Source organism: Stenella coeruleoalba, assembly GCF_951394435.1.
Source record: "Stenella coeruleoalba genome assembly, chromosome: 19".
Taxonomy (NCBI): domain Eukaryota; kingdom Metazoa; phylum Chordata; class Mammalia; order Artiodactyla; family Delphinidae; genus Stenella; species Stenella coeruleoalba.
Window position 1 is genome coordinate 54165117 of NC_137165.1, and position 278033 is coordinate 54443149.

The 278033-nt window shown below is 50.5% G+C and overlaps 15 protein-coding genes and 2 pseudogenes across 45 annotated transcripts in view; 8 read left to right on the forward strand and 9 right to left on the reverse strand.

Annotated features, from left to right (window-relative positions):
* The first annotated feature begins 4257 nt into the window (after nt 1-4257).
* On the forward strand, nt 4258-4784 carry LOC307177304 (ATP synthase subunit g, mitochondrial-like; annotated as a pseudogene). The gene has a single exon. The product of its transcript is annotated as an ATP synthase subunit g, mitochondrial-like (transcript).
* A 14083-nt stretch (nt 4785-18867) lies between these two features.
* MIF4GD (MIF4G domain containing) lies at nt 18868-41194 on the forward strand (the record flags this gene model as incomplete). Of its 20 annotated transcripts, none has more annotated exons than XR_013825148.1 (9): nt 18868-18928; nt 23042-23211; nt 23399-23554; nt 25241-25411; nt 29952-30135; nt 31473-31603; nt 38728-38859; nt 39745-39854; nt 40056-40081. XR_013825148.1 is itself a non-coding variant. In XM_079906150.1 (8 exons), exons 2-7 carry the CDS (start codon nt 23080-23082, stop codon nt 38842-38844), a joined length of 891 nt encoding a protein of 296 aa, XP_079762276.1. In that variant the 5' UTR covers nt 18868-18928; nt 23042-23079. The 20 variants fall into 20 exon arrangements, 18 of the variants coding, with proteins under 18 accessions (XP_079762276.1, XP_079762275.1, XP_079762274.1 ...); XR_013825149.1 differs by lacking the exon at nt 40056-40081 and adding an exon at nt 35071-35201; XM_079906150.1 differs by lacking the exons at nt 39745-39854; nt 40056-40081 and adding an exon at nt 40303-40391.
* An 831-nt stretch (nt 41195-42025) lies between these two features.
* MRPS7 (mitochondrial ribosomal protein S7) lies at nt 42026-44876 on the reverse strand. Its single transcript, XM_079906153.1, has 5 exons — nt 44575-44876; nt 43839-44030; nt 43660-43723; nt 43126-43293; nt 42026-42259 (listed from the first exon to the last, which is right to left on the reverse strand). The coding sequence occupies exons 1-5, from the start codon at nt 44655-44657 to the stop codon at nt 42038-42040; spliced, it is 729 nt and encodes a 242-aa protein (XP_079762279.1). The 5' UTR covers nt 44658-44876; the 3' UTR covers nt 42026-42037.
* A 56-nt stretch (nt 44877-44932) lies between these two features.
* Nucleotides 44933-59401, forward strand: GGA3 (golgi associated, gamma adaptin ear containing, ARF binding protein 3). Of its 2 annotated transcripts, XM_079906127.1 has the most exons (17): nt 44933-45014; nt 51083-51167; nt 51297-51372; nt 52752-52850; nt 53561-53684; nt 53904-54007; nt 54142-54222; nt 54707-54844; nt 55427-55508; nt 55606-55722; nt 56031-56270; nt 56655-56725; nt 57011-57306; nt 57519-57742; nt 58042-58211; nt 58346-58456; nt 58698-59401. In XM_079906127.1, exons 1-17 carry the CDS (start codon nt 44975-44977, stop codon nt 58806-58808), a joined length of 2169 nt encoding a protein of 722 aa, XP_079762253.1. In that variant the 5' UTR covers nt 44933-44974; the 3' UTR covers nt 58809-59401. The 2 variants fall into 2 exon arrangements, 1 of the variants encoding a protein (XP_079762253.1); XR_013825147.1 differs by lacking the exon at nt 58698-59401 and having other exon boundaries at nt 58107-58211; nt 58346-58443.
* Nucleotides 59402-59543: 142 nt separating this feature from the next.
* Nucleotides 59544-89772, reverse strand: NUP85 (nucleoporin 85; the record flags this gene model as incomplete). Of its 7 annotated transcripts, none has more annotated exons than XM_079906133.1 (19): nt 89025-89772; nt 86080-86173; nt 83753-83915; nt 79447-79517; nt 78868-78911; nt 77668-77737; nt 76376-76497; nt 72872-73006; nt 72645-72767; nt 72303-72434; nt 71948-72054; nt 64997-65080; nt 64775-64840; nt 64434-64585; nt 63569-63686; nt 63364-63464; nt 61847-61998; nt 61419-61520; nt 59544-61037 (listed from the first exon to the last, which is right to left on the reverse strand). In XM_079906133.1, exons 2-19 carry the CDS (start codon nt 86138-86140, stop codon nt 60936-60938), a joined length of 1905 nt encoding a protein of 634 aa, XP_079762259.1. In that variant the 5' UTR covers nt 86141-86173; nt 89025-89772. The 7 variants fall into 7 exon arrangements, with proteins under 7 accessions (XP_079762259.1, XP_079762255.1, XP_079762258.1 ...); XM_079906129.1 differs by lacking the exon at nt 89025-89772 and adding an exon at nt 88581-88859; XM_079906132.1 differs by lacking the exon at nt 89025-89772 and adding an exon at nt 88532-88635.
* Nucleotides 89773-96893: 7121 nt separating this feature from the next.
* On the forward strand, nt 96894-108001 carry SUMO2 (small ubiquitin like modifier 2). Its single transcript, XM_079906157.1, has 4 exons — nt 96894-97207; nt 98824-98955; nt 104465-104536; nt 107344-108001. The coding sequence occupies exons 1-4, from the start codon at nt 97187-97189 to the stop codon at nt 107404-107406; spliced, it is 288 nt and encodes a 95-aa protein (XP_079762283.1). The 5' UTR covers nt 96894-97186; the 3' UTR covers nt 107407-108001.
* An 8846-nt stretch (nt 108002-116847) lies between these two features.
* On the forward strand, nt 116848-127963 carry JPT1 (Jupiter microtubule associated homolog 1). Its single transcript, XM_079906156.1, has 5 exons — nt 116848-117011; nt 123035-123177; nt 123524-123621; nt 124544-124562; nt 127692-127963. The coding sequence occupies exons 1-5, from the start codon at nt 116956-116958 to the stop codon at nt 127838-127840; spliced, it is 465 nt and encodes a 154-aa protein (XP_079762282.1). The 5' UTR covers nt 116848-116955; the 3' UTR covers nt 127841-127963.
* A 141-nt stretch (nt 127964-128104) lies between these two features.
* NT5C (5', 3'-nucleotidase, cytosolic) lies at nt 128105-132691 on the forward strand. Of its 2 annotated transcripts, none has more exons than XM_079906155.1 (5): nt 128105-131090; nt 131450-131550; nt 131633-131693; nt 131914-132028; nt 132104-132691. In XM_079906155.1, the coding sequence occupies exons 1-5, from the start codon at nt 130893-130895 to the stop codon at nt 132358-132360; spliced, it is 732 nt and encodes a 243-aa protein (XP_079762281.1). In that variant the 5' UTR covers nt 128105-130892; the 3' UTR covers nt 132361-132691. The 2 variants fall into 2 exon arrangements, with proteins under 2 accessions (XP_079762281.1, XP_079762280.1); XM_079906154.1 differs by having other exon boundaries at nt 132147-132691.
* Nucleotides 132692-132748: 57 nt separating this feature from the next.
* On the reverse strand, nt 132749-146383 carry ARMC7 (armadillo repeat containing 7). The gene is made up of 3 exons (XM_079905609.1): nt 145953-146383; nt 145715-145858; nt 132749-134620 (listed from the first exon to the last, which is right to left on the reverse strand). Exons 1-3 carry the CDS (start codon nt 146041-146043, stop codon nt 134259-134261), a joined length of 597 nt encoding a protein of 198 aa, XP_079761735.1. The 5' UTR covers nt 146044-146383; the 3' UTR covers nt 132749-134258.
* Nucleotides 146384-150691: 4308 nt separating this feature from the next.
* SLC16A5 (solute carrier family 16 member 5) lies at nt 150692-161521 on the reverse strand (the record flags this gene model as incomplete). Its single annotated transcript, XM_079905513.1, has 5 exons — nt 161376-161521; nt 158289-158547; nt 155503-155646; nt 152163-152972; nt 150692-150939 (listed from the first exon to the last, which is right to left on the reverse strand). The coding sequence occupies exons 2-5, from the start codon at nt 158485-158487 to the stop codon at nt 150692-150694; spliced, it is 1401 nt and encodes a 466-aa protein (XP_079761639.1). The 5' UTR covers nt 158488-158547; nt 161376-161521.
* Nucleotides 161522-177993: 16472 nt separating this feature from the next.
* On the reverse strand, nt 177994-183988 carry LOC307177818 (E3 ubiquitin/ISG15 ligase TRIM25-like; annotated as a pseudogene). The gene is made up of 8 exons: nt 183954-183988; nt 183760-183807; nt 182808-183572; nt 180663-180758; nt 180261-180494; nt 179828-179995; nt 179540-179684; nt 177994-178543 (listed from the first exon to the last, which is right to left on the reverse strand). The product of its transcript is annotated as an E3 ubiquitin/ISG15 ligase TRIM25-like (transcript).
* A 4520-nt stretch (nt 183989-188508) lies between these two features.
* Nucleotides 188509-203970, reverse strand: KCTD2 (potassium channel tetramerization domain containing 2). The gene is made up of 6 exons (XM_079905989.1): nt 203477-203970; nt 201752-201860; nt 199119-199210; nt 194694-194789; nt 192473-192598; nt 188509-191347 (listed from the first exon to the last, which is right to left on the reverse strand). Exons 1-6 carry the CDS (start codon nt 203813-203815, stop codon nt 191318-191320), a joined length of 792 nt encoding a protein of 263 aa, XP_079762115.1. The 5' UTR covers nt 203816-203970; the 3' UTR covers nt 188509-191317.
* A 109-nt stretch (nt 203971-204079) lies between these two features.
* Nucleotides 204080-208856, forward strand: ATP5PD (ATP synthase peripheral stalk subunit d). The gene is made up of 6 exons (XM_079905990.1): nt 204080-204141; nt 205713-205843; nt 206127-206223; nt 208156-208227; nt 208456-208518; nt 208660-208856. The coding sequence occupies exons 2-6, from the start codon at nt 205722-205724 to the stop codon at nt 208789-208791; spliced, it is 486 nt and encodes a 161-aa protein (XP_079762116.1). The 5' UTR covers nt 204080-204141; nt 205713-205721; the 3' UTR covers nt 208792-208856.
* A 13548-nt stretch (nt 208857-222404) lies between these two features.
* On the reverse strand, nt 222405-229876 carry MRPL58 (mitochondrial ribosomal protein L58). The gene is made up of 6 exons (XM_079904966.1): nt 229476-229876; nt 226458-226494; nt 224009-224068; nt 223293-223375; nt 223017-223186; nt 222405-222744 (listed from the first exon to the last, which is right to left on the reverse strand). Exons 1-6 carry the CDS (start codon nt 229659-229661, stop codon nt 222660-222662), a joined length of 621 nt encoding a protein of 206 aa, XP_079761092.1. The 5' UTR covers nt 229662-229876; the 3' UTR covers nt 222405-222659.
* A 2712-nt stretch (nt 229877-232588) lies between these two features.
* CDR2L (cerebellar degeneration related protein 2 like) lies at nt 232589-244268 on the reverse strand. Its single transcript, XM_079905722.1, has 5 exons — nt 243356-244268; nt 237179-237291; nt 236722-236870; nt 235947-236111; nt 232589-234993 (listed from the first exon to the last, which is right to left on the reverse strand). Exons 1-5 carry the CDS (start codon nt 243432-243434, stop codon nt 234102-234104), a joined length of 1398 nt encoding a protein of 465 aa, XP_079761848.1. The 5' UTR covers nt 243435-244268; the 3' UTR covers nt 232589-234101.
* An 8431-nt stretch (nt 244269-252699) lies between these two features.
* HID1 (HID1 domain containing) lies at nt 252700-272523 on the forward strand. Of its 2 annotated transcripts, none has more exons than XM_079906158.1 (19): nt 252700-252856; nt 258520-258669; nt 259225-259395; nt 260014-260127; nt 260711-260817; nt 261065-261181; nt 263576-263789; nt 263991-264047; nt 264886-265026; nt 265175-265265; nt 265476-265627; nt 265732-265810; nt 267314-267478; nt 268672-268899; nt 269272-269378; nt 269864-269944; nt 270534-270625; nt 270787-270945; nt 271215-272523. In XM_079906158.1, exons 1-19 carry the CDS (start codon nt 252791-252793, stop codon nt 271276-271278), a joined length of 2355 nt encoding a protein of 784 aa, XP_079762284.1. In that variant the 5' UTR covers nt 252700-252790; the 3' UTR covers nt 271279-272523. The 2 variants fall into 2 exon arrangements, with proteins under 2 accessions (XP_079762284.1, XP_079762285.1); XM_079906159.1 differs by having other exon boundaries at nt 260014-260124.
* Nucleotides 272524-272979: 456 nt separating this feature from the next.
* The window catches only part of OTOP3 (otopetrin 3), an 11471-nt gene continuing 6417 nt past the window's right edge, over nt 272980-278033 (reverse strand). Inside the window, exons 4-7 of the mRNA XM_079904782.1 lie at nt 277775-277833; nt 277374-277492; nt 274723-275537; nt 272980-273538 (exon numbers count right to left, since the gene is read on the reverse strand). Coding sequence (XP_079760908.1) covers nt 273368-273538; nt 274723-275537; nt 277374-277492; nt 277775-277833 — 1164 coding nt within the window. The 3' untranslated portion in view covers nt 272980-273367. The remainder of the gene's footprint in view (nt 273539-274722; nt 275538-277373; nt 277493-277774; nt 277834-278033) is intronic.

Consider the following 278033-nt stretch of genomic DNA (forward strand, 5'->3'; position numbering starts at 1 on the left):
TGGGGAGACTGCACCGTGGGATGTAGTGGGCCGGCTCGGCTGCCTGTGACGACTGAAAGCTCTGGTGGGTGAGTGGCCTGCGGCCTGCTCCCTGAGCTCCTCCCAGAGCAGCCCTCCGACCTTCTTCACACCTGGCGACCTGGGAGATGGCAACAGAAGCTCGTCTTCAAGGATGATTGTGGAGGGGCGGTGGTGACAGCTCCTCCCCAGCGCCCTGAGTCAGTGCCGCGCTGGAGCCGCTGAGGTGACACATGGAAGGAGAAAGGGGATGGGCGCAGTGGTCTGCCTTTCCTCAACACTTGTCCCCTTGACCTGCTTACAGTAGGTGACCTTCAAGTCAGAACGTCTGGCCTTTCCAAAGTGCCTGGATAACTAGGAACGGTGAGCGAGGAATTGTATTTACGCGTGCGGGATGTAACTCCTAAGACACTGGATTTACATGTTATGCAAATTCTCCAGGTTGGATCTGAGAGACATAGAAAAATAGATGTGATCTGTTTCTCACAGGAGAGCAAGGAGAGGTTGTGTACTCGCAGAATGTGTGTTCCTTTGGACACTTCTTACACTGGGGCTCAGGGGTTATAGGCACCTCCCTCCAACCAAGTCCCGAGGCAGGGGCCAGATGAAGCAGGGCCATGTAGCCACAGAAGGAGCTGGAAGTGGGCAACGCTGGGAGGGTTGGGATTTTTTGTTTTTGTTTTCAAGGATAGCTTTACTGAGATACAATTTACTATCCTAAAGCCACCCATTATTTATTTGGCCACAGCATGCAGCGTGTGGGATCTTAGTTCCCAGACCAGGAATCGAACCTGTGCCCCCTGAGGTGGAAGCTCGGAGTCCTAACCACAGGACCGCCAGGGAAGTCCCACAAGTCACCCACTTAAAGCAGACCATTCAGCGGTGTTTAATATTCACAGGTTATGCGATCAATTTTAGAACTTTTTCATGGAAAAAGTGGAAACCATGTATCCATTATCAGTTACTTGCCATCTTCCTCCAGCCCCTCCCAGCGCTTGGCCGCCACCAGTCTACTTTCTGTCTCTATGGATTTGCCTATCAGAATAGGCAGTCCAGAATAGGCAGTCCAGAACTGTTTGCATAAACGAGATCATAAATACGTGGCCTTTTGTGGCGGCTTCTTTCACTCAGCATCGTGTTTCCAAGGCTCATCCACGGGGTGACACGTACCAGAACGTCATTCCTTCTTACAGCCGAATAGCACTCCCTGGTATGGAGACACCCTGTCTTTTTTTTCCGTTCGTACAGTGATGAGCATTGGGGTTGTTTCCACGCTTTGGCTGCCGTAAACGATGCTGCTGCAGACATTCACGTGCAAGGTTTTATGAGACACACCCTGGAGGGTTTGAAGCAGAGGAGCAGACACAGTGCTGTTTGGCTAGAAGAGTGGAGAAAGGGGGCCACGGAAGAGACCCCCTGGTGAGCAGTTGTCCTGCCGAGCCAGGTGGGTGGCAGGGGGAGCGAAGAGAAGCTGGTTGATCTGAGTCATATGTAGGAGGACCGGTTGGCAAGACATGGGGGTCAAGGAAAAGGAGGGGTAGAGATGACCCTCGGATCCTTCTTGAGCAGCAGGGGCCCTGAGGTTGCTGTCGACTGAGACAGGGAGCCCTGGAGGAGGGCGAGCTGGCGTGCAGTGGGGAGGGAGGGTGGACCAGTTGCCTTTGGTGTCTGTGGCAAACGTCTGGAGCAGCAGAACGTGGTCACCTGGAGCTCAGGAGACAAGACTGAGCAAGGGATCAGGGTTGTGGGTGTGGAAGTGGTCCTGAAGCCCTCGCCCTGGGTGAGCCCTCACCCGCTCTCCTCAAAAGAGGGAAGAGGGCAGAATTCGGGGCCGGGCCCTGGGGACTGGACGAGGAAGCAGCAAAGGAGACGAGGAAGAGGCCAGAGAGGCAGGGGGCAAACCAGGGCTGCACAGCGCGGGGGCAGCTGGGCGTCCAGGAAACGGCCCCTGTGGCCATACTCCCCCAGGCCCCTCGACCTCCACCCTGCTCTTTTCCTGCAGGTCCCGGTTGTCCCCAGACTGCCTAGCACGCCTTCCCTCTTCTTCTGAGAGACCTTCCTCCGCTGCCAGGTTGTTGAGAGGACAAAGTGCGTACTCCTGGCCCGTAGGTATGCTGCAAGGTCAGAGACAGTGAGCTTGGAGTCACGAGACCCAGGGCTTTATTCCAGGCTGCGTGGCCTTGGGCAGGGCCCTTAACCTCTGCTCCCTTCATTCATCTGTTTTCAAACAAGCCCATGTTGGGACTTCCCTGGTGGTGCAGTGGTTAAGAATGCTCCCGCCAATGCAGGGGACACGGGTTCGAGCCCTGGTCCGGGAAGATCCCACATGCCGCGGAGCAACTAAGCCCGTGTGCCACAACCACTGAGCCTGCGCTCTAGAGCCCATGAGCCACAACTACTGAGCCTGTGAGCCACAACCACTGAAGCCCGCATGCCTAGAGCCCGTGCTCTGCAACAAGAGAAGCCACCGCAATGAGAAGCCTGCACACCGCAACGAAGAGTAGCCCCCACTCTCCGTAACTAGAGAAAAGCCCGCGTGCAGCAATGAAGATCCAACGCAGCCAAAAATTAATTAATTAATTTAAAAAAAAAAACAAGCCCATGTCACCAGGTTGGCCTGAGGATCCAGCGGGATTGCATCTGTAGATGTCTTACAAACTTTCATGTGACGGGACCGGTACTGATTATGATTTTGGCGTTCAAGGCCTTTCACAGTCTGAGCCTGGTCCAGTCCTCCAACTCTTTGGCCTCCAACCCTTCTGAAGGTCCCTGGCTTTCACCAGCATCCACCGTTCTCTCTGATCTGAGGCCAATCTGCTCAATTTCCTGACCTGCTCCCCGTGAACGCTGGTTCCACCACAGTCTCCAAACTCCGAACACAGGACCACTCCTTGACCCGTCCTGTGAGCCCACCCTCCTGCCTCCATCAAGCCCGGTGCCCTGCTTCCATGACCCGCTTGCCGGTGGTGGTCAATCTTATCTGCAGCCGGGAGCAGTGGAGCCACGGTGAGGACTCCAGACTCTGGGGTGGCCTTGGACGGGTCACTTTGAGAGTTAGTAACCAGGTCAGTAACCTTAAACAAGTTACCTTTCTAAGCCTCCGGTCAAGAAACTGAGGTCAATAAACCATCTGAGGATTGCACAGGATAATGTGGGTTAATCAGTGCTAGCTCCCACACCTGGTAATTTATTTGGAGTCCAGCCTACTCCTGGGCAGCCCTGTGCCCACCCACGACTCTTGTTGAGGGCAAGGGAATTCATCCAATATTTTCATTTTTTTTTAATTTAAATCTTTGATCCGTTTGAAGGCTGTCCTGGTGATCAGTGAGAGCTTGGATCCATCTCTCTTTGTTTCCAGATGGCTGCCCAGTTGCTCAGATAGTATTTCTTAAAAGATCCATTGTCAGGGACTTCCCTGGAGGTCCAACGGTTAAGACTCAGCGCCTCCACTGCAGTGGGCGTGGGTTCTATCCCTGTTCGGGAAATCCCGCATGCCACGCATGTGGTACAGCCAAACAAAAACAAATTATCCATTGTCAGCTCTTAGATCTGAGAGGATGCATTTTGTACACTGAGTTTCAGTATGGTGGGGTCCTATTTCTCCACTTTACGTCCATGGGCCCGTGCTAGGCACGCGGGGGTGGTTCCTGAGACTTCACAGCAGCTTAGGACATCTGATGGGGCTGTACCTCCCCCATCGCTCTCCCTTCTCGACTCGTCCTGGCTCTTCTTGCTTGTTTATGTTTTCAACGTAAACTTTAGAATCAGCTTGTCTAGTTCGAGAAAAAAAAAAATGCCTCTGAGTGTTTTTATTTGGATCATGTTAGATTTATAAACTACCTTCGGAAGAATTGGCATTTTTTAAAATTTATTTACTTATAAATTTCGGTTGCATTGGGTCTTTGTTGCTGCACGCAGGCTTTCTCTAGTTGCAGCGAGCGGGGGCTACTCTTCATTGTGGCGCGCGGGCTTCTCACTGCGGTGGCTTCTCTTGTTGTGGAGCACGGGCTCTAGGCACGCGGCCTTCAGTAGTTGTGGCACATGGGCTCAGTTGTTGTGGCTCGCAGGCTCTAGAACGCAGGCTCAGTAGTTGTGGACTTTGTGCATGTCGGTGGGAATATAAATTGGTGCAGCTGCTGTGGGAAACAGTACGTAGGTTCCTCAAGAAATTAAAAATAGCCTTCCTGGCAGTGACATTCAGCCTGCCAGTCAGAACGATGGACTTTCCGTCCTAGAACCATGGCCCAGTTTGTCCGTAACCACGCAGAGAAGGTCCCGGCACTGGTCAATGCTGCTGTGACTTTCTCAAAGCCTTGATTGGCCACATTTTGCCACTATGCCAAGGTTGAGCTGCTTCCTCCAACCTTGCTGGGTTCCCTACAGCTATTCAGAGCTTGAAAAAAATTTGTCAATAGTGCTCAAACTGGTAGCTTCCAACAGCTCACAGTTAAGCAAGCTCTGCTCAATGGTTTGGTGGCCCCTGAGGTGTGTGGTGGTGGTTTTATGTTGTCAAGATCATAGACAAGCGTGGCATCATTGGCTATGATGTTTGAAGACCAATCTTTAACATGTGATTATATCTGTTTTATTATTTGGGTGTTCTTGGACCATGTGTGAGCAGACTGGTATTTGAATAAAATGAGACAGTGTGTCAAAAAAAAACATTAAAAGTAGAACCCTGTGATCCAGCCGTCCCACTCGGGGTATTTATTCAAAATAACTGAAATCAGGATCTCAGAGAGATATTAACATTCCTATGTTGACTGCAGCACTATTCACAATAGCCAAGATGTACAAACAACCCACATGTCCATCAACAGATGAATGGATAAAGAAGACAGGATACACAAACACACACAAGAAGACTGTTCAGCCTTAAAAAGAAGGAAATTCTGCAACATGCAACAACATGGATTAACACTGAAGACATTATGCTTTAGTGAAATAAGCCAGTTCCGGAAGGATGATTCCACTTATATGAGTTATCTAAAGTAGTCAAATGCATAGAATCGAAGAGTGGAATCGTGGTCACCAGGGGCTGGGGGAGGGGGAAATGAGTTATTGATCAACAGGCAGAAGATTTCAGTTCAGCAAGATGAGTAAGTCCTAAAGGTCTGCTTAGTACATTTTATGTGTATAATGTATACATAAAAACTTCAGAGGGTAGCTCTCATGCTGTGTTCTTCTTTTTAATTTATTTTATTATTTTTTAAATTAATTAATTAGTTAATTTTTGGCTGTGTTGGGTCTTCGTTGCTGCGTGCGGGCTTTCTCTAGTTGCAGAGAGCAGGGGCTACTCTTCATTATGGTGTGCGGGCTTCTCATTGCGGTGGCTTCTCTTGTTGCGGGCGCAGGCTCTAGGCTGGTGGGCTTCAGTAGTTGTGGCATGTGTGCTCAGTAGTTGTGGCTCGCAGGCTCAGTAGTTGTGGCACATGGGCTTAGTTGCTCCGCGGCATGTGGAGGATCTTCCCGGACCAGGGCTCGAACCTGTGTCCCCTGCATTGGCAGGCAGATTCCCAACCACTGTGCCACCAGGGAAGTCCCCTCGTGCTGTGTTCTTACCACAATAAAATTTTAAAAATTAAAAAGATATAAAGAAAGCTCATTGGCTATAATAGCTGGTTCTGGAACCTCATGGAAGAGAGAAAGTGGGAAATACCCATGTGAAGGAAAAAAAATATTCTTTGCAAAGCACCACAAGGATTCTAATGCATGAGGAGCCCTGCTCTGGCCCATCCTCCTCCTTTGATGGGATGGATGGGAGAACGGGTGCCTAGAAGCAGTAATGAGGGTCTTGCCCAAGCCCTTAGAGCCTCACCTATCCTGTGAACGGTCACCCTGTTTTCAGCTCTGGTGAGGGCAGACCAGCAAGGACCAGACCAGGGGTGCCTTCTTGCGCTCCATCTGCACCCCTCACCCTAAGACTTAAAAATGAGGAGGAAAATGCATATTTTAAGTTACTAATTGTTTTCCCTCCCAGCCCTTGTTTCCTTTCCTGGCCTGATGAGCTGGTCTGAACAGAAGAAAAAGATGGTTGAACATTCCCCCCGCCCTTCCACCTTCTGCTCTTAGACTCCCAAGGGATCTGGAAGCAGTGGGAAACGCTCTGAAGTCTGTCTCAGTCAGCTCAGGCTGCGGTAACAAAATACCACATCTTGGGGAGTCCAAGATCATGGTGCCAGTGGATTTGGTTCTTGGTGAAGACTCCCTTCCTGGCTTGAGATGGCTGCCCCCTCCTTGTGTACTCACAAGGGGAGAGAGAAAGTGAGACAGAGACAGAGAGTGCTCTGGTAATAGAGGGGCTAATCCACCATGAGGACCCCACCCTCATGACCTCATTTAAACCTGCTTACCGCCCAAAGGCCCCACCTCCTAATACTCTCACCTTGGGGGTTAGGGCTTCAACATATGAATTTGGGGGGACTCCAACATATGAATTTGGGGAGAGTCCAACATATGAACTTGGTGGGATTCCAACATATGAATTTGGGGGGATGCCAACATATGAATTTGGGGGAACACCAACATTCAGTCCAGGACAAAGTTTGTAGTCCTAGCTCCACACCCTGCTAGTTGTGTAACTTGGGGCAAATTACCCAACGCCTCTGAGCTTGTTTCCTTATCCATATGATGTCACACATTGTCTGCCTCCTAGGGTTTTGGGGAGAAATGACTCATCTATAAAATATCAAGCACAATGCGAGAAGTTTGGTTCACGCTCAATACGTGTTTCTCTTCATCTGTTCATACGTGGCGGAGAGGCCGTCTGCCATCTTCCTGTCTTCCTCTTTCTTCTTCTATACGAGTGGAATGCGCAGTGTTTAGTCTGTACCTTCCTATGCAGAGTAAATACCTTTTGTCTCAGCCACTCAAGCATTTAGGTGTGGCCACGTGACTAAGTTCTGACCAATAGCATTCAAGTAAAAGGCTCTAGTGGCAGTTCAGGCAAACTCCCCAGGACCCCTTTCACCTTCCATTCTTCCCTCATCCTCTGGCTGGATTCCACCTGCTGACTTGGGTCAAACAGTGAGGACCACACCCTAGGAGGGTGTCATGGTGAACTGGGAAGAGTCCATGCCCCTGGGAGGTTTGTGGAGGCAGCTGCCAAACCACACCTGGACAGGACTTTGATGAATTTAAGCCACTGGACTTTGATGAATTTAAGGTACATTACTTTGGGGCTCTGTCACTTTCCCGGAAGCTAAATCTTACCCTGATACCCCGTCGTTCATGCCTGTCTACCAAGTGGCCAGTCCCCACATTTCCTGACATCTCTTTTTCTCCAGAATTCAAGGAACCTCAGAAGCAGGTGTATCCCACCCCAAAGGTGAGCAAAGAAAGGCATCCAAAGAAGATGCCCCCACCATCTTCTCTGTTCAACTCTCCCACATGTTTAATTCTCCTCCACATTTCCCTGTCTATAAATACCTTCAGGGGGTGAAGGCAGACGTGGGAGAGGGAGGTCATCGCACTCTGAGCCGGAGTAGGGTCCTGTTTCTTCCATCCCTGCTCTCCACATCGTCTACTGAATATTTTGAACACGGACTTGTGCCAGGTGCTGAAGACAAAGAGATGAATAAGAAAGTTATCAAACACCAATCTCCACTCAAGACCTGCGAAGGATACTGAGCAATGATCTATCCCAGGACAGGAATGGGGACAAGGTGAGGCAAGAGGAACCACAGACTTGGATGGGTCGGGAAAGGCTTCAGAGAGACGCCGGGGAAAAGAAGGGAAAATTGTATATGCCAAAGCACATGGCATCAAAAAAGCAGAAAATAACAAGTATTGACGAGGACATAGAGACATTGGAACCCTATGGCTTGCTGGTGCAAATGTAAAATTGCTGTGGAAACTGGTCTGTTTAGCTCAAAAATCTAAACATAGAATTACCGTATAACCCAACAATTCCGCTCCTAGTCATGTACCCAAAAGAACTGAAAATAGAGATTCAAGCTGATACTTGTATACTAGCGTTCATTGCAACACTATTCACAGTAGCCAAACGGTGGAAACAACCCAAGTGTCCATCAAGAGAGGAATGGATAAACAAAATGTGGTTTATACACACAAATGGAATATTAGTCAGCCATATAAAAGAAGTTCTGATCGATGCTACGATGTGAATGAACCTTGAAAACATTAAGCTGAGTGAAAGAAACTAGACCCAAAAGGATGAATATTGTATGGTTCCACTTATATGAAATATCTAGAATAGGTATATCCATAGCGACAGGAAGTAGATTAGAGGGGCCAGGAGGAGGGGGGAATGGGGAGTTATTCCTCAATGGGTACAGAGTTTCTGTTTTGGAGTGATGGAAAAGTTTTAGAAATAGATAGTGGTGATAGTGGTGATTGGACACCATTGTAAATGGAATTGATGCCACTAAATTGTACACTTAAAATGAATTGGGCGATTGGGATTGACATGTATACACTAATGTGGATAAAATTGATGACTAATAAGAACCTGCTGTAAAAATAAATAAATAAAATAAAATTTAAAAATTAAAAAAAAAAAAAAAGGTTGAATTGGGGACTTCCCTGGCAGTCCAGTAGTTAGGACTCCGCGCTTCCACTGCAGGGGGCACGGGTTTGTTCCCTGGTTGGGGAACTAAGATCCCGCATGTCGCACAACACGGCCAAAAAAAAAAAAAATCGTTGAATTGGCAAATTTTATATTATACACACACACACAGACACACACACGGACACAGCACAGCACACGGGTTCCTGCAGGTTGAATTCTAGAAGGAGCAAACATGACCACAGGACCAAGGGGCAATGGCATTTTAGGGGAATGGCTGCCGCTGAGGCCACAGGGCCTGGGGTGCGGAGTGCAGGAGCACGTGGATTTTCTCTCATTAGGTCAGTGCTGTTCTGGTTTCCATCTTACCACCTTATCTTCTTCCACTCCACGCACTGGGTGACTTGATGCTGCACTCAGAGGATTGGATGAACGGAGCAAGATGTAACACAGCAAAAGACATGGATGTTTCTGAGACATGTTGCGGTATGTTTCAGGAGTTCTTTCCTTATTGTCATTGAATAGTAGTCCATTGTGTAGATAGCCTACATCATATAGTGCTCTGTTGATGGACATCTAAACCATCAATATTTCCAATTTTGGCTGCAAAGAACATTTGTGTGTGTGTGTGTGTGTGGTACGCGGGCCTCTCACTGTTGTGGCCTCTCCCGTTGCGGAGCACAGGCTCTGAACGCGCAGGTTCAGCGGCCATGGCTCACGGGCCCAGCCACTCTGCGGCACGTGGGATCTTCCCGGACCGGGGCACGAACCCACGTCCCCTGCATCGGCAGGCGGACTCTCAACCAGTGCACCACCAGGGAAGCCCTGCAATGAACATTTTTATACAAATTTTTTTGTAAACATGTTTTCATCTCTCTTAAATAAACACCTAGAAGTGAAATTGTTGTGTCATAGGTGTATAGGTGTTTAAGTTAATAAGAAGCTGCCTGGCCTTTTTCCAGGTGTTTGTGCCATTTTACACTTCTACCGGCAATGTCTGAGATTTCCAGTTGCTCCACAGCTCTGCTAAAATTTGGTGTTGTCAGTCTTTTTAATTTTAACCATTCTGGTGGGTGGGTGGTGGTATCTCATCGTGATTTTAATTTGCACTTCCTTTGACTAATGATGTTGAATGCTTTTTCAATTGCTTATTGCCCATTTGTATCTTTCTTTGTAAAATGTCTGTTCAAATCTCTTACCTAATTTGTTTACTGGGTTGTTAATCTTTTTTTTATTTTTAAATTAATTTATTTTGTTTATTTTTATTTTTGGCTGTGTGGGGTCTTCGTTGCTGCACGCAGGCTTTCTCTAGTTACAGCGAGCGGGGGCTACTCTTCGTTGCACTTTGCAGGCTTCTCATTGTGGTGGCTTCTCGTTGCGGAGCACGGGCTTTAGGCACGCGGACTTCAGTAGCTGTGGCACGCGGGCTCAGTAGTTGCGGCACACGGGCTTAGTTGCTCCGCGGCATGTGGGATCTTCCCCAACCAGGGCTCGAACACATGTCCCCTGCGTTGGCAGGAGGATTCTTAACCACTGTGCCACCAGGGAAGCCCCGGGTTGTTCATCTTTTTATTATCAACTTTACATTCAGATTTGAGGTTCCCAGAAGTAGTCACTCCTGAGTCTGGTGGGATGAGAAGTTGTGGAGGAAGAAGACGTGATCTGTGGTTGGCATGGGACCTTCATGTTAGAGCTGCATCCTTATGTGCATTTGGTGGTGAGTGAACACCGGCTTCGTACAGACACAGCAGGAAATACCTTCTCAAGGAAGTTCAGAAATGCGTGATAGGTGAGGGATTGTGAACCACAAAGGTGGATGATCTGGTCAGAGAGAATCAAATGCTGAAAACCAAGAAGCCGGAAGCCTGGAGAATCCTCCAGCAAACTTGGAGACTTTTCTCTTTGGGCTGACATTGACACTCCCTGTAGCTTCTTGACATTTGGCTCTACTGAGAAGAGCAAAAGAAGAAAATTGAAATGCATAAGAAATCAGCTCTTGAAACTTACTGGACAGTGAATCCTCTTTCTTTTTTTTTTTTTCTCTTGGTTAGTTTACTGGTGTTTGAGTCATTTGCTGAGTGAATCTGAAAGGACAAAAAAAGGAACTGGATCAGAATTGTCTCTATCTTTGGCCCCTGCAGCCTGTCAGAACTTCTTCCAGAATCCATCAACAGTCGTTGGTTTTTCATGATTTTCTCAAACTTGTAGTCCTACAGTTTAAAAAATAAATAAGTAAACAGATAATGAAAACTTACGTCCACACAAAAACCTACACACACATATTTATAGCAGCTTTATTCATAATTGCTAAAATATGGGAGCAACCAAGATGTCCTTCAATAGGTGAACGGATAAAGAAGCTGTGTAATACATCCAGACAGTGGACTACTATTCAGCGCTAAGAGGAAAAGAGCTATCAAGATATGGAAGAGGGCTTCCCTAGTGGCGCAGTGGTTGGGAGTCCGCCTGCTGATGCAGAGGACAAGGGTTCGTGCCCCGGTCTGGGAAGATACCACATGCCGCAGAGCGGCTGGGCCCGTGAGCCATGGCCGCTGAGCCTGCGCGTCCAGAGCCTGTGCTCCGCAACGGGAGAGGCCACAACAGTGAGAGGCCCATGATGATCAGCTAAGATGTGTATCCCCAATTCAGTGTCTCCCCAAATGTGGGCCACCAATCAAAATGCTTATTCCCAGGCCATGTACCAGATCTGCTTGATCGGGACAAGTGTAATCTGGAGAGGGTAATCTGCATTTTTAATTAAGCGTCCCAGATGATGCTTATATCAGCTGAAGTTAAGAGCCCTTGAGATGCTTACTAAAAATGCAGATTTTTTTAGATCTGTGGAGGTACAGAGGCAGCAAGGCTTGCACACTCTGTTGTCCAACCCCTTAATCTTTGTAGATGGAGAAACTGCAGCCCAGAGAAAAGAATGCCTTGCCGAAGAGCCACGGCAAGTCACCTTCTGGCTCTCAGGCCTCTTTCGGATGGCATGGCCAGCCAGCCACTCAGGCAGTAAGAGATTCTTTCTCCTCTGATGGGAAAGATCATCTGCTTAGACAGCTGATAAATGCCAACTCGGTCAAGCCCAAGGAGGTGTTTACTTCCTCCGAGGAGGTGGGGGAAGTCCAAAGGAACTTTTCATAGTCTATTTGGGGTAAATGTTGATGAGGTCACAGAAGGATTCACTTCCCCAAGCTGACGGGAACCATTATTTTCCGGTTTCTCTTTCCACATGATTTGATTTCTTTAGTATATTTAACTTCAAATGAAATGACCAGATTTCCAATATGCAAAAACTAGAACTGGGGTGTAAGCCCAAGAACACTGGCACCTGCCACTAATCTCACCTCAGCTTGACCACCAATTTGCCATCTGACCTTGGAAGACCTTCAGCGCATCGCCTAGCCCCTTGGGGCCCTGGACCCTGGCTATGAGTCTTTTTAGTTCTGATGGTCTGTGGTTGCCTGTAACCAAAAGTCCTGCTGGCTTATCTGCTGAATGACCATTGGGAAGCCTATTCTAAAATGTGGGCTTGCTGTAGTCCAGGAGAACAAAGTAGAACCAAAGATCTCAATAGCCAAAGAGCTCATCTGGAGAGAAGTTAGTGATCACTCCACAAAACTGCTGGAAAATGAAGATATAACACAGAGGCTGGGGTTTCATGAGGAAATAAAGCAAACTCTAAGCAAGGAGACAGAGGAAGTGAGTGATGACAAAGATGACCCTGAGGACACAGTGGGGAACATTTTCAAGAACAGGAAGTCAGATTTCTGTACCAGGTTCTGCCTACTGTGGGCCACCTTAATATTTTATCCTCATGTGGACAGTGCTGTAGCACTAATGTTGAGTGGGAAAAAAAGTGAAAATTTTGTGTACCTATGAACAACTGATTTTCAGCAAAGGTGCAAAAGGCAATTCAGTGGGAAAAAAATAGGCTTTTCAACAGAAACAGTGTTGCAGGTGTTGGAACAATTAAATATGCAAATGAAGGAGGAGGAGTTGGGAGGGGAGGAGGTCATTCCGTATCACACACTGTACACCAAAGCTAACCCCAAATGCATCAGAGACCTAGATGTAAAACCTAAAACTATAAAGTTTCTATTGGAGGACTTCCCTGGTGGCGCAGTGGTTAAGAATCCACCTGCCAATGCAGGGCACACGGGTTCTAAGCCCTGGTCCAGGAAGATCCCACATGCCGCAGAGCAGCTAAGCCCATGTGCCACAACTGTGGAACCAGCGAGCCATTTTAATATGAACTACTGAGCCCACATGCCACAAACTCTGAAGCCTACGCACCTAGAGCCCGTGCTCCACAAAAAGAGAAGCCACTGCAATGAGAAACCCGTGCACCGCAACGAAGAGTAGCCCCCGCTTGCCACAACTAGAGAAAAGCCCACAATGCAGCAGCAAAGACCCAACACAGCCAAAAATAAATACATAAATTTATTTTTTAAATGTTCTATTGGAAAATATAGAAGAAAAGTTCAAATCCTTTGGATAGGCAAGGAATTCTTAGGTATGATACCAAAAACATCCATAAAGGGGAGAAGTCAATAAATTGGACTGCATTAAAATTAAGAACTTCTGGGGAATTCTTTCGTGGTCCAGTGGTTAGGACTTGGCACTTTCACTGCCAGGGCCCAGGTTTGATCCCTGGTCGGGGAACTAAGATCCCACAAGCTGCACAGCACAGCCAAAAAAAACCCTTCTGCTCTTCGAAAGACCCCAGATGTAATGATAGGGGACTGATATCCAGAAAATATAAAGAACCCTCAAAACTCAATAATAAGAAACAAAACAATCCAGTTAAAAATGAGCAAGGGACTTCGCTGGTAGTCCAGTGGGTAAGACTCCATGCTCCCAATGCAGGGTGCCTGGGTTCGATCCCTCGTCGGGGAACTAAATCCTGCATGCATGCCACAACTAAGAAGAAGTCCAGTGTCGCAACTGAAAGTCCGCATGCCGCAACTATAGATCCCACATGCCGCCACTAAGACCTGGCACAGCCAAAAAAGTAAATCAATATTAAAACTGGGCAAAATATTTGAACAGATACTTCACTGAGAAGATAAATGGATAGCAAGTAAGCACTTGAAAAGACACTCAACGTTAGTCATCAAGGACATGTAAGTTAAAACCATAATGAAATACCACTATGTATTTATTAAAATGGCTAAATTTATTAAAAATTACCTTACCAAGGATGTGGAGGAACTAGAACGGTCATACTGCCGGTGGGGAAGTACAGTAGTACAACCACTTTGGAAAACAGTTTGGCAGTATCTTAAAAAGTTCAATGTACACTGACTATATGCACCAGATATTCCACTCCTAGGTCTGTACCCAAGAGAAATTAACACAGATGTCCGTACAAAGACATATATGAATATTTGTAGTGAAACTGTACTCCTTTGGATGGAACTCAAACCCAGTCACACCTCAGATTGGGACTTCAATCCACAATCCCTGACTTCGGAGTGGACTTGAACCCACTGTCTTTTTTTTAATATGAATTTATTTATTTATCTATCTATCTATCTATCTATCTATTTATTTATTTATTTATGGCTGCGTTGGGTCTTCATTGCTGCGTGCAGGCTTTCTCTAGTTGCGGTGAGCGGGGTCTACTCTTTGTTGCGGTGTGCGGTCTTCTCATTTTGGTGGCTTCTCTTGTTGTGGAGTACGGACTCTAGGCACGCGGGCTTCAGTAGTTGCAGCGCGTGGGCTCATCTGCTCCGTGGCGTGTGGGATCTTCCCCGACCAGGGCTCGAACCCGTGTCCCCTGCATTGGCAGGCAGATTCTTAACCACTGCATCACCAGGGAAGTCCCAAACCCACTGTCTTTTCATTGAAACTGCACACCTGGTCTCAGGACTTACTGAAGCTCAGGTTCTTTTGTCTCAGTGCAGAAAGAATCCAGCAAGAGGCGAGAGGTGAAGTGGCAGGCAAAGAGTGAGTTTATTAGCATAGGATGCTTGTGAGAGATACAAGCAGGCAGACCAGGGAGCACAGCCCCCAGAACAAACTGGGCTACATTTTTATAATCAAAGAAAAAGTGTGGGGGGGGAGAAGACCAACTTCTTCCTCATTTTGGGTACATCATTAGTTCCTCCTTTAACCCTATATGGTCTAACGAGGACTGTCATGGCTCTATTGAAATCATATGTATATTAGCAAAAGGGTGGTAACATATACTAAAATATGGTCATTCATCTCAGGGTTTGGTATCATGTCCTCTTTCACCTAGTTTCTTTCCCCTTTCTCCTCTATTCTTGTCTTGACTATATGCAGAAATGCTACTCTTCAAGGACCGTTAATTCCCTGACTTCATGTAACAAGATGTAGACCCCATATCTATTGTCTTGTGTTTTAACTATCAGAACTTGTGGCTTGAGTGTGCCTGGGGCTTGAATGCGCCTGGTCTTCCTTCAAGGTAGAGTAGATGGTTGCTAGGTTGCTGAATTCTTTTCTTGAGTAGTTATTCGCTTACAACAGTCTCCCAAACTCCCTTAAAATTCCCTTTCTGTCTTTAATCCCCTAGTGGGATTTCTAAGATAAGTATTTATTTATCCTTCTCTATCCCTATCAATAGCAACTTTATTTATAACAGCCCAAAACTGGAAGCAGCCCGAATGTCCCTCAACAGGTGAATAGATTAAAAACTTATTGTATATCTGTACAATAGAAGATTACTCAGCAATAAAACGGGATCAATTAATAATACCTACAACGTGGATGAATCTCAAGATAATTATGCTGAGGGAAAGGAGCCAGAGAAAAAGAATGTCATGTTTGATTCCATTCATATAAAATTCTATAAAATGCAAACTAACCCATTATGACAGAAAGCAGATCAGAGACTGCTTGGGGAAGAGGGAGGGAGAAGAGAGGGCAAGAGGGAGGGATAGTAAAGGGGCATGAGGAATCCTTTAAGGTCATGGATATATATGTTCACTATCTTGTTCGCACATAAAATTGTTCACTTTGGAAATATGTAGTCAACTGCATGTCAGTTACACCTCAATAAAGCTGTGTGGAAAATTGTGATGAGCCTAGAACACTTTGTCCTACCAGAAAACAAGGAAACTAGTCATTTTGTTTAAAGGATTCGGGTGCCAACCTGTTGGCCAACGATGGAAAAATATGAGTATCAAATCGGGATAATAATTACAGTGGATTGAAAAAGAACAAATATAATGTTCATAATGATACAAATCCATGTGTTCATAATGATAGATATAAAATATGTGTTCATAATGGTAATAATAAAAAACCTCATTGATCAATATCCTGTGGAAGATACTAGGGAATCAATTAATTATTTTGAAAATTGCTAAAGGTAAAGAATCAGGTATGTAACCTGACTTTTTTGTACTAAGTGTACCTCATGTAATCAATTAGCCGATGAGGCGATATTCCTCTTCATCTGTCTTCCAGCTAATAAATGCCGAAATGATATCACCATTTATAACCCCTAAGCAATGCAATGATCAATGGCTGCAAACATCAAAAAATGAGAGACAAGCAGGAATAATAATTCTCCCCATGGAAATACACAATAATAGACAATCAGTCTTGTAAAAAAAAAAATCAAACCTGATCTGATCAAATCTTCTAGATCTAACTAACCAATATGTAGAGAACACAAGAGGCGGAGGAAGATGTTAAAACACCACGGGGATGCCACCAGCAAGATCCGTCCAGACTGGAGAAAACTCTACAGGACAAACCACCTAGTTTCTAAAAAAACAAATAAAGAGAGAAAGAAAGAAAAAGAAACGAAACCAGGGACTTCCTTGGTGGCACAGTGGTTAAGAATCTGCCTGCCAGTGCAGGGGGCACGGGTTCGATCCCTAGTCCGAGAAGATTCCCACATGCCACGGAACAACTACGCCTGTGTGCCACAACTACTGAAGCCCGAGCTCCTAGAGCCCGTGGTCTGCAACAAGAGAAGCCCCCACTTCCTGTAACTAGAGGAAGCCCACACGCAGCAACAAAGACCAAACACCAAAGATAAAATAAATAAATTTAAAAAAAATGAAACAAAAAGGAAATGAAAGAAATTGCAAGCAAAAAAGAGAGGAAGAGGGAAACCATAGCTTTTTTTTTTTTTTAAAGACTTAAGAGATATATTAACCAGTTGCAGTGTATGGTCTGGATCTCAATTCAGACAAACTGTATTTGAAAAATGACATTTATAGGTCAATCAGGTAAATGTAAACACTAATTTGATACTTGATAATATTAGGAAATTATTGTTTTGGAGGTGGGTGATAGTCTGGGGGATATGTTTTAAAAGGGGAATGCTTGTCTTTTAAAAATACACTGTGGGGCTTCCCTGGTGGCGCAGTGTTTGGGAGTCCGCCTGCTGATGCAGGGGACACGGGTTCGTGCCCCGGTCCGGGAAGATCCCACATGCCGCAGAGCGGCTGGGCCCGTGAGCCATGGCTGCTGAGCCTGCGTGTCCGGAGCCTGTGCTCCGCAACGGGAGAGGCCACAACAGTGAGAGGCCTGCATACCGCAAAACAAACAAACAAATAAATAAATATAAAAATACACTGTGAAATGCTTACTGGTGAAATCACATCTGGTATTTATTTCAAAATAATGTTGGGGGGGTGCTGTAATAGGGAAGAACAAATCTGACTCCATATTAGATCTGTTTCTTTCACTTTAACCTTTATATTCTATTGCTTTTGCTACAAGTTAATCACTAAAGAGATGTTGCCTATAAGCTTAAATTATACATAATGGCCCACCTCTGGGAACCCTGCCTCCCAAGTAATAAGCTTTAAGCTAAAATACCTTTGTTTAGCTCACAGGAAACATCCTGCCCAGGCCCACCTGTGAATGACTACAGGAAGGAAGAAATCAACACATCCCCTCTGGAGGCTGACTGGAACCAGGAATGTTTGACTGTAGTATAAAAGAAGCCTGAATTCTAACTGAGGCAAGATTGTTCTTTGGGACACGAGTCCACCATCTCCTCAGTCTGCTGGCTTTCCTAATAAAGTTGCTATTCTTTGCCCCAACAACTGTTCTCTCAATTTATTGGCCTGTCCTGTGGCAAGCAGGACCATGATGAGCTTGGACTCAGTAACAGTGTCACTTAGGTGCGGGTATGGAGAAAAACAAGACTGACCAGGAGTTGGTCAATTGTTGAAGTTGAGTAATGACTATATGGTGGTTCATCAGGCTATTCTCTCTACTTTTGTATAGTATGAAACGTTTTATTTATTTATTTACTTCTTTACTTATTTATGTGCCGCATCACATGGATCTTAGTTCCCCAACCAGGGACCAAACCCACGTCCCTTGAAGTAGACGTACGGAGTCTTAACCACTGGACTGCCAGAGAAGTCCCTGAAACGTTTTTAAAATGTTCAATAAAAATGTTTTTTTTTTTTGCGGTACGCGGGCCTCTCACTGTTGTGGCCTCTCCCGCTGCGGAGCACAGGCTCCGGACGCGCAGGCTCAGCGGCCATGGCTCATGGGCCCAGCCGCTCCGCGGCATGTGGGATCTTCGCGGACCGGGGCACGAATCCGCGTCCCCTGCATCGGCAGGTGGACTCTCAACCACTGCGCCACCAGGGAAGCCTAATAAAATGTTTTTAAATTGTGCGTCAAAATGATTGCAGTAATATGAAAAATGCAGTTTAAAAATCGGGAAGACTGTCCTGCAAAACGCTGATACTACTTGCGTGAGAGCGGTAGGATGAGTCATTTCCCCCTTCATTTCTACATTTTCTGTAATGTGTCTATATATTTTTATATTATCTTATAATGAGAGTTATGCATAATAAACCCTAGGGGGAAATAAAACCTCTGTATTTTTGCCGTCGTCGTTCTGGTCTTAAAAATTCATCTATTCTTTCCCCCACGCCCTCCAGGATTTTGCTAAACTTCCCGCCATCTTTTCCAAGTTTAGGTGATCCGGGTACTGGAACTATGAAAGTTTTGAGGAAAGAGGGTCACGTTCAGCGCGCCCTAAACTTCCGCCCGCCAGCAATCTGATCCAAGGCACACGCCACTCAGCGCGGCTACCTCCAACGGCGCAGCCTGGCTTCGGGACCCTCCTCCTTTCAACGCATGGGTAACATGTGCGCATACGCGCGCCGAGGGACTACATCTCCCAGGAGGCTCTGCGCCTCGTAAGGGGACGGCCTCAGTAGCGGAGGACTACATTACCCAGCAACCCCTTGCAATAGGCGTTGGTCGGGTGACTACTGTACAACCGTTGGTCTAGCGTCTGTCGGAAGCTGCGCGGTGATTGGCCCACAAGCCCGTCAGTTACTGCCAAGCGCAGTGAAGTTTTGCCGTTAGACTGCGTGAGGAGGGAGGGAGAGAAGAGTTCGGGGAATCGGGCCGCGCCTTTGGAGCCGGGTGAGTGACCTCTTTCTCCGCCCTCCTGGCACTCAGCTCGGGGAGCTGCACCCCCGCTGCCCGGGGGCGCCTACACGCGCAGGTACTTACGCGGGGGCGGGGACTGTACCCACACGTGTCGCGTCTGATCTGAGAAGCATCTTCAGGGACGCAGGAAGCAAAACCCTGGACACACCCGGGGCACCTATACATGCGGGTGCCCACCTTGTGGGCGTTTTCTCGGACTCGGGGAGAAAAAACACGCCCTGGAGCACACGTGGACACTTGTGTCCACACGCGGAGACATCTGCAGAGACCCTCAGCTGAGCACGTGGGCTCACGGGCACACAGGCTCACCGCGGGGCACCTGCATACCTGAACACCAGGGACTTACGCAGTAAAAACAGCGGTGGCACGGCAGACTCATACACACACACCCCAGACGCCCTGCCACTCACACCAGCGGCCCCCATCTTCTGGGTACTTTATTATATCATGCATATAATCATATTTCATGTTTATTTTGTCTCTTTAGATGGTTTTTTGGTACAAGAAGGAAATTTTGAACAAGCAGAAAAAGTAAGGCCACTACTGAATTATATTTAACAAGACCTTTCACGTGTATAAAGACTTTTACCTTTTTGACAGAGCTTATCACATATAGTAGTATCTCGTGTGATCCTCCCAGGAATCCAGCTAGGCAGGGCCGCCATCATTCTCATTTTCCAGAAGAAAAAGCTGCCCAAGGTACATGAGAGAGACAAGACAGGATTTTTTTTTTTGGCGGTACGCGGGCCTCTCACTGTTGTGGCCTCTCCCGTTGCGGGCCACAGGATCCGGACGCGCAGGCTCAGCGGCCATGGCTCACGGGCCCAGCCGCTCCGCGGCATGTGGGATCCTCCCGGACTGGGGCTCGAACCCGTGTCCCCTGCATCGGCAGGCGGACTCTTCAACCACTGTGCCACCTGGGAAGCCCGAGAGAGACAGAATTTTGACTCAGGCTTCTTGATCTGAGGTTTAAGGTTATGTCCAGCTATGCAGAGCTGCTTATTTGTAGAAGTGCCTCCTTCCCTCCCTGACAGTAGGGATCTGACACTGCTCAGTGTGACCTGAACAGTCTCTGGGCAACCTCCGGAGAGGCTTTGCCTCTCAGTCACCTGCCTCACGTTTAAACTGCTCCTCACAGGTGCCTGGGGAGTAGCAGCTTGAGTTAATGTCACAGAGAAGTTGATGGGAAAGTCGAGATCTCCTCCTTTGAGGGTCTGCGGAGAAGTTACTGGGGAACTACTGGGGAGAAGTCTGGGGAGAATGGGCAAATTCCTGGCAGGAGTCGGGAGATTTCATACCATTAGACTTTTTTCTCTCTCTCTTTTTTTTATGGCTATGCTGTGTGGTTTGCAGGATCTTAGTTCCCTGACCAGTGATCGAACCAAGGCCCCAGCAGTGAAAGTGCCGAGTCTAACCACTGGACCGCCAGGGAATTCCCCCATTAGACTTTCAATAAATGTTATTTTACAATACTTTGCTGATCGAACCCCATGGAAATGTCTTGTTAATTTTAAGGATGGATTGGAGTGCTATTTTGGTAGTTTCAGAAAAGTGAGGGCTTGGGGCTGAGGGATTGGTGCGGACAGAGTTCCAGGGAAGGTGAGAGGAGAAAACGAAACAATGGGGTGAAGGTGTCACTGTGTGGGCCCTGATTTCCCTGTTACTAAAGGTATTCAAGAACTAGGTTAATTCTGAGGTCTCTTCGAAAATCATTTTATGTTTACTTTTAATTGGGGTTTGGGGGGCCATAATGAATTCAAGCAACGTAGAATTGTGTAAAGAAAAAGGGAGGGAATTTCCTGGTGGTCTGGTGGTTAGGACGCGGTGCTTCCACTGCAGGGGGCCCGGGTTCTATCCCTGGTTGGGGAACTAAGATCCCACATGCCACGAGGCATGGAAAAAAAAATAAAGTAGGGGGGAGGAGATCTGCCTTCCCTCTTCCCTTGCCAACCCTACCCCCAAAGGTAACCTTACCAACCTGTTGATGTGTGTGTCCTTATAGACTTTCCTGCTATGCTTTATATGACTGTTGAGGGCGTATGTAGGTCTTGCTGTTTTTCTTTTGCAAAAGTGGGGTTACACTAGACATACAGTCTGAAACCTGCTTTTTTCACGTTTTAGTCAATTGTGGACGTCTTTTCCAGTGTGTGTTTAGCTCTGGCTCATTCTTTTTTTTTTTAATCTTTTTTTATTTTTAACTGTGTTGGGTCTTCGTTGCTGCACGCGGACTTTCTCTATTGTGGCAAGCGGGGGCTACTCTTCGTTACGGTGCGCAGGCTTCTCATTGCTGTGTCTTTTCTTGTTGTGGAGCACAGGCTCTAGGTGCGCAGGCTTCAGTAGTCGCAGCATGTGGGCTCAGTAGTTATGACACGTGGGCTCTAGGGCACACAGGCTTCAGTAGTTGTGGCTTGAGGACTCTAGAGCTCAGGCTCAGTAGTTGTGACGCATGGGCTCCGCATCATGTGAGATCTTCCCCGCCCAGGGGTCAAACCTGTGTCCCCTGCATTGGCAGGTGGATTCTTAACCACTGCGCCACCAGGGAAGTCGCTCTTTCTTTTAATGGCTGCATGGTGTCCTATTGCATGGAGGTGACTTCGTGTCTGTCCCTCTTATTTATAATCATTTGCATTATATCCAGTTTTATAAGTAGTGACGCAATGCATGACATCTTACACACACATTCTAGTATTTCTCTAGAACAGTGGTTCTCAATCAGGGGCAGTTTTGAACCCCAGGAGGCATTTGTCAATGTCTGGAGACATTTTTGATTGTCACAAGGGGAGCGTGGGGATACTGGCATCTGGCGGGTAGAGACCAGGGGTACTGCTAAACATCCTACAGTGCTCAGGACAGCCCCCAGCTACAAAGAATTCTTCATTCTAAAATGTCATTAGTGTTGAGGTCGGCTCTAGATAAAAATGGAAGTAGATTTTTGGGTTTTTTTGGCCATACTGCATGGCATGCGGGATCTTAGTTCCCCAACCAGGGATCGAACGTGCCCCCTGCAGTGGAAGCGTGGAGACTTAACCACTGCACCGCCAGGGAAGTCCCAGTTACTTGGTTTTTAATCATTTATTCAGTCATTGTTTTTAGAGACTTTGGGGCATGCCAGGCACCGTGCTGGTCTCTGGAGATACCACTGTAACAAGGCTGTCTCTACCTATATGGAGCCTACCACCTGTGGGCGGGGAGGACAGCACCTTAACAAGTGCTGTGAATGCTAGAAAGGACATGAGTACATCTTCTGGAGGGCATGCTCTTTAGCTGAGCCCTGGAAGGTGAGAGGAACCAGTCTAGGGAAGAGTGAGGCTGCATTTCAGACATGGGAACAGTAGGTCCAGGGATGGGCCGGTAGATAGGAACATAAACAGCATTTTCTAGGAACTGCTCAGAAGCACTGAGCCCACCCTGGCTGAAGAGACTGAACCGTGGTCCAGGGTGAGGTTGAAGAGTTGGACCTGTATCATTTTGCAGCGTAACTCCGCTCCACTGCTGTGGGCGGGCCTGCGGTGTGTGCAAAGAATGGCGAAGGGAGATGCTGAAGGGCTCAGGGCCCTTTGGATCATGGCGGCTTGTTAGAGAATCCCAGGCCCCGTTCCTGGAGTCCGTGTGTCTGAGGTTCCCCCTCTGCGCTCAGCTTGAGGCTCTGCCCTCACGCTAACGCAGCCTGGGATTTCGCCTCAGTCAGGAGCTGGCCATAAAACCAGGTGTCTTGGAAAGCCAGCTGATCTCTGGAAGTGAACTGTTTCCTACCAAGCCTGTTCATTCACTCCATCAGCAAATATTAATGAGCAGTTACTGTGGTGGGCTCTCTTCCGGGCACTGGAGTTACAGGGATGGATGAATGAGACCAACGCCCTGTTTTCATGGGCTCGAATTCTAATGGGGGAGAGAGACAAGAAACAAAAGTATGGAATCAATGTCTGGTATATAAATGCTCTAAAGAAGAATAAAAAAGGATAAGGAGAGAAAAGGGATGTGGGCGCTGCTCTGGGGGGCTAGTCCGGGAGGATGCTCTGAGGAGTGATGTGTGAGCCGGGGCCCTAAGACCTTGCTCTGGTATTTACTCCTGTCTCTTGCATTTAGCCTGAAGCTGATGGACATTGTATGGGCCACAGGCAGGGATGGTGGGCTATGACCCCAGAGCAGACGGCAGGAATGTCTCCAATCTCGAGGTGGCCGTGGCTGGGTCTGTGTCTGGACTTGTCACTCGGGTGCTGATCAGCCCCTTGGATGTCATCAAGATCCGTTTCCAGGTACCCTTTTCCCCTTTTTCTGTGTAACGGGCCAGAGGACAAGTTCACCCTTTTTTGCCAAAGCAGTTCCTAGAGCTTGCAGTTTTGTCAAGGAGAAGCACCTTGTTGCCTTTGTTACCTTCTCTGAAATTCCTCCTCGCCCCCCACCCCCCGCCATCATCCTGACCATTCTCATCTTGATTCCTAGCTTCAGATTGAGCGCCTTTCTCGCAGTGACCCCAACGCGAAATACCACGGGATCCTGCAGGCTGGGAGACAGATTTTGCAAGAGGAGGGCCCAACAGCATTCTGGAAAGGACACATCCCAGCCCAGCTTCTCTCCATAGGCTATGGAGCTGTCCAAGTAGGTGGCAGGGGAAGCGGCCAGGCCCCTGGGGTCACATTGCCCAATGGGGGAGCCCAGGGTGGTGAGGCGTGTACCTGGGCTGCCCGGGGTAGGGCAGCAGGAGGCGGTCACGCACTGCTCACTCATCTTGGCTGAGAAACTACCTGACAAATTGAAGACATAGTCAGACTGAGCTGTACTACAGGCATCCCCTTCCCCACGTCCCCCAACCCTGGAGACTTAGCACCCACTGAATATGAGGTGCTGCACCTAGGACACTGTCTTGACACCCAGCCCAGAGGGGCTTAGCAAATGGCAATACAAATGCTTTTCATTTTTCAAAATAGCATTATTCACGTCTGTGCATCCTTTGAACTTCCTAACAGCGCTGTGAGGAGGTGGAGCAGGTGTTGTGTGGGTCGCAGAGAGGTTGAGTGAGCTGCCTGAGGCCACAGAGCTTGTAGGTGGTGAGGCTAGGATTAGGATCCAGGCTTCCTGACTCTTGCTCATGAGTTTGTTCAGCTGAGCGCCAGTTTACCCCATGGCATCTAGTCTGTAGCCGTACAGTAGTGGTGATGGAAATAGCCAACCCCGCACAGTGCTCATAGGGGGCCAGGCCCCGGGTGAAGCACTTCACATCTGACACCTTACAACAGTCCTCTGGTAGGTTCTGTTGTCATCCTTATTTTACAGATGAGAAGACTGAGGCAGAGAGAGCTTAAGTAATGAGTCCAACCAACGTCACTAGCTAGAAAGTGGCAGAGCAGTCCCTGCCTGCTTTACGTATGACATCACAGTGATTGCTCAGGTCACACGCACCTGCCGCGCCATCCCTGCGCCCAGCACACACGTGCTGCATCCTGATGGGTAAATGCAGCAACATGTGCTCTCAGGACCCCGAGCCATCTTGAGTTGGCTGGAGAAGGATCTGAGCCCAAGGAGGGCTTATACCACAGAATATGGAATATGTGGAATTCTCCCAACAGAATTTCAGCTCCAGGGCAGAATGTTTCTCAAACAGGGCCGCTGCCAGCTGCATTAAAGGGGTCCCCAGCCTAGAGTCAGATAATGGCCATCTTTTCCCAGTTCTCAGAAAACTAAGTGATGAGTAGAATTTTCTTTTTTATTCTTTTTTTTTTTTTTTTTTGGCCTCGCCATGCAGCTTGTGGGATCGTGGTTCCCCCACCAGGGATTGAACCCGGGGCCACGACAGTGAGAACACCAAGTCCTAACCACTGGACTACCAGGGAATTCCCTTTTTTTACCAGGGAATTCCCGCTGCGCCACCAGGGAAGCCTTTTTTTTTTTTTAAATATTTATTTATTTATTTGGTGCGTCGGGGTCTTAGTTGCAGCATGCAGGATCTTTTTTTTTTAGTTGCAGCATGTGGGATCTAGTTCCCTGACTAGGGGTTGAACCTGGGCTCCCTGCACTGGGAGTGCGGAATCTTAGCCACTGGATCACCAGGGAGGTCCCCCAAGTAGAATTTTCTGATATAAAAATTTTCTCATATATTTTCTTAACCCTTGGGTATTTGGCTCTGCTCAGAGTATGAAAGGGCATCTGAGCTTTGCACAGTTACACGTTTATTGTATTCTGACCCTACTCAAGAAGAGTATCTCCTGGTCCCTAGGATAAGGCCCCGCCTGGGTCACGGGTGCATTCGGGGGGTGTTTTCCATGACACTGTCACACACTCTTGCAGTTTTTGTCGTTTGAAGTGCTCACCGAGCTGGTGCACAGGGCCAGCGTGCGCGACGCCCGAGACTTCTCCGTGCATTTTGTGTGCGGCGGCCTGTCTGCCTGTGTGGCCACCCTCGCCGTACATCCTGTGGACGTGCTACGCACCCGCTTTGCAGCGCAGGGTGAGCCCAGGGTGAGTGGCCAGGCCAGAGAAGGGGCGCCCAAGATACGAAGGGCGTCCCAGGGTGGGGGCTGTTTTCCTTAGAGGGAACAAAGCCGGGGGGACCTGGGGTTTTCAGGCCATCCTTCAGCCTGTTCCTGAAACCCGTGATGGTGCTTGGCACCAGGCAAGGTGCTCACAACCTCACGGGGGACACAGAACCTGCAGGGGAAACAGAGCAAATACCAAATCGGGACGGGGAAGGCATCTGGGAAAGTGAGACTTGAGATTCGATCGCTGTATTATTGGGAGGGAGGTTTTGGTTTCCAGAAAGAATGGATTGGAGGAAATGGGATCATTGAGTCAGACTCAAGGAAGAACTGACTGAGCGAAAGCAAGGGATTAAACCCTCAAATAGATGCCCCATCCCCCCTCCGCCCACCGTAATCTCTGTTTCTTGGACATACATAAGAATAGCCTAGGATACTGTTGATGGGGAGTGACGTTTTGCTTAAGAATTTGATCTGGGACCAGCTAAGAATAACTGTGGTTTCAGCTGTGCCAGTTTTTTGTGTTGCCTGGGGTGGAGATCCTGGGTTGGGGGACCTCTTTTGTTTAGGAGACATTCTGATAAATTTTTTGGTTCAGAAATGCAAAGTGCCCCAGGAACATTCTAGAAGAAAACGACTGGGGCATGAGAGCTGGGTCACTCTGTGTGACACTGCAGTGGAAAATAGAGGTTTGGGGTGACTGCCCTGGTGGAGAAATGAGATGAGGGGTCCCAGGAACGGAGTAGAGAAATGGAGGGGAAGGATGTTTATAGAGGGGACAGACCTCAGCAACATGGTGGCTGCTGGGATGAAGAGAATGGCTGGTGACAGTCCTTCAGGTTCCCTGTTCTGCGTGTGCTATGATCCTCTTCTGTTACCTTCCAACCTTTAGTACAAGTCTATGAGAAGCAAAAAGGGAAAACATCATTAAGAAAAGAATAGCATACTTCTTCTTAGGCTTAGCCAATTGAGATGTTGGATTCTAGATTCTGGAATGGCTGGAAAATTGTGTGTGAAAGTGAGGGGAAAAGATTTATTTAAAAATTGCAAAACTCTCCACCTTCTTTAGACTAGTAGCATCCATAGTGTAAATCCTCACATTTCTTAAAAAATCAATAATCTGGACTTCCCTGGTGGCGCAGCGGTTAAGAATCCACCTGCCAATGCAGGGGACACGGGTTCGAGCGCTGGTCCGGGAAGATCCCACATGCCATGGAGCAACTGAGCTCGTGCGCCGCAACTACTGAGCCTGCTCTCTAGAGCCCGCGAGCCACAACTACTGAGCCCGTGCACCACAACTACTGAAGCCCGCTCGCCTACAGCCCGTGCTCCGCAACAAGAGGAGCCCGCAATGAGAAGCCCGCGCACCGCAGTGAAGAGTAGCCCCCACTCGCCGCAACTAGAGAAAGCCCGCGCACAGCAACGAAGACCAAACACAGCCATAAATAAATAAATAAATAAATAAATAAATAACCTATAAAGTGTATAAAGGTTAAAAAGACAGATAGTTCTTCAGGAACTATAATGAAAAAACACTAGCCGCCCCCCTGATTCTATTCCCCAGAGGCAACCACTTTTAATATTTGTGTGCTTCCGTAATTTACTTCCTAATTCAAAGTAACATGCTCTTTCTCTTTCTTCCTTTCCTTCTCAGTTTTAAATTATAGACATTAACTACTGACTACTACTATGGAAGATGAGGATTTAACTCTTTTACCATCACCCTTGGGTGTGCTTGTGCTTCCTCACCTGAGTGCAGTACAACTGATTAATAGATTTTTGGCTAAATCAGTACTCAGTGTTTATGCTGTTATGATTATGTAAATGTTTCTGCTGAGCCTCAAAATATATTATGATTATGTTTTCTTTTGTATTTTTGTCTTTCCTGAAGTTGGCAATTGCTTTGTATTTTATTTGTTTCGCTTTCTACATGCTTATCACAAATTCACTTTCAAACAATCTCCCGATAGGGTGAGCCTGTGGTCATCAGTCCCATGTTTTTATGGAGCCCCTCCTAGAGCCCCCCACCCTTGAACCCTTCACCCTATGGCTTCGATCTAGACTGTTTGCTCCAGGACTATGGCCAGCTATTCTCTTAGGAATTCTCACGTAGGAGCCCATGTCTCCTCTTTCTTGATTAGTCCCTCATTTTGTGGAGCACATCCTGAGGTATAGCTTCCTTACAGAAGCCTGATAGAAAATGCCTTTATTTTCCCCTTGCACTTAACTGATGATCTGGGTGTAGAATTCTAGGTAGCTCTCAGTATTGCTGAAGAGGCATCCGGAACCATCCTGATGACTAACCCTTTAGATGAAGGCATCCACTTCGCCCTCTTGGGAACTTTCAGGATTTTTTTTTTTTTTTTAAAGTTTTCTGTGGCCCCACCATGCGGCACGTGGGATCTTGGTTCTCCAACCAGGGCTCGAACCCACACCCCCTGCAGTGGAAGCGTGGAGTCTTAACCACTGGACCACCAGGGAAGTCCCTCAGGATCTTTTCTTGATCCCTGGCATTCTAGAAATTTACCAGTGGAGTGCCCCAGGGCGGGTCTCTTTCATTCATTGTGATGGGCACTTCCTGGGCCCTTTAGTCTGGACACATGTTCTTCATGCCTGGAAAATGGTCATGAATTATTTATTCACAATTGCCTGCCCTCTTTTTTTCTTTTTCTTTCTGGAATTCATGTCAGTTGGACACTAGACATCCTGGATTGATCCTCTGATTGACTTATCTTTTATTTACCATTCTGGGAGGTTTCCTTACTTTTATCATTTGGGCCCTCTATTGAGTTTAAATAATGTCTGCCAACATATGTTGGTTCCTAAGAACTGTCTTTGGTTGGTTTGTTTTAGTCAGGTTTATTAAAGCATAACTTGCCCAGTAAAATCCACTCTTTTTAGCAGTTCTGTGACTTTTGACAAATGCGTACAGTCACGTAACCACAATCAAGATAGAAAACAGAAGTTCCGTCACCCCCTGATTTCCTCCTGTCCTTTGTAGTTTGTCCCTCCCCACCTCCAGCCTTCAGTAACCACTGGTCTGTTTTCTGTCTGAAGTTCTGCCTTTTCCAGAATGTTACATAAATGGAATTATGCCCTGTGTAGTCGTTTGAGTTGGCTCCCTTCACTTGGTAGATGCATTGGAGATGTGTCTGTGGGGTGCCTGTGAGTAGCTGGCTCCTTTTTTTTTTTTTTTTGCGGTATACGGGCCTCTCACTGTTGCGGCCTCTCCCGCTGCGGAGCACAGGCTCCGGACACGCAGGCTCAGCGGCCATGGCTCACGGGCCCAGCCGCTCCGCGGCATGTGGGATCTTCCCGGACCAGGGCACGAACCCGTGTCCCCTGCATCGGCAGGCAGACTCTCAACTGCTGCGCCACCAGGGAAGCCCTGACCCTCTGCTTTTATCATGAAGGTGATGCCTTCTCTGGGGTCTCAGGATACTAGTTAAAATTTTGTGGGTGGTTTCTTTTTGCTGTAGTTTTCTTCTGCTGTATCTATACGGTCTCTTCCTTTCAAGTGACTTCTCCTGCCCCTCATCAATCATTTTGGCCTCTGTTTCGGGGGAGGCTTTCCTCAAATGTCTGGTGACGCTTGGTGTTAAGAGAGCACACAGAAAGCAGAGTGGCACTCTGGCACGTGGGCAGCTTGTTGCCCGATGGCCTTCCTCTGAGGCCTGGCCCTTTCATGCAAGTCCCCAGGGCGAAAGCCTTCGATGTGGCTGCCAGCATCTGGGAGCCAAGTGTGTACTGTCCCTGCTCAGTACAGACTTCCCCTCGGTCACCCTCTTGTCAGTGCAGTGCTTCCCGCACCCACAGCCAGGCAGATTCAGCCCCTCTGGTCCACTGCAAAGAATATATGCCAAATAGAAGTGTACTAAAAAATCAGTGGCTCTTCGTGCATAAAGATCACCTGTTGATGGTTTCAGAAAGGTTAAGTATATGCATATGACAAAAAAATCCAGATAGCATAAAATGGTCATAGTGAATCTCCCTCTTTCCCCATCCCTCCCCTGTCCCCCTGTTTCCCGCTGTGGCGGCAATAATGTTACTGTTCCTCCTTTCTTGTGTATCCTTGTGGGGCATAGTCTCTGCATACAGTTTGTTTCCTCCACAGACACTATGCCTGCTCTTCATGTCCTGCTGGGTTCACTTAACTGTATATTTGGGGGAGTCTTCCCTATCGATCATCTAGATTGCATCTTCCTGTTGTAATTGCTACACTATGTTCTTTTGAACAGGTGTGCCATAATTTATATAACCGATCCCCCAAGGGTGGACTTCACACCTTTTGCTGTTCCGCATACTTTTGTGCACTCCTTGGCATATCTCAGTCGTGTAAATAGCTAGAAGGGGAGCTGCCAGACAGTCCCACCCTTGGAATTTTTGTCCAGCATTTTCTTTGTTCTCCTGGCAGGAGAAGTAATGCTCCTAGTAGCTGGTTTCTGGACAAGGGGAAATACAGCTGGTGGGCTGGGTTCTCAGGCTGAAACGATGTCACTCATCATTGCATGTGTGGTGTCCAGGTCTATAAAACCCTGCGAAACGCCGTGGTGACCATGTACAGGACCGAAGGCCCCTTGGTCTTCTACAAAGGCTTGAACCCCACCTTGATCGCCATCTTCCCCTACGCTGGGTTCCAGTTCTCCTTCTACAGCTCCTTGAAGCACGCGTATGAGTGGGCCATGCCAGCCGAAGGAAAGAAAAACGGTGAGACCGGCCTCATGGGAAAGGGAATCTGGGTCCCACTCCGCCCCACTCCCAAGCCATAGCATCTCTTTCTGAATCAGGTAGGAAATAAAGTTTTCCTGCAGAAGCTAAGACACCACAGATCTCTGAACCCACAGCTCTGTAATACAGCCAACAAAACAAATCCGTTCACTCACAGATGACTTTATTTCTTTCGTCTCTTGCCACTGTTATTTCCAACTACTGGTCATGGTTTTCATTTTTGTCAAAGGTCCAACTTGCAAACAGCCTGGTTTTGCTTATGTGTTTGGTTTGGTTTTCGTTTGGGGACTCTGGGGAGGGGGATGGGCATCCTGTTCCCTCCCAAGCCTTGAACTGAGTCGCAGGGCAGAGCCTGCAGGCCATTACTGCCTCCAGCTGGGGTGATTACTGTTAAAGGCGCACACCCCTTCTGCCACCAGCCTGTCCAATCAGCAGTCCATTGTCGTTCCTTTTTTAAAAATTTTTATTTATTTAGTTTTGGCTGTGTTGGGTCTTCGTTGCTGCGTGCAGGCTTTCTCTAGTTGCAGAGAGCGAGGGCTACTCTTTGTTGCGGTGCGCGGGCGTCTCACTGCGGTGGCTTCTCTTGTTGCAGAGCACGGGCTCTAGGTGTGCGGGCTTCAGTAGTTGTGGTTCGCGGGCTCTAGAGCGCAGGCTCAGTAGTTGTGGCGCACGGGCTTAGGTGCTCCGTGGCATGTGGGATCTTCCCAGACACGGGCTTGAAACTGTGTCCCCTGCATTGGCAGGCAGATTCTTTTTTTTTAACTTTTTGGCTGCGTTGGTTCTTTTTTAAAAATATTTATTTATTTATTTATGGCTGTGTTGTGTCTTCGTTGTTGCGTGCGGGCTTTCTCTAGTTGAGGCGAGCGGGGGCTACCCTTCCTTGCGGTGCGCAGGCTTCTCATTGCAGTGGCTTCTCTTTGTTGTAGAGCACGGGCTCTAGGCACATGGGCTTCAGTAGTTGTGGCACGTGGGCTCAGTAGTTGTAGCTCGTGGGCTCTAGAGCACAGGCTCAGTAGTTGTGGCTCATGGGCTTAGTTGCTCTGCGGCACGTGGGATCCTCCCGGACCAGGGCCCGAACCCATGTCCCCTGAATTGGCAGGCAGATTCTTAACCACTGCGCCACCAGGGAAGCCCTGTCTGTTGTCATTCTTCCTGAGGTTGTGTCTGGTTCTCTCGCTCCTGGATTAAATTCTTCCAAGATCGAGGATGCTTGTAGGTTTGGGTTTTCTGGTCGAGGATTAGACTGTATAACCTTGAAGTTTACCCTAGATTGCATTTCTCTCATGTTTCCCCTCCATCCCACTTCTCTGGTTCAGGAAACTTCAAAAACCTGCTTTGTGGCAGTGGAGCTGGAGTCATCAGCAAGACCCTCACGTATCCCCTGGACCTCTTCAAGAAGCGGCTTCAGGTTGGAGGGTTTGAGCAGGCCCGAGCCTCCTTTGGCCAGGTGAGATGTCCCTCTGCAGAGAGCTCTGATTCCAGCCCCTCACTGGGCACGTGAAGGAACTGGGTCAGCTCCTGTCCATTGGGCAGCTTTCGCCCCCATAGCCCTCTCAGCCCCTGCATGTCCCCGGTGTTGATGAAAAATTAATCAGTTGATCTAAGAAAGAATTGGAAAATTTTATTCCAGCCAAATTTGAGGATTATAACCCGGGAAGAGCATCTCAGAAAGCTCTGAGAACTATTCCACCTGCTAGAAGTTAAGACACAGTTTATATAAGTTTTTTGAGACAAAGGGCTGTGCATCAAATGACGTTTTTGGGGGGTTTTTTTGGCTGTGTTGGGTCTTCCTCTAGTTGCAGTGAGTGGGGGCTACCCTTTGTCGTGGTGCGCAGGCTTCTCATTGCAGTGGCTTCTCTTGTTGTGGAGCACAGGCTCTAGGCATGCTTCACACATGTGGAGCATGCGCTCTAGGCTTCAGTAGTTGTGGCAGGCAGGATCATTAGTTGTGGCTCACGGGCTCTAGAGCTCAGGCTCAGTAGTTGTGGCACATGGACTTAGCTGCTCTGCGGCATGTGGGATCTTTCCAGACCAGGGCTTGAACCCATGTCCCCTGCATTAGCAGGTGGATTCTTAACACTGTGCCACCAGGGAAGCCCCAAATGACATATTATTACTTTTTTTAAGATAAATTTATTTATTTATTTATTTATTTATTTTTTGCTGCATTGGGTCTTCGTTGCTGCACACGGGCTTTCTCTAGTTGGGGCAGGCGGGGGCTACTTTTCGTTGCGGTGCGCGGGCTTCTCATTGTGGTGGCTTCTCTTGTTGCGGAGCATGGGCTCTAGGTGCACAGGCTTCAGTAGTTGTGGCACGTGGGCTCGGTAGTTGCGGCTTGCGGGCTCTAGAGCCTAGGCTCAGTAATTGTGGTGCACGGGCTTAGTTGCTCCGCGGCATGTGGGATCTTCCCGGACCAGGGCTCGAACCCGTGTCCCCTGCATTGGCAGGCGGACTCTTAACCACTGCCACCAAGGAAGCCCCAAATGACGTATTATTGACAGTTCACAGAATCCAATTCTAAGCAACATCGTGGTGGGTCATGTGACCCCTTACAAGATCAAGGAGGAATGTTATCTTTTTAAGGCGTTGTCTTGTTGATGCTGGGAGAATGTTGCTCTCTATGGTTGAGCAGGTATTCCTGGGAGAGGGTTTGGTCAATGCACAATGCACAGTGTGGAGAGAGAGGAGGCCAAAGGGCAGAGAAGAATTTTTATGTTTAAATTTTTCTTGTCTTGCCATAAAATATGAATTTTATTTCACACTGGGGACCCCTGAGCACAAGCGAAGCCACAAGCAAAGCCCTGTGTGTACTGGACACTGTTTAAAGACCCAGGAGAAGGCACACTCATAGTGCCTGCTCTTAAAAAGCATTCAGAGGAATTACCTGGTGGTCCAGTGGTTAGGGCACGGTGCTTTCACTGCCAGGGCCCAGGTTTGATCTGTACCGCAACAAAGAGTCGTCCCCGCTCGCCACAACGAGAGAAAACCCGAGCACAGCAACAAAGACCCAATGCAACCAAAAATAAATAAATAAATTTATTAAAGTAAGTAAATAAATAAATCCATCACCACCCACACAGAGATAATCACACAGAACCTTTAGCTGTAGTCTTTCTTTTTTTAAAGATTCTTTTTTTTAAACGTTTTTATTTTTATTTCATTTTTGGCCACGCGGCATGTGGGATCTTAATTCCCCGACCAGGGATCGAACCCGCGCCCCCTGCAGTAGAAGCGCAGTCTTAACCACTGGACCACCAGGGAAGTCCCTGTAGTCTTTCTTTCTTCCTTCCTTCCTTCCTTTCTTTCTTTTATTGAAGTATACTTGATTTATAATATTATGTTAGTTTCAGGTGTACAACATAGTGATTCAATATTTTTATAGATTTTATTCCATTTAAAGTTATTATAAAATAATGGCTATATTTCCCTGTGCTGTACAATATATGCTTGTTGCTTATTTATTTTTTGCATACTAGTTCGTACCTCTTAATTCCCTACCCTTATCTTGCCCCTGCCCCCTTCCCTATCCCCACTGGTAACCATTAGTTTGTTGTCTATGTCTGTGAGTCTGTTTCTGTTTTGTTATATTCATTCATTTGTTTTTTTGTTTTGTTTTGTTATTTATTTATTTATTTATATTTGTCTGCATTGGGTCTTTGTTGCTGCACGCCAGTTTTCTCCAGTTGCAGTGAGCAGGGGCTACTCTTCATTGTGGTGTGTGGGCTTCTCACTGCGGTGGCTTCTCTTGTGGAGCACGGGCTCTAGGCACACAGGCTTCAGTAGTTGTGGCACATGGGCTCAGTAGTTGTGGCTCGCGGGCTCTAGAGCGCAGGCTCAGTAGTGGTGGCGCACGGGTTTAGTTGCTCCGCGGCATGTGGGATCTTCCCGGACCAGGGCTCGAACCCATGTCCCCTGCATTGGCAGGCGGATTCTTAACCACTGCACCACCAGGGAAGCCCCATTCATTTGTTTTATTTTTAAGATTCCGCATAAAAGTGATAACATACACTGTTTGTCTTTCTCTGACTTATTTCATTAAGCATAACGCCACCTAGGTCCATCCACGTTGTAGTTTTATTCCTTTACATAAATAAACATATGTTTAACAAAAATGGGGTTACACACAAGGTTTTATAACCTCCTTCTTCCTTTTACCAACTTGTATTGAAAAGATGGTTTGAATTTGGATAGGGAGAGTTGGTGAGAGCTCAAGACAGAGAAGGGAGGCCCTGCTCCTCACAGAGCTTTAGCGTGAGCAGGTATGGCTGGAGGTGTGCGGGCACTGAGGCTGGACCAGTGGGGAAAGGCAGATCAGGGAGGGAAGTTGAGGCCAAATGGTGAAACGCCCCGAACACCACGCCGTGGGGCTTGGACTTGATTCTTTGTAATATCATTGTCATCATCATCATCGGGAGTTACTGGAGCTCTGGGAGGGGAGCGAGGCTTGAGTAGAGCCGTGCCCTGGGGACACGGGTCTAGCAGCAGTTTGTGGTCAACTGGAGGTGGCCAGGCTGGCGCCGCTGGTCAGGCTCAGAGCTAACGAGGGGCCGGTTCAGATCTACTGCCCAAGGGGGACCAGGAGGGATGGGCGCACAGTCAGAGGCACCCCTGGGAAGAGGGTCCAGAGCTCTCTCTGGGTCCTTAAGAGCCACTGTCAGTGGAGCCTCCAGGGCAGGAAGGAGCTCTGTCCAGTGCTGATTTCCGGGCACTTCATCTGTTAAGTCTGAATTAGCCCAGTTGGAAGAGAAAGAATGAGGTTAACTTATTCTGTCTTTTTTGCATTCATTCCTTTGTCCAGCAAGTATTTATTGGGTGCTGGAACGTGCCAGGCTCTGTGTTGACAAAAGAACAGAGCTCACACCCATGTTGCCATCACCTCCTCTCTCCTCAACTGGAGAACCTTCCTCTCCCCAGGTGCGAAGCTACAAGGGCCTCCTGGATTGCGCCAGGCAGGTGCTGCGAGAGGAGGGTGCACAGGGCTGCTTCAAAGGCTTGGCCCCCAGCCTGCTGAAGGCTGCCCTCTCCACCGGCTTTGTGTTCTTCTGGTACGAGCTCTTCTGTAACCTCTTCCACCACGTGAAGAAGGCAGACAGCTAGCCTCGAGGGCAGGAAGGGTGGCCTGAGTCCTTCCCTGGAGGGGCCCTCGTGAAGAACGCTTGGTCTACCATCCCGTGTTGCACTGAGAGGTGTTGCCCGGCCCCTCCCTCCAGGCCAGCTGTCCTGGGCATGAAGAGCCGTCGGCAGCAGCCTGGATTCCACCAGAAGGGCAAAGGGTGTTCTCCACGGGAGAGCACGGGGCGAACGCAGGACTTGGTCTGCGGGGACCTAGCCCCGCCAGTCAGAAGGGGCTGGACGTTTCTCCTCTGTGTGGCGCACACTCAGGACAACAGCTGCCCTCCGGCACGCCTTCGCTCCGGCTGCCCAAAGAACTCTCCTGCGTCTGGGTGGGCCGCAGCTTGAGTGTGAGGCTGGGGTCAGTCCTTTACAGGGGTCTGGTCCCCACACCTGGGTTCTTACTCCCACCAATTATTTAATAGACATTAAAACTAAAAACACATTCCTTATCTGACTCCTCCATCTTCCCTTCCAAATCACATCCCTTCTCCCCAAGTATGAGGGAAGGGATCCCTGCCTTCCCTAAACTCTACTTTTCTCAGCAGTTGCATTCCTCAGGCAGCTTTGCTTCTAGCTCTGGGGGAAGAATCCCAGCTGAATCAGTCACTTTATAAACTCCACCCTGCTCAGATCTTCATGTCTATAAAGGCACCACTCGGGCTGTTCTCTCCCTGGACAGGCTGGTCGCAGCCCGTGGGCCTCTAGGGAAAGCAGACCCCAGCAGCCCCACAGGCAGTGGGGGGATGTGCTGACGGGGAGGGGGCGCCGGTAAAGGCAGCAGCCCTTTTCCCGTCTACTGGGGTCACTCCTCTTTCCCTGTGGGCTGGGCTAGCCCTCCTGGGTGGGTGGGAGCTTACAGCTGGGCCAGTGAGCACCTGCTGCCCGCTCAGGGCGCTCCTGCTGGGTCTGGCGTGGTGCCGTGTGCGTCCTCTGTGGTCCCGGGAAGAGGGGGTTGTGCAGGCAGCCTGCTGCATGCACAGTTGGTGCTCCGGGAGTTGTCAGGGCACAGGACCCCACGACAGACACCCATCGAGGCCCGGTTAGGGGTATGAGAGGAGGAAAATCCACAGAACACACCCACCACTTTCCACCCCAGGGGAGCCTGGCCTGAGAGGTTGGCTGTGCAGGGGGAGCCCCGTGCAGGACTTAGAGCCTGACCTCGCCTCAGCCCCGGCTCCAGCCTTTGAGCAGGTCTTGGGTGGGTGTCATGGCTCTCGGTCCCCATGGATCCTGGGCCCTTTCTCACCATTACTGTTTCGTCCCTGGTCTGGGGCTTTGTGATGTGTCTGGTCCCCATAATCCTGAAGCCTCCCTGCTCTTGGGCGCTGATTAAGAAGGTTCACCTGTGGCTGGAGGGCTCCCACACCCACAGGCTTTTTGGCAGGCAAGGCTTGCAGCTGCCTGGATGTATTTTTTGTGAAATTCCACCGAAGTAAACTTTGTTCTCTTCAGCTCTCCCACTCACTGGTTTCTTTTGCTGCAGCTGGGATTGTCTTCCTCGTTCATTTTCTGGTGACCGCTTTGGCAGCTCTTAGAACAGGAGGAGCGAGCTTTGGATACAGGAGACCGCCGTCAGCACTTCCTTCTCGTCTAAGTGATGGGACGAGACGGTTCTTTTCCAACCTCTTCTGTATGCTCTCCTGCAACCCAGGGCTGACCTCAGAGGTGGCCCTGTCTGGGCTGCTGGGCCCGCGCCTCACCCCCTTGTCCCTCCAGGGACAAGACACTTCCCTGGAGTGTCTTGTCCCGACCAAGACGGACTGGGCCAGGGGCTTGCTCAACCTCAGGGTCGCTCCCAACACCTTGGGCGCCGCAAGTTGGCAACTGGGATCCTTTCTCTTGGGCTGGCCCATTGATTTTCAACTTATTTTACCAATATCGTTTGTACTTGGAGTAGGAGAGCGGCTTAGTGGGACTTGATCCTCAAAGCCCTTACGACCTCCCTGCCTTCTCGGCTTTGGGGGGAGGGGGTGGGAGTGGGGAGCACACGGCCACCACCTGTTAGGTCCTGCCCCTCCAGCCCTCTTCTCTGCCCTCCCACCTTTCTCCCTCCCGCTGCCCGGCTGCGGACCACGCCCTCCGCAGGCCCCTCCCACGCCGCGCGGCCGGGCCAGTCCCCTGACCCCGTTTTAACCTGAGCTCTAGCGTGGGGCGGGGAGAGGGATAGTGTTAGCGCTCAAGACCCAGGGCTTAATGCGGGCTGAGGAGCAGGTCCACCCCAGTACCGAGGAGCCGGTGTGGTCCCGGATAGCCCGTGGGAGAGCCGGGTGAGGAGCGGACAGGGGCGGTGGAAGCAGTGTCGCGGGCGTTCTGCGCGGCCCCGTGCCAGGAACCTTCGGGCAGGCCTGGCCGGGCCGCGAGGGCAGCGACGTCGGGGCTCCGGCAGGAGGCGCTGGCGAGGCGGCCCCAGGCCCCGCCCCGTCGCCCCGCCGCCCCGGGTCCCGCCGCGCCACCGCGCTAGGAAATGACCTAAGCGGCGGCGAGGCGCCAGCAGCGCCGCGGAGGCGCGGCGCGCACGGCATGCCCCTCGAGCGGCCTTCGGGCACGCGGGCGTGGCGCCGGCGCGGCAGGTGGGTCCCGGCGCTCCCGCCAACTCTCCAGCCCACGGGAAGGGCGTTCGGGAAGCTGCCCAGGTCTGGAGACCCCTAAGGTCCTCTCCTTTGGCCATGGGGGAGGCACCGAGTGCGGAGAGGGGACTCCAAAGGGGACCACCTCTGGGGGACACGTCACCTCGCTCCCCTCCTTAAGGAAGGATCCAGAATGGAGCTCAGGACTCTCAGGGAGTCCTGAGCGGGCAGGGCCGAGTTTCTGCCACTCGAGAGGCCAGTTTAATTAGTCTGTCCCGGGGAGAAGCTGGCCAGGACGAGGGGAGTCAGGGCAGCAGAGACGCTTCTGCACCCAGCCCTCTGGCCGGCCCCACCCCGAGGGCAGGAGGAGTGGGATTTCTGGGCCGAGGACTCTGACTAAAGGGAGGGAGAGGGTTGCAGAGAGGGGCTTGGACCCCTGCTGGGACAGAGCTGTCCGAAGCGTGGAGACCCTAGCCCTCTCATTCGCCAGGAGCCATGCTGGACCAGCAGCTTCCAGGTCGGCTTATATATAGGCAGGGGAAGTGTTTAATATCCACATATCCACCCTCACCCCACCCCTTGGTGTCAGCTGAGAAAAACCCTGCCTGCTGCTGGGACTGGAGGGTAGACGCATTCACCCTTCATCTCTTTACTCTTGTGTAATCCCAGAAGCTACAGGGGTTCTTTAATTGAGCAGCAGGTGCCTGGCTGGTGCCCAGTCTCCACCAGAAGCCAAGCTTGGCGGGCACCCAGCCAACCACTGAATGCCATGGACTGCCCAGGAGCACCTGTCTCAAGCACTGGCCAGTCCTGCCACGGGCCGGGAGAGCTAGGAGCCCTGGCCCCGTGCGCCACACCTGAGGCCTCTCCTGCTGCCTCTCCTCTCCAGGTGCTGTCATTAGTCCCAACCTCGGAAAGAGCTGCTGCAGCTGGATGGTCATGGGGGAGCCCAGGAGAGAGGAGTATAAAATGCAGTCTTTTGATGCAGCGACACAGCAGCTGCTGAAGACAGCCCTCAAAGGTGAGCATGCGGAGCCCCCTGAGCCTGGGCCCAGAGCCACAGAGGAGGGGCCAAGGGGCCAGGCCTGGAGTACCGAGCCTTCGCCCGGCGTTGCCCAGCCCTCTCCCTTCACTTTCTCAGAATAGGAGTCAGCAACGTAATTCTGGAACTGGAAGACAAGCTACATTTAGGCCAGTATTTGGCAGTATGAATCAGAGTCACCCCCTCGGATTGTAAAGCCTTTTTTTAAAGTTTAGGTGCCCATGAGAGGAGAGTGAGGCCCAGAGAACACAATTCCTGCCCCTTAAGTCCTTACGCTGGACCTGGTTTGTGCGTTGCTGCAGCCAGCTCTCTTGAATGTGCAGAGCTGCCTGACGTGGGACAGAGGATGGAGTGTTCTGCTCGGCAGGGGAGCTACAGTAATTGTCCTGGACCAGTGCCTTCTTGCAGCACTTTCAGGACAGAAGTTTGACTCAGCTAACGATTAGCAGTGCCCATCACGTGCCAAGCTGAGTCTGTGGGGAGGCCCTGCCTGGCCGGCTCTTGTCAGGGGTTCATGTGTGTGTATTATAAGAACACTTTTCTTCCGTGAAATGGCTGTCAAAGGCATTGGCATTCCGTGTTCCAGCCTCAGCCTAGGGCTAGGAAAAGACGTGTCCTAAAAAAACGAGCATTCTTTGATTCTCTAACAGCCACACAACCCTCCCTGTTTCTTCTGATTGGGCCATCAGGAGGCTCACGGCTGCAGCTGCTCCTGTGTGTAGTTTCCTCTCTGTTTCCTGGTCTCTTTAAATGGAAGCGTATAATGGGACTGCTCTTCTGTGAATATCTTGACTCCTTTGGAAGCAGGTGGAGGCAAACGTGATAATTAAGCAGCTCTAGACTCCCCACCTGTCTTTACCCTAGATCCAGGTGCCGTGGACTTGGAGAAAGTGGCCAATGTGATTGTGGACCATTCTCTGCAGGACTGTGTATTCAGCAAGGAAGCAGGACGCATGTGCTACGCCATCATTCAGGTTGGGTGGGGCTGGTAGAGAAGGGGACGCTTTGAGGAAGGTGCTTCAGGAGTGGGCAGAGGCCTGGCCAGCAGGGCAGAGATGCAAAGGGCTGGCCTCAGAGGCGAGAGAGGAGGACAGCAGGGTCCTCGGCCTTGGAAGCTTGGGTGGAGTTGCGACGGCCCAGTGACTGCCCTTCACCACCCTTTCCCTGGCTCACAGGCAGAGAGCAAGCAAGCAGGCCAGAGTGTCTTCCGCCGCGGACTCCTCAACCGGCTGCAGCAGGAGTACCAGGCTCGGGAGCAGCTTCGAGCCCGCTCCCTGCAGGGCTGGGTCTGCTACGTCACCTTTATCTGCAACATCTTTGACTACCTGAGGGTGAGGCCCTGCCAGCCACATCCTGTGCGGCACAGACGGCCTGTCTCCTGTGCCACTAAGCCGGGCTCTGGCCCACGCTCTCCCCCCGTAGGTGAACAACATGCCCATGATGGCCCTGGTGAACCCCGTCTACGACTGCCTCTTCCGGCTGGCCCAGCCCGACAGTCTGAGCAAGGAGGAGGAGGTGGGTGGCCCTAGCACAGAAGGCTGTGGAGGTGGGCTGCCTCTGGCTTAACGCAGAATGCCTGCCCACTGTTCGTGGAGACTTCCGAGGGCATCACTTGCTGGGGAGGAGCCTGGTGGGGGCATTTAAGGCCTGTCACAGTTACAGGGCAAGCTGCTAGGCCTGGAGTCTATCCAGAACAGAGTGCAGCCCAAACCTCCCGGCTCAGAGGTTTTGAGTAGGAAAGCCAACCTATGGTAGGACTGGTGAGAGCGTCAGCCAGCTGTGGATACAGATGACCCCAAAACCACTCCAGGGTTGGGGGTAGGGGGTAGGAAAGGGGGGTTCAGAAGCAGTTTGGAAACAGGGCCTGAGTCCAGCTTGGCCCAGGTGAGAGACCTTAAGCAAGTCTCTGAACTTGCTTCTTTTCATGTAAGACGTGGACAGCGCCCACTGGGTGGGGTGAGGATGAAGAGGGCAAACACGTGTACAGGGCCAAGCCCGGTGCCTGGTGCACCGCGAGCGCTCAGTAAATAGCTGCTCTGTGTGATGGAGGGCCCTGCCCGGGGTCACCTCCTGCTGCCCCCTGCAGGTGGACTGCCTGGTGCTGCAGCTGCACCGGGTCGGAGAGCAGCTGGAGAAGATGAATGGGCAGCGCATGGATGAGCTCTTTGTCCTGATCCGGGATGGCTTCCTGCTCCCAACCGGCCTCAGCTCCCTGGCCCAGCTGCTGCTGCTGGAGATCATCGAGTTCCGGGCAGCTGGCTGGAAGACGACCCCGGCCGCGCACAAGTATTACTATAGCGAGGTCTCTGACTAGGCCTCCAAATCAGGCCTCCTCCTCAGCAGCACCGGCCTTTCTTCTACCCACCGCCCAACCTGGCAGTGGAGTCTTCGCCTCTCCCAGACTTTTTCCCTTCCAGACTTTCAAAAGCGTCCGAGATGTTTCCCACTTAGGCGGTGGTCCCGCCCTGAGCACCTTCACTCCGATTCCAGGATTGGGGAAGACACCAAGCACACCTGCCCCACGGTCCCATCAGCGTTTCTCTCCCCTCACCTTCAACCTGGGCCAGGCAAAGAAGGGCAACTCCTGACAAGCACTGCACTATGTAACCTTTGGTACAATAGCTATCGTGGTGCCTCAGTTTCCCCATCTATAAAATGAGTACCCAGAGCCATTGGTGGGGGGAGAAGTAGAGTCACACCAGAAACTGCTTTTTACACATTTTGTACAAGGAGCGCTTTGGCACCGAGCACGTTTCCTCCGCTTGGTTTTAATGGCAATACCGCATCACATGCTACGCCAGCTCAGGATGAGAATTTTCTAATAAACTTTTTCTGATACTAAAACTGCTTCCTTTCGTATCACCCAAAGGTCCACCCCAAGCTCAAGGAAGAGAGGGGCTGGATGAGCCCTAAGTTTCTTGGGGAAAATCTAAGTTGATATGTCCCCTCTTTGCAAGGAAATGGGGCAGGGAGAGTGAGTTCTAGGCCCCAGAGAAAGGACTAACAAGCAATAAACATGCTGCTGCATCCTTAAGAGGCCCGCCTGCCCCTGACAGGCAAGTATACGCTTGACCCACAGGTATTTTGCAACATGGCGGTGGCGCATGCCGCTTCTACAGCAGCGTGCTGGGCTCCTCCCGGCTCCTCCGCCCGCCCGTCACCACCAGCGGTAGTGGGCCAGCGCGCGGTTGGCCTCGGCCATCTTGTGCATGTCGTGCTTTCTCTTGATCACAGGGCCCCGGTTGTGAAAAGCCTCCAGCAGCTCCTGGGACAGCTTCTCCGGCATCAGCATCCGCCGGTGCTTCTTCTCCCGACACTCAGTAATCATCCACTTCATGGCCAGGAAGCGGCGACGCTGGTCGGCTAGCGGCACAGGGACCTGGGCAAGATTGGACACGGGCAAGTTAGTCTAAGAACTTGCCAGGACTGCAGCCTCCCTCCTCCTAGAGCTCTTAAGAAGCAGCCACAGGTCTGCTCTGGGCCAGCCCTGGCAAGCCTGCTGAGGAGGGGGCCTGTCTTTTCCCCTCGGAGCCTCTCTCACCCCTGGCTGACCTCGGTGCAGCAGACATCAGGCATTCATCGAGCAAACAGTCCTTGAGTACTGGCCTCTTTCACCTCTAAAGGGAGCTCAGCCAAGTTGATAACAGGCACCACTGGGAAAAGCCCTGTCAGCTGGGCATGACTTAGCCAACACAGATCATGCGTGCCTAGAAAGAAGACCCTCTTGTCCAAGAATCATTTGCCAGGCCCCCACTATGTGCCAGGTACCATGCCGACCCTAGGGACACAGACGTTAATGAAAATGTCTCTACCCTTATGAAGTTTACATTGAAAAAGGAAAGACACGAACACCGGATTATGACGATGAAATATTAAATGGCATGATAGAGACACCCAGTTCAGTTCAGCAAACGGTGATGAAGCGTCACTCAAGCACTACACCAGACACTGGTGTATAAACATGAGATACAAACACAGTCCCTCACCATGAGAAGCTTATAGTTTAGAACACAGAATGCTGAACAGAATGGGGGGTAGGGTGGGCCTTCAAAAGAGGTCACTTGGATACGTTTTTTTTTGCTTTCTTCCATCTTCTGCCTGTAATCTTTACACTGTGGGACTCAGATGAGCTGATCCTGACTCTCCCCAGTCCTTAGAAAGCTATCAACCTTGGCCCAACTCTACCCACTCCCATCATCTTGTTTCACACGTGACCAGCCGTGCTTTCCCACCCTGACCACTCACCTGATAGAAATGGCCACCCTTGAGGATGGACACCAGCCCAATCACAGGCTCACAGTTTTTCAGTGCTTGGTGGAAGATGGTGTAAGGGTTGCGTTCAATGGTTGCCTGTTCCTCAGCAGAAGCAGTGTGGTACTTCTCAAACTGTTTCCTTTTCACAGCTTCCAGAGTCTGCAAAGGGATACAGTGGAAGAGGCTGCCCCAGGCTCCCTAAAAGTTTAACCCAGCTGAGCTAGGACCTTGCCCCTTACTCCCATCATTCTCTTCTTCTTCTGTAGCTGTACAGCTACTCCCTCAGCACTTCTGAAACAAAGATCCTGGACTAGGACAGAAAAAGCAGGCTAAGATTTGTCACATAGGGGTAGGGAATGGCAGTGGTTGACTCCTGCAGGACTTCCTTAAAGCCCCCATTCCATACAGAAGTACATGAAAGTTAATTTTAATGAAGGTATAGAATGAATTATTTTTGATGTTAACATTAAAGAGCCAAGTACAAAGCTATGGGGAAAACAAAGATGAGAAAGAGGTACTGGTTACCTGTGTCATGAGGGATCTGGCCAGTATTTTGTTTCCTCCTTTCATCATCATGTTGGTGAATTTACTTCAATGAGAAAAGCAACATGTTTAGCGCGCCAGGGCTGTATCAGGGAACCCCTACTGCAGACCCTCCCTGGTGCGGTCCCACTCCGCAGAACAAAAATTTGTTTCCTTCTAACCTGATCACTGGGTCTTCAAACACAGAGCTTGTTCTCGTCGCAGGGGCAGCTTTGATAACCTGAGTCTTCCTGAGCTCCCTCTCATACTTTTCCTCCTCAGTCAGCGCGGCCAGGGGCTTGCGGAAATATCCCTTGTCAATCTGGGGATCCTGGTATTCAGGACCATAGCGGCTCCACCTCACCTGGGTTAGCCTGGGAGGCGGGGGGGAGAGGAAGAGAAGGGCAAAAGCTGACTCCACAAGTGAAAAGGCTTGACTTAACGACAGGCATGTGTGCCAATCCGCCGACGAGTGAGAGCAGCGTGGAGACCGCCAGCCAAAGCTGAACCGCAAAACTTCTGGTTCTTGTCCCAAGAGGTAGGAGGACCTCCCCCAAACAGGCCAAGAAAGTCTGCTCTTCAAGTGCCAACGGTAAGGACAGGCTCCTGAACCTGAGGATAGACAACCCGCCTATGCATCTCTCCCCCCAACTCCCAGCAAAGAAAATCCCACCTCTGAGTTCTTTACCAAGATCGCACTTGCCGTTCCAAGTGAGAACCCCTCGGGCTGGGAGCAGTCACTAAGCCTTCAGGTTGACTCAAAGTCACGCGGCTGGTTCAAGAGGCTTAGACTCAGATATCCCGGCCCCCAGGCTCTCTCCTGGAACCCGCGAGGCCTGCCTGTGGCTCCCCCTTCCTTCCCAGCAGGCCCCTCCGTGAAGACACAAGCGGCCTCCCAGCTGCCCGCCGCCCTCTCACCCTGGAAGCCTCAGGACAACACTCCGCACGCCCAGCAGCAAGCCCGACCACCCTCGCACAGCCGTCACCGCGGAGGCAGCCATCTTGGCTGGCCACGAGGACCCTAGGGAGGCTGCCCTCGGCGTGCCTGAGCGAGTGACGGAAGACAGGGAAAAGGCTCTAAAGGGTCCTAACGCTGTGCATCACCCTATTAATCTGAGCCTTAAGAGCCTCGCACTCCGAGGTCTAAAGCGAAGAGTCAAAAGGAAACATTCGCTCTCCCATTATCCGTCGCAGCCTGGCGCCACCCTCGGTGGCGGCGCTCGGTAATCTCAGGCCCCTGTGCAGGCCCCGCCCCGGCTTTTCTCTTTCAGATTCTCGCGAGGTTTGAGGCCGCTGGGCCGGCCCTGGCGGCTGCAATATGGCGGAGGCGGAAGGGGAGAGTCTGGAGTCCTGGCTCAGTGAGTAGTCGCGGCGGATTCTGTTTGCTCTCGAGCCGCGGAGCCGCACCGCCCCACCCGCACCTCTCCGCCGCGTCCCCGGGCCCCGCGGTGGCGCCGCCAGGCAGCCCGCGCCTGGCCTCGCCCGCGCCGCGAGCGTCCCGCGATCACGCCCCTTCCCCAGCAGGACGTCCCGGCCCTTGCTCCCCGTGCTACTGCGCCTTCTCCCGCTCCCGCGAGCAGCGGCGTGAGCTCGGGTCCTGTCCCGTCCCCGCGGGCTCCGGGAAAGCGACAGCCAAGTGCTTCGGGCTGGCATGCATCGGCGCTTGGGGGAGACTGTAGTGGGGCCGCGCGCGGCTGATTCCGGGCCCCCTGCGCCTCCCTGACGAAGGGAAAAGCTCCGGATTTGGGCTGAAACTCCGGGAGCGGTGGGTGTCGCAGAGCATACACACGTAGCTTCAGAATTGTGACCATGTATTCGGGAAGTGACCGCTTCGGGCCGGCTGAATGTTTGAAGTGAGAGTAATCCAAAGTGAGACAGAGAGAACAGAGCTCTACCTTCTTCCTGCAGTGACCAAAGCGTGCTGAAAGCTATGTTGAGGGGGTGGGGGCGGCTGCTCCCCTCCCCCACCACCGCACGTCTTCGCGAGTCATTCGCTGGTAACCTACTCAGAGCAAAGCTGAGGGGCACAGCATTGATGGTGTAGTTATAGCGGCCTATTGCTATGACTGCTAATTCATACTGCTCTTAAGGAGATACGGGTTAACCTTAGCAGGTAGTATTTGGTTGAAGCGTTAATACGTTGATTTAACTATGGACTAGAGGAGACCCCTAGAGGCCTCTTTAAGTGAAGACAAATTGGACGGGGTGATAAGACGGGCAAGATGCCTAGATACACTGCCTTGTGCAGTATCTGTTATTTACTAGAGCCTGCAGGCTCTTGGAGGTGATGCGTGTTTCCTCCAATTGCCTGACTTTTCTTAATAAGAAACCCTGTTCAGGTGGTTGAACTTAAGTTATGTTTGCAAAACCTGCAGTTGCAGGCAGGTCACAAAGCCTTCTGTATATATGGAACTGTCCTCCAAGGAGCTCAGTGCTCCAAAGACGTTCATTTAATTCATTTATCAAGTATCCCAGCAAAGTAGGTACTTCTGTCACAATTTCACAAAAAGAGGGCACCGTCTCATCAATTCACTTGCCCAGAGCCACCCAACTGGATATAATCACACTGGAATTGGTTCCATTCATAGATATTAATGGGGACATTGGAGTAATTTAAATGATCTAAGCTGAGTTTAATAGGCTAGGTTTAGCGTTAGTTTGAAAGAGCAGACTGACCTGTTTCTGAGAGAGAGTGGAGATGGTGATGGGGGACAGGGATGGTATCTGTAGAGACTAGAGCTGAGACTGGCCTTTGACCCCTTCCTGTAACTTAGAGTGACACTTGGGGCAGTGGTAAGATTTCTTCCATTCTTACCCTCTGTCCACTTTCCTGGTTCTTATGACTTAATGGTGTGAACTGTACCAATTGAACAAACCAGTGCTTGGAGTTCAGCACCATCTTAGTCTATGTCCTTGTCACTCCGTGGTTTGCTGGAATTTTTTTTTTTAAGATTTATTAATTATTTTATTTTTGGCTGTGTTGGGTCTTAGTTGTGGCACGCGGGCTCTAGTTGAGACGCGTGAGCTCAGTAGTTGTGGCGTGTGGGGTTGGTTGCCCCGCGGCATATGGGATCTTAGTTCCTTGACCAGCAATCTAAACTGCGTCCCCTGCATTGTAAGGCAGATTCTTTACCACTGGACCACCGGGAAAGTCCCAGTTTGCTGGAATTATTACAGAAGCCTCTGCTGGGCCCACTGTCTCAGGCCTCTCCCCTCCCCATATCAGTCCATTCTGCATTCTGCTCCCAGAGAGCACTTCTGTTTAGTTAAGTCATTCTGCTGCTTCCTCTTTGTGGCTTCCTGATATTCTTCCTTACTTTGGTCAGTTGGATGTTCTTGTCCCACCAACACACATTCCTCTCCTTATCTGAAAGCCCTGTTCCCCTTTGCTCCACTACATGCTGTAAAATGCACCCCAGAATCTCCTTCCCCGTAAACCACCTCTTGATCTCAGCCTTCTCCAAAGTCCTGCGTTACAGCAGCTGATCAGCGTCTAGTGACTACCTGCTATGTGTGTGAGGTGTGATGAAAATTAAGAAGTTCAAACAATCTTTGCCTTCAGTTTGAAGAAAGTGATGCTGGAGTGGATACAGCATTTTTAAGTAAAAAGATAAAAGCAAGAGCCATAAATGCTAAAATTCAGACAGTTTCTCTGGGAAATTGGGAATAAGTGGAATGGAAGATGGTTCTCCCAGTGGGGAGATTGCAGTCGAGCTAGGCCCTAAGGAATGGGAAAATTGGCAAAGAAAACACCAGACAGTGATGTGGAGGGAGCAGACCACGTCTGGGGTATGCAGTAACAGCTGTTTGGCTGGTTCAAGCAGGGGCTTCCTGTGGGAGTGTGGTGGGAGAGAAAGCTGGGAAGTTAGAAGTTAGAACTAGATTCTGGACCAGCTTGAATTCCAGCCCAAGAAGTTTACGTGTCTACAGTTAGGAGGTCCCCATTCCAACTGTACCTGGTAAAATTAGTGTTTTGTGAAGGTTCATGTTGGTGTTTTTACAAAGGATGGGTTGGAGCAGAAGTTCTGGAAGCAGGTGAGAAGTAAGGAGGTTGGGGAAGGAATAAGAAAAGAAGAAGTGAGAGTTTTAAAAAGACATTGAGGGGACTTCCCTGGCGGTCCAGTGGTTAGGACTTGGTACTCTCACTGCTGAGGGCCCGGGTTCGATCCCTGGTGAGAGAACTATTGTAAGATCCCACAAGCTGTGTGACATGCGCCCCCCACCCCCAGAAAAAAATCGAGAAGGAAGGGATTGTGACTGACTGATGAAAATGGGTGAGGAGAGGGAAGGAGTGTTCAAACCTGGGTGCCTGGGGGTGGGGCAAAAGGAGCTTTTGAATGGTGGCAGCATTTATAGAAACAGGGAAGTCAGGAAGTAGAAGTGATGGGTTTGTTTTTAGACTCGTTTCTGCACCAAATTAGCACCTAAAATTACACCCTGTCTTGTTTTTTGCTCTGGTGATTTCTCATGTGTTGCACCAGAAGAGCGTGACGTCCTCAAGGGTAGGATCCGAATCTTGTACTTTTACTGTAGTCCCTCCAGGGCCTACCACGCTGTGTACTTAGTTTTCTATGGCTGCTTAACAAAGACCTGGTGATTGACTAAGTCTCCCTCGATTCCAGACCACAGCACTGCAGGCTGACTCTTGACTCCCTTTCCATCTGTGTCCTTGCCTCTGCTTATTTCTACGTCATTTGCTACATAGAACTTGTCATCACTGGACTATCTGAGCCGTGTTGGGAAGGCGTAGCCAGTGCTGCTGTTTCCATCCCTACTTGACCAACGGTCCACGACAGTCAAGGCTAGAGATGGAACTAAGCTGAAAATGAGAGCAGGAAGCATAGAGGCAAAGACACAGACTAGAATAAGGCTTTCAGCGGAGCCTCAAAAATAGAAACCTTGAATCAGAGTAGAGCCCAGAGGGGCAGTTCTAGAAGGCAGGACCTGAGAGGAGGCTCTGGTGTCACCTCCGTGCCAGGTGAAGGAGAGTGTTGAGGGGGTGACAGTTGTGAGTCTGCTGGCGAGGCAGTGGGCAGATGGCGCGATTGAGTCGCCCAGAATCATCCCCAGAGGTTCTTCCGGTTCCCGTGGGTGACTGAGGTCTGCTGTCTGAGCTGGCTGGAGAGTCAGAGGATATACTCAGAAGTGGGACCAACCATGGCTGAAACCAGGGCTTTTTGTGCTCATGTGTAGGCAGAGAGCTCCCTGCGGGTTTGCAGTAAAAAGATCTGTCAAGGGGAAAGGGAGTGGGATTCTAGAGATGTTGAACATAAGTGAAAAGTAAGTGGGAGCGTTCTTGGGAGGAGAAATGCTACAGGAGCTACGGGCAGCCCCGGGCAGAGTACATTGTTTGGTGAATGCCCGTGTGTGGGGAGGGGCTGTCCACATTGTACGCTGTATCTGTAAGATGCTTTTCTAGTTGCAAACAGTGGAAGCGAGTGGGCTTCTTTTTCTTATATCACGAGGCATGCGACTGTCCCCAAAATGATGAGAGTGACAGGTGTAGGTATGGCTCCTCAGACCACCTTTTAGTATCCTACAGCCTCTTAACGTCATGAGAACGTTAAGCATCTCAAATGATAGGGATTAGTAACAAAGCCATGCCGATACACCTGGTGGGAGAGACTCGGGGCTTTTCTGGAGGGTAACAGCTAGTAGGTCACTGTGGCAATAAATAGCCCCTCTTGATAGAATTAACCTCCCTTCCCTTCAAGCGTGACATTTTGAAGGGCCTGCCAATTCTCTTCTCAGGATTGAGGACTGACATCTCGTTTTTCCTCCAAATATGATCCTAAACCATCAGAATTTTCTTGCAACCAGAGCAGAAACGCTGCCACGCACGCGCAGCGCTGGGCGCTGCAGGTGTTCCCTCTGCTGCCAGCTGGCGTCTGCTGATTCTTGTGACTCCTATTGGAGGGGTAGGGGGTGGCTAGGAGTCCCTGTTAGGATTTGGTCGTGGAGCTAGTGACTTTTAATGTTAGGGGAAAAGGAAGTTAAGAAAACAGTCACGAAGAATCAGAATTTAGGAACATCTAACAACACCCCTTGTTGGGAAGGGCTTTTTACAGGCTCTCACTCTGCTTTTGGCCCTTGTGGAAATCTGCAGGAGGAGCCTGGTACTTAAAAAAGGATCCACGCCTTCAGTCTTCCTTTTGTCTTCCGAACCTGAAGCCCTAAATTTAGCAAACAGCTTGAGAGTGCTTTCTAGAAGAGGCCAACTCCAAGATCTGAATCAGAGATGGGAACACATTTAACCACCCTCAGCTGGGGCCATCCTCTATAAGCACAGGTTCTGGGGATAACAGGGAAGAGAGGACCCACACCAAGTATTAGGAGACTTGGCATTTAGCTCCTGGAATTTAAACCCTCAGTGACCCTCTGAGAACTCTTCAACGCTTGTCTTTGTCCTTGATCATGGAAGACCCTTTAAACTTAAGGGTGGGGACTTCCCTGGTGGCGCAGTGGTTAAGAATCCGCCTGCCAATGCAGGGGACAAGGGTTCGAGCCCTGGTCCGGGAAGATCCCACATGCTGCGGAGCAGCTAAGCCCGTGCGCCACAACTACTGAGCCTGTGCTCTAGAGCTCTCGTGCCACAACTACTGAAGCCCGCACACCGAGAGCCCGTGCTCCGCAACAAGAGAAGCCACCGCAGTGAGGAGCCTGTGCACCGCAACGAAGAGTAGCCCCCGCTCGCCACAACTAGAGAAAGCCCACGTGAAGCAACGAAGACCCAACGCAGCCAAAAATAAATAAACAAATAATAATAAACTTAAGGGTGCTGGGACTTCCGTGGTGGTCCAGTGGTCGGGGGAATTAAGATCCCACATGCTGCATAGTGCAGCCAAAAACAAAAACCAAACAACAAAACAAAACTTAAGGGTGCAGATTACTCAAGCTCAGATTCTGTTTCTGCAACCCCAGGGACAGATAGCACAGTGATTGGTGCCCAGAGGGGTTCAGTAAATGTTGCTAGCTTGCCTTAAACTGAGAGGCTTAGGGGCTTCCCTGGTGGCGCAGTGGTTGAGAGTCCGCCTGCCGATGCAGGGGACACGGGTTCTTGCCCCGGTCCGGGAGGATCCCACATGCCACGGAGCGGCTGGGCCCGTGAGCTATGGCCGCTGAGCCTGCGCGTCCAGAGCCTGTGCTCCGCAGCGGGAGAGGCCGCAACAGTGAGAGGCCCTCGTACCGCAAAAAAAAAAAAAAAAAATGAGAGGCTTAGGATTTGTTTTCTCTTTCGTTTGTGACTTTCAAAATATTGGACAGAAAGTGGTATTTGTATTTGACTTGCTTTCTGACTGAACTATTGAGTCTTTTCTCCTAGAGAAGAAATTTCTTCACATCAGTGCCTAAAAAGCGTGAGGAAAACCTTCCATACTGTCCTCCTTACTCTTTATAACAACCGTACTCTTCTTTGTTCTGTCCCAAGATAAAGCCACGAATCCTTCCAACCGCCAGGAGGACTGGGAATACATAATTGGCTTTTGTGATCAGATCAACAAAGAGCTTGAAGGGTGAGTCTCAAAGCTGTTAGGGGGCAGGTAAGAGGTAGTTGACTGGAAAAGTAAAAAACTGTGGCCAAGGAGGGCTAGCCAGATGGCCTCGGGTCAGTGTCCTGAAAGTGTGGTCTGCTTGTCTCCCAGGCCACAGATCGCCGTCCGACTGCTGGCCCATAAGATCCAGTCTCCGCAGGAATGGGAGGCAGTCCAGGCCCTGACGGTAGGTTCTTCGTGCTGACGGAGGATCTTCATGAGCCCAGGCCTTTCCCCGTGAGCCCGCTGGGATCTCTCGGGGGGTCAGGGCTCACACCCTCAGCCAGCTGAACACCCTCGATACAAACTAGACATACCTGGACCTTGCTCAGTCAGCTGTGCCACAAGTGTGTGTGCCCCTGTGCCAGGCACTGAGCTTCACGGATGGCTGAAGCGTGGCCACAAGGTCTAGTGGGAAAAGCAGAGTGGCTGAGGGAGGGAATGAGGGGCAGGGGCCCTGGGCTGTGGGTGAGGCTCAGAGAGGGCTTCTTGAAGAGAGGCTGACAGAGCTGTCTTGCCAGGTAAGAGTTGGCCAAGTGTGATTCATCCTGTAGCTAAAAATAACGCCGGTTCCTAGTGAAGGCGTCACACCAACAGGCAGATCCTGGCGTTTATTCAGACTAAGGGGGTCAGGACGTGGAGCCGTGTGCAGCACGCGGGCGCCTCCCGGGCTCTCCCCTAAGCCAGGGGGCCCAGGTTCTCTCCGCACTTGGTTCAGCTCCTGGAAAACCGGGAGAGGGGGACACGGCCGTGGAAAAGGCACTTAGCCCACGCACATGGCTCTGCTGTGTCCTCCGGAGAGCAATGGCCTTAGAACAGTGGTTCTTGACTGGGGGCAGTTTTGTCCCCCAGGGTACATTGGGCAATGTCTGGAGACACTTTTGGTTGTCACAGGTCAGGAGGTGCTACTGGCATCTAGTGGGTAGAGGCCAGGGGTGCTGCTGAGGACAGGCTTCTACAACAAGTGACCGGCCCAAAATGTCAGCAGTGGTGCAGTTGAAAAACCCCGCTTTACAAGGACAGAAGCCAGGGAAGGGGGCAGCGCTGGGGTGGTCTGCTCCTTGGAGGAAAACTCAAGGCAGGTCCTATGGGCCCCAGAAGGAAAATAGATGGGGGCCGGGGGAGGGGAAGTAGTGTACCATCTACAATGAAGAAAACAGAATTTAACAGAATTCTCTCCCACCTCCCCAAAACGTTGATCAGCTTATGGAAAGAACCTTGGACCCTGAGAGAGGCGTGTGCTCTCTGGGTCTCCGTCTCCTCACCTGTAAAACACAAGGGCAGAATCTGCAGGCAGGCACCTTCCAGGACTGACACTCGATCTGTCTTGGTATCTGGGTCTCAGGGTTTTTTACTTTAGTTCCTGTTGAGCTTCCCCAGGAGAGGTTTACAGTTTGAGGGGCTCTTTCGCCAGTAATCCTGGTGCGCTGATGTCCCCTGGGGCAGTGCACGCCTCTTTTCCTGGTTAGCTCCTTCCTTGGGTGAGTATTTATTCAGCGCTCCCTCTGTGGGGTCTGGCCGAGTGCCAGGTCCCAGGCCTGAGCGCCGTGCCTTTGTGTGGTCCAGGTGCTGGAGGCCTGCATGAAGAACTGTGGGAGGAGATTTCATAACGAAGTGGGAAAGTTCCGGTTTTTGAATGAGTTGATCAAAGTCGTCTCTCCAAAGGTAAGTCAGTGGCAGTTTCCTCGTTTCTAGGAACTTCTTTCGTACCCCGCCCCATCTTACTGCCTTTCACTGCACAGACCAGCATCTCCATGGATCTGAGATTCCCTGGGTCCTGTCCTCAGAGAGCTAGGCTCTGACAGTAGCAGGATGTCCAGACAGGGCTCCCAGTCTAAACGTGACAGGTGGTGTGGCAGCAGCTGTGCGCATGTCAGGGGAGGGCCTGTGTAGCGTTGGACCCTGGGCTTCTAGTGACAGCAGTCACTCTTCCTCGCCTGCCTCACGTGGACACGAGCAGCTGGCCTCCCTCATCACCGGGCTTCCATCGCACACTAGTGTTGCCTAAGCTCTGGGCACCCACTTACGGCAGAGGGAACAGTTCTTCATAGCAAAGAGGTTCTCATTAACTCCTCTGAGGGAAAGTGCAGTTCTGTTTCTGGCAGACTGTGTGTGGAAACGCCGTGAGGAGCTCCCAGCCCCCGGCCTGACTACCGTCTGTACGCCGGATGGATACGGCCGTGTGCGGGCCGTGTGCAGGCCGTCTCCTGCCCTCCCCTCCCAGTACTGTCGCACTCACGCCTCACACCTGCGGGTTTGGAGGAAGCTTGAGGACTGTATCCAACTAGCGACCATTACACTGCCGTGAAGAGAGCGCTCCCTCTGTCTCTGCCTCCAGACTGCGCTAAGTTTTCCCATTTCCTTTTGCCTCTTAGTACCTGGGGGACAGGGTGTCTGAGAAAGTGAAGACCAAGGTTATTGAGCTGCTTTATAGCTGGACGTTGGCGCTGCCGGAAGAATCCAAGATCAAGGATGCCTACCACATGTTGAAGAGACAGGGTATGCGCCTGCCTTCCCTCAGCCTCAAAGCAGCCCTGAAGGCTGGCCAAGGCCAGGAAGAATGAGGGGTGTCCGCCTAAGACAGCGGGAGGGGCTGGGCTGTGAGGGAATGAGGGGGCTGCGGCCCGCAGGCCTGGTCCCAGGGAGCGCCCCCTTGCTGCATGAGGAGGGGAAAGAGCGCGGCCCAGCCTGCGCGAACGCTGCCCCGTCCCATTTCAGGCATTGTGCAGTCGGACCCGCTGATCCCTATGGACAGGACACTGATCCCCTCTCCGCCACCTCGTCCCAAAAACCCTGTTTTTGATGATGAGGAGAAGTCCAAGGTAAAGTGCATTCCAGCCTGCAGCATCCTCAGATGAGGTGTGGGCTTGCTCAGTGCTGTGGGGAGCTCCGGTCCTGTGTTCTCCCCAGGTGGGGAGTTGCCTGTTCCTCTACCTCTGATACCCTCCTCTTCCAGCTTTTAGCCAAGTTGTTGAAAAGCAAAAACCCAGATGACCTGCAGGAGGCCAACAAGCTCATCAAGTCCATGGTGAAGGAAGTGAGTGGGTCCCGAGCCTTGGGGTGGAGGATCCCGTGGCCACAGAGCAGAGGTCCCTTCCCCTGGTGCTGCGCCTGTTGTTTGCCCTGTCCCCAGCCCTCACCTGGAAGGAGGAGCATGGGAGCTTCTGGGGGAGAATGGGATAGAGGAGCACGAGTAGCTGGGGCCAAGTTTGGGGGTAGGGAGGACTGTTGCTTTAAAAGAAAAACTGTAGATTGGGTCTGAGGCCGGTGGTTCCCAAGAATCATGCATTGAGGGCAGAAATAGAGACACAGACGTAGAGAACAAACGTATGGACACCAAGGGGGAAAAGTGGCCCGGGCGGGGGGTGAAAAAAAAAAAGAATCATGCACTGAAACGAGCTTCCGTGGGACTGGCCTCTGCTCTCGTGTTCTCTGGGAAGGTGTGAGCCTTGCCTGTCGGGATTCTGGGGGGCAGTGGGACGGGTCCAGTTGAGCTCTTTCTCCTGGATCCTCTGATGCAGGATGAGGCGCGGATCCAGAAGGTGACCAAGCGTCTGCACACTTTAGAGGAGGTTAATAACAACGTCAAGCTGCTCGGCGAGATGCTGCTTCATTACAGCAAAGAGGATTCTTCAGAGGCAGATAAAGAGCTCATGAAGGTAGGCCCCGCTCTGGGAAGGCCAGGCTCCGGGGAAGGGAGCCAGCCTTCGCCGAGTCCCAGCCCTAAGACGCTGCTACACACCTGGTGTTCCCTCACCTCTTAACCGGCACAGCAGCCAGGTAGAGGGGAGTGCGTCCCCATTTTGCACACGAGCCATGGCTGACTTGCGCAGGGTGCGCGCGCTCCGCGGACCCCTACATCTACGCGACTCTGCAGACCTGCTCCGGGGCGTGCCTTTGCTCCACCTCGCTTTCTGCCTCGGGGACATCTGGGCAGAGAGGCCAGCCCTGTGCCCCTGATGCTCACCTCAGCCCTCGGTCACATAGATACTCTGAATTCTGAGACATGTGCCAGCCTGGGAGGCAGGAAGGGACATACTGTCCTGGTGACTTCTCCGCCTGAACAGGCGTCTTGGGTGACACAGAGTGGTGGAGGCAGGTGGCAAGATGTGTGCTCCGAGCCCAGCTCTGCCGGTAACTGACCGTGGTACCAGGGGAGCCCGCGGCTGGGCGTGAACGCTGAGTTAGATGCTCTCCAAGAACCCTGCCAGCTCCAGTTTTTCTGCCTGGGTCTCTTCTAGGAGCTGTTTGATCGGTGTGAGAGCAAGAGGCGGACGTTATTCAAACTAGCCAGCGAGACAGAGGACAACGACAGCAGTTTAGGTGAGTGAAGAGGGATTGACAAAGATGAGCTGGGAGTCGGGATGTGTGAGGTGGGACGCCGTCACGGCCAGGAGTAAGAAGTCTCTCTCCATTCTAGGGGACATCCTGCAGGCCAGTGACAACCTCTCCCGGGTCATCAACTCTTATAAAACAGTCGTTGAAGGGCAGGTCATCAATGGTGAGGTGGTCACCTCAGCCATTCCTGACTCTGAAGGTAAAGTGTTCTGGTTCCCCACTCCCGACGCCTCTGGACCAGCCCCGGTCCCCACCACCAGGCCACGGTGCAGGTTGACCAGTGTGTCATCCCACAGGGCCCGAGGGGCTTCTCAGCCACTCCAAGCGGTCCCCCTTGGAGGTCTGCACAGGGTCTCCCCTGCTTGCCTTCTCCGCTGGCTTTTCAGCCTTCACCTGGCACAGGTGCTCTGGGATTAGGCCAGAGGCTGTGTCAGGGTTCCCCCTCCCTCTGTGCAGCCACTCGTGTGGCCCCTGATTATTCCTGTCCCCTTCCCTTCGTCCATCCAGGAAACCACCGTTCCAGTAACCAAGGCACTCTCATTGACCTTGCCGAGCTGGATGCGCCGAGCAGCTTGTCCCCAGTGCTGGCCCCCGTACCCCGCCCCTCGGGCATCCCTATCCTCCCTCCGCCCCCCCAGGCCTTGGGACCCGGGCGCAGCCACTCGTCCAGCCAGGCTGAGGCCCCGCCGGGACCCAGCAGCACAGGCCACACCCTCAGCCTGCTGGACGAGGAGCTGCTCTGCTTGGGTGCGTCCTGGGGGCTGGAAAGGGCTTCTGGTGGGGCCGGTAGGGAAGCTAGGCACGTGGGAGCGGGAGGTCTGAGGGGCCCGTGTGCTTAGCGAGGGTGGCGGAGGAGGCTTCCGCTGTAGGCAGAGAGCCAAGTGCAGTGTCCCTCAGGGGGAGCAGAGCGGACCCAGTGTCTCGCTCTGCTCTCCTCTCCCCGGGAGGTGCCCCCTCAACGTAAGGACTGAAGTGGATCCGCTCCCCTCTGGAGGCTGCCTGGGGGACACCTCTCCACCCTGTCACCCACGGATGCCCCGCTGGTCACGTGACCGTACCTCGCTTGAGGTGGGGCTGGGACTGCCCAAGCCCAGAGCCTCTTCTCACCGCAGTCGTCTTCTCTGTTCTCAGGTCTCACCGACCCAGCCCCCTGTGCTCCTCCCAGAGAGTCAGCTGGAAACAGCCAGTGGCCCCTGTTCCAGGTAGGGGCACAGGTGACATGACTGCAGGGCTGACAGCCTTCACTTCCTACTGTCCTCCCCCTCCCCACTAGTCCTCAGCTGCAGTTGTCTGCTGTCTTGACCCCTTAGGGCACCACGCCGGATACGGCGCTTTCCCTGCCTTGTCCTTGGAGGACAGGGGCTGCTCGTCCAGAAGGGCTGCAGTAGGGCCCCCAGTAAAGGGGTGGGGGTTGGAGAGCCCAGATCCCCCGCCGCTCGCAGGGCCCTTCGCGCCCTCTGCTCACTCACGCTTTCCGTTCCCCACAGAACGAACAGTCGAACCTGGACTTCTTCAGCCCCAAACCTGGAACTGGTGCCTGTAGCCTCTCAGATGGGCCTCTCCTGCAGCCCTCGGCAGCCCCCGCAGGCAACTCCCAGGCCCCCGTGGTCCCAGCCAGCGCTCCAGCCCCCCCGGCCGGCTCCTTCTCATTTTCCACCGGCCTGGCCCCAGCTTCGGCCCCCAAGGCTGAGCCTGCGGCCCCCGGGCACCATGGTTCAGCTTTGGGCGACAGCACCGTGCGCCAGCTGGACGCCCTTGATCAGCTTCTAGAAGAGGCCAAAGCGTAATGAGTGGGAGAGGGGCTGGTGGGGAGGGCAGGCCCGGCCGTGGCAGAGCTAGAGGCAGCTCCAGAGGGGTCATGAGTGTTCCCTCTCAGTCTGGAATCTGGAAGCTAGGGAGGGGAAGAACCGGCTCTAGCCTGGCGGCCTTAGTGAGGGGCAGCCCAGCAGCTCTGCCTGGTCTCTGACGTGCCCTGTTCTCCTTCCTGCCTCCCAGGACCTCAGGCCTGGTGAAACCCGTCTCCTCTGGCTTCTTCGCTGGCGCTGCCACCTCCCCTCTGCTGCCCACCAGCACCTCAGCTAGACCTCTCCTCCCCTTCTCCACGGCGCCCGGCAGCCCTCTCTTCCAGCCACCTGCCTTCCAGTCCCAGGGCAGCCCCGTGCAGGGGCCTGAGCTCTCCCTGACCAGTGTCCACGTCCCCCTGGAGTCTATCAAGCCTAGTAGGTGTTCACGGAGGCTTGGGGTGAGAGGGGAGGTGGGGCTCACAACTTACAGTGTTGTGGGGGACACGACAGGGGTGGCAGGGTACAGGCTCTCCAGGCCGGGGTCCCTTAGAGCCGCATGTGGCCCACCTGACCGCTGTCTCAGCCTGTGCTTGTTCCCACCGTGCACTCTCGGGAGGTCCTGCAGAAGTGGAGCCTCTGTCACAGGGCCGCCGCGCCCTCCCGCTTGGCTGTGGTGTCTGCTGGCTGTCTTCAGCCTTCCTCTCCTTCCACACTCACGCGCCCCCTCCTTACAGGCAGCGCCCTTCCTGTGACAGCCTATGATAAAAATGGCTTCCGCATCCTCTTCCATTTTGCCAAGGAGTGTCCTCCAGGACGGCCTGACGTGCTGGTGGTGGTGGTGTCCATGCTGAATACGGCTCCCTTGCCTATCAAGAGCATCGTGCTGCAGGCTGCAGTGCCCAAGGTACCCCTGGCTTCCTGGAGCCTCAAGAGGCAGAATTCACCTGTATCTTGCACCCACTGCGTCCAATCCCAGTTCCATCTCAGGGGCACCTGCAGTCTCTTCAAAGGAGCTTCTCTCTCTCTCTCTCTCTTTAGTCAATGAAAGTGAAGTTGCAGCCACCCTCTGGGACAGAACTCTCCCCGTTTAGCCCCATCCAGCCACCTGCAGCCATCACCCAGGTCATGCTGCTGGCCAATCCACTGAAGGTGAGCTAGAACTGGGGACCCCAGCCTAAAGCCCTGGCTGCCCCAGGTTAGGGCTCGGGAATATCACCTCCCAACCTGGAGTGTCGTGATACCACAGCCATTAGCATGCGTCCCTTCTCCACGCTGGTTCAGTGGCTGAGTGAGGACGCGGTGGTAGGAGCAGGGCCTGTCCCCACAGCACAGACAGGGCCCCACGGGTATCACAGAAGAGAGCGTCTCACACGCTGCCCCTCTGCCGCAGGAGAAGGCGAGGCTTCGGTACAGGCTGACCTTCGCCTTGGGGGAGCAGCTGAGCACGGAGGTGGGGGAGGTGGACCAGTTCCCCCCTGTGGAGCAGTGGGGGAGCCTGTGACCCCAGAGGACACTGTCATCTGCACTTTGGAGCCCAGGCAGGCTGCCCTGAGACGGGAGGCTCTCCAGGTCCAGTCCTTCTTCACGTCCTGACTGCAGTGCTTAAGAGCTTTGATGTGGAACAGGGGGCCTGGGTATTGCTTCCAGGAGCCGAGCAGCTGCTGTGATGATCTCTCCTCCTCTGGCCCCCTAAAAGGACCTGTTTTTATCTACCTGTGTGACTTGAAGTGGCCACGTGCATCAGGGGTGGGGAGTGGCCCCAGACTCTGCACCCCTGCCCTGGGAACATGGACCCAGGGCTGGAGTAGGTTTTTCCCCTGTGTTGGCGTCCTTTGATGCCACAGAGGGGGAGGTCTCCAAAGACAGACTCAGGGCCCTCCCTCAAGGACCACGTCCTCACAGCCCCAGAGGTCTCAGCTCCCCGTTGCTGCTCCGTGCTTCCCCTTGGCAGGCTCCTGCTCCCATCTCCAGGGAGGTGGGCAAAGCCCAATGGTCCTGAACGGCCCTGGGCCCAGAGTAAGGAGTTGGTATGCTGCCAGATCTCCAACCCTGCCCTCCATGGGCAGCGTCATCCTGGAGTGGCCACTGGATAATGAGTTGTGTGCTTGTCCCTGGTGGTGGCAGGCTGTGTCCTATGGACATCGCAGCAGGATGAGGAACTCAACTCAAGCTATTAGAAACAGTAGAACTTGGCCTCATGGCAGCCTAAACTGCAGATAGGAAGGAAAGATGGAAGAGAACCAGTGTTTTCCTCCGGAAGCAGGTCCTCAGCACTTTCTGGGAGAAGTGTCCCTCCTGCTACGGGAGCAGGCCATCCTACTCACTCACTACCTCTTGCTCCGCATGAAATAAACTGCTGTCCTGCCCTTCACGCCTCTGAAGGGGAGGACGACTCCCAGCGCCCTGTGTCCTCCTGCTTCAGCCTCCCCTGCCTCCCACCAGATGGCCTGTGGTGTGGCACATGACTGATTGGGAACAGGAGGCCTCAGGGTCAGGCACGTTGCACTAGTTCTATGTCCATACCTGCTGCCCAGAAACCCTGTCCCCAGCCGCCCAGGGGCACTGTCAGCAAGATGTTGGGTCTGGAGGTGGTGAGATTAGGGGCCTTGCTTGAATCGAGCCACCAGACCCTATTGCTTCAACAGTGCTCAGCCCAAGCTTCTCCACCCACTGGATGGAACTGGGCCGGGGACTCTAGGCCTCACGGGGCAACAGCAGAGTGAGAACCACCAGCTGGGGAAAGAGCGCACAGCTCACCTGAGCTCAGCTGGATAGGCTCAGAGCCATCTCTGGGGAAAGGTGGCACAAACCATGTTCCCTGAGCCCTCCCTGCTCCTTGCCAGGCCTCCTCCATCAACATAGAGGTCATCTCCCCTTCCCTCCCACTGTTGGCAAGCAGGTTTCACTGCTTCACTAGGACAGTCAAAAGTGAATCAATTTCACTACTTAAGGAATGAATCCAAGAGCTTTCCAGAGACGGGCTGCTGCAGCCCTGGGAAGGTCTGTGGGACTACAACATGGAAATGTACCTTTATAAGCTTCAGACTTTCAAATTATTTATGAGTGTTACTTGTTACTATTGAGGTCACTGCTTCGTGACAAAAAACTCTACTGGATATATCAACTGCTGCCCTTGTTCTGCTGCATGTCAAATAAACCATTTTCACCCCATTTGGAATCCTCCTAATACAGACACCAATCGCCCCAGTGTGGGGGAAGGTGCCGCTTACGAACTCCACATGTAGACAGGTGGCTATGCTGGCACCACCTGAGGGCTGCTGCCGAAAGGTAAGGTTCCCAGACCGTTTTCTTTTTTAAAGAAGATAACTGGAAAGTTAACAGATGATTGTGAGGTGAAGCCAAATTTCAGAAGCACAAGTAAACCACTGAATGCTCTTGTTCAAGTTTCTGCTTTCAAGCAGGAGGGCACTGCACTCACCGTAACTTCTGGGGGTGGCTTTTTCTCGAAGACAGCTACCTCAGGTTTACGGTGGTGGTAGATAAAAACTCCCTAGATGTAAGAACTGTAAGTTCTATAAGAACTTGCCTTCTATTTGCAAAAGAAAACATTTATTCTTTTAAAAACGTATATACATTGCCTTACAAAGATAACATGTTGGAGCTGGCCTCAGGAACCTTCCAATGAGCCTTCTTTTATGATTGACCGGGCAAGATTCCGTGCAAGAGCAAGTCTCAGCATTTCCACCTTGGTGGTCTCTACGTCATCATCCTAAAAGCAAAGAGCCTGCATGAGGCACAGCAGGAAGTTTACCTTCTTTATAGTTCCCAAGACTCTCTAATCCAAAGGTAGATAAAAGGCATACAACATTCAGTAGTATCTTCCAGCAAGTTCTCAATATTAAAAGATGGAGCTGCATGCAAAGGACCACTGTGACTGACTGACAGGAAAGAAAAAACAGACGAGAACACTAGAATCACCCCATTTTCTCCTAAAATAAGTTGGCGTGTCACAGTTACAGGTTAAGAGGTATCTTAAGAGGCATGTGAGTTTGTAAGGGGCCAACATCTCGGGGTGGGGGTACACCTGAGCTAGAAGGAGCCTTTTCTCATCTCCATTGTGGTACCAACAAACTGGAAAAGCTCAGCTGACCTGGAGTTGCTGGGCATCAGGCTCTCCACGCACTGGTCTTCCTGAGGTCAAGTCCTCCAGACATCTCATCAGCTCGTATGTTTGCTCTGCTGAAAAAATCACCTGGGGAGAGACGCTGCTTAGCTTAGCTGCTCCCCAGCCAAAGCCTGCAGTGGTTTGGGCACGGGCTCAAGCCGAGACAGCCTTTCCTGTATCTCACTTGGAGAAGTGTGCTTTCTGTATGCAACCCTGGGAGGGTAGAGCAGCCCCCCATTCTCACTCCCAGCTCTTGTCAGGGTCCTGGGCTGAGCACTGTCAGTAGACAGATGCCACATTTCAAATTAAGTAGTTTTTCTTGTGTAGATATGGATATCCAGAGTGGGCGCTATAGGGGAATACACGCATGCATGCGCACACGCACAAAAGATCACTGTGGACTCAACCTGTACCTGTTTCTGTTCCAAAAGGGGCAAGGCATCTGTTAGTAGTGTCATCCAGAAAGTACGGGGGGCAATCTGGGACGTCATCAACGACAGGAGAAGAGAAGCAGCATCAACGAAACGCTTCTCCCCATATAACCGGTGGAACTCGCGGTACTTTCCTGTTGAGAGCAGAGCACACTAAGTCACCTCTGACCCTAAACAAAAGAGACCCCAGGCCAGCCTTTCCACAGAGCAAGGAAACTCTTCCAGAGTGGCCTCCAAGCTCATGGGCCAACAAGACCAAAAGGATTCAAAATACACGCTTAAAAGGGGTTCCAGGGCTTCCCTGGTGGTGCAGTGGTTGGGAGTCCACCTGCCGATGCAGGGGACATGGGTTCGTGCCCCGGTCTGGGAAGATCCCACATGCCGCGGAGCAGCTGGGCCCGTGAGCCATGGCCGCTGAGCCTGTGCGTCCGGAGCCTGTGCTCCGCAATGGGAGAGGCCACAACAGCGAGAGGCCCGCGTACTGCAAAAAAAAAAAAGGGGTTCCAGAGAGCCAAACCTGGGAGAATATAAGCATCAATATAAACAAGAGTCATGAATTATATAACGGATTGAATAAAATAACCCATAAGGCCATTACTGATGTAAATGAAAGAATAAACGGGGACGAAGAGGAAGCCTGCCATACAGTGGAATGCCAACTATGAAACACAAGGACTGGCAGGTGAGAAAATCACCGGTAGTTACTAAAACTAGTGGGTCAAAGTTTGATGAGAAACAAGACATTTAAATAATCCCAAAGTATCCCTCCACAAATTGTTAAAGGGAAAATCTTTACACGTGACCAAGGTGAACTCCACCAATAAGGGGACGACACTGAGGAGGACACATCACCTCAGTGGAATTCCTGCCCAAATATACAATCTGAGGCTGCTCATGGATAATCCCCAAGTGAGAACATTCTACAAGAGAGCTGCACTGACTCTTCAAAAATGTCAAGATTAAGGAAGCACCAAGAAAGGCAGAGGCACTAACGAGCCATGAAAACTAAATGCATGAACCGAGACAAAGTGAAGGACGTTACTGGGACAACTGATGGAATCAGATACGGATTAGATGAGAGTATTCTCTCAACGTTGAGCCTCCTGATTTTCATAACTGGTTATATAAGAGAATGTTCTTATTCTTAACAAATACGTGCTCAGGTATTTATGGAGAAAGTCTCCATATAAATCTCCAACTTATTTTCCGACTGTTCCCCAACAACCTGATTGAGAGAATAAAACAAATGAGGCAAAGTATACATAACTGGTGAATCTGGATAAAGTGCGTATGGGAGTTCCTTATTCTTTACACTACTTTCACAACTTCTAAGCTTGAAATTACCAGAAAATAAAACGTTACCAAGAAATATCCTTTGCAGAGACTGGCACACAGGGTTCTATGTGTTTTAGACTGGAGAAGCCTAGAACAGTCCCTCCAATCTCCATAACTGTCCACCTGTGCTGAAGGTCCAGGGGACAGAGCCCAGAGAGACTCACCCAGGAACGTCAGTCGATCACTGAGCATCATGGCTGGCCCCAGGTTGTCAATGAGATCCAAATCAGAAAAGCAGCCTCGCTCACAGTAATCCCTGAGGAACCTACAAGGCCCGGCCCAGAGGTCAGAGCAGCAGTCCCAGGCCCACCTCCTCAGCCTCCCAACTGCCCAGGCAGTACCCAGGAAGCACACACAGACTGAGCCCACCTGTCTGAGACGAGCGTGGCGAAGGCGGCATCTTTGGCTCGAATGCTCCAAGAGAGGGCGGAGCCCAGGCGATTGTTGCGGACAGCTTTCATGGCCAAGATCTTACAAATGCTGCGAACTTTGCAGGGAAAACAGTAAAGATGAAACTTTCACCCTACAAATCACTCCATTCCTGAACCTGCTGGGATAGGAGCAGCTTCCCAGCTCCTCTGAGCTTTACACGGCTTCTCTGTGGGCTGCAAATACAGTCTGGCCTGCAGAACTAGGAACTTCGAGGTTTATAAATTGTCTCCTGGCAGGACTGGCTTTGTGAGTGGGTTTCATTTCAGGGGTGGTAAAAATCTTTGTATTGCTCCCCACAGGTCAGCGCCTCCATTATCTGTCCACATGCTGAAAATGCTACCATCCTTTGGGTCTTGAATGCTATATGCTTTCAGAGACGGTCATAAACATGCAATGCCTCTGGGAAGAACAACAACTTAGGTTTTTATCATTTGACGCTGAGGGGGAGGAGAAGGGGCCACCATCAGCATCGTTCCCTCCCTGTGCTCTCCCTGAGCCACCTCCGGTCCTGCTTCCCCACCCAGCCAGCCTTAGCCAGCAACAGCAACCCACCTGGGACAAGTCACCTCGCACCTGCCCCAGCCTGACCTCTGGCGAATGCATGAAAGAGTGGATCAGGACCTTTATAACCAGGCAATGGGCTCGACTGCTTCTAGGTGCCAACGGATCCCTAGCTCTTTGTCCCTCCACAATGACTTTCCTGTGTTTTGGTTTACCTCCTGGCACCCAGTGCCCAGACGCTCTCCAGGCTGGCTCACACGGCATGAGCATAGAGGGTACGCTGGGAGGACAGCCAACTCACCTTGCTCAGTCATCTGCCGCTGCTCGCAAACCCGCAGCACCTTGAGGGCTTTCTGCTCTGTGCTCAGAGGGATCCGCTCAATATGCAGCTCCAAGGAAACTCGGCCCAGCTCAGGGCAGTAGTCAAAGTAATCCACCCCCAGCTGCCACAGGCTGCACAGGTCCAAGGAGGACAGACGTGAGGGCCTGGGGCTTGGGAGTTAGCACCCAAGGCGGCTCCTCCCCTGGACCTTGTAGCCTTCAGGGAACCAGACGGGAGAGAACACAGTCCAAGCTCCACTGGCAGCAGCCGCCTGCTGAAGAGCACCCCGCTGCCACCCCACCCCCTTGGGGCCGTCCTACCTGTGATGAGCAAAGAGTCCTGAGGCGTATTCCAGCAAGAGGAACTCTCTCATGTTGGATCCAAAGCTGGAATAAAGCATAACATGGGACCAGGACTCTGGGCCTGCTCTATTCAGGGCCCCCTTCGGCAGCCCAGCCTCCCTTCTAGGCACTCGGTTCAACCCACCCTCAAGAGCCTGGATGGCGGCAAGAAGAGGGTTGGCATGGCCATGGCGTACTTACTAGAGGTTGTGCGACTGGAGGAGTTTGCAGTGATCCAGCAGGTCTGTCAGATGGGCCACAAACCACCAGTTGCTCAGGGCGATGCTACAGGTTCAGACACAAGGCCAGATTCAAAGTCAGGATGAGAGGGCATGGCCCACACGAGTGGAGCATAAGCAGGAACCCCACATGTCTTTTGCTTAAAAAGGATGGCAGGGACAGAGGCAAGCTGGAATCTGTCTGGAAGCACAGACTGAGAAGTTTCTGCCCACTAGGTGGGGACTAGTAACAGACACTGAGAAGGACATTCAACCCCCACAGCAGCAGCCGATGATACATTTCAATGGAGAACGTCACACAGAAAATGAAAAAACATCCAGGAACCCAATTAGATATAGGAATTGCGGACACAGAATAACATATAAGAAAAGGACTGAAAGGGACTTCCCTGGCGGTCCAGTGGTTAAGACTCCGCACTTCCAAAGCAGGGGGCACGGGTTCAATCCCTGGTCGGGGAACTATGATCCGCATGCCATGCCACGCGGCCGGTGGTGGGGGAAAGAATAAAAAAATAGAAAAGGACTGAAAGATTGGTGGGTTTTGATTCTTAATGAAACATGGAATTCAAAAGAACATTTTCTTTTGTACTGGAATTTGCTGTTAATTTTTCTGTTTCATAGTTTTGATTAGTGCACTTTATGAACACAACTATATATATTAGGATGTCACTTAAAAAACCATCTTGTGTTATCTATTAACTTTGTTATCTATTACTACTTTGTATAAAGAAATTATTTTTTGTTCGGTTACATGATTTGTAATTTGATTTTATTGGATATATAATCTGACACATAATGGAAAGTCAGAAGTCCTTCCCCAAACCACATTTTAATCAAAACCTAGAATCATCTGTAGCCCTTGTTAGAAATGACATTTCCTAAGGCCCTCTGAAGGTCTGATTGAATTTTTTTTTTATAATTTTTTTTTTTTTTTTTTGCAGTACGCGGGCCTCTCACTGTTGTGGCCTCTCCCGTTGTAGAGCGCAGGCTCAGCGGCCATGGCTCACGGGCCCAGCCGCTCCGCGGCATGTGGGATCTTCCCGGACCGGGGCACGAACCCGCGTCCCCTGCATCGGCAGGCGGACTCTCAACCACTGCGCCACCAGGGAAGCCCTGATTAAATTTTTTACATCACCAACTTTTGTGAACTCTCTAGCATCATTCTGTATAGAGTAGACTATGCACTTGCTGTCAGTGTGCGTACATCATTTGAGTTGTATTTTTCATTTGTTACTTGGTGTAGGCCTTCCTGTATCTGTATATAATGCCTGACTATTTTTTAAATCTTGGGGGAGGGAAAAGAAGCTTTAATGGTTCCTTTCTGTAAGGCAAGATCAACCCCAAGTAAAGTGGAGGGAGCAGACCAAGGCAATACACTGTCCCAGGCGTAATCATTCACTAAGGTAAACAGTTCTGCTTTCAGGATATCAAAAGAATGGGGATTGGTTTACACTGAATTACTGGATAAATGTTTAAAACTTTTGCCTTGATCTCAGGGATACGGATACTACGATACTTCATCTGCTCCAGAATTCCATCATTATGGAATGTCATTTGGCCTCCCTAAATTTCATGTTAGATACATTCCAGCTTTACTAACAGCTATGCATATGTATCTGACATTCAAAAAACTAAGCCAATTCTCAAAAACGCTTGTATTTCTACTACCACCTTCGAACACTAAGCTGTGTAAGTGCACACATGCTATACAAAGCATCACGCTCCAGTGCGTTTTGTTGTTGCTGCTGGCTGTGCCTCTCCGCTCGAGGGATCTCAGTTCCCCGACCAGGGAGTGAACCCAGTGAAAGCCCCAGAACCCTGACCACTAGGCCAACAGGGAACCCCCTTTGCTCAAATTCTTACAGGGTGCTTCCTCGGTCCAGGATTGCCTTTAACGATGACTTTCGTAATTTTGTAATTCTGCTGCGTTCCTTCTTGATTTTGTCCTTTTTAGACAAGAGTCCCAATAAATCCGGTATCTCTTTATGACAGGCCCCTAAACAAACCCTGACTCGCTGGACGTTTGTTCTCTTAACTGTTCTAATTTCATCATAGGTCCTTTACGTATCAAGTTTTTTTTTACTTGGTTGCGCCAGGTCTCAGTTGCGGCATGCATGTAGGATCTAGTTCCCTGACCAGGAATCGAAGCTGGGCCCCCAGCACTGGCAGCGTGGAGTCTTAACCACTGCGCCACCAGGGAAGTCCCGATAATTTAAAAGTTTAAAATACTGTTATTTCATTAACTAGAGAGCGATTTAACGAAGTGTGGCAACTGGACCTCACGGCTGCCCCTCAGTCGGTCACTCGCCTCTCTGTAGCCCTTTCATCTATAAAATGGAGTAATTGTACCTCTTGCCTACCTGGACTGTTTCAAGAAAAAAGTGGCAAAACAGACATAAACTACTTTAAAAAGATTATTTTTGAACAGTATCTATATAAATAAAACAACAGTAAGCCTGAGCTTGAAGCTGACACTAACTTGTCCTCTACTTAAACTGCTTACCAACAGCTACACAGCTGTGTCCACAGGAAAGCACTGCAAACTGGTTCAAATCCAGTCCTGCTACTCAATGACTGACCACTTCACTTCTTTTAACTTCTGCTTCATTGTCAAAGTGAAGGAATTATAATGGTCAGTACAGTGCTTTGAGATTCTGGAGCTATCTTCAGAGTTATGAAAAATTCAAATATAATAGATGAAATCAGAAATGACCAGTCCTAAGAATAAAATATCATATAAGGTGAGAAAGTGTAAACTGAGAAGATGTAAAAACAAGCTGCCTCCTCACATATAAAATCACGCACATCCCCCACCCCTCCTAGAATAAGTTCTATGTAGAAAAATTAGTCATGAGGGTTGTCTGAGCAGAGGGCTGAAGGATGAGAAGGAACCTGCCAGAGGAAGACAAGGGAAAGGAGCATTCCTGAAATAGAGGAAACAGCCAGTGTGAAGGCTCAGCGGTGGAAAGTAAGCTTGTCTCGTTCCCACTTCAGAATGAAGCCCGTGTGACTCAAACTTCAAGGCAGGTGGAGGCCAGCTCACTTAGGGCCTTGTGATGAGAAACCACTGGGACAGTAAACAGGAGAATGACGTGGTTTAAGTTTTTTTTTTTTTTTTTTTGCAGTACGCGGGCCTCTCACTGTTGTGGCCTCTCCCGTTGTGGAGCACAGGCTCCAGACGCGCAGGCTCAGCGGCCATGGCTCACGGGCCCAGCCGCTCCGCGGCATGTGGGATCTTCCCGGACCGGGGAACAAACCCGTGTCCCCTGCATCGGCAGGCGGACTCTCAACCGCTGCGCCACCAGGGAAGCCCATGGTTTAAGTTTTAAAAGATTACTTAGGCTCTTCTGTGATGATGGACAATACAGAGACAGGTGATAGTGGGAAGCCAGCAAGGGGCCACCTGTTAACAGTTCAGGGAAGGGCTTCCCCAGTGGCACAGTGGTTAGGAATCCATCTGCCAATGCAGGCTACACGGGTTCAATCCCTGGCCTGGGAAGATCCCACATGCCGCGTAACAACTAGGCCTGTGTGCCGCAACGAGTGAGCCTGCGCTCTAGAGCCCACGATCCACAACTACTGAGCCCGCGAGCCACAACTACTGAGCCCGCGTGCCACAACTACTGAAGCCTGTGCTCCACAACGAGAAGCCACTGCACCACAACCAAGAGTAGCCCCCGCTCGCCACATCTAGATGAAGCCCGCACACAGCAACGAAGACCCAATGCAGCCAAAAATAAATACATAAATAAATTTATTTAAAAAAAAACAGTTCAGGGTAACAGTGATGGTGCTGGGCCATGCCAGTGGCTGGGGAGGGAGCAAGAAGTAGCTGGTTGTGAGATATATGGCTGTTTTTCTAAAAAATAAATGTATTTACTTATTTATTTATTTTTGGCTGCGTTGGGTGTTCGTTGGGCTTTCTCTAGTTGTGGCGAGCGGGGGCTACTCCTCGTTGTGGTGCCAGCTTCTCATTGCGGTGGCTTCTCTTGTTGCAGAGCACAGACTCTAGGTGCGCGGGCTTCAGTAGTCGTGGCACGTGGGCTTGGTAGTTGTGGCTTGCGGGCTCTAGAGTGCAGGCAGAGGCGCATGGGCTTAGTTGCTCCACGGCATGTGGGATCTTCCCGGACCAGGGCTTGAACCCATGTCCCCTGCATTGGCAGGCGGATTCTTAACCACCGTGCCACCAGGGGAGCCCCAAGATATGTTTTCAAGTTGAGCTAATAGGACTTACCAATAGACTGGTTAGTGCTTAAGAACTCAGTAAACCGTATGGACTTTGGTAAACGACCACTGAGGCCAAGAACTAATGAAAAGGCTTGAGTGACTGAGACTGGAAGAAGTGCTAAATGAAAACGGACACCAGGGTCTTGTGCAAGTCTGAACAACACAGGTTTTGGATGTTCACACACATATAAAATGGAGAATTCTGAATGCAGGCTCTAAATGGAACAAGTGAACAAGCTCACTGGTCAAAGATGTTCAGGGAAGACTTAAATTAGCTGCTCTGGGGTGGCCTCTGCTGGAAAAGGGAGAACTCTGGAGCCGGGAAGACCCGCGAAGGCCTATAGTGAAGGCCCTACCCTGGGTTAACAACTGTAACCCTCCAATGGACTGTTTGCCCTGCACTGGGGCTGCTGTCACCCCCTCATGCCAACCCCATGTCCTGCTTTTCTGGTGGCTCTGCAGCAACCACTGCCTCTGACCAGCCAAGATCTGGTGGCTGTGGACCTTCTTCTATGAATAGAGCGTAAGGGTCTGTACACACCGCTCTACCCTGAAGCCAAGGTAATGGGCTGGGCCAAAGGTCTGACAAGAAGATTCTAGATTAGGCAAACATTAAACTGGATCTCTTCTTAGTTTTTGAAGGAAGACCTATTTCCTTTTAGTTCGATACTTCTGGAGGACTTTAAGAGCACCAGGAAGATGCCATCTTGCCTAGCTCCCTGTGGAGTGTGTACCAGTTCCTGTTTTCCTTTTGCTGGACAGCAAGAACTAGCAGCTGCAAACCAGAGGGGAAGAAACGAACCCTTGGAGGATTCCCAACTTCTCCTTTCAGCTGTGGGGATAACAGGCAAACACGTGGCCCTTCAGCAGGGGCTGATGAACTGTGGCCTCCACGGGCCTCTATGCTCTGCTTCAGGATCCCTCTCTGCCCCTTAGGGCCTGGCATAGTTGACATGGGGGTAATCAGGTGCCCCTACAGAAAGCTCCCTTCTAGCGCCTTGAGAAAGGATTCCCCTCATTCCCCTTTCACAGGGTAGTCAGGAACCCAGCTGACATCACACCCAAAGCAGCAAGGCTTTCCTATACCACCAGCCCACTGGCCCAACCCCAGACAGACACAGCCCTCTTCCCTGGGAATCGAGCTTGGGCCTGACTGGTACAACACGTGAGAAAGCAGGTGTTCACGAGACCCCAGATCCAACCCTTCCCCATCCAAGAGGGCATTATGTCTAAAACTGTGCTACTCTCTCTGAAGGTACTTCAGCCCTTCTTCCAATTCGTGGATGAGGTCCCGGGATTTGCTTTTCAGTGCCTCTTTCAGAATAGGGTAGGAAGTAGCTTCCCGATCAGAAAAACCCAAACTCCTAGATTCACAGCTAACAGAAGTACCTCAGATCCTTTCCTGCTTGCCGGAGCAAGAGACACCCAGACTGAGGGGCTGCAAGCCTTACCCTTCCTCAACTGGCATAAGAGTGATGCCGTTTTCTGTGGCGTTCATAAAAGCCACTCCTCTTCATTGGCATGTCCTTATCTTTTCCTTCTACTGCCACTTAAAAGAACAAGGTATTTTCCCTTTTTATTGTCCCTCCTCCTTGCTCTGTTCAAATCTGTTTTGATCTTAAAAATCCAGATGTGGCTTATGAAGGAAGCCCTGGAAGAAATAACCCACTGCTGTTTAGACAACATATTCAGGAATGCCTATTACTTCAAATTATAGGCAGAGTCCCTGACAAAGCCAAATAACGATGCGCGAGCGCCTCTGCGAGTTACTCTCACTAACCCTCCATGCAGATGCCATGCTGGCCGCCAGCCACCATCAGCTGAGTTCTGTAAGTCATCTTCCAGCTCCACTAAAGTCCCTATTTCACAGGTTTGTGCAAAAAATACTGACACAAAGCCCCTTTTCCTTTCTCCAAATCTAACGTCATTTTCCTGAAGCCCTGGCTTGCTTTCGGCCAAACAGCAAGAGTAAGGTAGGGGGTAAGACCTTCCCACCGCCCAGATCTACTAACAAAGATCCAGTCGAAGTCGGTGAATCCGATACGCGAGCAAGGCCATCTGCTCCAGTTCCCAACCTTCTCCCTTCTCCAAGTCTTTGGTGCAACACCTACTTTTCTGGGCTGGACAAGAAGAGAGGGTACATTCTTTCTGACTTACTACACATGGGAATTTCTGGAAAGCTTTACCTTGGATTCAGTTTCACATTCCCTTTCCTGCCTTGCTGAAGGTTCGGGGAAAGGTCTGGGGAGAGGGCTGATACAGAATCCCTGCTCTGAACAGACCCAGCCGGGAGCCCAACGGTGTGGTGGCTCTTGGCTCACCAGAGTGAGACTGTTGAGAAGTCCCTTAAGGTGGCTGCATGTCCATCAGGTTCCAAGAAATAAGTCTGCTGGCTGTTTCCGGATTTTAAATATCAAAGTAATTTCCTGCAACTTTATTTTAAGTAAACATCCCTGAAATGCAAACTGTTATAGACACGTTAGCCCTCCAGCCTCAGGAAGGCCCCCAAGCTTGTCCAGAGAGAAGCCACTGTCTACCTAATGTGGCAAGAAGGTTAAGACACCAACAAGAAGGAACAGGACATCCTAGAAAAGGACGGCAGTGCTGGCTGCACAACACTGCGAATGCACTTCACTGAACTGCGCACCTAAGAGGGTTAGGATGGTGATGGTGCAGCAGGGCCTACCTGCACTCCTTGATCACTTGGTGGATGTCAAACTCGAAGGCTGCCATCAAAATGTTGTCCAGGGGTTCTGGGCTGCTCTCACCTCCCAGAAACAGGTCAAGGCTGGACTGTGGAAAGGTGGTGACCCATTCAGTCGCCAGATGGAAGCAGAGACCCAGGGGGGCAGGCAGCGCTGCTGCATAGGGAACACTGGAGCAGGGTGATGGGGTCCTTCAAGAAGGGGCCAGAGGAAAGGTCCTGCCTGTTCTCCAGGGAGGTTCAACTCAATGAGGCCACACGGTGAAAACGACCCAGCAGGGAGCAGAGCCCCCAGGAGCCCTACTCCCCACCCCCACCCCACGGAGCTCAGACTCACCTGGGCATAGAAGTGCAGGTCCATGGGTTTTACTGTGGGGTGAGAGTACAGGAGCCGGGTCACTAGGAAATGATACCAGTTACTCAGAAGCTCCTTCTGCTCCAACAGCGCAGCTTCATCTCCCAGCATGATCTGAGAAGAGAGATGCTTTCCCTTAGGTTTGGGGGTGACTTCCCGATAATGCTCCTGACCTCGACTGGAGCATCTGGTTGGAAAGCTCTCTCCTTCCCTCAGAGCCAATGAACAGCCCTGTCTCAGGAGGACATGTCGTTGCTGCACTGGATGCCACAGCCCCCGGGGGAAGCCAACTTGGACCCTGGCCTGGACTTGCTTCCCACAGACCTTGCAGAGAGACTCGAGGTGAGGACTGGAGGCGAACGTGCCGTCCTGGAGGTGCCGCTCACATCCCTCGTGCCAGTGCTGCCACTTCAGCTCCAGCTCCGTTAGTGTCTGAGTGTTACCAGGCTACCGGAAGAGACGCAGAGAGATGCCATCACCGCACAAACCCCTTACACTCATTGAATGAACCCACCTCCACGACCCAGAAGAGCAGGGCTACTCGCACATACGCTGAGAACAGGCATGGTCCGCATCAGGTCCCCAAGGATTCGGCACATGCCTGCAGAGGTGGGGCTGGTGTTGGCTTCCTTGGAGAGCATCTGTCGGGCCTCATCCAGCCGGCCCTGCAGCACCAAGACGGTCACCTGGGAGGGTACCCAAGAACACAAGCATTCACGGAGGCTCGGAAGCCACTCCCCTTAGCCCACACTGGCTTCCTAGCCTTGGAGAAACGTGATGGTCCCCTCCCTCCAGAGGTAATCCAGTTCATCCAAGCTCCCAGTTTTAACCTATACCATGCTTTTCAAACTGCACGTTGTAACCCATTGTAGGTTATGACCAACTTTTAAAAAATAAATAAAATAGAAAATAAAAAATACCAGAGTGCATCAAATAAAGTATTGGCTCATAAACGTTTCAGTTCAAATACATATACGTATATATACAAACGCTCAGTATAAATACAGTCGATCCTTTCTATTCAGATTCCATATTTGTGAATATGGCTACCTGCTAAAACTTATTTGTAACCCCAAAGTCAATATCCGAGGTGCTTTCACCATCATCTGTGGACATGTGCAGAGGGGCAAAAAATTTGAGTCACCTGATGTGCACATTCCCAGCTGAGGCTGAACGAGGCGGCACTCTACATTCTGGTACCAGCTCTTACACTAAATTAGTGTCTTTCTGGCGATTAGTGCCACATTTTTTGCATTTTTGTGCTTTCTGTTGGGCCCCCAAGCGTTGTGCTGAAGTGCTGCCCGATTCCTAACTGCAAAGGAGGCTATGACATGCCATACAGAGAATGTATGTGTCAGATAAGGAAAGAGAACATACGTGTTAGATATACGTGTTCATTCAGGCAAGGATTATAGTGCTGCTGGCCATGAGTTCAATTTTAATAAATCAATAATACATATTAAATAAGGTGTCTTGAAACACAAACATACACAAGATTATAAATTGATCAGCGGACAAAAATGTTGTGACCAGAGGCTCGAAAGAACCCTGTAATTCCCCTACAAAGAGCGATGGCTCAGTAATCGAGAGCTCAGGGTTCCAGGCAACTTTATAGACCATAACTATCATGAATAATGAGAATCAACATTATATACATGCAAGTATATACGTAAAACATACACAGTAAAAGTTCTTCCATTAAGCCACGCTCAGAAAAGCCAAGGATATATAACCTGACAAGTCCCTAATTCCTCTCTCTAGCCTGGACTTCCTTCTCTGAATTCCAGACGCGTATATCCTACTGCCAGTCAATGTCTCCACGTGGCTCTCCTAGGCATCTTGTTTAACATGCCTGACAGTAAACACCCGGGCACCTCCAACTCACCAACCCACATTCTTCTATTTCTTACACATCCAATCCATTAGCAAATCCTACCACTGTATCTTTAAATTGTACCCAGAATCAAGTCACTTCTCACCATCTCCTGCGCTCAGCTCCTACCCTTGTCCAAGTTGCCACCTCTGCCTGGTTTAGGACCTCAGCCTCCAAACTGGTCTCTCTGCTCTGCCTTTGCTCTGCTCTCAGCAGTGTGGCCAGAGGACCCTTTGAAAACGTAAGTTAGATCACAGTGCTCCTTCGCCTGACTCTCCAAGGTCCCCGTCACCCCATCTGACTCAGGAGTAAAATGGGAGCTCTAACCTTGCCCATCAACTAGCTCATACATTTATGCCCTTCAACGAATTTAATCATAGCAGCCATGTGGGGCAGGTGTTGTTATTATCTCCATGGTACAGAGGAGGGAACTAAAGGCTGTTAAGTAGCTCATTCAAGAGCTCACAGCTGGTAAGAGGCAGAGCTGGGATGCTAACCCGGGCAGTTTGGCACCACAGGCCATGTTCTTACCACTCAGCTACGCTGCCTCTCTAAAAGCTAAAGCCCTTACCCCTCCTCGCCTTCTTCAGGTCTCTGCTCACATGTCACCCCACAAGGGAGGCCTTCCTTGACACCCCTACTCTAGCACTCCCGATTCCCCTCCCTTGCTTTATTTCTCTCCACAGCACTTCACTTTTACACATGCTACATGTTCGACTTGTTTCTGTATTTATCTCCTGTCTCCTCACCCAGGATGTAAGCTCCGTAAGGGCAGGAATCATTGCCCTCTTTGCTCATGGTTGTTTCTGCAGTGCCTGCAAACAGTAGCACTCAATAAATACTCAGTGAATGAATCAGAGACTCAAAATCTAGGCCCAATGATTTCTGAGCAAAGTCTCTCCCCATTACCTGCACAGATCTCCTGGCACCAAAAGGCCCAGGAACAGCCTCGAAGGTGACAACTCCTTACTTGAATTTCAGATTTTGTAAGTCTCCATTATTCAAGTCAACCAGCAACCTCCTCCCTGCTCCCTCCCAATTGCATCACAGGTCGGTAGAGGTGACTGGGAAAGTACTGCTCTCACAGAAAGAGAATACATACACACAGGCTGACTTTCAAAGTGATAATCCAAAGTGACTCTGGGATCATCAATGTCTTTGTTTCGTTTTTGCTTTTTAAATATTTATTTATTTATTTAGGCTGTGCCAGGTCTGAGTTGCAGCTCGCAGGATCTTCGTTATGGCAATACAGGCTCTTTAGTTGTGGCATTCAGAATCTTTAGTTGCGGCACACGTGTGGGACCTAGTTCCCTGACCAGGGATCAAACCCAGGCCCCTTGCGTTGGTAGCACCGAGTCTTAGCCACTGCGCCACCAGGGAAGTCCCAAGGTCTTTGTTTTTAATAGCTTTACTGAGTTACAATTTATACATTATAAATATTCACCTGTTTAAGTGTATAATTTGATGAATTTTAGTGAGTTCCCAAAGTTGTGCACCATCACCATAATCCAGTTATTAGAACATTTCTATCACCTCAAAACAACTCTCATGCTCATTTATATCAAACCCCTACCCCAGCAGCTATCCATTGGTTTTGTATTATCTTCATGCTTTCTAACCCTTAGATCCACAAAGAAATCAAAATTCCCTTCTCACTGCAAAGTCTACAAAGCATTATTTTTCTTACATGATAACTTAGTTCAAAACTCTCCCACAGGGCTTCCCTGGTGCTGCAGTGGTTAAGAATCCGCCTGCCAATGCAGGGGACATGGGTTCGAGCCCTGGCCCGGGAAGATCCCACATGCCGCGGAGCAACGAAGCCCACGCATCTAGAGCCCATGCTCCGCAACAAGAGAAGCCACCGCAATGAGAAGCCCACGCACCGCAACGAAGAGTAGCCCCTGCTCACCGCAACTAGAGAAAGCCCGGGCACAGCAACAAAGACCCAACACAGCCAAAAATAAATTAATTAAATAAATAAATTCATTAAAAAGGAAAAAAAACAAAACCTCTCCCACGGAGCAGGGAAGAAAAAAGACCTAAGCACGTCTCCGTAATTGCAGACTCAAAGAACCAAGTGCACACAGGGTCAGCAGGCAAACCCTCAGGCCTGCCTGTGAGCACAGGGAAAACAGAATATAAGGTGGAAGGCAGGGAGGCCCAGCCTGCATGAGGATCTTACCAAGTTCCAGAATCTCTCGTGTTTGCTTGGATTCTCACTGCCCAGAACATCTGCCGACAAACTGTCCACCTCACACACATGCAGTTGGACCCAGTCAAGGAGGTGAAGGAGAAGAGGGCCGGCTGGAAGGAAAAACTCTCGTCACACACAAAAGCAATAAATTCCACTTTCCCAAAGTACAGACAACGTAGGACACACGAGCTGACTATGTAGGAAGTGTTTTATCCCTCTTAAGTGAGCACACATGTGGTCCTGAATAAAGGGCTGAGCTAGCAAATGGACTTTTATGGAATGCTTCCTCTGGCCAGGCAGCTCCACCTTTCACTGACTCGTGGGAAGGGTTGGACATGAGACCCAGACCTCACCACCCCACCACCCCTCAGATTCTTCAGAACTACGCAATACTCACTGGCTATGTAAGTCATGGCCATATAGGGACTGGTGCCAGGTATGCAACAATGATAAAAACATAGCGACAGCCCTCAAAATCTACTGGAGGAGGCGGGCACATAAACAACTAATTTTAATTTCAAGTTGCTCCATGCTTTAGCAGGAGTATGAATAAAAAGCTATGACTGCAAAGAGACTATCAATACACGTTTATAAATAACAGTAAACATAAACCATAAAAGAACGCAAAAAAGCCTGTAGCACCTCCACAGAGAGCCCACTCAAGCCAGGATACCGTACTGACCACAATTTAATTCAAGATCAACAGAATAATTCGGAGTGGACCATTAACTTGTAGGGTTGCCCCTGCCCCAATCACTAGTGAAAGAATTGTCAAAGTGACTTTGCCGCCTACCACCTAATTCCTCTTCATATCCGTAAAACCTTTTTCCTTTTTAAAATTTTAAACAACAGAAATGTATTGTCTCACATTTCAGGAGGCTAAAAGTCTGAGACTAATGTGTTGGAAGGGTTGGTTCCTTCAGAGGCTAAGGAAGAACCTGTGCCACGCCCCTCCCCTAGCTTCTCCTAAAACTTTCTTAAGCTTGACCAGTCCATGATATAAATATCGACCACCCCTTTCGCACGCTAGTTTAATATTGTTTTCTTGGTATTTTTCAGGGGTCACCTGCCTAAGAGTTTAGATTTTCAGAAGACTGTCTGATTCTTTTTGCAGTATCTGACGAAACAGCAGGCTTCTTTGGGTATCATGTAATACTTTCTGATGGTTACGTTGATGAAAAGCAATGAAAAGAGCATTCTAGGCAACAAAACACTCATCACAACATAGAAAAGGGCAGGGGGACACCTTTGATGTTGTGACAAGATGATTCTGTGCTCACCTGGGGCTACTTCAATAAAAAGAATCTCACAAAGGTTCCAAATGAGCTCCATTGCTGACAGACTGGAGACCTAAGGAAGAAATGGAGACAAAGTTTTGACTGAAAACATTCCTGAGGTTTTTTCTTAAAGCAAAGAAACAAAGGATAGCTTGAAACACCTCATGGTCATTTATTAACTCAACATCTACTGACTATTCCTATGGCAGGGCTTCCCACAAGGCAGCCAGTGAGAGAATTTTAGGGGGTGGGACACAGACTAATATTTTCTATTTTAATTGTTGTGGTTTTAGTTTAACGTGAATTAGAAAAATATAACTAGCTCATTACACCCATGATCTTGATGAATATTATGGTTTAGGAAGAGGCTTTGAGTGTAAAGGGAGAGATGATTTTTAGAAAAATATTCACTAAATAATATTACAATATATAGATACAGCAAAAATTGTCAAGTTGGTATTCAAAGGACTGACATTTAGGAAACAGTCTACTAAAAAGCAAACCCGGGACTTCCCTGGAGGTCCAGTGGTTAAGACTGCGCACTTCCAACGCAGGGGGCGCAGGTCTGGGAACCAAGATCCCATGTGCCGTGGCCAAAAAAAAAAACACAAACCCAATATAAGACACCAAAATAAATCAGGTCTGGACCCTGCCCTTAGGAATATGCAGTATTCCCTCCCCCATCATTCTTCTGTGCAAAATCACAGAATACCTTAACCGTAAGGAAAAATAAATGTTTTGATGACAGAGATAATGCACCAGTCCCTATTCACTACTGAGTTTGAACAATATCAAAATTCTAACCAAAGAAAGAGAATTCTTTAAGTCATCTTCCAACTAAAGTTAAACAACCGGCAGCTTAAAAACGTTGGGTTCATTAGCTGAGTTCAGTTTATGAGACTAACCAGGGATTCCAAAAGCTTAGCTCACTATCTCAGGTGACACAATGTGGTTAGGATTTATATTTCCCGTAAGAGTTGAAAACTAATACAAGTATTTACCAAGCACATCCTTGTGTTCCAATGTGCGAGGCCTTGAAGGGGGCACTGGCAAGTTCAAGATGATTCTTACCACCCCAAGGAGTTGCCTATCTACCTGGAAAGAGAGACTTCTGCAAAACCAGTGATTGCAATGCCACTGCAGGTGGGTGCTGAGGATGTAGCTGGACATAAAGGAGGTACCAGTACAACAAAAACCCCTTACCTGGATGCTAAACTGGCGGTCACTGGCTGGATCTTTACCAGCAACTAACAAAACACAAGACATTTTAAGTGAGCACTAAAACTTTAGTCTTACTGTTATAGCTTCACATATAAGTACTGTGGCTTGTGCCTTCTAAGACCATCCATTTTCACTATAGATTTTTTGAAAAAGCCGTCACAGCTCTGTTGTAGGTGAATGATCTTAAACCAAGGCCTTCAAATTACAAATGGCTCTTTCAACTACAATACAGCAAATGTAGACACCACCATGTTATATAAGACTCTACCCAGCATCTAGGAGTCACATGGCTCTCGTGGTTATTATGACTTTAAATCACCAAGGTCAAAGAACTGGGAATGTGATTATCGAAGATCTTGAATTTGGCCCTTCAGCCTCATATGTGTCAACATAGTATGTTCTAATTTGAAAAACGTACTCAAGACAATTGCCAAAAAATTAAGGATTATGTAAGATGGGAAAGTAGGAGTTTTGAACTGGAATGTCAATCAGATTTTAACTTGTCGTATTTATAGCCAGATAAATCCTTCAACTATTATCACATACAAACAAAGTCCTTACTTGCAAGCTGGTGCATTTCCTCCAGGCATGCTCTTATGACTGATCGGTAGTTTTTACTCACTCGAACCAACCTAAAAACAATGAAATGACATAAAAGACGAACCTGGAACAGTTTGTGGTGATAGAAAGTAAGGAACATCTTGTGAAGATAGAAAGTATAAAAAAAAAAAAAAGATAAGAAGTTGCTGAAAGACAGGAGCCAACTTGAAGGAGCTCCTAATGACCAAAGCTGAAACAACTTGAGTGACAAAATAAGTAAAACACCACATAACCCACTGACTAAAATAAATATCCTTGAGTCCACACTGATATTAATAGTTGCAAATGAGACCCACTGACAGACCCTAAAATTAGTGGCTGAAATTTGAGGAGAAATGGGATTTGCATAGTCGCAAGGTTTCTCCCCCAAATACTTATTAGTTACACAGGGAAAGATGGTAACTTTACAGTACAGAAACCACATTAACCACGCAATCAAGGTCAACAACAACATAAGAAGGCCTCAGCGTCATGAATCTCATGATACGATGTACTGAGAAGGACATATCACACCATTTCTGTGGTATTCTTGCTAAAAATGCATAACCTCTGTCCAATCAAGAGAAAGCACCAGACAAACCCAGGACAGTTTTGAGGGACAGTCTCCAAGACAATTGGTCAATATTTTTCAAAAGTGTCAAGGTCATGAAAGAGATGAGGGAGAAAAAAACTAAATGCAATCTCATTTGGCTGCAGAAGAGAAAAAAGGACATTAGTGGAAAACTTAGTGAAATTCAAATAAGGTCTTCACTTAATCATACTGCATCAATTTTTTAAAAAATTAATTTTATTTTTGGCTGTGTTGGGTCTTCATTGCTGTGCGCGGGCTTTCTCTAATTGTGGCGAGCAAGGGCTACTCTTTGTTTCGGTGCAAGGGCTTCTCATTGTCGCGGCTTCTCTTGTTGTGGAGCACGGGCTCTAGGCGCGCAGGCTTCAGTAGTTGTGGCACGTGGGCTCAGTAGTTGTGATGCACAGGCCTAGTTGCTCCACGGCATGTGGGATCCTCCTGGACCAGGGCTCGAACCCATGTCCCTTGCATTGGCAGGCAGATTCTTAACCACTGCGCCACCAGGGAAGCCCCATACTGCATCAATGTTTAAGTTTCCTGGTTTAAATACCAGTAATGTGGTTATGTAAGATATTAACATTAGAGAAGCTTGGCAAGGGACGTACAGAAATCTACTATCTTTGTACCTTTTCTATAAGTTTAAAATTAGTTCAAAATAGAGTTCTTCAAAAAGGAAATAGCAGATTGTAAAGCAACTATACTCCAATAAAAAATAATTTAAAAAAAATTTGGTAGAAAGGGTTCTACAACTAAGCAGGTGGCAACAACATCATCTCTCCATCATCACCATAGGCTGTTTGAGATAGAAGAGACCTCACAGGTCTATCAGTCTGGGTCTTTGTTTTGGAAACGATGCAAAAAAAGCCTAAATCATGGGGTTTCCCTGGTGGCAAAGTGGTTAAGAATCCGCCTGCCAATGCAGGGTACACGGGTTCAAGCCCTGGTCCGGGAAGATCCCACATGCCACGGAGCTCCTAAGCCTGTGCGCCACAACTACTAAGCCTGCACTCTGGAGCCCACACGCCACAACTGCTGAAGCCCACACGCCTAGAGCCCATGGTCCGCAACAAGAGAAGCCACTGCACCACAACGAAGAGTAGCCCCCGCTCGCCGCAACTAGAGAAAGCCCGCGCACAGCAACAAAGACCCAACGCAGCCAAAAATAAATAATAAATTAATTAATTAAAAACTTTTAAAAAAGAAGCCTAAATCATGCTCTAAACACACACGCACACACAAAGGAAATAGAACAAAACAAACAGAATGCAATTGGCTATTAGTTACCAATATGCACATCCTTAGCAAGAAACATTAGTTCTAAATGAAGAAACCTAAAGGCCACCTACTGGCTCCATTTATTTTCATTCTTATTTTTTTTTTTTTTTTCTTTCTGGCTCCATTTAAAGATGAACAGAAGGGCTTCCCTGGTGGCGCAGTGGTTGAGAGTCCGCCTGCCAATGCAGGGGACATGGGTTCGTGCCCCGGTCCGGGAAGATCCCACATGCCGCGGAGCGGCTGGGCCCGTGAGCCATGGCCGCTGAGCCTGCGCGTCTGGAGCCTATGCTCCGCAACGGGAGAGGCCACAACAGTGAGAGGCCCGCGTACCACAAAAAAAAAAAAATCAAAAAATAAAGATGAACAGAAGCTACGATGGGGGCAGCAGGAGGTGAAGCAACTTGCACACACTGTCTCACCTAATCCTCACTACTCCTTACCCCCTTTCACAGTCAAGATTCAGGCCCAAATAAATAACTCACCCAGCCAAGAAACAAGGTAATATGCTGACCCTCATGCACAAAATAGGAGCTACCATCCCACCATCAGTAGGATATTTACTAATTTATTAATTCAGCAAACATTTTAGAGCACCTACTGAATAGACGCACGAGGAGATCTGGGAACAGAGGGACCACATAAATAAGACGGGGTCCCTGCCTTCCAGGAATTACAGGACTTCTGACATATTTTTTCCTTGGAGTCACAATAGATTTCTCTGAGTTATCAATATTCTGTACCAGAGCCTCTTGTCACCAGTGATCTCTCACATACAGACACATACATAGACATACAGACACACACACGCATGCACACACGCGTGCGCGCGCTGACCAGGGTATCCTCCAGGGTGATTTATTTGTAAAATGCTTATCAAGGAAGTGAAATACTGTGACACTGTGGTTAAAAATAAGACATATAAAACTGGTCTTCGGGACTTCCTGCAGGGGGTGAGGGCTCGATCCCTGGTTGGGGAACTAAGATCCCCCATGCTGTGCAATGCAGCCAAAAAGTTAAAAAAAAAAAAAAAAATTAAAACTGGTCTTCGTCCCCAGTCCGTGACCCACAGCTCCTAAAATCTTTGAAAATTCCTAAGTGATAAGAGTGCTAGAAGCATCTTTTGTTCCAAATCTGGGTGGCTCCTGGATGAGGGCTGGTCACAAGAAAGACCAAGTCGTAATTAGAAACTTGAAATTTTCAGCCCTGTCCCTGACTTCTCTAGAGAGGGGAGAGGGCTGGAAATGGAGATAATAATTGATCATGCCTACATGAGGAAGATTCCATAAAATCTCAATAGCATGGGGTTTGGAGAGCTTCCAGGTAGGTTAACACATCCATGTACCAAGATGGTGACACAACCCAGCTCCAGAGAGACAGAGGTTCCTGCACTTGGGACCCTTCCAGACCATGCCCCACATACATCATCCGGCTGTTTTTCTGTGTCCTTTCTCATATCCTTTAACGAACTGGTAAATGTGTTTCCTTGAGTTCTGTGAGCTGCTCCAGCAAATTAATCAAACCTAAGGTGGTCATGGGAACCTCTGATTTATAGCCAAGTTGGCCAGAAGCTGTGGGTAACCTGGGGACCCACTATTTGTGACTGGCATCCGAATGGGGGACAGTTTTGTGGGACTGAGCCCTTAATTTATGGAATCTGATGTTATCTCCAAGTAGACAGTGTTAGAATTGAGTTGAATTGTAGGATACCCAGCTTGTTTCAGAGAATTGCTTGGTGGGGGAAAAATCCCAGACATCTGGTGTCAGAAGTGTTGTGAGGAAAACACAGGAGGGAAAAAACTGTCTTTTTGTTGTTGTTGTTTTCAATACAGATACCAACACTGTCCATTCCCTAACCGTACGAATGGACTCTAAGAAAAACCTAACACAGGGGTTCTCAAAATCCACTGTGCTTAAGACTCACCTAGAGATTTTAGGATCCACCCCTAGAAACTGTGGTGATATGAGGTGGGGCCTAAACAAGTACCTGACCCTGATGCAGTTAACTCATGAACCACACTCCAAACAATTCTAGTCTATAAATAATACAAGTTTTCTGGTCTCTTCACAAAAAAAATGCTTTAAAAATAATTCTTTAAAGACAAAACAAAACTCCCAAGAGTGGAACCTCATTCAATGACTCTCAGGTGCTTGTCTGGCTTAAATTTTATTCTTTGGAGGGTAAGTGAAGTAGGAATATAAACAAAGCAGCAGCCAGCAAGTCAATCAGCAGCCACTCGCACATTCTCTGTAAGACATTTCCATCCATGCCCATTTATACTGTCCACTAAAGAGGACACAAACTAGAACCAGGAGTCCCTGATTTCTCCAGGAGAGCCATCCATCATGCAAAAGGATAAGGACGCATTTCATGCGGTTTCCCACAATTCAGCTCTGGGCTGCAGCACCTATCAGCAGCCTACTTACTGAGTTTTTCTGGATTTTCCAGTCAACTCTTCTTCAATTCTCTGGAGGCCCACAAAGATCCCATGGGATTCATTGAAGAGTTTTCTCAGGATTTGAGAGTAAACATCCTCATTCTTTCGGATTATATGGATAAAGGGGCAACCTGGCATCATGTCTGATTTTTCTGAAACAAAACAGAAAAAAAATTTAACACCTATCACCATCATCCTCATGAAAGAACCCACTCTAAAAACTCTGAGTATCTAATTACAAAAGCTTCAGCTTCTTTGCTACTGATTTCACTTATTAAAAATGATATGAATTATCATTTATCCACACGTGAATTTTTACTTTTCTTTTTTTTTGATCGCACCACGCAGCATATGGGGTCTTAGTTCCCCGACTAGGGCTCGAACCTGCACCCCCTGCAGAGGGAGCATGGGATCCTAACCACTAGAATTCCCCACACATGAATTTTTTTTTTTTTTTTTTTTTTTTTGTGGTACGCGGGCCTCTCACCACTGTGGCCTCTCCCGTTGCAGAGCACAGGCTCCAGACGTGAAGGCTCAGCGGCCATGGCTCACGGGCCTCGCCGCTCCGCGGCATGTGGGATCCTCCCGGGCCGGGGCACGAACCCGTGTCCCCTGCATTGGCAGGCGGACTCTCAACCACTGCGCCACCAGGGAAGCCCCCCCAACACATGAATTTTTAAACACAAATGTTTACTCTCAGACTTTACTCCTCAATTCACTGGCATATTTTGTAATGACCTTTCACCTCCATCAACTGAAATATACTAGAAAAAAAAGAGTAAACTCATTTAATATTAGCCTATGTAATATTCAGTAGACAAGATAAACCTACAGCTGAAGTTTTATATAACATCAAAGTAAATATTATTTTTATATTACTTTTTTACTGCCACTACTCCTAAAACAAAGAATCAAGAATTGACTAAACTATTTTGCAACAGTGATGAAAAGGCTCTATAATAAATTATCAGCCACCAACTTGTGGAAATTTCTTATAAACAACTTCTCAAATAAGTTGTGATAATGTTCAATGGCTTGTCTTGAAAGTGATTTCAATAGATATAAACAAAAACAGAAAGAAAACCTTGAGTTTCCAACAATCGAGGACAAGCCAGAAATGTTGATAAGCTCTCCTATTAAGTAGGAAAAGGGCCATCCAGACCTAGTCACCGAAGTTTCTCTTCTGAGCAACTTCCACAGCTCTGCCAAACTTGAGATCTTCAATACCAACAGATTCCATAAATATTTAACAACATTAGGGATAATTATTTATTTATTTATTTACTTATTTGGCTGTGTCAGGTCTTAGCTGCAGCTTAGTTGTGGCATGGGCTCTAGAGCGTGGGCTCAGTAGTTGTAGTGTGTGGGCTCTCTAGTTGCGGTGCGTGGGCTCTAGAGCGCAAAGGCTTAGTTGCCCCGCAGCATGTGGGATCTTAGTCCCCTGACCAGGGATTGGACCCATGTCCCCTGCATTGGAAGGCGGATTCTTAACCACTGGACCACCAGGGAAGTCCACGTTAGGGATAATTTTTAACTATAAAATCAAGAAAAACTACATCGCTTAAAAATTACATGAACTTCATACCATGTAATCTGCCAAAATTATATGACCTTCATTAGCTCAATCTGCTCCTTGTAAGAGGAGAACCTCCACATTTGGATAAAGAATGTTGCAAATATTACAAGAAAAATCTCTTCAGCATTTTCTGAGATTTCTCTCTTGAAAAGGAGAAAGGAAAATCAAATATCAAGATTTCAGTTTTACCTTGCTACTAGAGGGAATCAGTATTGGAAAGGTAAGATCCATGTCTGATACCTAATGGAGCTTAGAGAACAAAGCCAAGGACAAATCATTTTGCTCTCCAGCTCATTTGTGCTATGTATTAACAGCCTACGAAATTCAATCAAGTTCACAATGCTAACATAAAGGTAAGGAAGGGCTATGACATTTGCAAAAATTCACAATGAGGGCACTATTATAAAGAGAGTTAGTAAAAAAAAAAATTAATTAATTAAATTAAAAAAAGAGAATTAGTTACTCTGGACAAAAAGGAAAAAAAAGCTTCACGTATTCAAATATAAAGAAAATCTTTCTTTAACACTGGAAGACCATTGTTAACCTTTTTTCCTGGACTCAAAATCTGCCAGGTCTCATAAATCAATGAAAATCTTAAATAGCTACATAGTTTCAAAAATGAACAAAATAAGTGCAAAATAAGTGCAACTGTTTCATATTTCAGCTAGTCATACCTGAGAGAAGGAAAAAAACAAATGTGCCAAGATAGATAATCTAAAAGAAAAGAAAAAAAAAACTACCTTTTTTGTTGAAAGACGTTTCACACACCAGCATCTCCCCTGGACCCCAGTCAAAACACATTTGCTTCTTCTGGGAATTCACTCCCGGAATCAACTAGTAAAAAAAATAAGGCACAGAAATTGTTATTCTTCCTAAAGGCTTTGCTTTCAAATTACTTGCAGGTATAATCCTAGAAGCCAGTGGTCGTGAAAGTTATTAAGTGCTAATCTATGAACACAGCTGAGTGTGACTGAGCAGCCCTGTCTGTTAGACCCTAAATGAACAAGTGAATTTTGCTAGGCACATCAACCCAGCCTGTCACTTCTGAAGTGTTGATAAAAAGGAAAGCTACACCCCAATCAATTACTATATGGTAATTCAGTGATCTGTAGTTCAGAAAAAGGGAAGTTAAAAAAATTAAAAAGGAATTGAACTGTTTGTTACTCACTAAAAAGACAGAGACCTCCAATCCCATGGCTTCTGTGTCACATCTTTTATGACTTGATTTTTTTACTCCAACTCAGACCAATCCCTCTAAGTCTCGGCTTCATAAATCCAACTGCCTAATCCACACCTTTATGAGCTGTCTAACCTCTAGAGCTATATCCATAACGTCAAGAACCAAAAAAGGAACTCTTGATGCCCAAACCTCATTCCACTCCCCCAGTGGGACCAAGCCTTTCCCAACCGTTAGGAACAATCCTTGTAATACTCCGCTTTCCCTCATCACCCACTGAGTTTATTTTAGCTAAATACGCATCTGTCCTATACCCCAGCAATTCCATTTCTAGGTATTTATCTGCAAAGTAACAACCAAAGAAAGACAACAAGAACTGTAACTTATATTTTTAAGCGCCCTTGACCTAAAAAGATAAGACCACTGGCCTAGAAAAACTGCTCAAGATTATTCTCTCTCTGAATCTACACTTAAACATCCCTGAATCTGCTAATTACTAACTGGCCTTCATGTGCCTTGATAAGAGGAAGCAGCTGTGTGAAGAGCCGGCACAACAACTGCTACACAGGTGACAATGGTTTTCAGGGTTATTCATCAGCCTCCTGAGGGTGTGTTCAGCGTAAGCCCAAAGAGCAGACTAACTCTCAAACACCCACGTGACTGAGTTCGAACTTGCAGAGTTGAAGTTCAGATTCTAGACCACGCAGTTCTGCCAAGATCATGCCCCCCTGAGAGGCTGTGTCCACAAGGCCAACCAGTTTCCTACCTGGTCTCCCCAACACCAATGTAAAGCTGGGTTATCACAGGTCAACCATCACTACTGGGGGCAAAATTAAGCTTAGATCATTTTCATTCCATTTGTAAATGCATGACTCATTGTCATGGTTCAATAACAAAGTGGCTCTCCTGGGCTGCACAGGGTGCTGGGAAGGTCTCCCCATCCAAAGATTCGGACATAAGTGAAGGAGGGAAAAGCAAGATAACACGTAGTCTGTAAAAGTTCCAGTGATTCCGATAGCCTAATTTTTCACCCCAGAAACACTGACATAGTTCTTGATAGACATTTAATATTTAAGATACTTTATATATGCATTAAAAGTTAACAATCTATAGCATATAGGAGTAAGCTTTATAGAGAGTAACAACCCACGTTAACTGCTATTTGAGATCTCATGTCTCTTTTTGTCCAGTTAGCTTTGAAATGACTTCTATTTTCAGTTTTTGGTTCTGTCAGATACTGCTTTGCGATCTGATGGCTTTAGCTGAAAACTGAAGGCATCTTAACCTTCTAAAAAGCAAAAATACAAGGTCAGGCAACTTGCAGTTTAGTGGGGCTTACAGGTTACCAAGAGCTAAGAGACGCAGAACAAGCCTAAACGGACAGAAATATTTGACCTAGTCAGGAAAGGCTTTCCTGACAAAGAGGCTCCTGGAGCTTGCATGTAAGAAATGAACAGGATATAAACCTAAGAGAGAAGAGATCCCAGGCAGGGGGAACAGTAGGTGTCTCTTATCTAACAACCATGAATCTCTTTATAAGCATCGTAGGTCACCCACACCTGACATATTCTCTTGAGAGTTCAAATACAACTGAAAGGAAACAGAGCAATAAAAGCAAGAATAGTCGCCCGAAAGAATAATTATATTTAGTAAACCTTGGGCCAGCTCAAGCAAAGCCAAGCTCACGGCGTTGCGATGTGAAGCTTAGCTCGGCTGGGAGAAAAAAGCCCCAATTCCTGTGCTTGGTTCAAGCCCGCTCCTTAAAGCATTAGCCCCAAAGGAAAACCCAAAGAAGTAGGAAGGTCGGGAAGACAAGGGACGGAAAGGGATGGAGTGGGGCCTCCAGGGCCAGGTATTCTGAGTATACAAAGGGGCAGAAACCCAGCGACCACTGCGACCCAAACACGGGCACCTAGTTAATGGGACTTCTGGACGACGGCAACTGTACTGAGGGAAGGGGACGAGCACCTCGCAGGCGGCAGAGAGATAGACAAGCCTGCAGGGACGAAGCGCACCCAATCCTCGGACCTAGAAGGCAAACAGTACTGTTCGAGGCACCCTTACAGTGACTGTCGGCTCGCCATCTAGCTCCTCCATAGCGCAGCACCTCACCGCCCGGAACTCGCAGGGTAGCCAACGCTCCCAGCTCCGGCCTCCCGCTCCGAGCCGGCTGCGAGAGAGGACCCCGTCCGAGCACCTCCCGAACTGCCTGCAGGGCCGAACCTCCAACGCCGCAGGGGTCTCTCCTCTTGGCCACGACCACCCCTCTGCGGCACTCCACACGTGTCTCTCCTTCCTGGCCTCGACAATACGACAGGGAAAACAGCGCCAGCGGCAGCCTATCCACACAGTACCGCTCTCGCCAGATCCGGCGCCGCCACGGACAACCCCGAGCCAGGCAGAGAGAAGGTCCCGGAGACGGCGGGAGCGGCGGTGATGCGGCTGCGCGTGCGCGGGCCGGGGCGAGCGTTGGGCTTGGTAGGGGTGTGAGTGAGCGCACTACCTTACCCGATCCTGGCTTTGCACTCCGCTTCTTGGTCTGCAGGTTGGCGTCGTCGCCGCTGCTTCTCTGAACAGTGTCCGTGGCGAGAGAGCCCTGTCGGTTCTTCGGGCTTGTGTACGAAGGTATTCGCCGCCACTCCCACCCCAAAAGGCTCAAAAGTCATGGGGACAAAATTGATGCAACTGAAACAGCTGTGAAATTGAGACCCCTGGGTTCAATTGAAAACAAATACCGGTTGTTATCTCACAAAAGAAAAGTAGGAAAAGACACTCAAATTAGGGAATCCCCGGTCTTATTATTGGAAAACCTCAACAAAAGTGCTCCAATAGGGGCTTCCCTGGTGGCGCAGTGGTTGAGAATCTGCCTGCTAATGCGGGGACAGGGGTTCGAGCCCTGGTCTGGGAGGATCCCACATGCCGCGGAGCAACTAGGCCTAGGCCCGTGAGCCACAGCTACCGAGCGTGCGCGTCTGGAGCCTGTGCTCCGCAACGGGGGGCCGCGACTGTGAGAGGCCCGCGCACCGAGATGAAGGCCCCCGCTCGCCGCCAACTGGAGAAAGCCCTCGCACAGAAACGAAGACCCAACACAGCCAAAAATAAATAAATAAATTTAAATTAAAAAAAAAAAGTGCTCCAATAGCCTAAAGGAGTTATTTATTTTGTAAATGGCGTATTTACAAATATATAAACATACAAGGAATAGAATAGTACTCGTTCTAAATTCCCAGATAAGCGAGTTTTTTCCTTTTTTAACGAACGGAAGGTAATTCGAAATCTTAAAATAAACCTTAGGAAACAGTGCCTGAAAATGTAGCAGCTTTTATTAGTTAGGAAAGAAATTTGATCTGAAAACAAGACAAAATTTCAGTAATTTTCTTGGGGAAGGCTTCTTTCCCTGAGATGATTCTGAATGACCTATTTGAATGGTGAAAATAAGATGACTTGGAGTGGTTAGGAAAATCCTATCCCCCCAATAGTTTGTTCTTTAGAGTTACACACTGTTTAGTAAAGGAAGAAAAATCCTGTGGCTATCACAATTTCATCCAAATTCCTATCTCTGAAGACAGCCATCTATAGGATAAAATTTAGTTTTGCGCAAAATTCCACACTGTTCAACCATCTGTGTCTGGCTGCATATTCCAAATGTTTCACAGAGTTTTACTGATCTGAGTGTTTCTGACACCAGTGGTGTGGCTACGAGAAATTATGCATTCGTGTCCATTTTCTAGTGGGTAAAAAGAGTCCTAATATTTTTCAGAATGTAAAATAAACATTCAGTAGCAGATAAATCAGTTTTTAAAAACTGGTTATTATATCTGCTCTATTAAAAATTCTTCAAGCAGCAGAAGTTAAAGCCAAACTTAGTAAGACATTGATAGAAATCATGCCTAATTTCCTTCAGAAAAAATTATTCTGGGGAACAGGATGAAAGACCAGCAAGGAAAACCATTTTTCTCAAAAGAAGACCTGAGAAAAAAATAAATTTAAGTGCAAAAGAGAGCTCTCCTGTTCACTGCAGGGTGTTGAGCAGAACATGGCCCCTGGCCTCTATCCAGTAGATGCCAATAATATACCCCTCAACAATTGTGACAGCCAAAAAAGTCTCTAGAAGGTGGGGGTGTGAGGATTTGATGAAGGCAGTCAAAAGATACAAATTTCCAGTTTGGGGACTTCCCTGGTGGCCCAGTGGCTGAGACTCTGCACTCCCAATGCAGGGGGCCCAGGTTCGATCCCTGGTCAGGGAACTACAACCCACATGCTGCAACTGACAGTTCATATGCCACAACTAAAGATTCTGCATGCTGCAACCAAAAAAGATCCCACACGCAGCAACGAAGATCCCATGTGCCTCGACGAAGACCCAGCGCAGCCAAATAAATAGTTTTTAAAAGACTAGATTAAAATTAATTAGGTAAATAAATTTAAAAAAAGATGACGGATGTTCAGTAAACCTACTGTGGCCGTTATTTCATGATATAGATAAGTCAAATCATTATTCTGTATACTTTAAATTTATGTAGTGGTGTTGTGTCAATTATATCTCTAAGACTGGAAGAAAAAAAATGTCTCAAGATATTCCCAGTGTACCCTAGGGGACAAAATCATCTCTTTTAAGAGCTACTGGCATAGATATTCAACCACAGAGGAAGAGAGGAACAACCGGGTAAATATATTATCAATGAGATATCCACCTATTTAGAAGAATTACAAAGACTGATAAGAAAATGGAAAAGTTTTTCAAGAAGTTTTAAAGTGTTCACCTTTTGGTCCCCATAATTGTACTTCCCTGTTCAGTGATGTAATACTACTCAGCTATAAAAAGCAGTGAAATAATGCCATTTCCAGCAACACGGATGGACCTAGAGATGATCATATGAAGTCAGTTAGAGAAAGACAAATATCATGTGATATCACTTCCATGTGGAATCTAAAAAAAATGATACAGGGAACTCCCTGGTGGCCCAGTGGTTAGGACTCGGCACTTTCACTGCAGGGGCCCGTGTTCTATCCCTGGTCAGAGAACTAAGATTCCAGAAGCTGCACAGTGCAGCCAAAAAATAAAATAAAAAATGAAAAATAAGAATTAAAAAAATGTTTAAATGATACAAATGAACTTATTTACAAAACAGAAGTAGACTCACAGACATAGAAAATAAACTTATGGTTACCAAAGGGGACAGCAGGAGCGGCCATGGTGGGGGGCGAGGTGCGGGGGGGCGGTGATAAATTGGAGTTTGGGATTAACATACACACTAAAAATATATATATAAAATAGGTAAACACAAGGACCTACTGTATAGCACAGGGAACTATACTTAATACCTTGTAATAACCTATAATAGAAAATCTAAAAAAGAATATATATATATATGTGTAACTGAATCACTTTGCTGTACACTTGAAACTAACACAACATTGTAAATTAACTATACTTCAATAAAAAAAAGTTCAGTGAATGTATTGTGAAATGGAACAGTATTTCCCTATATTTAATACCCCAGCTGATACATTTAAAGTGAAATGTACTAGCTTCTTGGCTTTGACTGCTGGTGCAAGTTTGGGTCCCATTTTCTTTGCCATGACCCAAGGATAGAAAGCTGGAAGGTTTCCAGAACATCACAGATTCTGTGATTGTCTCCAGATTTCCTGCAGTATTCAGGAATAGAGTATTCAGTATTCCTGCAGTATTCACAGAGATAGCTCAAGTACTCAACTAACCTCTGTTAGAACTGAAGGAAATTTGATGGTATAAACTATGCACCGTTTAGTCGTCTGTGTTATAAATTCAGTTATGTGTTTCTCAGGGTTTTTGGCAAGGATTTCAAGCTCTAAACAAACTCTGTGATTCTTATTTTCCTGCCCTTTTTAGGAATGATGTTTTTTATTTGGCACCTGACCCTGAAGAGTACATTCTTGCTGGTTCCCCCATTCTTACCCTCTACTTCTATTGACATTTAATTATTCAAATACTGATATTTAATTAGGTTTCTAGAGGAAGTAGGCCTTTCTTGTCCTAGTTAACCCCTAATGGCGAAAACGGCTCAATGCACAACTCCTTCATTCATTCCCATTATGATCCAGGAACTGAGCTAGGTGCTCCGAACAAAACTGTAAACAAGACAAGCCTTTCCTTTAATTGAACTGCCATTCTGCTCAGAGAGACAGCCAAACAAAAATTAAGTCAAAGCAACTTGACTGGTGTTCCCACCACTATTCTAGGATATTTTTTTTTTTGCATGTTTTCTCTCTGAGGACTTCCATAGGAGCCTGGATGCAGTTCTACAGTAATTAAGCTCTGTCTGGGCTCTGAGTCAGAAAGTCTCAGGTCTACTGGCTCTACCACTTCAAGCTGGGTGACCAAGTTGCCTGACCTTTCTGTGTCTCAATTTCTTCATTTGTAAAATGGGGATAATAATAATAGATGTCTTGTGAGGCTTAAAGGCTTAGTACAGAATCCCCACATAATAATAACTCAGTTAATGTTTGCCACTCTTCTTCTTTTCTGTATATACTACTCCTTGCACATTTTTTCCCAAAGCACCCTTTTCTAGTGCACAGCCACCCCCTTTCCCACTCCTATGAAAATGATAGTGGGAGAAACTTAATGTTGGGAAATTTCTGTTTTTCCACAATTTTTTTCCTGGAAATTGGAGAGACTCTCAGTAGATTCCCTAGGCTCAGCTCACAGAATTACAGTTTGTCCTTGGAACATGTATTATTCACACGTTTGAATACACTTAACTACCTTTTATAGAACTCCTCCTTTGCCCGAAGGTGGTTTTGTAGTTTAGCGTAACTTTAGAGCAGGGGTACTGTAGGACACACCTGTCACCTAGAAGCTAATAACTAAACAACCATTTGATTATTGGAGGCCCGCACATTTTACTGATGGTAAATTTAACATGACATATTCCTCTTTGATGGTTCTGTAGTCCTACAAACCTGGGAAGATGTGTGATGTCAACATAAGACCTGGGTTCAGGAGAGCAAGGAGGGCATCTCTTTTGCTTTCTCTACAGTATCCGGCACAGCACCCAGCACGTTAGTTCCCTGGCCTATAATAGAAGCTCAATCAACACTACTTGGCAGATGTGTGATAATGGGCAAGTTACTTAACTCTTTGAGCCTCAATAGTAAATAAATACTAATCCACTTGGAAGGGTTTGTATAAGGAGAAAAAGAACTAATTAGTAAAGCCCCACTCAGTGCCTGACATATGGCAGTTGGTTCTCTTCCCCTTTCACTTCTTGTATATTTCCTACCCTTCCTACCCTTCCTACCCGCCCCCCCACCCCCAAATTTGAGACACGGACTTTGCCCAATGCCTAGCACGGGATCTTTTTTTTTTGGCTGCGTCGGGTCTTCATAGATTTGTGCGGACTTTCTCTAGTTGTGGCGAGTGGAGCTACTCTTAGTTGCAGTGTGCGGGCTTCTCGTTGTGGCTTCTCTTGTTGTGCGGGCTTCAGTAGTTGTGGCACACCAGCTCCGTAGTTGTGGCTCGCAGGCTCTAGAGCACAGGCTCAGTAGTTGTGGCGCACAGGCTTACTTTGCTCCATGGCGTGTGGGATCTTCCCAGACCAGGGCTTGAACCCATGTCCCCTGCGTTGGCTGGCGGATTCTTAACCACTGTTCCACCAGGGAAGTCCTAGCACAGGATCTTATGCATAGTGATAGCCTCAATTTATTCAGTCATTCAGTGAATCTTTACACATCAAAAGTGCACAAAAGCTTAAAGTTGAGAGAGAGCAGGTACATTCAGGAATCCCAAGTAACTGATTATGACTGAAGCAGAGGCTTCGAGGAGAAAATGAGAAAGAGCTAGAATGGTTAGCCCAGATTAGCTCTCAAAGAGCTTTGTAGGTCTTATATGAATTTTGGACTCTATCCTGTAAGGCAGAGGATTGCCACTAAACCAAGGAGTGGCAGAAAGTTTTTTTTTTTTTTTTTTTGGCCTCACCATGCGGCATGTGGGATCTTAGTTCCCTGACGAGGGATCAAACCCGTGCCCCCTGCAGTGGAAGCACACAGTCCTAACCACTAGACCACCAGGGTATTCCCAGAAACTTCTTTTATTTTGTTTTTATTTTAGAATGGTTTGTGGTTCTCGGGCTTTAGTGTGTTTAAGAATCACCAGCGGGGGCTTCCCTGGTGGTGCAGTGGTTGAGAGTCCATCTGCCGATGCAGGGGACACGGGTTCGTGCCCCGGTCTGGGAAGATCCCACATGCCGCAGAGCGGCTGGGCCCGTGAGCCATGGCCGCTGCGCCTGCGCGTCCGGAGCCTGTGCTCCACAACAGGAGAGGCCACAACAGTGAGAGGCCCGCGTACCGCAAAAAAAAAAAAAAAAAAAAAAAAGAATCACCAGGAAGCTTGTTAAAAAAGAGGGATCCCAAAGCCACACTGTCCGAGAATAGAGAATACGCATTTAAACCAGCACGTTAGGGACCCCCTTCGGGGGCCAGTAGTGAAGACTCCCTGCTTCCACTGCAGGGGGCACAGGTTCGATCTCTGGACAGGGAACTAAGATCCCACGTGCTGTGTGGCGTGGCCAAAAACAAAAACAAACAAAAAACCGGGCACCTTAGATGATTCTGATTCATTTAAATATTCAGACACAATTGCGACATACCTTAAAAACAAAAGATCAATAGCTCTGGGGAAACCTGACTTGAAGTTAGGCTTCCACTGCCTCTCCTGATCAATCTGCCTTTCTTGGCCTGTCCTACAATTAGGCCTTAAGCCTCCTCTTCCCCATGGTGGACCAGCTGGAAGCCCAGCAAATGGAGCAGAGCCCAAAGACTGGACAGTGGCTGCAGAGAAGTAGACAGATTTGACAGGTATTTAAAAGGTGGAATTGAGCAGACTTGGAGATTGACTGTATGGGGAGTGTGTGAAGGGGTCAAGGATGCCCCCTGGCTTTTTGGCTTGGAGCAATTTGTTGTTGTTGTTGTTGTTGTGTTTTTTTGTTTGTTTGTTTTTTGAGCTGTGCAGCACAGCATGCGCGATCTCAGTCCTACAGTGGAAGCGTGGAGTCTTAACCAATGGACCACCAGGGAAGTCCCTGGAGCAATGTTATAATGGTGTGTCATACAGTCAGTGACCGGGCCACTTGAAAGAGAGGGGCAGGTCTGAGAAGTAAATTGAGGAATTTTAGTTGAGATTTGCTGAGTTTGAGGTGCCCCTAGGACATCCAAGTGGAGATGTTCAGAAGTCAGTTGGATTTATAGGCTGGAAATTCAGAGAAAGATCTGGACTGGAAATCTGGACTTGAGAATCATTAGCAAATAGATGGTAATAGAAGTGGGGTGAAGTCATTTCAGGAGAGGGGATAGAATGGGAAGAGAAACTGGTCTAGAACAAAACCCAAGGGACATTTAAGGGAAGGGCTGAGAAAGAAAGAAATTGCAAAGGGATCAAGGACAGGCCAGAGTCATAGCCCCAAGTCACAGGGAGGGAGTTCAAGGGGAGTGACGAACTGGGAAGCATCCTGGACTCAGCAAAGAAGTCTGCGGTGACCTTGTAGAGAGCAGTTTTAGTGGAACCAGGCACCAGATTGCAGTGCGTTGAGGAGTAAGTGGGAGGTGAGGGAGTGGAGACAGCTGGCGTGCACATTTTTTTCAAGCTATTTGGCCAAGAATGGAGAGAGATACGGTGGTAACTTCAGAAGGAAGTAGAATTGAGAGTCTTTTTCTACGGTAACGGCTAATGTGCGAGTGGAAGAAAATAAAGGACATAATCAATAAAACCTACCGAGAGGAGTGGGGGACATCCACGGCACAGATGTTACGATTGTGCTTAAGACAAGAGGGACCTACTTCTATTTCTGAACGGATGTGAGGAGGAAGTGATCGATTGGTTTGGAAGCTTGATATCGGGTGCTTCTCTGATGGATTTTGCTTCCTCTAGGAGGTTGGGAGCCAGGCAATGAGTAAGGAGTTTGTAGGATGAACCTTTTCCTTCAGCTAGTCAAAGTACAGGGTTTCCAGCAGGACGGAAGTAGTCACGGCACTAAGGCAAGAGCCTGGTGGGAAGCGGGTTGAGGCTGAAGCTTTAAAATCCGAGGGAAGAGAGGCTGACTGAGAGGAAGTGTGATGTTCCTCTGACCCTGAGGAAAGCTGTATTTGGGCCACCGAATGAGAGGTTATTTTCCCAGAACCTCGTGCTGGGGCTTTGATTTAGGCTCCCCCTTCCTCGTCTAGTCAGTCTGCCTTCCCCGGCTTGTGTGTCACGTCTAGGCCTCAAGCCTCCCAGTCCCCAACGAGGACCAGCTGGAAGCCATTTTGATTAAGCTCCACCACAGAAGGAGGACAATACAGCCCCGCCCAGAGCCAGGCGCGCCCCCGCGACGGCCCGGGTGCGCGTGTCCGCGCCTCTTCCCGCCGGCCTGGCGGGCGCCGGGCCCACGCTGGGGCGGTGCGGGGCGGGGGCTGGCGGTGGTTATGTAAGCGTTGCGCGCTCCCGCGAGGCGGCAACCAATGAGGAGCCCCGGCGGCTCGGGCTCGCGCACGCAGGATGGGGGGAGGGAGCGCACAACGTGCGCGCGCCCTCTCCCTCCTCCACCGCTGCCGCCTCCTTCTTCTGCCGCTCCTGGTGCTGCTTGTGTGCTCGTTCGGTGCGGACCTGGTACCTCTTTTGTGAAGCGGCAGCTGAGGAGACTCCGGCGCTCGCCATGGCCGACGAAAAGCCCAAGGTGAGCTCGGCGCCGTCCTCCGCGCCTCGCCGCGCGGCCGGGGTCACGGCGCGGGCCGGGGTCCGGCCCGAGCCCGCCGCGGGCTCCCCGCGCCTTCCCGGGCCCCCCACGGGGCGGCCGCGGCTCAGGCCCCGGCGCTCCGCGCCATTTTCTTCCCTCCCCTCTTCCTCCCTCCCGCGCGGGAGGAGGCCCCACCGCCCTCCCCCGCCCCCGGCCGCCTCGGAGTGCGCGCCGGGCGCGAGTTGGGCTGGCGAATCGCGGACACCCGCTGGCCCACCGGCCGCGAGCTGGGCTTCTTGGGCCCTGCTGGCCGGGCGAGCGTGACGAGGGGCGTTAGGGCGCGCGGTGTCCCCACCCTCGGCGGACCCCGCGCCGGGCCGCGGCGGGTGTTGCCGCCTTGGCGGTGGCGAGGAGTTCCCTCCTCCCCGGGCTTCCCCCCTCCGGGGTGGGGGCCGCGGGCATCTGGGGACCCCTGCCCCGGGCCGCACTGGCCGGTTGAGGGTTCGGGGCGAATCAATGGGCTGCTGATGGGTTGGAAGCCGGATGCCCGTCGGCCGTCGTGAGGGACCGGGGTTGGGGGATTCCCGGGGAGTATTTCCCACATTTTTTGTCGGAATGGGCAGTGGCTTTTCCCTGGGTGCCAAATAACCCCTAACCTGCCGAGACCATGTGGTTTCGAGAAGTTGCAGGCAGATGTACGAGCAGAGAGACTTCGTAGGGCTTAACTTTTCAACGCGGGTTTTGAGGCTCCAGGAGGCTTTTCCCTGGAGGACTCGGGTACACACTTCTTCCTGGCACACGGGACTTTCTTTTGGTTTGTTTTGTGACCCCCCCCCTGTCCATTCTGAAGTGATTTAGGGGCTACAGAATTCCTTCTACACTTGATTTTGATGAACTTCAGATTGGGTAAAAATCTACAAGGAAGACTTGTGGAATAAATCTACAAGGAATAAAACTGTGCATTTGACTCATGACAACAAAGGGGAGGGGAGAATAAGCTCATAACTAAAAATAAACAAAAATGAAGCTGCTCATAGAGGCGAACAATAATAGTGGTTCTGAGTTATTACCGCTGCTTGGGAGAGAATCAAAGGATATTCCTCAATTAGGTGGTTTTTTTTTTTTAATGTAGCTTGAGATTTGTTATTAAGCTGAATTTGGTAACTTTTTAATGAGATTTGTAATGAGTTTTGAATTTCAAGCTCTAGATTTTTCTTGCATTCTGTACTCAAAGCATTTTGGAAAGAGAAAGGATGCTTATTTTTAATCTTTTTAGAGGAAAGACATTTTGAGTGTAATACAATATATGTCATTTAAAAAAACTCAGATTCAAGAGGGCATTGCAGTAAATTGAGGGAGATCCATCTTTAAAAACCAGTTGTCGACACTGATAGTATTGGATGTAGGCTGCTTTTCTGTTTCTGTGACATCTATTTAATATTGTTGCTTCAGGGTTTCTTATCTTTCAGATTGATTTCAGCAGCTGCAAACAGCTGTATGCTCTGTTATAAGAATGAGAAACCTGTTGATTTCTGAAGCAACTTGGGCTGCTGCTGCTTTAAAAGGTGTTTGTTCTTCACATTTTCCAAATTCTACTTTTATTTTTCTTTCAACAGGAAGGAGTCAAGACTGAGAACAACGATCATATTAATTTGAAGGTGGCGGGGCAGGATGGTTCTGTGGTGCAGTTTAAGATTAAGAGGCATACACCACTTAGTAAACTAATGAAAGCCTATTGTGAACGACAGGTGAGGAACTGACTTGTATACTTCCACTGAATAAAACGTATTTAAAAAAAACAAACCTTTTTTTCTTGAGAATAGAAACCAGCATAATATATCAATAGATTATCTTTGGTAGAATGAATATGTACTTATATACTTGATATATCACAATTTTATTATACACTTGGTTTGTTGATTCTTCATAAAATCCCTTAGGGTGGTTAATATCACATATGATTCTAGTTCTATGCCAGAAATGCATCAAATTATTTTCACAATAATTTGGTTTGTTCCCAAGGGGATGTAATTTTACTTTTATAAGAAAATAAGAACGAACTTGGTAAAATTTCTTGTCAGGCTCTTTTTTAACAATTAAAAATTTGTCTTGTGTCAAAACAATTTATTTCGGGTGTTTTAACCAATTTGGGAGTAAATGTGGGTTTAAGGACATTGCAGTTTTCCTGAAGCATGTAAAACTGTAATATTTTCTTTTTACACTAATAGTAGAGGTCAAGAGATTTAACCTCCTGAGTCAAGCATACACATTCCTGTATTATAAGGATATTTGAATTTTACTCAGAAAACAGTAAATTTTTTAGCTCAGAAGAGGAAGTAGAAATGAACAGATGCTGGGAGGTAAATGTAAACTTTAAGACAAAGAAGCTTCCTTTTGTGATGTTGAGTCTGTAACAATACAAAGGTAATTTTAAAGATGACTTTTGCAAGTATAACAGAAACTCTGGTAGATCAGTTAATCCAACAGTAACGTGGCAGAAGTATTTTTCTTGTTCAACCCTGGATGTATAATATATAAAAATTTGGAAAATTATTTTATTAGACCAAAACAACTTGTCTACATTGCAAATTCACCTCCTAAAAATAGGTTCAAAACAGAGTAAGGTTAAAACCTCTACAAGTTGGGAAATTGAGTTTGAGTTGATACTTGGGCCTTCTCCATGAGACTGAAGGGCTTCTTAAACTGAAGATTTAAACTTCTTTTTGAGTTTGAAGCTTTATTTTATGCCTAGTTTATTTATAAGATAATAAGAGTACTGTGGTTATAATTTTTTATCTTCAAAAACTTTTTCATAGTTCCTTACAAAGATATGCCCTTCAGTGTACTTTCATTTGAAGAATTCTGGTGAAATCCCCTAACAGTAAATATGTACTTATTAATTGTGCTAAAGAATTTTTGCACTGGTATCTACCATATTTGAATACTAGTACTCCTTCAGGTTCCAGGGGAATTTGAAAAGGTAATCATTTTGTAGAATGTTTATGTAGCAAAACCTTATACAACATAGAAATTCATGCTTAGATTTGGTGACTTTCAACAAAATTCTCTGCATATCCTAACTTTTCTCTAATTACTATTAAATTTTAGCTTTTAAATGGTCATATTCTTCAACATTGACTATGAAAATTTTCAAACTTAGAGAAAAAAGTTTACACTGAATACCCATCAGTCTACTGCCTAGATTAACTGTTACCAATTTACTATATACATCTATTGATACTCTCTGTCCATCCTAAAATGGTCATATTTAAGACTTCCCATATTTCCTGTAGGGCCCCCAAAAGAGCTTTTTATCTTTTTTTTTTTTTTTTTTTAACCAGATGCCTATGTGCTGGGGCATTATACTGTGTGCCAGAAAAAGTAAAGCACATCCTGTGTATTCTAGATTATCCTTATAGGAAATTGTCTTATAAGATCTAGTTAGTGGGTCAATCAAGAATTTTTTAGTTTTCCTGCTATGTTAAAGTAAGTCTACTATATTACCCAGTGTAAATAAAGTTTTCCTTTATTTTTTTCAATTATTAGGCATAAGATTGGGATTATATTTGACTAAACTTGTTGGGTCCACTCTTAACTTGCACTAGAGGAAAAAGAACATTGGTAATCCATAAAAAATATAATTCCACTGCATATCTCTTGGAATGCAAATGTGAAAATATTATCCAGGAAGAATTTGGAAAGATGTTTATTCCCATTTTCCTCTTAAATTGGGGATAACCTCAGAGTTTTGAGTGAAACAAGATCCCTGTTTACTTTTCAAGTGGTTTCTCTGGTTCTGAGGAAAAGGGAGTTGAAGTATCATCTAATTGGGCTGATTCCCTGCTTTCTAAGTGTAGTTACAGGTTATTAAAAACTAAAATATTTATCTGATCTGATTTGCATAGCTAAAGTTTTTTTGGCAGGTGAGACTTCTTGACCAAAGATTTCCTATCAAGATTAATTGAATGCTCATATTTACTTTCTAATGAACTCATTTGGTATTGGATCTCTGGAGGAGTTCCAGTGAATGCCTAATAGGCATCTAAAACTGAACATGCAAAGCAGGACTCTTGATTCTACTAGAAATCTTTCTCTGTTGTCCCCACTCAGTAAATAGCACCATTCTGCATCTAGTTGTCAAAACCTTCGGGTCCTCCTTGATGATGCATCATAACAAATAAAATCCATCAGCGAATTCTGTTCTCTATTTAAACTTGGTCCAGCACAGTAGCCACAAGCCACGTGTGAGTGTTTACCACTTGAAGTGTGGCTAGTCCAAATTGAGATGTGCTGTAAAGTGTAAAATGAATGCCAGATTTTGAAAACTTGGTGTGAGAAAAGTTAAATATCTCAATTTTTAAAATGTTGATTATATGTTGAAATGGTAGTATTTTTAAATATGTTGAATTAAAACTTTTATCAGACTTTTACCTTATTTTTAACTTTTTAATGTGGCAACTAGAAAACTACCATATGTGGCTGACATATTTCCATTGCATAGTGCTGAGCCCGCAACCATTTTTATTCTATTCCTGATTAACTACTACCTCAGGGACTTCTCTGATTAATTCAAAGTGCCCCTGTTGCCATCACTGGGTCCTCTCACTCTTTTTTGTTTGTTTTGATTTGTTGTTTTGCATTGATTATTGTCTGTATTTATCTCTCTGCACTAAAGTGTAAGCTTCATGAGCATAGGGCTGTTTTATTATATGACTATTTTTCTAGAGCCTAGACCAGTGCTCAGCATATAGAATGTGTTCAAATGCTTGTAAAAGAATAGAGAACATTCAAACCTAGTGTTTCTGTAGGTTGGTTTCTAAGTAAGTTTCTCATTCACATGTAGAGTTAGACTTTGCCCACTTTATATCAGCCACATATCCTTCAGGCAACTGATTGAGAGCATACTATTCCATTCTAGTGTAAATCTACCCCAACATTGTTTACTAGATTGTCAGGTGGTTTCAGAGAGCACAGAATAATTGGTTTAGTCCAGTTCGTTTTTGTGAAATGAAGAAATGGGGTCCCAAAGAGAGAACCTCACACATCTCTTCTGGAGCACAACTTTAAAGCTCAGGGATGAGATTTATACAGAAGAGGAAACCAAATACTGGTTTAATGCAAATTCATTGTTTGAATTTACATGGTTTATAGAATCTTAAAGGCAAGTTTCCTGAATTTTGGACTTTTGATCTCTAGCAAAATAGCTTTTATTGATAAGGAAAAGCGTAAAAACAGGTGTCAATAAAGGAATACAATTTGCTTGTGTTCTACTGGCCCTGCCTTCCCTTCGCCCTTATTTTGAATGGCCACGCCATTGGATGTAGTGAAGGAAGAACCCAGCATATAGAAGATGCTAAGAGTTTTGTTGAAGCAGAGTCTCCAATGGAGTGTTTGTAAGTAGATAATACTTAGTATTAATGGCTTGGTATTGAATTCTTGGTTACTTTGTGTAATTGCAAACTAAATTTGAAAGTCATGAGGAATGAATTAGGTTATGGCTGTCACCTACCTGGTGGGGGATTGCTTGTATTCCGTAAGACAAGGGCTAGTCTGGAAGTGGTATGTGTCAAAGACCAGAGTGTTGTGTTGTGTTTTGTTCAACGTTTATTTATTTACCTATGTATCTATCTATCTGCACCGGGTCTTAGTTGCGGCATGTGGGATTTTTGTTGCAGCGTGTGGGATCTTTTTAGTTATGGCATGCGAGATCTTTAGTTGTGGCATGTAGGATCTAGTTCCCAGACCAGGGATCGAACCTGGGCCCCCAGCATTGGGAGCGTTGGAGTCTTAACCGCTGGATTAGGGAAGTCTCAAAGACTAGAATTTTAAAGGAAAGCAGTATGATTTTCACGTGACAGGTAGTTTTAAAGACCAATTCAGTGAATCCTTGTTAAATAAGGGAATACAGTTGTTAAACAAGTGTTCATTGAACACTTTATTTCAATATTTTTAGTTCTAGGAACTCAGTTTAATTTTCTCTTAAATATCAATTAAAACTGGGAGTTTTTGTAACGAGAATTATAGTTTGTAATTTGAGCATGATACAGGAATGGCTTTGTGTAAGATGCTTCCAAGAAAGGTATTTTTCAAGTTAAAATATTCACAGCATACCTCCAAAGAAATCTTGTCCTCATTTGGTTGCGGTTACCAGCAACTTTACTATTTTGCTCTTTTCCCCTTCTCCCCACCCCTATGTCAGGTAGGTGATTCTTAATAGTGGAGTCCCCTTTGCAGAAAGGGGCATATTTAAGCTCATTTATCTCCTTAAATGCACATAAAAATTTCTTGACACTCCCTTTTTGTAATAAAGCTTCTCCTCAACTTAGCTTTAGGTTTATTTTCAAATAAAAACAGAAAATGAAGCATATTTAGATACTGCTTTTCATCCATTTTATTCCATCAGTATCTAGCACCTACCATGTGCAAGATATACAGTATGTAACTAAGTTTAGATTTCTGTCCCTACTGGAGCTTATTTTCTAGTACAAGGTTGACTAACAATTGCAGGCTTAGGAAAGTACTAAGCAGAAAAAAGCAGGTGCTTCTTTAGAGCTGTTCCAGGATTTTCTTGGATGTGGATTGTGGTCTTATAGATGGTTTTAGGGACCAGTTATTGCCTTGTGTTTTGCTGTAAATGTACTCACTGCCCAAGGATAAGAACTTGAATATGCCTGTGGTGTTGCTAGTATTGTGCTGGGCTGGGGCTTAGGTTACTCTTACATAGTGGTAGGAGTTGTTTGGATAGACAAGAAGGGAAGGTAGCTTTTAGGCAAAGTTTTATTTTAATCATTACACCTTTTTTAGGTGACTTCAGTTTTCATATTATTAATGGGTTTTGTTATGTGTTTGTTTTTGGAGCGCTTTTTAATGTGCGTTGAGGAATGTTGACATGTGCATCTGTTGCTTCAAATTTCCTTTTAGTATCTAACTCATTTAAATGCACTGTTTGACTCAAGGTATGATCTGTTCAAGCTTGAAGTAGCTATGGTCTCAAAAGTAGCTATGGCTCTCAAAAACAGCCTTTTTTTTTTTTCCAGTCCTTTTTAAGAAAAATCATTTTTCCAATGAAAATCAAACATAGTATAGTTTAAAGAAAGTGAAAATCACTCCAAATCATTTAACCAATATAGAAATGTTAACATATTGATGATCATTTATTTAGGTCTCTCTTTTAAATATATTCATGGCCAAATATGCATGTAGTTTTAGTTCTTACTGTTTCTTTGCATTCTTATTGCTTTTAAACTCTTTGTCCAGGGTTTGTCAATGAGGCAGATCAGATTCCGATTTGACGGGCAGCCAATCAATGAAACAGACACACCTGCACAGGTAAAAATGTCTTTGTGCTAACTAGAAAAACCAATGTTTTTTATAATTTTCTCAACAGCTTTGTTTATTAATTTGTGAACTTCTAGTCATCGGAATATAGTTCTTTTTTTTCTTCTTTTTTTTCCTGTATGCGGGCCTCTCACTGTTGTGGCCTCTCCCGTTGCGGAGCACAGGCTCCGGACACGCAGGCTCAGCAGCCATGGCTCACGGGCCCAGCCGCTCCGCGGCATGTGGGATCTTCCCGGACCGGGGCACGAACCCGCGTCCCCTGCATTGGCAGGCGGACTCTCAACCACTGCGCCACCAGGGAAGCCCTATAGTTCTTTACCAGAGTTCAAAGCTGTGTAAAATATGGCCAAAAGGGAATAGAAAGAAAAAATAGATTCAGGAAGTGCCAATGGTTTTTAAATATTCAGTTATCACTTAGTAAAACTAGTAGGTCGTTTTACTTTAATCCATATTTTTCTTCTTGCCAGCATTATTTGGAAAAAAATAAATAAAATTCCTGTTTGTTACTTCAGAATGTTGTTTTCCTTTTGTTTTCATTGCTGCAGCTCTAAATCATACCCCGGGTTCCCCATAAGCGATTGGTTGGCTGTTTATCCTAACCATTTTAGCCCCTCATGAATTCTCTTGTACCTATACTTCTGAACTGAAGAGAATCTAGTGGCTCTAACTGCAAGTCTCTTGATAGCTTATGTTTCACAGGGCTGTTGATTATTATTTCACAGGGCTGTTGATTATTATTTGGTGGCTTTCCAAACCCTTACTACAAAAGGTGTTGTCTGATCCCTTAATCTCTTTACTTATTACTTCAGTTGTTCTGTCACTTTGTAGGGGATCGGCTGGGCTATCTTCTTTAGCAGAAACTTTTTGTTTCTTTTTACCTTCTGAAATTCCATTTAAGACATTCTGTTTTGGGGGAAAAAACTTTGATAGCAGAAATTTTAAATTGGAGCCCTTGTCCTTTTGAATTTGTTTTATCACCCCATAAAAACTAGAAAGTGATAAATATGGTATGAGTGAAGCAGAAAATCCAGATTGTGGTTTTGTTGATAATCTTCAAAAACTTGAAATATCTATGAGTTATACTTGAGGGAAGAATATTTTGAAGAAATTTCTGTTGATGAGTCTCTAAGAAGCAATTATAGTATGTAGCCACAAGGAGGAGCTGAATTCTCTTGATGAATGAGAGAGAGAGAAAGCTCTCTTGTATCCTTTGAAGGCATTTAAAGTTTCACTATAAAATTGAAAAACATTCCAGTAGTTTCATTTCAGTGGATAGGCTGATGGATTTAAAAGAATAAAAAGAACCCATTATGCTAAACTCTGATGGTAATGTATTTTCTGTTTTTTGAAGCCCTCACCCACCACCAAAAAAAAGTTCTGGGACTTGTCTATTATGCTAGCTGCAAATAATTAAACCTGAGGAGGATTTGTTCAGTACTGCATTCATAAAATCTTCAAATTGAATTTGGAATTGACCTCATTTTAGTATTTGGAATTGAATTTATTTTAGAGTGAAATTGATTCATTTTAGAATTGTTCTTCCCGTACTTATTAAATAGCAGAATTGTATAAATTAGAACATCTGCTTAGCAGCCAATTTTAATAGCAGTATAATTGTTACATACTCATTCTCTTAAGTACTTCACTTTCTTTGACTCATTTAGTTCTCATAACTGAATATTCCATTTTACAAATAGAGAATTGAGACTTAGTCATTAATATTTTAATGCTTTAGTTCTACTTTACTGTATTTGAACTTCATTAGAAACGTTCCCTTTCTTGTCTTTAGATGCCCAAGGTTGTTGTTTTATCTTCAAAATTACCAGTTTTTAGAAAATTTTTCTTGGGTGATTATCAGCATTATAAACTGTTCCAAAGCTTGTTGACCTTACAGTGTTGCCATATGTACCAAGACCTTCCTGCTATCAACATGGTTTTATGTATAATGTGTGGGTAGTAAACCTTGCAAACTTAATAGCATTTTGAATTTTGATTTTTTTTTTAACAAGTCTGTTTTTGCTCATGCTCCTTTTTTTGTTTTTTAACATCATTATTGGAGTATAATTGCTTTACAATGGTGTGTTAGTTTCTGCTTTATAACAAAGGGAATCAGTTATACATATACATATATTCCCATATCTCTTCCCTCTTGCGTCTCCCTCCCTCCCACCCTCCCTGTCCCACCTCTATGCTCCTCTTCTTACTACATAGTGGTAACCACTGTTTTTTGCATAGGCAAAGATATAGTCATATTATACACATACACACAAACTTAAAAATATATATACAAATATAATACTATAAGCTGTTCGCTGCCTAGTTTTAAAATTTTTTAGCCTAATACCGTATCTAAGGGATATTTCCATTTCTGCATGTGTAAATCTACTTATTCTTTAATAATAGGTACATGGTATTTCATGTATGCATGTACTATATTTTTGGGGGTTTTGATATTTTGGTTATTTTCAGTTTTTTGCTCATCTAAACAACATTGCAGTGAGAGCCTTTATACACATCAGTTTTATTTTCAATAATTAAAGGTGAGATGATTTAACTTACGGACATACTCAGCTTTTTAACTTAAAAATTCAATTTTCTGTAATCTTCATAAAAAAGACCAAGTGAAAAATTATTTAAACCTAAGTCTTACGCTACTTTAAGCTGTGGGACATCTAAAATAATGAACACTGGAACTGGGTGGAACTCGTGCAGATTTTCAGGCTATTTAAGTCTGATAGTTATAAATTTTAAGAGCTAAATAACCAATGGCCGATTGTTTTTTTTCTCATTTATGCTAGTTGGAAATGGAGGATGAAGATACAATTGATGTGTTCCAGCAGCAGACAGGAGGTGTCTACTAAAAAGGGAACCTGCTACTTTACTCCAGAATTCTGTTCCTCCAGACCAAGAAGACATTCTCAATTAGAAAACTGCAATTTGGTTCCACCACATCCTGACTACTACAGTATAGTTTCTCTATTCTTTCATTTTCCCCTTCCCCATTCCTTTATTGTACATAAAGTAACTGGTGTATGTGCACAAGCATATTGCATTTTTTTTTTTTTAACTAAATGGCCAACGGTATGTTTTGATCGACATCAAATGGAGATGGAATGGGGAAAAATACTGGTTCTGTGAAGATACCCCCTTTTCTCCATTAGTGGCATGCTCAAATGCTCTTATCTTTATATTCCAGTAAGTTATTTTGCTCTCACTGTTTAACAAAAAAAGAACAACATAAAAATTCTTGCATACCTTGTTCGATTGGAGAATTTTAATGTTTTTCATTTATCATTGTAAAACCAAGGACAATTTTATAACTTTTTTGTACGTAGCTGTTACATGTAGGGCAATCTGTCTTTAAGTAGGGATAAATTACTCTAAAAGAAATGAATCCTAGATAGTTTTCCCTTCAAGTCAAGCGTCTTGTTGTTTAAATAAACTTCTTGTTTAAAATGAGCTGTTTTCTTTATTCTGAGGAATATTAAATAGAAAGTTGAAGCTTAGAGAAAAACATGACCTGAATAGGCCTACTAGAAGTTACATTTCAAGGAAGAAATAAAGCTACTTTGCATTTCTGACAGACTAATGCAAAACAGGGAATAACAGTTATATAAATGACTAGCAAGGAATGTCCTGAGGCAGAGTGGGTGAGTACCCGCAGCTAAGAAAAAGTTCTCATTTTGCTGACTCTGCTGATAAATCACTTGACCATTCTAGTCCTCATTTTGTCTGGTGGTAAATACTCCCTAACCTAAAACAGTTTTTGTTCCTTATTTGAGGATGTTGAGGGACAGAAAATATTTACCTACGTATACCCATTCTTACAGCCTTAAATATGCAGATCACTACAGTTCTTAAATTCAGTTGTATGGGGAAAGATAACAACTACAGAACCAATAAACAGAATATTGGAGCTGGAAAGATATGTAAAGATTATCTAGTTCTAACCCCTGTTTTAAAAATGACAAGGCTGAGGTCTAGAGGGTTATTCGTCACATAGTTAGATGGCTATGAAACTGGAACTTAGAGGTTAGGTTTTCTGATGCCTGTTAATTGAATTTTCCAATAATGGTTTACAAGAGACTGAATTCCCACCCTTACTGCCTAACAATGTGGCCTTTTTGGATCAAGTCCCCATGAGCTATCATGCCTTGTCATTCACTTAATTCACTCTACCTCTGTTGCAATATAGTCTTTTTTACATTCCCCATTTCTATAGTGAATAAGCTTCCCCAGAGACAGCAGGAATTACGTAGGTTTTTGGCTCTGTGTATATGTGAGTTAATCTTGAATCAACTGAAGTTTTATTTTCCTATATGTGTAGTGCTGCCAACCTATTTTTACAATTTATATTGTGAAATAGTGTGAGAAGCCTGCCCCCAAGAATTCTTAGATATCGGGTAAGTACATTTCTCTTGCTCTAGGTACTATTAAGTACTGGAATTTTGTTGTCCCCAAAATTAAAGTTAGGATTGAAATTCAAGCCAGAGAACTTTATTAAGGAAGGATTCTTCAACTGGGTTCTTGTTTAACCAGAGGGAACTAATGTCATGTCTGAGCTTTCGCCATGTTGGGGGAACTTTTAAATTCTTTCATACTAGAAAAACTTTCGGTAGAATTTTAAAAGCCATAGGGAAATGTGTGGAAAAGGCACTGTTTCATAATATAGTATGTTGTAGCTTATTGATGTTTGGGTCAATGTATAATTAAGATTTACCTTATTCTTAAGTGAACTTTTGATTGTTGCCCTTGCCTATTTCACATAAATTACCACCAAAAAGGCAAATATTTTATGGGAAAGCTTACAGAGAACTTTTTAAAAAACCCTTTGAAAATAAGCGGATTGTTGAAAATGCTGAAAGTAATTGTAGCATTTTAATTTTTTTGGCTTGAGAGGGGAGGTTCAAATGATGGGAGTTACACTGCTCTTTTGGGTAACTGTTAGGACAATTTGACTAAACTCTTTTAAGTTTGTGCTTACATATCCGACATGTTTGTATCTTAAAAGTAGCAAATAGTACCTAAGTGAACCCAATCTGTATAGGGAGATAAATTTTATTCTCAAGCACCTCTCATATTCATCCAAGCTGCTAGAGGCCAAAACAAAAGGTATTAGCAGCTTCCCAGAAATAGGACTGTCAGGTTATTTGGCTCATTGTTTTCCTTGTTTATGTTCTCACAGAAATTAATTGGATGATCAGATTACATTCTGTCTAAAGGGGATGATGTTGAATGGAACATGGGAAGAAGTAAACATAGTTTGAGGAGAAATTGGAGACTTGAGTCAAAGTGTGTAATTATGTAGGAAATTGATACCAGGAGGTCAGTAAGATAATGGAATCCCAGGATTTGAGGGCAGCCTGTTGGAAAGTTTTTTCCAAGGTCTCTGTGGGGGCCATAGGGTATTGGAGAGGGCCAGCTGTGCCACTCAGGGTTATTTTTGAGTTAGGGTGCTGCTGCTTTTGAGTATGACTAATAGTGATTCTGGATCATGGTTTTGCACTAGAATCCCCCTAGTGAGCTTTTAAAAAATAGCAGTGCCTGGGCCCTACCCCCAGAAGTGTATTTTCAGAGCAATATTGAGTTGAGAAGCAGCTCTGCGAGGCATTCTCACAACTCTTAAGAGTTAAGTACGTTATGGTGAAGATTAAATGAGATAATATATGTTCTAACTACCACATACTGAACTCTTTAATTTTAAATAAAACTTATTTTCAGCGTGAAGTAAGGGCTCTGCCGTAGGATGCTGAGGCTTCAACTGAATACCATAATCCCTACCAATTGGCCTGCATTTTCTATTCATTTTAAAAACTGAATACAATCTTTGTCTCATTAGGTTTTTTTTTAAACTTTTTGGTTTGTTTGTTTTTTATTTTTTTTTGGCCACACTGCACAGCATGTGGGATCTTAGTTCCCTGACCAAGGGTCAAACCCATGCCCCTTGCATTAGAAGTGCAGAGTCTTAACCACTGGACCACCAGGGAAGTCCCTCATTCGGTTTTTATTAATTAATTAAATTTATTTTTGGCTGCGTTGGGTCTTTGTTGCGGCACGTGGGCTTTCTCTAGTTGCGCCGAGCGGGGGCTACTTTTCGTGGTGGTGTGCGGGCTTATTGCGGTGGCTTCTCTTGTTGTGGAGCACAGGCTCTAGGCGCACGGGCTTCAGTAGTTGTAGCACGCGGGCTTCAATGGTTGTGGCTTGCAGGCTCTAGAGCGCAGGCTCAGTAGTTGTGGTGCACGGGCTTAGTTGCTCCGTGGCATGTGGGATCTTCCCGGAGCAGGGCTCGAACCTGTGTCCCCTGCATTGGCAGGCAGACTCTCAACCACTGCGCCACCAGGGAAGCCCCTAGGTTTTTAAATAAATGCTTAATACTAAATTGTGCTCTAACGAATTTTTTTAAGGAAAAACAAAAGGGAAAGGTCTTTTTTCCTTTTTAAGGAAAAACAATCCTCAGGGTTTTAATGATTCTCCAATACTTTAAGAAGCAAAGGGCCCATCCACAAGATGCTTCAACATTTTGATTATCTAGGTGATGATTTGAGGGTTAGTCCTGGATGTAGTAAGAAATATATGTGTTTTATAATGAGACTTTGGGGCTTCCCTGGTGGCGCAGCGGTTGGGAGTCCGCCTGCCAATGCAGGGGACGCGGGTTTGTGCCCCAATCCGGGAGGATCCCACGTGCCACGGAGTGGCTGGGCCCCGTGAGCCATGGCCGCTGAGCCTGTGCGTCGCGTCTGGAGCCTGTGCTCCACGGCGGGAAAGGCCACGGCAGTGAGAGGCCCGCATACTGCAAGGAAAAAACCCCCAAAAAACCATATAATGAGACTTTGGTGTGTGTAGTGGTTAACTAATGAAAAGAGTGCCTCACAGTGGAAAACAGGTTAGGAATTTAATCTATTTGGAATGTGGAGTGTTATTTCCCTGTAAGCAGTGACATGTGACTATGTATGAGATCATTTTAGGATTTCCTACACCCTTAGGGCCTTTGTGAAACAGTTTAAAGTCCAAGACTTTTCATGTAATATTTGTTTTCTTTGCAGTTGATACTATAAGACGGATTATGTGGCTAATTTTGCAACAAGTTACAGAATTTGGAATACCAAGAATTTTCCCATTCTTTTCTAGGCATACCCTTTTAAGTTATTTGATGTTTGTAATTTTAAAGATCTTTTTTTTAAAAAAATTTATTTATTTAAGGTCTTAGTTGCAGCACACAGGATCTTCATTGCGGCGTGCAGGCTCTTTTTTTTAGTTGTGGCATGCGGACTCCTTAGTTGCGGCATGCATGTGGGATCTAGTTCCCCGACCAGGGATCGAACCCTGGCCCCCTGCATTGGGAGTGCAGAGTGTTTTTTTTAACTTGTTTATTAGAGAAATAGCTTGGAATTGAAGAAAGAAGACAAATTTAAATCACATAATCTCATTCAGCTCTTAGTCTGAGAGGAGGAGGAAATAATGGGGAAATATGAATCATGCTCTCCCTCTGCAGTTCAGAGTGACTAGAGGGGCATATCAGACCTTAGTACAGTGTATGTGCCATTTTGTTTATCTTAACTTTGGATAAAGAGAAGGCAAGAATATGACAGACCATTTTCCTTATTTGAGACATCTAGGTTGGTTCATTTGACTTATTTAATGGCAAATGAATTTTTAGAGAAAATAAACTCCTTGGGTTGTTTTTCTCTTGGTGGCATTGATCTGCCTTTTTTTTTTTTTTTTTTTTGTGGTGAAGATGCAGCTAAGAAAAGAATGGACAGATGCATACTAAATTTGGCTCTAGGAGTGATGGATGCAGAATGTATGTGTGAGTGATGTACTTACGGGGCACCCTGCAATACTGGGGTTGAGAAGTGAAACTTGTTAGAAATACTTGTTGGGCCGTTCATTAATTAAGTCACTTACCCAAGTTCAGAAGCACATGACCAGTATTTTCTTTTAATAATAAGGAATAGAAAACATTAAGAGTCTGTATTAAACTGTGGTTGAACATAAGTAACTGCTATACATGTAGGTCAAAAATAGTCAAATATCTGCCATGTCACATGGGTCAACCTAATATGCGTGTATTGGATCACAGCGAAAGCCACTGTTCTAAGAGATTGGTTCAAACCTGACTGCAGACTCTAGGTAGAGTAAGTTCCAATAAGGATGCCATGTAGATTGCCCATTTCCTCTGGCCTTTTGGAATAAATAGGGGCAGGTTGAAATTATGGGGGACTCAGAACACTTTGCCTAGCAGTGGAAAGCTGGTAACATTCAAGACAAACACATGCTTGAGAATGAAGAGATGATACATTAGTGCACTTTTTTGTGTTTGGTTAAAATTTATTTATTGTCCTTAGGCACAAATCATGAAGAACAACTAGCAGATTGTTCTATTTTAAGTTATACATTGCATTCTTGAATAAAACTGTCCACACGCTCAGCAACAAATGTAAAAACCAACAGGATTCCTGTCTATATTAAAGCAAAAATTATTAGGGCCTTCATCATTTTCTGACATCTTTTAAATAACGACTTTTTTGCCACCTGCTTCAGAATAGATTGTGTTCTAAGGAAATTCTGAGAATATTGGGTTTGCAAAAACCTGTTGGGGGACTTCCCTGGTGGTATATTGGTTAAGAATCCGCCTGCCAATGCAGGGGACATGGGTTCGATCCCTGCCTGGTCTGGGTAGATCCCACATGCTGAGGAGCTACTGAGCCCACACACCACAACTGCTGAAGCCCGCACGCTCTAGGGCCCATGTGCCGCAGCTACTGAGCCCTCATGCTGCAACTACTGAAGCCTGTGCCCTTAGAGCCCACGCTCTGCAACAAGAGAAGCCACTGCAATGGGAAGCCCACGCACCGCTACAAAGAGTAATCCCCACTGGCCGCAACTAGAGAAAGCCCTGCTCAGCAACAAAGACCCAACGCAGCCAAAAAAACCCAATAAACCTATTGGACTTCTCCGGTGGTCCAGTGGTTAAGACTCTGTGCTTCCTTCCACTGCAGGGGCCACAGGTTCGATCCCTGGTTGGGGGAGTTCCCCCCACCCCACCCCCCAAAAAAAACCTATTGGGAAAGGCGATTACTACTAGGCTTTCTGAATTGAATTACAAATAGAATAGTACTTTGGATATAGTAGGGAGGTGGCAGCGTGGGACTAAGGGAAGTTAAAGAGCACTTAACTGCTTAAAGACAAAGTTAAGGAAGTGGAAGCAACTGCACATTCTCTTCCTGTTAACTATATTTAAAAAGCAGGTGAAAATGGACATGCATATAGGGCAGTGGTTTTAAAATTTCACGGAACCCTGAGGTTGTGCAAAAAGAGGAGGACCAACTGGAGAGTGGCAAAGGACAGGAGGAAGCGGAGAGGGCCAGGATTCAATCATAGCTGCTCTGTTAATCTATTTTATATATTTGGATTCTGCTTTATAAAAGTTTAAAAAACACTGCTGTGGACTTCCCTGGTGATGCAGTGGTTAAGAATCTGCCTGCTAATGCAGGGGACACGGGTTCGAGCCCTGGTCTGGGAAGATCCCACATGCCATGGAGCAACTAAGCCTGTGCACCACAACTACTGAGCCTGCATGCCACAACTGCTGAAGCCTGCGCACCTAGAGCCCATGCTCCACAACAAGAGAAGCCACTGCAAGGAGAAGCCCACGCACTGCATGGAAGAGTAGCCCCGCTCTCCGCAAAACCCGTGAGCAGCAGCGAAGACCCAACACAGCCAAAAATAAATAAGTAAATACATAAAACCACTGCTGTAGGTCATGAAATAGCTGTTAGACCGTTCCTTGTTATAAGATTTCATCTGTCTTTCTGTTTCTTTAGATTTTTAGGTTAACCTGGGAATTTGAAGCAAATTACTTATTGATACAGACCCTAGTGTGTATTTTAAAAATCATAATGATGGGCCTTCATGATTTTATAAGCAGATGTTCACATTGCCCCATCCTTTTGCATCTTTTGATCCTGATCTGTGTTGATCTTTTGGGAAAAATATAATTTTATTAATATCCCATTTTCAACTTAGTTGGTCTTCTGGAGCAAAGGTTACAGCAGAGCTACATAGCATATCTTTTACCCCAAATCTCCATGTTGCAGCAGAAAGTGGAGTACAGTGATTTGGTCAAAACTATTAAGTACACGAACAAGTAAATAGGAGAGCTAGTTATTCTGGAAATTTCTGGCAGTATTTACAAAGAATGTTCCAAACAGGCCTGCCTAAGATGGCCTTAATCAGATGTCTGTTTTATATAAATTTACTGCTCTTCATAAATCAGATTAAATTAAAAAGCGTACTGGAACTGATTCCTTACCTTTGAAGCAAAGGTTCTCAGCCCAAGCTATATGTGAGAATTGGCTGTTTAACTGCTTATAGACATCCATGACTGGACCCTATATGCAGAAATTCCAGTTCAGTAGATCTCTGGAGCCTTGCATTCATATGTACTTCTTAAAAGCTCATAGGTTAAAAAAAAAAAAAAGCTCATTATTCTGGTATGCAGCCAGGTGGGGTACCTCTCATAGAAAGCTTTCAAAAAAAAAAAGCCTTCATTTAAAGAGTAAAACATTCTTGAAATTATCTCGTTCCCAAGCTAGCAGAATAGGTGCTGTTAGCCCCATTTTACAGATGAAGAAACTGGGCTCAAGGATATAAATGACCTACAAGTGTCTTAAATTGGGAGAGAGCAGAACCAGAACCTAGGCTTTTTGGTTTCCAGAGGAAATAAGGCAAGTCAGTACAAACTCAAAAGTTTAGGCCAAAATGGACCCTAAGAGTCAGGTCTAAACCCCTCATTTAACTTAACAAAAAACAATAGCAGATTGTTTAAAAAAAAAAAAAGTATGTGGCTACTTTCCAAGTAAGTCTGATAATAAAAATGTCTGTCACTTTGGTGACTTATGTCAGGACAGGTACTTTACATGCATTACCTCATCCAGTCCTCACAGCTCTATGGAGTCCTTATTTTACGAATGAAACTAGTGCTCAGAAAAAGGTAGGAGTCAAGATTCAAACCTGGATCTCTCCTTTGAGACCCTGAGCTAGCAACCACCATATTCCACTACCTCCTAACTATATGCCTTTTCAGGAGGAGATGCATGCTCACTCGCTAGGTTCGCCTGAAGAGTTTTGTGTTTTTGTTTTAAGGTTCTGGAAATTTAAGCTCAGCCTTTAGGAAAGGGAAGATTTTAATCCAAACAAGTAGTGTGCTTCATGCTTCTGTGGTAAGCACATAAAGACATGATCCAGGCCTTCTAGAAGAGAGGAGCTTGTCTCTGGCTTTTCCTGAAAGCCCAGGAGAGTGGTTGACCAACACAAACTGCCTGGAAGGAGGAGGCCACACAAAGAGGAGTGTAGTTCACTTGTTATGGAAATACTGAAAAAGAGATCTGCCTTGAGGAAACAGCATGACAGGGAAGGCCTTCCCTCTTGTTTGCCCAAGACTTTGCTAGTACGGTCTTCTAAACAGTCATTCCTGAGCCCTCCAAGTGTGTCTGCATTTGTTGCAGGGATAGATTTACCCAGACAGGTGGAAGAGTCATGACTTAATGGTTATAAACAGCTGCAGAGGCCTGGGCTACTCCCATGGTCTTAGTAGCAAGGGATGTGGCCATTCCCCGACGCAGGGCATTAACCAGCCTTGAGAACAGGCCCTCAAATCGGAACGACTGTAATTTTGGTCCAGTGCACGCACCACACGTTACAGCTAAGTAGTAACATTAAAAGGTAAAGGATTTCCAGTCCTTTTAGAAGGGATCACCTTTGTGTGCTTTCTGTTGCTGATTCATAGTGCTCCTGCTTTGGGACCGTCAGGTTTCCAAACAGGACACAGGAGATATTCAATAAACGTCAATTTGTAGCAGTAATTTTCATCCCTTGAGGAGCATGCCCTTGCTACCTTCCATAAGTAAGGCAAATAAATGAATGGTAAAGATAAACGTGCCCTCGGCTTGCGGATTCCAACTCGCCCAGAGCGAGCTTTTCCTTCTATCAAGGTAACTTTTTTAAGTGGCAGCGAGCACAACTTGTACCGAGCGCGGGGCAGGTTTGTCCTTTGTCCAATCATCTCCGAGATTTGAGGGTGGGGGAGGGGAAACTTCCCTAGACCTTCCCTGACCAGGAAGAGGGTGGGTTTAGGCTGAGCAGGGGCCGCCTCAGCCCGTCGTGAAGCCGCAGGATGCTTGGCACTCCAGGAAGCCAATAGGAGTGAAGAGGCCCGTTTGAATTGGCCAATGCCGCCGGGGCGGGGGCGGGGTTTGTGAGCCCTATAAAGGCCGCGGTCCGGTTGGCAAACAGCGGCGGAGGCTCTTGCAGCGGTCGCCGGTTCTGGGCTGTGGGGGTACTCTACGCTCCTCAGACCTGACCCTTTCAGCTCTCCGCTCCCGCGCCAGCCTACCTCGCTCCTCAGCGCCATGACCACCACCACCACCTTCAAGGGCGTCGACCCCAACAGCAGGAATAGCTCCCGGTGAGGCTCGGGGGCGGGAGGGCCGCTGCCCAGGGGGCCAGGCGGGTCTGGCGGCAGGTCGTCGGCGGTAACGTGCCCGGGGCGCTGCTCTCGCGCTCGGCCGGGCGGTGGGGCTCGGCCACCGGCTCCCCCTTTGTGCCGCCGGCTAACCTGACGCGCCGGCCCCGCCCGATTCCTGCTCCTCTTCCATTCATTCCTTCCCTGGAGCTAGGGGCTGGGGAGGGCCGTGGCCGCTCGCGCTCGCAGCGCGGCGGGTTTTCGTTAGTCGGAATGTGCCGAGAGGGTTCGCTTTCTCCCTTTTGTGGCGTGGCTGGCTCGGCCCCAGGGCGGTGGTCTTGGGCCCCGGGTGCCCGGGCAGCCCGCGGGGCACCTTGATCCGGCCCTATTGTCCCACCCCCGCCCACGCGCTCGTGCCTCTGGCCCGGGGCAGGTGGTGGCCCCGCGCCCGGCGTGGCGGTCAGATCCTGCAGCCGCAGCGATCGGTCCGGCGGGCTCCTACCCACTCGGGTCCGCCCGGCAGGTGGCATTTGTGTTCGGGCGGGGCTGGTCCTCGCGACCCTCACCCCCGTTCAGGACCCAGCCGTCAGCCCTCCGCGAATTGCCTCCCCCTCTGCTAACAAAGGAAAGACCCCTGCTCCTTCCCCTCCCGCGCCCACCTCCGAACGGGAGGGGGAGCGAGTCGTTCCGAGTGGGTTTTCTGCGCTCAGACCTTCGGACCTCGGTGTTTGCAACCCACCTCTTTCGCTTCCCCCTTTGACGTATGCAAAATGAGTTCACCTCTGGCCGCGATTCCCCTGCCGGAGGAGGTTTCCTGTTCTTGGGCGGGGCCGGAGACATCCATTGTCTCTTCCGTACTATCTCCACCTGCGTAGCCGGGGCGTTTCTGGCCACTCATGCCACTGCATTTGGGGAAGGGGGCCCTGGGCACGGTGTTTGGACTGGGAGGGTCCCTTTTCCAAGCCCTTGCCTAACTTGGTGGAAGGGTTTGGATGCGGTGGTAGATGTCTACATTGTCTCGGCTAAGTGCATGCACGCTGTTCTTTAAGGTGGGATACAGGCATCTCAGGGATCCTGCTCAAGGCGTGGAGGAAGCTTAGATTCCACTTTTTCTGAGCATCTCTTCTTCATTGATCATGACCTGAAGTCATGTGTGGCCAGCCTTGGGGGTCCTGGGCAAGTGGCACAAAGGGAGCCATTTTGTGGGGCTAAGAAGACAGCCGTGAAATAGCAGTGTCTCACAAGGGTTGGAGTCCTTGGGGACAAAAAGCAGGCCTCAGCAGTGAGTCTTAGGAGGGAGTGTTGGAAATGACATTCCTTTTCAACTCATTCCTTTCCCTTTCAAAATGTAGAAAAGAATGGGAAAGATTTAAAAAAATAAATTAGTGTGTTACTGGGAGGAAGGGGAACTTGAGTAGGATAGACCTACGAAAACACTGGTCACTCCCTCTTCTGTTGTCATCCTTCCAGTGAGATCATTTTTTTTCAGAGGACGCTGGAACAAATTGAACCTCGGTTTTTCATTTTGTGCTGTGAGGCCAACTTTATGCTGGTCATACTGTAGTGATTGGAATGTGAAAATTTACACATTATATTTAAAAATCTGAGGTTTTATCCTTTGGGGTTGAGTGCAGTTTAGTGCTTCACAAAGAATTTAAGTAACCAGGTCAAATGAATCCTCACACTAGCTTTTTGATTTGTGTCTTTGAAATGTGAGACATAAATGACTTCTGGGTCTGCAAAATAAATGTTTTAATTCGCCTGTTGTCATCAATTTCCCTCCAATATTGTAATCTCAAGACTGTAGCATTTTGTCCTTTTATTTACTTCCTACCTTTCCTTCTTGTAGAATCTCACCTAATTCTCTTAAACTTCTTTTCTCCAGTAACATTTTCCTGGCTCCATAAACACATTATAAATTTAGTTCGATAGGGAAGGAATGACCTGCAAAGATCATAGAGCAACTCTGGGACTTAAAGAGAGAAGAAAGAAAGAGTAATTTTTTGAAAATTGCTATCCGCAGTACACGGACACATTTTTGTTGAGCCTCGGATGTGTAATCCTGACCTAGTCATACGCATAGTTCAGAAAAAACAGCAGGATCTTAAAAAATAAAATTGAAATAATTTCTGTCTTATGATCCAAATCCTTTGTTTGGGGATGTCTCGCTGTTACAAATGGGCTCTCCAACACTGACGTCATCGGAGTAGGTAGTACCTGCTATTGCAAGAGGAACACAGACCTTTAAAAAGTTGGTCCGGTCAGAGCTTTGACTTTCTTTTTAAGCTGGTGATTGGGTTCTAGTGTCTTTTTTTTTTTCAAGGCAAAAAAAAATTTCCTGGCCCATTAGGGTTCTGAAGATTTTCATCTTGCTGAAATAATTCATGAGAATTTAATTATGATAGTAAGGAAAATCATTCTAATCTCTAGGGGATGAAGGGGATGACAGTGAAGCAAGTTAATTTTGTTTTTTGTTTTGGGATCTTAGTTCCCCAAACTGTGCCTCATCCTGTGGAAGCGTGGAGCCCTAACCACTGGATCACCAGGTTATTCCCTGAAGCAGGTTAATTTTGATTATAGTATTTCAAGTGTCTGTTGATTTGAGGTACAAATGATAAAAACCTAGTCACTTCCAACTTTAACATAAGAAAATGACTATTAAGAATTTATAACATACCTTTAATTATGATTTAAACAATTTAATTAGCAAACCTAAAATTATCTTTATAAGAGGTATGCCTGAACACATTTATCTTAATTCATATAATGAATTTAATCTAAGTGGATATTTAATATCTGAGACTTAGAAACAGTGGGGTTTTTAATGTTTTACATGTTATAAAAGCGGGTCTTCCCTGCCCGCATGGGGAAAATAATAAAATTTTAATTTAGTATAAATTGAGTACTGAATTTTACTATGGACACAGACACGAATATTAGATTTAGGGGAGGATGCTAGAGGATGTATATAAGAAATAGCTTCAGTCTAAGGCTAGAAAACAAGAAAAGCAATCAAAGCACCAACCACATAGGTACGTAGTTTAAAGAGAAAAATGGCATTAGAGTGGTTCCCCTATTTCAGCACTTTGAGCATGTCTTGTGTGCCTGTCAGGGAGAGAGGATTTGGGATTTGGCCCCATCTCTGTCACTTAACTAATGCTGGGCAATTTATTTAGAACTTCTCAAGGCCTGACTTCGTTCTCTTAAAAAATGAGGCTATTTGCTGAACTAGATAGAGGAGAGCCAAGCCCAGCTGGCACCTGATTTTTACATTGATAAATGGTTGAAAAAGGCAAGAAGAAGAATCTTTCATGACTTGTGAAAAGGACATGAAAATCAAATTTCAGTGTCCAGAAATAAAGTTTTATTGGAACATAGCTGCACTCATTCGTTTTTGTGTCGTCTATGGCTGCCTTTGTGCTACGTGATGGAGCTAAACAGTTGCAAAAGACCAAACGAAGCACAAGCCAAAAATATTTACTATTTGGCCCTTTACAGAAAGAGCTGGTGACCAGAAGGAGGGTGTCTAACATGCTTTCCTCTCAGTGTCCTACTTGTCATTCTTCAAGGTTATGGAGGGCTTCATGGAGGAGGTGGAGGTTTAAGAAATGGGCTGGATTTTGAAATAGTCGCCAAGGAAAGGGTGGAAAGTGCTCTGGGCAGGAGAAAATATGGGAGTAAATACTCCAAGGTGGAGATAAGCCAGAACAGTTCACTGAACAGTGAAGAAAGTGGCCTGACTGGGTTGGAGAAGATGGTAAGAACTAGATATGGTTGAGAGGCCAAGTTTATCTCGATTTCCTTGTGTTCTGCTTAGGTGTAACCAAGCCTACGTCTGCAAGTGTTCTTGTACATATGTCTAATTATCTACTTAGGATAACTTCTGGAAGTAGAAACGCTGGTTCATATAAGATGCAAACTTAAACATTTGATACGTTTTATCAGAATGTTCTTTAGAAAGTTTGTGCAAATTTATATTCTCACACTTTAATTCATGCTGGAAATTGGCATTTTTTTCATCTTTACCAGCCTAATAAGCAAAAAAAATATCCTTTTGTTTTAAATTTCATTTATTTGCTTGTGAATTTAAATTTTCAGTGTTTAGACGTGATCCATATTTTTTAATTGTCTGTTTACCTTTTGTCCATTTTTCTCTTGATTTTTAAAATTATTTTTAAAAGCATTTATATTACCCTTTGTCAAATGTGTATTTTTGCCAAGTTTAATCTATCCATTTTTCATGGTTTCTGGCTTCCATCTTGTGCTTAGAAGGAAAGCCCTTTTCTTCAAGACTAGGACCATATTCGCACATGTTTTCTTCCAATATTTTTGTCTTAGGCTTTAAATTGAAATATTTGACCTAGCTGGAATTTATTTTGGTAAATGAAGTGAGTTAGGAATATATATTTTGTTTCTTTAATCAAAATGACTAGCCAGTTAGCCCAACGCAGTTCTCCCTACCGAACTAAATAAAATACTGCAGTGGTGGTCTTTTTTTTTTTCCCCCTGCACCGTGTGGCTTGCAGGATCTTAGTTCCCCGATCAGGGATCGAACCCATGTCCCCTGCAGTGGAACTGCGGTTCCCCAGTGGTGGTCTTTTTGAGAGAGAACTCTGTCTTGACAGAGTCCTGAGGAGAAACTGACAAAACCCCCATTGTAGTAGAAGTTGATAACAGAAATCTCAGTAATTGATAAACCATATTTAATAATCAGTAGATTTGAACAACTCAGTTACAGGCTTTATCTGGTAGACACATAGAATACTGGCAGATACACATTCTTTTCAAGCACGTATAGAAGATTTACAAAGCTGACCACATATCAAGCCATAAGGCACATCTTATCAAATTTCAGGGGAACATGTCACACAGACTTTGTTGTCCGTGTGGTAATGAAAAGCTGGAAATCAGTGAACTAGAAAGACTTGCAGAGCTGAGTTTACACATGACAATGGTATTTATTTGGAAACTTGAATGAAATGGACACCTTCCTAGAAAAATGTTTCTTACTCAAAATGATTTAATAGAAAAACAGACCACTCTGATCACCAATAAAGGAAGTGAATCTGTAGTTAGAAAATCTTTCCATGAAACCATGTCCATTTTCTGTTTTGAGTGGTGACAGGACAAATTCAATTGAGTTTTTCCACAGAGGGGACAAACTGGTCAGCCTGTGTCAAGAAGACCTGGAAATGTGAATGTGCTGTATTTCCTTGTCAAACAAAACAGTTGTAGATGGTATCTAAAGGCGCCTGGACATACAGCATGCCATGGGGTCCTAAACTGAATTTCTCATTGACTTTCTCCTTGTGGCTGGTCACTCACGATGATTAGTGAGAACAGTGAGGTACAAGTGTATCAACAGGGCTTGTGAGTCATGCTGAGACGGGAGAGACTATCACCAGTTTTCCTTGGGCTTCTAAATTGGTCAACTTTTATATGTATATTCTTCCATTTTAAAAATTTCGTTGAAAATAAAAATGGAACCCTTCTTCTTTTTTTTTTTTTTTTGGCTGCGCTATGGGGCACATGGCATCTTAGTTCCCTGACCAGGGATTGAACCCGAGTCCCCTGCATTGGAAGGTGGGTTCTTACCACTGGACCACCGGGGAAGCCCCCCGAACAGTTTTTTTTTAAATAAATAACAAGATGTGCTTCTCAACTTCTTTGCAAGTGTGTCCAGCTGAGCCTGATAGACAACATCCATTAGGTTTCTGCCTTTTCCTATAATGGGATGCCGACCAGCCTGCTATGGGTGCTTTCAGGCCGTTTCAGCTGCCTCGTGTGAGGCACAACCTCGCCACAGATACTACGGAGCGGGATTTCATACCTTAACATCCAGCACTGAATTTATACCACGATGAAATCAATTCCTAATTTTCCCATTAGCAGCTCTCTTTTGTGTGTGTGTGGGGGGGGGGGATAGGTGGAATGAGTGGTTGAGAAAAATGAAAGGTGTTTGAAAACAAGTGTGCCAAGAAATGTTTTGATCTGATCTGAAATCGTTGTTTTGCCATCATTCCTAGGGTTTTGCGGCCTCCAGGTGGTGGATCCAATTTTTCATTAGGTTTTGATGAACCAACAGAACAACCTGTGAGGCGGAATAAAATGGCCTCTAGCATCTTTGGGACACCTGAGGAAAATCCCCCTTCCTGGGCCAAGTCGGCAGGTACTGCTAGTATCCGTGATCCCTGGTCAAAGGGACGGACCCAGCAGAACCACCACAGCTGGTTTTGTGCTGATGAGTAAAATCTAGCTTAATCATGAGAGACAACAATTAAAGCTTGTCATGGGAGGAGAGACGAGGACTAAGAAATGGGAAATGCTGGGAGTCTGTGTAACGGATCAGAATAAGGACAACCGTCAGACTGGGTTATTTAGACCCTCTGTAGAACTTTTAAGCCGTCACTCCCTAACACTGTTAGCTCATGTTGTAGTATGAGACTAACTAATTAAATAGTGTTTTGCTTTAGGTCTTTCCATTGTATTCCTTAAGAAAGTATATTTTGATTCAGGTGCCAAGTCTTGTGGTGGCCGGGAAGATTCTGAGTCATCTGGACCCCAGAGAAGTAACTCTTCTGAAGCAAACCCTGGAGACTTCTTAGATCTGAAGGTCAGTGTGACAGTATGGGCGGAAAGACAGGCTTTGAGGTTTATACAGTTGAGAAATTAATTCCACCTGCCCTGCACCACCCCCATTGTACTGAGACCTGCCACTGGAGTTTTACATAAAGGTAGTTAGGAAAGGGACTAACCATACTGGTGATGGAAGATTGACAGTCAGTCAGAAAGGTGAGTCAATGGGATCTTGGTCTGTTCATATGTCTCTGCTACCACTAGGATTAGTCTCTGTCCTTCAGTATTGATTTTTGAAACTGGATCACTCGTACTCCGTGTGTATCTCACACACAGTAGCATATCTGAGCTCAAGGACTGTTTCAGTTGTTGGCAGCGGTTGCCCAGTTGTTTTGAGCTGAACTCCAGGAGGCTGTATACCATGGTGTTACCAGTCTTTGTCTGCAGGTGATCACGGCCTGTGAGCCCCAGGTATGTGTTTGGAAAGCCTGGTGGGATGTCCCCCTGAGTAGGGACCTCAGAGCACATGGAGGCATCAGCCATCTGGGTGTGGGGAGACCTGCAGAAAGGCTCTGGAATTGATGGAGGTCCTTCAATAGCTAGATCAGGAGAAAGGAGGGGGGAGTGGAAGGACAGGTTTGCCAATTTCCTGTTCTGATAAAAGATCCTCTGAAATGCGAATTGATATGAGGTCATCAGCGTAAATGTTAAGGTTTTTTTGGTGTTCGGGGCATGTTACTGGCACTGGGACAATTTGTCCGGCAGCATATCTGTGTAGCGTTGTCCCAGGGTGAATAAAGTTTGTTTACTGTAATGGCAGCGTGACCCTGAACTTGACTACATCAAAACAAAACTTCACATTTGGCTTCAAATAGACAGTAGCTTCTCTGAACTCTGTTTTTCTTTGTGTGTGGCAAAATTAAAATCTGAAGTAAATTGTTAATTTTTTTCTTTTCCAGGGAGAAGGTGATGTTCATGGTGAGTACTTCTGAAAAAGTATCACAACTTCTGGTTCTGTAAATGTTAGAATAGACTGGAATTTGTATTCAAGTCATGTCTTGGGGAAGGAGATTGGGGAGTGAACCTGGCTTTACCCCAACGCCAGCGCCCTCTGGGTGGAAAGGAAGGCAAAATGAAACTGGAAAGCTAGCAAGTGTGGCCACGTTTGGTATCGGCCAGCAGTGAGAGCAATGCTAGAAACGAACTAGAAAGGAAAACCACTGGAGAATCCTTTAAGAACAGACGGGCGTTAAGCAGGTTGGTATTTGTTACACTCAATGAGAGCTTTTTAGTAAAAGTCTCTAGCATTTCAAGTCAGCCCTCAGCATTTAATTTAGAAAATGTTTGATTTTATACTGAGCTGCTGTAACCCTGTGATCTCGTGAATGATGACTTAGCGGGCCGGTGAAGTTTTCATTTAGCACCCATATCACCAATTACATGTGGAAATGAGCTGTAATCATTTAATTATTTAAAACCTTTGAAGTACTTATTGGCACTTCTTCAACAAGCACCAGAGAGTTGCCGGTGCGTGTGATGAGAGGTTTACGCATGTCGGCCAGCAGCAGTCAGGTTAAAGTTGACTCAGTGACATGCAGCCGTCACAGGGCGCCCTGATCTAGGAGGATGAAGCCGCTTCCTCAAGGCCTTTTTCTGCCATTACAATTTGCGAGTCAATCTTCCAGGGAAACAGAAATGTTTAACGAGAATCACATTCCCCTTCTGTCCTCTCATCGTTTCTTGCTGGGCATGACGGGAGGAGAATCTTCTGAACCATTGAGCATTACCTGGGTTTTCCCTCCACGGACAGATTAGGTTCTCACTGGACTGAAGGTGTATTAGTTATTGTTCCTGTCCAACTTGTTCCATTTTAAAAAGATTGTTCTAGAGGTAAAGAAAATCTAGGCTTTTTGATTCTGCTGCTTTTCATATTCTGAAGTACTTCCAATGTCAGACCTTGTTTAGCAAGCATCAGCTAATCTTTCACTAATTTTGGCCAATGGATATAATGAGAAATTTGGGGAGCCCAGAGAAGTGAGAGCCCTGAAGTTAGGAAAAGATAAGTCATTTGCTAATGATTAATTCTCCCCCCCCACCCCCAGCTCAGTGTTGCAGATCCTTGAGGTGAATGAATAGCACAGGCAGCTGTATAGTGCAAGTCCTTCCTTTTTTTTTTTAAATGATCATCAATTTTGCCACCTGATTATTCTGTGTTCCTGACTGCTGCTACTTTCAGCTCATTTGGCATAAAATGACAAGGGCACAATCATTCAGGACAGGTCTGGAGAGTAAAGGTCGACCCCAGTTCTGTTGGCAATTTCACTGCAAAGCCAAGCTGTTCTGCTCAGTTGAAATAAAACATATTTTGTTTGGATATATTGGCATCATCTTTTGGGTAAACACAGGAATGGCTATAGGGAGGACTTTGGAAATCTTGAAGAAAGAGGGAAAAAGTCCAGGAAGTTTATTTATTTTTTAAAGTTTATTCATTTATTTATTTATTTTTGGCTGTGTTGGGTCTTCGTTGCTGTGTGCAGGCTTTTCTCTAGTTGCGTCAAGCGGGGGCTGCTCTTCGTTGTGGTGCGCGGGCTTCTCATTGCGGTGGCTTCTCTTGTTGCGGAGCATGGGCTCTAGGCATGCGGGCTTCAGGAGTTGTGGCTCGTGGGCTCAGTAGTTGTGGCTTGCGGGCTCTAGAGCACAGGCTCAGTAGTTGTGGCGCATGAGCTTAGTTGCTCCGTGGCATGTGGGATCTTCCCGGACCAGGGCTCGAACCTGTGTCCCCTGCACTGGCAGATGGATTCTTAACCACTGCGCCACTGGGGGAGTCCCTAGCGTTTTTTCTTTTGCAGTCACTCTTGACTTTGATTCAATGGAAACTACCTGTTTAAGGATATATGCTTGTTGGGAATTTCACAAATCAGTCAGAGAATCAATCAAGCAATATTTAGGATATCGGATAATAATACACTAATTCTTAAAACTTTAATGTGGAAAGTGCCGGGTTAACATGATGGGAGTGACTGGGTTAATATATTACAAATCAGTAGCGGGGAGGTAGATTCTTTAATAAATGTCTGTACAACTGGATATTACATCGTTTAAAAAAAAAAAATCAACCTCACCCATTAATCATGAAAATGTAACATATAACAGGAATTTAAAAATATTTTTCACCCATCAGTTCGTCAGATATTAAGGTGAGATGGTTATCAAGTGGTGGAAATGGAAAGATGTAGGGAGAGCATACTCTGACACGGGCAGTGGGGTAGAACTTGTACAGCCACTGGGGAAGGTGGTGTGTAATCTGTTCAAATTGAAGATGACAGCTCGTGTCCCCGTGGGCACACGTTCCAGAGTGTGTGCATTACAGTTTTGGAATGGTTGGATTAGTTTCAATTTTTTGCTGTCGGTAGAGGCTTAATCATATATACTCTGTACATAATATAAAGCAATTATTTAAGCAAGGTGGATCATGACCATGTGTGTAAGTGGGGGTAAATGTCCAAAAGTTAAAAAAGAAAAAAAATTGATATTATTTATGTTAAATACAACAAAAACACTATTCTATGTAATTTGCTGGAAATAAAATACACAAAATATACATAAAACAAATGGACTAGAGGAATGCACACAACTAGTAGTAGGGCCTCTGTGTATAGGGAGAGGAGACCCACAGAGGTGGAGCGGTGGTCAGTGACCTAGAGCTTTTAGCTGCGGCATGTGTGTGGGATCTAGTTCCCTGACCAGATATTGTGATGGGCCCCCTGCATTGGGGACGTGGAGTCTTAACCACTGGACCATCAGGGAAGACGGACCTAGAGCTTACCTGTAATGTTCTCATTTAAAATATTTATGTCTTCATATATTTCTGTAATTTAGAAAGGAACGTACACAGAAAAAGATCTGGGGACAAATATAGCAAAACATTAACAGTGGTTAATTCTGGATAGTGGCTGCCAGATGGTTGGTAATTGTTGGTTTCTTCTTTAAAGCTCTAGGTATGCTTTGAACCATCCTCAAAAAAAAAAACCCCAAAAGCCAAAACACTTAGGCTTTTCATCTTCACTGGGAATAGTTATTAGCCTTAATTTCATTCTGTTTTCCTAGAAAACGTAGACACAGACTTGCAGGCCAGCCTGGGGCAGAGCGAGGAGAAGCCTGTGCCCGCTGCCCCTGTGCCCAGCCCAGTGGCACCGGCGCCCGTGCCATCCCGGAGAAACCCCCCTGGTGGCAAGTCCAGCCTCGTCCTGGGTTAGCTCCGTCTGCCCTGAACTCTGTCGTTTCGTTTCTTTGTTTTCTCCATGCTTGTGAACTGCACAACTTGAGCCTGACTGTACATGTTTTGGATTTGTTTCATTAAAAAAGAAGCACTTTATGTACTGCTGTCTTTTTTTATTTTGGAAGAACAGGTTCTCTGTCTGTCCTGATTCCTCTGGGTGTATAGGCCTTGGCATGAGTGTTTTCTAGTAGTAGATTGGAGGGAAAGCTTTGTGACACTTAGTACCGTGTTTTTAAGAACAGATAAATTGGTTTCAAATGTGTTAGAGGATCTTTTGTACTGAGGTTTTTAAAACCCTTTTCTTGTCAGCTTTACTAGGGTTTACCAAGCCTGGATCGGACAGGCCAGTAAACGGTCCACAGGCGCTGTCCCTTCAGGCCCCCCAAACAAGGGTGTCTTGATGCTGAACCTACCTGGTGTTGCCCTAACTTGTCAGTGCCCGTTGCAAAAAGCATCTTCCTGTGCCATATGGAGCGACAGAGGCCTGCGCCCCATGCCTTGCTGCCTGCAAAGCAAAAACACAAAACAAACAACTGCCTTTCATTTCTGAACCTTGAGAAATATTTCAGCCAGATACTAACTTGGCTGGCTGAGCAAAGCCTGCTGCTCCCACGCAGAGGGAGGCTTCGCTGTGCGCTCAGACTGACGAACTCCAGGTGGTGAAGCAGGGGTGGGGACCACATGGAAGTGGGACTTCCTGGTGAAGGGACCCCCCCCCCCCGCCCCGGGGGCAGTGCTCTTCTTAGATAACTTGAAGCTGTGTGCATGATGCTGGTGCTTGACCATGAAAGAAAGTCTCATCCTTAAAACGTGTTGTACTTCACAATCCTGGACTGTTGCTTAAAGTAAACAATGTACAAATTTTGAAACACTGTGTCCTGTGTCATCTTTTTGAGATTGTTTCAGGAGTTCTACTTGCTTAGTTGCTTTTTTGTTACTATCAACCTTGTTGCCCAATGATTTGATGAGCCATTAAAGTTAAAACACACTAAGGAAGGCCCAGAGAGAAGTGGGCTTCTCTCTAAAGAAAGCAGCTTTCAAGTCAGAGAGCATGAGTTCAGAATGCCAAAATGAAAATTAATGGCTCTCTGGTAATAAAATACAGGAATAATATGGATAATTGGTATCCAAAATAATTATTAGCCAATACCCTTCACACTCTTCTACCACCTACCCTCCTGTGCTGGGTGCTAACATTCAAAATTTCAAGTCCTCTCATGCCTGTAGGGTGCTTCTCAATGGTGGGTGGTCAGAGAAGAAGGCTCCAAAGGAAGGGTCCACGTAGATAGAAGGGGACAGGGTCATCTGAGTCCTCTCAAGTGATACAGGAGACAGAAGATGGGAGAAAGCTCACTAGGTGCTAGGCAGAAAGTTCCAGACCAACATGCTATATTAAGTGTCCATTGGGCACTGTAAATCGGCTTTTTAGGTCTAGCTGTGCTACCGACCAGCTATGTGCCTTGGGCTTGTCATTTGGGAGCTCAGGTTCCTAACTTAAAAGTAAGACTTTTGAATGAGGTCACCTCTAAAAACCTTCCCATGACTGAAATGACTCAAACCTAGTGTGTAACCACCAGCTATTCTGACTTACTGGGCATGTCTTTGGGAAGAATAAGGGTGACCATAGGTTGTGGAGGTGTTAAGTGTTTCTCCCTTACTGTGTAAAGTATTTGCAAAATGGAAAATCAACAGCTGTGCTACACAGTCTTTCCAGGTTCACCAGAACAGGTTAGCCCTACCAATCACCTGAGTTACGGTTTGTCATGACTTCAGAGAGAGGGAACCTGCACCCTTCTCTCTCAGTAATGGTGGAGCTCCTGGGCAAGAGAGGTCCCTGATTTGTGTCACAACTTGTAACTTGGCTTTAGTTTTTTATTCTGTGAAGGTAAGTGCCTAGCCTAAAGATGTTCTGCCAGTCATTTTGGTACTATTACAGATTGTAGAAAATTCTATGTAAACATGTTTGCTAAGGGTGTTGAATTTTCCAGTTAGAAAGCTTAGGGTTTAGAAGATGAAGTTGAATGATCTTAAAATGATGACGATGGCAGAAGAATCAGCATTTTGTTGACAGTGTGGACTTTTTACACAGTTATGTGTCTCAAGTGGCTTGGTGTTTACTGCTGATGTCTATTCTACGTCTTTAGCATTTTAAAATTAGATCGCCAGGCTCTCCTTCCTTATGCTTCTGTTCCATTGGGTTTAGACATATTGGGGTGCTGAGGTGGGGAACTACAGGAAGATGGGTCACTTACTCAAATCTGAACCTAGTCTGTAGGTAAATATATTTACATGTAGTCAGGAAATTGTGTGAAATCTACAAAAAGGAGAGTCCACAAAACTTAGCAATGCTCAGCAATTTCTAGAGGGGATGGAACTGCCGATCCTAGAGACCTGTCAGGTCCACGAAAAGGACTGTCCCGACTACCTGAGCCTGGTGGAAAAATCGCCTCTTCCAGGTGGAACTGGATGTTTAAAGCAGATGCTCCCATGTTTCACGCCAACTCTGGTTTATGAATTCGTCTCTGAGGAGCTCTGCTCACACGAACCAGTTGTCTTCAGCAGATTCATTCACTTCTAACCGTTCCTGGGAGTCCCCGTGATTCGGGCCGTGGGTTGGTGCTGCCGTGACGGGGCGGAAGCTCTGCTCCGGTCCCCACAGCAGGGTGCGCAGGTATGGCGTCTCAGGTTTAAGGAGGCTTGACTCCTTGTTAGACGACGCTTCCCAGTATTTAGGATAGTCCCTCCTGTCGGGCCCCTGGAAGTTCTGCCCCGAGTAACATTCGGGGTGAGCGAGGACGTCTGCTACAGCGTGGAAGGCTGCTGATGTGCACGTAGGTGCGTTCTCAGACCAGAAAGCAGCCCAAGCCATCGCCACGCCGCCCCCCACCCCCCCGAAACGGGGCTGCCCATGCAAATCAGCCGCAGTCGGGCCCGCCCACCCCACGGCTCCGGAAGCTGCAGTCCCCTCGCCCAGCTCCGCGCGGCGGCTCCCGGGGCCACATTTCCGCCGGGCCGCCTGCCTAGCTGCGATGGCGTTGCAGATGGCTGCGCGGCGCGGGCGGCCAGTGCGGGTGCTGGTGGACATGGACGGCGTTCTGGCGGATTTCGAGGCCGGCCTCCTGCGGGGCTTCCGCCGAAGCTTCCCCCGGGAGCCGTACGTGCCGCTGCAGGAGCGCCGCGGCTTCCTCGCCCGCGAGCAGTACCGAGCCCTGCGCCCGGACCTGGCGGTAGGGAGCGGGGGGAGGGGGGGGGCGGGGGGGCGGCAGCGCGGGGCCGCCCTGGAGCGGGGAGCCCCGACCCCACAGGACACCTGGGAGCGGGGAGACCTCCCCTTGGGTCAGGACTGTCTCTGCTCCATGTCCAGTGACACCTTCCTGTTTAAAATTAACAAAGCTCTCACTTCAGAATCCACAGTTCACCTCAGGACTAGACAGTCTGGGGGAGTACTTACCCCTGAACAAAGTCCTCTACCTGAGACTCTGATTTGGGGACCGAAGCGCCCCAGGAACTTCACTTTGAGAGTCCTCGCTGGGGCTGGAGAGGTCTGCTGGGATCAGAGCCAGGACAGGAACACTGTATCTTTCAGGACAAAGTGGCCAGTGTGTATGAAGCCCCAGGCTTTTTCCTAGACTTGGAGCCCATCCCTGGAGCCTTGGAAGCAATGCGGGAGATGAATGACATGCAGGAGTGAGGAAGGGCGGGGAGGGGGGGGGGTGGGGAGCAGGCGCTGGCATCACCCTGTCTAACCGCCCCCCCCCCCCCCCCGCAGCACCGAGGTCTTCATCTGCACCAGCCCTCTGATGAAGTATGACCACTGTGTGCACGAGAAGGTGCGGCTGCCCCAGCATTTCACCCGCAGACTTAGGCTCCTAAGCCCTGGTCTTTTAAAGAAAGCGGCAGAAACACAGACAGTCGGGGGTGGGGTGGGGGGTAGAGGGGAGCCCTCTCTCTCATGAGCTGCTGTAGACCCTCCCTCACACATACTTGCTCACTGGCCCTGAATTCAAGGGCCCATCAGGCCCTACTGAGCCACCTATGCCCACCTCACAGTACCGCTGGGTGGAGAAGCACCTGGGGCCCCAGTTTGTGGAGCGCATTATCTTGACGAGGGACAAGACGGTGGTCTTGGGGGACCTGCTCATTGATGACAAGGACACCATTCAAGGTAGGAGCCCTTTTCCCTAGCAACCTCCAGGCATCTAGCCTGATGGGATTAGGGAGAGGGAGTAAAAATAACCAGATTACAGAGTGTATCCCTGCCTTCCTCCCGTGTCCTATCCCAGGCCAAGAGGAGACCCCAAGCTGGGAGCACATCTTGTTCACCTGCTGCCACAACCAGCACCTGGCCCTGCCCCCCCCACGGAGACGGCTGCTCTCCTGGAGGGACAACTGGAAGGAGATTCTAGACAGCAAGCGGGGAGCCCTGCAGCGGGACCGAACCGGCCTGGGGCCGCCCCAGGAATAAGGCGAGGGGCCATGGCCGTGGACAGTAGCTGAAGGAAGGGAAGGCAGACCAGCAGGGAGCCCAGGCAGAACTGAGCGACAGGGCAGCATCATGGCAATGACCCCTCAGCACTGTGCCAGCCACCTGAACCCTCCTGGCAGAGCTGGCCTGGAAACATGGTGGGAAAATCAGGAAACTTTTTAATAAAACACTTTGGCTCACTGCTCTCTTATGGCCTTTTATTTGGGGGAAGCGAAGGGACAGGAGCCCCACAGGGGCAGCTGGGACAGAGGCCAATGAGGAGGCCTTCGCCTCCCTCCCTCTCGTCTCCTTAGTCTATTAGTTCCATAGTCTGCCCACCTCCACGTCCACCTGGAAACCATTCCTCTTTTTTTTTTTTTTTTTTTTTTTTTTTTTTTTTTTTATTTTTTTTTTTGGAAACCATTCCTCTTGAATCTGCCTTTCCTTGGCCATGTAAGAGGTCATCCTTGGGCTTTCCTGGTGGCGCAGTGGTTAAGAATCTGCCTGCCAGTGCAGGGGACACGGGTTCGATCCCTGGTCCAGGAAGATCACACATGCCGCGGAGCAACTGCGCCACAACTACTGGGCCTGTGCTCTAGAGCCCGCGAGCCACAACTACTGAGCCCACGTGCCACAACTACTGAAGCCTGCGCGCCCTACAGCCCGTGCTCTGCAACAAGAGAAGCCACTGCAATGAGAAGCCTGTGCACCCCAATGAAGAGTAGCCCCTGCTTGCTGCAACCAGAGAAAGCCCGCACGCAGCAACAAAGACCCAACGCAGCCAAAAATAAATAAAATTTTAAAAAAGAAAAAAAAAGAGGTCATCCTTAAGGGAGGCCAGGACCTTCCACTGCTCCTGAACCCCACCTTTCCAAGGGGGCCCACACCCCTTCCCCCGTGCTGAGCAGCTGACACTAGACTCTGAGCCATTCGCTTGCTGTCAGTATCTGGTCCCATCTCCCTCGAGCACCTCTCTTACTTGCATCCCTGAAGCCAGCCTGAGACAGATTTCCAGGGACAGGGACCCCCACCACCACCACCTCACTAACCCTGATGGCAGAGAAGGCAGGCCAGGGCTTCCAGGCAGGTACCATGGGGTGGCGAAGGGAAAAGACAACAGCTCGTAGAGTTTGTGCCTGTATTCTAATGTGTCACCCTCATGGCCTCCGTCTTAATGCCTGATGGCCATGTTAACAGTCACTGGGCTGCGACACTCAAGATTAGGAACCACGTCTTCGTCTTTGAAGCCCTAACATGGTCCCTGGCTGATAGGCCTGTGTAGATAAACAGTTAATCCTGGGCCACAGAGTTCTCCAGGCCAGCATTCACCATGCCCAACACCCAGCCTGGAGAGCTTGCAGGACAGGTACCTGGCCTCCACAGCAGTGGACACAACACTTCCCCAGCTTCCCAGGGCCCCGAAATACTTTTAACAACAAGGCTTCTCATTTCTATTTCTCAGAATTACTCCCAACACTTCTGTTAAGGTATGATGCCTGTTTCCTCAAGCTCAGGCAATTCTCCTAAGCCCCAGGTCCAGCTGTTCCTCAGGAGAAACACCATCTGCAGAGCCTCTGGGTCTAGGGACCTGCTGCTTCTCACACGAGGGTGACAGCTCGGTGGCGGGGTGGGCCAGGAGGCAGGACCTTCGCCTCTAGCTGGCTGAGAGCGTCAGCCTGTCAAAACGGCACCCTTCAATTTCCTTCTCCACGTGTCTCAAAGTCTGGCTTCCTCACTCATCTCCTGGTGCCTTTCACACAGTGTAAACACCTGTCCCACTGGGAAAACTCGCCTTTAAAGGGGCTGACAAAGCACCATCTGGGGAGAACGTGCACAGTGGGGGCTCTGCTGCTCCCACTTCCTGAGTCCCCACCGGGATTCTGGTCTTGTCTCTGGCAGTGCCGGTGCCGCGGCCTGAGGGCTCCTTGGATCAGGGCTGCTGCGGGGCCTCAGTCCTTGGTAGTGGGATCCCCAGGGCAGAGTGAGCCCGCCGGCTGCGGGCTTCGGCCACCTGGCTGGGGGAGCAGAAGTCTTCCAGGAAGATCTGGGCCAGGTTCCGGAGCCTCGCGTTGGCTGAGAGGGAGAAGCGCACCATGCACTGGACCACGGGCGTGGCGGTCAGCTCGGGGTGGGAGCCGGAGCCCGGCGAGCTCAGGTACATGATCGTGGTCACGGCGGACAGCACGGTCTCCTCGTTGGGACTGGACAGGCAGTCGATGATGAGTGGGACACCCCCAGTCTGCAGGATGTGCTCCTTGTTGGCCCTGTCTGAGCACAGGTTGCAGAGGCCTCCTGGGGAAGAGCAAGGTGAGTCTGGATGCCTTAGCCCTGGGCCTCCTTCCATCTTTCCTCCGCCCACTGAGTCCCAGGGAAGGCCCAGGCCTGAGAAGGTGGCCCAGGGACAAGGGATCCCAAGTCTATTCTGATCTCCAGCCCTCCCTTTCCAGATTCCAGAAAGGCCTGCCTGCCCTCCACTGCCCAACCTTCTGGAAGTGGGCACTGATCCCTTTCCCTCCTGGTTCAGCCAGCTCAATGACTGATAGGCTTTCCTTTTTTTTTTTTTTTAAGTAGAAAACATAAAACCCACAGTGTATCATCACTTTAGAAGAATTAAGAAATATAGGTAAGGTGATGGTTTCACAGGTGTACACATGTCAATACTTATCAAGTTATACTCTTTAAGTATGTAAAGCTTATTATGTGCCAATTATACCTCAATAAAGCTGTCAAAAATATTAGAAGTCAAAATATAAACCACCTTAATCCTACCACCCATGTAACATGTTTTTCATCCCACAATTTTTCAATCTGTGACTACATATAAATATTTAATAACAACGTGATACTCGTTTTGTAAGCCAGCTGTTTTCATTTAACCATGTCCTGTGAACATTTCTCCACGCCAATAAATCTACAATCATGGCATCATTTAATAGCTGTTCAGTCCACCATTTTATGGAAACAGCATAATTGAGAGTTTAAAGCATTTCAGCATCATTCCCACATCACTATTGCTAGGAATCTGGGGGACAAAAGAAAAGGACAGAGTGAGAGACCCGTGGTTCTGGATCTAAGAACCACTGCTCAGGTAAGATGCCCAGACCCCTCATTCTCTCCCGTCACGCCTAAAGCACTAGATGTGGGAAGCTGATTTTCGTGGGTCCTGAGTGAGCTTCCTGCCATCAGGGCACCCTCACCCTTAGGTTCCTACTCCAAGTAGAGAACGAACTTCTAGCTCATTTGCATAACATGGCCGACCAGTACTGAGTGTCCAATCAGGAGTGAGTTACAGCCCACCCACTTCCCCGGCATCTCTAGAAACAAGCAAAGGGGGGACCTCCCCACACGCCCGGCAAAACCCAACTAGGACCTCTTTCCCAGCAAGAGGGGACAGGTGCAGGGAAGTGGCGCAGGCCTGGCAAAGATCTCCGCCTACTCCAGGTAGGTACAGCCACCCCTTCCCTAGCAGTACCTGGGTAGGGAAACATTTTACCCATTCAGCCTCCAAGGACTTCCCACTGCAAAGATCCTTCTGGGATCTTTGCATGGTGCCACCCTCTTGCTAGTAACCAGCACGTCACTGCTCCGTGGCCAGTGTGGTTTCCCTGGAGTACACCATTAGCCGCTGCCTGCCACACCCAGGCACGTCCCTCATCACCTGTCTCACTGTCTTCATATGCTTAGAACTCTGAGAAACCTTCGTGGAATTTTCTTGCTCACTGACTGCTGAGCCCCGCTAGAAGCTACTGTGCCATGAGGTCAACACCTAGGCTGTCTTGGGATTTCCCTGGTGGTCCAGTGGTTAAGACTCCACGTTCCCAATGCAGGGGGCCTGAGTTTGATGCCTGGTCAGGGAACTAGATCCCACATGCTGCAACTAAGAGCCCATACACCGTAACTAAAGATCCCGCACGCGAAAACGAAGAGCCCCCGTGCCGCAAGCCTAATTAATTAATTAATTTTAAAAAAAGACCTAGGCTGTCTTATTCCCAAGACTTCCTGGGTTTCTGGCACAGGGGGCGCTCCGCAAATGTTTGCTGGAAGGATTTTAAAGCAGTGAGCAGGGAAAAGGGCTGCACTGCAGAGGGTCGGGAGGCTGGATGGACTGGCTCCCTGGGACCCTGTGCAGTTGGACATCTGCAGTTCTGAGGGACGGAAGAGGCCGAGTGGTGCTCCTGAACCGAGGAAGATGGGCAGCAGGGGACGGACTCCAGGCACTGATGGAGAGGTCCCTCCCAGTGTCCACCTCAGCACCCATTCACCCCAGTGGAGCCCTTAGCACAGCCTGGGGTCATCCTGCCGACTACCTTCTTTACTTGCTGTCTGTCCCCCCATCACTGGGCACCACAGGGTAGTAATTTACCTCTGTATTTCCGGAGCCTGCAACTGAGGATTCTCGCTGGACACATGCTAGGAACATGACTGAACCCCACGAAGAGTTACCACCACCCCCATTTAAGGGAAAGAACCTGAGGCTGTTGAGTAACTTGACCAAAGTCCCAGAAGATGGGGAGCTCTTTGCTACTCCCGTGGGAAAGGGTGTCCCTTCAGAAACCACAAGGACAACTAATCCTACCACGGGCAGATGCCAGGCTCAGCCAGGAACAGGGGCAAGTAGAAATGCTGTGGCACAACTGCTGAGCCCGCGCGCCTAGAGCCCGTGCTCCGCAACAAGACAAGTCACTGCGATGAGAAGCCCGCGCACTGCAACGAAGAGTAGCCCCCGCTCACCACAACTAGAGAAAGCCCACGCGCAGCAACGAAGACCCAATGCAGCCAAAAATAAATAAATAAAAGATGTCACCTCTTCTAAGAGCCTTCCATGACCACCCTAATCAGTCCCTCTCCCCAAGAGGCCCTCCCCTCACCACCTTCACTTCTTTTCTTCATACCAAGGAAGAAAAAAAGAAAAAGTAAAAAAGCAAAAGAAGAAAATATTCATAGATTCTGACAGAGGACTCATATCCAGAATATATAAAGCATTCCTATCAATAAAAGATGAACAACACAAAAACAGTGAGCAAAAGACTTCGATAAACTCTGCACAAAAGGGTCAATATATGAAAATGTGCTCAACATTCCTTATCAGAGAAATGAAAATTAAAACCACAATAAAAGGCCACTACACACCTATCATAATGGCTAAAACAAAAAAATACTAAGTGATACTAAGTGTTGGCGGGGAGGGAGCAGCACCGGAACTCTCGTATGCTGGCGGTGAGGAGTGGAATACATCGTGATGACGGTGGAAAGCTAGTTGGCAGCTTCTAACACAGTTAAACATCCATCTACCCTACGACTCAGCAATTCCACTCCTACCCAAATCTGTCTGAGAAAAATGAGCACATATGTATACAAGGAACCTACCCGAGAGAAATGAGTACCTATGTATACAAGAAAACTTGTACAAAAATTATCATAACAGCTTTATTCATAAAGGTTCCAAACTAGAAACAGCTCAAATCTCCATCAGCAGGTGAATGGATGAACAAATTGCGGCCTATTCATATAAAGACATGAACTACTGATACTGTAACAATTTGGATGAATCTCAGAAACATTATGCTGAGTGAAAGAAACCAGATACTATATCCTGTAGGATTCCTCTTACACGAAGGTCAAGAACAGGCGAAACTGATCCATGGGGATAGAGGTTAGAATAATGGTTACCTCAGGGTGGAAGACACTAACTGGCAGAGGGTACGAGGGACCTTTTTGGGGAGATGAAAACATTCTGTATCTTGACTTAAGTGCTGGTTATACTGATGTACATACAGCTTAATGAATTTAAAAATTCCTCAGACTGGCACTTAAGCTACGTGCATTTCACTGTATGCCGATCCTGCTGCAATCTAAAAACTGGTTACCAGACAAAAAGGAGAACAAGTTCTGACTGGCGGATGAACATATTTTGGACAAACCTGGCAAGATAAAGAGAACAAGAGGCAAAGGCAGGGCCCTTCTAGGTGTGGGGAGCCACAGGAACCCCCAGGAGAGACAAAAGAGAAAACCCTAGTGCAGTCTGGGATGAGAAAGCTGGCGGCTCAGAGAGGGCAGGTAGGGGATCTCAGGTCACAAAGCAAGGAGGGCAATGGTGCTGGAAGGGACAGGAGGGTCTAAGTATTGTCCTGGGGATTAAATGAGGTCATGCTGACAAGTGCTTAGCCAGCACCTGGTGCCTGAGAGGGCTGGGCATGTCCTTGGAGACAGTGGCTCAAGACCGTTACAGCTGAGGACCCGCCCGACGACCCGCCCGCCCCAGGGTACTAGGCTGGCCGTGGTCAATCCCAGGTCAAAATCTTCACTGGGGGCTATCTGTTCTTGGGTTTTACTTCAGTATCTTGAAGACGGTTCTCCCTGAAATTTCAGGACAGACATTCAAGGGACAGAACAGCATATAGAGAAAGCCACTATTACACGTAAGAAGGTGAGAGACGAATATACATATATGTATACGCCCACATTTGCTGGTTTCATATGAGGGGGGAACAGGGTGGAAGGGACAGGAATGGTAGTGAGACCATACTTGTAATACAGTTTTGACTTAAACAGATATGTTTTGTATAAGTTAAAAAAACCAAATTAAATTTTAAAAAATCATGGTTTTTCGCACTTCTGACCTGTATTTCAGTTCTAAAATTTTATCCTACAGGTACACTCCCACAAGTGAGAAATGACATACAAATAAGGGTACCCACTGTCACACTGCTCATGAGAGCAAAATGGAAACAACCCTAAATGGCCCCCCTCAGGGGCCGGCTAAATGTTAGTCCCTTCATGCAGTGGACATCATGCAGCAGTCACAAAGAATCAGGCAGCTCTTTATGGGCTGACACTGCAGGTGTGCCAAGACATGGTGCTAAGTTAAAAAAAAAAAAGAATATAGATACAGTATACTTCAACATGTGTAGGATATGCAAAAAGGTATACATAGTATACAAACAAATATATACGTGTTTGTTTATCAATCCCTAAAATATCTCTGGGAGAATACACAAGAAACTAGTAACAATGGTTGCCTCCAGAAAAGGCTACAGACCGAGTTACTGTTTATTACCTACCCTTTTGAATTCTGTACCATGTGAGTCAATTATGTATTCACATAAATTAATAAAACACACACGCACACCCTGCTTCTGCCTAGAACTGAGAGGAAGGGGGATTGGTCTCTGCCAGTCGGGGAGGGACGGCACAGGTGCCTGGAGCCAGCCTTCCCAGCTGGTGTGGAAGGGAGCAGTGGGGTGAGGACCTTGAATTCACCTCTTTCCTGTAACAAGTGGATAGCTGAGGAATTTCTTTTTAAGCAGAAAGATGTGTGACCCCAAGACACTAAATGATCAGTGAGAGAAGGAGGTACACGGGAACCCGAGAGTACGGAGGATGGAGCGAGGGCTCTGTGGTGGGCAGATCTAGCTAGAATCCCAGGAATGCCCCAGGGGACTCAGGTGAGCAGAGCAAGCAACTCCATCTCTCTAAGCCTAGGTTTCTTTATCAGTAAAACGGGAAGAGAGAATTAAATAATGTAAGACCCCTCCCTGGCACACAGTAGATATGGACCAAGCACGCACCTGTTTATAGCCTCGGAGGCTGGCACAGGGCATATCTTCAACCCACACACAGAGAAAGGGCTGGCACATACAGGTAGAGTTTAACAATGAGAAAGCAAGTGCTCATGTAACCAGCACTGAGGTCAAAGACTGAAACACTGTCATCAGTCCAGAAGCCTCTGCATGTTCTTTCCTGATTCAATTCTCTCCCCTTCTCAGAGGTGACCCTCTTCCTGACGTGTAACAATGCAATAAAATAATTTTAAATTAATAGCAGGACCTTTTAAATTTTTAATAAAAAAAATTTTACTACACACACACCCCTAAATACTATATAATTCAGTTCTGCCTCTTTTTGGACTTTATAGAAATGGAATCACACTGTACATATTATTATGTGTCTAGCATCATTTGCTTAACGTTATGTTTTTAAGATAATTGCAAGGAGCTGTAGATTGTTCATTTACCTTGCTAAGCAGTATGAATATCGACAATATTGATAATTCATTCCACTGTTGACTGTTTCCAGTTTAGGACTGTTACAGACAATACTGCTGGTGACATTTTTGCATGTGTCTGGACGTGCATGTACCCAACCCTATGATTGTAACTGCTGGGTCACGCGGCATGCCTATCTTCAATTTTACTAAATCCTATTTTTCCAAAGAGAGGTGGCTCAGGATTCATCTACCAGCCTTTTTCAGTACACCACCATCATCTGGTGGCAGCTACAGGTATTGCATGAAATAGAACAGAGGAAAGCGATTTAACCTGAATCGTGGGAGGCCACCTACTTGCATTACTGTTGTAGTAACAAAACTGCCGAGTATTCCGTGACATGCTAGGATTCAGCCAGTTTTCATGGAAGCAGAGAATTATCTCCTGGTTCCTTTACATCTCCATACACCATCTAGAATGGTGCAGGTGTGCACACACAGCATATAAGACACCAGAGAATCAACCAATGGTGCTTCAGTCCAACACTCCCAAATTAATGCCAAAGCCTGCCAGAGTTTTTATTTGGGGCATGAGCTCTGAATTCTCTCGCTCACTCAAGTATTTACTGAGATGCTGGCTTTTTATCTGGTTCCTGATAATTCACCCGCTTCCTATCCCCCATCCCAAATGAGGGTGGCTCAGGCCTGACCAGTGCCTGTCTCCCCGTGGTACTTCCTCCTACTACTGCCCGGACACCCACTGTGAGGATAAAGATCAACTTTCCTACCTTTTCCTATCATTCAACGATGCTTTTCCAGAAGGGCCGAATCCCTGGAACAGCTGGGTGATCAGACACTATCCCATCCTACCTCACCTCTCTGGGAGACTCGGGAACTGTTTATCCTCAAAGGGGTCTGGCTACCTAGGGGACCTTGCAGCTGCAGGCACTTTATCTCATTTACTTCTCTCAACAACTTTGTGAGGCAGGTACCGATCCTCCCCCACCTGACCGATGATGGGAGAAAGGAAATCACATGCCCAGAGTTAAGTCGGGGAGTGAGGACTTGAACCCAGGCCTGCCTGACCCCAAAGCCCCACTCTTACCAAACTCTCTATATTCCTTGCCAACAAACCAACATTGGTTTTCGTTCTGCCAAACCATGGCCATGGGCCATCTAACCCGGCAGTTATTCCAGAACCAAACGCACTCAGGGCTGCAGCACGAAGTCATGGCCGGGACTCTGCGCACATTCCCCGGCCCCATCCTCGTCCCAGGCCAAAAGGCCTGGGCATTCAAGACGTAACAAAGGTAAGCAAGGCACCCTGATCTCATGGAGATTCACCATCTCAGATCTGCCACCAGAGACAAAAGATTCAAAGCTACAAAGCCCAGCACAGAATAAGCACCGACAGTGGTTCCCATTTAGCAGCACAGACGTTAACAGAAGAGGAAACAGCAAGAGTAACAAAATCGGCTTCTAAGCACCACTGGGACTCTCCTTTTAAGTTATGCGCAATAAATATGAGAGGATTTTAATCTCCGGAGGATCCCACGGAGGGATTCAATGCTAAGAAAGCTGCTGCTCTGGGGATTGGGGACGTTGGGAAGGAGAAGAAAAAGAGAAGGAAACAGTGGCTGTGAAAAGTAAAACTGGTGATGATACCAACAATTCTAGACAAAGTATCGATACCTTCACGGGGACAGACACGTGCACACGCTCTGCTCCCCGCAACAGTCCTGCGAGGCAGACAAGGCTCAGGTGAGGAAATGAGGCTCAGAGAAGGGACAGGACTCATCCACAAAGACTGGCTACCAAGTGGAGAAGTGGGGACCGTGGACTCCAGGTCCAGGGCTTGGTCACCCACTCTGGGAAGCTGCCCAGGAGGGCAAGAACCCAGGCCCAGCCCTGATCTCTGGCAAAGCTCCCAGCTCAGTGGGCCAGGAACCCAAGAGTGTTCCTGCCTCAGGAAAGTTGCTTCCTGATCCTGTAAAAACTTGCCCGGGTGACTGCTCTTTTCAGCAAAGGTTTCTCCAGAGTCAAGAGCTTGAGTTGAAGGAGCTGTATCCCTCTCAGGTGGAGGCCTAGCCACGGGCTTCTGCAGGGGTCACTGTCACCACTCATGCGGCAGAAGCTGGGGAGCAGAGTTCCAAAAAGGGAGGAGATGGAGTACTAACACTGGAGAAAATCTTAAAGTGACCAATTTTTCACGATATTTATTAAGCATAATAATCTTCCAGAGGGGCAGAGACATGAGCTATTCCCACCCTTAGACCTGGGCAACCGGGGCTCCTGCCCCCAGCCCAGGTTTCGAGGGCCTCACTCTGGCCCTCTCCATAGGTTGAAGAGTCCAGGGAGCCTGCCCAAAGCCCATCCCTCTTCCCCCATACCCAGAGCTCCAGTTCCTAAACCTGCTCCCCCAGCTGCATGGGCCTCTTTCCTGCATCCTGACTCCCGGCGGTGAACCCCGCTGTTTGTGTGCACACGCCGAAGTCCAATGAGTGGCCACGAGGCAAGTGTTTGTGGGGCTGTGAGTGAAGCTGGGATGTCCACACATGTGTGAGGCCTGTCGTAGTAAGAGGAGTCCCAGATACCACAAATTAGAGGCAGACCTGGATGGCCTTTCAAAAATTTAAATCACATTTGCCCAGGATGTATTCAGGAAAAAAAAAAAAGTGTGTTACTTGATTCTAGAAAAGTTTTCAATCTAATTTCTAAGTTACAGGAATTAAAGCAGTTACAGGAACAAACGAAATGACACCATAAAGAGGCAACTAGACAATTCAGAAGGTGAGACGTTCTGCAGAACTGGTCTGGATCCTTCAACAATTAGTGTTAGGAAAAAAGAGTCTATTAATGATTAAAAGAGATATAAGATGGGCTTCCCTGGTGGGGCAGTGGTTGAGAATCCGCCTGCCAATGCAGGGGACACAGGTTCGAGCCCTGGTCCCGGAAGATCCCACATGCCGCAGAGCAACTAAGCCTGTGGGCCACAGCTACTGAGCCTGAGCTCTAGAGCCCACGAGCCACAACTACTGAGCCCACGTGCCACAACTACTGAAGCCCGCGTGCCTAGAGGCCACGCTCCGCAACAAGAGAAGTCACTGCAGTGAGAAGCCCGCGCACCACAACGAAGAGTAGCCCCCGCTCACCGCAACTAGAGAAAGCCCGCGTGCAGCAATGAAGACCCAAAAGCAGTCAAAAATAAATAAATTTATATTAAAAAAGATATAAGATAATTGATGCTGTGATTTCCTTCCAAACAGCACCATATGGAAAGGGGGGGAGGGGGAGGATAAAGAGTAACTTCAGGGACTTCCCTGGCGGTCCAGTGGTTAAGACTCCATGCTTCCAATGCAGGGGGCATGGGTTCAATCCCTGGTCAGGGAACTAAGATCCCACATGCCACAAGGTATGGCCAATAAATAAATAAATAAATAAAAAGAGTGACTTTATAGTGGAGAAACCTGACAAACACTACTTCATCCAGGTGATCAAGGTTAATATCAACAGTGATAAGTCATGTTGATAGCATATGCCCTTGATATGATGTAAATGAAAATGGCCTTTTACCGTTTACCTCTGTGGTCATCCTCCCCAAAACCCATAACCCACTCTAATCATGAGAAAAATATCAGACAAACCCCAACTGATGGAAAACCTACAAAATACCTGACCAGTACTCCTCAAAACTGCCAAGGTCATCCAGAAAAAAGGGAAAGTCTAAGAAACTGGCACAGCCCAGAGGAGCCTAAGGAGACATGACAACTAAATGTAACACAGTATCTTGGATGGAATCCTGGAGCAGTAAAAGGATTATTAGGGAAAAACTAAACAAATCTGAATAGAGTATGGACCTGAGTTCATAATAATGCATCGACATTGGTTTATTAATTGTAACAAACGTACCATACTAATGTAAGACGATAACAATGAGGAAACTAGGTGTGGCATATATGGGAACTCTGTACTATCTTTGCAATTTTTCTAAAACTGTTCTAAAATACAAAGTTTCTTTAAAAAGAGAGAGATTGAGATCTAAGGAACGTAAGAACCAGATTAAGTGCATGAATCCTGGACTGGATCCTGGTTTATACAAAACAACAACAACAAAATGTCCTTTTGGGACCTATTAGAGAAGTTGGCCTAACTGGGTATTTGGTGATAATGGAATTATTAAGTTCATTCTCTATGTAGATAAGATTCACTATGTAGAGAAATGTTCTTTTTTAAAGATGCATGCTGAAAAAACAATGTTGGTTTGCCTTCAGAATAAACTCCAAACTCTTTCCCAATGCCGAGACCTGAATCCCTGTAAACTCTGGTGCCGTGAGCTCTCTATAACCTCACTTAGTACCACTCTCTGCTTCACTCACCACAATGGTGCCACATCAGCGTTCCTTCTGGCTCCTCCTGCTCTAGAGTCTTTTTTTTTTTTTTTTTTTTTTTTTTTGCGGTACACGGGCCTCTCACTGTTGTGGCCTCTCCCATTGCGGAGCACAGGCTCAGCGGCCATGGCTCACGGGCCCAGCCGCTCCACGTCACGTGGGATCTTCCCGGACCGGGGCACGAACCCGTGTCCCCGGACTCTCAACCACTGCGCCACCAGGGAGGCTCTGCTCTAGAGTCTTTGCCCACGCTGTGCCTTCCCATGACGGCCAAACAAGAAGTAGCCCCTCCCTCCCCTTGCTCTCTCTCATCACCCTATTTTCTTCACAGCCTCGGCTTTCTTGTTTGTCAACCATCTGTCTCCCCCTACTAGAATGTAAATTCCTTGAGGGCAAAGACCCTTTGCCCAACTTGTTCGCCATCTCTCCAACATCTAGAACAATACCTTGCTCGCACAATATACGCCCAATAAATATCTGTCCAGTGAATAATTCAGTAGGTCTTAGACCATAACAACTACAGGAGTCACAAGCCATTCCAAGTCACCGCTACTTCTCTTGATGGTAAAACTTTTTTTGGCTGTGCCCCACGGCATGTGGGATCTTAGTTCCCCAACCAGGGATTGAACCCGTGTCCCCTGCAGTGGAAGCACGGAGTCTTAACCACTGGACCGCCAGGGAAGTCCCGATGTTAAAACATTAAGTCAAAGATGTTTAAAAAGGGCACTCAACATTTTTCCCTCCAATGGGGCTTCAAACCATTCCCTCATTTTCGATCTCACCTCTAAGCGGGAGGGAAGCTAGACAGGCAGAGGGAGTCCTAAGAGTTCCAAACCTGATTCAAGTGAGCCGTGACCTGGACGACGTGTGAACCGCGGAGGCGGCACAGACATCGCGAAAGTCTGCCTTCGCAGCTGAGGGACTGCCTAAGAGATTCCTTTCCCAACAACTCACTTCTAACTCATTATCTCATTACAGCCCATCAGGTATCTAGGAGAGCGGCCCCATCCTTACCAATAGCAAACTCCACCAGGGTCTCATTCTCCTCCGACAGTGAATCGAGGAATAAATCCAGGACCTGCAGCTGCCGCAGATACTGGTAGTTACTGGGGTCATAGGCGAAGTTGGCGAGGTTGGCCAGTACTTGCTCCTTGGCGTCTGCAGTGGAAAAGCGGCACTGGAGCCAGGTCCGGGGCGGCAATCGCGGCCAGACCCCTGCCTGGTACCCTGCTCCCCACCCTGCCGCTCTCACCTTGGCTCTCGGTCGCCTGGAATTCCGTGACCAGCGCCTGCAGGTATCCCAGCCGGCCGACGTGGGGGTCTACCTTCGGCTTCTGGGCCATGGTCGGGCGGCGGAGGAACCCCGGGGGACGGGCAGGGGAGTGTGGAAGGTGAGGCTGGAAAGCGGGCGAGAACCTCACCTGGGCCTCGCCGGGTCCGGAGAGGGGCAGACCGGAGCGGGAAATAGGTTCCTTTCCTCGGTTCAGGTTCTGCAGTAATTTGCAGCTGAAATTGGGCTGGGGAAATGGGGTGGGGACACAGGACCTCGTAAGAGTTGGGAATGAACATCCAAATTGGGGCGCGGAAAACCAGGACGCTGTCGCGCGCCGAAGGAGGGAGGAGCAGCGCCCAGCGGCGCTTAATTTCCGGCTCAGTTCCGGACTTCCGGGGCAAGCCGCTCTTAGCCCCGCCCCAGGGGGCGGAAGGGGCGGGCCGAGGAGGGTGAGGGGCGGGGCTGTCATTGAGCTCCCTGGGCTTGCTTCAAGCAAGTTCTTCCGCTGGTGCTTAGGCCGGGAGCTTCAAGCCTCTTGTCTCAGGCAGGTGGCGATCCGCATCGTGATGGAAGCGGTCATGGAAGGTTGCGGATGCGTTGAGGAGCTCCTCTAGGGCCCTTAGGAGCTCAGAGGTGCCGGAGCGCCTATGTGGGGGGCTGTCGGGGCAGAAGCACCTCCAGATGCCCCTGCACTTGACGGAGGGGTGCAGTTCCCCCCCACACACCAAGGGCCCCCAGGAACGCAAGTGTCGGCTCCCTGTGTCCCCCACGCGGGTCCTTTTGAAACGGAGCAGGACCCTATGGTCCTTGACCCCCATGTCCTCAGCCTGCCTTTTGTCTGTGGAAAAACTTTAGCCAAAGAATAAGTTTAATCAGAAGTGAAAAAATGCAGAAATAGAGGAAAACAAAGGAGACCAGATAATAATAGTTTAGTCCTTAAGCATAGTCAAGGACCTTTGGTTCGTCCTTAAGGTCTATAGATAACATTCTGAGCTGTATCCTGTGAGCTGTTTTGCAGCTACTGAAGCCCCCACCAGGTGGAGGAGGATGACTACATGATGACCAAATTGAAGCCATGACATAAGCTGCTCCACTTCACACAATTCCTAGAACTGGCCTCAAAGAAATGGGAACAAACCCTGGAACTAAAGATTAACCGTACTTAAAACGACCAAGATGACGCTGATCAGACCACATTACTGGTTTCAAGCTGACTGTCAGAACTGACTATGCTGTTCTGCTCCCTCCCTCCGCTTATATAACCCTGAAACTCCCTTTTAAAAGCCCCTGTCCCCTGAACAGCAATCGGGAGTTCTCGGACAGGACTCCACCCTCTCCCCGGTTGCCAGCCTCTGAAGCAACCTTTCCTTTCCTACCAACACTTGTCTCTCAAGAATTGGCTTTGTGGGCTTCCCTGGTGGCGCAGTGGTTGAGAGTCCGCCTGCCGATACAGGGGAAACGGGTTCGTGCCCCGGTCCGGGAAGATCCCGCATGCCGCGGAGCGGCTGGGCCTGTGAGCCATGGCCACTGAGCCTGCGCGTCCGGAGCCTGTGCTCCAAAAAAGAATTGGCTTTCGAGCTGCGAGCAGCCGGACCTGGGTTCGGTAACACTTTGACACTACCTTCTGGTCTGCTTTTCCCAAAAGCCAGGCGACGACTTCCCCGGCAGTCCAGTGGTTGACTCCGCGCTCCCAATGGAGGGGTCATGGGTTCTATCCCTGGTCTGGGAACTAAGATCCTGCATGCCGCCTGGTGCGGCCAAAATGAAAAGCCGGGCGAGCCTGGTACCCTCTGCTTCCCAATCCTGAGCTGAGTCTGCCACCTCTGGCTGGAAGGCATTTTATCAGCCAGGTGGCAGAGAGCACCAGGGGCAGCACCGTCGGGCCCTAGAAGGAGCCCAGCTGTACCGCTTTGGCGGTTTTCTGATGCTGATGCCCTTCCGTCCACTTCCTTCTCGGGGCTTCTCAGGAAGGGAGCGTGCGACCCAGACCTCATAGGCACAGGGGACAGAGCACCAGGGAGGAAGGTGGTCCTCCCAGACTCCAGTTGTGCTTGAAAACGTGGGGATGAAAGGGGCTTGGGCTGCGAGCTTCTTGAGGGCAAGGGCCATGCTCCTTTTGCCCTGGGCCTGGCATGAGGGCAGAGTGGCTGCCACACTCCAGCCTACCACAGCCCCGTTGAGAGCAGCCTCCACCTCCGTGGTGGGCTCAGGTCCCTGTGATCAGCCCCTGCCCTGTGCACAGACCCCTGGGGCAGGAGTTATGACCATAGTCTGGGTGCTTGGGTACCCTGGCTGCTTCTTGCAGGACAGTGGCCCCAGGCCCCTCACCAGGCCCTTCACATTCAGAGGGGAGCTGATTCGACTTGGGGAAGTATATCTCAGCACGAGGTGGCCAGGGGGCTTCTCTGCTTCTGTCTGGACAGAGCAGTAAAGGCCTGGGACCAGGAGCTCAGAGCTTGGGGACAGGATGGAAGTGAGCTCCTGGTCAGGAACTGCTCTAGACCCTCTCTAGAGGAATCCCAGGATCAGCTAAGTGTGGGTTCTGGAATCAGATGGGCCACCCCAGCCTCCCTCATTTGTCCCCTCCTAAGGCTTCAGAGGCCCTCATCTTTGGGAAGAATTCTTCGTCCTTGGTTTTGTGCTGAGGGCAGCGACCAGGTCTTAACTCCTCTCTGCCAGTTCCTGACACACAGTAGATGCTCAATAATATTTGCTGAAGGAATTCTGCCCAGAGATTATCACCACTCTTGCCCAGGGGGCAGAGGAGGTCAAAGTTTCCTATGCTAAATGTTTACTAATATCTTTTTTCCTTGAAAGAAATCAGTTTTCAGGAAGTGGGCCTAAAAGGGGATACACACTTCAAAGGCTTGTGGCTACTAGCACCAAAAAGTATTCATCTACCTACCAGCCCCAACTCTTCTTTTCTGCTCAGTTAAGATGGAGAAGGTGGCAGGACCTGGTAAATGTGTCCAGCTGTGGATTCCCCCTTCAGTGTACAAGCTAGGGATGGTGCCCAAGTACAGGACAGGATGGAGGGGCAGGGAGGCAATGGGGGGTCTTCAGGATCAGACTTTTCAAACTGGAAGAGACTTTAACTTATCTAGGCCAACCTCCTCCTTTTTCAAGGCCCAGAGATGGTCCAGAGTCACACAGCAAATTATGGCGGAGTCAAACGTGAATTCAGGTCTCTATTCCAGCCCAGAGCCCTTTGCTTCACCTCCGTACTACCTCTTTTGGCCAGAAGGGGGCACTCATGAGTCCTGGGAAAGACAACATGCCCAAGGATGCTGACTCACGCCAGTTGGACTCGTGCAGGAGGAAGGCTGGAGTCGGGTCATAAAAAGAAAAGCAATTCTCCTGATAAGGGTTTCTTGTTGAAACCTGGTTGAGCTTGAATCAACAAACAAGGTCCTTGGTAGGAGTAGCCCTGAAGGGGGATGGGGGAAAACTTACTCCAGGCCTCTTTTCTAGCTTCGTTAGTTCACAGGGTTTATAACCCGCTGCAGAAAGTGTTTCTGTGTGTAATTCAAACAAACTCTGTTTTTCCTTTCACTCAGTTGGTACACTGTTGGGACAAGCCTGGGCTGATGACAGCCAGTCCCCAGGTGATGATCTCAGGGAAGGCACCAGCAAAAAGAGTACGTGGCGGCCGGCCGGTCTGGGGGAGAAGCTCTGACTTCCAGGCCAGACGCACAGGCCAGTGGGGAGCAGGGGTGGCCTGGCAGCTAGCCCAGCCAGCCACTTATCCCAGGGTTGACACCTCTGACACAGCAGGGAGAAAAGGCTGACAGGAGAGGGGAGTGAAAGGGCTTCTGCTGCAAAAGCAGCTCCATTTCCACAGAGGTCCTGGGGCCCCGCCGAGCAATCCTTCCTCCCCTGGTCTGATGTGTGGCTCTCCCGCTCCCCCCAGCACTGATCTTCCCAGCCAAGATACAGGATGGGGCAGAGGAGGGAGGAGACCCTAGAGCAGGCCCTGCTGAGTGTGCAGGGGGCCCTCAGACTTCACTGATTCTAGGACCCAAGCCAGGGGCTCCCCTCCAGTTCTCTGCACTGTCGCCAGGACGGGTGCTCCACCTGGCATTTAATCTGTCCAAATCCTGCATCCAGGCCGACGCTCAGCCTGGCCCTCCACCACTGCAACACATTCTCTCCCAAAGCCCTTCTTCCCAAGGTTCCAGGTAGCATGAGGTCCAGCAACCTGTGCTGGGGGCAGCCCTGCGGGCAAGGGCTGGGCCACCTGGGAAGAAGGGGGGCAGGAGAGACTCGGAGGAGGGTTGAGCTCTTCGGAGCTGTCTAGGGGGTGAAGGACAAAGAGATCACATGGGAGGCACCCAGGCCGGACTTGAGGGTCCAGTGTGTTGAGCGGTAGCAGCAGCGCAGGCAGCCAGCTGAGCCAAGCCGGCCGTGACAGACCTGAGCTGGGCGCAGACCCACCTTCCTGGGCCCCGGGTACTCTGATGCCCCAGCAAAAAAGTCAGGAGGATCCGCTCCTGGATTCTGCTGGTTAGAAGGAACCCCGAGCCTCTGGAGGTCAGCCTCTAAGGTCCCCACTCCTGGCTGAGTCCCGACGTGCAGAACCCAGATGGCCTTTGGTTCAGGCTTTCTGGGCAGCCCTTCACCTCAGCCTCTGGCGAAGTCGCTGGACATTCCTGGGCTGAGGCAGGCCTCACTGACTTCAGGACTCAGATGCCGGTCACACATGTGAGTGACCCCGGGCCTCAGACGCTGGTCACATACATGATCTCCACGCGCAGCCGCTTCTTGGGACCGTCTGTGTCCTCCAGAGTGAGGCCCTGCTCTGGGGCAGCCTCTGTTACAGCTCCTTGCACCTCAGCCTGCGGGCCCTGCCTCTCAATCTTCCCCAGGGCCCAGAAACTGCCACCCATGAAGAGGGCGGCTGAGATGAGGAAGAAACTTGACATGTAGAAAACATAGCTGAAGTTGCTGGTGGTGTCTAGGAGGAGTCCTAGGGGACAGAGAGCAAGTTAGGCCACTGCCCTTGGCTACCAGGCCTCCCACCCACGCCCCCTCACCCCTGCGAAACTGTGTGCTCTGTGAGAGCAGGGATTTTATTGTTGTCTCTGCTGCATCCCCAGCACGAGGAACCATGGCTGGCACCTAGTGGGAACTCATTAGGTATTTGTTGAATGAAAGGAAAGGAAACACTAAACCAGCCCCAGTCCAGGCAGGAAGAGCCCTTGGGCGGCCAGACGAGCACTTAGGGGCATGTTTCCTTCACCCTTGGTGGCAGGAAGCCAAGGACTCAAGGGCCAGTGGCGTCTGGGAGATCTGCTCAGCCCTACCCCAGGCCCGCCACGCCTCCTCCTGGATTGCTCTCCCCGCTCGTCGGCTTGGAGAACGCCCTTGGAAACTGGGACTTCCAATGCCACTCTTGAGAGGAGTCCCCGTTGTCTGACTATAATAACCGTGCTGTCTGTTGACTGCCCCCCAGCACCACGGGCTTCACAAACCTTCCCTTTTACTCTGAATGTCACACGCTCAGCCGCCCAGCAAGTCCACTCCTGTGGGTCCCTGCTTCCCGTACCTGTTCGTTTCCCTCCCGGCACAAATCACCATTACGATCACAAAGGGGCCTCTTTGCTCTAATCCCCGACTCCTCCACCAGAAGGTAAGCCCTGAGAGGTGGGGGCTAGTTCTCTGTCTTCAGCCCTGCCCACCCCGTGACTGGCACAGGTGTAGGGATGGGTGTGGCAGGTGTTCTCGTCTGCATTTTGCAGATGACACTATGGCTCAGAGAAGGAAAATGACTTGCCCGGGCCCCACAGGCAGAGGATGTTAAGAACAGCAGACATGTGCATAGCACTTACCGTGTGCCAGGCTCTCTACTAAGCTCTTTTCTATATGACACTTGTGATCCCCACAACAAGCCTGTGAGGTAGATTCTACTGTCATCCCCACTTTACTGATAAGAAACCAGAGGTACAGAGGGGAAGACAAAGGACTGAGATAAGTCTGGTATGAAAATCCTTATTTTTCACTGTTCGTACCCCGAGTGCCAGCTGCGGAACAGGCTACAGCCAGTCCCCTGAGGTGCTTGAGAAAATCCCAGATTCCAAGTCGCTCACCCTGAGATGCTGGAGGGGGCCCAAGTCTCCAGACTGTTCCTATTTGCACCCCCCCATGCCCTGCCCAGGCCACCCCTGGCTGCCCTCCCTCCCAGGGCCTCACCGGCCAGTGGCGGGGAGATGAGGATGGAGATGCTCTCCAGGACGGTGAAGAGGCCCAGGGCGCTGGAGAACCGGTCCATGGGGACAATGTCCATGAGGACCTGGAAAAGCAGAGCACCAATGCCGCTCATGGACACGCTGTACACCAGGCAGTAGGCCACCAGCACCCGGAAGTCGGCCGACGCCGCGCACGCCAGGTTGGTGAGCCCGTTGAGCAGGGCCGCCAGGCTAAACAGGTACTTGCGGTGACTGGCAAAGTCCCGCCGGCCCGCCACCAGCCCAGCCATGGGCCGCAGGAAGATGTTGCTAAAGCCAATGATGGAGATGAGCAGGGCCGCCCTGTGTTCATCCACCCCGTGCCAAATGGCATAGGGCACCAGGAAGACGTGGGGCAGCGGGAAGCCCACAATCATCCAGGCGACTCCCAGGGTGTACACGCGGTAGCCCACGTTGTGCCGCAGGACATCGAAGGCCAGGTGGCGCCGGATGGCCCGACCGCATGCTGCCGGGCAGCCGCGTGCGGGTCTCTTGGAAGGTGGAGGGAGGCCATCTCTGGTCTCAGGGGTCACACGGGCAGGCACGGGCCTCAGGATGGCCCCACAGACACAGCAGTGGAGGAGAACCCCGCCGAAGATGAGGAAGCTGCCTCTCCAGCCCAGGTCCTCCAGGAGATAGCGGGAGAGCAGCGGCCAGAGCATGATGCCCAGGGAGACGCCCGCCGAGGCCAGCGCGTTGGCCAGCACCCGCCAGCGGGTGAAGTACAATCCCAGCACAGTGACGCTTGACTGAAAGCTGAAGCACATGCCCAGGCCTGCGGAAGGAGAGGGGAGGACCAGCTCCAGGGCGCACCCAGTGCAGGGACCCTGGGGTCAGGTCCCAGGTCTGTTCTCTTTCCGTTCCAGCGCAGACCCACTTCCAGGTCCCCAGGGATTTAAGATGGAATCAGCCTACCTCACCACCTCCCTAGAAGCATCCCACCCCTCAGATCTGCCCTCTCAAGGCTGCCAGGGGCACACCTGTTCCCGCTGGCACAGCACCAGGGGGATTTTCAAAACCCTAGATCAGGTTAAGTCTCTCTGCTGCTTAACACCTTCCAAAGATTTCCCATCACACCTAGAAGAAAAGCCAGAGTATTTACTCTGCCCTGGAAGGCCCTGCACGGTCTGGCCCCTGGCCACCCCTTGGGTGCCATCTCAGGCCGCTCTCCCTGGCACTCGCCACGATCAAGCCCCATCGGTCTCTTTCTCTTCCTCTGGACATTAAGCTGCCCACCTACTCGGACATTTGCAGTTGCCATTCCCTCTGCCTGGAATATGCTTCCCTCAGACTTTCCTCTCCTGACTCAGCTTGGATGCCACCTCCCCCCCGCCACTCCGTGCACAGCTGAACATGCTGGAGAGAAAGTTCGCAACCACGCTGTGACCACTGGCCTCAGGCGGGCCCTCGGGCCACCCACGGTGCCACTGTAGTTCCCTCGACCATTTACTGTCCCCGCTCTTAGATGACCACCAGGCCTTCCTCCTCTGAGCACCCCGACACCTCCCTCCTGCACTGCCAGCTGACCACCTACCTTCCCGTCTGTGACAATGGACAGTCCGTGCTCCCAGTCAAGGGCAACCCTCCACTTCCGCCCTGCATCCTGTCTACTTGAAGGCACACCCCTCCAGCAATTTCTCTCTCCTGCGGCATCCATTATCCCCTCTTTACTAGATCATTCTCCCTCATTGTTATTTCTCCCGTTAAAACAAAACTCTTGACAACAGTCTCTTCTGGGTACTGGTCCATTTCTCTGCTCTCCCCTTATATCAAAATTTCTTGGAAATACTGTTTATCTCCACTGTCTCCAGTTTCCTTCCTCCTCTTCTTTCTCTCTTGTTTTCTTTTTTTGGCCGTGCCACGTGGCTTGTGGGATCCCAATTCCCCGACCAGGGATCGAACCTGGGCCACGGCAGTGAAAGCCCAGAATCCTAACTACTAGGCCACCTGGGAACGCCCCTATTGTTCTCTTTTGAACCTGTTCCAATCAGACTTTCATCCTTACCTCTGCTCCAGGATTCCTCTTATCAAAGCCGCCAACCTCCACTTTGCAAAGCCAAAGATGGAGTCTGATCCCCACTCGGTCTGATCCATCAGTGGCTTGACAGTCGATCACTCCCTCCTGCTTGCGCACTTTCCTCACTTCCTTTCTCAAGAAACCCCACTCCCTCTCTGTCACTTCTTCCTGCCCAGGCCGCTAACCACTGGAGTGTCCGTGTCCTGGGCCTCAGGCCTCAGTCCTTTACATCCGTCCTCCCTTGTTCCCTTAGTGACAGCAGGGTGATACCTCATCTCGAGACTTGAGTACGAGCCATCTCAGGATTCCCCAGCTGCCCGCTCCAGCTCAGGCCTGTTCCCTGAACTCCAGACCGGATGTGTCCAAACCTGAGCTTCCCATCCTCCCGAGAACCTGCTCCTCCCCTAGTTTCCCACTGTAGTTAGTGGCTACTGCATTCTTCCATTCTCCCCTTGGTATCACCCTTCTTGGGTCTTGGGTCATCTTGGCCCCTTCTCTGCACCTCACATGCAGTCCTGAACACAACCACGTCCCATCACCCCAATCATACCACCCTGGTTGAAGGTACCACCACCTCCTGGCTGGGTGGTGACCACGCCCCTGCCTGTTCTCTGCTCCCAGCCCAGCCCCCTATGGTGTATTCTCAACACCGCAGCCAGAGCAGTGCTCAGTGCTTCACAAACAGCGGCTGGATGACGTCCCTCTGCCCGAACCCCTCACATGGCCTCCCATCTCACTACACAGCCTTTTAGGAACTAAACCTGTTCCTGGTCCCCCCACCCCCCGACCCCTTTGACCCTTCATTCACGCCGCTCCACCCCACCGGCCTCCGCGCTGCTCCTCGAGCACTTCTGGGCCTTTGCTTTTGCTGTTCCTGCTGCCTGGAATGCTCTTCCCCTGCCGGCAGCCTCCCTCACCTCCTTCTGCCCAAATGCCACCTTCTCTGCAAGGCCTTTCCCGACCGCCCTGCTGAAACCAGCAACCTCCCCCAACCCTGCTTCACCTACCGCACTGGCTGCTTCAGTTATTCTACCTCTTTACTTGTTTAATCTCTACCCACCCCCAGCCGAGCCGGGACACTATCACATCTGCTGTCCTGTCTTCTCAGATGCTCGTCATGATCAGATATGATCCTTCGTACTCCTCTGTTCATTGTCCCTCTCCCTCATGTGACTGCAGGCGGCCCCAGAAGACGCGGTGCCTCGCCTGCCCTGTTCACTGTGCCTGGCCCTTTTCAATCTTGCACCCAGTAGCTACCCAGCAGTTCTCGACATGGAATGACAGTCACCTGTGATGAAGCCTGCCGTGAGGTAGAGCTGGCCGAGGGTGCAGCAGAAGGAGCCGGCCACCATGCCCAGGCTGGCCAGCACGCCGCCCAGCATCACCGTCGCTCTGCAGCCGAAGCGCCCCACCAGGATGCTGCACAAGGGTCCTGTGCGGAGGAGGCAGCCGGCAGGTGGCAGCGAAATGACGAGGTCAGAGGGAGGGGGACAGCGGGCTTGGGAGGGGGTTCCAGCAGGAACTAGCAGGTGGCTTAACGGGCACGAGCCCCGGCACATACAGACCTGGGCTCTGAGCTCCGCCCTGCCACAGACTGGCGACGGGCCAAGCAACGCCAATCCCTCTCTGTGCTGCAGTTTCCTCCCCCAGAGACTGAGGGGTCAGACTGGGTGATGTCTGGCCAGCTGTGAGGTGAGGTGCTGCAAATATTCCATTTGACCCTGACAAGGATCCCCGGAGGTACAGACTGAGGCCGTTCACTGCACTGACCTGAAGCCGCTTCTGTCCAGGTGAAATGGGATTGGCTTGTGACCTGGGTGGACGCCCCTCATGGGGGTCTGTCTTGGTGGGCGAGGGTCCCAGGGCAGTTAGATCATGGTGAGCGCCGCCTCCAGCCCCTGCTCCCCCTTCCCCCATCCTCAGGAAGACTGGCCACAGCCCTCCCACCATCCTTCAACCTGTCCAGGGTGGGCAGCCTGGGGCCCTGGGCCGCCCTTCAGCCGCTGGCTCTGGCCTCTGGGGCACTCTGGAGAAACGCAGGTGGGGTACCCTCTCCCCCCAACCCCCTCCAGCCATCACCAAAGTCTTGCACCCAGAAGTTTAGCTCCTGGTAGAGAGGGGCCTGTTCTCCCTCACCCACCCCCACCCTGAGCTGCTTTCTCACCAGTGCAGACCCAGAGTAGAAGCCAGTCCTGGCCGCCTGCTCTCGTCACCTCACAGGGCTCCATTCACCAAGTACCCTGCCCCCGAGTACACACAGCAGAGTTTCCCCAGAGTTGCTCTCCCAGAGAGCAGCCAAAGGGACAAGGAAAGTGTGTGTGTGCACTCGGTGTGTGTCTGCGTGTTTGGTGTGGAGAGAGGATGTGTGGGTGTGAGCCAGTACGAGTATGGGAGCGAACATGGGAAGTGAGAGGTCCGTCCTCAGAGGTAATCAAGGAGAGGTAGCCATAGAGGGAGAGGCAAGGCTTTGAAGTGGACATGACTGCTGACTCACACATCTCTCCCACCTCATACTCTGGCCTGACTTTGGAAAGGTGACACTGGGGAAAGCCCTGCGTCATCGAGTTGGGAGTGAGGGGCCGGGATGTGTGCCAGCTCAGCCGAGACAGCCGAGGGCGCTGGGTGGGGCGCTGGGAAGCAAGGTGTTTCTGCTTCCACCCTGAACTCACCCTGCAACACCGGCAAGGCCTTGTACTTTGTGCTTGCTTTCCTCACCTCTAAAACGTGTGGGGGTGAGAGGTACTTAGGATCAAGGACACTTTCAAGTTTAAAATTTCCATGATACTCTGAATGAGCGTGGGCTAAAGGGGTGTGTGTGTGTGTGTGTGTGTGTGTGTGTGTGTGTGAGACACAGAGAGACAGACAGGAGTCCCGGGCCCACTGCGATGCTGGTACACCTGCTAGGCATGAGTCTGAAGCTGGTAGGGGAGTGAGGTCCCCAGCGAATGCCTGGCTCCCAGCCCCTGGCCCAGACCCCTCTCTGGCTGCAGGGAAGGAACTGTCTGAGATTCCCACTACTGCTCAACCTTGCTGACAAAAAGGTTATGCGGTCTGGGCCAGGCCTGGCCTTGCTCCTTGCCAGGCAGCGTGTTCAGGGGTCACTGCAGTGAGGGTGGCTTCTATCCCAGTCTGACTTCCCTCCCCATTCGAGGGAAGGACCTGGAATAACAAGCAGGCTGCTGGTGCCAGGTGGAGGTCAGGGCAGGAGGTAAGCAGGGAGATGGATCAGCTGAGACAGGCAAACACACCCGTGGGGAGAGCCCGGCGGGCTGTGAGGTCCAGCTCTCGCTGACCAGGCCCCTCTGCGGGAACTGCCTGTGGAGCTCTCCCTGGAGATCTTCCAGGAGCCCAAGGCTATTGTGGAGGACCCTCCTGCGCAGCCCCTGCCCTTCCCTTTCCCTGGGGTCAGGGTGAGGTGCTCACATCCCTGGGGGAGCCCTCCCTCCGTCTCCCCAGCCCTTGCAACACCCCCTCTGCTTCCTGGTGAAAGATGGGCTCTTGCCCTGCCCCCTCCTGCTCCTGGTGTCTTCCTTGAGCCCTCCTTCCCATCCTGAAGCCCTGATGAGGGTCTCCGGAATACTAATAACTCACAGCTGCTTCCACTGCCCTAGCTCTCGGACCTGGCAGGGACCTCATGTGACCTTCTCTGCAATCCTGTGTGGGAGGTGGGCAGGGTGGGATACTGGGTGCTACTCCCATATTGCAGAGGAAGAAACTGAGGTTCCGAGAGGTCACCCAGCAGGACCCCAAGCCGCTCCTCCTCCAGTCTGTGCTCGAGTGCCCGGCACGCCTGCAGTCTGGATCCATCCTCCCACGGTCATCAAGGGGACCGGCTTTACCTCTCAGGGGCCTCTCCATCCTCTGCCCCTCCCCAGCCCAGTCCAGCCCAGCCCCCCCAGACTCCAGGCAGGGGAGCTGGCCCTGTTGAAATCAGAGGAGGTCTTAGGGATACACAGCACAGGGCAAAACCTGTGGCCTCAGAGAGAGGGACCCAGGAGGCCAGGGAGGTTGTGGCTTCCTCCCCAACCCAGGCTCTTTTTCATCCCTCCCTCCATCCCTCCCCTGGCTGCTCACCCCCTGCATGGAGCATGGCTGTCAGGATGGACGGGAACCAGGAGGTCTCGCTGTTGCTGGCCTGGAACTCACGCTGCAGTTCAGTGAAGAAGATGCCGATGCATGTGGGGAAGCCCAGGGTGAGGCCCTGGGTCACCACAGAGGCCAGGAGCACCATCCAGGCCCAGCAGCCCTCCGAACACTCCAGGGCCTGGGGCATCCTCGGCTCCAAGTGCTGCCGCCACAGCCTCGCGGCCACTGCTCCTACTGCCCGGGCCGCCTGGGGAAGGGACAGAATGGAGCTGCCAGCCCTCCCTTGGCCCACCCGCCACCTTCCCTGGGTGCTTGAAACCGTCCCTTCCTCTTGCCCCAGCACCAGGTATCACAGAGGGGCACCGCCCCCTGGGAGGTGGCCAGAGGCCCATGCGCTGGCCTTGGCATCTCCTTTCACCTGCTTCCCAGAGCAAGCCTGGAGGGAGGGACAGGAGGGGCAAGCAGGTGAGCCATAAGTCAGACAAGGCAGGTGGGTGGAATTCTTTCTGGTTGTTACATCACTTAGTGGTCGGCAGGTGGGACCTCCCAGCCAGCCTTGGCCCGACCGCACACACCACGTGGCACGCACTCGACAGTCGCTTCCAGAATGGAGCAGGCGTCTGAGCCAGCCTAGCCCCGACGGCGCACAGGCGCACACGGATACCTTCCGAACATTCATAACCAGGCTTCCTGCTCACAAACACGGGCTTTCGCGATGCCACATCAACAGCCAGGTTCCCTGTCAGTGCTGCTGTGACGGCTGAGGTTCCCTGTCAGTGCTGCTGTGACGGCTGAGGTGAGCAAGACAGGGCTGGGGTCCCCCAGGAGCGCACACAGAACAGCTACACGAGGGCTTACGTAGACACACACACAGAGGGTTTCCCTGGTGGCGCAGTGGTTAAGAATCCGCCTGCCAATGCAGGGGACACGGGTTCGAGCCCTGGTCCGGGAGGATCCCACGTGCTGCGGAGCAACTAAGCCCGTGCGCCACAACTACTGAGCCTGCGCTCTAGCGCCCGCGCGCCACAGCTACTGAAGTCCGCGCACCGAGAGCCCGTGCTCTGCAACAAGAGAAGCCACCGCAATGAGAAGCCTGCGCACCGCAATGAAGAGTAGCTCCCGCTCGCCGCAACTAGAGAAAGCCCGTGTGCAGCAACAAAGACCCAACACAGCCAAAAAAAAAAAAAAAAAAAAAATACACACGCAGACACACACCACGCAGACAGGCAGAGAGAAACACATGGAACCACCCAGGAACACAGATTTACATGCAGACACACACTTACATAGACACATACAGAAAAGTCTAGAGACACACAGACACACACAGTCACACATACAGATGCGCACACATACAGAGACACACAGACATACGCTTACGCAGATACACACTTAAAGAGACAAACTCAGACAAGCCTAGAGACATACAATCAAATGCACACAGACAGACACATGCTACACAGACGTAAGGACACACACAAACTCACAGGGTTGCACGCTCTGCAGACAGATACAGACACCCTCACATCTTTGATTCAGTCCCACCTCGGTTCCTCGCCACCACCCAGGCCACTCCCCCCATCACAGAAGCTGCCTTAACCAGGCTGCAAAGCCCCAGCCCCCTCCCCAGATGTCGAGCCCTTTTCCAGTCCCCTCCATCCTGGCTCTCCAAAGAGCCAAAGGGTCCCAGGAGCTCCTGTTCCCAAGCCTCCCTCCTTTTAGCCCCAGGCCCGGAAGATCCATGGAAACTCAGGAAACTACCAGAAATATGAAACCCCCTTCCTGCCAAGCCCAGCACCCCACCCCTCCCCCCCACCCCAGGGCCCAGGAGCTTTAACACAGCACCTAAGCCGGACCCACCCTAACTGCCTCCTTCACGGGCTCCAATCCCTTCTCCAGCCACAAGGCCTCTTCCCTCCCCAGAGGACCCCCGGGGGCCCTGCCAAGGGGAGCAGCCCATTCATCCCTAGCCCCGGGGAGTGTGGGACGTGTGTGTGTGGGGGGGGTGGGGACCTCGAGTCCTGTGTGTGGGCTGGGAGCACCTCCTGCCCTCCTAGCTCCTGCACATGACACTAGCCCTAGAGATCCCCCAGCTCCCATTCTCCTGGCTCAGCCCCATGCTCGGGGCAAACCTCAGACACAGGCTCCTCCGGCAAACTGGCTCTCGCCCCTTCCAGGATTTCTGTTCCCTTGGCAAACGAAAAGGCCACTGGTGCCACCTGATCCTCTCTGTGAATGTCAAGTCTCCCCACCCTGCTCTACTGCTCACCCCCCTCCCCACGCATCCCGGCCCCTCGGTCCTCCCAGACCTGCCACCTTCCCCCTCCTCCCAGAAGGGCCGCCAGCCTTCCCTCCACCACCCTCACTTCCTCCCGCTGCCCCCCATGGCGCCCCACCCCAGCACTCCCCAGCCCCTCCCTGCTCTGGTCCCCTCTCCTTCCGCCCTTGTCCGGCCCCTCTGTGGAGAGGTCTCCCCTCTATGGGGAGGTCTATTTCATGCCCTTAGTCCAGGACTCTGACCTTCGCTCTGCACTTACCTTCCCTCTGAACCTTTCAATGGAGCTAGTTTCTCCTCCCTCCAGGCCCCCCAGACAATCAGAGTCCAGGAAACCCTAAGCACCTTTGTTCTCTCTTTGCCCTGGCCTCCCTCTGGGAGCTGTCTTGAAGACTTTGGCCTTCCACAAGGAGGCTATCTCCTCCCATACACCCCCAATTCCCGGGTCACACACATAGCTTTTCTGTCCCCCAGCCCCTCCCTCAGCAAGCTGGTTCCCCCTCCGGCTGCAGAGATTCCAAAATCCTCAGCCAGAGAGAAGTCCTGTTGGTCCTTCAAGATTCAGCTCCAGCAGCACCTCCAGGAAGCTACCCTGACCCTTACCCCAGGCTAGGCTAGGCCCTTTCCCGTACTTCTCTCTGTAATAGCAGTTCTCACACCACATTGGAGTGGGTCCTTCCCTTGTTTATCACTGTCGCCCCGCTCCTCCTCCCCACCTTCCATACCACGAGCAGGACCTGTTCACAGCCCCGCACCCAGCCTCCACCTGAGCACAAAAATGTAACATTAATGTGACCCACCTGTGTTCTCCAGGGGGCAGGCAAGCCCAGGAACAAGGGTGACCTGGTTTCCCAGCAGGTAGGTCCATTCCAGAAGACTCGAGCAGAGCGGAGCAGAGCAGAGATGGGGGCTCCGGCTCCACCTCTGCCCCAGCAGAGAAGTGGTCTTCCCTTGGTACTGGGAGCCAGGAGTCACAATCACTGCCTGGTGCGTGGCTGGGGCAAAGGAGGGAAACGCGGCTGGAGACACTTCACTCTCCCTTCCCGGGACTGGAGGCGAGCAGCTTTCCGCAGGAGCTGCCGACCTCAGCCCTCGGGGTCCCCCACCCTGAGCGAGACCATCTTCATGCCCAGGTAGCCTGAAGCCGGGTTTGTGGGCAGGGCAGAAGTTCACATGACACCTCTTGTCCTTCTCCCGTCACACACAGTCCCTGGGCTTCTCATCTGATGACAGAGGCCTAGCTAGGCCCTCAGAATCCAGTCCCAGCCCCTCTGAGCTCGCAGGTACCGGCAAAGGGGTGAGCGGATGCTCTCACACAGGGCTTTGGGGTTAGGCGCCGCCCCCTCTCCCTCTGCCCCCTTCCCGCGGTGGGAGAGCTGGTGAGAGGAAAACGAGGAATCACCAGCTTCACCAGCAGCGGAAGGATGGCCAGACCCTGCAGACCCCCTCTCTCCCCAGGCCCCACATCAGGCAGGATCCCGGGCCTGAAGCCCAGGACACAGGACAGGCAGCAGTGCGGGTTCCTGCAGGACAGGAGAGCAGCAAGAACCAGCCTGAGCTTGGCGTTGACAAGCCCGCACATCCCTGCACCTGGCAGGGGCCGGCTGGCGCCAGCCACCCTCCTCCCTTCTGTGCCTCCAAAGGTGCCCCGCCATCCGGGCAGGGGCAGGCTGACCACAGCCTGGAAGGGGGATGGGATAGGCAGCAGGAACTTCCTGACCTCTTGTCACCCTGGCTCAGTCCCTGCTGTCGGGATCTAGTTTCCTTCCACTCGGCTTCCCACCCACCCCGAGATGGATCTCCTCTGGGTGGGGCTTCTGGACGTCCAGGCGGCGTCCCCGTGGAGATTTCAGCCCAGGCCTTGGCTGGTGCCTGTCCCCTCACCCCTCAGGCCATCGCAGGCTGGGGCGGCCCAGGACCCGGGCAAGAGGCTTTTCTGGATCCTCTCCCCCCACAGGCGGGAAGGGGCCCCGGAGGCCCACGGCGGGGCGGGCCCGCGACGGCGCTCACAGGGACCCCGGCACCCTGGGGACTGTGGGGAGAGCCCGCTCACCGGCTCGCCCGGGCCCGGCGGAGGGCCGGCTCCACTCCAGCGGAGCGCGGCTTCCTGCGGCCCGGCCCGCTCGCGGTGGAGGCGGCAGGACGCCGGGCGGCGGCGGGGACCGGAGGGGCGGGCCGCAGGGCTCCGGTGGGCGGGCCCACCTCCGCGTCTCCAGGGAGCCGGGCGGGGAGGCCTCCGGGCGAGGCGGTGGGGCGTGCCCGGTGCCCGGGGCCCGCAGCCGCTTCTGTCAACCTCGACCCCTCCTCTGAGTGGCCCCGACCTCCGCTCGGCGGGTTCATTTGCATGTCGTTAGCATGTCATTTGCGTAGCCCGCCTTCTCACTTTGCGGCTTCTCGATTTTCCCGCTCTGGGTTCTAGGGGCGCCAGGAGTGGAAGAGAGAAAGCGTGTGATAAGAGACTCCACCTCCCGGCGGCAGCGGGGTGGGAGGCCAGGGTGCAGGATTCTTTCTTTGGGGGCTTTAGCTGCCCAGGAGTCCTTCCAATGAAAACCTAGAGCTTTGAGGGCCACATCCAGGGGAGCCCAGGAAGGCAGCTGTGCGGAGCAGACAAGAGCGTGGACCCCTCAACCCTGGGGGCAGGTCAGACGGCGCCCACCACCTCCGCGTGCACCTCTCCCCCACCTAGCCAGCCCTTCATATGCATTGTTTAAAATGTATTCAATTAGTACAAAGTTACAGTAACCAGTACAGGCATAAGATCGGTGGACTAGAATTGAGAATAAACCGTTACATTTACCGTCAGTTGATTTTCCGTAAGTGTGCTGCGACGATCCGGGGTGGGAAGAATAGTGTTTTCAGCGAACAGTGCTGGGTAGCTGCATGTAAAAGAAAGTGGTTGCGGTTGGCCTTCCACATCACACCATTTAAAGAAAAAAGAAAAAAAAAAAAAAGGGTTACAGATAGAAATGTAAAAACTAAAACTGTGAACTTTTTTAAAAAGATTTTTGATGTGGACAATTTTTAAAGTTCTTATCGAATTTGTTACAATACTGCTTCAGTTTTATGTTTTGGTTTTTTGGCCGGGAAGCAGGTAGGATCTTAGCTCCCCCACCGGGATCAAACCTGCACCCTCTGAATTGGAAGGCAAAGTCTTAACCACTGGACCACCAGGGAAATCACTGAATTCTGTTGAAGAAAGCACAGGAGTAACTCTTCATGGCCTTGGAATTAGGCAATGGATTCTTAGACACTACACCAAAAGCACAAGTGACAAAGGAAAAAACATAAATTGGATGTCACCAAAATTAAAAACTTCGGGGGAATTCCCTGGCGGTCCAGTGGTTAGGATTCCAAGCTTTCACTGCCAAGGGCCCGGGGTCAAGCCACGTGGCATGGCCCCCCAAAAAAAAAAAAAAACAACCTAAAATCTTTTGTGCACTAAAGGACACCATCAGGAAAGTGAACAGATAACCCTCAGAATGGGAGAAAATATTTGCAAATCATATATCTGATAAGGGACTTGTATTGAGAATATATAAAGAACTCTCACAACTCAACAGTAAAAAGACAAATTAACCCCATTAAAAATGGGCAAAGGATATGAATAGATATTTCTCCAAAGAAGATATGCAAACGGCCAACAAGCACATGACAAGATATTCAACATCATTATTCATCGGGGAAATGCAAATCAAACCCACAATGAGGTACCGCTTCCCACCCACTGGGATGGCTTAACTTCTGGATGAATGATGTAAGAGATACTCTATCAAGTTGTGAGTCCATCTTAAACATAAGACATTGTTGTGACTGTGGTTCATGTTCTTGCCAACAGTCACTGCGCTGGGTTGCCTCTTACTGGGGGCATATTCAGCTCAGCCTGAGGTTCCCTGGATACAAACTTTGGGAGGAGGGGATTAAGGTTTATCCCATGGTTCCATAGGGATGGTCCCAGGCCTTGAGAGGTCCAGTGTGGGGGACAACAGGGATCATACTACAGGGTCTGCACCATCTCGTCACCCCTTATCTCAGCCTGTCCCAGTACTGAGTGGCAGTAAGACAGGAGGGGAGGGGGCAGGGCACAACCATTAAAAGAATGACACAGCTGAGGATACAAAAAAACTAGTTAGAACCAACTAGGCCCAGGGACTTCTCGCAGACCTGGAGCCTTATTATACACTTACGGTAATACATTAGCAGGCTAAATGACACACATACCAGTACCATGACAGTTCCGAGGCTGACCATAAAAGGCCAAAAGTGGGCGGTGGCCCAATTCCTGGAAATCCCCACCCCTTCCCCAAAATAGCTGGAATAATCTTCCCACTTGTTAGCCCATGAAATTACCCAGCCCATAAAAACTAACAGCCCCATGCCCCAGGGCCCCTCTCACCTTCAGAGAGGGACTGCTTTCTGCCTATGGAATGCGTATTTTTCTAAATAAATTCGCTTCCACTTTACTATGGTTCGCTCTTGAATTCTTTCCTGCATGAAGCCAAGGACCCTCCCTTGGCGGCCCGTCCCAGGAATTTGCCCGAGACCTGGGACTCGACTATTCTCTCGTGCCCGCTTCTCCTGCAACAGCAGTACCTGCCCCAGGTACTCAGAACAGGCTAGATGTAGCCCTCCACTCCATCCCTGGGTACTCTGGCGGGACCCAGGGACTTAATACCCAGGGACTTCCTGGAGGCTCTTACCCTCTCTGAAAAAATCAAACCAAGAGGTTTTCCAGGACCTCACTATTTCCTGGGGAGCCCCACCCTAATATTCGACCTCTACTCATCAAGATGAAATTGAGAGCTGTGAGGATACCCCCTCCACCACCCTGGACTCTGGGTACTTCTCCAGAACGAAGCTCCCACCAGGTTGGGGCATAGTCACTGTGGCTGCAGAGCTCAGAGCCAGGGTCTGTGGTTCCCACAGGCAGTCCCCACAGCCTTCCCCAGCCTTCCTCTGTGACTCTGTACCCTAAGTGTTGGTCTGAGCGCACACCCTGGTCACCAGGCCCAGTTTTGTTAGGGCCCATGACAGCTGTCAGTGAGGGGTGGGTGACAAGGGACTCAGAGTTGGAAAGGTCCTCATCCGCAGAGAAGCAAACTGCGGCATCTGCTCAAAGAGAGAGGGAGGCACCTACTCAAAGTCATAAATCTTTAAGAATTAATAGTAAGTTATTAGTAGTTAATAACGCAATCGCCGTACATCACTAAGAATAACAACCACTACATTCATTGCTCATCTGCCAACCCCCCTGAGATCTTCACACCTGCATGGTTGGTCCCCTTCCCTGAAACACTCTGTCATGATGATCCTTTTTTTTTTTTTTTTTAACCCGGTTGGCCCTTGGTTGGCCTGCAACTGTCAGCTTAGAATCTGCTTCCTCCAGGATGGCCTCCCAGACCTCCCATGTTGAGGCATTAATCCTGCTGAGTGTTGTGCATCTCCCCCACTAAGCTCCCTGAGGCTTAGGAGCTTTCTTGCCCAGTTGATCAACACGACCCCAGCACTTAGCACAGTGTGTAGCACAGGATAATAATAACTATAATAAGAAGGGTCAACACGTATGGATGGAGGTTCTCAGTGCTGTCCAGATACTGCCTCATTGGCTGAATGAAGGAATGGAGTATTGCCCGTCCAAGTCACTCCCCCCATTCTAGGATCTTATCACCCCAAGCCCAGGACCTGGCATCCTTTAAAAATATTTTAGTTACTGGAAAGCGCCAGGATGTGATTCTGGTTCCTCTGCCCTTCTCTCCAGGTCTTGGCCTCTGGCAGTGACCCTGTGGTGTCCCTGACATGGACAGAGTGCCGACTGCTGGGTTAATGGGGACAGTCGGTCCAGGCTGCTGGGATAATGGGGACAGTCTGTCTGTCCAGGCTTTTCTGAATGCTGTTGGCTCTGGGCCCCTGGGTGCCTTCCTACTCGAGGGCCCATTTCCTTCTCCACCAGCTCTATCCTTTTTCTACCCTCTGCCTGTCACCCCCCTCTGCCTGTTTGTCCTACTCTGCCAGGGCATGCGGCAGCTTGTCAGCTGGCCCCAGAGGCCTAGGCCATGCCACCCAGCCGGCTATTTCCCCAGAAGACCCCCTGAACTCAGATCTGAGGTGCATAGTCTCTCCCAGGGCTGGCCGTGGCTGCGGGCCTAACGTCGGGGTATATCGTACCCCGGCCCCCTCCACTCCAGCCCCCACCTCCTGGGGGAGCAGAGATGCCCTGATGGCTCCCATCGAGGGGCAGCAGATCGCCCAATGCTGGGGCCAGCCTGGGGAGCAGGACAAGAGAAACCACAGGGTGACCTCCTGCCCCCTGATTTGGAATCATCCCTGTGCTGACCCTCGCCCTGATTTCGGGTGTGCGGGAAGGGGCGGCGGTCATCAGGCAGGCAGGCAGACACTGCTAGAAGCATCACCTGGGCACAGCCCTTGCTCCGAGACCCCCGTGCTTTGGGCCACCCCTCCCTCTGAGTCCCCTCTTCCTTCTCCCTCTTCCTCCTTTTGCCTGTCTTACCCAGACTCTCTCCTCCGTGCCACCCTCCTCTCTGGAGCTCCAAGCCCTTCTCCTTGAGATTTCCTCACTGTCACCGGAACTGAGCCTGTCCCCATACTGCTCACACCATCTTCCCCTTAGACCAGGCCCCTCCTCTGTTCTCTGACTCGATCCCATCCAGGGCCTCCCTCCCACCCCTTGGCCTTCATCTTCATATCCAGCTGATCTCTACAGACTCTTCCCTTTGTGATTTTGCTCAGCTGTCTTCTCTCTTCCTGATGCTGGGGTCACTTCAGGCCCACACTCAGCCTTGACGGATCTCTCCTCAGCCTCCCTGCCTGAAATACCAGATCCATCTTGCAAAAGCCGCTCCCCCCCACCCTTTTCAGGGCTGCATTGGAAGGCCTTCCGGCTCTGAGTTCACAGATCACTCTGCCAACACCCTGGCAGGCCTCCGCTCTGCACGCTCGTTTCCCAATACTCCCAGCCCATGTGCCTGGAAGCTCACCCTTGGGGTTCGTCTCCTCACCCATCCCTTCCGCATGTGAATTTCTGCTCTTACACCATCCCCTCCCGAGTCCTCACTTCACCTCCAGCACACTTCCACTCACTCCCACTCAGCCTGGCCCTGGTGCCCAGGCCACACATGGTTCTCCCCACCTGGGCTGCCCTAATACCCTCAAAACTGTCCATGTAAAAACAAACTGGGGGGCACTTCCCTGGTGGCACAGTGGTTAAGACTCCGTGCTCGCAATGCAGGGGGCCCGGGTTCGATCCCTGGTCAGGGAATTAGATCCCACGTCAGGGAATTAGATCCCACATGCATGCCGCCACTAAGAGTTCACATGGCATTTAAACAAGCTCGAGTCTCTCCTACAATGAAACAAGAACAAAAATCTACCCTCCCTCCCCTCATATCCCCCTCGGGTTCCCGCCCCCGCCCCTCCACATCCTGACTTGGTGGGAACAGCATCTCCTCTCACTGGGTCCACACCTCCCCTCCCCCTCCGCCCTCTAAGGAAAACTTCTGGCCTCTGGTCATTCCCATGTTACACATCCAATGAGCATGTTTAGTCTTGATCTGCCTGAAGCATCGGCCCACATTGATCCCTCCCTCCTGGAAATTTGCTCTCTCCTTGGCTTGCAGAACATCATTCTCTCCTGGGTTTCCTCCCATGTTTCTGGCCGCTCGTGCTGTTTGCTCTGGACCTTTAAATGGCCGAGTCCCACAGGCTCTGACCTTCATCCTCTCCTCTTCTCTCTCCCCTTCTGTAGCTCCAACCACCACCTTTATACTGATCACTCCACATGTTCTTTGTCCAGACCATATATCCAGACTGGCACCTTCACGTGTGTGCCTCAACAACCCTAAAGCCCGACATCAGCTAGAACCTGCCATCAACGCTGGCCTCCACTGCCCCTGGTGTGGCCACAGGGCCCTCAGAGCCTGGCCCTTGCCCACCCTTCCAGCCCCAAGTAGCTCTCCCTCACTTGATGCCCTCCAGCCACCTGAGCTTTCTCTGCTTGTCATGTTCCCCCAGCTGAGGGGTCTTTGCCTCTGCTGCTCCCCCCTGCTTGGAGCCCCATCCTGACCCTCTGTGCCTGGCTAACCCCTGTCACCTCAGACAGAAGCTCAAGCGTCACTTCCTTCGGGATGCCCTCCCTGGTTTCCCTGCTGGGGCTGGTGCTACTGGTTATTCCTTCCCCTCACAGGTCTACTGCTCCGCTTGGCACTGTCCACCACGGTGTGTTTATATTGATTTAAATCAGGGGTTACACACTTTTTCAAGGCCAAGAGGTAAATATTTTAGGCTTTGCAAGCCAGAGAGTCTCTGTCGAAACTACTCAACTTTGCCATCATGGGCAAACGCAGCCACAGACAATATGAAAACAAATGAGCATGGCTGCGTTCCAATAAAGCTTTATTTATGGACACTGAAATCTGAATGTCACCTATCTATCTTTTGGTTGTTTTTTTTTTTTTTAATTTGGCCGTGCTGCATGGCTTGCAGGATCTTAGTTCCCCAACCAGGGATCAAACCCGGGCCCCGGCAGTGAAAGCGCAGAGTCCTAACCACTGGACTGCCAGGGAATTCCCTGAATGCAATTTAATTTTCAGGTGCCACCAAATCTAATTCTTCTTTTGATTTTTTCCCCATTAAAAAAGTGTAACAACCTTTATTAGCTTACAAGCTGTACAGAAGCAGGCGATGGGCCATAGTGTACCGACTCCGGATTTAAACAATTCTGTGATGAATCTCTCTCTTGCCATCACTAGATCATAGGCTCCGTGAGGGCAGGGACTGAGTCTGTCTCAGCTCATCACTTTTGTCCCCACTGGTTGACCTATGGGAAGAATATTCTTCCCTCTTTTTCTACCACCCCTCACTCAGCTCATTGACTATCTGCTGAATGAGTAAAAACAGCAGGGTATGTAGACTGACTCGCTAAATCCTCTCTGAGGTGGGTACTACTGTTTTTTTCTTTTCTTTTCAAGTTGGGTGTTTATTATTTCACTCCACTGCTTATGTACATTTGACATCAATTATTCTGTACATATCAAATATTGCATCATTTTACAAAGTGAACTCAACATGCTGCCTGTAAACCTTCTGTCTCTGGGATTCCCCCGTCCTTGAGAACAGTTCTGCCTTCCACATAGAGGACTGGGGCCGCTGGGGCCCTTTCCCTCCCCTTGGTCCGCCCCCTCCAACCCCTCACCCCCCACCCCCGCCAACACACACACTTAGTCAAATGCTGCCTCCTGGCCCTTCATACCTTCAGCATCTCTGTCCACCCTGCCCAGCCCGGAGCGGGCTGTCTTTCTCTCTCCCTGAGCGGCTGCAGCAGCTTCCTGACCACTCTTCCTGCTCTAACTGATGCTCCCCTCCCTCCTCCAGGCCGGCGCTCTGTCCAGATCCGCTCAGCTATCTCCTGCTGAAACCCCGCAGTTTCTTCCCACTGATCCTGGATAAACCCTAAAGACCAAAGAGGCTGTTTACAAGACCCTGAGCCATCTGGCTCCACCCACCTCCTCAGATTCATTTTCAGCCATTCTCAGCCTCTCTCCCCAAGCTCCAGTCATGCTGGGATTCTCTTTGCTTCCTAAAATACAGAGGTGGGTACTATTGTTATTTTGCTTTGTTTTCAGATTATGGATCTAAGGCACAGAGAGGTTAAGTAACTTGTTCAGGGTCACACAGCTGTAAGTGGCAGAGCCAGGATTTGAACCTGGCACGTCTGGCTTTGGAGTCCAGATGCTTAACCAGCACATCATGTTTGCTGAGGACTGTCATGGTGCAAGCTCAGTAATGATGTGGCAATAAAACTGGTCTCCACCCTCCACCAGCCACCACCCCGCTTCCACCTGGCACACCCTCCCCATCTCAGGTCAACTTCTTTTCTTTAGGGACACCTGGTGTGGGATGGCTCCTTGGTCATCTCTTCCCCTGAGGAGCCTTAATCTTAGTGTGTGGCTAGATACACTCACCACCATGACTGAACTTAGGGTCTGTCCCCTCTACCCACAAGCTGCGCCAGGGCAGAGACAGGGTCTATCTTGCTTCCCACCACCCCCTCCGCCCCTCTCCTCCCAGGAGCCCTGTGCCTAGCGCACAGGAGCCACACAAGACACATCTGTGGAGCATTGGAACAAACTGGGCAGAAACCTAACCATTGGTGTCATCTCCAATTGCATGTAAAACACAAAAGGCACCAAGGCTCGTACTCTCCAGGCAGGAAGCATCTGTAGCTGTAAATGAAGAAGATTCAGCTTTCAGAAACACTTGGCAGGGAACCGAAAGCCTTTTAATGGGTGCCCTTGGGCTTCTGACACTTTGATTGTGATATTGGCAAGGCTGAGCAGCTAAGCAAACATTATTTAACTTAATCATTTGAAGCATCGGTGTACATACACGTTACCAACAACGGGGCATTATAGGCGTTTGCAGAATGACTGTTCTGAGCTTGCAGGACAGTTGGCATCCCTGACACCTCGCCCTGGTCCAGCTACGAAATTCCAGACATGTGACACCCCGTCTGGGGTGAGATGCGTGAAGCACTTGCCTGGAGCTCAAAATGTACTGGGACACCAGCAAAACTCAGTGATCAAGATAAATGATAACCTAATAATAATTTAAAGGTAACATTTTTAGAAAATCAGACCAATAAAGTATGGCCAATGGAGCGGTCACTTGGTTTCATGAGTAAAATTTTGTTGGAATCAGGGCTGGGATTAGTGCGAGGGGTATGGAGCAGGTAGTGCAAGCAATGGGTCAGGTCACAAAAGATGGGTCTTTTTTTTCTTCTTCTTTTTGGCCACACTGTGCGGCTCGTGGGATCTTAGTTCCCTGACCAGGGACTGAACCACGCCCCTGGCAGTGAAAGCGCGGAGTCCTCGCCACTAGACGACCAGGGAATTCCCAAAAGATGGGTCTTTATTTACAATTTTGGTATTCTGTCTATCATGGATTTTTGCATTAATTTTGATTTTGTCATATATTGCCTTAAAGTATCATTTACTTTGATTTCTGAGTTTTTTGGCACCTGCTCTTAAATGTTATGCCCTTGGTGAGGGTCTCACTTGCTTCACCCTAGTCCTGTCTCTACCTGAAACGCCCCCATTCCCCAACCACCTGGTTTGAGAAGCCCTGGGAGTCGTATAATCTTCAGCAAATATGGGTGATATCTCGATCCATGTTTTTTTAAAAAATCTGTTATTCGGGCTTCCCTGGTGGCGCAGTGGTTGAGAGTCCACCTGCTGATGCAGGGGACGTGGGTTCGTGCCCCGGTCCGGGAGGATCCCACATGCCGCGAAGCAGCTGGGCCCGTGAGCCATGGCCACTGAGCCTGCGCGTCCGGAGCCTGTGCTCCGCAGCGGGAGAGGCCACAACAGTGAGACGCCCGCGTACTGCAAAAAAAAAAAAAAAAAAAAAAAATCTGTTATTTTATTTATTTATTCATTTGGCCTTACTGCACAGCATGTGGGATCTTAGTTCACTGACCAGAAACTAATCACGGAGCCTTAACCACTGGACCGCCAGGGAAGTCCCAATTCATCCCTTTCTATAGGTCAGGAAACAGAGGCTGGAGAGGTCTGTGTCTCTCCCCTCACACACCTGCTGGAGGGTCCTCAGCCTCAAAGAACCTTCAGGTGGGACTTCCCTGGTGGCACAGTGGTTACAAATCCGACTGCCAATGCAGGGCACATGGGTTCAAGCCCTGGTCTGGGAAGATCCCACATGCCATGTCGCGGAGCAACTAAGCCCGTGCGCCACAACTACTGAGCCGGCGTGCCACAACTGCTGAAGCCCACACAAGAGAAGCCACTGCAATGAGAAGCCCACGCACCACAACAAAGAGTGGCCCCCGCTCGCCGCATCTAGAGAAAGCCCGTGTGCAGCAATGCAGACCCAACGCAACCAAAAATAAATAAATAAATAAATATATATATACACACATATAAAGAAGAACCTTCAGGCTAGAGGGGAGATCGAGATGGAAACCCGGGAGGAATAGGCAGGTCCTTTGCAACTATCTGGATGCAGTAGGTGCGTGGAACTGGCTTCAGGAGGAAGCAAACGGATGGCAAAGGGAGAAGCAGGTGAGCAGCCATGCCTGGGCCACTTGCACCCAGCCTGGCCTGACCCAGGAGAGGATCTGAGTGGCCTCCGACCCTCCAGGGGTTAAGCAATGGAGACAGAGATGAAATACCCGGCCAGGTGCTGGTCTGATGGAGAATTCCCACATGAAACAAGGTGGGTGTGAGGAGGGATGCATGCAGAGGGTGATGGCAGGAGAGGGGGAAGCCCACCTGGCTTAGGGAGAGGAGGGTTCAAGAGTGGCTTTCTGTGACGCGGCACGTCTTAGCTGAGACTTAAGGACTAGGGAGGAGAAAGTAATAAATAATGAGGAGGAGTAAGGAAGGGGATGAGGGTGGAAGAGGGCTCCCAGCAGGGGCGATGGCAGGTGCAAAGGCCAGGAGGCAAGCGCTTTGAAGAGTAGAATGGAGTGGGCGCTGGTGATGAAGCCCATGAAAATGAGTGAAGACTGATGTTTGGCAAGGAGCGGGGGTGGGGTGGGGTGGGACTGGGCTAGCAGGGAAGGCTGGAGAGGGTCCACCTCTCCTGAGCTGGTGGGACCTGGTCCAGGTTACAACCAGGTGCCTTCCTCGCTGGAAGAGGGAGGAGTTGAGCATAAGCCCTCTTGGGTGAGATGCTCCCGACAGCATCAGGTACCCACTGCATGCCAGGCAGGGCCTCTGCCAGAGGCTCCCACAAACATCCTCTCCCTTCCACCTCCAGTCTGAGCACACCCTCTCTTGGGGGAGGGAAGGGTTAAGGCTCCCTCCCAAGGGTCCTGCCATCTGATCCTGCTTCCCGCTCTGTCCTCACCTGTGGGATGGGATGGTGAGACGATGGAAACCATTGATGCTGCCAGCCTCCTTCAGCTTCGTACTTTAACCCTTCTCCTCTTGAGTCAAACTTGTGGTGACATCCAGGAAGCAACATCTGTGGCTTTGGCTGGGTTGCCACTTGCCACCTACCTCTAGAGGGAATCAGGGAAGGTGTTAAAGACAAAACAAAGATATAGGACAGATGTGTAGGATGTAATATTATGCAGCCAGTGAGTGAACAAGCCATTTTTGTATTTTGAAAGTAACTTTGGAAAATGCACGATACGAGTTGTAACTATCTTTTAGCTATCTCCATCTTCAACATCTACATCTGTATAAGAAAAGAAGACTGCAAGGTGGAATTTCCTGGTGGTCCAGTGGTTAGGACTTGCACTGCCGGGTGCACAGGTTTGATCCCTGGTCTGGGAACTCAGATCCCACAGGCCGTGCAGCGTGGCCAAAAAAAAAGACTGCAAGGAAATTCTCCAGGAGCGGTTATCTCTGGGGGAAGGCAGTAGTGATCTCGGAGAGGCAGCAGTGAATGGTGGCATGAAGCGAGATCTTAATTCCCTGCCCAGGAATTGAACCTGGGTAGCCTGGATGAAAACCAGGAATCCCAGCCACCACACCTGCCCTGCCCTAGGACCCTCCCCAACATGCGTGCGCAACTCTTTTTCCAAGATGGATTACAGCCCAGAGGCCTATGGGACGGCCTTAGTATCATATATTATGGAGTGGTGCTCCCTCCTCTTTGACCCCCAAGGAGCCTTTCTGCACATGTGCAATGTTTCCCTTGCCCCAAAGATGGGAAATATATGACCTCGTGATCTTTTAACAGGGTTTAACCCCTCTCTGTCCCTGCCATAAAAGCGTCCAATGTCCAGTTACCTACCCTATTCCTGTTGTTTCTTATATCAAAGTGCAGATCTTGAAATATAGACAGGAGTCTGGTAAATACATATGCAGTCCTGGAGCCTGTATGTCTCTTGCCTCAGGAAATGTAAACAGGGGGTTGGTAATGAATGTCTGGCCTGGAGCCCATCTTCTTCGCACCCCAAGAAGTGTGAACAGGAGGCCAGTCATAAATGTCTAGTTTGGGGCCCACCTATCTCCTGCCTCGGTAGGATCATGATAGGAATATTTTATTTTCTTTTGTGTTTCTATATTGTGTACATTTTCTATAATGAATGTCATAGAAGAGGGGGTATAGCATAGTGATTGAAAAAGCAGACTGTGTGGGTTCAAATCCTGGCTCTCCAATTTAGGTACCTTCAAGACCTTGGACAAGCCACTTAGCCTCTCATCCTCAGTTTCCTCCTGCATACAATGGGGAGAATTAATACCTATTTATAGGGTTGTTAGGATTAAATGAGTTCATATTTGGCATGAACATTTCAGTTGCCATGCACGGGGCCTGGCACGCAGTAGGCACTGTGTGTTTGTTAAATAAAAGCAAAGTTACTTTTGGAGTTCCCTTGGTGGTCCAGTGGTTAAGAATCTGCCTTCTAATGCAGGGGACGGAGGTTCGATCCATGGTTGGGGAACTAAGATCCCACATGCGGTGGGGCAACTAAGCTTGCATGCCACAACTAGAGAGAAGCAACGAAAGATTCTGTGGGCCACAACTAAGACCCGACATGGCCAAATATAAATATTAAAAAAAATACAGATTATTCTTTAAAAAAAGCAAAATTACTTTTATAGAATATGCAAAAAGGTTAATTTAAAAATTATCCAAGTAATACAGGAACACAGTCTTCTTGTAAGGAATAACATGGGAATTTTTTAAGTGAAATAATCCTTGGGGAGGGATTAGTTTACAGCCTGTCTGCATCCACATTAAAAAAAAAAAATTTTTTTTGGCTTCGTTGGGTCTTCATTGCTGCATGCGGGCTTCCTCTAGTTGCGGCCGGCGGAGGCTGCTGTTCGTTGCAGTGTGCGGGCTTCTCGTTGCGGTGGCTTCTCTTTTTGCCGAGCTCGGGCTCTAGGCGCGTGGGCCTCAGTAGTTGCAGCACGCGGGCTTAGTAGTTGTGGTTCGCAGGCTCTAGAGCGCAGGCTCAGTAGTTGTGGTGCACGGGCTTAGTTGCTCCGCGGCATCTGGGATCTTCCCGGACCAGGGAATCGAACTCGCGCCCCCTGCATTGGCAGGTGGGTTCTTAACCACTGTGCCACCAGGGAAGTCCCTAAAAAACGTATTAGTTGAGTGCTAAGGCAGGAGCAGGAAGGCATGAGAAGTGTGTGGGTGGCATTCCAGGGACCATCCCCTCCCTGCTCGCTCCACACTGGGGGAAAGGGCAAGGCCAGGATTCACCAGTGTGGATCATCAGCACGGGCTGATCCTGCGCCCCAAAGCTCCCGCTTTGATATGTCCCCCAGGAGGCAAATGCTGAGCCAGGAACCCAGACATTCTGGTTTGCTGGCCAGCCTCACTGACATGCAGGCCTACTTGCCATTTGGCTTTTGAAATATTGGCAAGTATCTGACAACCCCCAGAACTACCATTGTGGATCCCTCGGGGCCTAGGAACTTCAAATCAGGAACTGTTTAAGAAAGCAAATGGCATGCTTCTGATACGCATTTCACACCAATGTGTGCCTGAGGGCATCACCGTTCCAGCATCACGCACCACGTGAAGTGTCCCTCAGAACCAGGAGGAACTGGCGAGGGTAGCCCCCCTCGTCAGCTCCCTGCTGGGGAAGGACTCAGATCCACGCAGCTACACAGTTACCTCCTTAGCATTTCTTTCTTTTTTTTTTTTTTAATATTTATTTGGTTGCACCAGGTCTAAAGTTGTGGCAGGCGGGCTCCTTAGTTGCAGCTTGCTGGCTCCTTAGTTGTGGCATGCGAGATCTTAGTTGCAGCTTGCATATGGGATCTAGTTCCCTGACCAGGGATCGAACCCAGGCCCCCTGCATGGGGAGCAAGCAGTCTTGTCCACTGTACCACCAGGGAAGTCCCCTCAGCATTTCTTGACCTCAGCCCATAGATTAGGAAGCGTGCAGCCTCTCGCCCAGGAGGAATAGGTTTTGGGGGTGGAGAGGCAAGATTTGAGCATTTTGGCGTGCAAGCTTTCTGTTGAACGGGAGAAAGTTTAGATTTCATTCCTACCCATCCACACCAGCAGCAGCCTGTGAGGATGAAAGTGATTGGACGGGTGCTGAGCGGAGCCTCCAGGGAGGAAAGTCAACATGAGCCGCAGCCCAGGCTCCAGGCAGCCAAAGGGCGCCCCACCCTGCGAGGCCGTCAGAGCGCACCCAACGCCTGCTGCGCGGCCGCCCTGCCAGGCTCCACGATGACGGCCCCCCCAGTGAGAAACTAGGGTCACTAACTTCTCCGAGAACAGGCCAGGCCGGGATGGAATTCAGGCGGGTCACTAACTTCTCCGAGAACAGGCCAGGCGGGGATGGAACTCAGGCACACCCTGGTTCTGGGTGATGTGGCCCCAGGGATTTTCTCCCCCGTGACTTGTATCATTTCCTCTTGAGAGCCAATCATTAACCTAACCGAGGCCCTCACATGAGAAGCCACAGGAACAAGTGACTGGTTGAGGCTGGAAATGCCCAGGCTGCTTCCCCAGAGGGGCCGGGTCCCCAGTCACACTCCTGCCAGGGTCGCAGGGCAGGGGCCCAGCCCAGGCCCAGCCTCTCCTGCTGACTTCTACACACCCTGCTGGGCAGGTCAGATGGCAGAGGCCTGGATGTGGACGAAGCCCCTTTGCTTTCGGGCAGTGCTACCCACCGCAGCTGAGTGCCCTCTGCTTAGGGATGGGGGTGGGGAAAAGAGCTTTCAGGAACACTGGGGAGGGTGCAGGGGGGTTAAGGTTTTCCCACCCGGACAGCCTCAGTTCCACACCCTCTCCATGCTGTAAGACACCTGCTGTGTGAGAAGGTCTGCTGGGCAGCAGGGTCGGGGCCCCAGCCCCGCCTGGACCTAGTCCCTCAGCCTTTTTCCGGGGGTGGGGATGGGGTGGGGGCTGGGATAGTCATGGATTCCTCGGCTTAACTTCCCAGCCTCCAATTAAGCCAGTAACAGACAGAACACCTCTACCCTGGTGGGTCAGGTGCCAACCCTCAGTCTGGCCAGCTGCGGGGGAGGAGCCGGAGAGAAGCCACCTGGTCAGAGCCCCGCCCATTCTCGGGCAACAAGGCCCTGGTGCTGAGTGGCCAGGACCAACCCGGAGAACCTCTGATGGGGTTTGGGAACTCAAGGGCGGGGGAGGCCGTGCATCCCGGCCAGCAACCTCCCCGCCGCCACGGAGGCCACAGGGCTGTCCCCAGTCCCGGGGGCTCTCCATTCTGGTTCAGAACCCTTCTCCCGTGACGGTGAGGCCAGAGGGGTCGGCCTGTTTTCTGGGATTCCCAGGACCTCTTGGGACCACTGGGCAGACGCCGCAGGTCAAGTCCAGGCAGCGGGTCGGGAGGCAGGTTCCCCGCCCACCCCTCAACCACGGGCCAGGGGTCCCTGCGGGCCGGCCACCCTCCCCAGCGCGCCCCTCCCAGCGGGCCAGCCAGCGCTTGAGTCCAGCTTCATTGGCCGCCGCCTACGCCCCCGGGCGCTGCTTGAGGGTGACCGAGGCGCCGCTGCCGACCATGTCCGCGGGGTAGAGCGCTCCAGGAAGGAGGCCAGGAAGCGGTAGATAAGGCTCACGCCGCCGCCACGCCATAGGAGAGGCAGCCGGTGCCGCAGTCGAGCGCCACGCCGAGCATGCGGTGGTAGCCGCCGTGCAGCACCGTCTGCGTGTTGTGTGCCACACGGAGAACTTGAGCGAGTCCCACTCCAAGCACCACGAGTAGGGGTTGCGGCCCAGCAGGTAGATGATGTTGTGGCGCGGGCGGCCGCTGAGCGTGGGGGATGCGGCGGTAGGTGACGCCCAGGCACGCCCACGAGTTGGACACCTCGGCCTCCCACTAGTGGCAGCCCTCTGCCAGGCCGCGCGAGCACAGCACCTGCGGCCACTGCTAGAAGCCGCCCGGGAAGGGGCTGCCTGCGGCGAAGGGCTCCAGGAGGATGCCCAGGTTTAGCACCGAGCGGGTCTCCTAGAACAGGAACAGCTCCTCACTGGCCGTGGCGGGGTCGAAGTTCAGGTTGCACTAACCTGGGGCAAGGGGGATGGGAAAGGAGGCCAGGGTCATTGGCCCCGGGCGCAGAGCGCTGGAGGCCCGGAGCGGGGAGGGGCCGAAGCCGCATGGCTTTTGCACAGAGGTCACCAAATGCTTCCACCCCCAGCTCCCAGAAGTGGCCCCTCTATACCCCCCTCTTTAAAAGTCTCCAACTGTGGCCCCCTGGGGGTGCTGACATAGTCTGGAGGAATGATGAGTTGGGTGCTGTCCAAAGGTCTGCCTTCCTAGAGAAGTTGAGAACCAAGAGTCCTCCTATCTGTCCCCCTCTCCCAAAACCCTAACATAATCTCCTTTTTTGTTTGTTCAGGGCACAAGATTGAGTGGGACTGAGGGAGGGTCAAGAGCTCCTGGAGCAGGTCGCTCAGAAGGGTTCATCAAAGGCAGTGCAACCTTAACCCTGGAGATCTCAGAGAAATCACCGGTGATTTCTTAGAGAATCACTTGGCCCCTAGCCCAGCCTGGGAGAGGGGCTGCAGGGACATTAAATGAAAAGGGAAATTGGCTGAGGAAGAAATGGGCTGGGTCGTCCAAGCTGGCTTGGCTAAAGTCCAGGGGAGGTCGGCGGGCGCCCAGCTGAGGGCAGAGGCTGTGCCATGTCAGGGCCACGGGGGCTGCAGAGCTGGCCTCTGGGTAGTGGGTGAGGCCTTGCCCACCCCTGGGGGTGGGACAGGATGGCCCTCTCCCCTTCCTATCAGGGCCTTGGAGTCAAGGGCCGAGTGCTTCTGAGGCCTCCAGCCCAGAGTGCGAGGCCAGGGCAGGAGAGAGCCGGCACCTCTCTGGAGCCCTGGCCTGAATGGAGGTGGGGCTCGGTAAGTCAAGGCACCCAAGGGCCCTGTTCCTTTCCTTCCCACCCCTGGGGCTGGAGCCCAGTACTGAGGACTCACACTTGAGAAGTGTTTCCCTGTCCACAGCGGGGGCAGCGCCTCACAGGAGCTCATCTTGATGCCTGGGGCTGGAGCCCAGTACTGAGGACTCACACTTGAGAAGTGTCTCCCTGCCCACAGCGGGGCGGCGCCTCACAGGAGCTCATCTTGATGCCTGGGGAAGATGGAGGGGCTTTGCTGAGGACACTTTCACAGCCCAGCATCTTTCCAGAGAGAGGCGTGGGCTTCTAGGAGGTTGAGTTACCTGGGGAGGGTGCACACAGACAGGCAGGGTTCTCTACAAGTGCCTGGAATCCCAACCGCTGCCCTGTAGGGCCGGCCCACACCCAGAATGCAGGTGAGTCTCCAGGAGGCCCAGGCAACCAGGTACTAACCAACCCTTCAGGAAGAGCTGGTTGATGAAGCTGAGACCCACGTCCACCAGCCGGGTCCGCAGCTCTGCCAAGGTCTCTGGCAGCTGGAGGAAGCTCTGCTCCTCACACTTGGTGCTCATCAGGGGTTCCATGCAGGCCAGGAAGTGCTTCAGCCTGGAGAACTCCTGCCTGCAGGGCGGGGCTGGCAATGCCATTTGTTAGCCAGGCCCCAAGCAGATTCCAGGAACTCCTGCTTATGCCAGGGGCTTAGCGGTCCCCAGAACCATGGGGCAGGTGGAAAAGCTGCCCATGTTCAAACCTGGACCTCTTTCTCCTCTCCTCCCGGTTTTCTGGACATCTTAGGTTAGGGATGTCAAAGGCACAGCCACTGTGGCCTAGTGGAGGTTGTGATGGGCGTGGGGCAGAGGTGGGGGTAGGGTGGGGCCTTGCCTGCAGAAATTGCTGGTCGCTCTGGTTGGCGAGCAGGGTGTGGAGCCAGATGCTGTCCCCCTCCAGCTTCAGGAGGTGGTTGTGGCTCTGCTGGATGGAGCCGCCCAGCTTCCCCAGGGCGGCCGCCTCCTCTTTCTCCATGAAATCCAAGACCTTCATCTGCATCTGTTTGACCTCCTGGATGATCTCCGAAAAGCAGGCGTTCACCTCATCCCGAGCTGTCTGGATCAATTTCTGGGGGGTGGAAGGGCGTATAGAGAGGCATCTCTGAGCCCCAAGCCGGTACCGCCATTGTCTTCTGCTTAGGCATCCCGTCTCTGTCCTCCTGGCCTCACCCCATTCCCTCCAAGCCCTGAGAGGTCCCCTCAGGCTGGGCTGGGGCTGGGGGTGGACCAACCTTACCGAGAGAAATGCCACCTGGCCCTGGGGCTTTTGGCTGTCAGAGGTGAAGACCGGCATCTGGCTCTTCACGTTGGCCTGGACCTTCTGAACCTTGACCTGGGGTGAGAGGGTGGGGTGCAAGAGGAGAGAGCCACTGATTCAGAGAGATGCCCCAGCAGAAGCGCTTCTGTAAGCAGCCCCACGTCAAGCCCAGAAGGGACGGACCTCTTACATTCTTTTTTTTTTTTTTTTTTAAAAATCAGTTTTATTTAGTTAGTTATTTTTTGGCTGTGCTGGGTCTTCGTTGCTGCGTGCGGGTTTTCTCTAGTTGCGTTGAGTGGGAGCTACTCTTCATGGCGGTGCATGGGCGTCTCATTGCGGTGGCTTCCCTTGTTGCGGAGCACGGGCTCTAGGCGCACAGGCTTCAGTAGTTGTGGCTCGCGGGCTTAGCTGCTCCGCGGCGTGTGGGATCATCCCGGACGAGGGATCGATCCCACGTCCCCTGCATTGGCAGGTGGATTCTTCTTAACCACTGTGCCACCAGGGCAGTCCTCACCTCTTACATTCTTAAGAGGTTTGAATGAGAATGAGGATGGACAGAGCTGAAGGGTAGATGGCCCAGGGCCACCCCTCTTTTTCTTTTCTTTGGCCAAGTGGCATGGCATGCGAAATCTTAGTTCCCCGATCAGGGATCGAACCCATGCCCCTGCAATGGAATTGCGGAGTATTAACCACTGGACCACCAGGGAAGTCCCTGAGGGCCACCCCTCTGCTCCTGTTCTCTCACTCCCTGAGAGACTCTCTCCTCGTTCTTAGGTATCAGGTTCTTTGTCTCTGACAGTGATGACCATTGGGTTTCAGATCACAAGAAGCTGCTGTGGAGGGTTCAGTGACTTGAGAAGCCTGAGAGGCAGTGGGGCGAGGAGGGGCCCATCAGATATGGAGCACTTGGCTCCCTGGGCAGCGCTGCCAGGCCCAGGCAGCATTATGTTTCCAAGTTCCACATAAGCCTTTAGTCTCACCTGTTCCAGAGGTGGGCATTGTCATGTTTTACAATCTACTATAGGACAGTGCTATTCCAAGGGCCTGTCTATGAACTGTTGCTGACCCACAACAAAAGAAGAAGCTCCTGCCAGACTGTAAATCAACGCGCTGCTTCCTTTGTCGAGAAAGTCTTGCTATGAAAAAAGCATCAGCTGAACGGAAGAGTGTGATGAGTTGGCTTACCTTCCGGCACAAGCTCCATTCTTGCCAGGGACCATCAACAGGTGGCTACACTGGAACAGCACAGTTCTAGAATATACGTGATAGAACGTCTAAAATATAAGTATTCCATTATAAAAGCAATACAAATACAGTAAACAAAATTTTAAAATAGAAAAAAGGGGGCTTCCCTGGTGGCACAGTTGTTAAGAATCCACCTGCCAACGCGGGGGACATGGGTTCGAGCCCTGGTCTGGGAAGATTCCCACCTGCCGCGGAGCAACTAAGCCCGTGCGCCACAACTACTGAGCCTGCGCTCTAGAGCCTGCGAGCCACAACTACTGAAGCCTGTGTGCCCTAGAGCCTGTGCTCCACACAAGAGAAGCTACCGCAATGAGAAGCCCATGCACCACTATGAAGAGTAGCTCCCGCTCGACACAACTAGAGAAAGCCCGCATGCAGCAATGAAGATGCAGCGCAGCCAAAAAATCAATCAATCAATCAATAAGAAAAAAGGAAGGGATTCACCCAACTGAACATGACATGTTTGTATTTTGATATGTTCTCTTTCAGCCTTTCCTTTTTCTGTGCAAAAAAAATTTAAATAGGATTCATCACAAATAATTTTGGATCCTTATTCATTCAACTTGCCATCACTTTTCATGTCCTGGCAGGACCCTCGTGACCATCTTTTTTTTTTTTTTTTGGCCACGCAGCACCGCATGTGGGAGCCTCGTTCGCAGACCAGGGATGGAACCTGTGCCCCCTGCAGTGGAAGTGTGGCGTGTCAACCACTGGACCACCGGGGAAGCCCCATCGTGACCATGGCTGTAATGGCTGCATAACTTTCCTCCGAGGAAAGGGGTGCCCAGAGCTTCTGAGAGACCTTCCCTTTCTGCGGAGGACTCCCGAGTGCCCTGGCTCCTCCCCTCCCCCCCCCCAGCCCCCCAGCTCCGGCCTCACCTCCTTGCCGGCACACTCCTCCTCCAGGGGGATGGTGTCGTGGTTCTTGTGCTCCTTCAGCAGGCAGGCCCCGCACACGCAGCAGCCTTCCGTGCGGCAGTACAGCCTCTGTCGCTTGCGGTGCTTCCGGCACAGCCGGCTCTGGAGGTCCCACACGGGCTCCAGCAGCTGGTGGCCCTGGAACACCTGGTCCCCGAAGTGGCTGCGCAGGTGCTTCTCGCACAGGGAGGCCATGCACCGCAGGCACGACTTGACTGACTTGAGCTCCTCTGGGGCACAGAAGTCGCAGGGCATGTCTCTGGGCCCCCGACCAGGTTCTGTGAGGACCCCAAGGCCTGGCCCTTAGCCTGGGTGAAACAGGTCACCATCTCCTCCAGGATGACGTTCTTGCAGAGGCGAGGCCTGGAGCGGAAGATCTCTCGGCACTGGGGTCAATAGAGCGTCTCTCCCACAGCTGCCTGGTGGTCCCAGAAACCCTGGAGGAAGGTCCTGCAGAAGTTGTGCCCGCAGGCGGTAGTGACCGGGTTGCGGAACACCTCCAGGCAAATGGGGCAGAGGACTTGGTCCTCCAATGTGGGGAGGCTGTTGTTGTCATTCATCAGGAACTGGCCTTGGGGAGGTCTTGAGGGCTGGGCAGGGGGCTGCAGGGCTGGGACTTGGTCCTGGACTGGCCCTGGGAAGATAGAGCAAAGCTGTGTTGAAGCCAAGGCAGGAGTTGAGGGGCCCTTTGAGAGACACACCAGTTCTTCTCTCGGAAGCAGCTGTCTGCCCACGGGGTAGAGGGACCGTGCCATCGGTCAGCCCACATGGGGGCATAAATTGGGGCCTGTGTTCTCCTTGTCGCTGTTCTAATTCCTGGACAAGAAGGTGGATGGGAGGAAGAAGACACATCGTGACAAGGGAAAGGAGCCGCTTCCTTGGCCCTTCAGAAGAAAGGTCAAAACACAAGTACTTACGTGAAACTCTCTGCATGTCAAGAAGAGCCAGAGGCTTGGCTGCCCTATGGAGGGAGAAAAAAGAACCCTGGGGCGTTCAGGCATAGGGGCCTTGCCCGCACTTCACCAGTGCGGGGAGGATCCCCGTCAGTCCCGTGTGCCCTCACCCCAGCCCCTTACATCTCTTGAGGTTTGATGACCACCTTCTCACCTTTCCCTTTGGCTGCTGTTCTGCGGTCTCCCCATCAAGTTGGCCCCCCTCCTCGAGACTGCCTGCAATTTTGCTCCCTGATGTCACAGTTCAACCGTGACCAGCCCCAGCATTCTGCTTCTGATGTCAGCAGGGCAAAAGGTGTGCCACCAGACACGCTGCAATGCTGATGCGTTCTGCCCGCCCAAGAGATTCTTTGCTCCAGAGGCTTCATCCCAGGAGGCGGAGCCACTGCTGCACCTGGGGCCCCTTGCAGTGGACTTGGGGGACTCGCATTACCAACCAGAGAGGGAAGATGGCAACTAAGTGGCAGTGGGATCTTGGGCAACTGGTTTAATCTCTCAGGACCATGGTTCTCTTGTGAATCGACAGGGCTGTCGTAGAAGATACTTCAAGGCTCCTTGATCTGAAGTTGAGTGAGCCAATCACTATCTGATTGGTCATCCTAAAGACTGTCGCTTCCCACTGCGGTTCTGATCCTCAGAAGGAAAAAAGGGATGAATGAAGCGGAAGACTCTTTTCACTCTGATAGCTTCTTGTCAGTGTTTCTGTTTCCCAGTCCTTCCAGCCCAACACGATACATGCCCTGAAAAGTTTACAATATTTCACTCTTTTCCTCCAAAAAGTTAGCTTGATCCCACTTATTGGATAGGAGTGGTAAACAGAAGGCATCCTTTTCTCATTTCCTTATCTCAGAGGAAACATTTTCAGCATTTTTCCATTAAGTATGATGTTTGCTGTTAAGTTTTTTGTAGATACCTGTATCACATTCTGTAGCCTCCCTTTCCCTCCTGGTTTGCTAAGAGGTTTTGTCTGGAATCGTTGTTGACTTTTATCTAATTCTTCTTCTGCATCATTTGAGATGATTATAAGCTTTGCCTCTTATTCTGCTGGTGTGGTGAATTTATATTTATTGATTTTCAATTATTAAACGAACCTTGCATTCTGGAATGAACACTTCTTGGACATAACATGCTGGGCTTTTTATAGATGCTGGATTCAATTTGCTACTATTTTCTTAGGATTTTTGCAACTATGATCACGAATGAGATTGGCCTGTAATTTTCCTTTTATGGTATGTCCCTATCAAGTTTTGGTGTTAAGGTATGATAGCTTCATAAAATAAGTTGGGAAGTGTTATCACTTATGTGGAATAATAAGATGGATATTACTTCTAACTTAAATGTTTGGTAGAATTCACTGGTAAAACCACCTAGGACTGGAGACTTCCCTGGCGGTCCAGTGGTTAAGACTCCATGCTTCCACTGCAGGGGATGCGGGTTTGATCCCTGGCCAGGGAACTAAGACCCCACATGCCGCTCAGACAAAAAAAACAAAAACAAAAAACCCCACCTAGGCCCAGAAAATCTTTTGTGGAAAGGTTATTAATTACATATTCAATTCCTTTCAGAAATTATGTTGTCTATTTATTCCTGTGTCAATTTTGGTAAATGGTGTTTTCCTAGGAATTTGTCCATTTCCTCTAAATTTAAAAATTTGGGGGGTATAAAGTTGTTCATAATATCCACTTATTTTTTTTTCTTTTTTTTTTTTTTTGGCCGCACTGTGTGACTTGTGGGATCCTAGTTCCAGACCAGGGATTGAACCCAGGCCCTCGGTAGTGAAAGGCAGAGTCCTAACCACTGGACCACCAGGGAATTCCCTATCCACTTATAATTTTTCACATAACATGAAATTGGCATTTTCACCATTTTGGTGTACAGTTCAGTGGTACTGAGTACACTCACAATGCTGTGCCACCATCACCACTATCTACACACAAAACTTCTTCATCACCCTTGACAGAAACTTTGTAACCACTAAGCAATAATTTCCCATCCCCCCTCCCTCCAGCTCCTGGTAACCTCTAATCTACTTTCTATCTCTATGATAACTCTATTTTTCTATCTCTATTCTAGATATTTTGTATGAGTGAAATCATACCATATTTGTCCTTCTGAGTCTGGCTCATTTTACTTAATGTTTTCAGGGTTCATCCATGCCATAGCGTGTATCAGAATTTCATCCCTGTTGATGGCTGAATAATGTTCCTGCTGTCTCTATATAAACACATTTTGTTTATCCATTCTTCTGTTGATGGACATTTGGGTTGCTTCTACCTTTTAGCTATTGTGAGTAATGCTGCTATGAACATGGGTATACAAATATCTGTTTAAATCCCTGCTTTCAATTCCCTTGGCTATATCCCTAAGAGTGGCACTTATAATCCTTATAAAGACTGTAGGATCTGTAGTGGTGGCTCCCTTTCACATTCCAGATATCCTTTGTATTTTCTTTTTTCTTGATGAGATAAACTCTCTAGGAGTTTATGCATTTTATTAACCTTCTAAAAGAATCAGCTCTGGGTTTTGATGGTTGTATTGTATGTTTGTTTGTTTTTTATGTCATTGATTTCTGCTCTTCTCTTTATTATTGCTTTTACTTCTTTGGGTTATTCCTTCCTTTTACTTTCTTTATGTTGAATTTGCTTTTAAGTTCCTGAGATGGTTGTTTATATAACAATTTTTAGCATTTCATCCTTGTAAATACATATGTGACAAAATTCCTAGTAGTATTATGGATTTGCCTATTTCTCCTTTTAGTTCTATCAATTTTGAGGCTAGAACATTAGATATGAGTTAGATTTGGAGCTGCCAAATTTGACTTGGGGAAAATAAACACAGAGGAGGTAAGAGTCACAAAAGCAAGCCCACGAGGGCAAAAGGTACAACTCACAAGGGCAAAAGCGCATGGAAAACAATGATCTCAATGAAAATATTTTTACGTGAAAATGAAAATAGAAAAACGATTGAATTGCATTGTATAGAAAGCTGACCAAGGAATTAAACTGGCTAAATAGAGTAACAGTTCACTCCAGGGGAAAGCTTCACTGATGAAAATCCTCCTGTGTGGCGTGATTCTTATTAAAAATTTAGCTCTGGGCTGCCACCTGGGCTTTACGACGGAGCGGATTCAGTCTAACTCAAATAACCTGTTGTAAACAGCGCCGTATGGAGCCTCCAGCAAGCTCCAACAGGAGACTCACCGTGCAGACTCCAGGGTGTTGGAACAGAACCATGACTCCTTTTACAGGTAACTCTTCTTCTGTGGAGGAATAGCTCCAGCTACCTAATCAGGGGCATCAAGTGACCATGTGGCCTGAGCTGCCCATCACAACCCACCCAGCCAATCTGAGGAGTAATTAACACAGCCCAGAAATAGACGTGCCTGTCTCTCAGACCTGGGAACAATGACTGTTTGCAGTGTCTTGTGTTGCGGGGAGGATACGATCATCTTTGTGTAAAGGGTAGCTGCGTCTTGGGACTTCTCTGGCGGTCCAGTGGTTACGACTCTCCGCTTCCGCTGCAGGGGGGCGCGGGTTCGAGCCCTGGTCGGGGAACTAAGGTCCCACGTGCCTCGCGGCGCAGCCAAAAAATTAAAAAAAAAGAAGGAAAGAAAAGTAGTTGCGTCTTGTTACACAGAAGCACAAAGCTGTTCTTACGAAGTTCAAATGTGCACAGAAGCGTGCTTATGGCTGCGGAGCAGCCCCAAAGTGGCAGAGCTGCTGTTAACTCTCAGCCCCAACCCACCCCGACTGCCCTGTGCTGCTGGGGCCGGGAAGCTGCTGAAGGCATCCTGAGAGGGAGACGGCAAGGCTGGAGGGGAAAAAGGAGACGTGGCCCTTCCTGTTAGAGAAACCACAGCGACGCAGCTTTGCTCCGGCGGCAACAGCTGGTCCCAGCAGTGCGGTTCCTTTGCGGTTTTCCGCGCTCCCAGCAGCAGCCTCACTGAGCCCTGAGATGGCAGCATCCCTCTACAGGGGCCCCCCTCCCAGCCTCGACCGTTTAATGCCAGCCTCTTCCCTTTGCTCCCCAGTCCCAGGAGCGATAACTGTGTCCTGCGACCACTACAGCTGTGACACCCGAGTCCCCTGGGCCCTCTCCTTTCTCCACCACCTGTCGACGACGGCTGTGGTCTCCCGTCGGAGCTGTTACAGCCACACACCTTGCTCAGTACCTTTCTGTGTACACACCACCTCCCCAACTGTAAGCGCCCCATAGGAGGGACGACCTAACGCCTTTTGAGGATCCCACACCCCGCCTGATGCCTTAGGGATCAATACTTGACGTGCTGGTGACTCGATTCTCACCTCACGTTTCTTACCCCTCCCCTTCCTTGCAGAGAAAATGGGCACCCCGTCCCTTATTCTCTTCCAGGAAGACTTTCTTCCCTTGAAAACCACCTCATGCCCGCCCCCTGTCTCTTTCCGGCTCTCTGGTGGGAAGCCCATCTGTCCCCACCTTCTGTTTCTGGGCGCTCTCTGGGTCCTTTCAGATGCAGTCAAATGAAAGCCAGGAGGAAGAAGGCCCAACACCCCCTCAGGCAGTTTTAGCAGCAGGAGAAATCAGGGCTTTGTAAGAAGCCCTGCTAGAAAAAGGTGCAGTGAAATTCATCCCCTGAGGACAGCATGACAATCACCAATAGTGAGTGACAGCAGGAACCCAGGAGCTCGCAGTATCGGAAAACATACACCAAAAGTTTCAAGATTCAGAAGTCTGTTTCATGTCTTTATTGACCAGAGAGAAAAAAAAAAGGGGTCACAGCATTTCAGACTTTATTCAAACACACAAATGGTAACAAAGGGCACCCACAAGTGACAGGCATGGTCCCTAAGGCCTGGCTCAAAGGCCATGCTGGAGGGTGTGGGTGACTTCTCAGCCCTACTCCCTCAGCATCTCTGTCCCTTCCTCCTCTGCACCTCACGGACACCCCTGAGATCAGTTAAAATTGTGCAGAAACTAAGTTACTCTAGAGGAGGTTGGGCCCTGCCTCACTGCCAAAAAAGAGCAGGTTCTGAGGAGAAGATGGAAGCGGGCTTCGGGGTCATCACTCAGGAGACGCCAGGCTGCTCCCTGGGTCTGGCCTGCATCACCCACGGCCTCGGACCTGGGCAGGGAAGGAAGCAGGGAGACACTCCCCACGTGGCAGCCCTGGGCAGCTGGAGAGCGTGCGTCACTGGTCATGTGATACCCCCCAGCCCATGGCCAGACCTCTGCCTGAAGTTACTCCCCCGGAGGGAGAAGGCTTTCAAGAAAAAAACACCAACTAGGTTCATAGAGGGTTTGGGTAAAACACTTTTCCAGAAACCTTAAGAAACGAATCACTCTCGGATTCCTGGAGCATTGGAACAACTGAAATTGTCATGGGGTTGCCGGGAGGAGGGAAGCTTGGTGAAAGGCAGCCCTCTAGTTCCTCAGATCACTTAGCAAGGGGCTCAGCAGTCTTTTCGCAGGCTCCACGGTGGACCTCTGAGAAGCATGATGAAAGAAACAGTGCATCCTGAGGTGCTGGCCCGCGCCTCCTCGCTCCTCCTTGCTGGCTTGGGAACAGAGGCTGACCATCAGGTGAGCCCCAGAAAGCAAACCTGATTGGCCACGAGGCCCCAGATGCAGCTGCTTTCCCTCCTTTCAGTCCGACGGTTCTTATTCAGATCGGCCAAAGAGCACCTCGCCCATCGCTCTGTGCTACTCAGGGCAGCTTTTCCTTGACTCACTCAAAATCTTTTTTTTCCCTGAAAGATGACAGGATGGACATCTGTCACCTTTCTGAAGGGGTGACTGTTTTTATTGTAGGTAGAAGTTCCTCTAACGTTTTACAACTGTAAAAATCCTGGGCTCGGGCCAGACTTCCGAGGTGCCGACGTGCACGTTCACGTTGGTGCGCAGACACGGCGTGTCAGCAGACGCCCTGGATACACACTTCTACCCTACTCTACACAGACACATGAGGGCAACGTGCGAATCCTGGAGAAGGGTTAGGCCACCTGGGCAGGGGCAGGTCACAGGCTCGGAAGACATTTGGCTTAGTCGATAGTCATTTCCAAAACACCATGACCCCAGACCCACGCAGTAAGCAGCTGAGCTGTGGAGCAGAGAGAACCTCAGCTTTGAAGGCGCCCAGGAGCCATGGGCTTGAGGGGCTCTTATGGATGGAGCATTCCCCACGGGCACCTCCCCCTCCTCCAGACCATCTGCCACCCTAAGAAAGTCACCCGGGGCAAAGTCAGGATTCTCTGGTCCCTTTGCGTTCCACGACTGCTCATCGAGACTCAAAAGCTTAGAGAGTCCAGTTACCAGCTCCGAGGGCACAGTCCAAAGGAGGGCTTTCCTCCTCTGGGTCCAACAGCGTTTGATCCTCGACGCCTTGGCACTCCACAGAAAGAAGTGGTGGTGAGGGCTAGGTCAGAGACGGGGGAGTCCTCAGACTGCCCAGCAAACCCACACACACTATGGGGGATGGTGGGGGGTGGGGCTCACTGACGCCGCCCAGGTCAGAAACCAAGAAGAGACACAAATATCGCACTTTTGGTCAAGGCATTTCCAAGAGACGATCACAAAAATGATACCACTTTTGGATACGACAATATAACACATTTGGCAACTTTCAAAGAAAACAGCCGGCCCCACCCCAAGCCATCGAGGGTCCAAAGTCCCTTTACCCTCAGCCCCAGTTTAAAAAGTCAGGGAAGGAAGATGGGCCAGTGGAGGGCAAGAAAAGGCTGCAGAAGCAGTTACATCAACTACCTAAGGCGCCTGTCTGTCTGTCTGATTCGGCGCAGGTGCCACCTGCCTCAAACCTCTTCTTGGGGAGAAAGCAAGCTACCTGGGGGGTCCAGGCTGCTGGAGACAAACGACGCAAAGCTGAACATGGTGGCAGCTGGGTGCCCTGAACCCAGAGCTGCGATCCCCAGTCTCCAACCACCACCAAGGACACCCTATCCTCCCCCTCCTCCAAGAGGCTTTGTTCATAGGAATGTGGGGTACTCTGGCAACTCTATCCAAACCTCAGTTCAACAACCTGAAGCTAGAACCCTTTGCATCTGCTGCATTATTTGGGGGTGCATGGGCCGGGAAAGATGGTGTTACTAAGCGGCTGCTAATGTCCGACGTGGCCCACTCAGGTGGAAACATGGCACGGCGCAGGGAAAAACCTCTTCCTTTGCTCCAGCTTCCTTGAAGCACAGCATATGTGCAAAGACCTAGGCCTTCCTCTTCCCCTCCCCCTAGCCCTAGATCAGCTCCAGCTGAGAACCCGGCCCAGCTGCTCTCATAAAGATTTGTTGTAACATTGGCTAAGAAAACAGAAGCAGGTACTGAAAAGGTATTCTGCAGCCGGAAGCGGCCTCTGTCTTCCGGTTCCTGTGGGTGGGGCTGGGGTTCCTTTGGTTTTGACCAGAACACTTCTCCACCGGGGGGCCAGGCTCAGCTTTGCTTTGCAGTAGCTCGGTTACTGTACAGGAGCAAGATTTAACTTCACAGAGGTGCTCTGCTGGGTTGCTCTCTCGTCGGTTAGGACTCCGGACTTTACATCCGAGATCCTCTCTCCTGAAGAATCTGGAAGGGGAAGGTGGGGAAGAGGGCTGAGGCTTGGAGGCTGAATGCAGACTGCTTTTGGGCGGTGGTTGCTTACCGGACCGCCAAGGGAAGAGAAAGAGCCCCGGAGCCGCTTTCCACTGGACCCCACGGAGCAGCACGACAATCGCTGTTACCCCAGGAAGCCAGGCAACCGCCCCTGAAGCACTGCAGTTGTAAAAGACTTTTGCTGAACACGGCCAGGCCTAAGTTTACGTGTTGTTGGACCACTTCCCCTGTGAGAAAGGACACAGTCCGGGCTCACCACATACTGATGATTTAGAAGCATGTATGTGTGTCTGTGTACGAGGGGGCACAGTGGAGGAAACAAGATAACAGTGTGCAACCATTTTCCAGTAACTTCAGGGCGTCAGGGGGCGGGGGGAATCACAAAAGTAACCAAACACCTTTTCTCTTGAGATGGCAGAGAAAGAGAGAGAGAGAGAGAACAGTTTCAAAATATAAAGGTAAAATACTTTCCAATTTTGAGTTTCAGAATTCTCACCTTATAGTAATTAATGGCCATAAGCTTTTTCATTGATTTGACAGAGGCTGGGAAAAGACTACCCTATTTTGGTTCACATGTCCTAACTAAAAGCCTCTGTCACTGCTCCAAAAGTCCTGATTTAATATACAACAGTCAGGGGCTCCCCGGGTGGTGCAGTGGATAAGAATCCGCCTGCCAATGCAGGGGACACAGGTTCGTTCCCTGGTCTGGGAAGATCCCACATGCCACGGAGCAACTAAGCCCGTGCGCTACAACTACTAAGCCTGTGCTCTAGGGCCCGCGAGCCACAACTACTGAAGCCCGTGCGCCTAGAGCCCGTGCTCTGCAACAAGAGAAGCCACGACAGTGAGAAGCCCGCACACTGCAACGAAGAGTAGCCCCCGCTCGCCGCGACTAGAGAAAGCCCGCGTGCAGCAACAAAGACCCAACACAGCCAAGAAAGAAAAATAAATTACAACAGTCAAAAGGCCAAAATGAAGGGGAAATGCAAAGCTGGCTTGAGAAGGAAAGGGAAGAACCTGTGAGCAACAGTTCAGGCAAGGCCTGCGCAGGGGCTGAGAGCAAAGGGTCAGAGACGAAAGTCGGGTGAAGGAACTTACCTTTGCCTTCTCGCTCGGCTCAATGACAATGCCATTGGTAGAATTATTTAATTCTCTGGAGACAACACAGAGGAATTCTGCCTGATCCTCATTTCCATAGTTATAGGAAGATCCGATGCTGATTAGCTGATAAAACAAGAATATGGTGAACATACAAATAGTGATCTTAAAATATTTAAGTGGCACACAAATCAAACCCTCCTCCTCACTGAACTTTTGCTGTTTTGCTGCTCAAAGGATGAAGAATTCTCTGGGTCTATCAAGGCCCCAGGGGATAACTGGATCCCAGCTGTGCACCAGGCTTCCCCAAAGAAAAGTGTGAGTTCTGCCACTGTCCCCTCACCCAAGCACTTGAAACAGTGCCAAAGGCAGCAGCCAGGATTGATACGGTCACATTATTCCTTCTAGCAAACATTGAGGGGAAATAGAATGCTTCTGTGAATGAAAACGGACACTTGCTTCAGCCAAAACACCTACACAGAGCTGGCTCATCTTTAAGCAGAAGTCCTAGACAGGAGACCGGAGCTCGGGAGGCTCTGGAAAGCACCACGCGAGAGTCACTGAAGAGCTGCTCAAGCCAAATGCTGCTGGAACTTCTAACCTTTTTGGTGAATTGAACTCAGGCTCTAGTCTAAAGAGGAAATACGGATGCAGGGAGGGAGAAGCTGAGCCCGAGGGTGTGGTCATCCTGGCAAGTCCTCAAGGCCTCAAGTCGGGAGACCATGGCTGACTTGCTGTATGACCGGGCTGTGGACACCTCAGCCTTCCTGGGCCTTAACTTCCTCCTCCGTGTAATGGAGTCAAAGGGAGCAGACTTGGTCCTCCAACAGCACATCAATAAGATGAGAAAAACAGGATAAATTATTCATTAGTTTCACCAAGAATAGTTTTAAAAAGTTGTTATAGGGACTTCCCTGGTGGCACAGTGGTTAAGGATCCACCTTCCAAGGCAGGGGACACAGGTTCAATCCCTGGTCCGGGAAGATCCCACGTGCCGCGGAGCAACTAAGCCCGCGCGCCACAACTACTGAGCCTGAGCTCTAGAGCCTGCGAGCCACAACAAAGAGTAGCCCCCGCTCGCCGAAACTAAAGAAAGCCCGAGTGCAGCAATGAAGATCCAATGCAGCCAAAAATAAATAAATAATTTTTTATTAAAAAAAAAAAAGTTGTTATAATATCCTTTGTCTTTGAAACTTTATACCAGGGAAAAACTACTTCTGGAGTGGAAGTATGGTGACATTTTGAAGAACACCTGAACAAGAACTAGGCTGCCACATACAGGTAGCACTGATTCTGCAGTGGAGCTGAGTGTGAGGAATCATCCAGTATTGGTTCTGAAGACAGAGACACCTGTGTGTTTGATCTATAACGTAATACTGTTAACACATAGAGTAACTGTTATGTAAGAAGGTAAGCTTATGGTGACAGTTCAGCTGACCTCTTAAACTCTACCTAAAAACAGGCATGATTCATTGAATTTATAACACAGTCATTCTGTTCATGCTCAGCCTCCCTTGAAGACAACAGATGAACGATTCTGCCATCTAGTGGAAGAAAGCAGTAAAATCCTGGCTCTCAGACACTGTTTTGATGCCTCAGTCAGGTCACAGGCACAAAGCTAAAGAAGAGAAACCCAGAGTGAATGGAAAGGACCTCGCCATCCTCCTTGATGTCTGATCCCTTCACATCACAGCTGTTCACCACGCCGTGCATGGTGGATGGCGCACATACTCGGAATGATGAAGATCTGACCCTGGGATAAGCAAAGGGAGGGTTGTTGCTAAACCCTAGTCTTCTTTAGCTACTTATTCTAGAAGGTGTCAACAAAGCACTTTTTTTTTTAAACATCTTTATTGGAGTGTAATTGCTTTACAATGGTGTGTTAGTTTCTGCTTTATAAACACAGCACTTTTGAAAGGAATCCCTCTGAGGGAAAAAAGCCCAGAGAGGCACTTTCAAGCCTAAACAAACTGGCTGGCTCTCTCTGGGCAGAACCACGCGGAAACTCTGGATATGAAGCTGGGAGACACAAGACTACCCTCAGCTCTCCCCAACTCATCACATCCTACCACGCAAAGAGTCCACGTGGAGCGGCTCTTTCTCCGTTTTGGAACAGGATCACACCTGGCCCCCACCCGACTCCCAGGGTGATTAACTGGCTACAGACGGTGACTGGCTCCGAGACTGAGATACAGGGCTGCTCCCACGAAAGAAACATTACCTGTTCGAATTTCCAACCATCAGACATAGTGGACACCATCTGCGTGAGCTCTTCTTCTTGGCACTGCAGGACTCTGTACACGTGCTTCACGGGGCCCTGTGACAACCACACACAGACTTTGAGGACCGGTTTCAAGGGCACAGCAGTTTGCAGCTGCCTCGGTGAGACTCTCCAAAAAATAAAGACTGGAAAGGAGTTTGCTTGGAATTTTTTTCTTGGCGGCCACCCACTATCCCCTTTGCAAGCAGCACTGTAGTTTTTCAATAAAAACTTACCCAAGAAGAAAATAAGGGGTCCAAGAACATGAATAAAATAAAATAATCCTGAACTCTGGAGGGATGAATCATGTGAGTGACCATATGCTGATAAACTGAAGACTTCATCTATTTCCCAAAGTAGAAAATAAAACTGCTCTGGACAAGAAAGTCACATTTTCTTCTTCAGTCACTATAGCTGACATACACGCTGAAAATGCAGACCATATCTTGGTTTATCCAGAATGATACCTTATATATGGGAATAATACATTAAATAGGGACCCCATAATATACACATGTTCAAGCTATTCTACCCTCTGCTGAAGCTACCTGGAAGTGTTTCAGTGTTACATGGTAACATTCCTGCTATAGATATGTGTACAATAAAAAAATATTTGGTCTTTCTTCCTGGTTCCTTGCACAGACCTCCTAAAACCTTTGGAAACTCGAGTGACAGAAGTATCTTTTGGGGACTTCCCTCGTGGTCCAGTGGGTAAGACTCCTCGCTCCCAATGTAGGGGGCCCGGGTTCGATCTCTGGTCGGGGAACTAGATCCCACATACATGCCACAACTAAGAGTCCGCATGCCGCAACTAAAAGATCCCTCATGCTGCAACCAAAACAAACAAACAAATAAATAAATAAACGGGGGAGTGTCTTTTGTATGCTAATGAGCTGGTCACCAGAAAGACTGAGGGAGTTAGAGGATTAGAACTTTCAGCCCCATCCTGTGACCCTGGGGGAAGGGGGAGGGGCTAGAGATTGAGTTCAATTACCAAAGGCCAATGATATAATCAACCTTCCCTACCAAATGGAATGTCCTGAAAAAAGCGATGGGGTTCAGGGAGCTTCCAGGTTGGCAAACACATCCGTGTGTTGCGCAGCTGGGGGCTGGCGCGTGCTGACTACACGGGGACAGAGGCTCCTGTGCTCAGGACCCTTTAGGACTTCACCCCATGAATCTCTCCATCTGGCTGTTCATTTGTATCCTTCATAATAAACTATAGTAAGTAGAGCATTTCCTGAATTCCACGAGTTAGTCTAGTAAATTACTGAACGTGAAGGGGGCATTGTGGGAGCCCCCGAATTTGTCACCAAGCCAGACAGAGTGCAGGCGGCTGGGGACCCAGACTTATGACTGGCATCTGAGACCCGTGGAGTCTGACGCTGACTCTGGGTGGTCAGGGTAAGGACAGGATTGAACTGTTGGTCACCCAGTTGGTGTCAAAGATTCAGAGAAAGGCCATTTGCTGGCCAGACTCAACTCTCTAGAATGTAAGTTAGAACCGAAAGCCAAAAGGCAGAGCAATTCAAATCGATGCCCCACGGCTGCAGCACTAAGGCCCCTGCACTTCACTGACACTTGTGATCTGGCCCATGGGGGACGAGACGCCAGTCACGAGAGAGCCAGGGTGGCTGCAGGGAGGCAAGCTCGCCAGATGGAAGTTCCAGTTCCCAGAAGGACAATTACAGGCGCACAGGAGGACTCGGTATTTAGCAATCTGGGACCATTCAGTGCTGGGTGCAAAGCTGCACACTCACTGCCCATCCCAGAGGGCATAAGGCACAAACAGCAACCCAGGTTCACAACAATGACTCCTGGTCATGGAGAGAGGGGTCAGTTATGTTCAGTCGGATTTTAAGGAAATATGGACTGTTCCCTTAAGAATGATGAAAACTTAACACTTTTTCAAAAGGACAAGCTGGCTTCAGCTACCTAGAAAATTCGTTTTAGAACAACTTGGGGAATACTGGAAAAATAAAAGCAGCTACTGATCACCGAGTGCTACAAGCCCCAAGTGTGACACCCTTCTCGTCTAGTCTTCACTGCAGTCCTGGAAGGCAGGTGTTGGCTTCCTTCTACACATGGGACACTGGTGTTCGGAGCACAGTATCTTGTCCAAGCTGGACAGCGATTAAGTGGATTGGAGGTAGAGCTGGGACTTGAGCCCAGATCGGCCTGACAACATTATAATCTTTCTTGTATACTTTGTCCTTCTAAATGAGGTACAGCTACCATTAAACAAGGTGCTAAGGTAAAAAAAATTTTCTTCCATGTAAAATACAGGACAAATCTTCTGACAATTCCAATTTCGGAAACAACCAGATGTTTTATATTGTAAGATGGAGAGCATCCGAAAGACCTGAGAGTGGCCACAGCTGTCAAAGTCCCAGGTATTTAAGATATCTGTGCTGCCTCTTTTTTATTCTCTTCCAAAGTAAACCATTGGTGCTCTCAAATGCACCAAGATTAATCACCTAGCAAAAAATACTACCAAGGACGGCAGAGTAATAGAATGGTGGCAGCCAGTAAAAGAGGTGTGAGGTCACTGAGAAAGGGCAGAGTAGGTCCCCCACATCTTGGGCTTCGCCCTATCGTCTGCCATGTGCGTCTCCTTTCAAAGCAGACAAGTTAAAGGAGATAACGTGTTTGAAGGGACAGCCACGGAAATCCACACTCAGCCTTAGAGCCACTTGGGACAAATGCAAAAGGGGACGTCATTGAACAACATCAAATCCATTGCCCAGAGTTCCACTAAATAAAGAGGACAGATGGAAAGATCAATTAACATCAAAAGGGTCTTGACATTCCTAGAATAAAAAAGCTTCCAACTGGGTATAAATCCACAAGCCTCAGAATCTAGAGAACTAATTAACTGCTGTCATCAGATAGAAATCTAACGATGCTCTCAAGGAATTTGCTAATGGCAAAGAACTGAGTGTTCAGGGGCCATGATTCGAATGGTTTCAAATGACATACTCTATGGTACCATCAATATTTATATTAAGCAATCAAAGGGGTTTTTTGGAATGTGGAAAACTGAGGATGAGGCAATATTCTCAGAACGTCTGATCTATTAAGTGTCTATAATAGTGAAAGATGCCATGTAAATATACTATGAGATGGCAGAAAGACTGGTGACACTAGATCATATTTCATATGGTAATCTGCAAACCAAATACAAGTTCATCTTTGAACATTAAAAAGAAGCCTTTCAGCCATTGGGCAGATGTAAGAGAACTAAATGAATAAGCCTTTCCACCTTTGCAAAGTGCTAGAGATAAAACGTATAAGAGAGTTCATTTTTTAGCATAGGTGTCCGTTATTCATCCAGATAATTCCATTTAGAGCCAGAAAAATTTTGATATCTGAAGTCTTACACAGAAAGAGCAAGGAACTATTTTTTACTTTTGAAAAGGAAAATACTGCCTTCTTATTTCAAGGAAAATTCTATATTGCAATAGATTAGATCTCAAGGAAGCGACCACCACCGGTATCTGATGGGATAAGAGGCAAGTCATGCTGGAGTCCAACTCTGCCCCGTTACCGCAGCTAAACTCTCTTAAAATAGAGCCTAAATACACGAAAGGGAGTGTCTGTGTTTCTTGCTAGACTTTAAGCTTCTTGAAGGCGTGGACCTTCTCCTATCAGTTGGGGTCCCCAGGGCCTAACAGAAGCTATTGTGGCCACTTACTTAGGACACATGATGGGTGACGAGACATGAAATGAGGTAAGAGTGCCTCACTGCCTTCCGTTCTGTTCTCAAACTATGTGGCAAATTCTGTTTGATTTTTGTTACCATATCTACTAGGTTAGCATAAAAATCCAGACTTCGTAATAAAAAGAGAAGCTTGACATTATTTTCTTCGAAGCATGATTCGCAAACCACTTGCAAAGTCTATGCCATGACTGGTTTCAAGAGGCTGTCAGGAGCTCGATGTGACATGGCCACAGGCTGAAGGCTGGTCCTAATAAACAGAAGCCAACAGGCGGAAGCAAGGCCTTGTTTGGCCTCCACGTGGACATGAAGGGAGACAGATACTCCGCCGGAAAGAACAGGCTTTGAACCTCAAGTGCAGTGGCTCCTCCCACTGCCAAATGGAGAGCGGCCACAACCTCCCGCTCTGCTAAGGGGACACGGGGCTGTTTCGTCTACTTTGTGATTTCTTCTCCTCTGTTTCCTTGTTCTGAACAAGGCTGGCAGAGTACACGCTGTCTGTCTGGCAGACGGGCGGTGTTCCGCACAGAGACCTCCGGCTCTACGGGGAAAGGCAGGGCTCTGGCCATCATCCAGAGATCACATCATCCATTTCAAGTCACACCCAGACACATGGACAAAGAGAGCCACTTGGGATAGCTTCCCCTTAAGAGCTCAAAACCCATTACCTGTGAAGTTCTGTTCTCGTTGTCCCGTATCCTTTCCTTAACAAGTCGCACGAGAGACGCAATGTTATAAAACTCCGCTTCCTCCAGCACACCTAGAAGGACCAAAACTGTAGTTAGATGTGTGTCAAGTCCCCAGAAGACGGCAGGAAGAGGCTGGAGTTCATGAGCTTGCTAAGAACTCTATCTTTCAAATGCAAGTCTAGTCTAACTCCTTCAGCCGGGGAAACGTTCCTTTGCTGTTTGGTGCGCACCCGTGACCTTTTCCCCAGTGGCAGAGAGTCAACAGTGCTCTGTTTACTCCGTTTCACCCCTGCAGCTTCCCACCTGGCACCTTCCCCTGCTCTCCCTGCACCTGCCCGTGAGCTGCAGGACACCTTTACCATATGTCACTTAGTTCCTGGAACTAGTCCCACTGGACAACTCTTGAGCTTGCAATTTCTGCCCAGTTTGTCCTAAAAATGACCAAAGGTCTGTGTGTTTGTGTGTGTGTGTGTGTGCGTGCGTGTGTGTGTGTGTAAATTTATGTGGACCAAATTTAACAAGATGCTTATTATTTGAACAATATAAGAGGCAGTCATTGAAAGAATCCCATGCATAGGACTTCCCTGGCGGTCCAGTGGTTAGGACTCGCAGCTTTCACTGCCAAGGCCCTGGGTTCAATCCAAAAAAAAAGAATCCCATGCTAAACAAAATCAAAGGCCTGGGCTTCCCTGGTGGCGCAGTGGTTGAGAATCTGCCTGCCGATGCAGGGTACACGGGTTCGAGACCCGGTCTGGGAGGATCCCACATGCCGCGGAGCAACTAGGCCCATGAGCCACAACTACTGAGCCTGCGCGTCTGGAGCCTGTGCTCCGGAACAAGAGAGGCCGCGACAGTGAGAGGCCCGCGCACCACGATGAAGAGTGGCCCCCGCTCGCCACAACTAGAGAAAGCCCTCGCACAGAAATGAAGACCCAACACAGCCATAAATAAATAAATAAAACAAAAACAAAATATCAAAGGCCTGAGACAGGATAACTAAATGGGATGTGTGACCCTGCACCAGGAATAAAATTTGCTATGAATACCATTAATGGAACAACTGATAAAATTAGAATATAAGCTATAGTTAAGGTGTTCATCAATATTAAGTTTCCTGAATTTGATAACTGTATTGTGGTTATGTGAGAGAATGTCCTGTTCTTGAGAAGTACACACTGCAGCATTAAGGGGTGAAGTCTGTAACCTAGTCTCAAATAGTTCTGAAATAAAAACTAGAAGAGGGAGAGGAAAAAGAGCGGGGAGGAGGAAACAGAGAATGTATTGTAATGCAAATATGACCAAAAAATGTTAAAAATTGGTGAATCTGGGTAAACGGAGTTCTTTTCTCTAAATCTGAAATTATTTCAAAATGAATTTTTTTAAGGCATTAGAAAAGATGCTTCAGATTCCTCTTTTCAAGAAACAAGAGTACCCATGAGTTGGTAATTGCTGAAGCTGGATGCTGGGTGGAATTTACTGCACTATTCCCATTACTTTGTATGCGTTTGAAATGTTAAGGAGAAAAAAAAAGGGAGAGTGATTCCTCTTGACTGGTTTTAGCAGCAGTGTTCTGCAGCCACTTCATTAATTAGCACGGCCATTACAGCTTTCTCACGCAGAGCTAAAGCTCCCAGGTCAGGGTGCCCTGGCTCTAGGGGCAGGCCCCAGTCTTCAACGGAATGCCTCAGTGAGACCAAGGTAGCCTTTTATTTTTTATTTTTATTTTTTTTTAACATCTTTATTGGAGTATAATTGCTTTACAATGGTGTGTTAGTTTCTGCTTTATAACAGTGAATCAGCTATACATATAAATATATCCCCATATCTCCTCCCTCTTGCGTCTCCCTCCCACCCTCCCTATCCCACCCCCAAGACAGCCTTTTAGAAAGATGTCTAGACCCACTTACGGTCCAAATGCTCTACAAACCAAAAAGATGAGTCAAATAACGATGCACCTGACAACGGGCTGGAGAATGAATTAGGTCAGATGCAAAAATTTACAAGGAAGCATGAGACCAGTCTTAAAAGAAATGAGGCCAAGCCTTTATTATTATTTCTTTTACAGCTGCAAGTTCAAACTAAAATTGAAAGTACGAATAGCTAAATGTCAGAGATTTGTTGCTTCAGGCTGTGGACATTCACGGCTAGCAATAAGTAAATGTAAAAAGGGGTCCTGACAATTCTGCAGGTTCAGAAAAAACTCCAAAGCTATCTCCAAAGCTGAGCTACGTAGCTTCCTTCTCCCGAAGGAGGCTGAAGCGAACCGAAAGGGGCTCCTTCAAGACCCTCTCGGACGAGAGGTAATTGGAGGCTCCCTATTTATTTTCGTAAAGCTTTCCTACACTATCTACTGCACGTGAGTTTGATGAAAACCTCAAAATTCAAATCTCAGGACTTCCCTGGCGGTCCAGTGGAATGACTTCTCGCTCCCAATTCAGGGGGCACGGGTTCAATCCCTGGTTGGGGAACTAAGATCCCACAGGCCGCACGGTGCAGCCAGAAAAAAATAAAATAAAATAAAATCTGTGGGGGAAAAAAATTTCAAATCTGTGAAACAGCTCTAAAGATTTGACCTGAACTTTGAAAACGCCCAATGCAAACATCGTTCTTACCTTCTTCTGCCAACTCCTTCGTAATGATGAGCTTCCCATGGCGGAGGTAGTTCAGGATAGGACCAAAGTAGGTAGGGTCCCTGTCAATCAGATAGGCCCCTGTCTCGTCCTGTCAACCAAACATAAGGGTATCACTGTGGAGCTTTCAGGCTAAGTCAGGGCAGGGTTTCCACCTCTCTGTCACAATACACGAGTGAGAGGGCAAGTTTTGCTAGATATTTATCACAAACTATTGGCAAGAAGCCTAGCTTTGTGTATCTTGTACTTCAAGATCATTTCAGGGAGGGTGTTACAGATGTACAGTCATATTCATCATCTAGGCATTAACTTGAACTTCTAAAATTTTTACTCTGACGCAATTACCAACATTCTTCCTTCGGGATACTTGTTATAAAGAAACCGAGGAAGAAAATGCCATAGTTGCATGATCTAAATTTTTGCTTGAGATGGACATTCTGACTTCTCTATTGTGCCTGAATCACATTCCTAATTCTAAGAAAACCTCTGTTCAGTTGGCAATGCTCCAGAACTCAGGGCCAACAACCGTGGGAGTCTGCATTGGCAGCTGTAACTCACACACTCCAGATCTGTGCCCACAGGAAGCTTGGCACAGCCAGGACTTGGCTCTGAGCAGTTTTAATCCTACTCATCTTTACAGTAAAGGGAACAAGAAGAAACTGGCTTCTACTGCAACAAGGACAATTTGGGGGTAGATCAAATAATTCCTTTAGAATAAGAAAGGTTTTGGAAACTCTTTAAAGTAAGGGCAGGACAGGTTTCCTTCAATCTGAGATTTATTACAGGAGAGGCAGGAGATGAATAAGTGAAATCAACCAATGTTTACCCAACTCTAGCTCTGTTGCAAGGTAACAGCTAAGTGCTCTATGGGATACAAGGCGCTGTAAGCAATGATCAATGCTTTTAAGTCGGAAACTAAAAGATGAACGTGTAAAGTTAAAAAAACAACTCAGACAACAGCTCAAACTGAAAACGGGTTAGGCGCCTTGTCACCTCTCAACTCTCTGGTTAGCAGCCATGCAACTTGCCCAACAGCACTCTCAGGGTTTCATTTTCCCTGGTCTTAACGGGTCAGCTTAGGTTTGCACTGGCAAATGACAACCTCTTTCCAAGGAACGTATCTGATCTCAAATATCGACCTAAAACAATGACAGTTACCAGACAGGAGCTCAGGGACCAGGACCACAGGAAAAGAAGTGTGATATCATGAGAAGCACTTCCTGCAGCTGTCGAAGCCATCATCAGACCCAGGCTTTCACCCAACTTGGCAGAGGGGTCCGAGAGGAAGTCTGAGAAAGCTACAAAGATGCCTTAGCTCACCCTGACCCAGTTCTGGATGCATCTGGCACAGGCGGTGAGGGGCTGACGAGGAGCCAGGGGAAAACTCATGCAGACCTGAGGGGCTGGGATGAGAGGTGCAGAGAGGAATACGGAGAAGGGGTGTGGAATGGGTCTCGTGGGTGAAGGTGGGCACAGTATGGGGAAGGAGCCGCTGAGAACGAAGGGTGGCGTCAGAGAGAAAGCCCGCGTGCGCCTGAGGATGGGGGAGAATAGCCCCGGGGGTTAGCCTGGCGGGGAAATAGGAGGAGGAAGGGGTCCCGGCCCGAGGTGCCCGCCAGTGAGAAGCGTGTTGCAGGAATCGGGGGACAAGCCTAGGAGGAACGAGGGGGTCTGAAGGCCGGGGGCGCGCCCGAGGGCGGGGCACACCTTGTCTGAGTCCAGCTCCGGGTCCTCCTGGCAGCAGAGGCGGCAGAGAAAAGACTTGGGCTCCCGGCCTAGGGTCTGCCTGGTGGTCACGAAGTAGGTGCCGCCCACGTTCAGCCGGACCCAGCGGGCGGCTCCACCGCCCCCTGCCCGCTCGGGCGGTCCGGGACCCGGCTCCAGCGGCTGCGCGGCGGCGGTGGGCTGGCGGCCGTGCCCGCGGGGCGTGGGGCCAGCGGGGCGAGGGCTGGGGGGCCCGCGACCCGGGCCGCCACCGTCGCCCAGCCCACTCCCGCCACCCCCTCCCAGCCCCGCCATCGCCGGGTCCAGTTGCAGCTCCGCCATCTTGGGCCGCCACCGCCGCCGCCGCTGCCCGCGCGCCGCCGGGCCGGCCCATCTCTTGGCAGGGAGAGCCGGGCCGGCCCATCGGCGGGGGAGGGGCCGGCGGAGAGGGACGGGAGCGCCCCCAACCAGCTCCCGGGGACCCTGGCAGTAGAGGCTAGGCGCCCGCCTTCGGGGACGGGACTTCCGGAACCAGCCCCCATCACCATTGGCTGATCTGAGAAATAGGGCCCGCCCCCTTGGCTTTGGGGCTGGCTGAGGGGAGGATATCCGGTGATCCATTTCCGTTCTTTGGTGTTGTGGACTGTGGGCCGCTGGGGTCGGTGAAGGTGAGTGAGGTTTGGGGCGTTAGGTCCGACCCCAGGGGGTTCCTCTGCTCTGCCGCCTGCAAACCTCGGCCCGACCCTTGTCGCGCCCCTACCGAGGACGCCGGGCCCTGCGGTTGCCCTGCTGGCAGTGTCCCGGCTGTAGCTGCTGCTCCGCGCTCCCTTCCTTTCCCTTCCCCCGAGCGCGAGGTCGCAGGGGCCAGTCTGTGACCCTGCCGCGTCTGACTTAGGCACTTCCACTAACCTTGTCTCGTCCAGCCCGACCCCAGCCTGGCCGACTTCAGTAGTCCGGTTTGGAGACTGCGGAAACGTTGCCGGGAGATCGTTTTAGCTTGCTGAGTGACACCCAGCAGGCTGGAGGGCTGTGCCCTTCCCTCCTGAAGGTTTCAGCATTCGAGCGTGTGGAGCTTTCAGAGCTTCTCAAGTGCAGGGTTCATTTACCGATTCAGCAAATATTCACTGAGCACCTCCTGTGCAAGATCTGTTGTTCTAGGCGCTGGGGATTCAGCAGTAGATAAGAGACAGCAATCCATTTATGAACCCTATCTTCTGTGCTTGGAAAAGTCTCTGTAAGGGCACTTATTTCTCTGGTGTATTTAAAGAGATGCCCCTCACCTCCACTCCAGGAAACATAAGCTATCCTGAGAGTGAAAGGAAGCGGCAGGTGTTGGATACGTGTCTTGAGATCCTGGGGAAGATTTCTTCCATCTTCCTTGTAATCCAGCCCATAACTTGTAAAGACCTTTGACATTTCAGTCTTTTTCCTAATGTTTGACATTGATCTTATTTAGTTTAAGTTGACTATTTTCCCATATTCTATCCTGGTTTTAAAAAAAATGGCTGTAATCACTTTCCATCTTCTCTCACATTCACACATGTATTGAATACCTTTTTTAAGCGTATTGCCAGTATACTCAGGGTTTGTGCTAACACTGCAGGGGATCATCAGACATGAATAGGAAGGTGCAGGTGTATTACTAATCTGACAGGGAGCGGGTAGAGAGCCCCTTAAGTTTGTATAAGATTGTAGAGCAAATTGATGTGCACAATTACATCTGATATTTTTAACAGCCTTCTTAGGTAAGCAGGGCTATTATCCCCATTTTTCAGGTGAGGAAATTTTGGTCGAGAGTCTGCCCTATTTAACTAAGCCTTGTTGAAATGGGGGTATGTGTCAGGTTCTATGCACTGGAGAATCAGTGAATAAAACGCAAACTGAGTGGAAATGCATTTAAATTATTTTATGTAATGCATGACTGTTGCATTACCAGTATTTCCAAAGGTACATGGAGTGCAGACACTAGAGAACTGGGCTTTGATAGGTTAGGAATTGGGGAATAGGGGGAGGACCATCTAGTGGGGAGAGAATATATTTATATGCCAGGTTGCACACCTTGAATTTGAAAAGGTAAATTGTCCTCTTTCTGATTTAGTAATCCTAATTCCTTTAGTTGACAGATATACCCACACATATGATGCTGATCTATTTCTGAAATACCTGAATGTTTCTAAGATGCCCTTCAGACGATCCTCTCCAAGAGTCCTGTTTTGATCTGACCAGTTTTATTTTCTAGGCTCTCCAGATGGCTGGACGGAAACTTGCTCTAAAAGCCATTGACTGGGTAGCTTTTGGGGAGATCATACCCCCCAACCAGAAGGCTGTTGCTAACTCCCTGAAATCCTGGAATGAGATCCTCACCTCCAGGTCAGTACCTTGCTGAGAGGGAGCCTCTTAACCTGTCACTTAATGTGGAAACAAAATGTGCTTTGGAATTGCACATGAATTTTTGATGTTCTTCCGGCAGAAAGTATAAAGAAATCCATGCATTTTCCAAATACAAGTAATTTTTTTGCATTCCTTTGATCTCCCTCCAAGGGAAGAGTGTGATGATAGCCCCAGGCCATAGGAATAAGGAACAGGGAAATTGCTGTGTGAATTTTTTGTTGCTCATGGAACAATCTTAACTTTTGCTTTTCTACGTGATCAGGTTGGCCGCTCTGCCTGAGAAGCCACCTGCCATCGACTGGGCTTACTACAAGGCCAGTGTGGCAAAGGCTGGCTTGGTGGATGACTTTGAGAAGAAGGTGAGACTTCAGGCAACTAAAGTTCTGGTCTTGTAACACGTCCTGCTTGGGGAGCAGGACAGTGGACAGTTACACATGCAGGATGACAGGGGGGAAAGAGGGGTGGAATTAACACCCAGAATCCAAAGGAGGCTCAGGAGAGATGGGTGTGGCCAGAGGTCTTGTGATGATAGATTTAAATGGTAAATAGGTGCAGAGACTTCAGGGTCTCTTCATTCAGCTGGTTTCTTATCCAAGGAAACGGTATGGCAGAGCCTTAACCTGGGAGCCAGAGGGCTCTTGAGTTGGATGTTTCTGGCCAACTCTTGAGTTCCTTCTTAGCTCCCCACCTGTCTCCTTTTAGAACAAACGTAACATTATTTTTCTATCCTTTTACTGTTTTCCTCTTTTCTCTGCTGTCTTTTTTAATGTCCCTTGGAGCTGTGACCTCTTGCTCACCTATCCTCTTCTGATGTTAAATTTCAGCATCTGTAGTTTGTTGATTCAACAGTTGCTTATTGAGGGCCCACTCTGTGCCAGGTGCAGTGCTAAGTGCTGGGGCCACAACACTAAGCTGTCTTCTAAGGAGACCATCTCCTCCATCTCCATTATGCAAACATGACTTACGCCAGTCCACTACGGTTTCTTTTAAAAGAGAAATCAGGGGACTTCCCTGGCGGTCCAGTGGTTCGGACTTTGTACTTCCACTGCAGGGGGCACAGGTTCAATCCCTGGTCAGGGAAGTAAGATCCTGCATGCCGTGTGGTGCAGCCAAAAAAAATAATAATAATAAATAAATTTTTAAAAAAGATGAAAATCAAAGAGATTTTATATATTTATCATTGGAGAGCGTTGTTACACTGTAGTAATTAATGCTGAACCATAGTGTAGTGAAACCCAAAGTAATACATTAGAAAAAACACAATAATTTTCTAAACCTGTGATCTGGGTAATACAGAGTTGCTACTCAACATCTAATAAAGCTCTTACTTTCTATCGTGAATTATAGAACACTACGTTTCTTTGGCTGTGTTGGGTCTCTGCTGCTGCGCGCGAGCTTCCTCTAGTCGCGGCGAGCGGGGGCTACTCTTCATTGCGGTGCGCAGGCTTCTCATTGCGGTGGCTTCTCTTGTTGCGGAGCAAGGGCTCTAGGCATGCAGGCTTTAGTAGTTGTGGCTCATGGGCTCTAGAGCGCAGGCTCAGTAGTTGTGGCGCACGGGCTTAGTTGCTCCATGGCATATGGGATCTTTCCGGACCAGGGATTGAATCCATGTCCCCTGCATTGGCAGGCGGATTCTTAACCACTGTGCCACCAGGGAAATCCTAGAACACTACTTTTTATAAAGCCATATGTTTTTAGGGAAACTTAGGAGTGACATAGAACTGATAAATGTGTAAAGTAAATTTTTCTGGATTTTTGTATATAATCATCTCTAGAACTCTGGACACTGAGGATTCATTATGCTGTGGTCAACGTCAAATACGTTCCAATTCCAAATATCTCAATGAATGAGCCTTGTCTTTTACAAACATATGCCAAGCTGGGCAACATCAGTGGATTTTCTAAAAATAATGTAAACGTCTTCTGTTCAATGCTATTTGAGTGCAATAAAATGCAGAATTCTTAAAAGAAAAAACAGATCAGAATTTCTTTAGAACTGCAGGGTTCTTTGAGGTCATCAAGTCCAACTCTCTTTATCAGGTGAAGACACTGAAGCTCACTGTAATAAAGAATTGTCCAAGGTCTCCAGTTAGTTAGTGATGGGGCAGAGAAGAACCTTGAGCTTCCCTTGGTAGTTTAATACTCTTTCCACTACGACGCCCTAGATGCATGCTGGTTTCCTCCCTGAACGGAGAATGTGTTTTTATACGCTCTATTACGATTAGCAGCTTTGAGCCCTTTTGGGGGGCTCTTGGTTATATTAACGACAACTCACTGTCACTGTTTTGTAGTTTAATGCCCTGAAGGTTCCTGTGCCGGAGGATAAATATACTGCCCAGGTGGATGCTGAAGAAGAAAAAGATGTAAGTATTGGAGGCTCTTATTTATTCTAAAATTCTCTTAATTCTGTTTCTTCCTAGTAAGGTTAAGGTGGAGTGACTTTAAAGGATCAATAGAAAGGAATGAACTATTAATAAACGCAATAACATGGATGAACCTCAGAATAATTATGTGAGTGAAAGAAACCAGCAGGGGAGGACATACTGTGTGATGACGTTTCTGTAAACAGAATTTCTCCCTTCTCTTAAAAGGTGAAAATTTGTGCTGAGTTTTTGTCTCTCTCTAAGACCAGGATTGAGGAATACAAGAAAGAGGTAAGGATGAGCCTAGGCCTTTGCTTATATTTCCTCTTTCACGGCCACACATCTTTCACCTAGTGGGGGTAACCTGCCTTGGTTTCTTTTTTGCATCTCTGCAGCCCTATTTATCTTAACACAGTTCCCGTCTTTTTCTAGCTGGAGAAGATGAAGAACATCATTCCATTTGATCAGATGACCATTGAGGACTTGAATGAAGTCTTCCCAGACACCAAATTAGATAAGAAGAAGTATCCCTACTGGCCTCACCAGCCAATTGAGCAATTATAAACTTGAGTCTGGGAGAAAGCTCTGGCCCTTGAATTATAAACTCTGGACATTAAAAATAATTATATAGTGCTGTGTGTGTCTGCTCCTTTGCGGTTGAGGTAGTTAAACTCTGGAGTTACCTCACTGGGAGCGGAGTTTTTGTTAAAATGGAAAGGTGTACCTATAGGTGTGTGCTGTTGCCTAATGGTGAGGGCCTGTAGGAGCCAGTTGCTGAGCCCCCAGGGCTGCTGAAATCTTAACAAATAACAGTAGGGTCGATGACAGTGTTTTTCAATGGAATATGGTAAAGAGGAATCATTATCTACTGATTGCCTTGAACTTTCTCTTTGCTTTCAAACCATTGATTCCTAGGGAGTGCTTCCTTCTACGTGTCCATGAGTAAGTCACATGCAGATGTAACAGCAGGGCGAGTAGCAGCAGGGATCTACTTTTCTGTGCTTCAGCTCTTCAGTTTAAATGTGGTATGAAAAGAAATTTTGTCACAAAGTTAAAACCTGTTATAGCTTTGTATATGAACGTAGGAAATTATTTTAATTCCATTGTTTCATTAAAAAAGATCCTAGGGCTTCCCTGGTGGCGCAGCGGTTGAGAGTCCGCCTGCCGATGCAGGGGACACGGGTTCGTGCCCCGGTCCGGGAAGATCCCACATGCCGCGGAGCCTTCGCGTCCGGAGCCTGTGCTCCGCAACGGGAGAGGCCACAACAGTGAAAGGCCCGTGTACCGCAAAAAAAAAAAAAAAAAAAAAAAAGATCCTAGTATTGATTGTAGTTAGCAGGACTCCTGAGCAATGCCAGGAAGTGTAGGTGGTTTAAAGTAAGATGAGGTGGTGGGGGCTTCCCTGGTGGCGCAGTGGTTGAGAGTCCGCCTGCCGATGCAGGGGACATGGGTTCGTGCCCCAGTCCGGGAAGATCCCACATGCCGCGGAGCAGCTGGGCCCGTGAGCCATGGCCGCTGAGCCGTCCGGAGGCTGTGCCCCACAACGGGAGAGGCCACAACAGTGAGAGGCCTGCGTACCGCAAAAAAAAAAAAAAAAAAGATGAGGTGGTGGGAAAAGTTCTATTGCCCTTGAAGTCAGAGGACCTGGTATGCCTATTGCTTATGCCTGCCCTTGGCCATTTAGTTGCTGGTTCTAGACTAATCGTTTACCATCTCGGGACTTTCCTTTTCTCATTTACAAACATCACGATTGTAATGAGAATTAAATGAGGTAACCTGGGAAGTTTCTTGGTAAGAAAGTGATCTAAGCAAAGGCATCTGGCTTGACATGGCTTGATATGGCTTAAATCCTGTAGGAAAAACCTACCGAGGGGCTTCCTTGGTGGCGCGGTGGTTAGGAATCCGCCTGCCAATGCAGGGGACACCGGTTTGAGCCCTGGTCCCGGAAGATCCCACATGCCGCGGAGCAACAAAGCCCGTGCGCTACAACTACTGAGTCTGCACTCTAGGGCCCGCGAACCATAACTACTGAGCCCGCACGCCTAGAGCCCGTGCTCCGCAACAAGGGAAGCCACCGCCTGCGCACCGCAACAAAGAGTAGCCCCCGCTCACCATAACTAGAGAAAGCCCAGGCGCAGCAATGAAGACCAAAAAAAAAAAAAACCTACCAGGGGAAGGGTAATGTGCACAGGCCAATAATTTTGTGACACCTCTGCCAGAGATTCCAGAATTTACTGGAGAAGATCAACAGTTGCTGATAACGCTCAAAAAAGTAATGTAGTCTTAAAGGACATAAGCAGAGGAAGCCTGGGGCACTATCACCTCTAATTTGTAGGGCAGGGGCTAGGCCGAAGGTAAACTGTAATTGAGGAGCAAGGCATGTTCCACTTAGAGCTGCTTTAGTCGTAACATAATCTGATGTTCAGCAGTAGTTCTGCCAGATGGACTTCAATGCACAAAACGAGTACCCTTCGCTCCCTCCCCCCAGGCTGTGAATCATTGAACTGGCACCCAGCCATCCAGCTGAAGATACAGGGATTCAGACAAGTGAAAACATGGGAATCTTAGAAAAAGCCATTGAGTTTGCTTTTGGAGTGTGGTTAGAACGTGTGTTCAAGGGAAGAAGCAACATGAGTCCTATGAAAGTTTTGTAACATAAAGGGAGGGGTCCCTAGCACTTGAGGGAGAGCCTTTGGAAGACTCAGGAAGAAACAACAGTGAAAAACTGACAACGTGCTCTCAGTCCAAGGCATTTAGGAAGGATTGGGGCACTTTTTAAGTTTTATATCCTGAATCATTTGAAGTTTTTGCATTGAGCATGCATTGATTTTACATTAAAAATTATCACTAGTAAAATAGGATTATGCTTTTCAAGTCACAAGAGAGAAAAGTACATCCTATATGGTAAAAGTTAAAGAAATCAGCGAAAACGTAAGTAGCATAAATACAGAACCAAACACACTTAGGATGATTATGGATCAGTAAAGACCCCTATTAGAAGACAATAATTCAAACTGGGTCAGCTAAAATCCAACTACAAGCTGTCCATCCTTTAAAAAAAAAAAGGCAGTTCCCTGGTGGTGCAGTGGTTAGGACTCGGTGCTTTCACTGCTGGGCTGGGTTCAGTCCCTGGTGGGGGAACTAAGATCCCACAAGCAGAGGCGTGGCCAAAGAAAAAGTTAAAGAAGGATACATTGGCTATATCAAGGGTTCCAACTCCTTACTCTAAAAACCGGCATTGAAGGAAAAAAAAATATGCATTTATCCTGCTTTAATTTAAACAATGGTATTTCAGGATAAACTAATAGACCTAGTTAATGATAGAAAGTGCTTTACAAACTATGCGGAAAGAAAGCAACATTGGAAAAAGCACTATTTTGTAATCCCTAATGAAATACAGTTGACCCTTGAACAACACGAGTTTGAACTGCATGGGTCCATGTATATGTGGACTTCTTTCAATAAGTACATACTACAGAACTACACCATACAAGGTGGGTTGAATCCAAGCTTGGTTGAATCTGTGGGTGGGTAGGGGCCAACTGTCAACTTAGATTACTTGACAGAGGAGGGTCAGCAACCCTAATCCGCAGGTTGTTCAAGGGTCAACTGTAGTTTATTCAGGCAAAGATCATTAATGGATGAGACCATAATATGAAAGTCTGATGAAGCACTTGACAGTGATCAGGCTGTCACCTCCTGATGCCAAGCCCATATTATGTACCTTCTGACATATTAACTACACAGCACCATTTGAAAGTATTTTTGCCAAAATGTTGAACCTGGATTTAAAAATCAAGGCATTAAAAGTAACTTCCAATTTAGAAGAAATATCTGGGATAGAAGAACAAGTTAAATGACACCACAAAGAAGATAACTCCAAAATGTGGGACATGTTACAGGAAATCTGACCTTTTGTTATTCAACATGTCAATGGCGTGGGGCAGGAGAGGAGGGAAGGTGGGGCAGCTTTAGATTAAAAAGCGACCCGGCATCCAAATCCTGTGTGTTTGGACCTTATTTGGATCCTGATTTGCACCAATCAACTGTAAAAAGATAATTAATTAAGAGATGATTATTGAAGTATGTAGGGATAAAACGATGTGATGTCTGGGATTGCTTTAAAATACTTAAGAAAGGGCTTCCCTGGTGGCGCAGGGGTTAAGAATCTGCCTGCCAATGCAGGGGACATGGGTTCAAGCCCTAGTCCGGGAAGATCCCACATGCCGCGGAGCAACTAAGCTCGTGCGCCACGACTACTGAGCCTGCACTCTAGAGCCCACGAGCCACAAGGACTGAAGCCCTCATGCCTAGAGCCTGTGCTCCACAAGAGAAGCCACCACAATGAGAAGCCTGCGTGCGCAACAAAGTGTAGCCCCCGGCTCACTGCAACTAGACAAAGCCCGCGCGCAGCAACGAAGACCCAATGCGGCCATAAATAAATAAATGATTTTAAAAAAATACTTAAGGAAACGAAAAAGATAAAAGGGATTAATAGAGTGAATGCAACAAAATCTTGATAACTGATGGATCTAGGTTGGTTCATTTACTATTCTCAGTTTCTGGGAATGTTTGAAATTTTTCATGAGAATTTTTAAAGCATGGGCAGAAATGTAGATTTATAATATTACTATCTAGCAAAGTAGAAATCGAGACAAAAACATGACATGGGCCAAACGCAGCTCTTAACTAATAAAGGAAACCATTCACATGAAAAAAATAATGATTGGAACCTTGATGTACTGAAAAAAATAACATTAAAACCATATAAAGCAAAAAAGTTGAAAAGAAATTTCTAGAAACATAACTTTTAAAGATTTTAACATACCTTTCTATTTTTGACATTTGCAAGACAAGTGAGACTAGAGCAAACTATAATAAAGACTCAATAGCTTATATACTAAATTCTATGTCATACTAACAGAATAACTGGAAACCGATAACATTAGACAACCAACAATTAATACGCACAGTATAAACTACAATAACACAAAACAATACAGAAATGCAGCCACTTGGAAACTGAAACTCTCCTAAATCTTGGATCAATGAGAAATTAAATATGTAATTACAGAATGTTTGGAAGAAAAAATAATATGAACATTTCATATTAAAACAAAGCAAACTGATGGCATTAAATTGTGTCGTAGAAAAACATTTCATTACACAATACATTTTGATTACAGAAAAAGAATCAGAAGATATAGATAAGAAAAATAGAAAATATTGAAAAAATTAATAAATTGGGTTATAAGTTAATACTCTCATATTAAGTATCATAAAAAGCTAAAGAATAGGGATTTCCCTGGTGGTCCAGTGGTTAAGACTTCACCTTCCAATGCAGGGGGTGTGGGTTCAATCCCTGGTCGGGGAGCTAAGATCCCACATGCCTTGGGGCCAAAAAACTAAAACATAAAACAGAAGCAATATTGTAACAAATTCAATAAAGACTTTAAAAAAAAAAGCTAAAGAATAATTAGATCAATGGAAAAGAACAGAATGTTCAGGAAAAGTCCATACTGTATTAGGATTAAGTACAGTTTACCCCTGTACAACCAGTGTTTGAATTGCAGCTCACTTTCACGCAGATTTTTTGAACTGTAAACACTACAGGACTACATGATCCGGGTTGGTTGAAGCTGAAGCTTGGCGCCCCTAACACCCCCCCCACCCCACCTGCGTTATTCAAGGTATATGCATATAAGTATTTACTAAATAATTTAAGTAGCATTTTGAATCATTGAGGAAAGGCACTGATCTAAGTGTTTAAATATTTGTAAAACAGGAACAGATCTTTACTTGACACTTAAAAATAAATTCCAGTTACAGATGTAAATGTTAAAAAAAAAAACCACAAGAAACAACAGGAAAAATTGTAGGTGAATATTTATATAAGCTTCAGGTGAGAGAATTTTTCAAACACCAAAGCAGAAACCAGAAACTACAATGAAAACAATGGATAGATTTGGGTGGGGCGGGGCGGGGAGTGGGGATCCTGCAGGCATCTTCAACTTGAGATAATCAGCCCTGAACTCATGGCTTCCCCATCTGTCTTGGGGGGTGGCACCACTGTCCCCCAAAATCCTGGGCACCATCTTGGGCTCCTTGTCTCCCTCATCCCACAGCAGTTAGGAACCAGATCCACAGGTTCCATTTCCTGAACATCTGTTTTACTTCCCTCCTCTTGGTGTCCCTGCTATCGCCTCCATTCATGGTTTGCTTATTTCTTCCCTGAACCATACATCTTTCCCTAAGGGGTCTCTCTGCCTGCACCCTCACCTGCCTCTAATTCATTCTTTTTTTTTTTTTAATATTTATTGGAGTGTAGTTGATTTACAAGGTTGTCTCTAATTCATTCTTTTTTTTAAAAAAAATTATTTATTTATTTATTTATGGCTGCGTTGTGTCTTCATTGCTGCACGCGGGCTTTCTCTAGTGGCGAGCAGGGGCTACTCTTCCTTGCGGTGCGCGGGCTTCTCATTGCAGTGGCTTCTCTTGTTGCAGAGCATGGGGCGCGCAGGCTTCAGTAGTTGCATCACATGGGCTCGGTAGTTGTGGCTCACGGGCTCTAGAGTGCAGGCTCAGTAGTTGTGGTGCACAGGCTTAGTTGCTCCAGGGAATGTGGGATCTTCCTGGACCAGGGATCAAACCCGTGTCTCACTACCATTGGCAGGCGGATTCTTAGCCACTGCGTCACCAGGAAAGTCCCTCTAATTCATTCTTTTTTTTTTTTTTTTTCTATTGCGGTACGTGGGCCTCTCACTGTTGTGGCCTCTCCCGTTGCGGAGCACAGGCTCCGGACGCGCAGGCTCAGCAGCCATGGCTCACGGGCCCAGCCGCTCCGCGGCATGTGGGATCCTCCCGGATCGGGGCACGAACCCGTGTCCCCTGCATCAGCCGGCGGACTCCCAACCACTGCGCCACCAGGGAAGCCCTCTAATTCATTCTTTACCATGCTGCCAAGGGGATCTTTCAAAATGCAAGTATAGTTATTTTGCTCCTCTGCTTAAAACCCTCTGCCCGCAAGATCAAATGTAAATTTCCTTACTCCAGGGTTCTCTCTTCGTACATTGCTCTCCTTCCTCCATTATAGCCATAGCAGATTGCTAACTGCCCCTCTCACGCGCCCCTTACCTTCAGACATTTGCGATTCCGGTTCGTCATCCTAGAAGGTTAGGAAAATCTAGAGGATTCTAGAAGATTCTCTGTTGAGTACCAGTACTATACCTTAGTCATATTTATATTTCCCAGGGCTTAGCACTGTGCTTGGCATTTAGAAGAATCTTAATATGAATTCCTTATGAATGAAAGAGAAGAGATGTAAGATGATATTTGAGCCTTCAGGGGTTCACGTCTGGTAGGAGAGTATCACACAAAAACCTTGAATAATGGAGCAAGCTAGTATCATAGTAAATGGCGATGACCATGACTTACAGAGCACACACTACGTTCCAGGGACTGTTCTAATCACTGAGCATAAATACTCCTCACGATAACCCCATGAAGTAGGTAGTGTGTCACCCAAGATATTAAGGAAGTCCTCTGAAGGTGACGAGATTACCAATGGTACCTTTGCCGTTCTGTACCCAGAAGCCTTCTCTGACCACTCAACTAATAGTTTCCCATCACCCTCTTTATTTTGAAATCCTCCTGGCATTAGTTTACTGTCTTTTCTCTCACTTGAATGTTGGCTCCCTGGACGCAGGGCCTGGAGGATGGTTTTAGCGGTAGCCCCAGCTTTGCAGGCTAGGCCTGTGATGCTGCAGCCACGCGGCAGGGCTTGGGAGCCAGAGAGAGCTGGAAAGTATCATCCCTAAAACTTGGAGGCTGGCTTAGAGCAGAGAGCGCAGGAAGAATTCTGGACGACTCTGGAGAAGGGAGAGGGGGATTCTGTACTTCTAGTTTGTTATTTCTTTCTACAAAAGTACAAGGAATGGTGGTTTTTAAACTTTTTTGAGTCAAGGACTTATGAAAACCTGATGAACAATACAGCCTCTCCCCGAGTAAATACAGCATCCCCGAAGGGCACACAGTGCGATAGTCAACTTGGATGCACACCCATAGCTCCTCAGGGCTTCAAGGTAAAAAAAAAAAAAATCATCCCTGGTCAGAAAAGTACAGTTGAAACAAAAATTAAACATTTTACCAAAGGATAATTATATATATATATATACACACACACACACACACACACGAGAGTGTGAAAATCATAAATGTACATCTCCCCGATAATCCTTTTATTTATTTATTTTTTTATTGAAATATAGTCGATTTTAAATGTTGTTAATTTCTGCTATACGGCAAAGTGATTCAGATATGCATATTATATATACATGTTATATATATATATACACACATTCTTTTTAATATTATTTTCCATTATGGTTTAATCACAGGATATTGAGTATTGTTCCCTATGTTATACAGTAGATAATCCCTTTTTATTTTATTTATTTTTTATTGAAGTATAGTTGATTTTAAATGTGTTAATTTCTGCTGTACAGCAAAGTGATTCAGATATATATATTATATATACATAGACACATTCTTTTTAACACTTTTCCATTATGGTTTAATCACAGGATATTGAATATAGTTCCCTGTGCTATACAGTAGGACCTTGTTGTTTACCCACGAATCCCTTTTTAAATACTCCTGGGATCACCCGATGTGAGCGTGCCATCTTCTCCCCGCGGGACTTGGGTATACTCAAGAGATGGGCAGTTATCCCCACTGTCCAATGCGCGTGCTGTACACACGAGCTTCGTTGCACCCCTCCTGGCCCTAGCACAGGGCAGTGTGGTGGGTGCCGTCTCAAGGGAGACAGAGTCCACACCAGGACTGAGGGCATGGGGGTGGGCGGCGCCACACACCGCCTGCCCGTCTCCCGTGGAGGGTTTAGGGGGCAGGGAGGGACGGGCTAAGGTGTTGCCTGATTTTAACTTTATAGCGGTGGACTCACACAGAACACGCTCGCTTCTTTTGCACAGAGATTTGTAGCTTGCAGAGCCCTTTCACCACGTTGTCTGTTTAGATGCCAACCCGAAGAGGCAACAAGAAGTGGGGAACCATTTTCCGTCATAACGGTTTACCTTTAAAAGTATAGTCAGGTTCGATCAAAAAGAAAGGGCAAATTAATTGCAACAGAGACATACACATACACCCGCACACACACAAATGGTCTTAAAAAGAGAAAATGTGCCTCATGAGTTTTTTACCTTAAAAAGGTAGAGATGCAAAAGCGACACGCAGTGGTTAAGCCACCTCACCCCAGATGGGACTCGAACCCACAATCCCTGGCTTAGGAGGCCAGTGCCTTATCCATTAGGCCACTGGGGCTTCCCGCAAGCGGCGCCGGATCACATGCCTCTTGAACTATGAGGTCGCATGGCTGCGTAATGACGTCAGCCCGGAAGTTTCCAGGTGCAAAGCCCGCTTGGACACGAGCCCGAACTACCAGGTCCAGGTGACGGAAGTTGCTGCTGTGAGAGGGTCCGAAGGGCTCTACGTGTCTAAAACAAGGGCAAGGACTGGGATTTGGTTGCAGTACAAGAGTGCTATCCTCTTTTCGGGACGAAAACGTTTCGACCACGAAGGGGCTCAAACTGTTAATCCGAAGTCAGACATTTTATTCATTAGGGCACGCGGCCTCCTCGCGAAGTAGGAGTCACCCGTAGACTTATTTGGTGACCCAAGGCCGCACCAGCGCTGACGCCAGACGCAGGGACCGCACTGTGGTTCTTCCTCCGCCACACCTGGGACACACCTTGTGGCCAAACGCACACGGTCGTTTCTTGCGCCAACGCCACCTTCAAGGGGGGGTGCACTTAACTATCGTATTGCGAGCCTGTGGGCGTCGTGACCGCGTGGCCTAACGGATAAGGCGTCTGACTTCGGATCAGAAGATTGAGGGTTCGAGTCCCTTCGTGGTCGGCTTAGTTTTGGACGAGGGGCGCCTGGCTTTGGTGGCTCAATAATCCTAACCTGCTTCGTTTGCGGTTTCACCAACCTCTTCGCGCGTCCTTCGGGCATCTTGACGCTCACCTTCCTGACCCCCGGCACTGCGCAGTCGCCTCACCTTGAACCTTAACTTTTCTCGTAGCCCCGCGGGTGTGCCCTCCGGTTGTCCTGCAGGCTGCCCAGGGCCGGCCCTCGTTCTTCGGGTCCACTGTGCGGCGGGCGTCATGGCAGGCCCGAGTGAGGCCTGTCCGCGTGCGGCTGCACGTTACCATGGACCACGTGGTGCACCCTTGTTATGGAGCCCCAGTGGCCTAATGGATAAGGCACTGGCCTCCTAAGCCAGGGATTGTGGGTTCGAGTCCCACCTGGGGTGGAGTCAGGGTTGGAGAGTTTCACCCCTAAGTAACTTTTGTGCTCGCATTGCGCGGGCCTCCGAGACTGTAGCCTAGGGATCTAGGGACCCAGGGGCTCCCCACCCGCCTGGTCTCTGCTCGCCTTCTGCCGTGCAGCGTACCAGGGCCTCATTTGCAGCCAAGTAGTTGGCGTGTCCCAGCCTCGGGCTCAGTGTCCCGCACTCCCCCTTCGTGTCCTGGTGACGTTACACCCTTACTCTGGCCCTTTACCCTCGGCCTGTGAGCTGTCCCAAAGTTGGTGGCTTCCAGGGGCGCAGGGGTGTAGTCACTGGCTTTGGGATCTCTCCTTGGGGAACCGGTTGTTCGGTCTTCCACCCGCGGGCCCGAACGCAGTGTATTTGGAGTCTTCCATGCGGTGGAACCACAGCGCAGGAATTCCAGAGTCCTTTACGGACGGAAGGAGCCAAAAAGGTGCCCTTACCCCAGGTGGGACTCGAACCCACAATCCCTGGCTTAGGAGGCCAGTGCCTTATCCATTAGGCCACTGGGGCCTGTGCCTCATGCTCTCTGGCATCTCTCCCCCTAGTAGGCGATCCGACCCCGGGCCTTGCAAAGCACGACTTAACGGGGGGCCGAGGCCGCGAGAGGGTAGGCTCTCAGGTGCTCACAGTCAACCGTTAGGAAGAAACCACGGTGGGAAGTGAACTCACCACCTTCTGCCACCCGCACCCGGAAGCACAGTGGGGCCTGGGAGGCCGGCGCTGAGGCTGCCGGACACCTGGACCATGGATGGCGGGTGAAGGCTGCCGTTTGTAGGCATTTCCAAATTTTACCACCGTGGCCATTTTGTCCACCTCTACAGAACTGACAGAAAATCCAAGAATTTTAGGAAAAGGTAGTGTAGGAAGGGAAGGAGAACAAACTAGTATCAATCACAAATACTGAAACACAAAGTCAAAATCCCCCATCATGAAACGATGTACAACGGGGAGGAACAAATCCTTCCAGTCTCAATAGTAGAAATATATACGTACGCAAATATATAATATACAGGAAAGAAATGGATCACCCAACTAGATACTTCACTCTAATATTCTGTTCCTTTAAACTGTTATACAAAAGGTAATACAAATACAGAAAAAGCACACTTTAAAATGTTACACACGTTTAAAATCCATTACTAAAAGTCACGCGGATCTGAAAGCTATAACAGGAGAAGCTTTAGCCAAGAGCAGTGTTCACTTCCTGTGGTGCCTGCGTTGAGACCTTTGCCTTCCAGGGGCTTGGGGACATTCTTTTTTTTTCTCTCACCCACGTATAGAGTCTGCACAAACCCTTAATACCAGCAAGAAAGAGGAATGTACTCCACCTGGCTCCAGTCTCCAGCCTTGAGAATGTCCTCCTTTCAGTTACTAATTGGTCTGTCTGCTGAGGTGTAACATCCATGCAGTAAGGTGTACAGATCTTAAGGTCATGGCTGGATGAGATACAGAACAGTGCCAGCGCCGCTGAAGGCTCTCTTATATCCCCTCCCCATGAGTCACCACTGCCTCCGAGTAAATACTTCCCTCTCGTTACCATAAAGCAGTAGTTTTGCCTGGTTTTGAACTTCATACAAATGGAATCATATTCTTTTATAGTCTGGCCTCTATCACTCATCATTGTGTGAGTTCACCCATGTTCATTCTTTTGCCCTCAACCTTTTTTTTTTTCTTTAAATGACAGGTCCTGCCGTTGTTCTCCACTCTCTGTCCCCTGGCTTTTGTTTCTCTTTACCTCCTTCCCTCCTCCGTATCTCGAATGCTTTCCCAGGTCCCTTCACATGCCACCAATGTCTTCTGAGGGCCTCACAGGTCCAGCACTAGGCTCGAGTTTAACCAGAGAGATGCCCTCTCTGGTTTCCCGCCACCATCATCTTGCCCTGCCTTGCCTCATCTTCAACTGCTCCTCCATTCCCAAGACTCTCCTTGTCCCCTGTCCTGCATCTCCAGCTTTGACCTCACTCCCCAGCTCCAGCTCCATTCCCTCTCCTGGCTATCTCCACCTAAGCATTCCTCCTCAGGCCCCACAAAGTCAGCTCCTCGAAGGCAAAACCATACCCATCATCCAACCATCCTCCCAAGCCTGCTTCCTCGGTGACTTTCCTGGCTGAAAGCTCAGCACCCTGTCACACACCAGCTCGCACTCCACCCAAGCCAATTTTCTGTCCCCATAACCCTTTTGCACCTGCTATTTTCTCTCCATGCCAGTAGTCACTGCCCTAGTTCCAGGATGGGTCCCTAACTGCTCACATGGGTCTGTCCATCAACCTGTGTCCACTTCCCCGCAGTCTTTTCTCATTCAGTCACGGTCAGATTAATCTTCCCCTGACAGCCTCTGTAGGGGTGGAGTCTAAATGTCTTAGCTGTCACATTTAAGGCCTTTCTAGGCCTGGCTCCCACTCAAGGTGGCAGGTGTGTCTTCCACAGCTCCTCACCCCCTGGCTTCCAGCCAAACTGGAACTGTTTAATCATGGCTAAACTGTTAATTATGGCTAACATTCGCTGGGTGTAGGCTCAGTGCCACTAACCACTACCACCCTACGAGGTGGGCACTAACAACATCATCCCTAGTTTATAGATGGTGAAGCTAAGGTTCAGAGAGGCCGAGTAGTTTGCCCAAGGCTGCACAGCTGGGGGTGGTGGAAGTCAGCAGCTGATCCAGGGCAGCTGGCTTCACAGCCCATTCTCTCAATACTATGGTTTACTGTCCTGGCCACAGGCAGGGCCCTTGGCCATCACTGGAGCCTCCCGGTGACAAGCTCTTACCTTGCTCCCTTGGCCAGCCCCTCCCCTTCTTCCATCCCATCTCAAGCACATCAAGTACATCTTCACTGACCATCCAGCTGGAACTAGTTCCTTCCCAAAATCTATTTAGACCTTTCTTGTGTTATTTACCACGTTTTAGGTCATGTTACCCAGACGAAGCCATTTTTCTTCTCAGCTTTTATCATCCTCTGATCAAATGGAAGTTCTCTGGAAGAAAGGACTTTTGTTTTGTTCATTGCTGATTCCCCAGGACCTGGCCCATTGCCCGGTATTCAATAAGTATTTGTTGAATTAATGAACCAAAGAATGCTGCACTTCCTTGTATATGAGCCTCAGCTCCCTACTGGGCTCTGAGTCCCTTGAGGACAGGGACCCTATCTTCCACATCTTTTGTGTTTCATAAGAGTCATTTATTGGGACTTGCCTGGTGGCACGGTGGTTAAGACTCTGCCTGCTAATGCAGGGGACACAGGTTCAAGCCCTGGTCCAGGAAGATCCCACATGCCATGGAGCAACTAACCCCGTGTGCCACAACTACTGAGCCTGTGCCCTAGAGCCCGCGCTCCGCAATAACAGAAGCCACCGCAGTGAGAAGACCACGCACTGAAACGAAGACCCAACACAGCCAAAAATAAATAAAATTAAAAAAAAGAAAAAAAATCTAAATTCCTCAATTTGAACCCGAGACCCTGCACCTTGAACTTCTATCTCCCTCTCCAGACTCACCTCTCACAACGACCTGGACAAATTCCCCATTCAGATGGATTCCTCATCGTCTCCTCCACCCCAGCCTTTTCTCTGGTCTCCTTTATTCACACTGTTCCCTTCAACTGGCATGTCCTCCCGGCTCTCGACTGATTAATATTCTAGCCCTGTCTCCAGGCCCAGTTCCGATGCCCACGCACCTGTCTCAGCCCTTCTGCCCCGTGTTCCCAAAGGGCTCATCCCTCTGTGCTCCCCCGGGGCTGTACAATCAGCCAATAATTATTAGGCAGATTTAAACTGAGAGAAAAGGGAGGAATTCTGTTCTGAAGCATTCTGAGAAGCGGAAGCCCACTGAGTTTAGAACTTTATTGCACCTAATATATTAAATGGATAATAGAGGTTTGACAACATGGTAATTGCCTGTAAAGACCTCTGCAACCACTGCCTACAACCCTCGTTCCAGATGAACATTCCTGAGATGGTTCCAATGTTACAGACAAGCACTGACAACAAACAACACACGCGTCTCCTGATGGTGTTAAAGCTCCCTCGGTGGCAGCTGCCTGGAGGCCCTAAAGAGGGTCTTTGCCAGCTCGAGGGGATGATTTCAGTCCACATCTACCCTCCTGCTGGTCTTTATGGCAGAATTTATTCTCTTTTTTCTCAGCCTTTCCCGATTCATGTTTTCTATCCTGAAAACAAAGAAAAACACAATTATGCCCAGATGCCCAATCAGTGGTTATCGAAGTGGTGAGAGGAGCTGGCAGCTGAGCGGGAAGCAGAGCAGCCGAAGCAGCAGGCGCCGGCCCAGAAGCCTCCACTCCGGGTCCGAGTCTCTCCCATTCCCGGAGCTTGTCCACCTGCCTGCTGGCAGGTCGTGGGCTTCACCGTGCCTCCTTTCTTCCCTGTGTAGCCCCTTGTCCACACGAATTGGTTTGCAGAAGCTCAGGGAAGTTTCCGGTACCTGATTTTCTGAAGTGCAGCATCTTCTCTGGATGGCTCCTTGGCTGGCTGGCTGGCCTCAGTAATCATGTCTCGAATTTTCTGTAGGCAATCTGCCAGATTTCGGAACTGATAGCGGCTGCATTCAGAGGTAAGGATCAACTCTCCTGCCCTGTTGATCTTATTTTTGTGCTGCGGAGAACAAAGGCAAAACCAGAGTTCTACAGAGTAAAGGCCTAAAAGTGACTGAGGGTTAAAGAGAAAGGAAGGGGCCCGTGGTCACGGGGCCCGTGGTTACCGTGACCGCCATCTTCTGCCGTACAGGCTCTGCAATCCACTCGGCGCTGGCCAGGTGGAACCTGACTTCAGCCTTGGAATTTACTGTAAATAAAGGGAGGGGGCGCGGGTCACTGAGACGCTCGGGCAGGCTCAGCGCCGGGTGGCTGGTGACCACCGGATTCTGAACCACAGGGAGGTGAGACACCCACCCGGGGCTGTTTCTACCCTGTGTGAACTCGGGGATACAAACTGGGCTATGGAATGAGCCTGCAAAGATAGTGAGGCACATCCAGACACAAATAAACTTCCAGGAACAAAACGCCTAGTGCTTTCTTCCTCTTACAATGTACTGGGTTCTGAAAAGAACGTGGGGGGTGCGGAGGAGCAGTCTTACAATGTACTGGGCTCTGAAAAGACTGTGGGGGGGGGGGCGCAGGAGCAGGGAGCGGGTCCAGGAGAACGAAGGAAACCTGCTCTTGGAGCCGGCTGCCAGCTCACACTGTGACTTCCCTTTGCTTAGACTCCCAAGCCAGTCCTAGTCCTAGCAACCCACAACTGAGAGTCTGAGAATCAGACCACATTCAGAAGAATAAAGAGGGTTATTATATAAATGGGCGGTATTTAAGCTTCTGAAAAAAAAAATCTCTTTACTGCCACATGAATGTAAACACAGAAGTCCTCAAGTCCGTCTCTCAGAAAAGCTTTAAAGTGAAAGAAAACAAGGCACCGTTGTACCTTTGTTAACATTCTGGCCCCCAGGACCACTACTCCGACAATAAGATATTGTCAAGCGATCTGAAAAACAGAACACACACCAACAAAATATTATCACAGGGCAAAACATGCAAACTGCTAATTTACCATCAACATCAGTATCCCTATTCGTCTCTCTTTCAATGACGTAACATTCAGATCAGTAAAGTCAGAGATTAGTTACAGATGTCAAAACTAAAATCAAGGGTCTCCCAAGGCCACAGAGAGAGCAGAGGAGGTGAAATTACAACCCAGGTTGTCTGCTTCTGGTCTAGTATGTTCCACTAGATCTGACTGCCCTTGTTTTTTGCTGTTAGTTTGTTTTAAGGCAAGGACTCTTGGGCTTCCCTAGTGGCTCAGTGGTTAAGAATCCGCCTGCCAATGCAAGGGACACGGATTTGAGCCCTGGTCCGGGAAGAAACCACATGCCGTGGAGCAACTAAGCCCGTGCACCACAACTGCTGAGCCTGTGTGCCACAACTACTGAAGCCCGCGCACCTACAGCCCGTGCTCCGCAACAGGAGAAGCCACCACATCACTGCGCACCACAACAAAGAGTAGCCCGCTCGCTGCGGCTAGAGAAAGTCTGCGCGCAGCAACAAAAACCCAAAGCAGCCACACACACACAAAAAGCCTTATTAAAAAAAAACAGGGCTTCCCTGGTGGCGCAGTGGTTGAGAGTCCGCCTGCCGATGCAGGGGACGCGGGTTCGTGCCCCGGTCGGGGAAGATCCCACATGCCGCGGAGCGGCTGGGCCCGTGAGCCATGGCCGCTGAGCCTGCGCTCCGCAACGACGGGAGAGGCCACAACAGTGAGAGGCCCGCGTGCCGCAAAAAATAAATAATAATAATAAATAAAGCAAGGACTCTTTCAAAAGCTCAAGCTAAGGGACAAACTGGGTTTAATGTTCTATTCTGAAATGCAGTGGATGTGGACTCCCCAGAGGGGAGGTGGCTCTCATTCCTCGTGAGTTGCGCGTGTACCCCTGGGCCTCGGTCGCGGTCAGTGGATGAAAACACCTGCTGGGTGAATGAGCGCTCCATTTGGAGCTGGGAGCCCCGTCTTCTAACACCAGCTCATCACTGACTGACTTTGTGACCTCCACAAACTCCCACCGCTTCTCTGGGTCTTGGTTGGTCTGTTTTGGATCTGTAAAATGAGGTTTCTTCCTTCTATTTTTGTAATTCATGAAAAGCAGCCTTGTAGTATCTGAGGGAAGCCGGGAAGGCAGAGCAGCGGAAAAGTTCCAGAAGACTGGGTGGTGAGCTGCAGGGGCTTTGGGGGGCGAGGAGTGCGGCCCCGTGGTGGTGGAGGGCCGGCCTCAGCGGGCAGCGGTGACCTCGCCAGATGGCTTCTGAGAGGCCCTTTGACAAATCAAATGAACTCATTTTTCTGAACAGGTGAGGAATACGTGTGGTTCCGCGGGGGGAGAGGCGGGCGGTTCTACCCCGGGGCTGGTGGCCTTGTCTGCATCCGTACAGGCCAGCCAGGCACGGGGAGACCTGGGCCCCTCTCAGAGAACACGAGCAGAGGCAGCTGAGGAGCGGCCACTGGGCCATCTGCCTGCCCGTCCCCCCGAGGCTGTCAGGAGACAGCCTCCCTTCTCTCTGGGTCTCGGCCTCCTCCTGCCTCAGGGCACAGCTGCGGGCCTCAAACTGCTGAGCAGCGCAGGACGCCGGCTCCTCTGCTGTAGACCGTGGTCGCCTGGCCTCCCTGTTTCAGGGTCACCCTGAGCAGCGCAGGACGCCGGCTCCTCTGCTGTAGACCGTGGTCGCCTGGCCTCCCTGTTTCAGGGTCGCCCTGAGCACGGGCCACCGGGCGCCGGCGCCTCTGGCTGCTCTCCTCTCGCTGTCTGCGCGCCAGAAACTCTCTGAACCTCAGGAGGGTTTTGCTTGTTCCTTTACAGGTCACGCCTTAGGCTTGATGGGCACAAAATTATGAAGTTATGCAAATGGTTTACAGGGAGAAGTCCCCACTCCTGCTCCCCAGCCACCAAGTTCCCGGTTTGTCCTTTCCCCTCCCCTCCCCACGGCAGTCCCTGTGTCCAGGGTCCTTCACATCCTCGCAGATCTACGTGTACATCCAGAAGTGTGTCTTTCAGATATATGTAAGTGAAACACAAATGGTAGCTCACTATACAGATGCTTCCGTACCTTACTTTTTTCAAATAACAATCAATTCATCTATCGTAAAGACTGTTCCACGTCACAAGACCATCAGGAGCTCTCTGTTCGTGCTGGGCACTGCACAGCACGCCGGAGTGGCTGCCTCATCACTTTTTTTTTTCCTTTCTATTCTCAACAATGCTGAAAGGACTCTGCTTTTGTAACCCCAGACAGTTTCTTTACTTTCATTGGTTTGGAGAGACCTGGAAGGAATGTGTGAGGGGTAGAGGAAATGACCGATTTTTTTATCAGCCCAAACTACTCACCTATAGGAATGTCGTAGTTGGCTTGCTCTGCATCATCCTGTAATGTAACATATACGGTGTCAAATAAACATTACCTACTGGGCGACTCCTAACTGTTCCAGGGCAACAAAGCAGAAATGATGTAAAGCCACGACATGAATGTAATACAACTATTTTCAGGTCTCCAGCAAAATTGTATCAGGATGACAGAAACATCTTCCCCAGACTCCAGAGGTACTGCCTCAGAAACACTCCTCCAGGGAAACGGAACTGACTTCTCCAGCCTTCCCTGCCGCTGCCCCCTGACTCCACTTAGCTAGTGTCGGGAACTACCAGCGCCCAGGGGAGGGAAGGTGCCACAGTACATGTACATCAGGCAGACTCCAAAAGGAACACCCTCTGCCAACCTGGAGCAACAAACCATGGGTCCCCTGTTCCTCCCCAGACCCCGGGAAGCTCGCATGTGAGGCTGTCTGCCTTCAACAGTGACTAGCACATCTGCCTTGAGGGTTTGTGTCAAGCTGACCTACTCACCCCAGGACCTCTCACCTTCACGTCTCCCCCGAGTTGTTCTTCCGAAGCCTCAAATCCTCGCATCCACAGGCCCAGTGCAAACACTACCCACTCTGAGGCTCTTCTGTGCCCCCAAGCTCAAAGTGTCTTCATCTGCCCCCACTCTGGCTGCGTTCATCACCCACCACCCCGTTTTTGCAGGGGGAGGGGGGCCCCGGGCCCCACCCCTACCCCCCCGCTGCACCGCATGTGGGATCTTAGTTCCCCCACCAGGGATCAAACCCGCGTGCCCTGCACTGGAAGCTTGGAGTCTTAACCACTGGACCGCCAGGGAAGTCCCTTCATCCCTTTTCATCTTAGAATTATCTGGGGGTGAAATCCCAGCCTACTCCACCTCTGCATCGTGGAGACCCTGGGCTGCGTCCTCCTTGAAGCTCGCTCTTCCCTCCTTCTGAGCCGGCCTCTCCAGTTTCCTCTCACCTCCCCGTGACTTTCTCACTCTCCTTTGCTTGCTCTTTGCAACCTTTAAAAACTCTGAAATGTCCTGAAATCCTTCCTCTTCTCTCTTTCCCTAGAACATTCCATCCATCTCCTTTGAAAATACCACCTTTGGGAATTCCCTGGCGGTCCAGTGGTTAGGACTCAGTGCTTTCACTGCTGGGGCCCCTGATTCGATTCCTGGTGCGGGAACTAAAATTCCACAAGCTGGGCGCCACCAAATTAAAACAAAAAAAACAACTTTGTTGATGACTCCCAACCTTTTGGCTCAAACTCAAACCTCTTTCTTGAGGTAAAACCAATTGCTATTCGAGGTCTCCTCTCTCGAGTCTAACAGATGCCTCAAACCTCCTCACAGAGGACCTCCCTTCCTAACAACCTGAAGTAGCTCTCTGGCTATCACATCAAAACACTCTGGTCTATCCATTACTTCTCGCTCTCTGGTATGTTTTCCCCATTTGTTTACTGTCTGCTCCTTCCGCTAGAACATAAACTCCATGAAGTGGGAACTCTGTTTTATCGTGGTGGTATCTGCAACGCTTGAAACAGTGTCTGACACAGGAGGTGCACGAGAAACTTTTTGTTGAATGTATGAACAGACAAACGAATGCTATTACCGTTCTGTCGTCTCCATTAATGGCAACACAATCCTTCCATTACTCAAGGCCCTAGACCTCAATTCCTCTTTTAATCTCACTTCTCAGGGAAAATCCATTAGCAAATCCGGTAGGCTTTCCCTTCAAAATTTATCTAGAACCTGACCAATTCTCATGACTCCTATTGCTTCCACCCCGCTTATCATCTCTTGCCTATAATATTGCAATCTCCTCACTGGTCTTCCTGTTCTTGCCATTCTGCAACCTCTTCTCTAGAACAGTGATTTTTGTAAAACTAAGTTGGATCATTCCGCTCTTCTGCCTCCATCACATTCAGGGCAAAACTAAAGCCCTGTAAGCCCTATACAAAGGCCTCCCCACAGCCTTCTCCCCTTCAGCTTCATATCTGAGCCCCCTGCTCAGCCACACTGGCCTGCTTGCTGTTCCTTGAACCAGCGGAACATGCTACTGCCTTGAGGGGGGTGGTATCTGCTGTTCCCTCCGCAGGGATGCTTCTCTCCCTGCTTTTCTCACGGCTCCCTGCTGCCTTGTTTCTCCCGAGTCTTTACTCAAGCATCACCTTCTCAGAGGCCTCCTCGGACCAGCCTACTTACAATTGTAACCCCACCCCCTACCTTAGCACTCCTTCTCCCTTCCGGACTTTATTTTCTCCGAAGTACTTATCACATACTCTATGTTACTGATTTTCTTCATTGCCTGTCTCCCTCCATTAAGCAGATAAGCTCCACTAGCATTAGGATTTTTGTGTTTTGTTCACTACTCTGTCCCCATGCCTAGCATCGTGTATACACCATGCTTTCAACTGAAGTTTGTTAAGTGAGTGAATGAATGAATAAATGAATGAACGCTCTCTTCCAATCCTGTAGGTGGAAACTCCATAGAACTGGGTGGGTCCAAACTCTCCCGCTCCGGACCCTGATACAGCGCCTGCACACAGCGGACTGTCAATAAAGGTATCCTGAGGCAACGAACCAGAACCTCTGTTTCGTCAGGCGTGCTGGGGTTACTAGAGGCTAAGGACCACGTCACTTGCTAAAAGGCTCCAAAAGGGAGCTACTTGGCAGCTTCCTGCCTTAATTGTCCTCTGTGGACGGCACTTTTCCCTTGGGACGAGAATTTGGGCCTGAGGAACGGGGAATGAATGCGGAAAAGCTGGTGGTCTTGTAAGAAGCATAGCCAGCATGCTCTCCCGGCGCCGGCACACCTCGAGCCACACGGGAGGCCGCCAACCGCCCAGCCGCCCCCGTGCCCCGGTTGCTCGGGCAACCAGCCTCCTCCCGCGGCGACCGCCATGTTTGAGCGCGTCCGTCTCTTGGATTAGCAGCACGCCCGGCCAATGGGGCCCCGGCTGCCCGACGTCACCCAGCAAGAGTCCAGGAAACGCCCCTTCCGTCCGGCCCTCCCGGCTCACCGGAACCCTCCAGGCGGTGTCCGAGCCCCGCGATTTGGGGTAGAGCTTGTCCAGACTGTAGATGCTCTGGAATTCGGTACCCTCTGCCTGTTTGTTCAGAGTCCGGTGGGGGCAGCGCGCGGGCCGCGGGAGCAGCCAGGGTTCGGCTCGGTTCAGGCCCCAGCGTAGCCACCGTACGGCCGCCATGTTCGGGTCTCGGGGCCGCTTCCGGTGGGCGTTTTCTTCCGCGGTCCGTGGGCTCGCTCTTCCCTCGAGACTTTGGTTCCGCTAGACCTTTAGCGCCTGCCATGGGGAGGAAGCGAGCAGAGCTTCTGGCGTTGCTCTCGCGCGGAGCTTATTAGAGGCTTCTGGTCGGCCGCCTTCAGGAGGCCTGGTTGGTGCTTTGAGGGCATCTGCTGCGATGGGGAAGACGTTGGCCAGACAGCGAGCTCTCCAGGGAGCCTCCTGGTGAAAAGAACCCCCGGATGCCGTGTCCCCCAGAAACACCACTTTTCTTCCTTTCGGTCTGTGCCTTCCTGGACCTATGTTCCCCCAAATCTCACAGCATCAACGAAGCATGCCCAGGTTCATCTCCATCTCCTTTACTCTTTGCCACTTTTTTTTTCACATCGCTCAATCTTATTTTTGTGTCTGTTGCCTGTCTCCCAGCCGGAATGTAATCACCTCCAGGAGGGCACTGGCTCATTGCTGGATCCCCAGTACCCAGAAGCTGGCACGTCATGGGTACTCAATAAATATTGTTAAAAGGGATCCTTTGGGAAGGTGTTTTGAAAGTTGAGTTCCGCCAGAGCTGAGTTTTAGTAACTTCAGGCTCATTCGCAAGGCAGCCTAAAAGCAAATCCCTGCTGAGCACCTGTGTGAAGGCTCTGCAGGACAAATACCAGGATGGAGGAGAGGCGGGCAGGTAGAGAAAGAAATACTTTAGACAATGGACACCCGCCCCAGCCGCCTGCTTTGTGGAGCTTGATGGCAGTCTCTCCAAGCCAGGAGATGAGGGGAGGATGGGGAAGTCGGTAGAGATTCAGACAGCCACAGACAGCCTAAGCAGAGCCCTTTTTACCGAACTGTTAAAAAATGAACTTGAAAACTGAGAAGTTCTAACTCTGAGAAAGGTTTAAAATAGAGCAAGCAGTGTTTGGAAACAGGTAAATGTTAGCTAAGTTGCTTTGTCGAGAGGCAGTGTGGTAAACGAAAACAGCTCAATAAATGTTAGTGATTATTAGTAATACTAGTGGTTATTTCTTAATGGCGGGTTCTATTTTTAGGAAAAGCACAATTACCTAGAAAAACATGTCCTTGGGAATGCGGCTGTTTGAAATAGGAGATCGTCATCAAGTCAGGGCTTTACCATCTTAGCCTCATGGATAAAGGCAAATTCTTTAGGAGGGAAAACAATACTTCCCAAGCACTGGCTTTGCAAACCCAGACTAGGAAGGGAATGGCAATTGACATGCGCTTTGGGGGCTCTAGGCTTTAAAGGGAGTCTCCTGGGACCCTCCCTGTCTGACTTAATCCCATGACCTCAGAGGGAACAGAGGCGTCTCCATGGTGACTGGAAAAAGCTGCTCAGGGGAGCAAAGCCAGGGACTTGCCCAGGTTGACGGCTCAGGGATTACGAATAAAACCACCAGCCCATGGCATCACTGCTCTGAGGCTGGGTTCCAGCTCTGCGCCTGACCCAGAGTGATAGGAAAAGGAAGCTGTAGGTTTCCATGGCCCCAAATAAACAGCCTGCTCAGGCCATCTGGTGGCCTGGATTCTGGGAGAGGAGGGGGTAGAGGAGAGAATGGAACAAGCTACCCTGTGGTGGATAGAGGAGCAGCTGGCAAGCTCCTTTCACCTGCTGCTGCCAAGAACCATCCAGCACAGAGGCCCTTCTGGGAGAAACAGTCCTGAGAGGTGCCACCTGTTCCCTTAAAAAGGGGGCACTCAAGGCTGAGGCCAACCTTCTTCCCTTCTCTGGTTCTCCATAGGTTGAATGGGTGCTTCAGGAAGGGGACACGCATAGGGGCGAGAAGAGGGGAAGAAAAGATAAAGGATCATCAAGCCATTTCTGGAAGCTCAGGAGCTTGCAGACACCAGGCCTTCTCTATAGCTGTGAGTTGGGGTACCACCCCCATGTAGAGGGGGTCCACAGGATTTTCCTTTCTTCTTTTCTGGAGTGCCCTAGGTCAGACTAGCTCTTAAAACTCAACATTACGTGGAGGTAGGGAACATGCAGTATCACACAATGGGATTGATCAGGTCTGGGTTCGACTATTTCTATGTGATTTTTTTTTTTCGGTATGCGGGCCTCTCACTGCTGTGGCCTCTCCCATCGCGGTGCACAGGCTCCGGACGCGCAGGCTCAGCGGCCATGGCTCACGGGCCCAGCCGCTCCGCGGCGTGTGGGATCTTCCCGGACCGGGGCACGAACCCGCGTCCCCTGCATCGGCAGGCGGACTCTCAACCACTGTACTAACTTAACCTCTAAGCCTCAGGATCCCTATCAGTAAAACAGAGATTTTACCGCTGCCTCATGAGGTTGCTGAAGGCCTGGGTCATTTAAAAGGCAAAGGAAGGCTTCCCTGTTGGCACAGTGGTTAAGAATCCGCCTGCCGATGCAGGGGACACGGGTTCGAGCCCTGGTCCTGGAAGATCCCACATGCCGCAGAGCAACGAACCACAAAGCAGGTGTGGGTTGGGAGGAGGGATTTCAACATCAGTACAGCAAGGAGGGTCCACCCCACGGGGTACCCTGCAAGGCCACGTGACCGGCCTAGCTGGTACTCAACAAATATGGAAACTTCCAAGAGCCTGCTACTTAGAGCTGTTTGGCTGCCAATCACGGGGGTGGTGAAGCTCAGGCTGTGCCCCTCCCCCCCATAGATAGCTGTGTGATGGGAGGCGGGTGTATGAGGTGCACAGAGACAGGACCATGGCTCCATTTCTGGCTTTAGATTACTGGTGCGTTTTTTATTAAAGAAGAGAATAAAGCATTTGTAAATATATTTCTCTCATGTATACTTCGAAGATGACGCTGGTCAGCAGCTACAGAACCGGGGAGCAAACAGGCAGAAGCCCTTCCCCCACCCGTCTCATCCCACCCCACCCCCTCCACCCTAGGTGCCGGAGACACACGGATGGCTGGGAGCTGCCCAGCTCCAACGGACCAAAGGTTCCAAGATGTGTGAATGGAAGGACCAGCTGACAACTTTCATCACAGTGCCGCCTGGAAAGCAGGGTGGCGCCTCCAGGGGGGTTGGGCAGGCTTGTTAAGAAAACCCCTTTACCCCTTAGAAACAAGTAAGGCATGAAGGTTCCCCACTGGGCTCCCAGCACAGAGGCCGGGGCTACTGACTTCCACTGCGTTGTATGGCTCCTCTGATTTCTAGGGTCTCAGGAAGAAGGAACTGGGAGCCCTGAAGAATTTCTCAGGGCAAACGGGGGACCTGGGCATCTCTTAGCTGAAGCTCTTAGCTGAAGCTGGACCTTCTGAAGCCTTAACAAAAGACTAAACCCCTGACCCAGCTGGGTCCTCAAAAGCAGGCATTGTATGGGAAGGAGGAGACATGTTCCCCATCTGGTCCCATTTCCCAGTGTGGGGTGAGACTCTTGGGCAGGCCCCAGTAAAGGGGGCCAGGGGAGGACGCTGGGACCATGGGCTGGTGGCACACATCCAGGACATTCTGGGGGTGGCAGGCATGACCTGCGGTGGGGTGGGCCTGGGGGGAGCAGGGGAGTGAATGAGACACATCATGGTCCCTGAGATGGGGACAGGCAGAGGCCAAGCTCGGTGAGTCAGAGGAGGCATGCAGAGATAGGGGGCTCCCACTGCCCAGACCCCTGGAAGGCTTGATACCCAGAAGGCATTTCCAGGGCTGGAACCCAGGGAGGCTGGCTCTGAGTTGATTGGCTACAGATCTGCAGTGGGCTGAGGATCTCCAGGGAGAAGCCCGCCCTCACCAGGGCTGGAGTCAGGCCACTTGGGCCTGGCTCAGGCTTTCTGCTCTGCATGGCAGGGGCTGTCTCTGACCTGGTCAGGACCCTCGAGGTGGGACAGCTGGTGCTAAGGGAATAACAGTGTGTCACAGCTGGAGAAGCAGTGGATGGTCCAGGAGACCCCTGGAACCTGCAACAGCTGGCTCTGGGGTCCCCCTTCAAGTGTTTTCAGTTGTGGCGAGGGGTCAGGGAGACCCTGCCTTGCAAAAAAAACTCTCAAAAAAATAAAAATAATGGAACTTTGAAAAAAGAAAGCCAACTGGTCCAGAATGGCTTTCAGAAGCCTGGCTACAAATCTGAGAGCAAGGCCCAGGGTCAGAGGGTCGGGGAGAGCGGGGAGTGGGGGCTGGGAGAGCGGGGAGTGGGGGCTGGGAGAGCGGGCAGTGGGGACATTTGGCTTGCAGACTCTCGGCTGTGCCTTTGGGCTGGCGCGGGGTGGTGGAGGGTCCTGGGAGGCAAGAGGTGTTGACCGCCTCCCCCGTCAGCAGGGAACGGGTGTCCCCCGCATGCTCCCTGGGTCAGAGAGCAGCCTCCCTCTGGGGTGTATTGCTGCTAAAGGGCTCCCTCTCTCACCAGAGGCTGCACAGCCCAGGTGAGAGGGACCCCACGGCCTGATCCTGGGGGAGGCCACTGGCCGGGGAACCTTCACTTGCCGCTGTGCGTCTTGACTTTGGTGGCGTTGATGTCGGCCTTGGTCTTCTGGATCCTGGAGAAGATCTCCTTGAAGAGCGCCTTGTACTCGGGCTGGCTCTGCTCCAGCCGCTTGTCCACGGCCTCCACGTGCTGGCTCAGGCTCTTCTCGCCCACCTTGGCCTCCCCCTGGCCCTCCTCGCTGCCCCGCAGGTCCTTCCACGAGCTGTCCCGGGAGATGGGCCGCGAGGTCTGCACGCCCGCGTGCCGCACCCCCGCCCCGTGCTGCCGGCACTTGCTCAGCAGCTCCTCGTACTTCTCCAGCAGCGCGTGGTACTGCTCATCCACCTCGCGCAGGATGGACATGCCCCGCTTGCGCACGCTGTTGGCGTGCAGCGTGAGGTTGCCCACGTGCCGGCCGGCCGGGTCTTTGGCCACGATGGCGTTGAGTGCCGTGTCGCTGCAGCTCTTGCGCACGGTGTGGCCCGGGGACGCGGCCGGAGAGGAGACCCCGTCCTGGGCGCCCGAGTCGTCCCCGCTGCCCGGCTGGGGGTCGTCGGCTTCAGGCGCCTGGGTGAGGGGCGCCAGCAGGGCCTCGGCCAGGTGGTCCTCCCGGCCCAGCAGGTAGGTCTTCGCCTGCTTCATCTGCTGCAGCTCCAGCAGCTCAGCCTCCAGCTCCTGCACACGGAGGCGGCAGCCCTCCATCTCGCACAGCCGCCGCTCCAGCTCTGAGTACTCCTGCAGCACCACCGCGTACTCGTGCTCAGCCCGCTGCTGGCGCTGCCGCTCCTGGCTCACCTGGGAGCGCAGCACTCCCACCAAGGTCTGCAGCCGCTCGTTCTCCTGCTCCAGCGGCCGCGGGCCCAGCTCCAGGGAGGAACTGTGCAGGCGGAAGGCATCCTCGCACCTGGGAGGGAGCAGGGGCAGGTGGGCAGAGGGCGGTGGGCACGGCCAAGGCCCCGGGAGCCCAGCCGCATCTCTCTCCCTGACGGGGTTGGATAGGCTGCCCCACCTAGAGTCGCTCTCGGCCTTTCTACCCCTGTTCTCTGCCCTGGGAGGTTGCCCTTAGCTTCCGCCAGGTTTCCTGGCTCTCTCTTGGGTTCAGCCAATGGGAGGCACTGGCAGGAGGGCCAGGGGGATGGGGGCAGAGGGAGGTCACGGGGAATGTCTTCCCCTGGGCTCCTTCCCTGGTTACTGCAGGCCAGACAGCGCTCTCCCTGCCTTCTAGGTTCCAGTAACCTCCCTTCTCCTGGTCCCTTCAGGCCTCAGGATGGTAACAGCTCCTTGCTACTGCAACCCCAGGGTGCTGCAGTGTCCCCCTGGTTTCCCCGCACCTTGCCCACACCTCTTTATTAAGCACTGCTCAGTTACTCTGGGAGGAGGCTATCTGTCTCTTGCCAGGACCTTTATTGAAACACCCACTAAATACACCGTGTGTGCAGTATTCTTACATTAGGGAGTCATCCTACTCAAAAGACTTAATGAGAACTGAAAGGTAGAGTTGTTAACCCCTCCTGGGTGAGAATTCTGGCTTACTAAACAAACAGGTGACCTTGGATAAGACACATGATCTCGGAGTTTCAATTTCCTCCTCTGAGTAGTGGGGACGATAAATCACACCTTAAGGTACTGCCGTGAGAATTAAATCACTTAGCAGAGCGGTGGGCACACGGCCAGTGCTCACAGGAGCCAGCTGCTGACTGTCGTAGCAACGGGAGCAGCCCCTCCAATAGCCTGGACAATGCGGCAGCTCTCCTTCCCACCTGCTGCGGGGCGCCTCCCCGCCCTTCCCTGCCGTGGTTGGCAGCCCCGGGCACTCGGAGACACGGTCCAGGGTCCACCTCACCTACCCTCACCTACCGGGGGCTGGCGCACAGCTCCTTGAGGCAGGGGAAGGTGTGGATGGTGCGCCGGCGCTCTCGCTTCTCCCGCCGCACTCGCAGTTGCTCCAGGTCCCGCAGCTGCTCCACCTGGGCCTGCAGCTCCTCCACCTGGGTCTGCAGGCGCTCGATGGTCTCTGTCAGCCTGGGGATGGGGTGGGGGACACACGCATGGGAGGGACTTTAAGGGGACGGGGCCAGCCCTCCTCACTGCAGCCCTAGGGGGACTTGGGGGTGGGGGACAAACAGGTGACCTTGAGCCATGCTGCCCGTTGTTGAGGTCAGACAGGGAACTCCTTGTACGTACGCCCAAGGACCCACTCTTTTCCCCCACCTCCCGAGGTGACCAGGCCGAGCTGACCATTTCTCCTCCGTGTCTCCTCGGTTCCTTGTACACCCATCTAATCACTTATCACCCTATAAAATAAAATATTTTGCAATAAAATATTTACGTGTCTGCCTTCCCTCCCAGAGGGCGGGACAGCGTCTTTGCATCCCCATCACTGTATTCCCCAGTGCCTAAAACAGAGCCTGGTGTGTAGCTCGTGCTTAAAGAAGGTTTGTGTCCTGAATGTTAAGCCAGCCCAAATCGACAAGGACAAACTCACTACCATCCCGGGTTCCCAGACCGGGGCTTCTGAAAGAAGGAGACTGAGTCACACCCACTGGTCAATAGGCACACATGTACACCCAGCCCTGGGCCTCTCCTTGGCCATCCCCAGCCCCCGGCTCCCAGCCCTCCACCCGGTCCTCACCCATGGATCTTCTGCTGGGCAGCCTTACTCTCCAGCACCAGCTTCTGGTTGGTCAGCTCCAGGTCTCGGGCCGCCAGGTCCAGCTGTTCGTACACTTTGGCGTGCTGATCATTTACGTGCCGCAGCGTGTCCAGCTGTTTGGTCAGGTACTGGGGGTGGGGGTGGGTGAGTAACCTTTCAGAACTGGGTTGGGGAAAATGTCTCCGCCGGGGCCCTCCTCCCACTTCTAGGAACAGGTTTGCTTTGGGGTATTCGTCTGCAGCAGAGGGAGGTGTCAAGATGGTGGTGCAATAGGGCTGCCTGGGACAGTTGTGCAGGTTGTGAACTGCACAAGGCTGTTGGGCCAAGCCTGGGCCTGCTAAGAGGGCACCTTTTCCTAAGCTGCACAAAGGTACACACGGGCCAACGGGTCCTTGATGGGTGGCGGAGCCTGTGCAGGGCCCGTGTGGCCCCTCACCTCAATCTCCTGCACTTGCTCCTCGTTGGTGGAGTACATCTGCTGCAGAGACTGCTCCAGCTCCTTGTTCCTCTCCAGCAGCGTCTTCCCCAGCTCCGCAGCTAAGTGCAAGTCTTGGGGGGGAGGGGGCGGGGGGGGGGGATATGAGCAGCTGAGAATGAAGTTGGAGGACCCCCGCCATTCCTGTTCTGAGCACTCATTCTGGGCTGGGCCTCTGGGGACCCTGAGAGAACCAGGACCCAGGGGCCACCCCTGGGGAGACTCCAGGCCTGGAAGGGGATGTAAGCCACAAGCTAAGCCTGTGCATTGGCTGTCACTTCTGCCTGGAATGTCCTCTCCCCAGACACTCCCAGGGCTCACCCCTCTCTGCCTTTAATGTCACCTTCTCCAGGAGGCCTTCCTCAGACATTGACCTCACTGACCTCAAAACTGCACCCTCCCCCACGCCCCACTCCCTCCCTGCTTCATTTTTCTCCTGAGCTCATATCACCACCAATTTACCAAACAGTTTGGACCCTTATCTTGTTCGTCTCCCTTGACTAAATCGTAAGCTTACAGGGCAGGGATCCTGCCTGTTTCGGTCACTGATATTCCCAGGACCTAGAACAATACCTGGCATAGAGCAGGTGAATAAGAAATCTTTTCTGAAAGAATGAGTGAGTGGAATGTGATAAGAGCATCAGCAGACATAGGGGCAAAGTGCCCTGGGATGATAGGTAAAGGAGAGTTCACGCAGGGGACAGTGGGAATCTCAGGCAATGAGCAGCCTTGGAGTTGGGTTTGGAAGGGCGGCTGGAGCTTACTGAGAGGGGGAGGGGCAGAAGGGCTTGCTGGGTGTTGGAACTGGACATGGCTTCAGGGCTCTTTGGCCCAGGACTCCCCGGGTGGCACAGTGGTTAATCCGCCTGCCAATGCAGGGGACACGGGTTCGATCCCTTGACTGGGAAGATCCCACATGCCCCGGAGCAACTAAGTCCACGTGCCACAACTACTGAGCCTGCGCTCTAGAGTCAGCGAGCCACAACTACCGAGCCCACATGCCACAACTACTGAAGCCTGCGCACCTAGAGCCTGTGTTCCGCAGCAAGAGAAGCCAACGCAATGAGAAGCCCGCGCACCGCAACAAAGAGTAGCCCCCGCTTGCAACTGGAGAAAGCTTGCGCGCAGCAACGAAGACCCAACGCAGCCAATAAATAAATATATTAAAAAAAAAAAAAAGAGAGAGAGAAAACAGGAAAGTAAAAAATGGTGCAATAAAAATAAATATTAAAAAAAAAGCTCTGGCCCAACCTCCTTATTCTATGGATGACAGGTTGAAGAGGAAAGAATGAAACCCGAGGTTTCATTACCTGGGTTATAGCCACATTGGAAGCAGAATTCACATCTCCTCACCCCAGTTGGGTACCATTTGGTCCTAGTGACACACGCCCCTCTCCAAAACCTTCTCCTTTCCCTGGGCAGCAAAACCAACCTCTTCCCCCAGTAGCCCCGATTCTTGTACCCTGTGGGACCGGAACCTCCTTTCCCCAATCCCAGCCAAAGGTAAATGAACACCTATCAGAGAGGTCGGGAGGGAATCTGGCCTGTCTTTAGGGGGCTGTATCGTGGGGAAGGGGAGGGGTTAGAAGGGAATGGCAGGTGCTGGCATCCCTAAAAATTCTCTCAGTGGGTCTGAAGTTGGTCGAGGGTACCTAGACATTTGGGGTGGGTATTTCCCCATACATAGGCCTAACTCCTTTTAGAAGCAAAGGGTAATATATAAAATAGATAACTAATAAGGACCTACCGTATAGCACAGGGAACTCTATGCAATACTCTGTAATGACCTATATGGGAAAAGAATCTAAAAAAGAGTAGATATATGCACAGGTATAACTGATTCACTTTGTTGTAGAGCAGAAACTAACACAACATTGTCAATCAACTATACGCCAATAAAAATTTAAAAAAGAAAAAAAATTTTAATATGTTTGTAAATATATTATTATTTATATTTAAATATATAAATGTATGTCTAAGGGAAGCCTAGGATCAGATTGTGGTCTCAAAGAGGAGGTCAGATCAACTTAGGTTGTGTGCTTGGTGGAAAATCAGCAAGACCACCCCTAGTTCGTGACGAGGGAGGCACGCCAGCTTCCTGCTCCCTGTAATGGGATGGCGGACATTTGGCTCATCCACAAAGCTATCAAGTAATTCATGTATACGTGAAAAAGAACAGACGGTCACGCTAACTTTTTTTTTACCCTTGGGAACTGTCAGGTCGTCTGTGACGAGGCCGCTGCTAGGGATGCTGCCTCCTGCACTGGCGTGGGAGGACAGGCTCTGTGGGTGGCCTGCATGAAGGCCCTGAAACTTAACCTTGAGTCCAAGGTCAGAGGCAGAGTGAGGAAAGGCCAAGAACAACTGCACTTTATGCTCTTCCTTCCAGGTGAGCATCTGAGCTGTGTGTGTATTCCTACTGCCAGTGGGTTGGGCTGGGGCAGCTGTCATACTGCAAGTCATACTGTAAACCGGGGATATTGAAGGCAGCGAATGTGACCCGGGCCGCTTAGCGATTCCGAGATGCGAGATGCAGGAAGGGAACACAATAGAAGCGGCTTGGGGAGAATCCCAGAGACTGTCTCAGGGAAATGGGATCACAAATGCAAGCTAAGCTGGTCCGAGCTGCCAGGAGGGATCATGAGAGAAGTCTAGAAGCTGCAGGGCAGGGAGCTGAGTAGAGCCAAGTGCTGGGGAACGGACACCAGCTAGATGAGGGCTGGGCACGGCTTTGGCTTCGGGGAGGGTGCAGCTCCCTCTGGACCAGAGGGGGAGGGAGTCTTGGGAGTGGGCGGACGGGAGAGCTGGCTAAGCCAGAAGTGGAATCTGGAGTAATGAACAGCCTGTCACAGCCAGATTAATGGTTACACTGGACCAGGCCAGGGAAGGTACTGAGTCTGAACTGGCATCTCCTCTGCCTGGACCCCAGCATTTTCTGGGGTCTCCTGCAGTGGGCTGCAGCAGTTTTGCCCTCTGAATGCCAGCAGAGGTGTCGCCCAGGAGCAATGCCCCAGAGCCCTAGAGAGAATGGCTGGGAGCCAGGGGATGTCTTTGAAGAGAAATCCTGAAATCCTACTGCCCCTCCTGGTTGGGGTCAGGGTGGGACCCCCTAGACTCCAGAGAAGAGAGGTAGGGAAAGGACAGAGGACAGACATAGGGAAGAAAAGACAAAGACAAAGGGGGCAGAAGGAGGCCAGCTACCACCTGGCAGGGCTGCAGGGGTCCTGTTCACAACCTCCGGGGCACCAAAGTCAGGAACCCTGGGTGCGCAGAATTGGGGTCCGGTCACCTCCCTCCCCTTGCCATGTCAGAGTTCTCCCCTGAGGCTGAGACTCAAGGTCAGGAGCCCAGGACCTCAATTCTGTGACTCAGCAGTCATCTCTCAGCCTGGAAAGAGGTACCCACAGGGCCGGCCACACCTCGTCCAAGGTGGGGGAGGGAGGCAGGCAGAGAGAGAGTGCCAGTGCTTAATAATTAATGGTTTTTTCTATTTTTACTGGTGCTCGTGACAGTGGGCAGAGGGAACACAGTGAGAAAGGAGGACCCTGTTTGTCCCAGATGCCTGCCTCCACTGGGATGGAGCAGCATCAAAGTCAACCAGGAGCTTGATGGCCAAGCATCTGAAAGTAAAGTTGGGGCCCGTCCTCAGGGGAGTTGGGGCTAGCTGAGAAAAACCATGTCTTGGGACACTCAGAGGGGGGCAGCTGGGCGGGAGAGAATTTGGGGAGCGGGTGTGGGGAAGGGGGAAGGAACAGGCACCCGATCCCCCACGTGTCTGGCCTTTGGTCCGCGTTCACCCCACCATCCAGCCTTCTGTGCCAGTCCCCATGGGGTGCCGCAGCAGCTGTGCCTGGGACTTCCTCTGACTCCCACCCCGGCACTCCAGATAATTCCTACTTTGCAGTCATGTGTGGTCTTTTCGCATGGCTCTGTGCCTCGGTACAGGCACCCCCTCCACTTAGACTACCGGCCTGCTTCCACTGCCGGGGCGGGGAAGGAGGGCCCTCTTCACCCTACAGCTCGGAGGGGTGTGTAAGCCTTTACGCGTCTCACAGCAGAAGGCCCTCACTTCTGTTCTCACTGTCCGCAGGGGCTCACTGCTGCAGAACCCCTGTCGCTCCGTCACAGGTGCTACTCTGATCCCATTTCTGCCTCCTCTGCTGGACTGTGGAGACTGCGAGGGTGGAGATCACGTCCCAGGCTCAGCACAGCACCTGGCCTACGGCAAGCAGACGTTTGGCTTCTGGTGGAAAGCTCCAGTGTCTTCTGAGACTGTCTCATTTCTGGTTTCCCTCCTCGTTCCTGGGCTCTGCCTGCTACTCAGGCTACGAGGCAAGGCTGACTGCTGCAGACCAGTAAGGCCAGAAAAGCAGGGGCCTGTGGGGCCCATATCCCGACCCCAGACCCAAAGCATGGCTGCCCGGCCCAGCTGGAATCTCGACATCTCTCTCCCTCTCCGGATGCAGCACATCTCCCACCCCTACTCCCTAGCTCCTTCCTCCCACATCTGGGCCGGGCACAGTGCCAGAGACTCCTTTAGGGGTGCGGGAATGAAACGAGACAGCAACAACATCAGCATCTGCCTCTGAAGAGGCCATCTTCCTAGGCACTCAGCTTCCAATCTTTCCTTCTAGGCCCGCCTCTTCCATGAAGCCCTCTCACCGCATCCTGTCACTCCCACTCAGTTCCAAGCCCAACTCCACCTACTCAGGTGCACCCAGGAGGCCAGGGCTGGGACTACTCCCAGCTCCCAGGATAGTGTCTGACATTTAAGTGGAGCCTGATATGTGTTTGTGTAATGTGAGGTTTTGGGGGTAGCTGCCCAGGATGGGGAAGGGGGTTGTTGCAGCCAGGACGGGGCATTTCACTCCAGGCAGGGAGGCTGAGGGTAGCCTCTAGGACACAGAGGTGCGGTCCAGCCCAGCACCCCCACCCCACCCCCCGTCCTACACTGGTCCCGCAACGGCTCTGATTAACCCACGGTCCTGAACACAAGGGCAGCGCCTCATCTACCAGCAAATGTGGCCACGTGGGGATGTGGGTCAGGGCCGGAAAACAAAGGCTCCAGGACCTGGCTAGATGCCTCACATGAGGGCAAAGGCAGGCGTCTGGGCCCCATGGATGGAGACCCAGAGCAGAGGGTGTCCGCACACACTGAACCAGACTGTGTCCACACCCACCAGGCTTGCTGGGTGACTGTGGTCACTTCTAGAACATGTTTCCTAGCGCCTCCAATTCTCACCATCCAAGAATGAGGCACTTTTCTTGGGAGGAGAGGTTGGGTTTGATCTCACTCCAGCAGGCCCTGGCCGCGACCCTCTTAGGCCTCCTCCTCCTTCCTGTCCTAACAGCCCCACCCCCTACTTGGAGTGACGTCACCTCGGCCACCTCATCAACCCCTTTCCAGTCGCCCTCTCTGCCCTCAGATGGGAGAGAGGGGAAAGTGACTCCCTGTTTACTCAGGCTCTGATCTGGGGCACTGCTCAGAATTCCCAAATCTGATCCCCTCCAAACCTTGAGCCATTTGGGAGAAGGCCAGCAGGGGAAGGACCAGGGGACTCCTCCCTCTGGAAGGCAGATTGGACTCCTAGTAGCCTCCGCTTCTCCATCGGCAAGGTGCCGGCACCCCCATCACCTCCCTGGGTAGAGGGGAAGGGAGTTGGGGAAACTTTCTAGGAGCTCAGGAATCCTGGCGGGGAAGTGTGCTGCTGGATTTGGAATGGGGATAACTTCCTCCCCCCTCGGCCCCCCAAAACCCCTCTCAGCAAAACAACCAAGGAGCCACCTCCTGACCTCCAAAGACTTCCAGCCAGTACTCTCAGACCCCCCCAACAATACCCGGGGCGCCTGGGCAGTTCCTGCCTCTAAGACGGGGTGGGCGAACTGGCTGAAGTATGCCCCTGTTGTTCGGGCAAAGAGGAAGACCGCTCCCCCCAGTTTTGCAGGTCTTCACGTGTTTGGTTCGGGTCTTCCCGGGCAGCGCCCCCTCTCTCCACGTCCCCATTCTCCAGACGCATCTCCTCTCTCAGTCCGGCACGCCGGGTGCAGCCCAGCCCTCCCCGGGGTGATACCGCCCAACAATGGAGAAGCGGACAGGGGTCGCGGGGCGCACCCCGCTTTCCTGCCCCCTTTGCTCACCCTGCTCCAGGTCCTGCTGGTCGTACCAGGGCTCCTCTTCCTCTGCGGTGAAGTCCTCCATCCTGGCGGCCCTCCGCATGGCCCCGCAGGCGGCGGGCTGCAATTGGGCGCTGCGGCGGCGCGGCTCAGGGCCGGGGCGCGGGGCCCGGGACAATGCGGCGGAGGCGGGCCGAGCCTCCCGCGTCGCGGACTCGGGCTGCAGTGCCCCCGCCCGCGCCGCGCCCCCTCGCCATCGGCCGTCGGCCTGGCGCCCACAGGGGGCTGGCTCGCTGCCGCGGTCTGGCCCGGCTGGGGTCCTGCAGAGCCCGGGGCACCGGGCGGCGGCTGCACAAAGGGTGGAGGGGCGGGGACGGCGGGCGGGACGGCGGCAAGGAGGGCCCAAGCCCGGCCGGCAGGTCTGGGGCGCTAGGAGCGAGCGGGTGCCGCGGCGGGCGCCCCCTGCCCGACTCCGGCCAGCGCTGCCCCCCGCCCGCCCGGCGACACCAGGAGCCGCCGCTGCATCTTGGCGGGGTCCGCCCCGCGCTTCCCGAGCCGCCCGCTCCGCGGGGTGGGGCCAACCGCCGATGGCCAATCAGGAGACGTATGCAAAACTGGAGGCGGGGCCGAGGGCGGTATCTCCGCAGCGTTGAGGTTCGGCTGCTGCTGAACCAACCCCACCTTCCCTTCACAGTCGACTCCAGTTTACATCTCAATGCCTAAAATCATTTTATTTTGTTTACCTATTGTTATCTCTCTCTCCCCGTAGATCTCCTGAAAGCAAGGATCTTGTCACTCTTGTTCACAGCTGGGCTCTTCAGTGCCTAGAGCAGGCTGACCTACTGCTACCTTCCACGGACACTCTTTGAATGAATGAAAATTAATCAAAAATTACCTTTAAGAAATTGTGTTTAAATGCCTGTGGCCTGAAACCTCACTCCAGGAGTGGTGAACTTTGACTGTTACCTCCATTCTGGGCCTTTCCCTTTGAGGTCCTGTTTCCCTTTCCCTGGGATTCATATCCTATACCCAACTATACCCATTAAACTATATAAGTGTCACTTATCCGAGCATTCTTTCCTTAAAGGAGTTTTCAGACTCAGGTATACATGTAACTCACTTTTATTAGGCCCCACCATGTGCTGGTACTGTTGAAGCACCCTGAGTATAACCGACTCTGAATCTATGTGGCAAATACATCAAACAAAGGACTTGTATCCAGAATATAGAAAGAACACCTGCGAATCCACAAGAAAAAGAAAAACAGCCCAGTAGAAAAGTGGGTAAAAGACTTGACCAACACTTCACAAATGACCAAAGTGACCCAATCAACATGTGACAAGTTGTTGAAATTCTTGAGAAGGAGCCACGGTTGTTTCTGTAATAAATTACCCCAAATTTAGTGGCTTGAAACAACACACACTTATTATCTTACAGTTTTGTAAGTTAGAAGATTGACATGGCTCTTGAAGACTGAAATCTAGTTGTTTGCAAGGCTTTGTTCCCTTCTGGAGGCTCCAGGGAAGGGTCTCTTTCCTTGCCTCTTCCAACTTTGAGAGAAGCTGCCCACGTTGCATGGCTCATGACTCCCTTTTCCCATCTTGAACGCCATCAACAGCAGGTGACCCTTCTCACACTGGATCACTTTGACTTGTCCTGCCACCTTCTTCCACTTTTAAAGACCCTGTGATTACACTGGGCCCACCTGGATAATCCAGCATAATTCTCCCATCTCAAGATCCTTAATTTAACCACAACTGCAAAATTCCTTTTGCCATGTGAAGTAACATATTCAAAGATTCTGGGGATTAGGTTATGGACATCTTTGGGGATCAGGATTCCATTTACACAAAGTTCAAAATTGGCAAAACAAATCTAATCAGGATAGTATTTGGCCTTGGGGAGACATGGGGGAACTCTGAGGGGCCAGGAGTGTTTTATTTCCTGATCTGGGTGTTGGTTACACACAGGTGTGTTCATTTGTGAAAATCATTGACGTGTATACTTACGTGCACTTCTCTGAATGTTATACTTTAATAGAATAGTTTACTCAAGAAGAAGGAAAAAAACACCCTATGGCTAAGACACAGGTAGTTTCTGCTCTCGTGTAGCTTACATTCTAGTGGGGATAGATAAGTGATTACAACCTGCAATGTGCTGTGAAGGAAATTAACAGGCTTCTGTGAGAGAGTCTGGGGGGAAGGTTCAGGAAAGACTTCCCTTAGAAGGTGACATCTAAGCTGATACCTAAAGGATAAGATGGTGCCAGCCATGCCAAGCTCTGTGGGGAGGATGTTCCAGGCAGAGGAGACAGCAAGATCAAAGGCCCTAAGAGCTCGACATATGTTAGAAACTGATGCAAGCCCAGCATAGCTGGAGTGGAGAGGATAGAAGACAGATGAACTGGAGTTAGGCCCATGGGAAGGAGTTGGGATTTTTTTTTGTTCCCAAGTACACAGAGAGAACCAATAAAAGGCTTTTCGTTTTCAGTTGTGAAATATCACTAGCAATTTTGGAGCATGGATTGGAGGGGGGGCAAGAGTGGAAACAAGAAGACCAGTTTGGAGGCTTTTGCAATCATCTAGAAGGGAGGTAACAGTGTGATGCGCAAGGCTGGTGGTAGTGGAAATGGAGCGAGATGAGAAATATTTGAGGTGTAGAACTAAGATGTGCAGATGAATTGACTGAAGAATCAGAGTGATGCCTTAGACGTCTGGCTTCAGTAACTGGGTGACAGTGATGCCATTTACTGAGATGGGGACAAAATGAATCTAAGGGACGAACAGGTTGGGTGGCTGTCCCACAGGGATCTGGTCACATTCCAAAACCACCAAATCCCTTCCCATTCGTTCATTTCTTCATTCTGCAGCTGTGTGGAAATGTACCCACAGGAGCCAGGGAGTTTAAGGAGTCCCCAGAGGAGAGAAGAGGCAAAGGGCTGAGGGCCACGTCCTGTGCAGCGAGGATGATAGCAATGAAAGGCAACCCTTCAACCTGAGAAGTCACCGCCAACGCCTACAGCTAAGGATGGTTTCAGCGATGCCTTAGAAGACCCCCATGTTTGAAAACATCCAGCTCCTGGGTCATCTCTCAGCTTTTGGCCTTTACCACACTGACCACACCCTCAGCATGACCAAAATACCCTCTCTCCCTGTGGACACCCTCTCCCTGCCCCAACCACAGAAGCATTGCCTGGCAGGGATAAATAAATGTCACAAAGGCTGAATTCTTATTGCTGCCTGAGCACAGGGTGGAGTGATTCAGGCTGGAGTCCCTGGATCTCATGAGGCTGGTGTGGGGTGGGAGTGAGCTGAAGCTGGGCAACCGGCTCTGCCAGATTGGTGGAACCTCCCTGTCCCCTCTGCAGGGGACAGAGGGTAGAGGCTGGGTGGCTGAGGGCTGTGGTGCCTGCTATCTGCCAGGCCTGTGCTGGGCCCTTTGCCTGGGTTGGTTCACCAGTGGTGCCCAGTGGGACCACTCCCAGTGCCTTCAGGGCAGACTTGGTATTTCCTAAACTGTGCCATGAGGAGGAAAACAGATCTACCTTTTATTTTTTGCGGTACGCGGGCCTCTCACTGTTGTGGCCTCTCCCGTTGCAGAGCACAGGCTCCGGACACGCAGGCTCCGGACGCGCAGGCTCAGTGGCCATGGCTCACGGGCCCAGCCGCTCCGCGGCATGCGGGATCTTCCCGGACCGGGGCACGAACCCGCGTCCCCTGCATCGGCAGGCGGACTCTCAACCACTGCGCCACCAGGGAAGCCCCAGATCTACCTCTGAAGAAGGAAATTCCTCAGCTTCCCTGAACTACCAGCCAACACGCCCTGGGATCCATTTCTGGCCTTTCCTCTAAGCAGGGCAGAGCCAAGCCCAGGGGTGGGAAGTATAAACTACCCGACCTTGGTAACCCCCAGAGCATGGTACCTCATCTGCGTGTCAAGCAGACCTATTTCGTGGTGTTCCTTGTCAGGGGCATCAAGACTCGAGGCTGATGGTCAGAGCCTCGGTGGATTCGATGTCCCCTCAGCCTTGGGCACTATGATTCCCCTGGGGTCAGTTTCACACTCGGGCGACCAGGAGCGCTCCCCGAGCTCTCACCCGAGCTCCCGAGAAATGCAAGCCCAGATGCTGGATTTGGGACCAAAGCACAGGTACGGAACCCCGGGAGAGCTAGGATCCGGGACTTGAAGATGTAACCGCCCTCCCCGAAGAGCGTGAGCGCTGCCCCCTCCACCCCCAGCCCAGCCCAGCCCAGCCCAGCCCACCGGAAATGACGGCGCGTGCGCAGGCAGCACTGACGTTAGAGAGTCCCGGCGCTCCCAGTCACACGGGTCACCCTGGGGGAGGGGCAGGGTGCCCAGCCCGCGCCTCTGGGCCGTCGGGGCATCCACTGACACCACACGCTGCGCATCTTGGGTGCTGCCACCCCTGCAGGCCGCGCTCCCCTCCCTGTCCCCAGACCCGTGATTTTAGCGCTGGGCTTCCATTCCACTGAATGATCTTGCCCCATCTGTCCTCTCCACCATTCTGAGGTCAGCGCCTGGCAGGGAAAGGCACTCAGTACATTTCAATGAGCGAAGTCATCTGGAGTCCAACCCCCTTTCCCCCGTACACCATCGGAGTGCGTCCCAGACAATGTCTGTTCTGAAAGGGGAATTATGTTAGAGTCTCACAAGTCCTTGCTGTCAGGAAGTGCTTCTGTGTGTCTACCCCAAATCCCTGCAGTTTAAACCCTCCAGGCCTGTCATCAGCAGTGACCGTTAGGATGCTTATGCTGAGGGTGTCCCTCCTGTGGGGTCATTCTTACTTTTCCTCCTTTGATACCTCCTCATGGGGTTGTTGGGAGGGGCTATAAACTCTTGGTCTGAGTTAACACAGGCCAAGGGCTTAGAACAGTGACTAGGCCATATGAACACTATTCAGTGTTTGCTCTTAGCATCATTATTATTGTAATTTTTTTACCTGGAGGATCCACTCCTTGCCTGTCACTACCCCTCTTCTGGCGGGGCTCCTGACGGGAGTGCTGGGGAGACTGTCCAGGGACTTTACCTTCCTGGTGGGGGGTCACGGGGGCAGGTCAGGCCTGAGACACAGGCCTAAGAGAGCTGTGGAGAAGCTCCAGGCACATTTGCTCACTGCTGGCTGCCTGGGCTCCCACTGCAACACAGCACTCGGTCCACTGTGTGGGATCCATCTCGCTCCCAGCAGACTAAAAGCTCCTTGAGGGCAGGGACTCCAGCCGACACATAGCAGGTGCCTGATGAAGGAACAAATGGATGCTCTAAAACCAGTGGCAGAATCACATTCCTTGGCCCTCCTTCTTTATCCATCTCCACCCCAGAACAGATCCGCTTGCCCTACCTGAAAGGCTCCTAAAGGCACTAAAAAATGAATCTGAAAAACAGTGGGTGAAAATGTGCCTTTCCTATTGACTGAAGTGGATTCCCAAAGTGGTTCCATCTCCTGTGATAGCCCAGGAGTTCTCTTCATACAGTTATCCACTGTGTGCTAGGCCAGTGCTAGGTGCTGGGGATGTAGAGAACGAGACAGACCCAGCCCTGGCTCTCATGAAGCTTGCATCTCAGTAGGAGAGGCAGACCTAAATCAAGGAAAAAGACAAAAACATTTAAGATGGTGGTAAAAGTTTTAGGAAACACACTGAAGGATGAACTAACAACAGCTGGGGATGGGAAATCTCTCAGGGAAAGAGACTTTTAAGATAGGACCCTAAAGCATGAGAAGGGGACAGCCGCGTGAAGAGTGGGAGGAGTGATGTCTCAGTCAGAGGGAACAACTTGTACAGAGATCCCGGGAAGAAAGAGCTTAGAGGGTCTGAGGAAATAAAGGAAGACCAGTGTGGGCAGAACCTGGGGGCTTGGGGGAGGGGGAGCAGGGCCCAGATCATGCAGGGCCTTGGAGGTCACAGTGGGACCCAGAGAGAATTGACCCGAACAATGGGCTCCGAGGTGTTTTCGGGGGGGAGCGTTGTGAGCTGCAGTTTACAATTCCTCAGGCTGCTCTGCAGAGAATAGATTAGGGGAGGCAGGAGTGGTGGTTGTGGTAGACAGGAGATGGTGGGGGCCCTGGCACAGGTGAGGGCGGCAGAGATGAGGGAGGTAGAACTTGTGATATATACGTCTGGGGGATGACATCATCGAGTCTTGGTGATGGACTGGAGGAGGGGTTGACAAGAGGAGAAGCATCAGGCTGACACTGGATTTCTCGTTTGAGAACGTGGGAGATGCCATTTACTGAGATGAGAAGACTTAAAGACAAACGTTAGGAGAGAGATGGATTGGGCTTGGGAGGAGGAAGTGTGGAGGATAGAATTGCCCACAATGTGGCAGTTTCAAACATGGCGCCAACTTCTTTGACACGACTTTCATGGAGAGGTGGGTCCCCTCCCCTTGAATCTGGAAGGTTTTGATTGCTTTACCAATAGAGTATGGTAGAAGTGACTCTATGTATTATTCCCAGGCTGGGTACCAAATGGCCATGCAGCTTCCTCCTCTTTCTCGAGGGACACCCTTGAAAATTATTTATTTATTTATTTATTGGTTGCACCACACAACATATGGGATCTCAGTTCCCTGACCAGGGATCGAACCCATGCCCCTGCAGTGGAAGCGCAGAGTCCTAACCACTGGACACCAGGGAATTTTCCCTAAATCACCCCTTGATTAAACTCAATTTGGCTAATCTGTCCACTTGTCCATGGGTGACCAATAATATGTCAGTGCCACCTGGAGTTGCTCGTTGCAAACCACAGGAATGGCTCGGAACAATGGGCAAGACCAAAGCGTTCACAATTAATCCCTTGGAATGGTCGGTTAGCACCTGCTCTTGGTGTTTGTATTTTTCATTGAAGTGTAATTTACATACAGTAAAATTCATCCCTTTTAGGTGTATAGTTATATGAATTTGACAAACATATACAGTCATGGACCCAGCACCACAATCAAACCATAGAATGTTTTCATCACTCCACAAAGTCTCCTCATACCCTCTCAACGGTCAGCCCCCTCAGCCTGCTCCAGCCCACGGAGCTGTTCTCTGTCCCTATATTTTGCCTTTTCCAGAATATCATATAAATGATATAACACAGTATGTTGCCTTCTGTGTCTGACACAGCACTTTTTTTTTTTTTAAATACATGGACTCCGGTATTTTTTAAAAATTTTTTAAAATTTACTTATTTTTGGCTGTGTTGGGTCTTCGTTTCTGTGCATGGGCTTTCTCTAGTTGCTGCAAGCAGGGGCCATTCTTCATCGCGGTGCACGGGCCTCTCACCATCGCGGCCTCTCTTGTTGCGGAGCACAGGCTCCAGACCCGCAGGCTCAGTAGTTGTGGCTCACGGGCCCAGTTGCTCCGCGGCATGTGGGATCTTCCCGAACCGGGGCACGAACCCGCGTCCCCTGCATTGGCAGATAGATTCTCAACCACTGCGCCACCAGGGAAGCCCCGGACACAGCGATTTTGAGATTCCCCACATTCTTGCTACCTGTACCAGTAGTTTGTTTCTTTTTATTGCTGAGTACTAGTCCCATTTATGGATGAACCACAATCTGTTGATTCACCAGATGATGGACATTTGGGTTGTTTCCAGGTTTTGGTGATTATGAATGAAATTGTTATATGCATTACACAGGCTTTTTGTGTGGATATATGTTTTCATTTCTCCTCGGGAGATACCAAAAGTGGGATTATTGGGTTGTATAGTAATTGTATATTTAACTTTATTTTTATTTTTGGCCTCGGGATCTTAGTTCCCCGACCGGGGATCGAACCCATGCCCCCTGTATTTGAAAGGTGGAGTCTTAACCACTGGACTGCCCGGGAAGTCCCTATATTTAACTTTATAAGAAAATATAAATGCTCCCCATCCTCACCAGTATTTGTATCCTCAGGTTTTGTTTTGGTTTTTAACCTATTCTAATAGTTATGTAATAGTTATTGTATTGTGGCTTCAGTTTGCATCTCCCTAATGAATAAGATTCAGAGTTTTTAATGTCACTCTGGCCTGGACTGGGGCTGGTGATTTGTAGGGTGGACTTGATTTTTTTTTTTTTAACGCCAAATAAAGGTACTATTCATTTGTTATCTTGAAGTGATTAGAAAAGCCATGGAGCGTGTCCAAGATTTCATCCAGGGCAGGAAAACCCACCTCTGGAGCAAGGACAGAGCTATCCTGTCCAGTCTGCTCATTCAGTGACATGGTGACATCCCTGTCTCCCTCCTCCCTACCTCCACACCTGTCCTACCCTGCCTTTGTGCCTAGACGGTGCACCCTTCATTTTTTACTCGTGGAGTTCCAGTTTAAGCTAAATGTCACCTCCTTTTGAAGCAGCTAGGATTTCTAGAAGCTTCCAGACACACCATGCAAGACGATATTATTGAAAAAATGCAGCCTCTTTTGGGGCCAGAGTTGAATTTGCTTTTTTGGCTTTGTTCCTTACCAGTTATGTGACTTTGGACAACTTAACTGCTTTGAGCCTCAGTTTCCCCTAGTGTAAAATGGGTATAATACCTATCTCAGAGGTAAGTTTTTGTTGTGTAAGAGATGTTGTTGTCACTATTATTATTATTAATTTGCCTCTATCAAAGCCTCACTGGGCTGAACCATGGCTAATTCGTTCCTTGTTTCTCTCCTTAGCTAATTGCTCTTAAAGGGCAGACCCTGTTACTTAAGCCCCCTCTGCCCCCGCCCCTGACAGTGTTGGTAAATACTAGTCCCTCAACCTATTTGTTGAAATGGGTTGTCAGGGAACACAGGTGGCCAGAAAGGAGTTGTGGGACCTGGAGGGACCTCTCGCTCTCATTAGACCGCGGAGCTGCTTTCTTGGAGCAGGGGCACTGAATCAGGGCTTCTCTTCTACAGAACGGAAGGCTGAGGGCTGGTGACTGCAATAACAGTCGGGCCGTCTGGACATGTGGGTTTGACAGGTCAGAAAAAGGGGAACTAAAAGAGAGGATGCTCAGAATGCGAGTACAGGGACTGACAAGGAAGAAACGGGAGAGGGCTGGCTTTGAAAGTGTGGGCCCAGTGATGGCGTGGGGACCAATGGTGAGGATGGGGGCAGGGGACGGGAGGCTGGGAGGGTGGCGGGCCCCGGGGGCTGGGTGGAAATGGGAGAGACCGAGGGGGGCTAACGCTGCCACGCAGAAGAAAGGTCGCAGAGGCAACCGGTCCGGCTGGGAAAGACCCGGGGAGTGGGGCAGCAGTGGATCGGAGGGGCAGACCCCGGGAGCCAGGAATGGGCGGTGCGGGGAGCGGCAGGTGCGGGGGGCGGAGCCCGGAGAGGAGGAGCCAGGAGGGGGCGGGGTCGACGCCGGGCGAGCGGGTGGGGTGCGCCGGTCCGCTCCTGCGAGAGCAGCTGGGCCCGCGGAGCTGGAGCTGGATACCGAGCCGGGGCCCGGGCGGGAGTCAGGGCCAGGGCCGGGCCGGAGCGGGCTCCAGCGATATGGGGTCGGCGGACTCCAAGCTGAACTTCCGAAAGGCGGTGATCCAGCTCACCACCAAGACGCAGGTGCGCCCGGGGCCCCCGGCCTCCCCACCCACCTGCCGGGCTGGGGGCTGGGCAGGGCTGGGGGGCTGCAAGAACTTGGCTTGCCGGGAGATAGGGGGACCAGATGGCCAGGAGGGTGACGCTGAGGCCAGGGCCGGAGCGAGACCCCTTGGCCTGTATCCCAGGGCTCCATCCCCTAGCCCCCACCCCCGGCCTTCTCTCCCGGGAACATCCCTTTTCCCGCAGCTGCTGCTGCCACCTTAGGCTGACGTGTGTCTACTCTCCAAGCCGGCGTCGCCGCTGTCCGCCCCTCTGTCCACCCCCCCCAAGCCCCTCCAGCCTCGCATCTCCAGCCTCCTCCCCCGCCCCAAAACACTTCCCTGCTCTCCTCCCTGCCCCTCGGTGCCCGCGGGTGCCGGAGGCACAGACCCGGCTGACTCAATGCAAACAAAGCCGGCCGGCGCCCTCCCGGATCCGCGAAACAGCTGGTTCGCGGCAGCGGCAGCGGCCTCGCTGGGCCCAGGTCGATGCCCACGGCCAGGGAAGGCCCAGGTCTTGCTGGGAACACGCAGAGTGGCGGGCAGCGCTGCAGCCTGGCAAGGGGACCTGCTCCCAGCTCTATGGAATCCAGGTTCCCAGCTGGGGCCCACTGCTCCAGGGGGCGCCCCCTTTGAGGCCCAGCGGCGGGGTTGGCTGTGTTTGCAGGTACCCTCTGTTTTCTGGGTCAGGGCTAAGAACAGTCTAGGCTGCCCTTGATACCTGAGGGTATCTTTCACCCTAGGCCATGCTTGCACACTCCCCTGAGTCCACAAGTGGCACAGAGGCCACCTCCTTGCCCCCAGCGCAAGGACCTGGCCCCAGCAAGGCTTCTTCCCTGCCCACCCCTCTCTCCTCACTCTTGGAGCCAGGCTGCTCTGGCCACAGAGATGCCCAGCTCTCACTCCTCAGATCCCCCGCTTTCAAGGGAGTCAGGACCTGCCGCCATCTGGGACTTTCCTCCTACGCCCGCCCCCAGGGCTGTCTCTGGCTCTAGGCAATTAGAGTGGGTTCAGGGGAGCCATTTCCCCACAGCAAGCTGGTCACAGCTGCAGAGACCAGGCCTCTGGTCCCACACTCTCTCAATCCCACAAGAGAAAGGTCAGGAGCCCGGCAAACAGCCCGGCTGGAGAGTCCAGACCCAGCTGAGAGGCGTTTGATGGAAACCAGGCCTTGCTTCTCGCCACTTCCCCCATGGCTCCTGGTTATTTCTGGCGCTTGGATCTGAGGGTGGCAGGTGGGCCAGCCTCTCAGTGCGGGGCCATAGGGAGAGGAAGGGAGGGAGGCCTCCATGTTTACCTACCTGGGGGGGGGGGACACCTTGTTGGAGGAACGAGGTATGGGCTGTAGCCTCAGCAGCCAGGGTCCTTTGCCAGGCCAGCAGGGCCACGTCCCAAAGGATCTGCGTGGACAAGATTCCTACATGCTCCGGTCCCCTCCCCAAAATACAGTGCGTCTCCATCTTTCCCTGGCTGTGGCCCTGGGACAGGGCTGACTGAGATGGTGCTGTCTCGTTTCCCAGCTGGGGACAGTGAGTTGGCTTGGGACAGGACTGGAGCCAGAGACCAGCCTGGGTCTCCCTCTGGAGGGCCCTGGGCCCTGCAGGTGGGAGGGGGCCTCAGGAATGAGGCCACCTGCCCTATGTAGTGACCCGGCTTGAGCAGCTCAAGAGACGGGACCAGATCCGAGATGGCGTTTCCAGACCTTGCCACTCGGTGTCCCCAAGGAGATTCAGGCCAGCTGTGTCCACAAGGTGTCTTCCTGTCCCAGGCCTTCAGAGGCTGTGCTGTGAACACAGATTTTTGCTCTGGGCAGCAGACAAACAGACCCAGCACCTTTTCCCGTGGCCTTGGCCGGAGCTGCCACCGCTGGGCCTTCCCTGCCTTCCTGTGCTGCATCCTGTTTTCTTCCTGCCTCGGGCTAGGCCTGACCCTGGTCCTGAGGGCCAGCAGCTTTGGCTGTGTTTCTGGAGCCTTTCCTGGTGTGGGTGGGGCCCTGGCGGGTCACATTCCTGGACCTGGGACCCTCTCCTAGATCCTGCCCATTTGGAGGTTGTTTGCCATAGGTCAGATGATACCGGGTGGGTCCATGTTTACATGTGTGCACATGTACATGTGTGTGGATGCCATTGTGACACAGTCCTCCGGTACAGGTCACCCTTAGCAGGCTAGAGCATTGCTGGTCCTTCCCTTCTCCCCACCACCAGAGAGGTTCAAAAGATGCAGCTGGTCCCCCAGGCTGGCAGGGGCTTTGGTCTGAGCAGGTCCTGGTAAAGCTATGCTAAGAATATCTGGTTTCCCACCAGGGTAGCTCAGTGCCCCTGGCAGCATGGGCCTGCCCACCTCCAGCAAAGAAACTGGCTTGGATTTTAGAAGCTTCCTTGCGTTGGGTGGAGCCCAGCTGGGGTAACTGAGGCAGGGGCTAAGCCATGTCCCCCCTCCAACAAAAGTTCCAGTGACCCTGGCAGTACCTGTAGCATCAGGCTAGCCTGGTATGGTCAGGTAATGGTCACCAAACTGAAGTGTCTGAGCCGCAGCTGGGACCAGGTGGGGAGGCCCAAGGTGGGGATGGGGGAGGTGAAAGTCTTCACTCCTGAAGTTCAAGGCCAGCTCCCAGAGCTGGGACTTTCATCTGCTTCAGGTCTGGGCTGCCCTGGGGCCTCCCAAGTTCCCTCCCAAGGCTCTCTCCTCATTTTGAATTCAATCCCCAGGTGACACTTACCTGATGAACTAGGTCAGAGGTCAACTCCACTTGATGAGTGTCTGCCCCTTTAAGGGGGTAGTGGCTATGTAGGAGGTGGGGAAGGTGGCATCCCAGAGGTGTTCCCAGATGGTGGGGGGCTCTGCACGTTTTCTGGGATGTTCCTTCCCCACTCCCACCCCGGCCACCCACACAGTGAGTGTCAGAGAGCTGTCTGGACTGAGGGCATGTGGGCCAGCAAACCCCAGCCCCAGGGACCCTCCTTTGGTCTTTGTTCCTCTCTGCCCGGCTAACTCGCTCTACCAGTTCTGGAACTGAGCATGTCCTGGTGCCGGGCCTGCCCTGAAGGCCATGGCCACATGCTGCCCTGTACCTCAGAGGGGGGCATTGTTTGGGGGGTGGGCTAGGGTAAACCTGGACCCTGGGAGGCTTGTGGCCAGGCCTGAGTTCGGGCAGCCCCACTGGTGCTCAGATCTGCCCCGTGGCGGGGCTGAAGGGATCTCTCTCTAGGACTAATTCCAGGCTTTGGCTGAGTGTCTGCCATAGGCCTCAAGTGCACGGTCAGGGACGAAGGGCTGATGGACTAGCGGGGCCTCCGGCAAGCGCACCCAGCCCTGTTGGGGACTGTGAGTGACTGAGGGGGGTTCCAAGGTGGGAGGGAGCCCGCTGGTCCAAGCTCAGGGAGACTTCTTGGAAGAAGCGGCTTCGGAGAACAGAATTATTTTTTAACAAGATTCATATTTTTTTCTGATGGTAAGACTGATGCATATCGCATGCGGGTTTGTGGTGGGGTAGCAGGGCCCCATTATCAGCCCTTTCAGAGAAGGCAAAAGTCTAGGTTGATTGGAGCAACCCAGGAAGATCTCTTGCAGGAAGTGTTATTCAGAAGGGTAAGAGTGTCTTGGACGCCTCTCAAACAGATGAACATTCAAAAGGAAAAAATAGTAATACATGCGCTTACAGAAAAATATAAAGAAAAGAATAACCACCCCGTGAGATAATTGCTGTTGACATTCTGTCATTTTCTTCTAGGCTTTTATTCCTGTATAATTTAACACAAAATTGTGATCATCCTATAGTTAGGTTTTTTAAATAAATTTATTTATTTATTTATGGCTGCGTGGGGTCTTCGTTGCTGTGCGCAGGCTTTCTCTAGTTGCGGCTAGCGGGGGCTACTCATCGTTGTGGTGCACGGGCTTCTCCTTGCAGTGGCTTCTCTTGTTGTGGGGCACGGGCTCTAGGCATGCGAGCTTCAGTAGTTGTGGCACGTGGGCTCAGTAGTTGTGGTGCATGGGCTTCGTTGCTCCGCGGCATGTGGGATCTTCCCGGACCAGGGCTCGAACCCGTGTCCCCTGCATTGGCAGGCGGATTCTTAACCACTGCGCCACCAGGGAAGTCCCCTATAGTTAGTTTTATATCTTGCCTTTTTCATATAACATTGTACTGTGAGCATTTTCCATTCATTCATATTCTTTGAAGACGTGATTCCGATGGCTGTGTAATATTCCACTGTATGCGGGTGCCTTAACTTTTCAAGCATTTCCCCAGTTGTTGGTTATTTAGGTTGATTCCAACTTTTCACTGTTATCAACCCTTCAGTAAACATCCTCATACCTGCACTTCTCAGACCATTTCCTCAGGAAAGATTTCTAGAAGTGGAGTCCATGATTCAAATTGGTTGTCTATATGACCGACTATATAACTTAAAAGGCATACGTGTGTTGAAGGCATGTTGCCTTGATAGGACCGGTGGGACTTTGGGATGTGTTAGAAGGGGCGGGCGTGCTGGGAAGAGGGGACAGTCTGAGCAAAGGCAAAGAGAAAATATAGCAGGGTTGTGTTGTTGGGATAGTAAATACAGGTGTGTGTGCACACACATACCTGTGCACACTTGTGTATGTGCATGTGTCCATGTATGTGTACATGCACGTGTGTGGCTTGTATGTGTGTTTAGGTGTGATCTTGGCTGACTCTCTGGCCGAGGTCTGGACTCTGCAGGCAGTGGGGAGCCCTAAGATGTTTGTTGAGGGAACAATGCCTTTGGTGCTGTGTTGTTTTTTTTTTTTTTTTGCGGTACGCGGGCCTCTCACTGTTGTGGCCTCTCCCGTTGCGGGGCACAGGCTCCAGACACGCAGGCTCAGCGGCCATGGCTCACGGGCCCAGCCGCTCCGCGGCATGTGGGATCTTCCTGGACCGGGGCACGAACCCATGTCCCCTGCATCGGCAGGCAGACTCTCAACCACTGCGCCACCAGGGAAGCCCTGGTGCTGTGTTTTGAAAGCGTGTTGGGGACAGCGTGGAGGTGGGATTGAGGGGGTGAATTTGGAGGTGGGGCCCTGGCCAGAGGGGCCTGAACTGCAGCACAGGTGGTGGGTACCGAGAGGACAGGTGTTGTCAGAGAGCCGCGGGATGACGCCTTTAGATTTGTCATCTGTTGGGTGTACCAGCAGAGGGTGGAGGCTGGGGCCAAGGGGGCAGCCTGGGTGAATGGAAATGAGCATATGTCCCCTTGTCTTCTTCCTAGGGGGAGGGGCTTCTTCCTAGGGGGAGGGGCTTCTTCCTAGGGGAAGGGGCACAGCCTGGCTCTCCTCCCTGGGCGTTTGATTTAGGGATGTGGCCTGGGGAGGCCCCCAGGTGGGGAGGGCCTGCCAGGGAGGGATGGTGAGTTACTCAGGGTCACACAGTCCCTCAGGGACTGGGCTGGGCTTTGGCTACTGGATTCAGTGTCCAGCTGGCCCCTGACCATCTGTGTCAAGTGTCCCCAGCCTGCCTGTGCCACCCGGGGCTCATGGTGGCTGAAGGATGTCTCCCATGTGGGAAGGCTCCTGGCACCAGCAGGGATGGAGTAGGGGGCTTCCCTTTCGGGGGCTCCCTTGGCTACAGGGTGGGCAAACTGTGGACCTGCTGGCAAGAGACCGTGCAGCTCTGGATACCGTATCTCCCCACAGCCCGTGGAAGCCACTGATGACGCCTTTTGGGACCAGTTCTGGGCAGACACGGCCACCTCGGTGCAGGATGTCTTTGCACTGGTGCCGGCAGCGGAGATCCGGGCAGTGCGAGAGGAGTCGCCCTCCAACCTGGCCACTCTGTGCTACAAGGTGAAGGGTGCTCTGGCCCTCACTGCCACTCCCACCTGAGCATTTCCCACCCTCCCAGGGAGGCTGGAGCTGGCCCAGCCCTGTGGTCCGAGAGGGAAGGCACCCAGGAAATCCTCCACCCAGGTTGGAGTGGTCCCAAGTCTTCACTCACTTCTCCCCCTGGCTGGGCTCTGGGGGAAGTGATGGTGCCAGTGCCACCTGTGAGGGCTGCCTGTGGGTGACACTGTCCATAGGTCAGCTCATGTAGCTCACCTGTGTGGTTGGTCCTGTCAATGTCGCCATTTTACAGATGAGGAAACTGAGGGCCAGATGGCTGGTCACTTAGCAAGATCTCAGCCAGTGAGTGGTGGGCTGGGTCTCGCTCCCAGGATTCTCTAAGCTGCTCCCTGGCCCATGTCCCATCCTCCTGGGCTGGCTGACCCTGTCTGGAGAGGCGGTCCGGTAGGGTGGCCCCACTGTCTCTCCCCCTCTGAAGCCTGGGGTGCCCAGCCTGACCCCAAGTGCCAGGGCCCCACTCCCTACCCTGCCAGCGTGCCTCTCTGCCCATCCTCGCAGGCTGTTGAGAAGCTGGTGCAGGGAGCTGAGAGCGGCTGCCATTCGGAGAAGGAGAAGCAGATTGTCCTGAACTGCAGCCGGCTGCTCACCCGCGTGCTGCCCTACATCTTTGAGGACCCTGACTGGAGGGGCTTCTTCTGGTCCACAGTGCCCGGGGCCGGGCGAGGAGCGGTCTGTGGACCTGGCCGGGGCTGGGCGGGAGGTGGAGTTGTGGTGACAGGGAAGGAACCCCTTCAGGGCCGGCCACATTCCTCCAGACCTCTTCTGGGGTTTGGGAAGGGCAGATGTAGGGGCAGTGCGGGTGCTGCTGAGGAGGGGGGCCAGCTCTTCCTCCTTGAGCCCCCGCTTTCTCTCCCATGGGGGTCTCTGCCTCTACAGCTGGGCAGAGATGGGGGCAGGGCAGCTGGGCCCTCCCCCCGGCTGCCCCACCCCCTCCCTGACTTTCTGTCCAAGCAACTGGCAGGGGGGTGGGGAGGTGGGCAGTGATTCCCAGCAGGGCTGAGGCTCTAGAGTTTAGGGGACTCACCTGTCCCCTCCCAGTCAGTGGGAAGGTCTCCTCACTGGTCCCAGCCCCGCTCCCCACTCTGTCCCGCTTCTGCCTTGGGAGCTTTGGGGTGATTAGGGGTCTACTTCCTGTTCCTTCTCCCACCTCTTCCTCCATCCCTCTGCCCGCGAGTGTCTGCCTGGGCCCAGACCCCGTCCTCCTCCCATCCCCCCTCCAAGTCCTGGGGCCACCTCTCCTTAGCCAGCTACGACTGAGGGGGCCTATAGGCGCTGTGTCCCAAGCAGGGAGAGGACGATGACGAGAACGCGCGGCCCCTGGCCGAGTCCCTGCTCCTGGCCGTCGCTGATCTGCTCTTCTGCCCAGATTTCACCGTCCAGAGCCACCGGAGGAGCACCGTGGTGAGAGCCCCCCAATCCCCGCCCCCCGGGCCGAGGAGGGCTCTGGTCCCAGGTTGGGGCCGCTTGAAATTCCCTTGGGCAGGGGCTGCTCCAGGAAGGTGGGGCTGCCTGGCACGCATGGTCCCGGGGAGGGGGCGGTGGCTGGCACGGCTGGAGGGGAGCCAGCTGGTGCCCGGCCCTGCCCGCTGCATCCAGGAAATCGGGCACAAGCACCCATTGTCTTGGCCTGGGTCGTGGGTGGAGGAGTGGGGCTTACACACAGGAGCCCTGGCCCTCTCACTGCCCGTGGACCCGTGGACTGGACCTTGACCGTTCTCCGTCCCCCACTCCCACGCACCACCAGGGGCACCTGATTCCGTTCTGCTCCCTCCCTGTCTCTCTCTCCCTGTCTCAAACTGGATTGAGCAAGTACCAGACTGAAGGAAAAGGAGCTTTCAAGAGGTTGAGAACATTCATTTCTTCCCGTGTGCATTAGCACCTGGGGCATTTTGAGGGTCTGTCTTTAGGAGAATATGAGGGTCTTTGCCCCCAAGGATAGCGGGGGGCTTGGGTTGGCCTGATTTCTCTCTGACCCTGTCCCCAGGACTCGGCGGAGGACATCCACTCTCTGGACAGCTGTGAATACATCTGGGAGGCTGGTGTGGGCTTTGCTCACTCCCCCCAGCCCAACTACAACCACGACATGAACCGGTGAGCTTGCTGAGGAAGTAGCTGGACCCCAGGCCTGGCCCCCTGCACAGTTCAGAGAGGGAACCACGCGTGGGGTCTTCCAAGGAGACCCTGCCCGCTCGTGACCCAACTTCAGCCTCGCAGGGATAAAATGGAGTCATTTCTTTTCATGGACCTGAGCTGGGGCGGGGCAGGGTGGGCGTGCCCTCCTACAGGAGAACTGTGGTCCTCAGGTACTGAACCCTCTCCTCTGTCCTCCCTGCCCAAGGATGGAGCTGCTGAAACTGCTGCTGACGTGCTTTTCTGAGGCCATGTACCTGCCCCCAGCTCCAGACAGCAGCAGCGTCAATCCATGGGTGCAGTTTTTTTGTTCCACAGAGAACAGGTGAGGGGCCCCTGGCCTTTCTTTCCATTTCTCCTCCTCTTGGTTCCAGGCAGCCTGGCGCTGAGGCCGTTTGCCAGCCCTGTGAGTCTTATTTGAGGGGATGTGCTGCCCCCTCGTGGTGATGACCTATAAGAACAGTCACACCTTACGCCAGCTCTGTCCCATGTCCCATTGGGGGGCCCTGGATGACCCATGCCTGAGTCCTCCATCTAGAGCCCTGCTATCCAGTAGAAATATAATGTGAACCACACATGCAACTTAAACATTTCTAGTAGAGACCTTTAAAAATAAAAAAGAAATAGGTGACATTAATTTTAATACTGTATTTCATTTAACCCAATATATCTGAAATATTAGCATTTAACATGTAATCACTATACAAAATTATTGAAATGTTTTGCATTCCCTTTTCATAGTGAGTTTTCAAAATCAAGTGTTTAGTTTACATTCACAGCACATCTCACTTCAGACCAGCCACATTTTAAGCTCTCCATAGCTACATGTAGCTTGTATCGGGCAGTGTAATTTATTTTATTTTTATTGGCCGCACCGTGGGGCTTGCGGGATCTTAGTTCCCCAACCAGGGATTGAATCCGGGCCCTCGGCAGTGAAAACACCGGGTCCTAACCACTGGGCCGCCAGGGAATTCCCTGGGCTGTGCAGTTTATTCAGTGGGTGGAGAGGGGGCGTGATAAATACCCTGAAGGGTGGGGAAGCCCCGCCCACATGGGGGCATTTATGGGCAGTGGGGGGCATAGGAGCACATGGAGGTGTCCCATGGCTGGATTGAGTATTTAGAGCAGGTACACGTGCTCCAGCTGTGCAGCTCCAGCTATGCGCTGGCTGCACAGGCGTTAGTGCTCCTCAGTGTCATGGTTCACCCTCTTCTAGACTCTGATTCCCACATGGCAGGCCTCATCCTTCAGGTTTTGCTGGCTGGCTGCCCCTTTCCCCCACCTCAGCCCCCAGCTCCCAGAAGGAGCGAGAACCCAGGTGACTCCCTCCACCAGGCACGGTCAAAAGCTGGCCAGAGTTTTCTTTCTCACCAGCATTATGGGGCAAATGGCCACTTTGCCACTTGATTAACCCCCTTGGGTCTCAGTTTCCTCATCTGTAAGATGAGGAGCTTGACCTCTGATATCTTACAAATCTCTGAACGGAGTCATTCTGTGGCCTGGGGGCTGGGGCATGGGGCACATGCTTTGCCTCCCAAGGGGAAGCCCGCCTTCCCTGTGGGCCCTCCAGCCCTTCTCTGAAGCCCCAAGGAAGGGTACCTGCCCCTCAAAAACGTCAGGGGCATGTCCTTTATACATTTGCCCAACCCTGTAGATCATACAGTGTCAAGAGTGAACCCTGGGGACTTCCCTGGCGGTCCAGTGGTTAGGACTCAGTGCTTTCACTGCTGAGGGCCCAGGTTCGATCCCTGATCGGGGAACTAAGATCCCACAAGCTGTGGTGTGGCCGAAAAAAAAAAAAAAGAGTGAATCCTGATGTAAGCTGTGGACTTTGGGTGAAAATGATATGTCGATGTAGGGCCTACAGCTGTAACAAGTGTACCACCCTGGTGGGGGATGTTGATAGTGGGGAAGACTGTGCACGTGTTGGGGCAGAGGTTTCACGGGGGAAATCTCTGTGCCTTCCTCTCAGTTTTGCTGTGAACCTAAAACTGCTCTAAAAAGTATTTAAAAAAATAATTAAAGGGTTTCCCTGGTGGCGCAGTGGTTAAGAATCTGCCTGCCAATGCAAGGGACACAGTTTCGAGCCCTGGCCCGGGAAGATCCCACACGCCGCAGAGCAACTAGGCCCGCGAGCCACAACTCCTGAGCCTGCGCTCTAGAGCCCGCGAGCCACAGCTACTGAAGCTCGCACACCTAGAGCCTGTGCTCTGCAAGAGAAGCCATGACAATGAGAAGCCCGCGCACTGCAACGAAGAGTAGCCCCCGCTCACTGCAACTAGAGAAAGCCCACGCGCAGCAACGAAGACCCAATGCAGCCATAAATAAATAAATAATAAATAAATTTTAAAATTAATTAAAAAAAACAATAGGCTTCAACCCCTGGGGGTGAAAATCTAAGGGGTGTGGGCACGCTATCCTACAAAGAGCCCCTCAGGACTGGCCATCCCACTCTTGGTAATAAATTCCTTCTGGCCTTGGCCCAGCCTGGCCTGGGTCCCAGATGCAGGCAAGGATGAGGAGGGGTCTCTCCTTCGTGGGAAGGGATGAACTCCTGGTTCTGCTCCCTGGCCCGAAGATGGCGGCCTGGCACTGAAACCCTTGTGGAATGAGGGGGCTGGCCTGGCTGACCCTCCCACCTGGCCACGGCTGGGGGCGGAGGGAGGGCTGGGCTGGTGGGTGGGGTCTCTGAAGCCCCGCCCCTCCTCTCCTGCCGCAGACACGCCCTGCCCCTCTTCACCTCCCTCCTCAACACCGTGTGTGCCTATGACCCTGTGGGCTACGGGATCCCCTACAACCACCTGCTCTTCTCTGACCACCGGGAACCCCTGGTGGAGGAAGCTGCCCAAGTGCTCATTGTCAGCTTGGACCATGACGGCGCCACGCCCACCGTGGACGGTACCACCACAGGCACGGCCATGGACGATGCTGACGTAAGGACGGGAGAGGGAGGGCAACCCGCCCTGCCAGGCTGTGGGCGGGTGGCACCCCCTCTAGCGGAGCTGGGCAAAGGATATCCAGTGGGCACCTCGTGGGGGTATCTGGGGTCAGAGGGGGTACTGCTGCACTGCCTAGGCCTGGCGTAGGGGCAGGGGGTGAAGGCACCTGCTCACCCCAGGCTCCGCCCTCCACAGCCTCCAGGGCCCGAGAACCTGTTTGTGAACTACCTGTCCCGCATCCATCGCGAGGAGGTGAGTCCAACGATGCTCTTGCTCTTGTGGGTTCTTGATTCCACCCTCCACAAAGGTTGTGGCCTTGCAAGGTGTGAGGGGATGCAGATGAGATGGGGGTAGGGAGAGTCCTGACCCCTATATGAAGGAACCACGGTCCCCGTGCACTCAGGCCACCACAGGTGAAGTAGTGATGGCAGGACCGCGAGGATCTTGAGACTCAGAAAAGGGCTGATGGCCTCAACTGGGTGAGGGTAGCCGGGAAGACTTCCAGGAGGAGGTGGCTCTGATGTCAGGTTTGGTGGGGGAATGACAGTGGATGGAAAGGCCAGTCACACCTGAGTTCCTGTGTCTTGTGACGTTGGGGGAGGTTCCTGTGCTCCCAGAGCTCTAACCTCTGCCACTATGACATGGGAACAGTAACTGTGCCCTTGCCTTGTAGTGAGGATTGGTTGAGAGCACAGTCCAGCAGGCAGCAGGTGCTCAGTGAATGACAGCTCTCTGAGGATAGAATGCTCCTCACGTGTCACAGGGCGATGGGGAGGGGTGGAAGGATGTCACCTGTCAGCAAGGAGTCCAGGCGGGCAGGAGTCCAGTGTGCACGTGAGGAGGTCACTAAGAGCAGATGGGGAGCCTGTGGTCTGGTGGAGGGGCGGGGTGCTCTCTAGACCTGCCCTGGACCCAGCTTCTGAGGGGCTGCCCCCAGGACAGCTGTTGATGACACTGGCATCTGGGCCCCTCAGGCTCTAGAGGTGGGATCAGGCCCTGGGGGGCTCGGAGGCATTTGTGGGAGGCCTGGCCAGGAAGCCTGGATTGTGGGGAGCCGGACTGGACAGGCCCCTGCCCTTCCCCCACCCAGGACTTCCAGTTCATCCTCAAGGGCATAGCCCGGCTGCTCTCCAACCCCCTGCTCCAGACCTACCTGCCCAACTCCACCAAGAAGATCCAGTTCCACCAGGAGTTGCTGGTCCTCTTCTGGAAGCTCTGCGACTTCAACAAGGTGGGCCGGCCTCGGGGGCCCAGGCTGGCGGGCAGTGGTCTGCCTCAGGGATGGGGACAGCGTCTGGGGAGGCTCCCGGCAGAGGGAGAGGGTGGGGCAGAGCTGCCCCTCCCCCTGACTCTGCCCATCTGTCTCCGCCTCCCCCCAGAAATTCCTCTTCTTTGTGCTGAAGAGCAGTGATGTGCTGGATATCCTGGTGCCCATCCTCTACTTCCTCAACGATGCCCGAGCAGACCAGTGTAAGGCTGGGGTGGGCTGAGGATCCCTGGGGGGTTCCTCGCGGAGGGGCAGTTTCGGCCAGTCTGTCCTGCCTCCCAGCAGCTCAGGCCTGGTGCCCCGACCTCCCGGGAAGGGCTTCTCCCTTTACCTCCAAGAAGGGTCCCTGCCCTGGGCTCCTTTCCTCCCCTCCCCACCCAGCGTGGTGACCCCTCCCATGCCACGTGCCGCAGCTCGGGTGGGCCTGATGCACATCGGCGTCTTCATCCTGCTGCTTCTGAGCGGCGAACGGAACTTCGGGGTGCGGCTGAACAAGCCCTACTCAGTGCGCGTGCCTATGGACATCCCGGTCTTCACCGGCACCCACGCCGACCTGCTCATTGTGGTGAGGGAGCTCCCGTCAGGACCTGGGGGTGTGGTGTAACGTCCCCTCGGCTGAGTCTGGAGGCGCCAGGGACCCCATGGCTGCTCCTCTGCCTCCCTGCACAGGTTTTCCACAAGATCATCACCAGCGGGCACCAGCGGCTGCAGCCCCTCTTCGATTGTCTGCTCACCATCGTCGTCAACGGTAGGGGGCCCCAGAGCCCGCCTTCCCCATGCTCACCACCAGGGGGCGCCAGGCCACAGGCTGACCTGCCGCTGGCTCCCTGGTTCAAACCGGCTGGGTACAATAGAAATATTAGGGCAGCCAAGTATGTACTGGTCAGTTTTCTAGTAGCCACATTAAAAAGGAAGAAGGAAAGAAAAAGAGAGGTGACAATAATTTTATTATATATTGAATTTAATCTGTTGTATCCAAAATACCATCATCTCAATATGTAACCAGAATACAAAATTATTGAGATGTTCTGCATTCGTTTTTGAACGCAGGCTTCCAAATCTTGTGTGTGTGTTCCATGCGTGCAGCACACATCCGTTAGGACTACGTTTCTAGCACTTAATGGCCACATGTGGCTTGCGGCTGAGGTATTGGACTGCGCAGGTTCGGATGAGGGCCCCGCCCACAAGCAAGGGCTGTAGGTGGCTGCCTCCGAGCTGGGGTGGGGGGGGCTCAGGCTGACAGGGGCACGGGACCCAGCAAGGTCGGGGCCCAGGGCTGGGGCGGCATGACTTCCGCGTGGCTGCTTTTTGGAGAGGAGGGTCCTGAATGGGAGGGGCTGACTTCTCCGTGGTCCGATTTGGACTCCAGGGTGGGTGGGATGTTGTAGGGCCTTGGCGACCTCTAGCTGCATCGTTGGACTGTGAGTTCTGGGGCCAGAATCTCACCTTCCATCACTGGCTCCACCCCACAAATCTTCACTGAGAATGCATTTGTGAACAAGGTAGCCACCAGCCCTGCCCCATCCTGAGGGAGAAAGGCACAGGGCAAGGAAACACACAGATCAGTCTGTGACTTCAAGCCGTGTGCAGCCTCGCATCTCCGACTCCCCCTTCACAGGCTGTGCAGAAAATCTCTATCTCATTATATATGGAATATCAGCTTGACATTCTATTCAAATTCTTTTAAATAATATTTTTAGTTTTTGGCGGCACTGTGCAGCTTGTGGGATCTTAGTTCCCTGACCAGGGATCGAATCTGGGCCCCCTGCAGTGGAAGCTCGGAGTCCTAACCACTGGATCGCCAAGGAATTCCCAGCTTGATGTTCTAGAAAGAGTTAAAGATCCTGTGTTTGTATCCCTGCCCAATCATTTTATAACTGGAGAACTTTGGACAAGTTTATGAACCTCTCTGAGCCTCAGTTTCCTCATCTGTAAAATGGGGACGGTCTCCTCTCTGTCCACCTCCCTCTCAGATGCGGGGAGGAGTCGGGGAGATGGAGTGTGTGAGTGGCTTTGTAAAGGGCGGCGGCTGTCCACAGGGGAGGGGCCGGGGTGGAGCCCTGGGGCTCTGCAGGAGGCATGGCCAGTGTGGCTTTAGCCGCTGGCGCTTGGTCTTCCTGACTTTTCGGGGGACTTCACAGTCAGGGGGCAGGGAGGGTGTGGGATCAGTAGCATCGTGTCCCACCCAGGCCCAGGATGTGCTGGGGTGGTTGGCGGGGGCCCCAGGAGTGAGCCGACCCCTCCCCTGCAGTGTCCCCCTACCTCAAGAGCCTGTCCATGGTGGCCGCCAACAAGCTGCTGCACCTGCTGGAGGCCTTCTCCACCACCTGGTTCCTCTTCTCTGCCGCCCAGAACCACCACCTGGTCTTCTTCCTCCTGGAGGTCTTCAACAACATCATCCAGTACCAGTTTGACGGTGAGGCAGCGGTCCAAGCCCCTGGCCTGGCCTCGGGGGCAGGAACCAGAGTGGGCAGTGGGCGAGGACACCTCCCCATCTGAGGAGGGCACAGCCCTCCACCCCCGTGTTTGTTTGTCCAGCGTGCATTTATTGAGCACCTACTGCATACCAAACCCTGTGCCTGGTGCAGGGGATTCACTGGGGAACAAAGCAGAGTGCCCTCTGCCCCGTGAGGCTCATCATAGCTGGGGAGGGAGCACGGAGCGGGACTTCAAACAGATGGTCACCCAGACAAACAGGCCATCTTAAGTCTGTTGAGAGGGAAGTGTAGAGTGGCATGGTCCTGCTGGGTGTCACAGATGCTGGGCTGCCTGGTGTCAGTTAGGGCCTTGCCACTTAGCTCTGTGACTGTGTGCACATAACCTCTCTGAGCCTCAGTTTCTTCATCTGTAAGATGGTCATAATGATAATTCCCAGTCTCCATCTCAGAGGATATCGAGAAGATTAAGTAAAATAATCCCAGAAAAGCACTTAGCACTTGCCTGGTGAACGAAATGTCAGCAGTTATTATTTCCCAAATAAGTAATATTTGCACTGATCTATGAGGGGTGAATGGGGGTGGGGAGGGGTAGAAGAACATGGGGGGAGCACAATGTGTGCAAAGGCCCTGGGGTGAGATGTGTTGAAGTGGAAGCAGAGCAGGGTGGTGAGAGGCAGGGACCAGAGCGGTGGACGGGGCATTGAAGGCCCATAAAAGCGTCTTTTATCTCCCCGGGAGCCAAGGGCGTTCAGTGTGGGCGACAGAGCACAGGCGCACGCCATATCGTCCTTCTTCCCGGTGACCTGACTTGGGGGACAGTCAAAATATTGAACAGCTGGCTTGGTGGGACACTGACACGCTGGGCCCGCCCCACTCTGCCAGCTGTTACCCCTTAGTGCTGGGTGGTGAGAGGGTCCGGAAGGTACCAGGGAGGGGCAGGGGCGGAGCTCAGCCCAGAAGCTCTTTTCCCGAAAGGTAGCATCCCGGTGTAGCCTCAGACCACAGATGCCGCCCGGCGCCAGCCCTGCCTGGCTCCTCTCATCTGTGTCCTGTGCTGTCGCCTCCCCCTGCGGTAGACACCCTCCTGTCCTCCAAACTCCCCCTCCCAGGAAGACGCCCAGGTGAAGGGGGTGGCGAGGGGGCCTCCCTGAGACACGCTTCCTCCCCACAGGCAACTCCAACCTGGTCTACGCCATCATCCGAAAGCGCAGCGTCTTCCACCAGCTGGCCAACCTGCCCACTGACCCGCCCACCATCCACAAGGCGCTGCAGCGGCGCCGCCGGGCTCCCGAGGCCTTGTCCCGCACCAGCTCACAGGAGGGCGTGTCTATGGAGGGCTCCCACCCCGCTGCCCCCGCCGAGCCGGGCACCCTCAAGGCCAGCCTGGTGGCCACCCCAGGTCCGGTGCTGGCGAGGGGCAGGGTGCTGTGCAGTGGCGGCAAGGGTGGGGGTGGAGGTACGGGGACCCGGGCGGGGCAGCTTGGTGGGGGGACCGGGCACCCTCAAGGCCAGCCTGGTGGCCACCCCAGGTCCGGTGCTGGCGAGGGGCAGGGTGCTGTGCAGTGGCGACAAGGGTGGGGGTGGAGGTATGGGGGCCCGGGCGGGGCAGCTTGGTGGGGGGACTGGGCCTTGGGGCTGAGCGCTGGGGGGTCTGGCACAGCATCTGTGAAGTGGGGGGAAGTTGGAGACTTTCGGGGCCGGCCCCAGGCAGAGGCTTTCTAGGAGGAGCACTGTGGCAGGAGTCCTCACGGCTCCCCACCCCACCGCCCAGGCATCGAGAAGCTGACGGAGAAGTCCCAGGTGTCAGAGGATGGTACCTTGCGATCCCTGGAGCCTGCACCCCAGCAGAACTCGGCAGAGTGCAGCCCAGCCTCGGAGGTCGGTGCGGGGACTCCTGGCGGGGCTGGGTGGCGAGGCTGGGCTTCCCCTTTCTCCCTGGCCTCCAAGGTGTAGGCCGGGCCGGAGCACTGTGCAGCAGAGGGGCAGGTACCCAGTGCCCAGGGCGTCAGGCTTGGCACTGATGACTCTCTGGGGATGGGGGGCCTTTCACAGACCCCTCCCTTGTTTATTGGTCACGGGCTCAATCCCTTGGCCTTGAGACTCCTCACCCGTCAGCCTTATCTAGGCTGGGCTGGCCTTTACCCGGTCTGCTCAGTCAGCTCCTGGCCCTAAACCTGTCACTGGGCTGGGCAGGGTCAGGCAGGGCCTGGGGCCCAGGGCAAAGGTGCTGGGCTGGGCTATCCCCTGCTTTGGGAGTGAGCCCCCTCCCTGCAACATGGGCCAATGGGGAGACCTCATTGCCCTCCCCACCCCCCTGCACCCTCTCCCCACATCCCTCTCTCTTATTCCTTCCCCGGGACCAGGAGCCCAGCCAGGCGTGGCGGGAGCAGCGGCGACTGTCCAGCGCATCAGCCGGTGGGCAGTGGAGCCCGACGTCGGAGTGGGTGAGGGTGGGACAGATGGTACAAGGTGCGGGGGTGGGTCCGAGGCTCCTGGCCCTGGGAACAGCTCAGGAGAGGCTTGGATGGGAATGGGTCCAAATCCAAGCGCTGGCCCGGGTCAGGTTAGGGGTCAGTCCTGTCTCATGACCTTGGCTTCTCTGGCTTCCTCTGTCTACACTGTCCCAGAGTTTGTTCCCCAGCAGGGTTAAGCTTCAGTTGTCCACAGCCCTTTCTTAGTAAATCACCCTTTCCAACTTCCTTCCCCAAATCACTTGCCCACTCCCTTACATGATTCCTGAGATCACCACTAATTGCATTTGCACGGGGATAATAAAGGTCCCTACTTCATCGTGCTGTTGTGAGGATCAAAGGGGATACTTTCTGGCACACAGGACCTGCTCAGGGAGAGCCCCGGCTCCTCCCATGAAGAGCAGTCACTGTGCACGGGCACTGCCCCGTGCCAGGCCCTTGCTGTGATGAGCGGGGATGCCTTCTGCCTTGGGGAGTCCATGGTTTCAGGTCAGGGGTCAAGCCTATGCCACAGCCCCTGGGGGCTGTCTTGCCAGCCCAGGAACCCCAGTCCCTCCTCCAGGTCCTCTCCTGGAAGTCGAAGCTGCCGCTGCAAACCATCATGAGACTGCTGCAGGTGCTGGTTCCCCAGGTGGAGAAGATCTGCATTGACAAGTGAGGCTGGGGACGGGGCTGGGCGGGCTGGGCTCTGAGGGGCCAGCCCAGGCTGCGCTGGGGGTGTGGCCGGGAGCACGGGCCTCGGGGGTCCAGGGTGAGCCCTCTGCTCCCCTTGACCTTCAGAGTGGGCACATTGGAGACCCTCCTCTCCCTGGCAGGGGCCTGACGGACGAGTCAGAGATCCTGCGGTTCCTGCAACATGGCACCCTGGTGGGGCTGCTGCCCGTGCCCCACCCCATCCTCATCCGCAAGTACCAGGCCAACTCGGGCACGGCCATGTGGTTCCGCACCTACATGTGGGGCGTCATCTATCTGAGGTGGGCCCCTTGGGGGTGGGGCCGTTACCGGCCTGGGTGGGTCTGGCATCCACGCGAGGGTCAGCTCAGTGGGGCTGTGCCCCACTAGGGTAGTGGGGTTCATGTCAAGACAGTCAGCCAGGGTGGTCTTGTCTGGTGGAGGGTGGGCACCCACTTCCCCAGGGGCAGGGGGCAGAGAACATCAGGGTGGGAGGACGACAGCCTCGTTCCTCCCCAGTCTTTCCTGCAAGGCCTCCCGGCACCTGGGTGACGGCCCACTCCCTCTGCAGGAACGTGGACCCACCTGTCTGGTACGACACAGATGTGAAGCTGTTTGAGATCCAGCGGGTGTGAAGATGGAAGCCTGCAAGGGGCAGGGACCAGGGGAAGGCGGGGACCCTGGTCCCCCGATGTTCCCCCCGACCCACCATTCTGAGCTTTAAATTACTACGGTCAGGGCTGGGGGCTTGAGTGGCTGAGTCCTGAGTGGCAGAGCCAGGAGGCCCCTTGTGGCTGGGATGGTGGGGGGCCCCCCTGCCTCCAGGCTGGATTGAGAGGAACTTTCTGTCTCCAGGGCTGCAGCCCTCCACCAGGGGCCCGCCTCACTCTGGCTCCCCTTCGGGACCCGTTTCTGTGCTGACCCTCAGTGCCCGCCTGGCTCCTGAGCTGCCCAGCCCTCTGCCCTAGTGGGCTGCCCAAGAGGGAGTCTTGGGCGGCCCCTTGAGGCACCCGGGCAGGGGGAGGGGAGCCTTTCCAATCCTCCTCACCTGAAACCACCTGGTCCAGGCCCGGCTCGCTGCCAGGACCCCGGGAAGGAGGGTGACCAGGCTGCTTGTGGAGGAGGCTGGGGGCTGACAGGCATCGAAAGCCAGACGAGGGGACCTCGCGCATTTTAGGGATTTGGAGTGGGGTGTTGAGGGTCTCCTGCTATATTCTTCTGGGTCAGTGAATATAGCCTGGCTGGCTCTTGTACAGTAATGGGGGCGAGGGAATGGGGGCAGGGGACAGCTGATCAGTCCTCCCTGCCCCTGCCCACCACCTGATGACTTGCGGGGAGGGGGACCAGGATACCAACGCCCCATCCTCCTGATTCCGGCTTCTTGGTCTCCCTCACCCCACCTGTGTCTGTACAATCTTTGCTCTGTACAATCGGCCTCTTTACACAATAAAACCCCCTCTCCATGCCCTGCGTCTTTGTGCTTGGACGGGAGGGGGTCAGGCCATGGCTCTTGTTTTCAGGGAAGCTGGGGACTCTGCCTCCCAGAATCAGGCCCCAGAGGGCCCTCGGTGCGCACCTGGGAACCAGCGTTTGTCACTTTCTTGGGTGGGGAAGTGGAGGGTTGGACGCCCCAGGCTGTGGCCCCCCCGACAGAAAGAGCCCACACAGGAGAGGCAAGGGGCCTGCCTCCCAGCCTCCTGCACGGCCCCCAGGCAGCCAGTGAGACGGCGCTGGGGGTCCAGCACCCAGCTGCAAGGGGTACAAGCCTGGCCTGCAGGGTCCGGGGCCGCCGTCCCTGCGCCTCACCCTGCGCCTCACCCTGGGCCTCACCCTGGGCACGGTTCACTGTTCGCGCTGGGCTCAGGGAGATGGATGGGCTGTCAGTGCCTGCCCTCCCCACCCGATGGCTCAGAGGATCGGCAGGCCTGGGGTGAGCGGCTACAGAAAGTCACCGGGGGCTCCGTCCTGGGGAGAAGGTGTGCTGGCGAGGGGTGGGGGGATGCGAGAGCCCCGGCTCCTCTCTTCCCACCTCCTCCCGTGCATCAGACAGGGGGAGGACCAGACAAAGGGTTGAGACCCCTCGTGGCCCAGAAATAGGACTGTCCCAGCCCTACAGCCCCGCCCAGGAGGACTGTCCCTTCCCACCATGTACACAGAGTGTCCTCTCTGTCCCCGGGAGCAAATGCCACGAAGCCCGAATCGATCAAACAAACAGGGTTTATGTCAGCGGGAGAGAGCTGTTGACCCCTGCCTAGCAGCTAATTAACCAGCTCATTAGGAGACAGGGTGTGTGGGGAGAGAAGGGCAGGGCTGCCTGCCCAGCTGCAAGCTTCCAGATGTCCTGGGCTGAGCTTGGACCATGCAGGAGGCAGACCCCCAAGGCCTGGCCGGGTAGGGGTGCCCCTCCCCAAACTCCCCGGAATCATTTAGGGCTGACCGTCCCCGAGAGTAGCTGTGTGGGCTTCCCGGGGCTGCGTTGATTGTGGTGGCGAGCAGGGGGCAGGTGTGTGCTCAGTCCTGGGTGTGGGCCTTAACAGTTCAGTGTCCAGGTCCTGCCCTTGGCCTTGGGCTGCCGTGACCGCCCACCCCAGTGAGGATCTGGGGAAGAGGAGGCTTTGGGGAATCCAGGCTGGTCTAGGTCCCCCTGGAATGGGGCATCTGGGTTACGTTCTCCCCAGCCTTGGCACTTCGGGGGTGTGCAGGGGGTGGGTTTCTTGGGCGCTCTCAGGCCCCCAAGTAGACCTCCACCAGCACCCCGACGGAGTGCATACGGTAGAAGACGCCCAGAGGCAGGCCGAAGTTGACGATGGTGAACCATGTCCGGTAGCCATAGAAATCCTTTTCCAGCCCGTTCTCGAACTCGGGGTGTATGCCGAAAGCAGGCATCATCCACAGCTGGGGAGGAGAGGGCGTTGTTGAGTGGGGGAGGGCCTCTCCCATCCCCCAAGGCCCTCAGCTCATGGGAGGCCCCAGAACCTGCAGCTCCTGCAGCATACCCCCCACCCTAGCATCCCCTCACCCTTAGGCTTTCAGAACCAGCCCCTCTCCCCCTATATCCCCCTCACCCCATCCCACAGAAGGCCTCAGCCCCCTCCTTGGCCTGCCTGGGGCCAGCCTAAACTCCAGCTGGATCCTGAGACCCCAGGCTGCCACCACCACGGTACAACCTGCTCCACCTGGGCTCCCCTGGGCCCTCATTTCCATCACCTTTTTCTGCTCTGGGTTCATTCTTCCGCTGTCATGACTCTCTGCCCGCTCCACCCCGACCCTGCCTCCTGTCCAAATTCTGCCCGTTTCTCAAGGCCCAGGTCAAACTTTCACAAAGCCTTCCTTGGCCACCTGGGCCCACACTTCCTTCTCTGAGCTCCGACCACACTTTGGGGCCAATTTATTACTTATGCTCTGTCTGGACCAGAGGTTTCACCCTCTGAGGTGTTTCCAGCACAGCTATTACCATCATGGGCTAAAACAACCTGGAGTTGTCCCGGGACTGCCACTTGCAGGCTTGTGGGAACACGGCAGGTCAAACATAAGGCTCAGTTTGCTCATCTGTTAAATAGGGACAGTAATAGTGCCTGTTGCATGGAGTGAGTGTGATGATTCAGAGAGATGCATGGGAAGGTGGACTTGGAACTTAGCGGCCGCCGGGCACCGAGCAGTCATCGTCAATACCTCCCCCTAGAGATGCTTTAGAAAACCAGGCACCTTCTGATCTCTTCCTTTGACTCAAGTCAGCGACCATTAATGATCTGGTAATTCTCTAACTGGTCCCCCTGTGTCTCCTCAGCTAAGCTCCCCGAGGGTAGAAATCCTATATGTATGTTTGCAAATAGCCCTTAGCTACATGCTTGGCACATTCATTCATGCCAGGCACCTTGCAGGGAGCTGGGGGACACTCCCTACTCTCAGGCAGCATCAAGCCAGTTGGAAAGGGGCCTGTGTCCTTGACAATCAAAGGGACAAGCCAGTCGCCCTCGGGACAGTCAATGCACAATCCCTTGATCCATCCCTTCCTGAGTGAGGCTTTCTGGGGCCTCCTTGCCAGCTACACTGCCATGCCTCCCAGCCCCGCCACTCACTGTGATGTTGCAGAGGATGAGGAAGAGTGAGATCTCCTTGAGGGCCCGCCGCTTCCAGTTGAGGTGGCTGTAGGAGTGGATGTAGGCCAGCGAGGCCTGCCGCAGGTCCTGGCCCAGCTCCAGCAGGGAGCCCCTGCGGGGAGGCTCAGCCTCCCACTTCCCCGCCAGGCTCTCGGGAGCTGCCTCCCAGAGTGGGCGCCGGTGCAGGCCCTCGATGATAAAGAGGTTCTGGGCTATGTGCTGCAGGATGAGAAGCAGCGAATAGGCCAGGATGAGGTGGTTGAGTAGCTCGTGGGGGCGAGTGGCCACGATGGCCACGATAGAGAAGTAGGAGATGCCCATCTGGCCCAGCGCCGCGCCCATCAGCAGCACCACGTCCAGGCTGCGGGTGGGGTTCTTGAGCGTGTCTAGCTCTCGCTCCTCCAGCCCATGGATGGCCATGCCCGCCAGGCACGCCAGGCTCATAGTGGGCAGCGCGGCTGCATGGAAGCCGTAGTAGATGGTGAAGTACTGGCGCGCGATGGCAGGGCCACTTGCTTGGATCTGGAAGAGCACGAAGACGCACGTGCCTGCCACCAGGACCAGCAGGCCCAGCACCGGCCCTACGATGGCCCCGTGCAGGTGGAAGGGCGGGGTGCCGGGGTGGGAGCCCGTGTGGGGTGTCAGGCGGCGGCCCACGTTCTTCCACATGACGAAGAGCATGCCACAGCAGATGAGGGAGTACTCGGTGCTGAAGGGGTAGAGCATCAGGTAGCCCTTCTGGAAGACCTCACACGCGGTGACGTTGAGGCACAGACAGGTGTTGGTGTTGTTGCCTGGGAGGGGGCGGGGCAGGAGGGGACGTTCAGGTGGGCCTTGCTCTGAGGAAACCAGATGCACAAATCAACCTGTTCACCTCCTGGGTTATGGCAGAGGCGGAAGGGACCCAGCCACCCATTTTACAGATGTGGAAACTGAGGCCAACAGAGAGAAGTCAGAAATCACAGGATGGTCCTTCTTTTTTTTTTTTTTTTGTGGGACCTTAGTTCCCCGACCGGGGATCGAATCCGTGCCCCCTGCAGTGGAAGCGTGGCGTCTTAACCACTGGACCACCAGGGAAGTCCCCAGGATGGTCATTCCTTGACAAAGGGATTCTAGACCTCAAGTGCCAAGCTTGGGTAAAGCATTTGACACATGATGTCTTTGGCGCCAAATTTGACACATGATGTCTTTGGCACCTCTACAGATTACTTGCTGAGCACAGGGGGAAGCCTGTAACCTTATACTGGGGGGATCTGGCTGACACACCACGACCATCAGCAGCGTCCACTGTGGGGCAGACATCTCGCCTTGTGATGAGGCGCCCTGCAGAGCCCTGCAGAGCGCACAGTATCCCCTGTGGAATGTTGGTGTCCAAAATGCTCAACCCAAATCTAATCGACACTTTGGTCCATACTTCCTGTTTCTAGGAAAAGCAGGGGATTTGGGAACAAGTCAAATGCCACCACGAGGAAGCAACCTGACAGATCTCAATGTCATTAGGGGAAAAGAGACTGAACTGAGCCACCAAAGGTACTGCACGTTTGAACAAACCATCTTTAAAAGACATTTCATGGGCTGATGGGAGAAAGTCGAACATAGATTGATACAGAGGATGGGGATGAAGTTAAGGCATTTTGTTAGAAATTACAATGGCATGTGTGCTAATGTAGGGAACGATATGATTTTAAAGACGTGCATACTGAAATATTCTGAGATGAAATGCCAGTATTTCTGCAACGTAAGTAATTCAGCAAAAATATTGGAATGAATATGGCAAAATGTTAATAATGATTACATCTAGGTGATGGGTATGTCCTGTTCTTCTACTCATCTGTATGCTTGAATTGTTTAATAATAAACTATCCATGATGTCACTTGCCGAAAATTCTCTTTGCACAGGTCTTCTGAAAAATGGATCTGGAGCATAAAGAATGCCCACGGTGTACAGGCATGCTGAGACTTACGCAATGGATGTGTGAATGCATGAGTCTGCTGGGAAGGCTTGGCTGTACACAGGTCAGGATGGTGATGCCACCCGGGGCGGGGGGAGGTGGATACATACAGGTGTGGCTGAATCCCACAGACGGAAATGTTCCCATGTAGGTTTAGGGGACATGGCCTCTAAGGGCAGACTGACAGGTAGGGCACTGGGTACATGGAACAGTCCAGGGAGTTCTTTCTGCCCAGAAACCTTCTGTTCTTCCTTATATGTCCAGGTACCTACAACTGTGTTAGGAAGACATTCCTTTCAGTCTTGAAGGCTTTTTAGTTTCTTGCAAGTAAAATGCAAATACCAGGGGTAGAGTGCATACCTGGGCTTATCAGTGAATAGCTCAGCCAGGATTAGTGGTTAGCTTACTGATAGCTAGACGGATGCCTGGAGCGGGCTTGCAGAGTGCCAGCACCTGATGGGGCAGGCCCAGAATGGGGGCAGGATGGGTACCATTGGCAAATGTCAGTTTCCGTTTAGTCGTGATCTGGTCTCTAGAGCTTTCTCCCAACTCTGCAGAGTCATTGAGCCTCACCTGTTGGAGGGAGTGTAGCGTGCACGCATGTGTGTGTGTGTGTGTGTGTGTGTGTGTGTGTGTGTACATTCAGCGATTGGGGGGCAGTCATGGTCTCCTCTGTACCTGAGAACTTTTCCATGAGGGCGCTGAGCTCGGTCTCGATCTCATGGTGCATGGAGTCGTTGGTGACGGCCAGAAGCCACAGCAGCAGATTCGTGGCCAGCGTCAGCATCAAGCCACACCTGGAGGAGGTGCTAGACTCTGCCACACAGCCTAGCCGGCTTCCCGGGTGCCCCACGTTCACCATCACTGCCTTTGGGGTGACCACTCTCTCCCAAAGCCAGATGCCATCTGCCATTAGAACTTCAGGAGGGGCAGCCCTAGGGGCCACCCGGGACCCATTCCCAGACTAACCGATAGCCCCAGGGCCACCCTGTCCAGGGAAGCTGTTGGGGGGCCAGCATGAGTGGGGGACAGGGGTATCCCAGGAGTTGTTGGAAGGAGAGAAGATGCCCGCATCTTACCTAGTGAAGTTGGTCTGGATCTGAACGCAGTCCTTAGAGTGCTTCCAGAGCACCCAGGTCTGAAAGAGAAAGGGCCTTGAGCCCAGGGGCTAGGGGTGGGGCGAAGGTTGGTGGTGGGACTATGGGGCATGTGTTCCAGTTGCACGTGTGTATTTACAATGGAAGGGACAGTGAGGAAGCCCGGGTTGGATTTGTGGCTCCAGGGTTTCCTTGCTGTGTGGTCTTGGGCCAGTGGAAAAACATCTCTGAGCCTTAGTCT

Coding starts and splice junctions, on each gene's coding strand:
- KCTD2 (XM_079905989.1), bottom strand. CDS start 203,815: ATGGCGGAGCTGCAACTGGACCCGGCGATGGCGGGGCTGGGAGGGGGT. Junction 199,211..201,751: donor GAAGGAGTTGGCAGAAGAAG/GTAAGAACGATG, acceptor TGGTCCTTCTAG/GTGTGCTGGAGGAAGCGGAG. Junction 191,348..192,472: donor AGCCGAGCGAGAAGGCAAAG/GTAAGTTCCTTC, acceptor TTCCCCTTCCAG/ATTCTTCAGGAGAGAGGATC.
- MRPS7 (XM_079906153.1), bottom strand. CDS start 44,657: ATGGCTGCCTCCGCGGTGACGGCTGTGCGAGGGTGGTCGGGCTTGCTG. Junction 43,294..43,659: donor CCAGATCCCTCATGACACAG/GTAACCAGTACC, acceptor ATCCCTTTGCAG/ACTCTGGAAGCTGTGAAAAG. Junction 42,260..43,125: donor AGGGTGGCCATTTCTATCAG/GTGAGTGGTCAG, acceptor AATCTTGCCCAG/GTCCCTGTGCCGCTAGCCGA.
- HID1 (XM_079906158.1), top strand. CDS start 252,791: ATGGGGTCGGCGGACTCCAAGCTGAACTTCCGAAAGGCGGTGATCCAG. Junction 265,027..265,174: donor AGCTCTGCGACTTCAACAAG/GTGGGCCGGCCT, acceptor GCCTCCCCCCAG/AAATTCCTCTTCTTTGTGCT. Junction 269,379..269,863: donor AGTGCAGCCCAGCCTCGGAG/GTCGGTGCGGGG, acceptor CCCCGGGACCAG/GAGCCCAGCCAGGCGTGGCG.
- CDR2L (XM_079905722.1), bottom strand. CDS start 243,434: ATGCGGAGGGCCGCCAGGATGGAGGACTTCACCGCAGAGGAAGAGGAG. Junction 236,871..237,178: donor AGCAAGTGCAGGAGATTGAG/GTGAGGGGCCAC, acceptor CCCCACCCCCAG/TACCTGACCAAACAGCTGGA. Junction 234,994..235,946: donor GAGCTGTGCGCCAGCCCCCG/GTAGGTGAGGGT, acceptor GCTCCCTCCCAG/GTGCGAGGATGCCTTCCGCC.
- JPT1 (XM_079906156.1), top strand. CDS start 116,956: ATGACCACCACCACCACCTTCAAGGGCGTCGACCCCAACAGCAGGAAT. Junction 117,012..123,034: donor AACAGCAGGAATAGCTCCCG/GTGAGGCTCGGG, acceptor CATCATTCCTAG/GGTTTTGCGGCCTCCAGGTG. Junction 123,178..123,523: donor TTCCTGGGCCAAGTCGGCAG/GTACTGCTAGTA, acceptor ATTTTGATTCAG/GTGCCAAGTCTTGTGGTGGC.
- SUMO2 (XM_079906157.1), top strand. CDS start 97,187: ATGGCCGACGAAAAGCCCAAG. Junction 97,208..98,823: donor TGGCCGACGAAAAGCCCAAG/GTGAGCTCGGCG, acceptor TTCTTTCAACAG/GAAGGAGTCAAGACTGAGAA. Junction 104,537..107,343: donor AAACAGACACACCTGCACAG/GTAAAAATGTCT, acceptor CATTTATGCTAG/TTGGAAATGGAGGATGAAGA.
- GGA3 (XM_079906127.1), top strand. CDS start 44,975: ATGGCGGAGGCGGAAGGGGAGAGTCTGGAGTCCTGGCTCA. Junction 45,015..51,082: donor GAGTCTGGAGTCCTGGCTCA/GTGAGTAGTCGC, acceptor TTCTGTCCCAAG/ATAAAGCCACGAATCCTTCC. Junction 54,008..54,141: donor ATGATGAGGAGAAGTCCAAG/GTAAAGTGCATT, acceptor CTCCTCTTCCAG/CTTTTAGCCAAGTTGTTGAA.
- ARMC7 (XM_079905609.1), bottom strand. CDS start 146,043: ATGGCCCAGAAGCCGAAGGTAGACCCCCACGTCGGCCGGCTGGGATAC. Junction 145,859..145,952: donor CCAGGCGACCGAGAGCCAAG/GTGAGAGCGGCA, acceptor TTTCCACTGCAG/ACGCCAAGGAGCAAGTACTG. Junction 134,621..145,714: donor CCTGGTGGAGTTTGCTATTG/GTAAGGATGGGG, acceptor GCTCTTCCCCAG/GAGGCCTCTGCAACCTGTGC.
- MRPL58 (XM_079904966.1), bottom strand. CDS start 229,661: ATGGCGGCCGTACGGTGGCTACGCTGGGGCCTGAACCGAGCCGAACCC. Junction 223,376..224,008: donor GGGCCAGAATGTTAACAAAG/GTACAACGGTGC, acceptor CTTTATTTACAG/TAAATTCCAAGGCTGAAGTC. Junction 223,187..223,292: donor GGCAGAAGATGGCGGTCACG/GTAACCACGGGC, acceptor TGTTCTCCGCAG/CACAAAAATAAGATCAACAG.
- NT5C (XM_079906155.1), top strand. CDS start 130,893: ATGGCGTTGCAGATGGCTGCGCGGCGCGGGCGGCCAGTGCGGGTGCTG. Junction 131,694..131,913: donor ACCACTGTGTGCACGAGAAG/GTGCGGCTGCCC, acceptor CCCACCTCACAG/TACCGCTGGGTGGAGAAGCA. Junction 132,029..132,103: donor TGACAAGGACACCATTCAAG/GTAGGAGCCCTT, acceptor AAAAATAACCAG/ATTACAGAGTGTATCCCTGC.
- ATP5PD (XM_079905990.1), top strand. CDS start 205,722: ATGGCTGGACGGAAACTTGCTCTAAAAGCCATTGACTGGGTAGCTTTT. Junction 205,844..206,126: donor AATGAGATCCTCACCTCCAG/GTCAGTACCTTG, acceptor CTACGTGATCAG/GTTGGCCGCTCTGCCTGAGA. Junction 208,519..208,659: donor TTGAGGAATACAAGAAAGAG/GTAAGGATGAGC, acceptor GTCTTTTTCTAG/CTGGAGAAGATGAAGAACAT.